Source organism: Ambystoma mexicanum, chromosome 6p, assembly GCF_040938575.1.
Source record: "Ambystoma mexicanum isolate Mex_15411 chromosome 6p, UKY_AmexF1_1, whole genome shotgun sequence".
Classification (NCBI taxonomy): Eukaryota; Metazoa; Chordata; class Amphibia; order Caudata; family Ambystomatidae; genus Ambystoma; species Ambystoma mexicanum.
Window position 1 is genome coordinate 84,575,798 of NC_090935.1, and position 243,793 is coordinate 84,819,590.

The following is a 243,793-nucleotide window of genomic DNA, read 5'->3' on the forward strand; positions in this document are numbered from 1 at the left end:
TAAAGATTCAAGCAGGTTGGAAATTGACTTCTCTCTTCCGTCTTATCATCATCGAACAGGAATGTACGTTATATGTAGACATTAATGCCCATTTGGAAGATCAAAATCAAACATGTTGTTACACCTTGAAGAAAGGGTGAAGGAAGGGCTGACACAGCTTTAGAGATTCTAATTCATAATCCGGTGAAGGCTAAAAAAGCCCTGGATAAAATGGATTGGATCTTTACAATTGACAATATGTGTTCCCTAACACCAGGAAATCTTTTTTGGAAAGTCGATAAAAAGCAGGGTTTTATCGCAACATACCTTGTAAAGTTCCTGGATTGGAGGATTAGGAAACACTTCCTCAGAAGACGATTGAGCATAGCTCATACTGGGGAGTTTCTGACCAAAAGGGGCCCAGAGGACTCTACTAACATCTTATGCAATATGTGTAAAAATTCAGATAACCAATCCCTCAAGCACCTGCTGGTGGAGTGTGAGGGGACATGGCCTGCCAGAATTTTGTTTGCCAGGTTTGAAGTTGGTGAAGATGGTTTTCTGCCTGATATGTTTTGGGATAGGCTAATCTCTGGGCAAAATAGTGCCCTGAGAACTGCAGTGGTACAGGTTTTGGAAAGAAATAACATTGTGTTTGGTTTTGAACACAACGTTGTGGACTGTTTCTTGGATGTCCCGGGAAGAGAATTCCATGCAAGTGGAGCAAGAAGAGAGAAAGAGCGGGAGTGAGAGGATGCACAAGGAAGGTGAGTTGCCACAAGGGTACCTGCTGTGACTGGAATATTCTCAATGCGTCTAGTCTCACAGTATACATGTGCATACCTGCTCACATCCACCAACGTGAATAATCTGTTGATTTCATCCTTTGTACAAAGGTGTATTGACATAAGTCTGCATCTGCCCTGCTTCACAGCGTCAAGAGCAAGTGGCAGTGTCAGCATCTGATAGTGGGGCTGCTTATTGCCACTTGACCTTACAGCAGCTGCAGTCTCATATAAATGTACCAGCAACCCTGATTGCCAGTGGCCTCAAAATTCTGTTTATTAGTACAAATACATTTCTACCTTAAATGTCTATGCTGAAACATAGGGGTTCCAAACCAACTTAAGGAATAGAAGAAACATGATTAAACTCAGAACCTGGGTGGGCACTGCTAAAATGGGAAGGGGTTGTGGGCACAGCTGGTGAGGCATGCAGGTGAAGTTGGGATTTTAGGATAGATTGTATTTTTCCAACAAATTGTGTGGAGGGCTGTAAGACAAGATACGGAGTGTTGTGCAAATGGTGATGTATGGTTGTAGGGCAGGTTATATAGTTGAGGTCTTGGGAAAGGGTGTGAATGTGGGGAGGAGTTGGAGGTAGGTCAGGGACGTGTCGGGTGCTTGGCATGGCCATAGTCGAGGTTATGCAGTTGGGGTCTTGGGAAAGGGTGTTGGTGTGGGAAGGGTTTGGGGGGCAGTTGGCTGAAGTGGGGGATGGGTTCAGCATGGCCATAGTGGAGGTTATGAAGTAGGGGTTTGGGGAAAGGTTATTGGGAGGGATTGGGCACTGATCGAGTGAGGTGTGGGGATCTTGGCATGGCCATAGTGGAAGGTTATGCAGTTGGGGTCTTGGAAAGGGTGTTGGTGTAGGAAGAGTTTGGGGGGCGGTTGCCTGAAGTGTGGGGGGTTCAGCATGGCCATAGTGGAGGTTATGCAGTTGGTGTCTTGGCAAAGGCTGCTGGCGGGTTTGGGGGCAAGTTGGTGAGGCATAGCCATTGTAGAGGTTATGCAGTTGGGGTCTTGGAGAAGGGTGTTAGGAAGGGTTGGGGAAGGTTGGGTGAAGTGTGGGGTGAGGCTAGGTCATATTGGAGGGTATTCAGTTGGGGTATTGGGATCGGGTGAGGATTGGAGAGGGGTTTGGGGCAGATTGGGTGAGGCGTGGGAGGTGAGGAATAGCCATAGTGGAAGTTATACAGTTGGGGTTTCGGGAAAGGGTCTGGGCTTGGGGAGTGGTTTGGGCAGGCTGTGTGAAGCATGGTGGGGTGATTCATGGCCATAGCAGAGGTCATGGAGTTACGGTCTTGGAAAAGGGGGCAAGGAGTGGTGGGGGCAGATTGGGTGAGGTGTGTGGATGGATGCTTAGCTGTGGTAGAGGTTATGCAGTTGGGGTCTTGGAAAAGTATATGAGTGTGGGAAGGGGTTGTGGCAGGTCGGGTAAAGCGTGGGAGGTTATGATATGATATGATATGTCATACATAACGCACCTGTGCACAAGTGTTTCTAGGCACAACAAGACAAGGGAGAAAGACAGAGGCAGGACAAGACAAATTATCTTAATAGGCCTTGTGTCACTCAGATAATGCAAGTGTGACAGCTCAAAAGTACAGGAGGTAGGGAGAGGGGGCAAGTGCCAGGGGGAGGGAAGGGGAAGTGCAATCATGGCAGCAATGCTCTGAGTGAGTGCAGCCAGGGCAGTGTGTCTCTGGGTAAGTGCAAGGAGGCAGGATGCTGTAGAGGTTACAATTACAGCCCCTAAGTGCACAGTTGGTTCGAGGCAGTGCAGGGGAGATTGATCATGGATGAGCCTGGTACCCATTGAGACTCTTGGGGTAGCCAAGCAACCAGTCGGTGGCAGGTAGGTTCACAGGGGGAGAGAGAGAGAGAGAGAGAGACAGAGAGAGAAAGTAGATGAGAAAAGGAAGGTCTTGAACAGCATTTGGAACTTCAGGTGCTCTGGCCTAAGTTTGAGACGGGCTGGGAGGTCTTCCCAGAAGGAGGCACCTGCAGAGGAGAGAGATCTACCCCCCACTCACTGCCTGTAGATGCATCTGACCCTCAGAGAGTAGGAGGTAGCTGATTGAAGGGCTCGAGAAGGAAGGTATTTGGGTAGAGAGAGTTCAATGTAGTGCAGGCCCCATCCTCAGAAAGTGATGTGGACGATGCTGAGAGTCTTGAACTTGATCCTTCCAGCCATTGGGAGCCAGTGGAGAGATTTCAGGTCTGGAAAGATACTGTCCCTGGGATTTAGGCCAAGGATAAGTCTCACAGTCCTGTTCTGGATTAGTTGCAGGGGGCAGAGAGTGGAGGAAGATATATTGAGAAAGGGTCTGTTGCAGTAGTCCATCCTAGAGAGAACCAGGACTCTGGAGACAGTAAGCTTCTGGGGGAAAGAAAGAAAAGGAAGAATATCTCTGAGGAGGTGCAGCTGGAAGTGGGCTTTCTTGGCAAGGTCAGTGATGTGAGAAGAGAAGGAGAGTGGAATTGAAGATGACACAAAGTTGTTTGGCTTCACTGGAAGGTGAAGGAAGAGGGCCCATGGAGGGCGGCAAGCGCGAGAGAGGGAAAGCGGGAGCAGGTTCCCAATGAGCAGGATCTCCGTCTTACTGGCATTAAAGCAGAGATCATTGGAGGCACACCAATCCTGAATTGGGGATAGACAGTCAGGAATGAGTGAGGGAGGGGAGGAGGTTGAGGTAAGTCTGAATGAGAACTGAGTGTAATTCTCACTGTAAAGTGAAAAGAAGAAGGTAGAGAGCAGGTGGGCCAAAGATTAGGAATAGCCACAGTGGACATTATACATTTGGGGTCTAGAGAAAAGCTTTGGGTGTGGGGAGGCAGTGGGGGCAAATTGAGTGATGTGTGGGATGTGAGGAATAGCCACAGTGGAGCTTATGTAGCTGGGATCAAAGGAACACGTGTGGGGATGGGGAGGATTTGGGGGCAGGGCAGGTGAGGTGTGGGAGGTATTTGACATGGGCACAGTGGAGGTTATGCAGTTGGGGTTTTGAAAAGGGTCTGAGTGTGGTTAGGGTTACGCTGGGTGAGGCATGACTAGTGGACGATATGCTGTTGAAGTCTAGGAACATGGTGTAGGTGTGGGGAGGTGTTGGGGCAGGTTGGGTAAGGCATTAAAGGTAAATTGTAGCCATAGTGTAAATATGCAGCTGGGGTTTTAGGAAATGTTACGGGTGTGGGCAGGGATTGAGGGCAAGTCAGGTGAGGCCTGGGAGGTGAAGAATAGCTGCAGTGGAGTTTATGCCTTTGGGATAGTCAGGCGAGTCATGGGTGTAATTTGAATGGTAGTAGTGGAGGTTATATAATTGGAGTTTTGGGAAATAGTGCAGGTGCGGGGAGGGTTTTTGATCAGGTTAGGCGAGGCGTGGGGTTGAGTCAAGGCTGTGTTGGAAGACATGCAGTTGGGGTTTTGGAAAGGGTCTGAGTGTGGGGAGGGTTAGGTTGGGTGAGGCGTGGGGGACTGAGTCATGAATCTAGTGGAAGATTTTGCTGTTGAGGTCTTGGGACAGGGTTTGGGAATGTGGTGTAGCCACATGGTGTAGACCAGGTGAAGGGGATTGATGTGGCCTGGACACAGGGTCTGAGGGGATTAATCCGAGTCAAATCAGCCACAGTCTGAGGGAGTTGGACTGGTAGTAGTGGGGCTGCAGGGGGCTGTTGGAGGTTCTAGTGGAGGGGTGGTTTAGTTTTGACTTTGTGCTTTGCCAAGAAGTGACATATGAAGGTTGGGAGAAGAGGTGGTGCTCGGGCTCCAAGTGTACATTTGCTGCTAGTGCTTACGTAAGCGTTATTGAATAATTTAGTCACTCCTTTCATCATTTACTTGTCGCTATTTGTGAATTTGCCAGCATTGTGGCTTGCAAGATATACGGAGATTGCTGCGGCAGCACATGCCATAACCCACTGAGCTGTCAATTATCATGGTAATGTGAAAACAAAGTCAACCAACAAAATTGTGGGAAATCTGGCGTCCATCTTGAAGGTATTGGCAAACTTTCATTGCTTGTGTACCTCAGTATTCACATGTTTTTTACAAACTCGCTCAAAAACAATTCCTTGTTAGTCTGAAGTTGTACTCCCCTCCTGCCATCCCCAAGATAAATATTGTAATTAATTAAATCTAGGGAAGGGACCTCTCTGCAGTTATTTCAATGCCTTAAGTCACTGGCTGCAATCAACGGTTGGATTCCTTGAGGTTTAAAAGCCACATTTTCTTTGTTTGAGACACACGGTTAATAATGATTTAAGAACAAAGTCATTCCAACCCTGATACTTCAACCTATGAACCTCCAGTCACAAATGTATGAAGCAAACTAAATAACTTACCAGTAAATGCATAGCAATAAATAATCATTTTAATAGCCATCTTTTGCTTACCAAATCTCTTAAGGTGGCAGGGCGTCAGAGTACCAACTTCGTTTGGGTGATATTGTCTGTAACTATGTTCTAAGTAAAGCACTTGGCAAAAGCTCCATTTAAAGAGCTTATTGCTACATGTATATAACATGCTTGGGTATGTTTCTGTACTAGGCTGATGCAACGGTGTTAAGTTGACCTCTGCTGTCCAAATGGCAACTTCAACAGCTAAATTCCAACAAACAGAATGAGCAGACATTCCACTATCGCAAACATTCGGAGGTTAACTTCTCTCCACCCCCACTTCTCTTCACATATGGCCGAGTGGTTCCAGTGTCCATGAACAGTGAATGAGCGGCTCAGCGGCTCAGTTTCTAAAGAGTGAAATGCTGTAGGACAAATGCCTCCTCACGAGCTAAAACTGAAAGTAGGTGCTGTTATGCTCCTACGCCATCTTATGCCATCACGGGCACTCAGCAATGGACCAAGATTGACAATTACACGTCTACAAAGACACATCATAGAGGCCCGTGTGATGGATGGTACTTGGTTACTGTTCTTATACAGTGCATACCTCTCATTCCATCTGATACGTTTAGCCTTTTCCGTGATCGTGGCACAGGGACCTATGCCCCCTTACTGGAAGCGATCAGTGGTAATTCCAATATATAAGAAGGTAGACAGAAGTGACCCTATGAATTACTGACCGATATTGGCCTTAAGATGTGCTTGAATCGCATATGTTAAGCCTGGAAGAACTGCTAGTTTATAATACATTAGGATTACAATGAGGTACAGATGTTGATGATTGGACCAATCTTCCTCCATAAAATGAAAACCCAAAGCTTGCGTTTGGAAGTTGGTTGACCTACACCAGTGCATTTTGTAAAGGATCACTCTCCACTATAGTATTTATTTATGATCACTTTCCACATTCTCCCTCTCCCCTGCACTTGCACGTTCTCAATGTCTCTGGGCCTAGTAAGATGGTTGTTTTGTTCTCCCTTGTTCCCCTCCTTTGCCTCGTCGTGCTCTGAAACACTTATGTACGAGCGCAATACAAATAAAATATCAATCGGTGTCACCAGGGAATATTCAAGAAACCGTTGCATGTACAGACTTTAGTGCAACGTTCATTTTAGGGTGTTGGTTCCCCTCTAGCTTTGCCTTCTCACTCTTCCATCATCCTCCTCATTCATCGGGTCCTCAGCCCCGCTACTGCTTCTAACCTCTTCTAGTCACACTTTGTATCGTTTTAGACAACCACCTTCGTCCTCAAAACCAAATCCTCACTCCTCCTCATTCCATACTTCGTTGTTCGCAGTCATCCTCCTTACTGTTTGCACGTGATTAGTATTCCTCCTACTCTGACCCTGCTAGCTGTTATTTTTTTACAAATTGGGACACTTGCTAAATTCCCAGGCCTCTTGCATAACTAATGTTAACAAACTGGTACTCCTTTCTGGGAACCAGAAATTGGCTGCCTTAAAGGTGTGGAAATGCAAACCTGTGGCCTGCAGCTGTCTCTGCGGCCTTTAACATCGGAATGTTACCTGCGTTTCACTGGTGAACACTGTTACAGCAATGGACTACCAGGTTTGTTTCGTACACCTGTTATGTGCTTCTGCAGATAGGTCACTGGCCTTGCTGCAACCTTCCTGTGACTACCAAAGCCAAGTCTTATCTTTTGTGAAAGGCCAGCCCTCGTCCCCCAGGAATCGAACACTGTTCCTACTGATGTTGTCTTTAACATTTAACATGACTTATGGATTTGCTGTTTGTCACAGCTCTTTGCGCCTGCTCCCCCAATGAGTGTGAAAGGTTGGTCTGCCTGGGCGGGGCGAGCGGATGCTTTATACATCACGTTGTCTACTGTTAATACAACATTTGGAGTGCACTCCTTCGCTGAGCAGGACGGGTAGAACTCATCCATTGATTGTTTCTCTGCCGTGAAGACTTAGATGAACACCATTGGCCTGGTAACAAGCTCAACAGTTCTGACCATCTCTACCCTTGCTTACAGAACCTTTAGTAGCTCTGGCTTGGCTTCCATTCATGCTGCACAGAACACTGCAATATAAGCGGTACTAATCTTTCATCATGGCTGTTGCTGTCTGGGTGAACTACCCAATGGTACCCACCCCCCAAACCGAAATTGGGTAGATGGTTGTAGCAGGGGCCCAAGAATTGCTCTGAACCACTAATTTAATTAGTAAGTTAATGTATCTCCGCCTTGTTCGGCATCAGGCTGGCACAGCAGCATGTCTGTGTTTGTTTGAAATAAGTGAGCCCCGGGATGAGGGAAAAATGCTGGAAATTGAATGGGGAAACAAATGAAGTCTTGGTAGTAGGCCCTTCTGATTCTTCTGCACTGTGTGTCGTGGATTTCTGGCCACCCTCCCTAGGTCCTCTCCCAGTCCCTGCGAAAGTGATAAAAACAAACTTGGCCTAAACATCACTAGTTTACGCTCCTCTGAGGCTCAAGTAAACTCAAATTGAAAAAGTTCAAGAAAGTTCAGCCATTTATTCCCACCAATGTCCATGCTCCAGTTATAGCTGCTTCAGTCCATGGTAGCGTAGGATACTGCAAAGAAACCTCATTAGCTCAACCTAACTACTTGATCAATCGATTGCAGGTATTACAACATTCAGCAGTTCACCTGGCCAAAGACATTCTCTTAAGCCCGTCGAGACCTTCATTGGCTGCCTGTGGCAGCGCTTATCGAATATAAAACTTGGCTTGATTCACTGAGCGTACTACAAAAAGGGGTGTCTATCCCTGAAGGAGAAATGTCTCCCTTGTCAGCTTAAGCGTCTTCTGGGGTCAGCTTCTTCTAGTCTGGTAGCAGTGCCGACCTATCGACTGGAACGCTGTGGTGCCTTTGCCTTCTCAGGAGCAGGATCCAAACTATAGAACTCCCTTCCTCTTAATGACTATGAGCGGTTTAAAGCTTCTTTCAAAACTCCCTTGTTTAACTCTTATTCCTTGGCTGCTCATTCCTTATGTTGGTGCCTTGATGCTTTGGTGTTAGTTGTGCAATACAAATGTAATGGTGCTGATCTCTAATTTTCAGGTTGCATGTTCCAATGTCAACAGAGCTGAGACTGCTTTTTGTTTTGAGGTTGATGGGTGCGTTTTGGCTCTTAGGTGATGCTGACGCACCACCACCAGGTCAAGCATGTTTCATTGGAGTACAGCCAGGAGAGTGATGACCGGTGAGGCGACAAACACTGCTTGTGCGTATTTTACCATGGGTAATGAATGGGTGGGTAAACAACTATTCTAATTCCTATGGCCATTCCCATAGACTACCTTCCCTTACAAAACGCATCCTCCTGGGATCCCTTTCTAGCTAGCCAGCTCTATCAAGCTGGAACATCAACATTTGATCTGACAGTGTTTATAATCAGTCTCTGAGAGTTAATTGTTTAATTAATTGCAGTTGTAAATGTGCTACTGGTGTAATACTAATGTTGCAGTGAAGATCAAGATTTCTGCATGAAATAAGTCTCAGGTTAAACCCACCATCCCTGAACAATCTGGTAATGGTGTAGCCACTCAAGGAAACCAGAGTTCATCAATAAATGAAGCCTGATGGACGCAGGGGCCAGTTGACCGAGTGAGTGAGGGGACTGACCCCCTCTAACCTCTATGACCTAAGCGGTGCCTCGCAAGCCCAGTGGGACATAGCGGAAGAACGGCACCTGTGGAGCCACGAATGAGTTCAGAGGCAGACTCTGGTGGACAGTCTAGCTACCTCGAAGACTGCCTGGGGGGTGGCAGCTGTACAATGAAGGCGGTAAGGGGAGCGAAATGCAAGAGAGCAGGGGATGAGGAAGCCCGACGCACCGGCCCTCAGACTGAAATATCACATGTCACAGGGGATAACTTGGTGCATTGGCGGCAGTGACCCAATGAAAGAGTGAGACTCCGGTGACGCCCTATGCGCGAGAGGCCCGTGAGGAGAGGAACTTGGTTGTTGAGGATCACGTCCTAGAGGCACACTGGAGACGCACATGCAAGGGACACCCCAGTTACAAGGTGGCAGGGGAATTGATCTGAGTCACGTGACCACAAATCGTGGTGGGGGGTATTGGGGTGGGGGTCATCAGAGGACAAAGAGGTGTAGTCAGTCCTGAGAGCGAGATAGTCTGCTGGTGAGGAGCGCCAATGCAGTCACAGGGGAAGCCATAAGGCCCTCATGAGTTTAACTAATTAGAAAAAAGCAAATCAGAGTCTATATGGCTCAAGTGCCTGTCTGAGGTAAACAAGACCAACTGGAAAACTTGGAAACAATGTATAAATTACATTTTTTTACATTTTTGATGGCAACAAGTTTTTTTTCTTCTTTTTTTTCTTTCAATAAACAGATTTCCCAAGCGATTAATAACTCGAAAAAAACTATTTAAGATTCTCAAATCCTTGGAAAAGCCTTCTTCTGATGTTTGTTAATCTGCTTAGAATCTGCTTGTGCATGAAATAGCTTGGAGTACATTGAACGGATTAGAGTGCTTGGAACAGATTCGAGTGCATGGAACGAACTCGAGTGCATGGAACAGACTTGAGTGCATGGAACAGATTGCTGTGCATGGAACGGATTGGAGTGCATGGAAAGAATTGGAGTGCATAGAATTGTGTGACTTACATGGAATGGTTTGGAGTGCCTGGAACGTTTGAAAGAGCATGGAAAGGAACAGTTTTGAGTGCTTTAAACGGTTGTAATGCATGGAACAGTCGGAGTACATGAAACGGATGAGTACACGGAACTATTGGAGTGGGCCCGATCTCAAACACCTAAGTTAAACCACAATATCACATCACCATGCTTACTCTCTTATTTACACCACCACTCAACTAGAACACAGCAATACTATGACACCATTCGGTATAGCTGTTCTCATACCATCATCTGCCTCATACTCCCCATCAATATAACTAAACACTGCTGGTTACACACCCTCCAGCCTAGGCGTTCTCCTCAGGCCTAACGCAGCCAGAACCTGTCTGGATAAAACCTGCCAGAACGAACAAATACTCTTGATCTCTGAACCACCACACCTACCGCTAAGAAGCAGCTATCACACGAATGCCACACCGGCTGCACACATATACAGTGCTCACACGCACCTTTGACTCTCTCTATTCTCTCTATTGACTTGAACTTTGGTTCCCAAGGGCGTTCAGCCTATTAGAGCCTTGAGACCATACCAATGGTACATAAGGTGCTATATAAATGCAAAGTAACATAACAAAGTAACATAACATATAGCATTTGTAGAATGTATAATCAAGTCATAAGGTCAGAAGAGTTTCATATTAGAACATAGCTTGAACACAGCTAGGAAAGGGTATTGGAAACATATGTTGGAAGATATTTATGGATACAACTGGAAGGTGGTGATGATGGTGAACAGCTCATTTTGGAGAATGGTTTCCAGTCAGGCAAGAAACCATGCCAGAGAGAGAAGAACAGTCCATATTGTAGACTGGTTTTCCAGACAAGCACCTGAAAGGGATCTTGTTGATGGAGCAACTTCAGACCGAGAGGGTCCCAGCTGATGCTCCAGAATGAGAAGCCACATTTAAAATGAAAGTAAGAAAACCCTAATATATCTTTAGATTGTGCCAGAGTGCTGTCCACGATACATTCTATTGTATGGTATGGTAATTTTTATTTGTAAAGCGCCTATTCACAGGCACGTTTTTCAAAGCGCTCAAGGAGGGTGGGGACAAAGGGAAACACAACAGTCATTCATAGCTCTTGAATTTATGAATGGTAAAAGTCTGCACAGGCAGAGTAAGTGCATATAATACAATTAACAGTGTAGATAACAGCAAATAGGTCTGACGACGATTCTGCAGTTTTTCCAAGTGCATTGATAAACCACCACGCAGAAGTGGAGACAGGGAAGATAGATAAACGATCTTCAAGGCATGATACGTTCAGATTGTGCAAGTACACAGACGGGGATGCAGTGGACAACTGCAGGGGGGGTCCAAGTGCACCCAGTCAGTCAGAAACTGGGGTAAATGCTGAGCGATGCCACTTTCATGGGTCATTGACCAAGTGCAGTAGTGACGAGGCAAGTGCAGGCCCAGAAGCAGTGTGTGAGGACTGCTGAGGTTGCCAAGGACCTGTGAAAGTCTGAGGTACACCTTGCAACCAATCAGAAAACTGTGTGAAAAAAGCAGGGAGAGAGGGATAGAGTGGAGAGAGAGGTTAGAAGGATAGAGGGAGGAGGAGGAGGAGAAGAGGAATGTCTTCAGGAGTTTCCAGAACTTAAGGAGATCAGGCTCAAGACGGAGGGCGGCAGGGAGGCTATGCCAGAGGGAGGTCCCTGAAGAGGATAAAGATCTCTCTCCAAATCTCTGCTTGGAGAGTCAGCTCACATACAGAAGGTTGGAGGTAGATGAGCAAAAGGCTCGGGAAGGACAGTATTTAGGTTGGCATTGTTGCATATAAGTAGGTCCTAGGTCCAGAAAGCCTTCTGGACAATGCACAGCAACCAGCTACTTTTAATGCATATAGGTGGTATGATGATATGATAGTTTATTTATAACGCGCTTAATACCCAGAGGTTTCTAAGCGCTGACCTGGGGATCGAACTTGGGTTGCACCATGTCCTCTTGCTTTCAATGCCTGCACGTTGCCCCTTAGCTAAAAACGTTTTTCACACAAGCAGGTACTTTCAATGCAGGAAAGGGGCACAGGCTAAAAACTATTTTCAAACAAACAGCTACTTTCAATGCAGAAAGGGGGCACACGCTCAAAACTATTTCCAGGCAAACAGACACAGTCTGTGCATGGGCATGGGAAGTGCAGCACAGCAATGCAGTAATTGGTATCAGTGTGAATGGAATACAGTGAGTGAAGGCAGAATGCAGAGTTGGAATCAGTTCAGTGGCACAGAGGCAGTCATTAGGTTGCTGTACTCACATGAGACAGAGTTATGGGAGACACGGTCAGGAGGGTCGATGAATGGAAATACACTGTCACGGGATATTTTACTGAGGATTCCGGTAAGTGGGCCAGAGCACGGCCAGGCACTGACAGGAATGGACAGGAGCATTTGGAAGGGGGCAGGCTTTGCCTACTGACACCCCTTGATTGGCCGTGATATCCTGGGCTTAGACTATCACAGGGCCCAGGCATTCAGTTCAGCAGAAGCACTCAGGTGCTAAATGTAGGTGGCCATCTTGCGGCCCGTAAATACAAGGTGCACAGTGCCCAAAAGGTGGATGCAGGCACTCACTAAGATGTGGGCCCAAAGTGGCAATCAGAAAATGCAGTAGTAGTGAGTTTGCACAGAAAATAATGATTCTTCAAAGCAATTCGAGACACAGGTCTGCCCAAGTAGGCTCACCTGCAGCTTCCCATGTTGCTGTCCAGGAGGTGGATATCTTGTGGTTTGGGGGCCGAGCACTCTGCGAGCTGCTTCTCCCGAAAGCAGCCTGTGATGGTTTGGGGTGGTTGTGGTCAGAGGGAGTGGAAGCTGCTTCTCCTGAAAGCAGCCTGTGATGGTATGGGGTGGTTGGGGTCAGAGGAAGTGGAATAGAGAGCTGTAATTAGAGAGCGTGGATCCTAGGGGGTGTATGAATAGAGAGCTGGGATCCTAGGGGATTTATGAATAGAGAGCTGGGATCCTAGGGGATGTATGTATTGATAGCTGGGACCCTAGGGGATGTATGAATAGAGAGTTGGGATCCTAGAGGATGTATGAATAGAGAGATGGGATCCTAGTGGATATATGAATCGATAGCTGGGATCCTAGGGGATGTATGAATAGAGAGCTGGGATCCTAGGGGATGTATGGATAGAGAACTGGGATCCCAGGGGATGTATTAATCGATAGCTGGGATCCTAGGGGATGTTTGAATAGAGAGTTGGGATCCTAGGGGATGTATGAATAGAGAGCTGGGATCCTAGGGGATGTATTAATCGATAGCTGGGATCTTAGTGGATGTATGAATAGAGAGCTGGGGTCCTAGTGGATATATGAATCGATAGCTGGGATCTTAGTGGATGTATGAATAGAGAGCTGAGGTCCTAGGGGATGTATTAATCGATAGCTGGGATCTTAGGGGATGTATGAATAGAGAGCTGGGATCCTAGGGGTGTATGAATCAATAGCTGGGATCCAAGGGGATGTATGAATAGAAACCTGGGATCCTAGTGGATGTATGCATAGAGAGCTGGGATCCTAGGGGATGTATGCATAGAGAACTGGGATCCTAGGGGATGTATTAATCGATAGCTGGGATCTTAGTGGATGTATGAATAGAGAGCTGAGGTCCTAGGGGATGTATTAATCGATAGCTGGGATCTTAGGGGATGTATGAATAGAGAGCTGGGATCCTAGGGGTGTATGAATCAATAGCTGGGATCCAAGGGGATGTATGAATAGAAACCTGGGATCCTAGTGGATGTATGCATAGAGAGCTGGGATCCTAGGGGATGTATGCATAGAGAACTGGGATCCTAGGGGATGTATTAATCGATAGCTGGGATCTTAGTGGATGTATGAATAGAGAGCTGGGATCCTAGGGGTGTATGAATCAATAGCTGGGATTCAAGGGGATGTATGAATAAAGACCTGGGATCCTAGTGGATGTATGAATAGAGAGCCGGGGACCTAGGGGATGTATTAATTGATAACTGGGATCCTTGGGGATATATAAATAGAGAGCTGGGATCCTAGGGGAAGCTAATTTACAGCGACCAAGTGCTTTGTATTGAGAAGCGTAGTTTAAAACTCACAGCATTTTATCCAAACTTAAATGCAGATAGTTTTTTCTAAAATTAAGCCTCATTTGATATAGACTATGTGGCTCATGCCATATAGAACCACGTAGACCACAATGTGTGTTTGTTTGTTTGTTTGTTTGTTTGTGTGTTTGCTTGTTTGTTTGTTTGTTTATTTGTAATGCACACCTAACCCGAAGGTAGCAGGGCACAGCCAAAGAGAAATTACAGACTTACATGGTTACAGAGATAGTACAATGCAGGAAATATAATTATAATAATTTGTCGTGGAGCATATACATGGGTGCGCACCATTGCACATATAATACAATTTGGCCTAAATAATACAAGAAATGACAGAGAAGTGAATGCACAAATATACAAGTGGAGCAATTGGTCAAGGTGAGGGGATAGGACACATAGAAGCCATAGGCAATAATCAGAGTCGGGAGTCCTAAATCAGTCTAGTAGATGTCATATTTAAAGGACGGGAGAGTTGAGGATATTAATGTACCTGCTTCTGAATAGTAGGTAAGGTTGGTCAGCTCTGAGCTGATGTGGCAGAGAGTTCCATAGGTCAGCAACTTTCACAGGGAAGCTATTGCCGCCCATCTTAGTGAGCCGGTATCTAGGAACAATAAGGCAGTAAGTATTGTTGGCTCTAGTGGGTCTGGTGGACATTTTTCTATGAATTTTGTCTGAAAGATAGCTCGGGGCTGCGTTCTTTAGTGCTTTCTGGGTGAGGGAGGCTACTTTTAGAAGAATTATGTTATAAGCAGAGAGCCAGTTGTGTTGGTGTCTAGTGGCAGAGATATGTTCTCCCTTGTTTAGACCCAGAGCGGTTCTTAACGCATTGTTTTGGAGTGTTTGTAGCCTCTGGATAATGGCCTTATTAGCGCCACTGTATAGAGCATTACAGTAATCTAGCCTGCAGGGTATTAATGCCCTAGCTAGGGTCATGCAACTGTCATTAGAGAGGAAGGGTCTGCCTGCTCTGATGAGCTTGCAGGTGTATGAGATGGTAGAGGCCAATGATTTGATGTCTACATGAAACATTATTAGTGGCATGAGTATAATTTAAAATTGCGGTTGAAGGGACTCAGAAGTTGATGTTTGCACAATTGAATATAGCGCAGAGAATCCATTCTATCCACAGATAATTGGGGGAATTGTAAAACCCATGCAATCCTTATGTTTTAGATATTTCTCCTTTGTGAATGTTAGTGAGCTAAAGACTCTGGGTAAGGCTCTCATAACCAGGACTAATGTCTGGCAGAGGGACTGCCATTGTTATTTGCCTAATTCCACACTGTTGCACCAATTTACACCAGATTTTGTATAGTCACCTGTTAGGATCCTTAGGATATTATCAGCTACATGACACTTGGACACGCCACACTTTTCCCTGGAGTTCAGCCTGGTCCCGCATGAGACAGTTGCCTGAAATCGGCAAAACATCAATGTTATCGTAGAAGGCCCAGACAAAGCTCATTTTAAGTATCTCAATGCAAGGAGAACACCTCCGGACCTTGAAAAACATGTTTCAAGGCCTTAGGACCCATAATTTCTGAGATATGTTCCCCGCAAAACACTGCACCATGCTAGTTTGAGGCTACAGGCGGAGAGATCGCACAGAAGTTCCCAGTATGCTGCAGAATGCCAACTATCGCCTAGCCTTCATGTCTGATCCGTGGTATGTCAGCCAGCCGCACACGCTCATTCTCAGTACAGCTTACTATAGAGTGCAATTTGGATGAACAACCTACAGTATAATTGATTTTCTTGAAATTCTTGACCCAAAACACCTAATAAACTCACATGGACCCAGAGCAAAGGGTACTTCTCATTGGCATACATAAACACAACATCTATCTTTCATTTTCCCTCTACACACAACAAACCAAATGCACCCACTCTCTTCAGATTCACCCGGGTGCCTGGCGACTATGCAACCGGCAGCAGTGCATGGCATAAATCCTAATAACAGGATATGACATAACACTATTATATAGAACCTGGTACCTTTGTATGGTTTGTTCCTTAGCAGTTTATACCAATATACAAATCGGATCAGTACCTAATTATGTGGCCATTTCCTTGCCATTACATAGAAATTTTTGACAATGGTGAGGGCCTGGCTATTTGATAGATATAACTTTAAAAGGAGTAAAATGGGAGATCACCTGTATATTTCACGCTATTCTGTCAAATGTGGTGAGTGACAGGACATTGAATGCTACTGAGATATGTAAGTAGGTATTTTGTAGCAGTAAATGACTATTTGGAATTTGGAATATGTACTTTCTGAGAATAGAATTTCATTGCAGACCCAAGGAACGATCTTAAACCCTGGCAATGATGTGTATACTTGGGTAATTCGTAGAAATATCTGACTTGATTTGAGTGCCTAGACATTTGATGAAAATAAGTGAAACATGAAAGGTGTGTCTATGTTTGACAACAATGCCGGGTAAATAATACTGTGACCTGGTATTTCATGGCAATACTTTGCATAGGATGTGGGTATGAATGCAACACTGTCTCCTGTTTGGAGGAGGTCAGATGAAGGATGAATTGTCCAGCTGGTTGAGACTTTCATTGCAAGCCGACTGAACGTATTCAATATAATATACTAGTGGTTCCTTGAGACTATTTACTGTCTAGATTTCCACACTTTCCTGGATCTGGGGCACCTTGCATTGGCTGACAATGACTAAAGAATTAAAATAATGGCCCTGTGCACAGTCCATCAGGCAAGGCGTCATCAAGAACTTCTCATTTTGAAGAATTGGTTAAAGCAGTGTATGCCATCCAAAAAGCTGGGATCTGCCTCCCAGGGCATAACTTTCATCCCAAAATCCAGAACAGTTAGAGGGTGGCAAAGAGCTTTCTCCAGACAGGTGGCAATAATTGGAAAGTTTCTAGGCCTTATAAAAAAATCTACAGATCATCTCTTGTGCAGCCTCAAAATAGTAACATCCCTGCTCCCTGGTCCCCACTATTTGGTTTCAGCTACTGCCATCTTTGTGGCATTTTAGACATATATGTTTTGCTCCTGGCCGAAACATACCCGTTCTGAATGGTGTGCTCTACAAATCCAAATACCACACCAACATGAGTTGTTGGTGTACGACTTAGAAAATTATTTGAGCACTGGAAATAAATGGCATATTATCATCTGTGTATCTGGCATTTGATGAAAATACATGGCATATGATCATCTGAGTAACTAAAATGTCATGGGAATCCATTGCATGTGATGCTGTGAGTGGACGATTGGTATATTATCATTTGAAGGCATATGAACATATCAGTGCCTAGAGTTTAATGTGAAGACATGGAATGTGATGGTCTGAGCACCCGGCATTTGAGTGGAATTCATGGCATGAGATCAACCGTGTGATTGCCATTTGGAGGGAATACATGCCATACAATTATCTGAGCACCTGGCATTAGATGTGACCATCGCAGTACTTAGTATGTGATGTGAATAAATAACATATGATGAATTTCAAAGCATTTCAGTGGAATACATGGCATAGCATCATCTGAGGGACCACCATTTGATATGAATACATGACATTTGGTGACCTGACTTCCTGCCATTGGATGAGCAATTTTGACATTCATAATTGAAAAGAGAGAAAGCAATGCTGCTATACAAAAACAAGAACTGTAGGGTTTACACATGCTAGCTATCAAAATGCATTCTCTCTATCTTGAGGAGACAGACAGCTATCAACCGCTTTGGCTGCTGAAATGTTATTGATATGAGACAAGAGGAATAGAGAAAGAATTTCCGTGTACATTCTTTACAAAATACATGAAAAGGACATGCACTCTGGTTTGTGTCTGATGGAGAAATGTGATTGCATTTATAGCTACTTCAATGACATGGGCCTCATTACGAGTCCGGCGGTAACCGAGCCGGAAAAACCGGCAGGTTACCGCCGGACTCGTATTACCATTCCGCCTCTGTTTTTCCCAGAACTACCGGGGCATTGCGACCCAGGTGAAACAGGAATTCCGGAGGACTCCATGGGGATGGGGACCATGGAAACACCGGTTACGTCTTTGGCAGAGCCGGTGTTTCCATGTCCGCCTGCAGGCGGGTGGTGTTAAACCCACCAGGTCAGACTTGGCAGGAGCGACACCTCCCGCCTACAGGTCTCTTAATCAGCCTGTTTTACCACCACTGTTCTTTCCGGACCGGCAGGGTGGTAATGAGGCCCAATGTGTCCATGTCGTGTTCTGCAAACTTAGATGTTGTGTTTCCTTTTTGCCATGAGTCAGGTTTGCTGAAACTCTGAGTATCATTTTATAATTGTCAATCTGCAGAGGACGGTTGTTCTATTTTTATGTGTCCACAGATCTCAGGCCCTCGTTTCTTTAACTATTTCCTCTTTCCAGCAGATCAGTTATGGGGCGCTAGATCCTCACCTTACTGAGAACAATGAGTTTCCAACCTTTTACCGGACAGTCCCCAATGAGCGCTCACATTACGCTGGAATCGGCCAGGTGTTAGAACATTTTGGCTGGACCTGGTTTGGGATCCTGGCCTCTGATGATGACAGCGGGGAGAGAGCAGTGCAAGAACTGAGGAAGGTGATAACCCAGACTGGAGGCTGTGTTGAGTTTACCTATAGATTGGACACTGAGATTAATGTTGCTGGTACGGTAAGAATGGAAATCCTTATCAATGCCATTCGGAAGGCCACAGCGCAGGTGATCATTTTGTCTGGCACAGGGACATCAATGATGCAGTATTTCCTACATCGTCATTGGGAGTATGTGCCTCACAAAACCTGGATTGCATCAGTGACTGTGTCGTCATTTAAAGAGTATTATTTTGAAAAATACCTGCAACTATTTAATGGTAGCTTGTCGTTTTCAATCAATAATGGAAAAATAATTGGATTTAAGGAGTTTCTCCACGATATTAAACTATCAATGTTTCGAGACTATGATGTCTTCGACGATCTATGGCGGGATGCTTTCAAGTGTAAATTGATGGATAGAGAAAACCTGAACCGTATCTATGCTGAACATCTAACACACCTTCCCAATTGCTCTGGAAATGAGACCTTACAAAGTCTTGACTCGTCCATCTTTGATGTCTTCAACTTTCGATTCACACACAGGGTTTACATGGCTGTATATGCAATGGCACACGCCTTACATGACATGTATCTTTCTGACCCTAGACCTGGAGCTGTGAGTGCTGCTGAGAGACCAAGTCAGGAACACAGGCCATGGAAGGTAAATGGTGTTCAGCACAGGAGCAGCTGCAGAGCAAAGATGTGCTTCCTGCCAATGAATACATGCCCAAGTCTAGGCTGCTGCACTAACCCAGACACTATGTGATCATTGGTAAAGTGGCCCAAACTCTGTGTGGTGTGTTTAGAAGAAGTATGCACATGAGGCTGCAGAGTAGGAAGTGCGATTTATTGTGATATGAAAAATAATGGCGAGGTTTCCTGCAGAACAGGAGAGAGGGTATGTGATCCCCATAGAGGTATTAGAGGTAGTGGAGGGAGAGGAGGGACTGAGGTTGAAAGCTGATGATAATGATTCCTGTGCTTGATAATAAAAAGGCACATTATGATGATCTGCTTCGTCCAGGGTAGTCAGAATCTGGCATTTTAGCAAGATGGTGTGAGCGTCATGGAGGTAGTGGAGGGAGCGTGGGCACCGTGATCTAAAGCTTATGAGAATGAGTCCTGTGATCGATCATAATAAGGCACAGTGTGATGGCGTGTTTAGTCCAGGGGATTCAGAATCTGGCATGTGAGCGAGTGGAGGTCAGAGATTATGAGGTCAAGTCTTTGCCTTTGGTGTGAATGAGGGCAGTGATATGGGAGTCCTGGTGAGCTGGGAGGACTTTTCATGGATTTGGAAAAGTGTTGTTCAGGAATGTTCAAGCTTCCAAGGGGGATATTGTTCACATTGATATAATTGTGGAGGAAAAATATTTAGCAAAAATGTAGACATAACATATTTGTCAAAGCTTGGTTGTTCTGCAGATTAAATTGAAAATGATTCAATGGATGGAGTCTGTTCACAGTTAAACACAAACTGATTCACACGTTTGCTGTGCCTCTTAGTTGATGATTTGTACACCAAATGCCACAAGGAGATGTCTGCAGGTCATCATTTTAAAGACAATTTCCAGATTTTATATAGATATCTCTGGCAAAACATCACACAGCCTTTGTAGAGTATATGGTACTTTAAATGGCAGTATGCTGTAAAATGTAAAGGTGCATAATAGACAAGTCAAAAACACAGTTGAAAATGACCACCAACCCATCTTGGACATATTGAGTCTGCAATGAAATGTTGCCAAAAAAATGACAAACATTCCATTAAAGGAGATAGGGTCTCCCAGTTCTGGTAGTCTTAGGGACTGTTACGTCTCCCATAAAAAGGAAGCACAAGCAAGGTAAGTAAGGCTGTTGGCTGTACTTACCTCCAAAAAGTCATGTAAGGATGCAGACCATAGCAAAAAGAAAGGCTGCCACACTGGAGTCTGTGGGAGGAAAGCAGCAAAAAGAAAATCTTTCCTATCAGACCTAATTATCAGTTGCCACAGCCAGGAACAGCACGTTAGAAATTCAGGAACCCGCATATGTTTTTGCACGTGACAAAAGTACATGCAGCCAGGAAAGCCGCACGTGTTTTTACACGCGACAAAAGTACACGCAGCCAGGACAGCCGCACGTTCGGAGTTCAGGAACCCGTGTGTGTTTTTACACGTGACAAAAGTATTCAATGACGTGAGTAATGCAAACGTTGTTTTCCAGGCAAGATATCAAACAACCTCCATTTAGAATAGAAAGACTTAGCAGTTCTATGGACATAACCAGTTCAGTCTGAAGACAGTGTTCCAGGTCCTGAGGTAAGTTGCCTGCCATGCATGACAGTGCCACCCCCCAAAGGGGCCACCACACCCCTCTTTAAGTGAAATGTATGTAATAAAGTGGGTGCATGGATAATGGAAAGAGGTTCCCAGGATCTATCTTCAGGACCATACCGCTTCTAGTCCACCATATAATATGGTTGACCAGAACGAAGTTGCATATCCAGTATCCACTGTATCTCAAATTCATCTGAACCTTTCACTGAAACAGCAACAGGCCGTATAGGCAATCTAGTAGTATCAGAGCATGGTTTGATGAGTGAAACGTGAAATATATTAAAACGTAATTTTCCAGGCAAGATATCAAAAACCTCCATTTAGAATAGAAAGAGTTAGCAGTTCTATGGGCATAACCAGTTCTGTGTGAAGCCAGTGTTCCAGGTCCCGAGGTAAGTTGCCTGCCATGCATGACAAATAGCAACCACATGCGTAGCTTGTCATTAAAGACACTGAGACATCTGTCAAGGATTCAGCAACCATTCATATGATAAAATCTAAGCAGCCCCCCAAGCCTTGCCTATGCCTACATGCCTTGACCATTTGCCATTTTTAGCGAAAATAAACGTAGGTATCAATATGCTGCAACTACCTCAATCTTTTCTCTCTTAAGTGTCCAAGAGTATTGATTTCTACCTTTCCCAAATACCAGTACCTTGGTATTCACCCTGTTTATCATTAGGCCATGAGCTGTGAAATATTCCTCATCATACGAGAGACCACCTTGTATTGTATCATTCCAAGATGGCCATTCTTTCCTAATGATTGATCCCAAGCTCTTCTGTCCTTTAAAGGGAGCCTGGTCATCAGTACCAATCTTCTAGATTCTGCAAATTGTATAGTACACTAGCAAAAATATCTGTTTTCCAAATGGGTTCTGTAGACAGACATGATAACACTAATTAATTGTTGACAATCGTTGATCTTGTAGGTTGCTGTTCCGATTTACTTATCATAGGAAACTTGAGTTTTTTTCCTCGTGTCGGGACCTGTCCTTCTACGACCACATTGATGTTTCCCCGATTTCAGGCAACCGTCTCATGTGTGAAGGTGCTGAAATACAGGGAAAAAGGTGGCCAGTCCAAATGTTATCTGGCCAGTTATGTTCAGAGGGTAAGTTTCGTGCAGATTGGTAAAACAATTTGGTATTGTATAAACAACAACGCTTTGCCACAAAACCACGCACGCACACATTTTCACTTTTTTAAATATATAGCTGTTTCCTCCGGCTTCGCGCGTGTGGGTTTTGGAATTTAGTACAATTGTTTTCAAAAGACAGATGAGATTTTTGTTCAAACTGTATGAAATATAATTTATAGGTTGATGTCTTAACGTAATAAGCAATGTTCATTGCAGACGTTAGTCAGTGCATATTTGCTACCAAACAAATATACTTGTTCCATTGATGTGCGTCCAGAAATGTTTTCATATTCTAATTAGAAACAGACAATGAGACAGACAACAAATGACTTATTTGGCCTCTACAACCTAAAAAAATACATTTCAGTACTTCTTTGTAAACTACATTAGTGATTCTCCTTTTAGGTGCTAGAATTACCAGAGCGTTTGCTGAGATCACTCTGAAACAGGCCACAAAAAGCTGCCCATCCGAGAAGCAGTCATCCCTTAGGTGAATCCTGCTTCCTTTAAAGTCCGCCCCTGAGATTTATTGATGGTCATGGTGGAACAAACCATTAAGGGGAACTGAAGTCTTTTGAATTCAAGCAGATATTCTGAAGGTATATGAGGTATTCATGGTATGACCACAGACTGCCCCTGGCCAGAACCGGTTAGCACTGTAGCCTCAATAACATGTCCGTGGAGAACTTTCACTCGCAATCTGGTGCCATTACAGAGCTTAGGTGGGTTGAGGTTCTGCAATATTATAACAGGAGAAGAAGTCTGTGTTCGGGAAGACCAGGAGTATTTAAAGTGTTCAAGAACGTAACAGGGTTGTGGACTGTGTCATTACTTTGAACCACTGAGTTTACAGATTTCTTCTCCATTTGGACTTCTCCAAAATAATTAATAACTATCTTATTGATTACAGCAGCTATGCTGTTCTCTTATGTTAAAATGGCATGCTCACATAACCATTCTGTAGATTTCTCCATTCGATTTTTTATGTCAGGGTACATTTTAGATGCGATATGATGTGATATGATATTTTATTTATATTGCGCTCATATACAAGTGTTTCAGAGCACGACAAGGCAAGGGAGGGGAACAGGGGATAAACAAAAACAATGATCTTACTAGGCCCAGTGACAATGAGAACAGGCAAGTGCATAGGAAAGGATACAAGTGGAAAAGTGAATGGCTGGGGGAGAGGTGGAAAGTGCAGAGGAGAGAACAGATAAATAATTATAAATAAATACATAAAGGCAATACACAATGGTAGTGCAGCCACAAGTGGCAAGTGCTGGGTTTAGCAGACAGGGTATGTCTGATGAGTGCAAAAGGAAAAGGGAGCGGGGACTGTATGGGTACAGATAGAGGCCCCAGTGCAAAGGGTGGCACGAAGGCAGTGCAGGAGGGTGGAAAGGTGAGCAGGTACCTGGGCCCAGAGGACAGAGGGTGGTCAGGTGCACAGTGCCGAGAGAGAACCAGATCAGCAGGGGAGCTGTGGGGTCAGAGGCAGAACCAAAGAGGAATGTCTTGAGTTGCTTCCAGAACCAGAGGTGGTTCTCCTCGAATTTCAGAGTGGCAGGGAGGCTGTTCCAAAGGGATGCCCCAGCCAAAGACAAAGATCTACCCCGAGCTTGTTTCTTTAAAAAACAACTGACCCTGAGGGAGTTAGAGGTAGAGGAGCAAAGAGCTTGAGAGGGGAGGTATTTACAAAGGGAAAGTTGAAGGTATTTTGGAACCAGGCCCCAGAAAGCCTTGTGGACAGTATGGGGTCTGCTAGGGAACTGATGACTGTGCCTAGGTCGGAAGGGATGACAATTTTGCTCTTAAATACGGAATACTCTCTGTAACACATTTTAAGAAGCAGTTTGAAAACATTCTTCATAATGAAGATTTAAAATGTGAATTTTTACTTTTCAAACATGTTTGATTTGTGAGATATGGGTATCCTTCCAAAAAGAGTCAACCCTCTTTTCAACCGCCCTTAACTGGATTTTGTGAAAATGGTAAAACACGTGTTTCTCTATTTTTTAAGAAGAATCTAAATACCAATTTTCACATCTGTATCATCTTTGGTTTTGGAGATGTACATACTCTCATAAAAAAATTCTCCCCCCTTTTCTCCCTCATAGGTACAGAATTTCCTTCCTTAGTGGCTACCTATGTCATGAAAACAATGTACCTTCCAAATGTCACGTTCCTATGTTAAACGGTTGGAGCTCAGCGTTGATGAGTCAGTCAAAAACTCAACCCCCTTTACACGCCCTTACCAAGAGAATTTCCCAAAATCCTTCCTTATTGGGTGGCTATGTCATGAAATAATGTACCTTCCAAATTTCACGTTCCTAGGTTAAACAGTTTCAGCTGTTCATTGATGAGTCAGTCAGACAGTCAGATAGATAGATAGATAGATAGATAGATATAGTGAGATAGATAGATAGATAGATAGATAGATAGATAGATAGATAGATAGATAGATAGATAGATAGATAGATATAGTGAGATAGATAGATAGATAGATAGATAGATAGATAGATAGATAGATAGATAGATAGATAGATAGATAGATAGATAGATAGATAGATAGATAGATAGATAGATAGATAGATAGATATTTACCACCATGTGCCGTATTGCTCACTTTTTGTATACTCAGCTCCTGGTCGTTCCTTACTGCTCTCTGTTTTGCAATGTTTTTCAGGTGGGACAGAGAGGAATGCTGATTGGCATCTGTGTTAAATATTCCTCAATTGACCAACAATTTACAGCTCTCCCTGTGCCAAGCGTATTTATTAGACACAGAGGACCCCAACATTTCCCCATTGCCTTCTTCAAAGTGGGATTTTCCGAGTAGCCAACGGATACTTGTAGAAAGTAACAAACATAGCTAAGTTTCACCTGGGCTACTATACTAGAAATACTGAGTTCTAAAAAGGGAGCTCTATTAGGGGTACTTTGGGGGACGCCTGCTCATTTTTTTCAAATTCTATTTTGAGTCACCTCAAAGGCAGAACAGTTGGAGTAGACCCAGATCTCACTCCAATATGGCAACCACATGAGTAGCTTGTCATTAAAGACGCTGAGACATCTGTCAAGGATCCACCGACCATTCACCTGATGAAATCTAAGCAGCCCCCCCCCAAGCCTTGCCTATGCCTTCATGGCAGATGCCTTTATATGCCTTGACTATTTGCATTTTTCGAGAAAATAAACCTAGGTAGCAATATGCCACAACTACCTCAATCTTTTCTCTCTTAAGTGTCCAAGAGAATCAATGTCTACCTTTCCCAAATTCCAGTACCTTGGTATTCAACCTGTTAATCTTTAGGCCATGAGCTGTGAATAAGAGAGATCACATTGTATTGTATCATTCCAAGATGGCCTCCCTTTCCTAATGACTAAGACCCTTTGAATGTCTGCAATCTGCCTACAACGTGTTCTGCTGACTTCTCACCTTAAGCCATTCACATGCAACGGTAGGCAGAAGCCGGCCCATCCACCAAAGGACCTCAGTTAAGGACCTGTCTGTGCCTTTCCAGGCTTGGCTGGGCTTTGTGGGCCCCCCTAGCATAGAACAGCAAAGAATGTGCCATGGTGCTGGGTAGTTCATCCACATGCTCTTGGACTATGGCATCCTCCCTTCTGCTATTACATAAGTTTTGACTGTTTTCTCTGTTTGCCTGTTTTATCTCGTCCTGGCTCTGTGACTGTGCCACTACTGCCATTCTAATTAATCTGTCTCAGCTGGCACTTCTCCCCTGTTTCATGGTCAACAACTCTTACATTGTCTTCCCTTCCTGAGCCATCACTTCCACTGCTCCCACTACTGTACTGCTGTGCTGCAATACAATGGGCCTCATTACGACCCTGGCGGAAATCGAAAAACGATGGCGGAAATGCAATACCGCCATCGAATAGCGCTCGGTGCGATCATGACCCGTCACCGCAAAGTACGATGCCATTACCGACACCGTAGTGAACGCCAACGCTAACTGCACCAAGCACGCACGCGCGCGCCATGCCAAACCGTAATTACCACCATGGCGCAACGGTACGCGAATTCCGACCCTAGCGGACATGCACCTAACGCCATCAAGCACGGCGGAAAGTACCATTCCGCCATGGTGAGAAGTACAGCATCGCGAATCAACCGTAAACGGCCCTACTGAGTGCTTGTACACCGCTCCCTGGCCACATTGTACAACCCCCGTAGGTGCAATGAAGTCACACAATGCAACCAGTGAAATGTACAAGTCATCCATGCCTGCCAACGAACAAATGAATCTCAAGAGTGCCCAATGGGAGCTGCAGGGCACAGATGGCACGAATACAGAAGCTATACAAATGGACATGACCTCAGTCTCCCACCAAGAAACGCACGCAAACACAGGCACCTGTGACCAGCAATATTCCGATAATCACATCATTCCACCAATCCAACTGGCTGACCGGCATCTGTTACACAAAAGCTAATCCCCCGCCCCTGAGCATGACATCATCAAAACAGTCATAATGGCAGCCCTTATCCCTGACCTCACTGGGCTCCGTAGGCAAACGCGCCCAGCACAGTACCACGCAACTATACTCCGAAGCTGGAACCCAATGCAGATCTCCTCACAATACATCGCTCCCCAAATAGGAATATGCCACATCACTCGCAAAGAAGAACGCTACACGGTTCATATCAGAATAGAAATTTAATGCACAACAAATTCACCAAACCCATACAGCCATTAGGCCATGAACTCCAAAATATATTTCATTATCGTGGGCTGCATCCGCAATAAATGACCAGCTACTTCTTGTGTGACGCCCTGTTCCTTCATGGTACACAGGGGCTACATTCCCGTACGAAAAGGCAACATGGAAGCACCTAGAACCGCAGGGCCGTCCCAATAGGGAGGCACTAGTCCAGCTGAAAGGCCGAAATGTTGCTCCTAGCCACTAGTACTGCCTAAGGGCATGTGGCCCATTGGCGATCGTCCCATAAGATCGTAATGCTGCTCCACTGATTAACACGAAGCAGCAGGTGTCGGGAGTAAAATCCATCTGCAGGAGTGGCATACAGATGGCAGTGGCAAAAGGGGAGGAGATACCTGTCAACCAAATGAAATGAAAAAGAATAGTATGGCCATCAGAACTACATTTGAATTACTCACTTCAATGATCACACCAAATCCACAGCCATATGCATGCTAGCCCACTCCAAAGGATCATCACCACCCAAAAACCACTTGCGAATCATAACTATCTATATCGAGGTGAAAACACCATCACAAACGAGTGTACCTGTGCATGCTTCTGTTAAAACAGAATCCATCAGATGGGATTGGTAACGTGCATAGACACAAGTGTCTGAAGGCGCGTCGAGACAGGGAGGGCTCAACAAGGCCAGATAGACGATGGCCCCACTATGGCAGCCCTGCATCACATATCGCAGGGGAGGCGGATAGATTCCAAGAAGCCCTGTACATGGCAAACTCTGTATCAAATCATCTGTCCATGCATCCATACATCATTCCCTCATCCCGTAATGAAAACGCCTGTTTCCATACTCACATAACATGTGAAATTTCCATTGAGTCTGTGCGTTATGCAGCCTGCAAAATCCACCGTGCCCCAGCCCGTTATTCCAGTGTTGTGAAGTAACATGTATTTGGGAACGTCCGGCCTCATCGCCCACGTCGCTATTGCGCATCCCATACTATTCATATCAATCATTGCATCCTCGCCATGGCCCCTGTCCCAAGGAGATTGAACAATAGAACGTTATATTTGCAGTCAGACCTGTGGGCATCTCCTCGCCGCTAGCTGAAAACCGAAAGCGCCGCCTTTCGAATTCCTCATTTGCAACATCACGTCGAAAAGGCATCTGTGGCCGCTTGAAACCACAAATTAATCCATCTAGTGCGGCTGTGTGTGAAAATGGCAACTGCCTTCACTCACAAATGGAACGCCCCGCCCGTCGGTGAAGCTTGGTACAGTGTTGCATGAGGGTCCACTGTTACTCGAGTACTACGTTCCACTGACCCTTCACAAGTCTGTTCGCGACTGCAAAGATTGTATGTGAAACAATGGGACCATAGCCGAATGAACATATCAACCAATGTTACACTGCCATCGGGTACAAATACATGATTGCAATAGCAAGATGCCATTCGTCGAATTGCAGCGTTGTGTGCGGGACGTGCTCGCCCAAAGGGGAGTGCAGCTTGCACAGGTGGAATGAATCACCACAGGTGGAGGCCATACAGCCTGAAAACACATAAATTGCACACCCAGTCTCCTCCCACAACCACACCCACTCCGAAATGCTACCGGCAGGACTAGCCATGTTGGCCCTGGGGGACCTGATAGCACTGCAAGTACTCCAACTTCAAGAAGAAGACGAACACCAACTACTACCGGCCGCACGGCGGAGACGCAGGAGGAGGAGGAGGGCAAGGCAGGGCCAGCAAGGGCCGCCAGCACAGCCACTACCACCACGCAGGCAGCCCGCAATCCCACGCCTCCGAGCACATCCGTTCAACCTCACTGATGAGCAGATCCACACCCTCTACCGTTTGGACCGGGACACCATAACCGCCATTGTGGACTTGACACAGGCTGACCTTGTCAGCATGATAGATAGCCCAACCGCCGTCCCACCCCTACTGAAGGTGGTGTCTGTACTACACTTCCTGGCCACAGGCACCTACTAGCACACAGTCGGACAGTTGCATGGCATATCACAGCCACTGTTCTCACGGACACTATTGCAAGTGCTCGATGCCCTCCTGAAGCACGCAGACGACTACATCTCTCTACCACGCTCGGAGCAGGAAATTACCAACACAAAAGTGGGATTCCATGCACTTGCCGGCATACCGGGTTGCATTGGTGCCATCGACTGCACCCATGTGGAATTGGTCGTCCCACATGCCATGGAGGCCCAGTACCGCAACCGAAAACAATTTCATTCCCTGAATGTACAAATGGTGTGTGACTCCAACAGGATCATTACACATTGTTGTGCCAGATTCCCTGGATCAACCCATGATTCTATGGTCTTGAGGAACTCTACTATACCACGCTACATGGAGCGACACGCAGGGAACAGATCCTGGCTACTCGGTGAGTCTCATTTCATGCATGATGATGTGGGGTATGTGATGCGGCAATGACCTGGCAGGAAGGGGGGGGTGCGTACGTAGCAATGGCATTCCTCAATATTCCTTTCCTGTCCACATACAGGTGATGCCGGGTATCCACTGAAGAGATGGCTCCTCACACCAGTCCGGAACCCACGGGACCAGCATGAGGAGGACTACAACCATGCCCACTCACGTACCCGTGTAGTCATAGAACAGGCATTCGGCCTACGGAAGACTCGTTTCCGCTGCCTCAGCAGGTCTGGCGGGGCACTCCTGTACCGCCATGTGAAGGTTGCAAAGATGGTCATGGCATGTGTCATGCTCCACAACATGTGCGTACGTAGAAATGTGCCCATGCCCCCTGACGCAGAACTGCAAGCACCTGATGATGGTCATGATGAGGGTGGGGATGTGGCAGCACCTCAAGGAGTCTGCGAGGCACAGGAGGGCCGTGACATTCGTCAGCATCTCATAGATGCATGCTTCTAGCACTCACGCCTGGTGGCTGATACATGGACACGGGACTCGTGGCACTGTGTGTGTCTGGGACATGCACAATATGGACTGTACGCCTATAATGGCCTCGAACACAAAGATCAATGTCCACACATCTCATTGCATGATCGTGCATTGTTTATGGCATATGTGATATCATGTTAAACACCCTATCGACCCGCCACCCAAGTGAGCCCAACACACCCCCTCCACCCTCCTACCTCCCCCCCGAACACCAGTGTCCAAAGATGCTCATTGTCAGTGGGCTGTCGCTATTGCAAGCCCCCTCTGCGGGTATCAGGGGCATCCCTGCCTGTGGAGCGCAGGTTCCTCCCAGATCTACGTTGGGGGCTGCCCTGGACGGAACTTGCAACAGATGATGTCTCTGCCTGCTCACGTCCATGCATGTCCCTAAGGGTTTGTGAGAGCTCAGTGAGCACACGGCGCACTGCGGCAAGTTCGGCACATACGTCTTTGGACGTCGCATGCAGTTCCCCCCTCAGGCTCTCGGTGCTTCTCTCCATTTGTACTCTCAGGCTCTCGGTGCTACTCTCCATTTGTACTCTCAGGCTCTCGGTGCTACTCTCCATTTGTGCCCTTAGTGTCTCTGTACTTCTCTCCATTTCTGCCCTCAGTGTCTCAGTTGATGTTTCTATGTCTGCCTTAGTGCCCCCACATTCATCGGCATGGTCCTTGAGGAGCGTGGCCAGTTGCTGCTGTTGCACGATTAACTGGTCGAGGGACTGTTGCCTCTGCTGGGCCATGGCCATTTGCGGTGGTGTCACAGAGGGGCTGATCACCTCATGTTGCCTTGCCACAGGGCTTGTGGGGGATGGCCAGTCGTCGTCTTGTGGGTGCCCCTGCGTGGTATCCTCATGGTGTACGGGATGGAACAGACAGGGGGATTGAGACAGGTCATGGATGGATCTAACTTCGACATCCCCGTTTTCTGTGTCGGAGCATGCTGCCATTAATGCAGTATCACCTATGGTGCTGCTGCCACCAGAAGCAGTGCCTACTGTGGCATCCATTGGGGGGACCTGTGGTGGTGGTGTTGTGGGCATGCTGGCTGCTGGGGTGCCTGTTGGAGTTCCCTCCTGTGTGCTGTCACTTGATTTGTGCTGCTGCCGTGTCTTGATCCGTGCAGCTGAGGTGGAGGGTCTTTGGCCGTTGGTCTTGGCCCTCTTTGCAGGTGTGCTGGTAGGGGTGTCCTGGAGCTCGTCGTTTGGATCGGACCCTGTGGTGGAGTAAAGGAGGGCGAGCGTTATTAATGGGTCTGTGGGAATTGGAATGGCAATGTATCACATGCATTGGGGTGGTACCTGAGGGTGATTTGGGTCGGGGCCTTGGAGGTGGTTTCATTTGTGTGTGGAGTGAGGGTGCAGTTGTTTGGCAGCCTGCAGTTAGGGTGTGCCTGCTGCACGTGTAGAGGGTGTTTTTAGGATTTTTAATTATTTATGTATTTGATGTGAGTTTTAAAGTGTGCTATCAGGCCTATCTATGTGGACGTTCTCCTGGACATGTGTTCCTGTTGCACTATGTGGGCACGTGGTACTTCACATGATTGGACATTGTGGTTTTGGCATTGTTTTATTTGGGACACCTACCTGAATCTTCGGATGTCTGCACTCCTTTCTCCATCCCTCCGACTCCCTCTATGCTCTCCATTCCAATGGTGGAGGCACAGATTTCTTCCCAGGGGGTCAACTTGATGGGTGATTCTGATCCTCCCCCGGTAGCTGTGGCAATGTTGCGGTTGGCAGACAGTATGCTACGGACGCGTATCCGCAGGTCGTCCCATCGCTTTCTGCATTGCTGTGGGTTGTGGGGTGCGGTCCCCACCGCACTTACACGCTGTGCCACCAGGGCCCATATGGCCTTCTTGTTCGCAAGTGCCGTCCTGGTCATTTGCGTGGAGAAGACGACGGCAGCATTCTCCTGGAGGGTCTCGGTGAGCACCGTGAGTTCCTCACGGGAGAAGTGGACCTGCCGCTTGCGGTCGCACGCTTTCTTCGCTACTTTTCCCATTTTTCTTGGTTTCACTAGGGTGGATGACGGGTTGGGATGTGTCTCAGGGTAGTGTTTTTTATGGTTGTGTGGATTTTGTGGTTTTATAGGTGTACGGCGTGATGTTTCCCGTTCCGGGACCATGCTTTTACTTCCGTTTCCGTATATTTACGGTCACCGTACTTTCCGGTTGGCGCTCACTGCGGTGTCCGCTAAGATGGGTGGCGGTATTGCACCTAGGGCGCCGTACGGCGGCGGTGTGGGCCATTTTGGGGTCATTTCCGCCAACACGGACTTTGCACTTCCGCCATGGCGTGGTGCTCGTGCCCGATGGGTCGGAATGACCCGCACTTTGCTCCATCGTGCAATGGCGGAAACGCTATTTACGCTATGGCGGTCCGGTCGGTTGATTTCCGCAAGGGTCGTAATGAGGGCCAATGTATAAATAACCAATTTTTGATGTGCTCACATTCTGCATGGTTTTGTGCCCGTTTGTTTAAACATCTATGTTCAGTGTGCTCATCCTGCATTGTTTTGTGCCTGTCTGTTTAAAAATCTAATTTAGGTGTGCCCACATCCTGCATTGTTTTGCAAGTCTAGTTTTGATGTACTCACATCCTGCATTGTTTTGTGCCTGTTTGTTTAAAAATCAAATGTATGTGTGCCCACATCCTGCATTGTTTGTGGCTGTTTGTTTAAAAATCTAATTTAGGTGTGCCCACGTCCTGCATTGTTTTGTGACTGTTACTCTTAACATCCACTTGGCTGCATTTGAGTTAAAGTCAGAACTGTGCAATGCAGCATCCCCCTCCCTCTTTATCTCTCTGCCTCTCACTTCCTTTTTGCTCTGAGATGGCACTCTCATCTCTCCAATCTACTCGAACTGCTACACTATCACCTATCCACCCTCTCTCCCCTGGACTCATAATTGCAGACACCTATGTCAGTGCATCCTAAAGAGAAATGTTCACTGACATCCTTTTCTCTGTCCCATCTCCAGACCTAAGGACTTCTCATATATCTCTACTCTCTCCCTTTACTCTTCCACTACCATTAATGGTGGCACCAGGTGGGAAGTCCTCTTGGTGGGCTTCTTCTCATCTCACTGCTTAATTAATGTCTACTTCACAGGCACAATCCTGGTTCAAGGCCCTCAGGCTAACCGTCTTCTCTTTGACCGGACCCTGGCATCTCTCATCAACTTCCTTCCTTCTCATGCCTTTCCTCCTGCTTCCCCCTCTGCTCTGACACCTCTGACTGAAGTGAGAACGGGGGCCCTGTCCTGAAGAAACCACTGTAAAGGAGAGATGATATTTATTAAACATGCATGCACACTGAGGAACATGCAAAGGGAATTTATAAATCTGTATGTAGTGAGCTTTTATTAACTCTATAAGCTCTGTAGTCAGCAGTCTGAGCTGTGAATTTCAGGTGACATGGGAAATCTAGCTAATTTTCAGGTGTCAAACAGGATGCACTGTTTATGGCTTTAGTTCTGCAGGAGGTAGACAGTTCAGCTTGTTCTGGTGTTAAAGGTTCTGTATATCGCACATGTGCAGTTCGGCTGCCCTATTCAATCAGAGAGGCCAGTGGAGAGCCCAAACCAATGATGTAGTCCAGCTTAGAGATTAAGGTTTTCACCACCCTCTTTCACCAAAAAAGTGCCCCATTCAATCAAAAAACATTCTCTTGTCGTTTACCATTCCCGACAACTTCTCATATGTGAATATGCCCCACAGTTTAATGAGCAGATCCTTCTTAGCTGGCGCGGTTTTGTCTTTCCACTTCTGGGCTAGCGCTACCCTTACAGCTCTCAGCATGGATTCAACAATTTTTGGGCACCTGGAGGATTCAGAATCAGCGGCCGGGACCCCTAGTAAAACCTGGAGGGGGCACAAGGCGGGGTCATGCCAACAAAGTCTTTGATCCAACTTAGCACTATGGTGCAATATACCTGCACAGCTGGACACTCCCACATGTGGAACCACGTTCCCCCGCTGTCCACATTCCCTTGGGCAGAATGAGGACCATTCCACAAACATTTTGGACAATCTCACATGTGGTAGGTGCCAAGAGTTAAGGATTCAAAAATTGTGTTCCATGGCTGACATGTACAGGCTGCCAGCAAACATTAACTTATACATTTTCTCCCAGGTATCATCTGTTATCTCCTCCCCTGCCCTTGCCTCCCAGTCTTGCCTGAAGTTCTGCCTCCCTTCCAGGTCATTCGTGACCAGTACCTTATACATTCTAAAGAGTGCTCCTATCCTTGTTGTGGAGTCACACAGGATTTTTTCAAGGGGTGTGAGAGCTCAGGAGGTGCTAACATACCACTTTGGGTCAGTAAGGATACTCTTCAGAATCAGGTATTCAAGAACATTCATATTATCTGTTCCCAGGGTCTCAGATAGGGACTCATAATCGATGAAGGAGTACCCCCTGAACAATTGGAATACCCTCTCCAACTGCCTGTCCGCACTCTGCTGCCTGTTTTGGAAGCCCTTGTTTCCCAGGACCAGCGTGGGACCCACCTCCCCCACAGCTAACTCAGGGGTGAAGGCCAGGAAGAGAGGTGTAAGTTTGCTTTGTTGTGTGTCCAGATCCCCTGCACTTGTGCAATCTGATTGACACTTGGCCTAGTAGGATCGCTGTCTCTTTCTTCCCTCGGTTCCCCCTCCCTTGCTGCGTTGCGCCTTGAAACACTTGTGTGTAGGCAGGTTATAAATGCCATATCATATCATAGTACTGATAGTGTAGGCTGAGTTCTGATGTGAGGTGGTATCTCATTAGCACAGGTCCACAAAAAGTCCATGGCCCTCATTACAACCCAATGGTGATGGTTAACGCCGGTAACTTACCGATTCCGCCATGGTGAAATGGGGAATTACCACCCCATTCCAAGGTTGGCGGGGAGGTAATTCCCCATTTACCATTGGCCCTTCCCCATTCCCATTTTTGCCCCATAGGGCTCACTGGGAAACGGGAAGGCGGTAATTACGGTACCGCAAATTGCGGTACCGTAATTACCTTCAAGGTCCCTTTGCGGGTCCCAACCTTAACGGCTGGTCCAGACCTGCCGTTAAGGTCAGGAGCCGCAAAGTGACCGCAAAGTGACCTCGTAGTAAGGCGTTAAGGGGTTAACGGCGCGGCAACCTTTTATTAACCCCTTAACGCCAGGGCGTAATGACCCCCCATAACTTTTTTTGGATGGGTGTGAATGTCCTTGATATAAGTTCATTAGGTGCCCATATCATCCTGCAAGTGCTCCAACATGACTCAGAGATGTGCTGCTTTATAATATAGTCTGAAGACAGGGAGGCCGAAGGCCACAAAATCTCTGAGGACAGTCAATTTGGCGTGTTTGATTCTAGGGCTCTTGCCTTTGCATATAAACTGGCTCACCAAGGTTTTAAGTTTCATAAAAAAGGTCTCTAGGACGGACGAGGGAAGGGACGTAAATAAGTAAAGGAGTCGAGGAAGAATATTTATTTCACTGATACCATTCGCCCGAACCAAGAGAGGGTGAGTGGGGCCCAGCGCAGGAGATCTAATCTTATAGCCTCTAGAATGGGAGTACAGTTAACCTCTACCAGTCTTGTCAGGTCTCTAGGGAGGTAAATGCCCAGGCACTGGGCGATTGAGTCCTCAACTCTCCTCCCACATACTGTCTTTCTGCGGAGTCGTCTGCCCCTATTGGCATCACGTTTGATTTGGGGAGGTTCATATTAAGGCCTGAGAACCTGCCAAAGCACTGTATCTTACCTAAGAGTTTGGAAGGGAAACTGATAGGTTTGTCAGGTAACAGAGGATATTGTTGGCAACCAGGGAGAGCTTAAAATCCACCTCAACAAATTAAATTCCTGTAATCCCCTGGTTTTCCCTAATGGCAATTGCCAGAGGCTCCATGGCCAGGGCGTACAGCAGGGGCAGATGCGGCAGCCCTGCCTTGTCCCTCTAGATAGATGCAGGGGGGAGAGGAGACAGTGCTGTTGACAGCCACTTTTGCAGTGGGGCCATTGTACAGCACTGATATCCACCACCTGAAGTTAGTACCAAACCCCATCTTCTGTAAGACTTTACCCATGTAGTGCCTCTCGACACCGTCAAAGACCTTCTCTGAGTCAATTGATATCAGGTGTGCTCCTAGCTCCTTATGTTTTACCTCATGCATTAGGTTTATGGACTTTCTTATATTATCTGCTCCTTGGCGACCCGGGATGGATCTCACCTGGTCTCTGTGAACCAGCAAAGTCATCTGTTGCCCGAGTCTGTTAGCCAGCAGCTTTGCCATTATTTTAACATCAGTGTTCATCAGGGAAATGGGTCTATAGGATTGGCACTGGGCAGGGTATTACTACTATAAGCACCGCCAGCATAGACTGCGCGAGGGAGCCTGTCTCCAATGCGTTGTTGAACAGTTTGGCCATTGATGGAGCCAGGGTGGAGTGATATCTTTTGTAGAAGGACACCGTAAAGCCATCCTCTCCAAGGGTGGTACCCCACCTTCATACCACTAATCGTATCTATCACTTCCTGGATGGTAATGGGGGCCTCCAAGGGCCCCATTCCTATCAATACTCCCTACTTGCGGCCTTAAATGCTTCCCACACTCCTGCGGTCCCGACTTCCCCGTTATCATTCATTTCAAAGTGCTAGGGCTAGTTCTTTGTCCTGACCACCTAGACTTAAGTTGCTCCGGGGGGGGGGCATCCCCATCCAAACCCTCACCAAATTGTGATGAGACCATGGGATTACCTCTACGGCTACGTCACTCACACGTTTTAGCAGGGGGGTTCTACAAGGATATAATCTATCCTTAAGAAAGTGTCATGTACATTTGAGAAGTATGTAAATAGAGCGTCTCGGTCCTAACACTTCATGTGGGTGTCTGTCACTCCCAACTCCTTATTAGGCTTCCAGAAGCAGGCAGAGGTCCTCCATAAGGACCTACCTTATTACTGTCACTTTCAGGATTCAAGGACCATGTTGAAATCACCTCCTATCATTAGTGAGGCCTCAGCAAACGTTTGAATTTTGGTTCTAACCGACTCCCAGTACTGGTCCTGGGCTTTGTTTGGGCAGTAAATGGAAACCACTCTGATCATATAGCCTTTGATCTCCCCCTTTGCCAGTGGGTCTCATGCAGGAACATAAAGTCCAGTATTAACCGGTTAAATTCCTGAACCGACCTCTTGTGTGGGGAGTTTAAACCTCAGGCATTTTCATGAGCCCATCACCAGTGTATGTGTTGTGTCAGCCATTGGGGGGCACAGTTTTCTCTTAGATGTAATCTCTTGGGTTGCAGCGGGGCCCAGCCATTTGTTTTGATCAGCTTTAAAATATGGGGTGAAGTGGCTAGCTATCGAGGCCAAAGTAATCGATTACCAGGGGGTTCAATTGTATTTTTAGATGTGCTGTGCGGGTCGAAAATGTAGTCATTTAGATTCAAATGTTTCAATGAAGCCAGTAAGCCGGAGTGGATGAGATAGCTTTCGCCAGTTCAAAGAGAACCTGTTTACTCAGCTTTTCCTCATATTGTTAAAGTATTCATGCGGACCATGTGCAATTATATTTAGTGTTAACGGGATAAAGGGCTCAGGCCAGTCGTTACTAGTAATGAATTATGTTTGTATACAAATGTTTAACTGTTGATGTCATGCCTTACCACGGACGAATCCCATGAAGGCTTGTGTTATGAATACGTTCTGAAGATGGTAGTTAAGACAAGTGGCCAATGAGAATAGAAAAATTGGAGAAAGATATTTCTTTGTAGAGGTTTTGTCCAATCACAGGTGGGTGGTGGATTGTAATACAATATTATGTGAGTGTTTTAACTGCAAAAATGTATATAATTTGTCAACTTATAGGGTTCAATGAGACTTGGGTTAGTTTGGCTTGTTAGAGTGAACTAGCTGCTCCCCGGATGATTGCATAATCAACCTACTTCATGGATAATACTTGCACTTGCTTCTTAGGCGGTAGGCCCGCTTTGGGTTAAGGTGATTAGTTGCCTGTCCTTAAATTTGGCGACCACAAAGGGACCTCGGGCTTTTCCGAGACTTTGGGGATCTCATGCCCACACAACTCAGCTACCGCGCTGCTCTGCGGGGAGCAGTCTTCCGTGCACAGTGAAAAAGAGAGGTTTGCAGGTGGCCTTTTGGTTCAAGGCCTGTCTGTTTCCTGGAGGCGTGGTGCCATGGCCTAGCTGTGTAGGATGCTTCAGGTTCACCTGGGTGCACTTTTGGGGGATAAAGAAGAAGGGAAATAGGATTAAAAGAGTGTTGTTTCTGTGATTTATGGGGTTTGATTAGGGTACACTTGGATAGCGTAGGGGAAGTTAGTTGAGGTTAAAGAGGTTAAAAGGGTGAATTTTTTGTAGAATTGAGTAAATCCTTTGTAAATATTTTTACCTAGTTTGTTATTTTAGAGGTGTGAGGTGGTATCCCACTCAGCACGCCCATTGTGAGGTTTGGCCTGATACCCTTCAGTTTGCTTGTCTGGTTGGCTGGAGCCCTCACCTAGACATGGGGTGGCATCTTATGGTTAGTCCAACTGTAGACACCTTCCTTTTTATTTTTATTTGTTTATTTATAAAGTTTTGCACATAGATTATCAATCAAACAATTAGAACAATTAATACTCAGCAAAAATATACAGATTAACAGAATATTATATATACAGTAAATAATGAAAAAGTCATCCCACACCTTTCCGTACAAATTCAATTTCCCTTGCCTCTTGAACACCATCCTTTCCATGGATGCAAGGGCAGACATCCCCTCAACCCAATCATCAAGAGTAGGCGCATTCCGTGACTTCCAGCCCCTCAGTACCAACTTTTTGCCCAGACAAGCTCCACGGAGTAAAAACTTTTTCCGTGACACAGAGAGATCCTCCAGCAATTCTCCACCTCCCAAAATCATTGTCACAAAATTCAAATCCACCTCCAAATTCAAAACACGCAGGCAGGCACCACAAACATCATGCCAAAAACCCCGTACACGCACACATTCCCACAGCAGATGTTCCAGACTTCCCAGTCCATTCCCACAACACCAGCAATCATCTGAATCCAACAACCCCCTCTTAAACATACGTTCCGGGTTCCAAAACACTCTATTGAGGATCTTTATCTGCCTAGACCATTCCCCAGATCAATTGCACAAAGTTTAATGTTCGCACACATATCCAACCACATCTCGGGTGAAATCTCACACCCCAATCTCCTCCCCCATTCATCTCTCAAATCAGAATTCTCCTTATAATCAGACACAATACAATTGTATATCCTGCTAGCAATCGAGCCACCACCTGGCTCCCTTTCTCTAAGAAAGAGATTAACCATTGAGCTTCCTTGGTCCACCACATCACCTATGCATCTTTTTAATTTCCTGAAGTCTTCAGATCTGAAATTATCAATGTGAAACTTTGCTCGCAACTCACGCTCACCAATCCACTCACCATCCACCAACACATCATCAATCCAATGGACTCCACCCAGAAACCAATCAGATCAAAGATTTACCTCCAACAGAAATCTGCAGGTTTAGCCAAATTGAAGCATGAATAGTCTTAGATGCGTCCGATCCCAATAATTCATGAACCTGTTTCCACGTATCTCTCAGAAAGACTGTCAGAGATGATCTCTTACATAAAATGTTTGTTGCCGTAAGAATCGCCCTTGGGGGAAGTGGGCCCAACAAACTTGCCTCTGCAATTACCCAACTATCAGGCTGTTCCATCAGAAAGGGCACAATGAAATGAATTGAAAAAGCTAGATGATAAGCCCTGAAATTCGGCACCCCCACACCTCCCTTTCCCACTGGCAGCTGAAGTTTCCATAACTTTAAACACAGTTGCTTGTCATCCCATAAAAACGACTGCAACAAACCATCATGTTTGCATTACCTTGGAGCTTCGTTTTGCAGTTTGAACTGTACACTGCTATTCACAGCATTGCGAGCTGCAGATAGCTCTTGCTGTGGCCCCTTCTGCTTCCTGGAGGAGGCGTAGCCACGCTGCATCACGTGACGGATCACGTGACTTATCCGGACCTTTTATTCAGCCGTGAGTCAGCTGAGCGGTGTGTTTGCATTACCTTGGAGCTTTGTTTTGCAGTTTGAACTCTACCCTGCTATTCACAGCATTGCGAGCTGCAGATAGCTCTTGCTGTGGCCCCTTCTGCTTCCTGGAGCAGGCGGAGCCATGCTGCATCACGTGACGGATCACGTGACTTATCCAGACCTTTTATTCAGCCGTGAGTCACCCTTGCGGCATTAAGCCCGGCGGGGAAAAGCCCATCAGCTGTTGTGCGGCTGTTAGGTGCTGGTGGTGCCAGATTCACTCGGGAAGTGCGCCTATGTGCAGACTGTGGCAGGGAGACAAGAAGGCAGCAAGGTAACTGCAAGATCTATTTATTCTGAAAAGATCTGTATATCAACCTGGTACTTCTGAAATCTTAGTAATTCGGCCTGGTCTTACTGACTAACTGTTCACAATGGCGGACTCACCGGTCTCAAAGCTCTCGCCATATAGGACAGGGGTGGGCTGCTACCCCGAGGTAGCCATTACATGCAGCACTGCCTCATTCGAAAATATTTTACAAACAAATGTGGAAACGGCTGAGGAGGTGGTGAACGGATCAAGTATAGGAGAAGGGGAAGGCTCCCACACACAGCTTCACCTACAGCCCCAACAGTCTTCCAAGACCCCGGATACATCAGTGCCCCCCATAGAAATTGAAAATCGGGGACTTTTTAATAGCACGGTGGTCATTGACGATAGGGGCCAGAACGCGAAACCACAAATAGGACTGTCCCCCAAGGCCACAGTGTGGGAGGTTTCGCCCAATTCGATTCCCTTAAATTCTACTCTCTCCTCCCCAAAGGACTTGGGCGCAACTCATGATGATGAGACGGGTTCTCTAAGGCCAACCGCACCTCCTGTTGTGAACCCCTTTGTCTTCGGTTCCTTAAATGGGAACAAAAGAGATCAGCCTCCAGCAAAAAAATCGGACAACGGTTGGAAACCCTTTGGGATTTCCTTACTGAACACCGATTTCCACACAAACTATTCAAGTACGAACCAGCAAAACAGGGTGACTATTCGAGAGTGTCTTCTGGACCCCCCTACGCCAAGGTCTAGATCCCAACAAATGACCACCCCAGGGTCGTACACATTTATCCCTGAGCGTAAGGGGTCATCACCAAATAAATGGGGGGGTCTCTTGCCTCAGTCAACAAAACTTTACCTCAGGGACCCCCACAAAGATTCCATAAAGGAGTATTCCCCCAGCAAGCGCCGTTTCAAAGTAAACGGCAAAGAAGACAACCCTCTCCCACAGACAAGGATCTCTTGTCCGTCTTGGAATCAACTCAAGGAGATGCTCCTTCTAATAAGGATCCCCAAATCGATCCTGGAATGATCACAGCTTTTGCTCTTGTAATGGCCCCCTTTATGAAACTTATTGAGTCGCAAAATGATCAGCTTCGGGACCATACAACAACAATCGCAATGATGTTTTCTAAAATGATCTTTATAGAAGGCTTTGTTTCGGCAATTCAGTCGAAACTCGAAAAAAATGACGAACATACGACAAACATTTTGAAAAGTATCATCGAGCCAATCATAAAAGAAAAAGAAATAAGAAGATCGGAAAGGACAAGTCTCAGGTTAGGGAGTGCAGGTGGCCCGGAGAGTGGTCCGACTTCCATGGAACAGACTCATAACCAGCAGATGGTTCTGTCTACAAAGAGTACTTTTGAGGAACTTTCCACTATTAAATACAAGGACAGTCTACCAACACGGACCCTGCTGTGCGGGCAATTAGCCCAGTAATGAAGGAGGGTAGGCTAGCACCGAAGGAAGGATGTTCAGGATCTTCCATTGCAACTAATACTCTGCCCCTGGTTACACGGGATCAGCTCGAGGCTCCAGTGCCAACTAGCAACATCAAATTATTTGACTTATTTAAGAAACCAAAATCAGGTTTATCCCCAATGAAGGAAGGTCTACTTAAAGTAAACAAGAAAGGCGACAAAAACTATGGGAAAATAGTCATACCAACGGACAAACCTATAGGACAGAGACCTTTGCCTACAAGAAAACCCACATTGAGATCTAAAATTGCAACTGGTCTATCCCTTCCAAGGAACTTGGCACTTCCTGCAAACTGCCAACTCATAGAGACCAGTAATAAAAAAAACAGAAATTGATCCTGCTGCCCGCCTAAAAGTAACTCCTGATGAGTCCCCTCGCCCACTGGACATCACGTCGACAAATGACAACATGGACATCTCTCTCATGGACTTATCTGTTTATTCAGACATAAACACCACATGGGAGGGGGAGTTAGGATCGAATACCTCCGGAACAGAAAGTGGTATCGAGGAAGAAGATCCAGAAATATACAGCAAGATAAAAGAAGTCGACCTTAATGGGGAGACGAAGGCTCAGACGATTAAAGACAGGGAGGTGCGGCTAGTGTCCTTCAAAAAGCCCTCAACGCCCACGTTATCGATTCCGAACTCGGTCTTCGATAAAAAACTCAAGTGGAAAACTAGAGTGCACTCCGGTAGAGAAATATCGGCCAGCCCCACAGAAAAAGAGAAGGCAGACATACATCCAACTAACGCCTTGGTTTACACAACACTGGAAGACAGACGGAACTTTCTTTTCCAGAAATCCATGGAAACTACCAGTAATAAAGGAGTCAGCCCTGACGCGTCAAAGGAAACAAAAAGAACAGTGTCATGGGCAGAAACGAATGAGAGAAAGCCGACATGTGGGCCCAACAATCACAATGCCCACAATGGACCGGGGGCAAAAAATGCCAAGGAACACTACAGAATACTATTGGAAAGAACTCTAGGCTACGAAGACAACTTAATTATGAATCGGGCTAACGTTATGAGGCTCTTACAATGCCTGGATCTTCTGGAGAAATTAAAATCGAGGGATTTAGACTGGATCGAATTTCATAATGAACAGCGACACGACAGTGTGATTCTTCACACAAGTGATCAAAACACTAAAAATTTACTCTTAGAGTTGGGCCCAAAACTTAACTTATGTGGATTCGTGCTTAGAATGGAGGAGGAAAACAGATCCGACCGTGTAGCTACTCGGAAACATCTACTACACAACCACCGAAGTACCACTACCAAACCCTATAAGGATCATCCGATGAAAGCAGGAAATAGTGGTAGAGGGACCCGAGAGGTTGATAGTGGAGGAGACCAAGTGCATATTCAATCAGAAAAAGCAGGACTAAACTTGGTGAATAGTGAAGATGACTGGAGTTGGCTGGCTGGGGTCCTATCTGCTAAATCATAACGCCAACACCCATCTACGAGTGCCCACTCCAACTCCAAACCAAAAGGGATAAAGATCATGAGTTGGAACAAAAGGGGTTATGTGCATTTGCTTGGCAATTCAGCAACACACCTGTCCTCTTACGACCTATTTTGCTTGCAAGAAACCTGGTTGTGTGATCTACCTCTTCTGGACAGGTTTGAGCTATATCTAAACCCCGCAACAAAGGGCTCAAAAGGCAGACCGAGCTCGGGTTTACTGTTGGGGGTAAAGCGCACCAGTGGCATAAAAGTGCTCTCTTCTCTAAACAGAAACCCTTGGATCCAACTTACTAGGATTTCATCCACATCAGAACCAGCTTCACTTACTTCAGACTGGCAGTTGCTTATATGCAACGTATACTGGGGCCCGACAGCCCGAGATGAGGACAAACTTATGGAAGTCCTACTGGAAGCCATAGACGACGCCAGGATTGAATGCCCACTACTTGAAATTCTGCTATGTGGTGACTTGAACATGGAATGTTACGACAAGAAGCAGAGGAAAATAGAGTTCCTGCCTTTGAACGCCTCAAAAAAAATAACGAGAGGCGTGGTCATGGAGAAGGAACTACTAGCCAGAAATATATACTTGGTAAACGGTAACTTGGCGGGCGACAAACCAGCCGCCCGCACATGGAAACGGGGTGCCCAAACAAGTACACTGGACTATATGTTTGCATCAGAAAATCTCTTTGGCAAATTAATATCGTTGGAAGTGATCCCCACAATCCAGAGTGATCACAACATCCTGGAACGCAAATCTGAGGCCTGGAACAAGCTCTCGTCTGTACCAGGCAAACATCTACCAAACCACTTTCTTGAGTCAACTCCTGGTGGCAATAGACTACGCATGGGAAGAAAAGAGATGGCCCTGGTGCTGGATTCCTTAATCAAGGACCAAGGTCCAAACCTGATAGAATATGCTGAAACACTGAAGATCTTTCGCCCAAAAGTAGTCGCTAAGGAAATTCACCAATGCAAGCGGCACCACTATGATCACCAAGTAGTGACAAAAAAAAAACTGGTTAAAAAAGCCAGGAGATTATATGTTAAAACTAGAGCACCAGCTGACTTAGTCCTGTATACTAAAGCTAGAAACACCTACAGGAACTGGCTTAAGCAACACAAACATCAAATAATGCAACAAGACAGTGAGAAGATGCTTCACCTACTATCTACTAAAAACATCACTGGTATTTGGAAGTTGATCAATGAAATAAACATCCCTTCCGACTCAAAAATGGTAAATCCAATAGCCTCAGAAGTTTGGGAAACTCACTTTCGGAACCTTTACTCTACGGGGAAAATCTGTGGTCGTGCCCCATTCTTACCATCGAATGAGCCCTGGGACTTTAAATTTGGAAAACAAGATATTCTAGACCTTATTAAACAGTCCAATTCTTCAAGGGCTGCAGGACCTGATGGTCTCACCAACGACATCCTCAAAAGGGACCCGGAAAAATGGGCTTTGTTCATGCTGGATTTGTATAACAACATAACAAGACTAAAAAAGTTACCTAAATCTTGGACGACGTCCATAATTGTGCCGATCTTTAAGAAGGGAGATAGGTCCGTGTCCACTAACTACAGACCGATTGCCCTTTTGGATGTCGTCGGCAAAATATTTGCAGCACTAATCTTGAAACATCTAAATGATTAGAGTCGGCTGGCAGACCATCTGGACCGTTGGCAATCAGGCTTTCGAAAGGGCATTGGAACATCCTTAAATGTGCTACTCATCAACATAATCAAATGCATGGTTAAGGCCAAGAAATATAAGAACATCTATATCGCGTCAATAGACTTGGAACAGGCATTCGATTCTGTTGATCGCGGAATGCTATGGCACAAATTAAGGAAATGGGGATGTCCGACCAACCTGAGAGAACCTCTGGAAGCACTACACACGGGGACAACCCTCAGAGTAAGGTTGGACAGACAGGGAAACCTCTCAAACAATGTGGTGGCCATGCACGGTCTGAAACAGGGCTGTCGGTTGGCTCCCGCTGTTTTTTGCCTTTTTATATCTGACATGCAGGAAGCTTTCAAAGCAGTGAGGTGTTTCCCCCCAAAAATCGCGGAGACCGTCGTGGGAAGGCTGTTATTTGCGGACGATCTTCTGTTGCTAGACCAAACGGCCATTGGACTTCAGCGGCAACTAAAGGCACTCGAGTCATACACACAAGGAAACGGCCTCCGTATAAATCCAAAATAATCAAAGATCTTGAGGGTAGGACCTATCATCGGCATGAAAAATCTAAGGTGGTACCTTTCCGGGGAAGAAGTACCAGTGGTTTCGTCCATGATATACCTTGGAGTAACTTTAAACAACAGCATCCAAGATGGTCCAGGTATCTGCAGGCTTAGAAGTAAAGTTACGACTTAGCTTCGCAAGCCTTGTTAATCAAGCGACAATACTGTTCTTTTTCCCTTCGTCCTCTGATAGATTTCTACAAACTGAAAGTTGTGCCAATTCTCACTTACGCAGCAGAGGCAAATTTCTTCATCAATTCAGATGTTTGGAAACTGTTGGAGGGCCTATTCCGGAAAAGAGTATTGGCTTACCAACATCAACTCCAATGGAAAGTGTGCGTAAGGAACTAGGCCTATCGTCCCTTTACATATCTACGGTCTGGAAATCCCTGACACTCCTCTGCAAATGTCTGCACCCCCAGGAAAGAAGTGGATTTGTGGCAATTAACGAAGCAATCAAAAGACAATTGATTCCTGTCCTAACCAAGTGGCAATTAATTTGTTTAGAAATCCTAAATACCATAGCACTAAAACCAAACAATCTCATGTTAAATCCGCTCATGGTAAAGAGAAAACTCTTGGACTGGGACTGGATAGCCACCCTGGACAGGCTCAGTGCTTTGCCATCAACCACCCAAGGCATGGACGAGCACTATTGCAGAGGCACCGTCCACCCTTACTTGGATAAATTTCCCTCAAATACGGAAAGACAGCGGTTCTTAAAATTCAGACTAAACCTCTTCCACACAAGAGAAGTCTTAGGGAGAAGAACCAAAAAAGAGGAAAAACCCAGTCTGCTGTGTCGAGGCTGTGGGCAAGAGGCTGAAACCTTACAGCATCTAGTGATGAATTGTGTTACCTTAACTAAGTTCAGAGAGAAATGGTTGGGGACGCACCTTTCAAATTTAAGCACTTTAACCTTGCAGGACAGGTGGCTAATTCTGAGAAGGGGGGAAAAAGTATCTACGACCCTGGCTCTGTTGAACTTTATGAGAGAAACCTTTACAATTTTGGACATTTAGTTTTTTTTCTCCAGTTATAATGTTTCCCCCCTATATATATATATAATTGATGTAACTGTTTTTTTTTTTTTCTTCTTCTTCCTTTTCTTCCTTTTTTTCAATTCTTTTCTTTTCTTTTTATCTCCACAATGCATTTAAAGTTTCCTTTGGTAACTAATTGATGCAATAAAAAAAAAAAAAAAAACCCATCAATTTTCTTCCAAAAATGATTGCCAATTTTCATTGGAAGCATACCTAGTACATGTTTAATTTTCGGGGCTGCATTCATTTTTATAGCATTCACATTGCCCCATAGGGACAAGAGAAGTAATGACCACCTCAAAATACTAATTTTCAATTCTCTACAAGTCTCAGTCATATTCACCACAACCATCTCATCCACCAGTAGGGTCAGCCATATACCCAGATATTTTAATTTCTGTCACACCACCGAAATCCAAAACCAGAAACCAAATTCCTATCACAACATCCAGAAAACAGGTAAAACCTCAGACTTAGCCCAGTTGACTTTAAATCCAGCCACCGCACAAAATTTGTCCAGCACATCCAACAAGGCCGGAAGGGACACCGTTAAATCCCGCAACAACAATAACAGATCATCCGCAGCTTCTGATTGGCCCCATGAAAACTCAGGCCCCATATCCCTACATCACACCTCAATGCAATCGCCAGTGGTTCCATGGCCAAAACAAATATCAGGGGGGATAAAGGGCATCCCTGCCTTGTACCCCTCTGCAGTACAAAAGAGTCTGATAACTGCCCATTAGTTCTGACCGCAGCAGTCGGACAAGCATAAAGCAAAGCAATCCATGAAACAAACTCCTCACCTAAATTCATAGCACGCAATACTGAAAAAAGATAGTTCCAATCAACGCGATCAAACGCTTTCTCCGCATCTAAGGAAAGCACTGCAACATCATCTTCCATATCCTGTGCATGCCTCATCAATAACAATAGGTTCCTAATATTGCTAGATGTTCTTCGTCCATGAACAAAACCTGACTGATCGGTGTGCACTAACTTCACAAGAAGATTCTGCAAACAAATGGCCAATAATTTCGCAAGAATCTTATTATCAGTATTAATCAAACTGATCGGACGGTAGTTTGAAGTCAAGCAGCCATCCTTATCCTTTTTTAGAAATACCGATATAATGGCGTGACTATTAGAAGCGGGGAGCAAACCTCTCACCCTGGATTCCATGAACATATCCTGCATCAGTTCCAAAACCGAATCTGGTAGGATTTTATAAAATTCAGCAGGCAGCCCATCCGGACCCGGAGACTTGCCCGAGTTCAACTTCCCAATCACAGTCTTCATTTCCTCCACAGCCAAAGCCTCACCCAACATAGCTTTCTCCAAATCATTCACTCTAGGTATCTCTAGTCCATTAAAAAAAGAATCATCCAATCCATTGACACCTAACTCCCTTTGATAGAGCTTCTTATAATATTCCTTAAAAGTTTCATTAATCAGTTTTGGATCACAAGTCACCTGACCATTCTCATTTTTGATAGAAGTGATGGATCTTTCAGATTTTTGTTGTCTCAATCTATAGGCAAGCCAACGGTCGCATTTTTCACCATATTCAAAATACCAACATTTCAATTTGAACAAATCCTTCTCAGACCTTATTTTCAAAGTTTCATTCAATTCTCTCTGTAGCTCCCTCAATCTTCTCATTTTCTCCATGTTCCCAGAGTCATTAATCAACGCTTGTGAAAGTTGCTTAATACTTTGTTCCAAATCTATACTTTTGTCCACCATACATTTCTTCCTGCTGCTGGACAAACCCAGAATTAAGCCCTGCATTGTACATTTAAATGCCTCCCATACTGTCCCAACAGCAATACCATCTGTACTGTTTTCCACAACAAAATGATCAGCCTCAGATCTGATTTTTTCCACAATCTTTTCATCTCGAAGAATTGAGGTATTCATTCTCCAACAAAACGATCTAAGAGTACTAAACTGTAAATCTACGTTCATAAACACAGGTGCATGGTCAGTGACAGCAATACAACCAATCTCACAGCTTTTCAAATTCAGGGTTGCTGAACCAGCAGTGAAAAACATATCTATTCGAGAATGTGAGCCATGAGAACTAGAATAAAATGTATATTCTCTCAAATCATCATGAAGCAATCTCCAACAGTCTTCTAATGCAAATTCAGAAATAGGTGAGTTAAAGGAACAAAAAGTCGGGTCTCTCCTGAAAGCAATATGAGGCCCACTGCGATCCTTGACATTATCAATAACCAAATTAAAGTCGCATCCCATAATAACATTCTGACAAGTCAAATCCTGTAACATTTGAGCAACTGTTCCCAAAAATGTGCCGTCATCCACTGAAGGGGCATAAACATTGCAAAAAATATACTGAACTCCCTGAACTTCCACCAAGAGCGCGATGACCCTACCCTCTTTATCAGTGCGAGATTTCAAGACCTTAATCGGGGAGTTCTTCCGAATCAAAATAGCAACCCCCCTACTGGATGAATAGCACGAGACCAAAAATTCCCCAATCCAACCTTTGCGCAGCAAACTTGCATCCTCTAACAGTAAATGGGTCTCTTGGAGGAAATGTACATCACTGTGCATATCTTTCCAACAATTAAAAATCGTTTACCTTTTGAGCGGATTATTTAGACCATTCATATTCCACGAGGAAACAGATAACTGATCATTGCTCTCAGACGGCATTGCAAGGAAAAAGAGAAGACAAAAAACCAAACAAAAAAAACTGTACTTATAAAAATCAAAAACCCACCCCCACCCCCGCTCGCAGAAATATGAATCCAACATCAACAAGAGCTAACAAACCCCAAGCCACCCCCGATACCCCTCCCAATCACATGGAGATATCCCAACCAGAAAACACCAAAGTCAAAAAGAGCCCATACAGGCTATAAGCAACCTATAACATAACCTGAATCACTTCAACAGCATCCCAATCATTGAGGCAACAGGTGAAAAGGATGCAACAACAAATATATCTAAAACTAAATAAATATACCCATCGGACCACCTATCAAAACATCACCGACCCGTGAGTCAAGAGATGGAGATGCCTATCCCCTCTAAATAAAAAGAAATAAGGAAGAGAGAAGAAAAAACAACATAGTAAGATAGCAAAGCAAATAACAATGCAGCAACATGTATCAGGCAATCATGATGCAAATCCCCATTTCTGTCCAAGTCCAGCTGTAAAATCACACGCAGATTTTAATAATAACCTGTTAAACTGCCATCCTGTCGCTTTAGCGTAGTGTGACTACGATATGGGGGCTGCGCCTCAGAATCAAAAAACTAGTATGAAATCATGAGGAGTTACATCCCAACAATTTAAAGTCAAGATGCCACCGCATTGCCCCATTTCTGCAGTTATATCATACAGTTATTAAAAAAAAAAAAATGATGATGAAGACAACTGGGAAAATGAAAAAATGGGCTCCTCATGCCTTCTTTCTTCTCCTGACCAGTAACCAATGACATACGTTTCTCAGCAGGCACAAAATGGCGGAGACAGCCATGTGGAATCTCACTTCAAACATGCTTTTAAAATTGAACCAACACTGCTGTTCACTTCCGCCTTGCTTCCACACACTGGTCTCCCTCAAAAATAAAAATATTCTGAAAATAAAATGCTGTATGTTTTGTCAAGTAGCTTGCCATATAACATGCATTTGTCATTTGGATCCAGAAACAGATACCGGAGCAGTGAAGATGACCACTCCACAACTCCAGGAAAGCAGTGTCACAAGGAGCCAGTGTAAAGCATGAAACAGGACCCTAGCAGCTGCCTGCCCATCCCGACTCCACCACATGCCAGTGCCTGAACTATTCATAATCCAAACATAGACGATTTGTAGAAATGTAGCACATGAAAAAGTCATCTTGCCACTCCAGCTTGTATTGTGCACCATCAGTCACAGATCTTGAATAATGTCACAAACGCAGCAAGTCAGACTGTAAAAATGAATCTACACCCTTTGACCGCCCTGGACTGACCAATGTCAGTATCAGTAGATAGCACTACAGGGCAGCATGTCACATGGCCACACAAATATGATGGCAAAAAATCATCCACCAATAGCCCATTCACCAACCACCGCATTCATCCAGACGGGGCAGCCAGTAGAAGGAATCATTTAGCAAGGGCCACCACACAAGTGCTACAAAAATAAAACATGCATAAAATGGGAAACCATGCCAATTGTGTTGTCATCTGTTCCACAGTAGTATTATGAGAGCCGCCAGGTCAGGGTCAGGGGGGCACATGGGCGCAGGGTAGAATGATGGTTACTGGACCACTTGATGTATCCAATAGAATACGTGTGACTGTGGGTTGGAAAATACCACAGTGATAGTACAAGCAGATCATTTTATTTCATGTAGTAAACCAGGGTATGTTATAGACGTATTCAACACCAGCACAGGTCATTCCAGATAGATTGGAAGAGGGTATGGGGCACTGGGTCGCACCTTGTGTGTCCAGAGAGTGTCATAAGCCAGTGCTCCGCATGGACCAGAAGGAGTGGGGGCACAACTGCTGCAGCCCTGTGCACCGTGTTGCACATACCCCCGTTAATATCCTCCCTCAGACCAAAACAGTACGGGCAGCTGAAATCCACTCGCAGTTCGTGAAGTTTAGGCCCCGCAGCAAGATCGCTGCCTCCTACATACCTCAAACCTTCCAGTAATCCAATCCCCGGTCTCCATTCCCAGCGTTCGAGCCACAATATATCCATTTGCACGAGGAGGGAGAGCTGCAACCTTGAACGCATATAATCATCCATATGCTGTGCCATCCCATACCAGCCTTAATATCGACACACCACATAATGCCACGTAACGCGCAGAGAAGTGCAACGCCACGCATTATGCATCACGTGTCATCACATCGGATAACAAGGTCCTTTACTCTCTCCCATCAGAGCGTCGCTGCTAAAGAATCCACAAGCTGTATTACAGCATCGAATGTAGGTGAATTTCAATCTATAACTGTAACCACCATCCGGCGCCATTTTACCACATTAAATGTATTAAAAAAAAAATAAAAAAAAACAAAACACACGAGAAAAAGATTCTAAAATACCATCGGGAATGGCTGAAGGAAACTAAGGGTTAAATGCTCAATTGTTGGCCTATAGAGGGAACCTATGGTAAGGGGAAATTGGAGAACCTGCATACTTTTTTAACTTCAAGGTACAAAGGTTCAAAATTAGAGGAGTGGTTGAACATCTCAGAGCTCTAGAGGGTGTATGAAAAAGGTAGGAAGGCCCATAGTGTTAAAGACACAGATGAGGGGCCAGAAAGAAGGGTGCAGGGATTTCTTCCACACCGCCCCCATATCGGTGCTATCCTTTATAGCCTGAAGAAAGGTATAAAGACCCTGAGTTTGAACCTCCATTTTCCCCAGCACCCACTCTAGTGGTTGCGAGACAGACACAGGTAACGCATCCATCAGCTATGATTTCTAAAAAATGAGACAGCAAGGAAAGGGGAAGGGTAACACCTTTGATGGTTAGGGCTACAGACATGCTTCAAACGGAGAGTGCAAAGGGAATAACTTCCCTGACCGCTAGATGAGCAGAGAGATTAAGGGTGGGAGAATGAAAGCAAGTGAAACCGGCAGCTAGAAGAACCGATGAAGAATTAAGAATGAGGGAGAAGGATGAGTGTGGCCTTTTACTGCTAGGCCACACTCCTCCTTCTCCCAAGAGGTAGGCTGTGAAAGGAGGTAGAGACACAGGAGTGGAAAACAATGAAAGACGTGCAGAGGAAGAGGTAATGCTGTTACAGCAGCAAAGAAATGAAGAGCTGGAAGAAGTGAAGAGGCAGGCAAACGATGTAGAGGAAGGAAGGTTGAGGCATTGGCATGTTCTGGTTAGGTTGGATAAATCGGTAATCAAGGCGGTCAATGTGGACATGGAGAACAGAAATATTGCCATGGGTTCAGAATTTGAGTAAGGAAGATGGGAGCAACGTCATATGGTAGTGCTGAGCATGCTTTCGTGCCTGTAGAAGTGTCAGGGGATGGAATAACAGAAGTAGGAGACAAAGGGGAACGGAATAGATGAGCGAAGCGACAGTGAAAGTGGGTGTAACTTTGTTTTCGTTACTCCAGAAGGGTCTGGGAAAGGTGTAGTGTGTCCCGTGGTCACACATTGACCATAATAACTTGATAAAGACATTCCCTTTGCTCACTGTAGGTACAGGGAAGTGGATTTATGCATTAGGGAAACACACTGCTGGTGTCATCTCGGCCATAGGTGACATAAAGAGCCTATTCACGGCCCTAATGGGGGAGATGTCAGACAAGCTTTGGAGGAGATCAGTTGGATACAAATGCCCACGATGGAGCAGCTTTTACTAATTGCGGGGCGCAGGTATGGGGGACTTGTGGATTATGTATCCCCATACCCCTGATATAAAGGCAAAACGATGAAATTGGATTATGATTATGATCCTGCCCATGGACGTCATTTAGGGGTCACCAGATGTCGCTGTTGCAACCTCTAGTAGCTTGCTTGCAACCCATGGCTTTGCGACCCCTAAATTGAGAAAAAAAATGAATGAAAACAGAAGCTTCTGTTTTTGTGTCTGTTTCTTTATAAATATAGGGGCTTCCTGCTGCCAGGTCTGCGGTGCTGCAACAGGCGCCAGTGCGTCTGATTTCAAGAGGTATGTAACTTTCTGTGGTTGCATAGCAATCACGAAAAGTTACATAAATCTTGAAAGCATGTGGGGGAAGGGGAGCAGCAGCTCAGAGCATGGCCACCTGCCTTGGACTCACTCACTCCAGTCATTTAGATTCAAATGTTTCAATGGAGCCAGTTAGCCGGGGCGGATGAGATAACTATCGACAGTTCAAAGAGAACCTGTTTACTCAGCTTTTCCTCATGTTGTTAAAGTATCCATGTGCAATTATTTTTAAGGTTAAAGGGCTCATGTCAGTTGTTACTAGTAATGAATTATGTTTGCACACACGTTTAACTGTTTGGTAATGTCATGACCTACCACGACCTACCACGAATTAAGAAGGGGTGTGTTATGAATACTATCTGAAGATGGTAATCAAGATAACATGTGGCCAATGAGAATGGATGAATTGGAGAAAGATGGGATTTCTTTGTAGAGGTTTTGCCAAACACATGTTGGTGGTGGATTTCAATACAGTATATGGGAGGGTTTTAACGGTTGCAAAAATGTATATAATGTGTCACTTTATGTGGTTCGATGAGACTTGGGTTAGTTTGGCTCAATAGAGTCATCTAGCTGGTCTGCAGACGATTGTACAATAAATGTGATTTACGTACAAAACATGGGCTTGTTTCTTAGTTAGTGGGCCGCTTTGGGTTAAAGGTGATTAGGGTGCGCCCTAACAAATTATATTCATGAGCAGGGCATTGGAACCCAGACCTACTGATGAGCATACAGACTCAGTATTTAGAATGTAGTCTGTAAGATGTGTAATAACAGCAGAATGCATGATACCATTGCATGCCTACATGTCCAGTCTGTTCAAATACACTGGCCCTCATTAGAAGTTTGGTGGTATCCTGCCAGTAAATTCGGCAGGACACCACCAAACTGTATTACCATTTTCTCAGTTTGATATCCTAGAATTTCTTGGATAGTATAGGTGGCAGGAATAACAGTACATCCCCATTCCATGAAGTCCCATATATATAGGGGGATTTTCGGTATTACGGAACAGATAGCAATCCACTAAGCAATGGTCAATGATTACGGATGACCATCCTCTTGTGAATGTGTGTCTCGGTGGTCTGACACTGGGGCATCTACCGTTAACCTCTATTAAAGCTTGAGTCCTTGGGAGGCAGTAAAGCACCCGCATTCAATTTGCAATTTAAGTGGGCCGCCTCTCGGGTATCCTGCATGATTCTTCCACGAGTCTGCTTTCATCACCTGTTTCAGGAGTCACACTCAATTTGGTATTGAGTTAACCCATTGTTCTCCTTAACATCCGCCATTACTAAGTGTTCAAACAATTCACCAGGTCTCTGTTAATGACAGAGCTACTTTTTGGAGACAGGTAGACATTAGCTATTCTAAGGCTCTCATCACTGCCAAGGTCCTCCAACCATATTACAACTGTATTGACCCCACCCTAATTATATTGAATGATAGGGATGCACGAACCCAAGCCACCACTTGGGTGACCTTTTTTACTTATTTTTAAAGCCCAGATGGATAATCCGTTGTAACTAGCCAGAGTGAGTTCTTCAAAGTTCCATGTTTCATGAAGCCAGATAATATCAAATTGTCTGACTAACTCAGCCACTTGCCATCTAGCAATTTGTCTCTCGCTGCCCGAAGTTCCATGATACCAAATTCGGAACAGTGTAGTTAGGGAATGCCCTGATAGAGGCTACTACTGGGAAGGGGTAATGTCACTTATACATCTAAAAATAGGGTCACGGGCTTGGATAGGGGTATAGGCTAGTACAGGGGAGGGAGCTTGATGGGGCAAGTGCAGGTTTGGGGGAGGTGTCAGGGGAGAACAAAGTGCTTGAGTAAACATAGACAACAGCCACTCCTGCCATGCACATCTGGCCAGAGAATACCAATCTGAGATATATCTGTTCACCCTTATCCTAGCAGAGGTGTTGTTATATATTGCCATTACCATTCCTGCCTTCCCCATCAGCTCAAGTGGATGCTATCAAAGGCTTTCTCTTTATGCAGGGAAACCATTGGGATCTTACATTTATGCGTTATATCAATTAGATTAACTCCCTTCCTTACATTACTCATGGCGTGACTTTCCAGAATAAAGTCTGAGTGGTCTTTCTCTATTAGCAATGGCAATAAGATAGGAGGTTGTTTGGCAGCATATAATTTAGCATTGTCATTAAGTAGTGAAAGAAAGGCATGGTATCAACAGTTAGACAAACACAAGTGACCCAGTTCAAGGGTGTTTATTGAACTTCAAAAAGGGTATGATAAACTGCTACCTAATCCTAAATCTACGGATGAGAGCAAGCTGTGATATGATATAGCATTTATAACGCACCTATACACAAGTGTTTTAAGGCGCTGCGAGGCAAGGGAGGGGAAACAGAGGGAAGACAGAGACAGCGATCCTACTAGGCAGATGTCATTGACATCACGCAAGTGCAGGGAAGGGGAGAAGGGAAAAGTGCGGGGGGAAGAGCGGGGGCAGTGCAGTGCATGGGATAACAGTAAAATAAATAAGACAATAAATAATAAATAAATAAGCTACGTCCATTAAGTAATAATAACGCAGTTCTAGTGGTGTCTTGTCAAAATAAAAGGGCCTATACTAAAATAAATCTATTGCCAGTGCTTACCTAGTGTAGGGAATACAGTTATGAAAAGAAAGAAGTGTTCAAAATGATTTGTCAGGATGTTCAGGCCGTTGGCCTCCCTTCACCATGTTGTCAGCATGGGACAAGGCAGTTCACTCTTTGGCTTCTTCGGCACAAGGACACAGTACAATTACCAACATCAGGGCCTTCTGTGCCCAAATCTCTTTACTTATCAAAGTATCTTGCTTCTGAATGCCTGATGTACAAAACAAAGAAAAGTTATTTTCCCCTCAAAGTACTCAATTTGGATGATTCCCTCGTCACCCTGCATTCCCCTCAGCCGTGCTCAGATCCTTTTTATATAATGATCATTACTTTGTATCCCTCTCTTCCGGGCTCAGATCCCCCTTTTCAATGTTCATAGAATATTCTTTCTCGGGTGACTCACGGTACACCCTGGAACGCCCTCAGCTGGTCTCAGATCCTTCCTCTTACACAATTATTCTTCCTCAATCAGGCTCGGACCAATTTCAGTTCTTATTAACTATCGAAGACTTTTGAATGTGCACAGGGTTTAGCTTGACCCATTGCAGGACCACTTTGATCTAACAAATACTTTTTCACATTTGCCAACCAATTGGATACCTAATAGAGACCTTTGAATGAGCAGCAAGTGGCACTGGACAAATCTGTTTATGGTATCTTTCTTGGCTTCAACTGTTCAGCCACGCCTCTATTATTCTATTATATTTGCGTCACTCGTCACATACGATTCACGCACTGTTCTCTTTAGATTTCTCCTTACAATGTTGCTACTTGCAACCTTGGTTCTAACACAGACTGGTCTAGTATCAGTCTCCCCTGACTCAACGGGTGTGCTGACTTTACTGGTGCTGCTTTGTTTTAGGAGCCAAGGACAGTACCACAGCGGCAACACTGATAGGCAGGCAATGAAATTCAAAACAAATCTCAATTTGGGTGTCTCCATATGTACTAGAGCCTCAATGCCTCCTTAGAGAAGGTGATTTGACCCGTTTTAGCACTACCCTCAGCGACTCATCTGTAAAGCTATAGGTCCTCATATCGAGTTTGGGGGTAAGTGGCAAAAGTGATGGTAAATCCATTACAGGCAGAAATAACCCTAACAGTATTACCACAAGGGATTCATTGCAAAAACCAATGGAATTAGCCTTGATGGAAAATCTGCCAGCGGAATTATTGTCATAAACAAATCTGGAAATGCTGCTGCATTACTAGAGGAAATAACACTACAAATTGACATAAATTCGATCAAAAACACAGTGCAGTTACCACCACCTAAAAGATGAAAGTAAAAGCATCCAGGTGATGGAAATGAATACTTAGGTGCCGATAATTGCCACCAAAGGTGTATTTAAGGCGTACATCTTCCACAAATACACTTAAAAGTAACATGCAAGCTGCTTAGATGGATGCCATTGTATTAATTGTATTAAATCTCATTATGGGACTTGTGGGCTGGGCAGATATATCAGGGACTCCCTGTTCCTGAATTTAGTGCTGCTAGACGTTTGGAAGGTAAGCAGGTATACTTACCTGCTCAAGGAATTTTACCCATTTACCACTGTTGATGCTTGTCACTTTTCTGGCCATACTGGATGGATACAGAGTTCTGGGCATAGCTCTGGTTTGGCTTGTTGGCTGCTGAGTGTCCATGCCAACATGTTCTCATCCTGCTACTGGTCCTGCCATCTACTGGGACCAGGCCTTCCATCCTGATGGCATTTTCTAGTCCATATTACCACATTTGACTGCTTTAACTTGTCAGAGTGTACCACCTTCCTTTTGGAATCTGCTGACACCAGAAAAGCCAAAACAACAGTCAATATTCTTACCTGGGTGGTCTCTGTTCGCCACCACTAATGTTCTCATGGGTCTGCGTGTGCAGGTTCCTCTGTCCCCGGGGAGCTATCTCCTTTTCCAAATTCACTTCTGGGTGGCGGGTCCCTTCCCTGTGAAGATCTATATTTATTCTTTTAGACCATTGTGGTCATTTTTGGCTCGGTGTACCAATACTTAGGTGTCCGGATACTTCATTTTGCCCTTTCATTCAAGCTGTTACTTCTATTTTTTTTTTTATTTCTGGGGACTAACTGTCTGGAAGCAAACATGGCAAGAACTTACCACTGGGCCGCGGGTTGATCCGCTATTGCTGATACTCATTGCAGGGATCCCTGTGGTCCGTGGTCATGAGGCTCTGCAGGCCCCATTCTGTAGCATCTCCTGATTGCTAAGATTGATGGCTAAGTCCTGCTCTGCTTCTCTGCTCCTGGGGTTGCTGTGTCTTTACCCTTCACTGGATCTAATCTTCTGGGTCTACAGTGGCGCCCCCTGGAGTGGATAGCAATCTTCTGTGTATGTGTGGCAATACACAGCTTTACCTGACTTTCCCTTTTCTTTCTTATGGGGCGTTTCTCTCAGCTCTGGAACTCCTACATGTGACACTTCAAGGCGCTTACCTGGTCTGTGGTATATTTATAGGGTGCCTGGAGATCTCCACCAATCACTGGATCTTTAAGGACTTCTCCTGATTTATTAGGGATGTTTACATCTTTATATTACACTCCTGCCTAGGACATGCATTGCATCATCCTTGCCTGCTGATTCTCCTTCACCTCTCAGCAGCATTTCACACAGTAGAACACCAGACACTCACTGACAATCTACATCGCTGCATGGGGATCAGCGAGATTGTCCTCAGCTGCTTCAAATTGTACCTTGGTAATCACCACCAGTTTGTACACATTGATTCATCCAGATCACTCACTCTGCATATCTCTTTGGAGTCCTGCAAGGATCCATCCTCTCCACCATGATTTTCAATCTTTAAATGGAACCGACTTGTAACCCTCCTTGTACCACCCAACATCCACATCCACCAATACAAAGATGACACACAGCTCTATCTACAGATATCCTCTATTATCAAAGACATCACATGTTCAAAGCCTGCCTCTTACTGATTCAGTCGTGGATGTCCAGTTCTTACCTGAAGCTCATCCCCTCCAAGAGTGAACCCCTACTGCTGACCAACAACACCGAACACTTGAACATAGAGACCTGGTTCCCTGCTATGCACCTCAAGAGTTTCACAACCCAGCTGGCCATCTGCACCAAGTCACTTGGGTTCGACAGTGACAGACACATCTCCTTCAAACAACACATAACAAGGAAGATGCAAACACATTTGTGTCAACTTTCTCTCCTGTGTAACATCAAGTCCTTCATCCCAGAAAAAAAGTTTACATCTGCTGTCCAAGCCTTTGTCCTCTCCCACCTGGATGGTGGCAATGCCCATGTGGACGCCTTCCAGAGGCTCCCCTAGCTCCCCTGAGATGTGTCCTGCAAACTGCAGCATGACCCATCGCATGACTCTGCAAATTCGACCACATGACCTCGACCCTTATCAAACTTCACTGGATCCCACTGCAAGCCTGTGTCATCGTCAAATCATTTTGCATCAACTGCAAATCAGCATCTCCAGAGGCCTATGATCCACCAGAAGTAAGGACATGTGCAGATTTGAAATCTTCCGGTGCAGGAAGGAAAAAACAGAAGACAGGCCTTCTCTGTCTACGCCCCATGACTTTGGAACCTCCGCCCCTCAATATCTGATCCCTTGTTTCTATAATTTAGGAAGGAGCTCAAGACCCTCCTCTTAAAGAATGGCTACTCCCCAAAACAAAGGTCCATAAACCGTCCACTCCGCACCATATCCAACACTGGGTGGTGTGATCTCAACTGTTTCCTGTTTCCTTGTAGATCCAGTGGTGACAATTATCCTCTTTCCACTATTGCTAGATCCCCACTAGCTTGTTTCTTTGCTCCACAAACGTGTTCTTCCCCCAGAGATTGCCCTCCCCCTACAACCTTCCCAGGTTCAACTGGGCCCTTTTCTCTCCTCCACCTCACTCTCTGCCTGCCTGCATCCCTCAGGGCTCTATCCTCTCGTGGCTCAGCATGTGCCTTGCCCCTCTGGCCCACTTGATCTCCATCTTCCCTCCTCACTTCTAGTGTTCTACAGCCCACACACAGCTCTCCTTCCAGCTTCCCTCCACTTCCTCCTCTTCCTCCTATGTCATTCCTGACTGCTAGTTAGGTATGGTGCGCTGCTAACGATCTAGTAAGACTGAGACCCTTCTCATTGGGACCCCTGCTCCCTCCTTTTCTCCTCCTCACTGGCCACCCGCCATGGGTCCCTCCTCCTCACCCTATTGTGAGGCTAAAAACCTTGGTGTTATCTTTGACTCCTCTCTCGCATTCTCTCATCACAACGCGGACCTTGTCAAGAAGGCCCACTTCCAGCTGCACCTCAGAGGCATTCTCCCTTTCCTCACCTTCCCGTAGAAACTCGATGTCTCCAGAGCTCTGATCCTCTCTAGGATGGACCACTGCAACAGCCTCTCCCTCAATCTGCCTTTAACCTACCTTCGCCCCATCAACTAATCCAGAATAGGACTGCAAGTCTTATCCTTGTCCTCATGCCCAGGGACCACATCTTCCATCCCTAATATCTCTGCACTGGCTCTCAGTCTCTAGGAGAATGAAGTTCAAGACCCCTGCATCATCTACAAGGCTTTCTGGGGCCTGGGGCACTGCTATATCCAACTCTCTCTCCCTAAATACCTCCCTGCTAGAGCCATTCTGTCCTCCACATCTAATTCTCTGCAGATCAGACACTTTTCTAAGCAGAGAATGGGGCTAGAGCTTTCTCCTTCACAGGAGCCTCCTTTTGGAATGCCCTCCCTGGCCCTATCAGGCTTGAACCTGATTTCCTGAAGATCTGGAAGCTACTGAAGACCCTCCTCTTCTCTTCTTCCTTCCCTCTCCCCCTCCCCTGCTAATGCCCCCCTCTGCCGTTTGACAGGCTGCTGTTATGACTGCTTGTCAGTTATAAAAACATAAAAAAGATACTGTGGCAGCCACACTTCATAGATGCTTTATTCAGTTCTTCAGTTACAAATCAGGTCTCATCAAGTCCTTAAGGAGATAGAAGGAAATCATGGAGAAAAGCCACTGGCTCCCACCACCCAGGCTATCATAGCTCAACTGCCTGAGTTATAAGTCATTCATACACATCACTTCAAGCATAGCTCATACATTCCACAGATGACATCACCACATACATGCAACAGCCAGAGGGTGAATGCAGAGGAAGGAAGGCTAATCCCAACACCTCCTTCCCTTACTGTCACAAGCACACCATGACCTACAACCAGTATCACAACTCACCATAACAAGGACCTCAGCCACCTCAACACCTCCTTCCCTACTGTCACAAACTCACCCGATGACATACACACTATACAGATGGATCAGACATCCAACAAACCTAGCACAAATCCACTGCCAAGTCACTCTAAATAGCCAAGAAGGTAAACAGCTGAGCAAACAGGCATAACTAACAATCCGGTAACGGACACCACCAACAAACAACAAACTTCTACCCTCCAAAATAATCACTCATCACCTTCCTCCCATCGCCGCCATCAACGGGCCACCGGCCTGCCACGCTGGAGCAAAGACCTGCCCCTCTAGGCTACTAATCAACACACCAATACACCTCTTGTCCATCACTGCCACTGCCATACCTCAGGGTTGCCAAACCTGAGCACAAACGGCCACCTATATGGGCTGGCACGAAAGGAACAAGTCTAACCTACTATCCCAGACCATACCATCAAAGCAACTTCTGAATCAGGTGCAGACAAACAAAACCTCTAACACACACACTCACCTGACACATTCCCAACACTAATTCCGAACACTCACACTAAAGGCACCAACTGACACACCGGTCAACCAAACCACCAAAACACAGCCTCGATATGTTGGCCAGACACCCGAGCCCTCAGAACCATGCAAAAACCAACCAGGTGGACACAGCCACAAAGATGGTAAATTGCCATGCTCCAAGAACCATCCGAGAATATAATTCAGGATGATCCCAGAAGCAATTCAAAAGTTAAGAAACAACAACAAATACCAGGTGGAGTACTGGCAAAAACAAACACATCCCAACATTCACACAAACATATACATCCTGATATCCGCACAGACCCCACACAAACACCACCTCTGAGAAGGCCTGCATCCAAAACAACCAGATCCAAGCCATTCTCGACCAGCCCACTGCTGATCACTATCCACCACAAACTCCTGTGGATGCATACTAACAAACTCTAGAGCAGAGTCCCTAGTCCAGCCTCAGCTGGACCCACAACCAAACTACGTGGACACACCACGATGCACCACACACTATATACCAGAGTCAGCTGACCAGCCACAACAGGTCACTACCCAAACCTGAAAACACATGGCTTCAACGACACCATGCACTACACACTCTGCACCAGAGTCACCTGACCAGCCTTAACTGGTCACTACACAAAACTCGAAACATATGGCATCACACACACCATGCACCAGAGGGGTGCAAAAATTGCCCTAACAGGCCATCTTTCAAGACCCGTCTGACTTTAGTTCCCTGCACTGTCTTAAGCTTTGGATCTTTCCAATAATGTATCTTGTACTAAATGCCCATCCCGCCATTTATGATTTGTACATCTCCTTTGTCCATCGCATTCCTGTTAAGAAAGCAGAAAAAGGCACTTTTGTCTTCCGTAGTTGCATAGATATAGCCATTCAAAAAATAGTTAGTTCATGCATTTTATTCTTGATTAAACAAATTCTGTCTTTCCCATCCATCCATGAACGTATAATCCTACAGTTTGCCAGGTACTTTATCAGCATTTCTCACCAGTAGATCAACTGATGTACATTACATTCCCGACTTTATACCCTCTGAGTTGTTCTGCTTCTTCTGGGATTAAGTACATTACCTGAAGTAGAGCAAAATTTCAATAAGGCTTTAATGCCTGAATTGAATACCTTTAGCTGCCATAATACAAACTCATAAAACATTACAAAAGCAGTGAACAATATACAAAAAGTATCAATTTGAAAAAAAGATCAACACTCAATGGAAACAGAATCAAACCTATTGTATTTTATTTCATGTATTTTATTTATATATTTATAACGCGCCGCAGCTCGCAAGCATCAGGGCGCGATAAAAACACAAAGTAGAAGAGATCACGGGACTGCATAAAACAGAGAAGAAAAGGATTCAGTATGAGTCCAGAGATGAATATGTAACAACTACCGAAAAAGTAAAGTTTTCAGCTGCTTTCTAAACGAGAAGTAGTTATCTTCCAATCTAAGGTGGCCTGGAAGCTCATTCCAGAGAGCAATTGCCTTGGTGGGAAAAGCCCTCCTGAGTGCAGTGGCTTTTACTCTGGTATGGGCAGTTTTGAGTAGCCCTTGTTTAGCTGATCTTAGACATCGGCTTGGTTCGTACCAATTGAATTCCTTTTTGAGATGTGATGGGGCCGTGCCGTATAGGCAGCGGTGAACCAGCGTCAAGGATTTGAATTTGATGCGCTCCTCTATGGCGAGCCAATGAAGGCCGATTCTGTCTTGGGTGATATGGTCGAGCTTGGGTTTCCCAGTGATGGACCTAACAGTGTTATTTTGAATTATTTGGCATTGTTTGATGCAGTTGTTACTAGACCCAAGCATCAATGCATTCCCATAATCGAGTCGGGACAGGATAGTGGCTCTAGCGATGGTGGCGCTATTTTTGGCGTTAAGGTAGGGCCTGATGCAGCATAATAATTTCTGGTAATATTGGCAATTTCTTTTGAGATATGAGACTTGTGCCTCAGCTCCTAATGAGGATTCCAGGTATATGCCGAGTGTCTTGACTTTGTTTGTGACTGTGATGTTGGAGTCTTTAATGTTGAATGTAGAATAAGCTGGGCCTAGATTGGATAGGGCTTTTTTGGATCCAAATGTCATAAGTTCTGTTTTCAAACCATTCAAGCACATCCAGTGAGCCTTCATCCAACTCTCTATGGTATTGTAGATGGCTGACAGTCTATTATTATCTGTGACATGATCTCCACAGAGTTCTATGATCAACTTGTGTCGTCTGCAAAGTTAGTGAAATAAATCCCTAACTGTGAGAGGAGGGCGCAGAGGCAGCGAATGTATAGATTGAAGAGGAGAGGGGAGAAGCTGGCTCCCTGTGGGACGCCTCAGTCCACAGGGGTCGAACTAGTGGAATGTCCGCCCCAAGTGATTTTAGAATTTCTATCCTCCAAAAAGGAGGATATCTATTCAATGGCATCATCAGCGCAGTTACCTGCTTTTCCCAGGGCCTCTCGGAGCTTCCCATGATCTAATAAATTGAATGCTGCCGAGAGGTCCAATAGAATGAGCAGGCCGGCTTTTCCTTTATCCAGAATTTGCAGCATTTTGGATTGAAGATCGAGTCGTGCTGATTCTGTACTATGTGCACTTCTAAATCCAGATTGCTGGGAGTGTAGTAGATCGTGCTTGTCTACGTACCCTTGGAGTTGGTGAGTGGCTATTTTGTCTAGGATCTTCAACAAAGAATTGCAATTTGTGATGGATCGAAGATTGGCCGGATTTTGCTGGTCCAGACCAGGCTTTTTCACCAATGGTGTGACTGTTACTGTTTTTATACCGGTGGGAACGTACCGGTCTCTAAATGACGAGTTTGCCATGAGACATAGAAAAGGTGAGAAAATTCCTGCGCTGTCTAGTATGAATTTAGGAGGTAGTATGTTTTCGGGGGAATGAGGTGCAGTTCATATTGGAGAGGGTATTTAACATGGTTTCTGATGTAATTGGTGTAAACTGAAATTTGGGTACTTTAATTTCGGGGTCAGTCTTGTTGTGAGTAATAGGAGTATCTATAACTTTACAGTTTAAAATGGTGTCTCTAGCTTTTAGGATTTTTTGTGAGAAAGCAGTTTGAACTTTTTCACAATCCATCATGGTTGGCTGAAAGGGTGGGATGAGGGTGGGTGGCTTTTCGAAAGTGTTTAGGATTTGGAACAGTTTTCCCGTGGAGTTGGATGCACTGGTAATTTGTTTGTTGTAGTAGTTTTTCTTTGTTTCAATTGTTTTAGCTCTGTAGAGAATGTCAGATTTCTTCCATTTATCTTTATTGAGTTCTGTAGGGGTTTTAAGCCACTGTCTTTCAAGTTTCCTTTTGGCTGTCATAAGGGTGCCTAGTTCCGTACCAACTTTGGTTGTTAGAGTTGGGGCGAGCTTGATTATTTTTGAGAGGGGCCTTCTTATCTAGAATCTCTTGAAAGTGGTTATTGTAAATAGTAATAATAAGATCACAGGGATCATCATCTGTGGTATTGTCCATGATGTATGTGATCCCCTGCGAAAGAATATCTGGCGTGATTTTCTTAAAGTTTCTGCTCTGGATTATTTTGGGTAGGTTGTCCAAGTAGGTTTTTTTAAATGTCAAAGAGAGTGTGGCTTCGATTTTATAGTGGTCACTCCAAATACAAGGCTGTGTATTTGTTACTGTGAGGTTTACATTATTAGTAACAATCCAAACAATTTGGTTGTTTGTTTTGATGGTAGGACCATTGTTAGCGATCGAGTAGCTGATGTTGGAAAGATTTTTTACTAGGCTAATAGCCTCTTTGTCGGCTGGGTTGCCCCGCCATCTGTTTAAATTTCCCAGGAGTACTGTGCCTGAGTTCTGTCCTTTGAGATTGTTTAGGATATGGCAGAGGTTGTCATTAAAGTCAGAGGTAAGTGATGGAGGTATGTAGATTACAACGAAATTGATACAATTGTTTTGAGAAGGAGTGAGTTTGAGATAGAGGACTTCGCATCCCGGGCATTGGATGGGTGAGGTGAAGAGTTGTATGCCTTGTCTAGCTGATATGGCTACACCACCTCCCTTTCCTGTAACTCTGGAGAAAGATGGGATTTCTTTGTAGAGGTTTTGCCAAACACATGTTGGTGGTGGATTTCAATACAGTATATGGGAGAGTTTTAACGGTTGCAAAAATGTATATAATGTGTCACTTCATGTGGTTCGATGAGACTTGGGTTAGTTTGGCTCAATAGAGTCATCTAGCTGGTCTGCAGACGATTGTACAATAAATGTGATTTACGTACAAAACATGGGCTTGTTTCTTAGTTAGTGGGCCGCTTTGGGTTAAAGGTGATTAGGGTGCGCCCTAACAAATTATATTCATGAGCAGGGCATTGGAAGCCAGAACTACTGATGAGCATACAGACTCAATATTTAGAATGTAGTCTGTAAGATGTGTAATAACAGCAGAATGCATGATACCATTGAATGCCTACATGTCCAGTCTGTTCAAATACACTGGCCCTCATTAGAAGTTTGGTGGTATCCTGCCAGTAAATTCGGCGGGACACCACCAAACTGTATTACCATTTTCTCAGTTTGATATCCTAGAATTTCTTGGATAGTATAGGTGGCAGGAATAACAGTACATCCCCATTCCATGAAGTCCCATATATATAGGGGGATTTTCGGTATTACGGAACAGATAGCAATCCACTAAGCAATGGTCAATGATTACGGATGACCATCCTCTTGTGAATGTGTGTCTCGGTGGTCTGACACTGGGGCATCTACTGTTAACCTCTATTAAAGCTTGAGTCCTTGGGAGGCAGTAAAGCACCCGCATCCAATTTGCAATTTAAGTGGGCCGCCTCTCGGGTATCCTGCATGATTCTTCCACGAGTCTGCTTTCATCACCTGTTTCAGGAGTCACACTCAATTTGGTATTGAGGTAACCCATTGTTCTCCTTAACATCCGCCATTACTAAGTGTTCAAACAATTCACCAGGTCTCTGTTAATGACAGAGCTACTTTTTGGAGACAGGTAGACATTAGCTATTCTAAGGCTCTCATCACTGCCAAGGTCCTCCAACCATATTACAACTGTTTGGTCTGAATTGACCCCACCCTAATTATATTGAATGATAGGGATGCACGAACCCAAGCCACCACTTGGGTGACCTTTTTTACTTATTTTTAAAGCCCAGATGGATAATCGGTTGTAACGAGCCAGAGTGAGTTCTTCAAAGTTCCATGTTTCATGAAGCCAGATAATATCAAATTGTCTGACTAACTCAGCCACTTGCCATCTAGCAATTTGTCTCACGCTGCCCGAAGTTCCATGATACCAAATTCGGAACAGTGTAGTTAGGGAATGCCCTGATAGAGGCTACTACTGGGAAGGGGTAATGTCACTTATACATCTAAAAATAGGGTCACGGGCTTGGATAGGGGTATAGGCTAGTACAGGGGAGGGAGCTTGATGGGGCAAGTGCAGGTTTGGGGGAGGGGTCAGGGGAGAACAAAGTGCTTGAGTAAACATAGACAACAGACATTCCTGCCATGCACATCTGGCCAGAGAATACCTATCTGAGATATATCTGTTCACCCTTATCCTAGCAGAGGTGTTGTTATATATTGCCATTACCATTCCTGCCTTCCCCATCAGCTCAAGTGGATGCTATCAAAGGCTTTCTCTTTATGCAGGGAAACCATTGGGATCTTACATTTATGCGTTATATCAATTAGATTAACTTCCTTCCTTTCATTACTCATGGCGTGACTTTCCAGAATAAAGTCTGAGTGGTCTTTCTCTATTAGCAATGGCAATAAGATAGGAGGTTGTTTGGCAGCATATAATTTAGCATTGTCATTAAGTAGTGAAAGAAAGGCATGGTATCAACAGTTAGACAAACACAAGTGACCCAGTTCAAGGGTGTTTATTGAACTTCAAAAAGGGTATGATAAACTGCTACCTAATCCTAAATCTACGGATGAGAGCAAGCTGTGATATGATATAGCATTTATAACGCACCTATACACAAGTGTTTTAAGGCGCTGCGAGGCAAGGGAGGGGAAACAGAGGGAAGACAGAGACAGCGATCCTACTAGGCAGATGTCATTGAGATCACGCAAGTGCAGGGAAGGGGAGAAGGGGAAAAGTGCGGGGGGAAGAGCGGGGGCAGTGCAGTGCATGGGATAACAGTAAAATAAATAAGACAATAAATAATAAATAAATAAGCTACGACCATCAAGTAATAATAACGCAGTTCTAGTGGTGTCTTGTCAAAATAAAAGGGCCTATACTAAAATAAATCTATTGCCAGTGCTTACCTAGTGTAGGGAATACAGTTATGAAAAGAAAGAAGTGTTCAAAATGATTTGTCAGGATGTTCAGGCCGTTGGCCTCCCTTCACCATGTTGTCAGCATGGGACAAGGCAGTTCACTCTTTGGCTTCTTCGGCACAAGGACAAAGTACAATTACCAACATCAGGGCCTTCTGTGCCCAAATCTCTTTACTTATCAAAGTATCTTGCTTCTGAATGCCTGATGTACAAAACAAAGAAAAGTTATTTTCCCCTCAAAGTACTCAATTTGGATGATTCCCTCGTCACCCTGCATTCCCCTCAGCCGTGCTCAGATCCTTTTTATATAATGATCATTACTTTGTATCCCTCTCTTCCGGGCTCAGATCCCCCTTTTCAATGTTCATAGAATATTCTTTCTCGGGTGACTCACGGTACACCCTGGAACGCCCTCAGCTGGTCTCAGATCCTTCCTCTTACACAATTATTCTTCCTCAATCAGGCTCGGACCAATTTCAGTTCTTATTAACTATCGAAGACTTTTGAATGTGCACAGGGTTTAGCTTGACCCATTGCAGGACCACTTTGATCTAACAAATCCTTTTTCACATTTGCCAATCAATTGGATACCTAATAGAGACCTTTGAATGAGCGTCAAGTGGCACTGGACAAATCTGTTTATGGTATCTTTCTTGGCTTCAAATGTTCAGCCACGCCTCTATTATTCTATTATATTTGCGTCACTCGTCACATACGATTCACGCACTGTTCTCTTTAGATTTCTCCTTACAATGTTGCTACTTGCAACCTTGGTTCTAACACAGACTGGTCTGGTATCAGTCTCCCCTGACTCAAAGGGTGTGCTGACTTTACTGGTGCTGCTTTGTTTTAGGAGCCAAGGACAGTACCACAACGGCAACAATGATAGGCAGGCAATGAAATTCAAAACAAATCTCAATTTGGGTGTCTCCATATGTACTAGAGCCTCAATGCCTCCTTAGAGAAGGTGATTTGACCAGTTTTAGCACTACCCTCAGCGACTCATCTGTAAAGCTATAGGTCGAGTTTGGGGGTAAGTGGCAAAAGTGATGGTAAATCCATTACAGGCAGAAATAACCCTAACAGTATTACCACAAGTGGAATTCATGCCAAAAACCAATGGAATTAGCCTTGATGGAAAATCTGCCAGCGGAATTATTGTCATAAACAAATATGGAAATGCTGCTGCATTACTAGAGGAAATAACACTACAAATTGACATAAATTCGATCAAAAACACAGTGCAGTTACCACCACCTAAAAGATGGAAGTAAAAGCATCCAGGTGATGGAAATGAATACTTAGGTGCCGATAATTGCCACCAAAGGTGTATTTAAGGCGTACACCTTCCACAAATACACTTAAAAGTAACATGCAAGCTGCTTAGATGGATGCCATTGTATTAATTGTATTAAATCTCATTATGGGACTTGTGGGCTGGGCAGATATATCAGGGAATCCCTGTTCCTGAATTTAGTGCTGCTAGACGTTTGGAAGGTAAGCAGGTATACTTACCTGCTCAAGGAATTTTACCCATTTACCACTGTTGATGCTCGTCACTTTTCTGGCCATACTGGATGGATACAGAGTTCTGGGCATATCTCTGGTTTGGCTTGTTGGCTGCTGAGTGTCCCTGCCAGCATGTTCTCATCCTGCTACTGGTCCTGCTCATCTACTGGGTCCAGGCCTTCCATCCTGATGGCATTTTCTAGTCCCTATTACCACATTTGACTGCTGTAACTTGTCAGAGTGTACCACCTTCCTTTTGGAATCTGCTGACACCAGAAAAGCCAAAACAACAGTCAATATTCTTACCTGGGTGGTCTCTGTTCGCCACCACTAATGTTCTCATGGGTCTGCGTGTGCAGGTTCCTCTGTCCCCGGGGAGCTATCTCCTTTTCCAAATTCACTTCTGGGTGGCGGGTCCCTTCCCTGTGAAGATCTATATTTATTCTTTTAGACCATTGTGGTCATTTTTGGCTCGGTGTACCAATACTTAGGTGTCTGGATACTTCATTTTGCACTTTCATTCAAGCTGTTACTTCTATTTTTTTTTATTTCTGGGGAATAACTGTCTGGAAGCAAACATGGCAAGAATTTACCACTGGGCCGTGGGTTGATCCCCTATTGCTGATACTCATTCACAGGGATCCCTGTGGTCCATGGTCATGAGGCTCTGCAGGCCCCATTCTGTAGCATCTCCTGATTGCTAAGATTGATGGCCAAATCCTGATCTGCTTCTCTGCTCCTGGGGTTGCTGTGTCTTTACCCTTCACTAGATCTAATGTTCTGGGTCTACAGTGGTGTCCCCTAGAGTGGATACCAATCTTCTATGTATGTGTGGCAATACACAGGTTTACCTGACTTTCCCTTTTCTTTCTTATGGGGAGTTTCTCTCAGCTCTGGAACTCCTACATGTGACACTTCAAGGCGCTTACCTGGTCTGTAGTATATTTATAGGGTGCCTGGAGATCTCCACCAATCACTGGATCTTTAAGGACTTCTCCTGATTTATTAGGGATGTTTACATCTTTATATTACACTCCTGCCTAGGATATGCATTGCATCATCCTTGCCTGCTGATTCTCCTTCACCTCTCAGCAGCATTTCACACAGTAGAACACCAGACACTCACTGACAATCTACATCGCTGCATGGGGATCAGCGAGATTGTCCTCAGCTGCTTCAAATTGTACCTTGGTAATCACCACCAGTTTGTACACATTGATTCATCCAGATCACTCACTCTGCATATCTCTTTGGAGTCCTGCAAGGATCCATCCTCTCCACCATGATTTTCAATCTTTAAATGGAACCGACTTGTAACCCTCCTTGTACCACCCAACATCCACATCCACCAATACAAAGATGACACACAGCTCTATCTACAGATATCCTCTATTATCAAAGACATCCACATGTTCAAAGCCTGCCTCTTACTGATTCAGTGGTGGATGTCCAATTCTTACCTGAAGCTCATCCCCTCCAAGAGTGAACCCCTACTGCTGACCAACAACACCGAACACTTGAACATAGAGACCTGGTTCCCTGCTATGCACCTCAAGAGTTTCACAACCCAGCTGGCCATCTGCACCAAGTCACTTGGGTTCGACAGTGACAGACACATCTCCTTCAAACAACACATAACAAGGAAGATGCAAACACATTTGTGTCAACTTTCTCTCCTGTGTAACATCAAGTCCTTCATCCCAGAAAAAAAGTTTACATCTGCTGTCCAAGCCTTTGTCCTCTCCCACCTGGATGGTGGCAATGCCCATGTGGACGCCTTCCAGAGGCTCCCCTAGCTCCCCTGAGATGTGTCCTGCAAACTGCAGCATGACCCATCGCATGACTCTGCAAATTCGACCACATGACCTCGACCCTTATCAAACTTCACTGGATCCCACTGCAAGCCTGTGTCATCGTCAAATCATTTTGCATCAACTGCAAATCAGCATCTCCAGAGGCCTATGATCCACCAGAAGTAAGGACATGTGCAGATTTGAAATCTTCCGGTGCAGGAAGGAAAAAACAGAAGACAGGCCTTCTCTGTCTACGCCCCATGACTTTGGAACCTCCGCCCCTCAATATCTGATCCCTTGTTTCTATAATTTAGGAAGGAGCTCAAGACCCTCCTCTTAAAGAATGGCTACTCCCCAAAACAAAGGTCCATAAACCGTCCACTCCGCACCATATCCAACACTGGGTGGTGTGATCTCAACTGTTTCCTGTTTCCTTGTAGATCCAGTGGTGACAATTATCCTCTTTCCACTATTGCTAGATCCCCACTAGCTTGTTTCTTTGCTCCACAAACGTGTTCTTCCCCCAGAGATTGCCCTCCCCCTACAACCTTCCCAGGTTCAACTGGGCCCTTTTCTCTCCTCCACCTCACTCTCTGCCTGCCTGCATCCCTCAGGGCTCTATCCTCTCGTGGCTCAGCATGTGCCTTGCCCCTCTGGCCCACTTGATCTCCATCTTCCCTCCTCACTTCTAGTGTTCTACAGCCCACACACAGCTCTCCTTCCAGCTTCCCTCCACTTCCTCCTCTTCCTCCTATGTCATTCCTGACTGCTAGTTAGGTATGGTGCGCTGCTAACGATCTAGTAAGACTGAGACCCTTCTCATTGGGACCCCTGCTCCCTCCTTTTCTCCTCCTCACTGGCCACCCGCCATGGGTCCCTCCTCCTCACCCTATTGTGAGGCTAAAAACCTTGGTGTTATCTTTGACTCCTCTCTCGCATTCTCTCATCACAACGCGGACCTTGTCAAGAAGGCCCACTTCCAGCTGCACCTCAGAGGCATTCTCCCTTTCCTCACCTTCCCGTAGAAACTCGATGTCTCCAGAGCTCTGATCCTCTCTAGGATGGACCACTGCAACAGCCTCTCCCTCAATCTGCCTTTAACCTACCTTCGCCCCATCAACTAATCCAGAATAGGACTGCAAGTCTTATCCTTGTCCTCATGCCCAGGGACCACATCTTCCATCCCTAATATCTCTGCACTGGCTCTCAGTCTCTAGGAGAATGAAGTTCAAGACCCCTGCATCATCTACAAGGCTTTCTGGGGCCTGGGGCACTGCTATATCCAACTCTCTCTCCCTAAATACCTCCCTGCTAGAGCCATTCTGTCCTCCACATCTAATTCTCTGCAGATCAGACACTTTTCTAAGCAGAGAATGGGGCTAGAGCATTCTCCTTCACAGGAGCCTCCTTTTGGAATGCCCTCCCTGGCCCTATCAGGCTTGAACCTGATTTCCTGAAGATCTGGAAGCTACTGAAGACCCTCCTCTTCTCTTCTTCCTTCCCTCTCCCCCTCCCCTGCTAATGCCCCCCTCTGCCGTTTGACAGGCTGCTGTTATGACTGCTTGTCAGTTATAAAAACATAAAAAAGATACTGTGGCAGCCACACTTCATAGATGCTTTATTCAGTTCTTCAGTTACAAATCAGGTCTCATCAAGTCCTTAAGGAGATAGAAGGAAATCATGGAGAAAAGCCACTGGCTCCCACCACCCAGGCTATCATAGCTCAACTGCCTGAGTTATAAGTCATTCATACACATCACTTCAAGCATAGCTCATACATTCCACAGATGACATCACCACATACATGCAACAGCCAGAGGGTGAATGCAGAGGAAGGAAGGCTAATCCCAACACCTCCTTCCCTTACTGTCACAAGCACACCATGACCTACAACCAGTATCACAACTCACCATAACAAGGACCTCAGCCACCTCAACACCTCCTTCCCTACTGTCACAAACTCACCCGATGACATACACACTATACAGATGGATCAGACATCCAACAAACCTAGCACAAATCCACTGCCAAGTCACTCTAAATAGCCAAGAAGGTAAACAGCTGAGCAAACAGGCATAACTAACAATCCGGTAACGGACACCACCAACAAACAACAAACTTCTACCCTCCAAAATAATCACTCATCACCTTCCTCCCATCGCCGCCATCAACGGGCCACCGGCCTGCCACGCTGGAGCAAAGACCTGCCCCTCTAGGCTACTAATCAACACACCAATACACCTCTTGTCCATCACTGCCACTGCCATACCTCAGGGTTGCCAAACCTGAGCACAAACGGCCACCTATATGGGCTGGCACGAAAGGAACAAGTCTAACCTACTATCCCAGACCATACCATCAAAGCAACTTCTGAATCAGGTGCAGACAAACAAAACCTCTAACACACACACTCACCTGACACATTCCCAACACTAATTCCGAACACTCACACTAAAGGCACCAACTGACACACCGGTCAACCAAACCACCAAAACACAGCCTCGATATGTTGGCCAGACACCCGAGCCCTCAGAACCATGCAAAAACCAACCAGGTGGACACAGCCACAAAGATGGTAAATTGCCATGCTCCAAGAACCATCCGAGAATATAATTCAGGATGATCCCAGAAGCAATTCAAAAGTTAAGAAACAACAACAAATACCAGGTGGAGTACTGGCAAAAACAAACACATCCCAACATTCACACAAACATATACATCCTGATATCCGCACAGACCCCACACAAACACCACCTCTGAGAAGGCCTGCATCCAAAACAACCAGATCCAAGCCATTCTCGACCAGCCCACTGCTGATCACTATCCACCACAAACTCCTGTGGATGCATACTAACAAACTCTAGAGCAGAGTCCCTAGTCCAGCCTCAGCTGGACCCACAACCAAACTACGTGGACACACCACGATGCACCACACACTATATACCAGAGTCAGCTGACCAGCCACAACAGGTCACTACCCAAACCTGAAAACACATGGCTTCAACGACACCATGCACTACACACTCTGCACCAGAGTCACCTGACCAGCCTTAACTGGTCACTACACAAAACTCGAAACATATGGCATCACACACACCATCACCAGAGGGGTGCAAAAATTGCCCTAACAGGCCATCTTTCAAGACCCGTCTGACTTTAGTTCCCTGCACTGTCTTAAGCTTTGGATCTTTCCAATAATGTATCTTGTACTAAATGCCCATCCCGCCATTTATGATTTGTACATCTCCTTTGTCCATCGCATTCCTGTTAAGAAAGCAGAAAAAGGCACTTTTGTCTTCCGTAGTTGCATAGATATAGCCATTCAAAAAATAGTTAGTTCATGCATTTTATTCTTGATTAAACAAATTCTGTCTTTCCCATCCATCCATGAACGTATAATCCTACAGTTTGCCAGGTACTTTATCAGCATTTCTCACCAGTAGATCAACTGATGTACATTACATTCCCGACTTTATACCCTCTGAGTTGTTCTGCTTCTTCTGGGATTAAGTACATTACCTGAAGTAGAGCAAAATTTCAATAAGGCTTTAATGCCTGAATTGAATACCTTTAGCTGCCATAATACAAACTCATAAAACATTACAAAAGCAGTGAACAATATACAAAAAGTATCAATTTGAAAAAAAGATCAACACTCAATGGAAACAGAATCAAACCTATTGTATTTTATTTCATGTATTTTATTTATATATTTATAACGCGCCGCAGCTCGCAAGCATCAGGGCGCGATAAAAACACAAAGTAGAAGAGATCACGGGACTGCATAAAACAGAGAAGAAAAGGATTCAGTATGAGTCCAGAGATGAATATGTAACAACTACCGAAAAAGTAAAGTTTTCAGCTGCTTTCTAAACGAGAAGTAGTTATCTTCCAATCTAAGGTGGCCTGGAAGCTCATTCCAGAGAGCAATTGCCTTGGTGGGAAAAGCCCTCCTGAGTGCAGTGGCTTTTACTCTGGTATGGGCAGTTTTGAGTAGCCCTTGTTTAGCTGATCTTAGACATCGGCTTGGTTCGTACCAATTGAATTCCTTTTTGAGATGTGATGGGGCCGTGCCGTATAGGCAGCGGTGAACCAGCGTCAAGGATTTGAATTTGATGCGCTCCTCTATGGCGAGCCAATGAAGGCCGATTCTGTCTTGGGTGATATGGTCGAGCTTGGGTTTCCCAGTGATGGACCTAACAGTGTTATTTTGAATTATTTGGCATTGTTTGATGCAGTTGTTACTAGACCCAAGCATCAATGCATTCCCATAATCGAGTCGGGACAGGATAGTGGCTCTAGCGATGGTGGCGCTATTTTTGGCGTTAAGGTAGGGCCTGATGCAGCATAATAATTTCTGGTAATATTGGCAATTTCTTTTGAGATATGAGACTTGTGCCTCAGCTCCTAATGAGGATTCCAGGTATATGCCGAGTGTCTTGACTTTGTTTGTGACTGTGATGTTGGAGTCTTTAATGTTGAATGTAGAATAAGCTGGGCCTAGATTGGATAGGGCTTTTTTGGATCCAAATGTCATAAGTTCTGTTTTCAAACCATTCAAGCACATCCAGTGAGCCTTCATCCAACTCTCTATGGTATTGTAGATGGCTGACAGTCTATTATTATCTGTGACATGATCTCCACAGAGTTCTATGATCAACTTGTGTCGTCTGCAAAGTTAGTGAAATAAATCCCTAACTGTGAGAGGAGGGCGCAGAGGCAGCGAATGTATAGATTGAAGAGGAGAGGGGAGAAGCTGGCTCCCTGTGGGACGCCGCAGTCCACAGGGGTCGAACTAGTGGAATGTCCGCCCCAAGTGATTTTAGAATTTCTATCCTCCAAAAAGGAGGATATCTATTCAATGGCATCATCAGCGCAGTTACCTGCTTTTCCCAGGGCCTCTCGGAGCTTCCCATGATCTAATAAATTGAATGCTGCCGAGAGGTCCAATAGAATGAGCAGGCCGGCTTTTCCTTTATCCAGAATTTGCAGCATTTTGGATTGAAGATCGAGTCGTGCTGATTCTGTACTATGTGCACTTCTAAATCCAGATTGCTGGGAGTGTAGTAGATCGTGCTTGTCTACGTACCCTTGGAGTTGGTGAGTGGCTATTTTGTCTAGGATCTTCAACAAAGAATTGCAATTTGTGATGGATCGAAGATTGGCCGGATTTTGCTGGTCCAGACCAGGCTTTTTCACCAATGGTGTGACTGTTACTGTTTTTATACCGGTGGGAACGTACCGGTCTCTAAATGACGAGTTTGCCATGAGACATAGAAAAGGTGAGAAAATTCCTGCGCTGTCTAGTATGAATTTAGGAGGTAGTATGTTTTCGGGGGAATGAGGTGCAGTTCATATTGGAGAGGGTATTTAACATGGTTTCTGATGTAATTGGTGTAAACTGAAATTTGGGTACTTTAATTTCGGGGTCAGTCTTGTTGTGAGTAATAGGAGTATCTATAACTTTACAGTTTAAAATGGTGTCTCTAGCTTTTAGGATTTTTTGTGAGAAAGCAGTTTGAACTTTTTCACAATCCATCATGGTTGGCTGAAAGGGTGGGATGAGGGTGGGTGGCTTTTCGAAAGTGTTTAGGATTTGGAACAGTTTTCCCGTGGAGTTGGATGCACTGGTAATTTGTTTGTTGTAGTAGTTTTTCTTTGTTTCAATTGTTTTAGCTCTGTAGAGAATGTCAGATTTCTTCCATTTATCTTTATTGAGTTCTGTAGGGGTTTTAAGCCACTGTCTTTCAAGTTTCCTTTTGGCTGTCATAAGGGTGCCTAGTTCCGTACCAACTTTGGTTGTTAGAGTTGGGGCGAGCTTGATTATTTTTGAGAGGGGCCTTCTTATCTAGAATCTCTTGAAAGTGGTTATTGTAAATAGTAATAATAAGATCACAGGGATCATCATCTGTGGTATTGTCCATGATGTATGTGATCCCCTGCGAAAGAATATCTGGCGTGATTTTCTTAAAGTTTCTGCTCTGGATTATTTTGGGTAGGTTGTCCAAGTAGGTTTTTTTAAATGTCAAAGAGAGTGTGGCTTCGATTTTATAGTGGTCACTCCAAATACAAGGCTGTGTATTTGTTACTGTGAGGTTTACATTATTAGTAACAATCCAAACAATTTGGTTGTTTGTTTTGATGGTAGGACCATTGTTAGCGATCGAGTAGCTGATGTTGGAAAGATTTTTTACTAGGCTAATAGCCTCTTTGTCGGCTGGGTTGCCCCGCCATCTGTTTAAATTTCCCAGGAGTACTGTGCCTGAGTTCTGTCCTTTGAGATTGTTTAGGATATGGCAGAGGTTGTCATTAAAGTCAGAGGTAAGTGATGGAGGTATGTAGATTACAACGAAATTGATACAATTGTTTTGAGAAGGAGTGAGTTTGAGATAGAGGACTTCGCATCCCGGGCATTGGATGGGTGAGGTGAAGAGTTGTATGCCTTGTCTAGCTGATATGGCTACACCACCTCCCTTTCCTGTAACTCTGGAGAAAGATGGGATTTCTTTGTAGAGGTTTTGCCAAACACATGTTGGTGGTGGATTTCAATACAGTATATGGGAGAGTTTTAACGGTTGCAAAAATGTATATAATGTGTCACTTCATGTGGTTCGATGAGACTTGGGTTAGTTTGGCTCAATAGAGTCATCTAGCTGGTCTGCAGACGATTGTACAATAAATGTGATTTACGTACAAAACATGGGCTTGTTTCTTAGTTAGTGGGCCGCTTTGGGTTAAAGGTGATTAGGGTGCGCCCTAACAAATTATATTCATGAGCAGGGCATTGGAAGCCAGAACTACTGATGAGCATACAGACTCAATATTTAGAATGTAGTCTGTAAGATGTGTAATAACAGCAGAATGCATGATACCATTGAATGCCTACATGTCCAGTCTGTTCAAATACACTGGCCCTCATTAGAAGTTTGGTGGTATCCTGCCAGTAAATTCGGCGGGACACCACCAAACTGTATTACCATTTTCTCAGTTTGATATCCTAGAATTTCTTGGATAGTATAGGTGGCAGGAATAACAGTACATCCCCATTCCATGAAGTCCCATATATATAGGGGGATTTTCGGTATTACGGAACAGATAGCAATCCACTAAGCAATGGTCAATGATTACGGATGACCATCCTCTTGTGAATGTGTGTCTCGGTGGTCTGACACTGGGGCATCTACTGTTAACCTCTATTAAAGCTTGAGTCCTTGGGAGGCAGTAAAGCACCCGCATCCAATTTGCAATTTAAGTGGGCCGCCTCTCGGGTATCCTGCATGATTCTTCCACGAGTCTGCTTTCATCACCTGTTTCAGGAGTCACACTCAATTTGGTATTGAGGTAACCCATTGTTCTCCTTAACATCCGCCATTACTAAGTGTTCAAACAATTCACCAGGTCTCTGTTAATGACAGAGCTACTTTTTGGAGACAGGTAGACATTAGCTATTCTAAGGCTCTCATCACTGCCAAGGTCCTCCAACCATATTACAACTGTTTGGTCTGAATTGACCCCACCCTAATTATATTGAATGATAGGGATGCACGAACCCAAGCCACCACTTGGGTGACCTTTTTTACTTATTTTTAAAGCCCAGATGGATAATCGGTTGTAACGAGCCAGAGTGAGTTCTTCAAAGTTCCATGTTTCATGAAGCCAGATAATATCAAATTGTCTGACTAACTCAGCCACTTGCCATCTAGCAATTTGTCTCACGCTGCCCGAAGTTCCATGATACCAAATTCGGAACAGTGTAGTTAGGGAATGCCCTGATAGAGGCTACTACTGGGAAGGGGTAATGTCACTTATACATCTAAAAATAGGGTCACGGGCTTGGATAGGGGTATAGGCTAGTACAGGGGAGGGAGCTTGATGGGGCAAGTGCAGGTTTGGGGGAGGGGTCAGGGGAGAACAAAGTGCTTGAGTAAACATAGACAACAGACATTCCTGCCATGCACATCTGGCCAGAGAATACCTATCTGAGATATATCTGTTCACCCTTATCCTAGCAGAGGTGTTGTTACATATTGCCATTACCATTCCTGCCTTCCCCATCAGCTCAAGTGGATGCTATCAAAGGCTTTCTCTTTATGCAGGGAAACCATTGGGATCTTACATTTATGCGTTATATCAATTAGATTAACTTCCTTCCTTTCATTACTCATGGCGTGACTTTCCAGAATAAAGTCTGAGTGGTCTTTCTCTATTAGCAATGGCAATAAGATAGGAGGTTGTTTGGCAGCATATAATTTAGCATTGTCATTAAGTAGTGAAAGAAAGGCATGGTATCAACAGTTAGACAAACACAAGTGACCCAGTTCAAGGGTGTTTATTGAACTTCAAAAAGGGTATGATAAACTGCTACCTAATCCTAAATCTACGGATGAGAGCAAGCTGTGATATGATATAGCATTTATAACGCACCTATACACAAGTGTTTTAAGGCGCTGCGAGGCAAGGGAGGGGAAACAGAGGGAAGACAGAGACAGCGATCCTACTAGGCAGATGTCATTGAGATCACGCAAGTGCAGGGAAGGGGAGAAGGGGAAAAGTGCGGGGGGAAGAGCGGGGGCAGTGCAGTGCATGGGATAACAGTAAAATAAATAAGACAATAAATAATAAATAAATAAGCTACGACCATCAAGTAATAATAACGCAGTTCTAGTGGTGTCTTGTCAAAATAAAAGGGCCTATACTAAAATAAATCTATTGCCAGTGCTTACCTAGTGTAGGGAATACAGTTATGAAAAGAAAGAAGTGTTCAAAATGATTTGTCAGGATGTTCAGGCCGTTGGCCTCCCTTCACCATGTTGTCAGCATGGGACAAGGCAGTTCACTCTTTGGCTTCTTCGGCACAAGGACAAAGTACAATTACCAACATCAGGGCCTTCTGTGCCCAAATCTCTTTACTTATCAAAGTATCTTGCTTCTGAATGCCTGATGTACAAAACAAAGAAAAGTTATTTTCCCCTCAAAGTACTCAATTTGGATGATTCCCTCGTCACCCTGCATTCCCCTCAGCCGTGCTCAGATCCTTTTTATATAATGATCATTACTTTGTATCCCTCTCTTCCGGGCTCAGATCCCCCTTTTCAATGTTCATAGAATATTCTTTCTCGGGTGACTCACGGTACACCCTGGAACGCCCTCAGCTGGTCTCAGATCCTTCCTCTTACACAATTATTCTTCCTCAATCAGGCTCGGACCAATTTCAGTTCTTATTAACTATCGAAGACTTTTGAATGTGCACAGGGTTTAGCTTGACCCATTGCAGGACCACTTTGATCTAACAAATCCTTTTTCACATTTGCCAATCAATTGGATACCTAATAGAGACCTTTGAATGAGCGTCAAGTGGCACTGGACAAATCTGTTTATGGTATCTTTCTTGGCTTCAAATGTTCAGCCACGCCTCTATTATTCTATTATATTTGCGTCACTCGTCACATACGATTCACGCACTGTTCTCTTTAGATTTCTCCTTACAATGTTGCTACTTGCAACCTTGGTTCTAACACAGACTGGTCTGGTATCAGTCTCCCCTGACTCAAAGGGTGTGCTGACTTTACTGGTGCTGCTTTGTTTTAGGAGCCAAGGACAGTACCACAACGGCAACAATGATAGGCAGGCAATGAAATTCAAAACAAATCTCAATTTGGGTGTCTCCATATGTACTAGAGCCTCAATGCCTCCTTAGAGAAGGTGATTTGACCAGTTTTAGCACTACCCTCAGCGACTCATCTATAAAGCTATAGGTCGAGTTTGGGGGTAAGTGGCAAAAGTGATGGTAAATCCATTACAGGCAGAAATAACCCTAACAGTATTACCACAAGTGGAATTCATGCCAAAAACCAATGGAATTAGCCTTGATGGAAAATCTGCCAGCGGAATTATTGTCATAAACAAATATGGAAATGCTGCTGCATTACTAGAGGAAATAACACTACAAATTGACATAAATTCGATCAAAAACACAATGCAGTTACCACCACCTAAAAGATGGAAGTAAAAGCATCCAGGTGATGGAAATGAATACTTAGGTGCCGATAATTGCCACCAAAGGTGTATTTAAGGCGTACACCTTCCACAAATACACTTAAAAGTAACATGCAAGCTGCTTAGATGGATGCCATTGTATTAATTGTATTAAATCTCATTATGGGACTTGTGGGCTGGGCAGATATATCAGGGAATCCCTGTTCCTGAATTTAGTGCTGCTAGACGTTTGGAAGGTAAGCAGGTATACTTACCTGCTCAAGGAATTTTACCCATTTACCACTGTTGATGCTCGTCACTTTTCTGGCCATACTGGATGGATACAGAGTTCTGGGCATATCTCTGGTTTGGCTTGTTGGCTGCTGAGTGTCCCTGCCAGCATGTTCTCATCCTGCTACTGGTCCTGCTCATCTACTGGGTCCAGGCCTTCCATCCTGATGGCATTTTCTAGTCCCTATTACCACATTTGACTGCTGTAACTTGTCAGAGTGTACCACCTTCCTTTTGGAATCTGCTGACACCAGAAAAGCCAAAACAACAGTCAATATTCTTACCTGGGTGGTCTCTGTTCACCACCACTAATGTTCTCATGGGTCTGCGTGTGCAGGTTCCTCTGTCCCCGGGGAGCTATCTCCTTTTCCAAATTCACTTCTGGGTGGCGGGTCCCTTCCCTGTGAAGATCTATATTTATTCTTTTAGACCATTGTGGTCATTTTTGGCTCGGTGTACCAATACTTAGGTGTCTGGATACTTCATTTTGCACTTTCATTCAAGCTGTTACTTCTATTTTTTTTTATTTCTGGGGAATAACTGTCTGGAAGCAAACATGGCAAGAATTTACCACTGGGCCGTGGGTTGATCCCCTATTGCTGATACTCATTCACAGGGATCCCTGTGGTCCATGGTCATGAGGCTCTGCAGGCCCCATTCTGTAGCATCTCCTGATTGCTAAGATTGATGGCCAAATCCTGCTCTGCTTCTCTGCTCCTGGGGTTGCTGTGTCTTTACCCTTCACTAGATCTAATGTTCTGGGTCTACAGTGGTGTCCCCTAGAGTGGATACCAATCTTCTATGTATGTGTGGCAATACACAGGTTTACCTGACTTTCCCTTTTCTTTCTTATGGGGAGTTTCTCTCAGCTCTGGAACTCCTACATGTGACACTTCAAGGCGCTTACCTGGTCTGTGGTATATTTATAGAGTGACTGGAGATCTCCACCAATCACTGGATCTTTAAGGACTTCTCCTGATTTATTAGGGATGTTTACATCTTTATATTACACTCCTGCCTAGGATATGCATTGCATCATCCTTGCCTGCTGATTCTCCTTCACCTCTCAGCAGCATTTCACACAGTAGAACACCAGACACTCACTGACAATCTACATCGCTGCATGGGGATCAGCGAGATTGTCCTGAGCTGCTTCAAATTGTACCTTGGTAATCACCACCAGTTTGTACACATTGATTCATCCAGATCACTCACTCTGCATATCTCTTTAGAGTCCTGCAAGTATCCATCCTCTCCACCATGATTTTCAATCTTTAAATGGAACCGACTTGTAACCCTCCTTGTACCACCCAACATCCACATCCACCAATACAAAGATGACACACAGCTCTATCTACAGATATCCTTTATTATCAAAGACATCACATGTTCAAAGCCTGCCTCTTACTGATTCAGTCGTGGATGTCCAGTTCTTACCTGAAGCTCATCCCCTCCAAGAGTGAACCCCTACTGCTGACCAACAACACCGAACACTTGAACATAGAGACCTGGTTCCCTGCTATGCACCTCAAGAGTTTCACAACCCAGCTGGCCATCTGCACCAAGTCACTTGGGTTCGACAGTGACAGACACATCTCCTTCAAACAACACATAACAAGGAAGATGCAAACACATTTGTGTCAACTTTCTCTCCTGTGTAACATCAAGTCCTTCATCCCAGAAAAAAAGTTTACATCTGCTGTCCAAGCCTTTGTCCTCTCCCACCTGGATGGTGGCAATGCCCATGTGGACGCCTTCCAGAGGCTCCCCTAGCTCCCCTGAGATGTGTCCTGCAAACTGCAGCATGACCCATCGCATGACTCTGCAAATTCGACCACATGACCTCGACCCTTATCAAACTTCACTGGATCCCACTGCAAGCCTGTGTCATCGTCAAATCATTTTGCATCAACTGCAAATCAGCATCTCCAGAGGCCTATGATCCACCAGAAGTAAGGACATGTGCAGATTTGAAATCTTCCGGTGCAGGAAGGAAAAAACAGAAGACAGGCCTTCTCTGTCTACGCCCCATGACTTTGGAACCTCCGCCCCTCAATATCTGATCCCTTGTTTCTATAATTTAGGAAGGAGCTCAAGACCCTCCTCTTAAAGAATGGCTACTCCCCAAAACAAAGGTCCATAAACCGTCCACTCCGCACCATATCCAACACTGGGTGGTGTGATCTCAACTGTTTCCTGTTTCCTTGTAGATCCAGTGGTGACAATTATCCTCTTTCCACTATTGCTAGATCCCCACTAGCTTGTTTCTTTGCTCCACAAACGTGTTCTTCCCCCAGAGATTGCCCTCCCCCTACAACCTTCCCAGGTTCAACTGGGCCCTTTTCTCTCCTCCACCTCACTCTCTGCCTGCCTGCATCCCTCAGGGCTCTATCCTCTCGTGGCTCAGCATGTGCCTTGCCCCTCTGGCCCACTTGATCTCCATCTTCCCTCCTCACTTCTAGTGTTCTACAGCCCACACACAGCTCTCCTTCCAGCTTCCCTCCACTTCCTCCTCTTCCTCCTATGTCATTCCTGACTGCTAGTTAGGTATGGTGCGCTGCTAACGATCTAGTAAGACTGAGACCCTTCTCATTGGGACCCCTGCTCCCTCCTTTTCTCCTCCTCACTGGCCACCCGCCATGGGTCCCTCCTCCTCACCCTATTGTGAGGCTAAAAACCTTGGTGTTATCTTTGACTCCTCTCTCGCATTCTCTCATCACAACGCGGACCTTGTCAAGAAGGCCCACTTCCAGCTGCACCTCAGAGGCATTCTCCCTTTCCTCACCTTCCCGTAGAAACTCGATGTCTCCAGAGCTCTGATCCTCTCTAGGATGGACCACTGCAACAGCCTCTCCCTCAATCTGCCTTTAACCTACCTTCGCCCCATCAACTAATCCAGAATAGGACTGCAAGTCTTATCCTTGTCCTCATGCCCAGGGACCACATCTTCCATCCCTAATATCTCTGCACTGGCTCTCAGTCTCTAGGAGAATGAAGTTCAAGACCCCTGCATCATCTACAAGGCTTTCTGGGGCCTGGGGCACTGCTATATCCAACTCTCTCTCCCTAAATACCTCCCTGCTAGAGCCATTCTGTCCTCCACATCTAATTCTCTGCAGATCAGACACTTTTCTAAGCAGAGAATGGGGCTAGAGCTTTCTCCTTCACAGGAGCCTCCTTTTGGAATGCCCTCCCTGGCCCTATCAGGCTTGAACCTGTTTTCCTGAAGATCTGGAAGCTACTGAAGACCCTCCTCTTCTCTTCTTCCTTCCCTCTCCCCCTCCCCTGCTAATGCCCCCCTCTGCCGTTTGACAGGCTGCTGTTATGACTGCTTGTCAGTTATAAAAACATAAAAAAGATACTGTGGCAGCCACACTTCATAGATGCTTTATTCAGTTCTTCAGTTACAAATCAGGTCTCATCAAGTCGTTAAGGAGATAGAAGGAAATCATGGAGAAAAGCCACTGGCTCCCACCACCCAGGCTATCATAGCTCAACTGCCTGAGTTATAAGTCATTCATACACATCACTTCAAGCATAGCTCATACATTCCACAGATGACATCACCACATACATGCAACAGCCAGAGGGTGAATGCAGAGGAAGGAAGGCTAATCCCAACACCTCCTTCCCTTACTGTCACAAGCACACCATGACCTACAACCAGTATCACAACTCACCATAACAAGGACCTCAGCCACCTCAACACCTCCTTCCCTACTGTCACAAACTCACCCGATGACATACACACTATACAGATGGATCAGACATCCAACAAACCTATCACAAATCCACTGCCAAGTCACTCTAAATAGCCAAGAAGGTAAACAGCTGAGCAAACAGGCATAACTAACAATCCGGTAACGGACACCACCAACAAACAACAAACTTCTACCCTCCAAAATAATCACTCATCACCTTCCTCCCATCGCCGCCATCAACGGGCCACCGGCCTGCCACGCTGGAGCAAAGACCTGCCCCTCTAGGCTACTAATCAACACACCAATACACCTCTTGTCCATCACTGCCACTGCCATACCTCAGGGTTGCCAAACCTGAGCACAAACGGCCACCTATATGGGCTGGCACGAAAGGAACAAGTCTAACCTACTATCCCAGACCATACCATCAAAGCAACTTCTGAATCAGGTGCAGACAAACAAAACCTCTAACACACACACTCACCTGACACATTCCCAACACTAATTCCGAACACTCACACTAAAGGCACCAACTGACACACCGGTCAACCAAACCACCAAAACACAGCCTCGATATGTTGGCCAGACACCCGAGCCCTCAGAACCATGCAAAAACCAACCAGGTGGACACAGCCACAAAGATGGTAAATTGCCATGCTCCAAGAACCATCGAGAATATAATTCAGGATGATCCCAGAAGCAATTCAAAAGTTAAGAAACAACAACAAATACCAGGTGGAGTACTGGCAAAAACAAACACATCCCAACATTCACACAAACATATACATCCTGATATCCGCACAGACCCCACACAAACACCACCTCTGAGAAGGCCTGCATCCAAAACAACCAGATCCAAGCCATTCTCGACCAGCCCACTGCTGATCACTATCCACCACAAACTCCTGTGGATGCATACTAACAAACTCTAGAGCAGAGTCCCTAGTCCAGCCTCAGCTGGACCCACAACCAAACTACGTGGACACACCACGATGCACCACACACTATATACCAGAGTCAGCTGACCAGCCACAACAGGTCACTACCCAAACCTGAAAACACATGGCTTCAACGACACCATGCACTACACACTCTGCACCAGAGTCACCTGACCAGCCTTAACTGGTCACTACACAAAACTCGAAACATATGGCATCACACACACCATGCACCAGAGGGGTGCAAAAATTGCCCTAACAGGCCATCTTTCAAGACCCGTCTGACTTTAGTTCCCTGCACTGTCTTAAGCTTTGGATCTTTCCAATAATGTATCTTGTACTAAATGCCCATCCCGCCATTTATGATTTGTACATCTCCTTTGTCCATCGCATTCCTGTTAAGAAAGCAGAAAAAGGCACTTTTGTCTTCCGTAGTTGCATAGATATAGCCATTCAAAAAATAGTTAGTTCATGCATTTTATTCTTGATTAAACAAATTCTGTCTTTCCCATCCATCCATGAACGTATAATCCTACAGTTTGCCAGGTACTTTATCAGCATTTCTCACCAGTAGATCAACTGATGTACATTACATTCCCGACTTTATACCCTCTGAGTTGTTCTGCTTCTTCTGGGATTAAGTACATTACCTGAAGTAGAGCAAAATTTCAATAAGGCTTTAATGCCTGAATTGAATACCTTTAGCTGCCATAATACAAACTCATAAAACATTACAAAAGCAGTGAACAATATACAAAAAGTATCAATTTGAAAAAAAGATCAACACTCAATGGAAACAGAATCAAACCTATTGTATTTTATTTCATGTATTTTATTTATATATTTATAACGCGCCGCAGCTCGCAAGCATCAGGGCGCGATAAAAACACAAAGTAGAAGAGATCACGGGACTGCATAAAACAGAGAAGAAAAGGATTCAGTATGAGTCCAGAGATGAATATGTAACAACTACCGAAAAAGTAAAGTTTTCAGCTGCTTTCTAAACGAGAAGTAGTTATTTTCCAATCTAAGGTGGCCTGGAAGCTCATTCCAGAGAGCAATTGCCTTGGTGGGAAAAGCCCTCCTGAGTGCAGTGGCTTTTACTCTGGTATGGGCAGTTTTGAGTAGCCCTTGTTTAGCTGATCTTAGACATCGGCTTGGTTCGTACCAATTGAATTCCTTTTTGAGATGTGATGGGGCCGTGCCGTATAGGCAGCGGTGAACCAGCGTCAAGGATTTGAATTTGATGCGCTCCTCTATGGCGAGCCAATGAAGGCCGATTCTGTCTTGGGTGATATGGTCGAGCTTGGGTTTCCCAGTGATGGACCTAACAGTGTTATTTTGAATTATTTGGCATTGTTTGATGCAGTTGTTACTAGACCCAAGCATCAATGCATTCCCATAATCGAGTCGGGACAGGATAGTGGCTCTAGCGATGGTGGCGCTATTTTTGGCGTTAAGGTAGGGCCTGATGCAGCATAATAATTTCTGGTAATATTGGCAATTTCTTTTGAGATATGAGACTTGTGCCTCAGCTCCTAATGAGGATTCCAGGTATATGCCGAGTGTCTTGACTTTGTTTGTGACTGTGATGTTGGAGTCTTTAATGTTGAATGTAGAATAAGCTGGGCCTAGATTGGATAGGGCTTTTTTGGATCCAAATGTCATAAGTTCTGTTTTCAAATCATTCAAGCACATCCAGTGAGCCTTCATCCAACTCTCTATGGTATTGTAGATGGCTGACAGTCTATTATTATCTGTGACATGATCTCCACAGAGTTCTATGATCAACTTGTGTCGTCTGCAAAGTTAGTGAAATAAATCCCTAACTGTGAGAGGAGGGCGCAGAGGCAGCGAATGTATAGATTGAAGAGGAGAGGGGAGAAGCTGGCTCCCTGTGGGACGCCGCAGTCCACAGGGGTCGAACTAGTGGAATGTCCGCCCCAAGTGATTTTAGAATTTCTATCCTCCAAAAAGGAGGATATCTATTCAATGGCATCATCAGCGCAGTTACCTGCTTTTCCCAGGGCCTCTCGGAGCTTCCCATGATCTAATAAATTGAATGCTGCCGAGAGGTCCAATAGAATGAGCAGGCCGGCTTTTCCTTTATCCAGAATTTGCAGCATTTTGGATTGAAGATCGAGTCGTGCTGATTCTGTACTATGTGCACTTCTAAATCCAGATTGCTGGGAGTGTAGTAGATCGTGCTTGTCTACGTACCCTTGGAGTTGGTGAGTGGCTATTTTGTCTAGGATCTTCAACAAAGAATTGCAATTTGTGATGGATCGAAGATTGGCCGGATTTTGCTGGTCCAGACCAGGCTTTTTCACCAATGGTGTGACTGTTACTGTTTTTATACCGGTGGGAACGTACCGGTCTCTAAATGACGAGTTTGCCATGAGACATAGAAAAGGTGAGAAAATTCCTGCGCTGTCTAGTATGAATTTAGGAGGTAGTATGTTTTCGGGGGAATGAGGTGCAGTTCATATTGGAGAGGGTATTTAACATGGTTTCTGATGTAATTGGTGTAAACTGAAATTTGGGTACTTTAATTTCGGGGTCAGTCTTGTTGTGAGTAATAGGAGTATCTATAACTTTACAGTTTAAAATGGTGTCTCTAGCTTTTAGGATTTTTTGTGAGAAAGCAGTTTGAACTTTTTCACAATCCATCATGGTTGGCTGAAAGGGTGGGATGAGGGTGGGTGGCTTTTCGAAAGTGTTTAGGATTTGGAACAGTTTTCCCGTGGAGTTGGATGCACTGGTAATTTGTTTGTTGTAGTAGTTTTTCTTTGTTTCAATTGTTTTAGCTCTGTAGAGAATGTCAGATTTCTTCCATTTATCTTTATTGAGTTCTGTAGGGGTTTTAAGCCACTGTCTTTCAAGTTTCCTTTTGGCTGTCATAAGGGTGCCTAGTTCCGTACCAACTTTGGTTGTTAGAGTTGGGGCGAGCTTGATTATTTTTGAGAGGGGCCTTCTTATCTAGAATCTCTTGAAAGTGGTTATTGTAAATAGTAATAATAAGATCACAGGGATCATCATCTGTGGTATTGTCCATGATGTATGTGATCCCCTGCGAAAGAATATCTGGCGTGATTTTCTTAAAGTTTCTGCTCTGGATTATTTTGGGTAGGTTGTCCAAGTAGGTTTTTTTAAATGTCAAAGAGAGTGTGGCTTCGATTTTATAGTGGTCACTCCAAATACAAGGCTGTGTATTTGTTACTGTGAGGTTTACATTATTAGTAACAATCCAATCAATTTGGTTGTTTGTTTTGATGGTAGGACCATTGTTAGCGATCGAGTAGCTGATGTTGGAAAGATTTTTTACTAGGCTAATAGCCTCTTTGTCGGCTGGGTTGCCCCGCCATCTGTTTAAATTTCCCAGGAGTACTGTGCCTGAATTCTGTCCTTTGAGATTGTTTAGGATATGGCAGAGGTTGTCATTAAAGTCAGAGGTAAGTGATGGAGGTATGTAGATTACAACGAAATTGATACAATTGTTTTGAGAAGGAGTGAGTTTGAGATAGAGGACTTCGCATCCCGGGCATTGGATGGGTGAGGTGAAGAGTTGTATGCCTTGTCTAGCTGATATGGCTACACCACCTCCCTTTCCTGTAACTCTGGAGAAAGATGGGATTTCTTTGTAGAGGTTTTGCCAAACACATGTTGGTGGTGGATTTCAATACAGTATATGGGAGAGTTTTAACGGTTGCAAAAATGTATATAATGTGTCACTTCATGTGGTTCGATGAGCCTTGGGTTAGTTTGGCTCAATAGAGTCATCTAGCTGGTCTGCAGACGATTGTACAATAAATGTGATTTACGTACAAAACATGGGCTTGTTTCTTAGTTAGTGGGCCGCTTTGGGTTAAAGGTGATTAGGGTGCGCCCTAACAAATTATATTCATGAGCAGGGCATTGGAAGCCAGAACTACTGATGAGCATACAGACTCAGTATTTAGAATGTAGTCTGTAAGATGTGTAATAACAGCAGAATGCATGATACCATTGAATGCCTACATGTCCAGTCTGTTCAAATACACTGGCCCTCATTAGAAGTTTGGTGGTATCCTGCCAGTAAATTCGGCGGGACACCACCAAACTGTATTACCATTTTCTCAGTTTGATATCCTAGAATTTCTTGGATAGTATAGGTGGCAGGAATAACAGTACATCCCCATTCCATGAAGTCCCATATATATAGGGGGATTTTCGGTATTACGGAACAGATAGCAATCCACTAAGCAATGGTCAATGATTACGGATGACCATCCTCTTGTGAATGTGTGTCTCGGTGGTCTGACACTGGGGCATCTACTGTTAACCTCTATTAAAGCTTGAGTCCTTGGGAGGCAGTAAAGCACCCGCATCCAATTTGCAATTTAAGTGGGCCGCCTCTCGGGTATCCTGCATGATTCTTCCACGAGTCTGCTTTCATCACCTGTTTCAGGAGTCACACTCAATTTGGTATTGAGGTAACCCATTGTTCTCCTTAACATCCGCCATTACTAAGTGTTCAAACAATTCACCAGGTCTCTGTTAATGACAGAGCTACTTTTTGGAGACAGGTAGACATTAGCTATTCTAAGGCTCTCATCACTGCCAAGGTCCTCCAACCATATTACAACTGTTTGGTCTGAATTGACCCCACCCTAATTATATTGAATGATAGGGATGCACGAACCCAAGCCACCACTTGGGTGACCTTTTTTACTTATTTTTAAAGCCCAGATGGATAATCGGTTGTAACTAGCCAGAGTGAGTTCTTCAAAGTTCCATGTTTCATGAAGCCAGATAATATCAAATTGTCTGACTAACTCAGCCACTTGCCATCTAGCAATTTGTCTCACGCTGCCCGAAGTTCCATGATACCAAATTCGGAACAGTGTAGTTAGGGAATGCCCTGATAGAGGCTACTACTGGGAAGGGGTAATGTCACTTATACATCTAAAAATAGGGTCACGGGCTTGGATAGGGGTATAGGCTAGTACAGGGGAGGGAGCTTGATGGGGCAAGTGCAGGTTTGGGGGAGGGGTCAGGGGAGAACAAAGTGCTTGAGTAAACATAGACAACAGACATTCCTGCCATGCACATCTGGCCAGAGAATACCTATCTGAGATATATCTGTTCACCCTTATCCTAGCAGAGGTGTTGTTATATATTGCCATTACCATTCCTGCCTTCCCCATCAGCTCAAGTGGATGCTATCAAAGGCTTTCTCTTTATGCAGGGAAACCATTGGGATCTTACATTTATGCGTTATATCAATTAGATTAACTTCCTTCCTTTCATTACTCATGGCGTGACTTTCCAGAATAAAGTCTGAGTGGTCTTTCTCTATTAGCAATGGCAATAAGATAGGAGGTTGTTTGGCAGCATATAATTTAGCATTGTCATTAAGTAGTGAAAGAAAGGCATGGTATCAACAGTTAGACAAACACAAGTGACCCAGCTCAAGGGTGTTTATTGAACTTCAAAAAGGGTATGATAAACTGCTACCTAATCCTAAATCTACGGATGAGAGCAAGCTGTGATATGATATAGCATTTATAACGCACCTATACACAAGTGTTTTAAGGCGCTGCGAGGCAAGGGAGGGGAAACAGAGGGAAGACAGAGACAGCGATCCTACTAGGCAGATGTCATTGAGATCACGCAAGTGCAGGGAAGGGGAGAAGGGGAAAAGTGCGGGGGGAAGAGCGGGGGCAGTGCAGTGCATGGGATAACAGTAAAATAAATAAGACAATAAATAATAAATAAATAAGCTACGACCATCAAGTAATAATAACGCAGTTCTAGTGGTGTCTTGTCAAAATAAAAGGGCCTATACTAAAATAAATCTATTGCCAGTGCTTACCTAGTGTAGGGAATACAGTTATGAAAAGAAAGAAGTGTTCAAAATGATTTGTCAGGATGTTCAGGCCGTTGGCCTCCCTTCACCATGTTGTCAGCATGGGACAAGGCAGTTCACTCTTTGGCTTCTTCGGCACAAGGACAAAGTACAATTACCAACATCAGGGCCTTCTGTGCCCAAATCTCTTTACTTATCAAAGTATCTTGCTTCTGAATGCCTGATGTACAAAACAAAGAAAAGTTATTTTCCCCTCAAAGTACTCAATTTGGATGATTCCCTCGTCACCCTGCATTCCCCTCAGCCGTGCTCAGATCCTTTTTATATAATGATCATTACTTTGTATCCCTCTCTTCCGGGCTCAGATCCCCCTTTTCAATGTTCATAGAATATTCTTTCTCGGGTGACTCACGGTACACCCTGGAACGCCCTCAGCTGGTCTCAGATCCTTCCTCTTACACAATTATTCTTCCTCAATCAGGCTCGGACCAATTTCAGTTCTTATTAACTATCGAAGACTTTTGAATGTGCACAGGGTTTAGCTTGACCCATTGCAGGACCACTTTGATCTAACAAATCCTTTTTCACATTTGCCAATCAATTGGATACCTAATAGAGACCTTTGAATGAGCGTCAAGTGGCACTGGACAAATCTGTTTATGGTATCTTTCTTGGCTTCAAATGTTCAGCCACGCCTCTATTATTCTATTATATTTGCGTCACTCGTCACATACGATTCACGCACTGTTCTCTTTAGATTTCTCCTTACAATGTTGCTACTTGCAACCTTGGTTCTAACACAGACTGGTCTGGTATCAGTCTCCCCTGACTCAAAGGGTGTGCTGACTTTACTGGTGCTGCTTTGTTTTAGGAGCCAAGGACAGTACCACAACGGCAACAATGATAGGCAGGCAATGAAATTCAAAACAAATCTCAATTTGGGTGTCTCCATATGTACTAGAGCCTCAATGCCTCCTTAGAGAAGGTGATTTGACCAGTTTTAGCACTACCCTCAGCGACTCATCTGTAAAGCTATAGGTCGAGTTTGGGGGTAAGTGGCAAAAGTGATGGTAAATCCATTACAGGCAGAAATAACCCTAACAGTATTACCACAAGTGGAATTCATGCCAAAAACCAATGGAATTAGCCTTGATGGAAAATCTGCCAGCGGAATTATTGTCATAAACAAATATGGAAATGCTGCTGCATTACTAGAGGAAATAACACTACAAATTGACATAAATTCGATCAAAAACACAGTGCAGTTACCACCACCTAAAAGATGGAAGTAAAAGCATCCAGGTGATGGAAATGAATACTTAGGTGCCGATAATTGCCACCAAAGGTGTATTTAAGGCGTACACCTTCCACAAATACACTTAAAAGTAACATGCAAGCTGCTTAGCTGGATGCCATTGTATTAATTGTATTAAATCTCATTATGGGACTTGTGGGCTGGGCAGATATATCAGGGAATCCCTGTTCCTGAATTTAGTTCTGCTAGACGTTTGGAAGGTAAGCAGGTATACTTACCTGCTCAAGGAATTTTACCCATTTACCACTGTTGATGCTCGTCACTTTTCTGGCCATACTGGATGGATACAGAGTTCTGGGCATATCTCTGGTTTGGCTTGTTGGCTGCTGAGTGTCCCTGCCAGCATGTTCTCATCCTGCTACTGGTCCTGCTCATCTACTGGGTCCAGGCCTTCCATCCTGATGGCATTTTCTAGTCCCTATTACCACATTTGACTGCTGTAACTTGTCAGAGTGTACCACCTTCCTTTTGGAATCTGCTGACACCAGAAAAGCCAAAACAACAGTCAATATTCTTACCTGGGTGGTCTCTGTTCGCCACCACTAATGTTCTCATGGGTCTGCGTGTGCAGGTTCCTCTGTCCCCGGGGAGCTATCTCCTTTTCCAAATTCACTTCTGGGTGGCGGGTCCCTTCCCTGTGCAGATCTATATTTATTCTTTTAGAGCATTGAGGTCGTCATTTTTGGCTCGGTGTACCAATACTTGGGTGTCTGGATATTTCATTTTGCCCTTTCATTCAAGCTGTTACTTCTATTTTTTTTTATTTCTGGGGACTAACTGTCTGGAAGCAAACATGGCAAGAACTTACCACTGGGCCGCGGGTTGATCCCCTATTGCTGATACTCATTGCAGGGATCCCTGTGGTCCATGGTCATGAGGCTCTGCAGGCCCCATTCTGTAGCATCTCCTGATTGCTAAGATTGATGGCCAAATCCTGCTCTGCTTCTCTGCTCCTGGGGTTGCTGTGTCTTTACCCTTCACTAGATCTAATGTTCTGGGTCTACAGTGGTGTCCCCTAGAGTGGATACCAATCTTCTATGTATGTGTGGCAATACACAGGTTTACCTGACTTTCCCTTTTCTTTCTTATGGGGAGTTTCTCTCAGCTCTGGAACTCCTACATGTGACACTTCAAGGCGCTTACCTGGTCTGTAGTATATTTATAGGGTGCCTGGAGATCTCCACCAATCACTGGATCTTTAAGGACTTCTCCTGATTTATTAGGGATGTTTACATCTTTATATTACACTCCTGCCTAGGATATGCATTGCATCATCCTTGCCTGCTGATTCTCCTTCACCTCTCAGCAGCATTTCACACAGTAGAACACCAGACACTCACTGACAATCTACATCGCTGCATGGGGATCAGCGAGATTGTCCTCAGCTGCTTCAAATTGTACCTTGGTAATCACCACCAGTTTGTACACATTGATTCATCCAGATCACTCACTCTGCATATCTCTTTGGAGTCCTGCAAGGATCCATCCTCTCCACCATGATTTTCAATCTTTAAATGGAACCGACTTGTAACCCTCCTTGTACCACCCAACATCCACATCCACCAATACAAAGATGACACACAGCTCTATCTACAGATATCCTCTATTATCAAAGACATCACATGTTCAAAGCCTGCCTCTTACTGATTCAGTCGTGGATGTCCAGTTCTTACCTGAAGCTCATCCCCTCCAAGAGTGAACCCCTACTGCTGACCAACAACACCGAACACTTGAACATAGAGACCTGGTTCCCTGCTATGTACCTCAAGAGTTTCACAACCCAGCTGGCCACCTGCACAAAGTCACTTGGGTTCGACAGTGACAGACACATCTCCTTCAAACAACACATAACAAGGAAGATGCAAACACATTTGTGTCAACTTTCTCTCCTGTGTATCATCAAGTCCTTCATCCCAGAAAAAAAGTTTACATCTGCTGTCCAAGCCTTTGTCCTCTCCCACCTGGATGGTGGCAATGCCCATGTGGACGCCTTCCAGAGGCTCCCCTAGCTCCCCTGAGATGTGTCCTGCAAACTGCAGCATGACCCATCGCATGACTCTGCAAATTCGACCACATGACCTCGACCCTTATCAAACTTCACTGGATCCCACTGCAAGCCTGTGTCATCGTCAAATCCTTTTGCATCAACTGCAAATCAGCATCTCCAGAGGCCTATGATCCACCAGAAGTAAGGACATGTGCAGATTTGAAATCTTCCGGTGCAGGAAGGAAAAAACAGAAGACAGGCCTTCTCTGTCTACGCCCCATGACTTTGGAACCTCCGCCCCTCAATATCTGATCCCTTGTTTCTATAATTTAGGAAGGAGCTCAAGACCCTCCTCTTAAAGAATGGCTACTCCCCAAAACAAAGGTCCATAAACCGTCCACTCCGCACCATATCCAACACTGGGTGGTGTGATCTCAACTGTTTCCTGTTTCCTTGTAGATCCAGTGGTGACAATTATCCTCTTTCCACTATTGCTAGATCCCCACTAGCTTGTTTCTTTGCTCCACAAACTTGTTCTTCCCCCTGAGATTGCCCTCCCCCTACGACCTTCCCAGGTTCAACTGGGCCCTTTTCTCTCCTCCACCTCACTCTCTGCCTGCCTGCATCCCTGAGGGCTCTATCCTCTCATGGCTCAGCATGTGCCTTGCCCCTCTGGCCCACTTGATCTCCATCTTCTCTCCTCACTTCTACTGTTCTGCAGCCCACAAACAGCTCTCCTTCCAGCTTCCCTCCACTTCCTCCTATGTCATTCCTGACTGCTAGTTAGGTATGGTGCGCTGCTAACGATCTAGTAAGACTGAGACCCTTCTCATTGGGATCCCTGCTCCCTCCTTTTCTCCTCCTCACTGGCCACCCGCCATGGGTCCCTTCTCCTCACCCTATTGTGAGGCTAAAAACCTTGGTGTTATCTTTGACTCCTCTCTCGCATTCTCTCATCACAACGCAGACCTTGTCAAGAAGGCCCACTTCCAGCTGCACCTCAGAGGCATTCTCCCTTTCCTCACCTTCCCGTAGAAACTCGATGTCTCCAGAGCTCTGATCCTCTCTAGGATGGACCACTGCAACAGCCTCTCACTCAATCTGCCTTTAACCTACCTTCGCCCCATCAACTAATCCAGAATAGGACTGCAAGACCTATCCTTGTCCTCATGCCCAGGGACCACATCTTCCATCCCTAATATCTCTGCACTGGCTCTCAGTCTCTAGGAGAATGAAGTTCAAGACCCCTGCATCATCTACAAGGCTTTCTGGGGCCTGGGGCACTGCTATATCCAACACTCTCTCCCTAAATACCTCCCTGCTAGAGCCATTCTGTCCTCCACATCTAATTCTCTGCAGATCAGACACTTTTCTAAGCAGAGAATGGGGCTAGAGCTTTCTCCTTCACAGGAGCCTCCTTTTGGAATGCCCTCCCTGGCCCTATCAGGCCTGAACCTGATTTCCTGAAGATCTGGAAGCTACTGAAGACCCTCCTCTTCTCTTCTTCCTTCCCTCTCCCCCTCCCCTGCTAATGCCCCCCTCTGCCGTTTGACAGGCTGCTGTTATGACTGCTTGTCAGTTGTAAAAACATAAAAAAGATACTGTGGCAGCCACACTTCATAGATGCTTTATTCAGTTCTTCAGTTACAAATCAGGTCTCATCAAGTCCTTAAGGAGATAGAAGGAAATCATGGAGAAAAGCCACTGGCTCCCACCACCCAGGCTATCATAGCTCAACTGCCTGAGTTATAAGTCATTCATACACATCACTTCAAGCATAGCTCATACATTCCACAAATGACATCACCACATACATGCAACAGCCAGAGGGTGAATGCAGAGGAAGGAAGGCTAATCCCAACACCTCCTTCCCTTACTGTCACAAACACACCATGACCTACAACCAGTATCACAACTCACCATAACAAGGACCTCAGCCACCTCAACACCTCCTTCCCTACTGTCACAAACTCACCCGATGACATACACACTATACAGATGGATCAGACATCCAACAAACCTAGCACAAATCCACTGCCAAGTCACTCTAAATAGCCAAAAAGGTAAACAGCTGAGCAAACAGGCGTAACTAACAATCCGGTAACGGACACCACCAACAAACAACAAACTTCTACCCTCCAAAATAATCACTCATCACCTTCCTCCCATCGCTGCCACCAACGGGCCACCAGCCTGCCACGCTGGAGCACAGACCTGCCCCTCTAGGCTACTAATCAACACACCAATACACCTCTTGTCCATCACTGCCACTGCCATACCTCAGGGTTGCCAAACCTGAGCACAAACGGCCACCTATATGGGCTGGCACGAAAGGAACAAGTCTAACCTACTATCCCAGACCATACCATCAAAGCAACTTCTGAATCAGGTGCAGACAAACAAAACCTCTAATACACACTCTCACCTGACACATTCCCAACACTAATTCCGAACACTCACACTAAAGGCACCAACTGACACACCGGTCAACCAAACCACCAAAACACAGCCTCGAGATGTTGGCCAGACACCCGAGCCCTCAGAACCATGCAAAAACCAACCAGGTGGACACAGCCACAAAGATCGTAAATTGCCATGCTCCAAGAACCATCCGAGAATATAATTCAGGATGATCCCAGAAGCAATTCAAAAGTTAAGAAACAACAACAAATACCAGGTGGAGTACTGGCAAAAACAAACACATCCCAACATTCACACAAACATATACATCCTGATATCCGCACAGACCCCACACAAACACCACCTCTGAGAAGGCCTGCATCCAAAACAACCAGATCCAAGCCATTCTCGACCAGCCCACTGCTGATCACTATCCACCACAAACTCCTGTGGATGCATACTAACAAACTCTAGAGCAGAGTCCCTAGTCCAGCCTCAGCTGGACCCACAACCAAACTACGTGGACACACCACGATGCACCACACACTATATACCAGAGTCAGCTGACCAGCCACAACAGGTCACTACCCAAACCTGAAAACACATGGCTTCAACGACACCATGCACTACACACTCTGCACCAGAGTCACCTGACCAGCCTTAACTGGTCACTACACAAAACTCGAAACATATGGCATCACACACACCATGCACCAGAGGGGTGCAAAAATTGCCCTAACAGGCCATCTTTCAAGACCCGTCTGACTTTAGTTCCCTGCACTGTCTTGAGCTTTGGATCTTTCCAATAATGTATCTTGTACTAAATGCCCATCCTGCCATTTATGATTTGTACATCTCCTTTGTCCATCGCATTCCTGTTAAGAAAGCAGAAAAAGGCACTTTTGTCTTCCGTAGTTGCATAGATATAGCCATTGAAAAAATAGTTAGTTCATGCATTTTATTCTTGATTAAACAAATTCTGTCTTTCCCATCCATCCATGAACGTATAATCCTACAGTTTGACAGGTACTTTATCAGCATTTCTCACCAGTAGATCAACTGATGTACATTACATTCCCGACTTTATACCCTCTGAGTTGTTCTGCTTCTTCTGCGATTAAGTGCATTTCCTGAAGTGTAGCAAAATCTCAATAAGGCTGTTATACCTGAATTGAATACCTTTAACTGCCATAATACGAACTCATAAAACATTACAAAAGCAGTGAACAATATAAAAAAGTATCAATTTGAAAAAAAAGATCAACACTCAATGGAAACAGAATCAAACCTATTGTATTTTATTTATTTTATTTATATATTCATAACGCTCCGCAGCTCACAAGCATCAGGGCGCGATAAAAACACAAAGTAGAAGAGATCACGGGACTGCATAAAACAGAGAAGAAAAGGATTCAGTATGAGTCCAGAGCTGCATATGTAACAACTACCGAAAAAGTAAAGTTTTCAGCTGCTTTCTAAACGAGAAGTAGTTATTTTCCAATCTAAGGTGGCCTGGAAGCTCGTTCCAGAGAGCAATTGCCTTGGTGGGAAAAGCCCTCCTGAGTCCAGTGGCTTTTACTCTGGTATGGGCAGTTTTGAGTAGCCCTTGTTTAGCTGATCTTAGACATCGGCTTGGTTTGTACCAATTGAATTCCTTTTTGAGATGTGATGGGGCCGTGCCGTATAGGCAGCGGTGAACCAGCGTCAAGGATTTGAATTTGATGCGCTCCTCTATGGCGAGCCAATGAAGGCCGATTCTGTCTTGGGTGATATGGTCGAGCTTGGGTTTCCCAGTGATGGACCTAACAGTGTTATTTTGAATGATTTGGCATTGTTTGATGCAGTTGTTATTAGACCCAAGCATCAATGCATTCCCATAATCGAGTCGGGACAGGATAGTGGCTCTAGCGATGGTGGCGCTATTTTTAGCGTTAAGGTAGGGCCTGATGCGGCATAATAATCTCTGGTAATATTGGCAATTTCTTTTGAGATATGAGACTTGTGCCTCAGCTCCTAATGAGGATTCCAGGTATATGCCGAGTGTCTTGACTTTGTTTGTGACTGTGATGTTGGAGTCTTTAATGTTGAATGTAGAATAAGCTGGGCCTAGATTGGATAGGGCTTTTTTGGATCCAAATGTCATAAGTTCTGTTTTCAAACCGTTCAAGCACATCCAGTGAGCCTTCATCCAACTCTCTATGGTATTGTAGATGGCTTACAGTCTATTATTATCTGTGACATGATCTCCACAGAGTTCTATGATCAACTTGTGTCGTCTGCAAAGTTAGTGAAATAAATCCCTAACTGTGAGAGGAGGGCGCAGAGGCAGCGAATGTATAGATTGAAGAGGAGAGGGGAGAAGCTGTCTCCCTGTGGGACGCCGCAGTCCACAGGGGTCGAACTAGTGGAATGTCCGCCCCAAGTGATTTTAGAATTTCTGTCCTCCAAAAAGGAGGATATCTACTCAATGGCATCATCAGCGCAGTTACCTGCTTTTCCCAGGGCCTCTCGGAGCTTCCCATGATCTAATAAATCGAATGTTGCCGAGAGGTCCAATAGAATGAGCAGGCCGGCTTTTCCTTTATCCAGAATTTTCAGCATTTTGGATTTAAGATCGAGTTGTGCTGATTCTGTACTATGTGCACTTCTAAATCCAGATTGCTGGGAGTGTAGTAGATCGTGCTTGTCTACGTACCCTTGGAGTTGGTGAGTGGCTATTTTGTCTAGGATCTTCAACAAAAAATTGCAATTTGTGATGGGTAGAAGATTGGCCAGATTTTGCTGGTCCAGACCATGCTTTTTCACCAATGGTGTGACTGTTACTGTTTTTATACCGGTGGGAACGTACCGGTCTCTAAATGACGAGTTTGCCATGAGACATAGAAAAGGTGAGAAAATTCCTGCGCTGTCTAGTATGAATTTAGGAGGTAGTATGTTTTCGGGGGAATGAGGTGCAGTTCATATTGGAGAGGGTATTTAACATGGTTTCTGATGTAATTGGCGTAAACTGAAATTTGGTACTTTGATTTCGGGGTCAGTCTTGTTGTGAGTAATAGGAGTATCTATAACTTTACAGTTTAAGATGGTGTCTCTAGCTTTTAGGATTTTTTGTGAGAAAGCAGTTTGAACTTTTTCACAATCCATCATGGTTGGCTGAAAGGGTGGGATGAGGGTGGGTGGCTTTTCGAAAGTGTTTAGGATTTGGAACAGTTTTCCAGTGGAGTTGGATGCACCGTTAATTTGTTTGTTGTAGTAGTTTTTCTTCGTTTCAATTGTTTTAGCTCGGTAGAGAATGTCAGATTTCTTCCATTTATCTTTATTGAGTTCTGTAGGGGTTTTAAGCCACTGTCTTTCAAGTTTCCTTTTGGCTGTCATAAGGGTGCCTAGTTCCGTGGTGTACCAACTTTGGTGGTTAGAGTTGGGGCGAGCTTGATTATTTTTGAGAGGGGCCTTCTTATCTAGAATCTCTTGAAAGTGGTTATTGTAAGTAGTAATAATAAGATCACAGGGATCATCATGTGTGGTATTGTCCATGATATATGTGATCCCCTGCGAAAGAATATCTGGCGTGATTTTCTTAAAGTTTCTGCTCTGGATTATTTTGGGTAGGTTGTTCAAGTAGGTTTTTTTAAATGTCAAAGAGAGTGTGGCTTCAATTTTATAGTGGTCACTCCAAATACAAGGCTGTGTATTTGTTACTGTGAGGTTTACATTATTAGTAACAATCCAATCAATTTGGTTGTTTGTTTTGATGGTAGGACCATTGTTAGCGATCGAGTAGCTGATGTTGGAAAGATTTTTTTCTAGGCTAATAGCCTCTTTGTCGGCTGGGTTGCCCCGCCATCTGTTTAAATTTCCCAGGAGTACTGTGCCTGAGTTCTGTCCTTTGAGATTGTTTAGGATATGGCAGAGGTTGTCATTAAAGTCAGAGGTAAGTGATGGAGGTCTATAGATTACAACGAAATTGATACAATTGTTTTGAGAAGGAGTGAGTTTGAGATAGAGGACTTCGCATCCCGGGCATTGGATGGGTGAGGTGAAGAGTTGTATGCCTTGTCTAGCTGTTATGGCTACACCACCTCCCTTTCCTGTAACTCAGTTCTCAAAATGGATGCTCATCTGCGCAGCGTCTCGGAGCCGGGGAAGGGGCAGTGCATGCGTGGTTGATCCGGTGGGCTCTCGCAGCGAGGACACAGTGCGGCTTGTGGTGAGAGAGTACACTGCTGTGCACGAGTTCCCCCTCCACCCAATTGGAGCAATGATCACAGTGAAAGGAAATCGAAATGTTCCGACGTCCAAGAGGCAATCCATGCCTCATACGAGGCTCAGATCAAAAAAGATGTTGGAGGAATGTATAACTGCATCTATTACCAACAGCAATAGTACAAGGAAGGATAATAATCCCGGCGCGTCTGGGGATACAAGCTACTCCCCTCTTAAAGGGCCAGCAGCTGATATTGCTGTGTATGACATGAAGGAGAAGCCCAAATATCAGTAGTGCTCGAAACACACTTTGAGATGAACCCAGAAGAAAGTAGCTGTGCACAAATCAATCAAAATGTCACCACTCACAGTACCTCACAATCCCAGATTGATATAACAGCTTTTACTGACAATATTGATTCTGAGGAAAACATCACTCTGCATGTATCCTTGAGTGAGGCACAAGCTATTAAGATTGAACATGTACAATTTATCGTTCCGGAGACATGTGCAGTAGCATATACAAGTTATATTTCAACTCACTTAGCCCAGGGAATCACTCCCAGAGCCCCTACTATGACTCCTCTCTCTCAAAAGGAGAGAGCCATGAAGGTCAAAGCGCTATGGAAACAGCACTATCAAAGAGTGACAAAATCAGAACTCCACGTAGAGGCAGCTGCGCCAATTAGCCATAAACGCTTAGAACGCCTCTCATTAGATCTGACTGCAATTTATGCTCTAATGTTACTCCAACTAATGAACAGGAAAAACAAACTACTGACCAATTCATTTGGTACCAACATGGAGACAAGAGCCACAACGGATGTTACTACCCTGTGTTTTACAACCACGAGAGATGATACAACAAACAAAACCCAAACGATGAATACATATCAGTATAGGAAGAAAAAAAACAAATAACATGGAAATTTACACCTGCTCCTGTCCCACAAAGACAATAGATCAACATGAGTCAATAGCCACCTCGATGGTTGATCTCCAAAACATGCTGATGGCTGTGACCACACAAACAATGATCCTGAAACTGCCAAAGAACATGCTGTGCTACTGGGCGCTATACTTGCCAAACAAAACAGCCTCGAACAGCTCATATCTAAGATCCAAGAACGCCTTAGCATAGAAGCAGAAAACAGCTATATTTGGCAGCAACGATTAGACGACATTGCAAGGCAAGATCGAATGGACAAAGCTTTGCTAACTGAAGCCCTCATTACCATCACAAAGACATTGATATTGAGTAATCAACCTCGAGACAAATCTCAAAAAGCGACATATGCCCTCAGGATGAAAAAACTTGTCAATCAATAAACCAACGAGCAAAAAACCCTCAGAGCATAAATGACAAGCTGCAAATCGACGGCCTGAACCCTGACACTGATGTACCGTTGATCTACTTGACACCTGACACTTTGCAGAACAATGTGAGCAAAATAAAAGCCGATCCTGATTTCAGATCAGACTGAAAAATACTGATCCCAAAGAGAAACCTCACAAAGGGAGTGAGAATTACAGCATCTTCGACACACAACAGAACCTATCTCATAAAGCAAAAATGGAAGTTTCAAAAAAACAAACTAAAAAACAACAGAGAAGCTCAGAAATGTGCCACTCAGTACCAATGGAGATAAAACAACAAAGCATCTCGAACTGAAGGCACAAAGCACAGCAAAATTGAAACCAAATGATTCTGTTGACAGATCTGGTCAAAATGAAGAACATGCGCTAAGTCGAGAGAAGACCCGACCCAACTCAACAGCCCAATCTATGGGCGCAGCAGCTTGTGATCAAGGAAACATCGATTCATTGATGAATTTATCTACATATTCAATACATGATTCAGTCAATGACGAGAATGAAAGCATCTCGAGAGCAGAGCTACCAAAATAACAAACAAACTCGTCCTCAATGATCATACTTGACTGTTATGAGGAAACACTCACAGGATCATACATATCCATTGAATTAACGTGTGAAGAGATTTCTGATGACAAACTCAGCTCAAGAAACATCTCCCTGACTTCAACGATAGTAGATCCACCAGAACAAGAACAACCATAGGATGTTGACTATGACTATACAGATCTAAGCGAGAACCTAGCATCCACTATAGAAAGTTCGACTCTTGAGCACCCTTCATTTGTTGATCCATATCAAAGGGAGAAATTAATTTGATTGAAATTAGAAGGAAGAACTAATAAAGACACAGCAATCATTATGAACAGAACTAACACTCTGCAACTTCTGAAGGCGATACCAAAACTAAGAACCCTGAACACCAAAGATCTAAAACTAATCGAGTTCATTGATGACAAAAGACTTGATAAAATATAGATACATTGATATTCTCTGGGAATGCTGAGACTAATTGAATCTTGTGCTAAAGAGATTAAGTTACTCGGCTTCGAAATGACCCCCGATGATTGCAATGATAAAAGGTATGATGACACTTCGACCATCGCCCACGGAGGTACTAGTGGAATGTATTCAGATATTAGCAGCTGCTCAAGCCTCACAATTAAAGAAAATACAAAAGAATACACAAACAGTGAAGGAATAATGACTATCAAAAGCAAATTAACCAGTGACATTAGTTATATAAACGACTACCTGGATGGAATTCTGAAGAATCCCATTTCTGGCGTGACATTAGTCCAGAGATAGAACGATACGAATCGCAAAAAAATAAAACGTCTCTGTAACAACAAACTGGAAGTACTAAACAACCAGTTACACTTTGTTCTTGGAACACTCAAGGGCATCTGCATTTGTTCCACATTGACCAGTCGGATTTGAATAAAGCAAACATCATATATCTATAAGAGACATGGTTGACTGAACCACCAGTCTGTGAAGGATATCCTACTTAAATCCGGCAACTGTAAAAACGACAGGTAGACCATTGGCTGGACTACTTACGTTCATTAAACAGGATTTTGCATTTGGAGTCATTGACTACAAAAACACTGACTGCTGGGCCCAAAATACTACACTTAAAAATCGAACATCAATCACTCAACAAAACTAACAATCGGCACCATGTTCCTGGGAGCAGTACCTCAATATTCCAAACATTTATTGGAACCCAAGAAAATCAGATGAAGAGACAGTGATGGATTCTATATTGACTGTAATTGATAACACCTTCCTGAAGTACCAACATGTAGAATTCATCATATGTGGCGACTTCAACTTTCAACTGTTCGATGAAGATGGCAAAATAATAGAAGAACATTTCCTTGAGCAGCACGCTCGTAGATGATCAATAGAGGCACGTAACAGGAACATTGATCGTTGGGATGCGCTAAGTATAAGAGACATGTCCACTCCCACCTGGTCACGCGGAAATAGTGAGTCAATAATAGACTATGGGCCTCATTATGAGTGCAGCGGGACGGGGTTAAAGTCACCGGTAAGGATGCCGGTGCCGTTAACCCCTTACCACCGCATTCCGAGGTCCCTTAGCGGGTCCCACTAAGGCCGTCTCGTTTTACCAGCTGCCCTTAGCCGGAGCCGCTAAGGGACCAGGGAGCTAATAATGGGCCCGCTATTTCTGCTTAGCGAGGCACAGCTTCACCTCACTGATGAGGCCCAACAAGTCTGAAACACATGTATGGGGTTGCTGGTGTACTCTTGTTCAGAGAGGAATTGCCATAGCATTTTGGTGCTGGACTGCCCATGTGGGCGGGACAAAGACTGATATGCAAATGGTTATTTCCCATCTGTGAAAGGTACAGTGAGCAAAAAGCGTGTGCTGCAAACTCTCATCTCAGAACAGGTTCAGGTTATCATGCCATGTTCTTTCTGGAGAGGAGCGCCTGCTACCTTTTTTGACATATTTGCAAGGAACTTGGGGTTGGTCACTCTAAGTTACCTGGGGGCAACCAGACGTGGACTCCCTGCTCACTGTGCTTAGAGAGGCACAGCTTCACAGGATGTCCTCTTGCTGCAGCACTTAAACACAAGAATATATGGATCAAAAGGAATTGGCTATAAACATCAAAAAGACAAAAATCATGACGCTGACACGTAAATCGCAAAAGAAACAGAAACATTTCTCATTTTACCTACAAAAGACACTCACGCGAAGGCCGCAGAATGCCAATAAAATGCTTATAAGGTTTGATTGGATCGAGACCCAAGAAGAGAAAGATCAATATTAACTTACCTTAAAGTGTGAGGGTGAATCACGAGCGCTCAACCAATTACCATTCTATCTCAATCTCCACCCTGATCGCTGTATCCGCAACATGTTTTTGAGATTTAGGTTGAACATTCGCCTCACCCATGAAATTATGGGAAATCGGACCCAAAACAAAGCTGCTAACAAAGACTGTACATTTTGCAAAACGTTGGGGAAAACAGAAACTAAAGACCATGCAATAATCCAATGCGAGGCCCTCAAAAAGAAACGTCTAATGGAAAATACCTAAGCGCCTCCCATGAATTAGAAACCAAGGAAAGATGCAGTCAAATCTTCATGGTCAATAATAGAAAAATGGTTGCCACAATTGTTCACTTTTGGGAAGACATTATTCCTGACACAGATGTTTACAACTTATAACTATAAGTGGAAAAGGCTTGATATCATTGGAAATGTTGCTGAACCACAAATGTAAGGTTTAAGATCCAAACCAAATGCATTTTGATTCATAAAATAAACTTCAACTATCCCTCCGTAAATACCTCCCCTCTCAAGCCCTTCGCTCCTCTACCTCTAACTCACTCAGGGTCAGTCGTTTTTCAAAGAAACTAGCTGGGGGCATATCTCGGGCCTCCCTTTGGAACAGCCTACCAGCCACAATGAAATATGAGGATGACCATCTCCGTTTCCGGAAGCACCTCAGACCTTCCTCTTCGCTTCCACCTTTGCCCTTCTTCTTCCCTGCTGACCTATTTTCTCTCTTGGCACTCTGCACCTGGACACCCTCTGTCCTTCAGGCCCAGGTACCTGCTTACCCTGCCTCTCTCCTGCACTGCCTCCGGGCCTCCCATTGCACTGGGTTCTGTATCTGTACCCATACAGTCCCTAACTCTTTTTCTGCACTTTTCAGATATACCCTATCTGACTAATCTTTCACTTGCCACTTGCTGGCTGCACTACCACCTTTTCATTGCCTGTATTTATTTATGTATTCAACTTATTCTTTATTCTTTTCTCTCCTCTGTTCTGCACTTTTACCCTTTTCCCTTCTCCATGCACTTGCGCATTCTTAATGTCACTGGGCCTAGTAAGATTGTTTTTTTGATTTTTTGATTGTTTTTTTAATTTTTTGTTGTTCCCTTGTTCTCCTCCCTTTGCTTGGTCGCGCTCTGAAACACTTGTGTACGAGCGCGATATAAATAAAATATCATATCATATCATAGCTCTTTTTATAGCATATCACATGACCACAGTAGTCAATGACCTGGTAGTGAGACTCTCAGATTTGCAGGCCCTCTCTCTACCTTACGATTCAACTCTAACCCCCAATATACAGACAAGGTGGCATGATCACTGGCCATTTGTGGAGATGCTAACATTCTTTGGACTCGACCATGGAGAGGCTACAAGCAATGTAATCCAGGGTGGTACCACTGCTCCCCTTTTGCCACGTTTGCTGCCCCAGGCATATCTCCACTAACTCTACCATTTAGGACCACCAGATCCCAATCATTCAGAAACTTAAGCCAGTTTTTCCCTTTGGGATTTACTGTTTTGAGCACCATAGAGTTAACATTTGAACCACTCACATCAATAAGGTGTTCACCAAGTTTGGCATTTAAATCCCCTCACTCAAATATGCTTTCATTCTCAATACAAGCTATCCATGCAGTCAACACCTCATCAATATATGCAAATATAGTCTCAGCATACTGTTCACCTGTCACCTGTTCACCTGTCATATACATTAGCCAAAAGCCTCAGACTCTTCCTTCCAGGAAACCTCAACAATGAGCACCTTGCCCTCTTTTTCCGCTGGGGAAATTTGCCTGGATACCAGTGCATTATTAACCCCAATCATCAAGCCACCATAGATGCGCCCCATCACACCCTTCCCAGCCTTCATCAGATACATCTGTAACCCATCAAGTAAAAATTGATCAACTAGCCAAGTTTCTTGGAGCATAAACACATCATGATCCTCCTAAACTTTCAGGGAGGCACTATGTTTAAAAAAGTGGGAACAGCCCCTGGTATTCCACATCATCATGGCTAAGGATCATTGGGCCTCATTACAAATGTTGCGGAAAGGCAACAACGGCGTCAGTAGTGCTACCGGCACCTGTGTTACCTCTCTGCATCATTACGAGAGTGCTCGCTGTTGCCGCTTCGGAATGCCTATTCAGACGTGCAGAGCAGCATCCGCGAGCAGTACCGGATGGCAGCAATGGCCCCTTAATCAAAGGGGCCATTGTTACCATCCTCCCCATTCCCATTGAGCCCCATGGGGGCTCAAACAGGATTTACCAGGCCCTCCAAGGTCGGAATAGCCTGGTAAGTCCCCTTTTGCGCGACCCAGACCCGGGTTTTGGGGCAGCCATGCCTTTATTAAGCCTCCAAACTAGCAATGAGGCCCATTGTGCTTGATTTTCACTCCCCACAAACATGGCTTTCAGCCATCACCACCCCTCTACATTGTTGAATTTTGCCCCTCAGGTTCTTTTGCATTTATGCACGATACCCAGGAGATGTATTCTGTGTATAGGTCTGGGTACGATAGGAGCAATAATGGCCCATCAGGCCTGCAGTTCACAGCCGCATTCCTGTTATGTCCATTGTACGCTTACACTCTGTATTCCTGTGCACGATCTCTGTTCCATTGTTTATGAAACATTATGAGGGGTGACTAAGCCTCTGTATGTGAAAGTGTTCTTTCCTCAGATCGACCCAGGTAAGTAATTATACGTGTTCTCTCCAATCAGCAAGGCAAATGACATTAAGGTGTGCAACTGTTTCTTTTTCCAGTCCTAGCATTGCCTCTGATCTCCATCCCATTAACACATTTTCCCATTTCCTTCAGTGAAAAACCTCCCTTATGATGTTTAGTTGTGGTCTCATCCAATAAGGAGGCAGCATTTTTGCTTCTGAATCTGTACTCTTGCTCACGCTCTGTGTCCAGAAAGTCACTGCTTGATAAAATCATTGACATAAACAAAATCTTCCTTTTCTATTCATTGTGTGTGCCCTGATGCCCCAGAAATAATCTGTTTTACATAATGTGACTGGATCCAGACAGTATACCACAGATACTGGCACCTCTTGCGGTATGAACATCCTTTTTTTGTCCCAAAGGTATGGACCCAGGCAGAGATAATCCCAGTACCAAAAAGGGTTACAGAGAGTAGCTAGTAATTATAGTCCTATATCTCTACTAGATTATGTGGGAAAAATATATGCCAAAGTACCCTTGGGTCATCTTACTAGTTGGATTGCAGGCAATGCAGAAACCATCATTTGCAAGAGGGTTTCCAAGATAGGACTATAAAGCAAATATGATTCCAACACGCAGCAACTTTCCACAGGTTACATCTGGTAAGGTACGGTTCACTATATTAAATATATCCTGAAAAATGCCATGAAGGCTCGTTGAATAAGGTAACACATGGTTGCATTTACAGCTATGCATGATCATCAGTAAGCAGTCTTGACATCAGAAAAAGGCAATATAAAGTAAAGATAAACAAGCAAAAACAGTTCCTATTGATCACCGTGACACGTAAGATGAAACGGTAGGGAACGGTGAAGTAAAATTACATTTTACAAACTCTTCAAATCTTTTTGACCACTATATGAATAAAACCCAGAATGGATGTTAAATTACTTTCCATTCATCATTTAGCAGTTTAGATTAAATATGAATAGGTTATACATTCATTTGATATGCAGGATGTCTCAGTGAAGATATTAATAACTTAATGAATGCAGACTGGGGATTAGTGAACTTTTTTATTTCAAATAATTTGTCAATCCTAAAAAGACTAATTAGGTATGGTCTTGATTAGAGTAAGGGTTATATTTTTATTACTTCACTTACTTTCGTACCTCTCTAAAATCTTATCTCTTCCATTCACCTCCTTAAAACCCTTTACTTCCTCTCTTACTTCTAATAGTACTCCCACCCATACCTCCTACTCCTTTTCCTACTTCCATTCCACCTCCCGCTCTCCTTTCGCTCTACTCCCTCTTACCCCATGTCCTGTACTTTTCTAAACCTCATCTCTTCCTTCCTTCTCCCTTACTCCCTCTGCCTCCTCTCTTACTTCTGCTCTCACCTTTGCTCATACATCCTACCTCTTCTCACATCTTGGCCCCTCCCTACTCTTCTTCCCGTTCCATAATGTAAATTGTTTTTGTATGGTTTTCTGGTTTCATTCAATTGTTATGTAATGCTTGCTGTATCTTGTTTTTTCCTCTTGTAAAGCATTTTGGATTAAAATGCTATATAAATTCAATAAAATACAAATACAAATTACACACACATCATCCTTATTGAATTGGCAGTGGGTCCTAGGGAAGGCAATAGACTGTTGTTATGCCGAAACATCAACAGCACATCGCCCCTGCCCAGATTCTTTTTTAAACATAATTTTGCTTAATTGTTGAATAAGATAAAATCATTTGAATGTATATTCACAGTATGCAAGGTATTTATTGAGCACTATATATATATAGTGAGGGGCAATGGAATAATGGAGTGTCTAGAATGTAAACAAGATCATGTGACCAAGCTACAAGGCGTAGCGAAACGCGTCATCTGTGGAGCGCCTTTGTCAGGCGGGGCGTGGGATGGAGGTTTTTTGAAAGAAATTGTTTTTAAAATTAATTTTTGATAAATAAAGCTCAACATTTTTTCTCCATTTGGATCCTGGTGCTGTCTGTGGTTTTGAGCTGGGAGCCTGCATTCGGAATCCCACTCTGTGAGTGCGGCTCAATATCACTCCGTGAGTCGGAGTGAAAGTATGGGAAATATATGTATATATATATTCAGTGAAAAAACTTTGTTAAAGGGACGTTATGGTTAAGTTGCGCTGCTAAAAACCTTTCAAATTCAGTGAATTAACTTTGTTAAAGGAACGTTATGGTTCCAAATAAAACCGAAAAACCCTTGAAATTCGCCAGTTATGGTGAGCTAAGCAACCATAACTCGCGCCACCACCGTGCACTGCTAAGCCTAACACCCAGGACATCAAAGATGACATCACAAATGTCATTAATGACATCACTGATGACATCACATGTCTGACTCCCCCTTTTTTCCATTCCTGACATATCTAGGCCACATGATTTTCTTCAGTAACAGTCAGGAACTAAAAATTGTCAATGTACTATATTCGTAGACTTATCCTTCAAGTATGTTCTTACAATAATTCCCTTATGGTCCTGTCATATCATATGAAACACATACATAGGGGAAGACACAACCTTGAAAGACAGCAATCCTTTTTGTGCATTACAATTATTAGTAGATTTATCAGCACTTTCTGTTAGTTTTGATGTTTTTTTATTACTGTACTTTCCCTGTATATACTCATATTTTTATATGTTGTACTCACACTATTTTCCTTAGGGTCCAGACACATCATGTGATATATATATATAGATAGGGTAAGTAACAGCTTTGAAGCAGAGCAATCATTTATCTGCATAAAGGTAATCAGTTAGGTTATGAACACTTTCTGCTACTATTGCTGTTTCTTTTTCCTACTTCAATTCCCTTGTATATATTCATATTTGTATGTCGTGTTGTCTCTTTGTGATTTGTCTATAATAATGCAATTATGTAGTAAGTGGGCTTTATTACCTACTTATCACAAGTTTCACTGTACGCAAAACTGTACTATGAAAACAGTTATCATTTCACTATTCAACATGGCAAGCTTATGAATATTGTACCTCCATCTTGTATGCTGCACACAATGCCTATGTTTCTACAGGAGTACCTTAGTATACTGGATGGAACGTCATAATAGAATGCTATTTATATCAATGCATTGCTTAATACACTGATTAGCACTTGATATTTATTCCAATAATCTTTGACACTTTTTTTTATTAAAGGAGAGTTCCGGGACTTTTTTTTTATTGTCCCTACGGGTCGGCCATGTGTTTGTAAGCATAAATCGGTAGATCGTAGGAAACTTTCCTATGGACCTTACCCGACTTTTCGCCCCTTATCGCACTCGAAATCAGCCTCCATTTTGTGATAATCCTATCATTCCGCCGCATCGACCTGGCTCACCTGCCTTTGCGGCACTAAATCAAATCCCCCGCCCCTGAGCCTGACATCAGCAGACGCGTACTGCCCATTTCAAGCACGTCTCGTGTCAACAATCGCTGCGCCTCAGCTATTGACGTGTTGCCATGGAAATGGCAGGACGCCTCTTTCCCCAATAAGTATAAACAGACCGTTTCACAACATACAGCAGCAGATTTTCGATTCCATTCCTCTCTCTGTGTTACTTTGAGTATTCTGTGACTCGTTTCAGTGCTCTGGTCAGCTACCTTCGCCGCTTGTAGCCCGTGTGAACAGATACCAGTACCACCGCTATAAATTATTTTACTATCTTTACCGCACAATGGCCACAATAATGCCGTATATGTACGAGCCCGAGTACACCGAGGAAGAACTACTGGAAAGGCAAGCACGCGAAAACGATGGGGATTCGGACGGCAGTTGGGAGGACCAGTCAACGGATGAAGAGCCTGGACCATGTCGCATGGACGGCGTCTCCACCTGGTGCACGTGCAATCGGTGCGAGCTAATGCCAACTGAGGAGGAGAACTGCTGCTGCCGTGAAAATTCCGGGTGCTTGGCCTACATTTCGGAAAGCGAGCAAAGTCAGCAGGAAGGCGAGCAAAGTCCGCAATGCATCACCGAGCTGCCAGAGTTCAGGGAAGCCTGCCTCTCACGGACAGTGTTGAGGATGATGATGGTGCTTATGCACGAACTTCGTGGCACTGTTCGTCCGCGTAATCCGAGTAACGAGTAAGTATACTCTGTTTGTGATGTCAGTGATGCCACCACTATTTCATGGTCGTCTCCCACATATAAAATTACATTTACATATCATTGGAACGCATGTAAATTGGTTCCATATAGTGCATTTTCTAGATATAATTTTTTTCTAAGAAAAATGACATGTGTTACCTGAATCGACATTGATAAGAAAGTTTGGTCAGTTTAATACAGTTTGCATCTTTTTTTTTCACAGGTGGTACAGGCTGGTGGCCTATCGTTGCTTCACTTGGTGGCTTCACGGGAGGCTCGGACACCGCGTTCGGAGAGTAATACCTGCCTGTGCGGTACTTGCCATTAGACAACATTTCCCCAGTGACAGTGGACAATACCGCGGATTTTCCCTCGATGTGCTGCAACCTCAACTTTACAATGTGTAATGTTTATTATTTATGTTTAATTAAAATCTAAAATAAAGCCCAACATATATTTTAACAATGGTTGTTTTGATTTTTTAAATGAATCTAGTGTATATTCTCCTGGGAGGGTGAGGTATTTATAAACTCACCCCCCTGCCTTCCATGTAGTAGATCCTGCAGCCATCCTCTTACATTCAGTTAGATGGCCTCTCCTTGGTGAGGCCCTGCGGCAAACGGGTCTTGTCTGCACGACCACCGCCCCGATCCACCCCCCGCCCTATCAAAGGCAGTTCGCACCGGGGTACTTGAGCTGCTGGCAAGTGGAGCTGTCAGGGAGCGATAAAGGCCAAGAGGTGCCAAAGACCATGTACACTTCAAAGTGGTCTATAGAGCATGGGTTTGTTGTTCCCATGTCTACCTCCAGACCCCGTGTCTCCTGCCAAGCATCCCCCTCACGCTGGACGGCCCCCTGCAATCCACATAAGTGTGTCTCCATTCACGAGTCTTCCTGTGTCTTGTCTGCACGACCACCGCCCCGATCCACCCCCCGCCCTATCAAAGGCAGTTCGCACCGGGGTACTTGAGCTGCTGGCAAGTGGAGCTGTCAGGGAGCGATAAAGGCCAAGAGGTGCCAAAGACCATGTACACTTCAAAGTGGTCTATAGAGCATGGGTTTGTTGTTCCCATGTCTACCTCCAGACCCCGTGTCTCCTGCCAAGCATCCCCCTCACGCTGGACGGCCCCCTGCAATCCACATAAGTGTGTCTCCATTCACGAGTCTTCCTGTGTCTTGTCTGCACGACCACCGCCCCGATCCACCCCCCGCCCTATCAAAGGCAGTTCGCACCGGGGTACTTGAGCTGCTGGCAAGTGGAGCTGTCAGGGAGCGATAAAGGCCAAGAGGTGCCAAAGACCATGTACACTTCAAAGTGGTCTATAGAGCATGGGTTTGTTGTTCCCATGTCTACCTCCAGACCCCGTGTCTCCTGCCAAGCATCCCCCTCACGCTGGACGGCCCCCTGCAATCCACATAATGCCACGACATATACACGTCATTCATTCACAAACACACCCCTGGTTCGAATTCTTTATAACCCACCTCATATTTCTAATGAGAACTTCTTTGCGCTTTGCTAGTCAACCCGTGAAGGTGCTGGTTATCTGCTCTTCGTCTCTGTGAACTTCCGTGACCACTTTGAGCAAACTCGTCAGTTTGCAACCTGTGAACTGCTCCCTGTTCTACGACAAGAAACTACTCTGATCCCTGCATCTAACTGTTTGTTCGTCAAGGTAAGTCCATGTACCATAATCATTTTGCGTCCAATTTTTTAATTTATATCTATTTGCTAGTAGTCATCAAATTGCATCCATGTTTTCTTTTCGTTCACGACAGTACATGCAAGGAACTAGTCACATGTTCTGAGTTTAGTCAAATTACTTTTTCTATTTTTTGAAAGTTATTGAAATACTTATCCGCATGTGAATAACGTGTATAGTTCCAAGAACCAAAACGGACCTTGCATTGAACCTTTTATGTGTCATTTACTGTTTTAACACATTGGTATTCATAGAGAATTGTTGATCTTTACTTTTCAGAACTTTCCATAATGCCTGCCTGTTCCATTGGCGGTTGCCCTTCGAAGACCCATAACAAATCTGAAGGTACTATAATGCATGTTTTCCCTAAGACAATAGATCAGATAAGAGGATGGGTCCGATATTGCGGATATCCAGCCTCTGAGCTAGAAAGTAGAGTCCTAGAAGTCTTTGCGGACAAGAGGGGTGATCGATACCGCATCTGCAGCAGGCACTTTAGCCCAGACATGTACTCCACATCATTGCTAATAAAGAAGAAAACACCGCGAGCGAGGCGAAAATTGCTCTCAACCGCTATTCCCACTCTATTCGTCCACATGCCTCCACTGGTGAGTCAAGTTTACGGATCTAGTTCTCGGCCTTGCGGTAGTGTGTAGCAGTAGCTAACAATAATTTCCCCATTTATGTATCCACTCAATATGAAGGCGGAAGATTCTCCATCCGTGTCGTTATTGCAGTCATCAGCCACTTCAAGCGCCTATCGGGTAATCTTACTTAGCTATTCTGACACTGACTTGTTTTAGGCATGTAAATCAATAGTTTTAATTGATCGTGTAATTATTTTACCTAATGGTACACCCTTGTACTCGTCCTCTAGTCTTTGTTTTCAGTTATAATTATTGTTATCCAAAATAATGCAAGTACTGTCTTTCAGGGAGATGCTGAGGAGTCCAACGCATTGACGACAACCGTAGATGTCACTCAGATGCTCGAGGTACGTTTCTTTCGTTTTTAGCCATTGATATGTCCTTCTGTCGTCGCCCTCCTATTTGTCTTCTTTTTTCAATATTGTGTTCATTACTAATGAAAGTCCTATGTTTCAGGGAGTCGATGGAGCATTAGTCCAAGTAGAAGGGGGAGCATGCAGTTACGGGTCGGCGCAACAGCTTGCAGAAGTGTGCACCGCAGTTACATCGTCCCTTGATGTTCTTATGCATTTCGAGGTATGGATACTGACAGTTCGATCAAGCGAAATCATATGACGTGATTACATCCGCTATACTTCCTTCTTTATTAACGCAAGTACTATGTTTCAGGGAGATGACGGAGCTTCTTCTACAAGAACATCACCCCTAGTAGTTGATGCAGATCTCTGGGTGGTGACACTTCCAACGATCGAGCAAATCGAATCATATTTACATATCCATTATTTATTTTAGACAACTGATCATTTGTGCAGGTCTATTTAGATGAGCCGTTGACGCCTGCTCAAAGTTTATGTTCTTTTTAACAAAATAGAAAAGCATACTAATGCAATTACTGTGTTTCAGGGAGTTGCTGAAGCGTCATCTTCAATAATATCATCAATGGAAGTCTATGCGGAGCCCGAGGTATGGATCTTGACAGTTCAATCTAACTAGATCAACAATGCGTGAACTATTGTCGTTTGAATGTTCTACACAATGCGTTCATTCGTGTTTTGCTATTGAGATGTACGTATGGGTATTGGTCCCCAAGTACATTTTGTGTTTTCAATATTATTATACATACTAATGAAAGTTCTATGTTTCAGGGAGTCGATGGAGCCTCAGTGAGTGATGGATGTGCTTATCATGAAAATATAGTCGTTGCAGCGCGAGAGGAAGTGGAGACATGCACACACGAGTCGGAGCAACAGCGTCCAGATGTTGAAGTTCGAGGCAAGAAAGTTTCAAAGAAAAGAAAGCAAAAGAAGGTTAGTGTCCTGTTCACTATATTATGTTGTCTTTCACTGTCAATAGTTCAATACTGTAAGTTGTGTTTAAACTGAACATCCCTTTTCTAATCTGTCCTCTAGTTGCGAGTGGGTGTAAGAACTAAATCTACACAGACAGTGAAGCGAACGAGAGATGTTGCTTGTCAAACCTTTTGGCAGGGACTTGAGACTGGAGATGCATCGTGCCAATGGGAAGAATATGAAGTGATTGACAACGGAGCTATACCACCACCAGCCATTGATAGTGAATGTCCTCCTGGTAGTTTGGATGCAGTCGGAGATCAATTCACAGAATCCACACCCGCAAAAAATAAGAGCGCGCGAAAGTTGAAGACATTGTTTTTTTCTCCCATCTCCGGACAAGGAACAGATGTTGCAATGGAAGAGAATGACGTGGACGACAATGAAACACCATCAATATCACTCAGCATAGCGGAAGACGATATCAGAGATTGTACCTTTCATGCGAGTGACATGTCCTCAACGTTACAGGCCGAACCAGCTGGGATGCAGAGTGAAAGTATAAGGAAAGAGGCCAAATTCATTGTATTCGATAGCTGTTTGATGGATATTATTATGATGATGAAATGTGGGCATTCGGTTGGTGGGGAAGTATGTGGGGAGCCATTGATTAATGTGACTCGTGCAATTCGAGGCACTAACCTTAAAATACATGCCACCTGTACACAATATCATCCGTTCGCATGGTCTGCACAACCCATGCTGGGGCAACTGCCAGCAGGCAATCTACTTTGTGCAGCGGCCGCACTTTTTAGTGGTTCAAGTTTTAAAAAGTTACAGTATTTCTTTCAGTTTGTGGGAATCCATTTCATTGCGAAAAGTCAGTTCTACAAATACCAAACCGATTATCTATTTCCAGCCATCAGCGAAGCTTGGAGAATGGAAAAAATGTCAATGGAAAGTACATTCGCGGGCAAACGCTTCAGGCTAGCCGGTGATGGACAGTGCGACAGCCCAGGATTTTCAGCCAAGTACTGCACCTACCACTTTCAGGACATGGAAAGTAAGAAAATTGTGAGTTCGGTGGTCGTGCAGGTGTCACAAAGTACATCCTCAGTGGCCATGGAGAAAGTTGGCTTTGTAGCATCATTGCAAGAACTACAATCGCGGGGAATGGTGATCGACCTGATAGCCACGGACAGACACGTTTCAATTGCCAAGACAATGAGAGAACAGTACAAAAATATAAATCACCAATTTGACGTTTGGCATCTTGCAAAATCAATCAATAAAAAATTGTCTGCTGCAGGTAAAAAAAAAGAATTGCAAGGTATTTCACAGTGGTCCAAGTCAATCAGCAACCATCTTTGGTGGAGCTCAAAAACATGTGAAGGGTCGTTGGAAATTCTACTGGAAAAATGGCGGTCAGTAATGTTGCACTGTAGCAACGTACATCGATGGTCGACAAATGAGCATTTCCACAAATGTGAACATGGCCATTTGTCCACAGAGGAGGCACGGAAGAAGAAGTGGTTGATTCCTTCATCACCCACTCACAAAGCCATTGAAAAGATTGTATTTGATAAAACTATAACAAAAGCTTTGAGGGGACTCACGGAATTCTGCCACACAGGAGATTTGGAGGTGTTCCACAATATGTGCCTCAAGTACAGGCCCAAAAGATTGCATTTTGGCATGGAAGGCATGATAAATCGGACTCTTTTAGCGGTCTTGGCACATAACCATAATGTTGGCCGTCAACAAAGTAGGACGACCGGAACTTTAGGGACGCTTCGCTACAATAAGGCCTTCACTAAAAGAAGTAAACAATGGGTGATCAAACCAGTGTTTGAGGATATGCAATATGAGTTTATTGAGAGACTTATCGTAGATGTCCTCGATAGGCACATACATGGAGTGGTGAACGAACCTATGCAGGGGACAACTGCATTGCCACCCAACATTGCCTCTGTTCCATGTCCACCTAAAGCAGAGCTCATTGAGAAATACACATCACGGTTTAAATGATTGTAATTTGATTGTCTGTTCTCTCGAGTCTCCTCATGTTGCAGGCCCATTGCAATTAAACCAAACAGTAATATAAATCATTTTTACAAAAATTATAGAATGTTTCCGTATTGCAAAAACATGGCCGACCCATAGGGACAATAAAAAAAAAGGCACGCAGACAAGATGTCCCTAAAACTAACTGCAGCTAACTAGAAATGTGTGCTCGCTCAAAGTGAAGGTCAGCTGCTTTGATGTTTTGCTCGGGTGGCGGAACGGCCCACGACCCAATATAAGGTTCTATTGTGATTTGACCTTGACAGGCCGGGACCATCCTGAAAGACTAAGAAAAGATAATGAATAAAATTTCAGAAACGAAACGATGAGCCACGTTCATTAGAAGAAGTAACGTCGGCAAAGAAGGAGTGGTGTTTCGGGTCTGCCCTACACAGAGACACAATGGAAAATGCAAATATAATGTAAGTAACTTTTGATGAGTTTATACCGCAATTTCATTACTATACAGTGGCTTTAAAGACGGGTTCAGTTGTACTTGTTCGTTCTATGTGGCATATTGTTTTCTACCGCGCACTATCTTGAGGAGAAACATCTGCTTTTACTGAAGCACCTCAAAACCTTCCTCTTTGCTTCTGCTTTCTCTCTCCCTCTCCCCTGCTACAACTGGTCCACTGTCTGCGACCTCAGTCCTGGGCCCTTCCACTCTCCACCTGCACTCCCCCCCCCCTCCATGCCTCGCCACGCCTTTAAACACTTGTGTACACCCAGTAGCGCTGTCCTCGCTATGAAATGAATAATTTTAATAAGGATCTGATGGTGAGACTAATTTCATTTTTTATGTTTTTAGGTACATCATTCACTACTGTCTGTGTCACGAGTACCAGACACCGGCGGACGGCTTCTACAGCCGCCAGTTGCTTCTCCGCGTGAACAACGTTACCACCCTGACCATTTTATGGGACGATCGCCAAGTACAAGTATGCCCTTACGCGGTACTAACGGTTAGATGCAACATACCTACCATTGTGGTGGCCTAGCGCCTCGTTGTTGGAACAGCCATGCGATTATCAGTGCGACAGAAGAGCTTATTTTTATCGTAAACCAACACCCTGTGTACTGCACACGAACATCGCTTCCCTCAAGACGAACTAATTTGGATCGAGAGCAAAGAAAAATGCAAATCGCTGAATATTCTCTAAACATTTGATGTCCAATAAACGTACTTTGCCAAATGTACAATCTTGCCGTTTGCTTTTAAACCACGGTTTCACATTCCGAATTGTGGTGCTGTATTGTGAGATGCTCTAAGACCCTGTGTACAGCAAAGGACCATCGCGTTCCTCAATACGAACTTTTTGGAACATGAGCAAATAAAAATGCAAATCGCTGAATATTCTCTAAACATTTGATGTCAAATAAATGTACTTTACCACATTTACAATCTTGCGGTTTGATTTCAAAGTACAGTTTCATATTCCGAATTGTGGTGCGCTGTATTGTGAGCTGATCTGTGTTGATTTCCGGGGTCTGTGTGGAGTCGCGTAGAAGACGCCTGGGCGCGTTTGCCTACGCAGCACAGTCACGTCACGGATAGAGGCGGGGAATATGAATGTTTTGATAAAGTCTGTTTCAGGGGCGGGGGATTTGATTTAGTGCCGCAAAGGCAGGTGAGCCAGGTCGATGCGGCGGAATGATAGGATTATCACAAAATGGAGGCTGATTTCGAGTGCGATAAGGGGCGAAAAGTCGGGTAAGGTCCATAGGAAAGTTTCCTACGATCTACCGATTTATGCTTACAAACACATGGCCGACCCGTAGGGACAATAAAAAAAAAGTCCCGGAACTCTCCTTTAACATTACACTAAGAATCCCTTGTACAGACTTTTCATGAAAGGTAAATGCACATGTGATGTCATCAGTGATGTCATCAATGGCATTTGTGATGTCATCTTTGATGTTCTGGGTGTTAGGTTTAGCAGTGCACGGTGGTGGTGCGAGTTATGGTTGCTTAGCTTACCATAACTGGCGTATTTCAAGGGTTTTTCAGTTTTACTTGGAACCATAATGTCCCTTTAACAACGTTTTTTCACTGAATTTGAAAGGTTTTTAGCAGTGCAACTTAACCATAACGTCCCTTTAACAAAGTTTTTTCACTGAATTTCATTGGTTTTTAGCATTTTAGCAGCACAACTTAACCATAACGCCCCTTTAACAAAGTTGTTTCACTGAATTGCTTAGGTTTTTAGTAGTGCAACTTAACCATAATGTCCATTTAACAAAGTTTTTTGACTGAATTTCATAGGTTTTTAGTAGTGCAACTTAACAATAATGACTTTGACTTGAAATACATGTCAAATGGAACTGACTGAATCTCTTCTACTGTACTTGATGTCCGTGAACTCATTTAATGTTCGCGGACATGTTCGAAGAACAGTACCACTACCTAAAAACTCTGGGGGGGTATGTTTGATTGTTATATCATAACATAGGAACATTTAACAAATTCAAAAAGGAGCACAGAAACACCTTATATGTACTAATACATAAGAAATGTAACCCATATATGCAACACACTAACCATTCATTTAAATGCACTATGTTCTAAAATTGTCATGATCTCTGCTTCGAAAAGGTCAGGGTTTTCCCAACTCCCTTGGAAGCAGATCCATAACCCAGGTTCCGAGTGCCAACCAGTCCAAATTGGGACCTTTTGGACCCAGTCCTGGCGCCAGTGGCACCAGGCTCATAAATATGCCCAGTCCCAGCGCTGGAAGCGCCGGGCTCATAATGCTTGGGTGGACTTACCTGCAGCAGACCATGCTGTTTACTTGCCTGCCAGTTGAGTCTCTGATCCTCTTCTGTTTGGAACTACTTTTCCTGTTGGGTGGGGCAGGAGCCACTCCCTAGATTCAGAACACTGGAACTCTTCTGGAAAGCAGGAACTCTTTTCTTACCTAGGCGTGGCTGTGGAAGGAGACACCTAAGCACTAAAGGAGGCTATTTAAACCACACCCGATGGATGAATCTTGCTTTGCGTTATTCTGCATCCTCAGCAGCAGAACGCTCATCGTGTCTTCTGCATCTGATCCTGGGCCTAAGGAAAAAGGCTTACCATCCTGAATCCAGTCTTCAGCAACACCTATAAAGACAAGAAAGAACAGGTTAGCATTACGGTCTTCAGTGACAGCTCTTCACTTACCTGGTCCATCGGCTGTCACCAACGCCTCGCGCTGCATTCCGGCATCTGAAAGACAAAGGCTTACCTACTCTTCGTGCGCTCCGGAGGTCTTCACACTGCATTCCGGCATCTGAAAGACAAAAGCTTACCAACTCTTCGCACGCTCCGGAGGCCTTCGGCGCTGCATCCCACATCTGAAAGACAAAACAAGGTGCGTTTAAAGACATTGGGGAACTTTAATACTCACGGGCCATTACTCCTGTCCACATCTAACCCAGTGGGTATTCCGGCACCCTGCAGCCGCCCCGAACTTGTACCTGCAAAATAAAAAGACAGTTAGAGCGCATCGTGAAGCAGGCAACAAGCGCTTACTTACGTGCTTCCAGGCGCTTCTATTCATCACACGGGCTCCATCTTCAACTCACTTCAGCCCGCCATCCGCCATCGCCGGAACCCTGCAAAACAAGAGACATCATTACTAAAGACTTTAAAGACATTAGAATTACTCAAAACTTACCGTTCGTGCAGTAAACGACGGACAGCAGTCCTCTGAAGTCAAGAGGCCTGCTCCCCTTATCCAGTGAAGAAACTGGTTACAGCACCCTGCCTCGAGGCAGATGGAGAGCACGGCGTTCACTTACCTAAGGTGAGAGCGTTAACCTTTGGGGTTCTACAGGAGAAGAGTAAGGGAAGAAGAGAGAGACATTCAATAACCCAGTTCATTAATCCCACATTTTCTATCTGCAGACATCTTACCCTTCGAGCCAGACATACAGTGCACAGAGGTCCAGCCCAAAGAGCCAGCCGTGTGTTACACATCACCTTTGAAGATACGGTATACGCCCAGTCAAGACCGGCGCCTCTACGGGAATCAGGTGAGCGTTACAGAACGCAAAGCCTACCACAAAACTCCCGTCCGGGCGCTATGGAAACCTCGGATACCGACCAGCTAGCCCAGTTACTTGGGGAACTAAGGGCAGAAGTGCATGCAGCCCGTCAGGAAACGAACGCTCTAAGAAGGGAACTGATTATTTCCAAGGAGCGAACAGATGATCTCGCTAGACAATTGCTACAGTCACAAGCCGGACAGACCCTGTTACCCGCATCTGGGGGAAATCTTCCTTCTACATCCTCTATGAATCCAGTGCAGATCAACCTACCTGGGAATGTACCTCTGGCTCCGCCCGAACGATTTTCTGGTGACCCAAAGAGGTTTGCATTATTTATCAATCAGTGCCGGTTGCATTTCTTATGCCGGCCAGCAGCCTTTCCAACTGATCAAGCTAAAGTAGCTTTCGTGCTTTCGTACCTTAGTGACAATGCGGCAGACTGGTCGATCCCTCTAGTAAATCAAGATGATCCGGTCCTCCATGATTTTCAAGCTTTTCAGCTCAGTATGGAAAAACTGTTCGCAAGACATTCACAGGGGCAGGCCTTGGACAATGAGCTTCTTTCGTTGCGACAAGGTAATCAAGACCTTTTGGCTTATATTGCGTCTTTCAACAGACTGATAGTGGAAACTCACTGGCCTGAGGACAAAAGGATTACGCTGTTTTATAGAGGTCTACGCGGAGAGCTCAAAGATGTGTTAGCCCAAGTAGTGAATCCCCCACAAGATTGTTCGGACTATATAGACTTAGTCGTTCAAATAGATCACAGACTGCAGAACAGGAAGGCCGATCGTTCCAAGTTTGATGCTCGAGTATTTTCCAAACCGCCAACTCCTTCCAAAGGAGTAGACTCCGGGGAACCCATGCAAATAGGGGGTCTGAAAGGTCCTCTAACACAAAAGGAGCGGGAAAGGAGAAAACAGTTGCAATTATGCCTCCATTGCGGAAACTCAGGGCACTTTCTTCGAGACTGTCCAGTGAAACCTGCCAAGAAGGCAGTAGGAGCTGCAGTTACCAAAGTTACAAACTCTGAGCAGGGAAACGACCTCGCCCGACAAGAATAGAGGTCCTCTTGCCGAGCGTGAAAACCAGTTCCGTGACCTCGCATTTCGTGATACCTATGGTCCTCATTAGCCCTGATAATCCGGATCGATTACATGTAATTGAAGCTTACGTCGACAGCGGTGCCATCGGCAATTATGTGGATCGTGAAATGGTTTTGAGGATGAATCTAACTCTTTGTCCCAAGGCTGTAAAGGACGTCATTACTACGGTGGATGGTACGGAGATAGCCTCCGGGCCAGTAACGCATACCACTCAAGAGGTGACGCTAGTAAGTCAAGATGGACACCATGAGAAGATCGTGTTCGATGTGATCAAGGCCCCTCAGTTTCAGATTATTCTAGGAATGCCTTGGTTAGAGAAACACAATCCTCTGATCGATTGGCGAGCAAGAACGGTCCAGTTTCCAGAATGTGTCTCTACTTGTCACCCTCCACCTGGTGTTGCACTGGCAGCAATTTCTTCAGAGACTCCCCAGTTACCTCCCGAATACCTAGAATACCAAGATGTTTTCCGGAAGGATCAGGCTAACTCTCTACCTCCTCATAGGTCTTATGACTGCCAGATCGACCTGATACCTGGATCTACTCCTCCTTGTAGTAGAATTTATGCCCTCACCGAGCCTGAGAACCTTCACCTTCGACAATACCTGGATCAATACCTGGCAAATGGGTTTATTCATCCTTCCAAGTCCCCTGCTTCTTCAGCTTTGTTCTTCGTTCCAAAAAAGGAAGGAGACCTTAGAACTTGTATAGATTATCGCTCCCTGAACCAGATCACCGTTAAGAATAGATATCCGTTACCTTTGATCCCTGAACTCCTGGACCAAGTCAGAAAAGCATGCATATATACAAAGCTGGATCTTAGAGGAGCTTACCACTTGGTACGAGTAAAAGAGGGCGATGAATGGAAGACGGCCTTCCGCACCAAGTATGGGCTATTTGAATATCAGGTCATGCCCTTCGGACTTTGTAATGCCCCGGCCGCCTTTCAATATTTTATGAACGATGTCCTCAGAGAGCTCATAGATGTGTGTGTTGTTGTTTACATTGACGACATCCTCGTTTATTCTTCATCGGAATCTGAACATCGGAAACACGTGAAAATGGTCCTCGAAAGATTGCGTCAACACAAACTTTTCGCTAAGTTGGAAAAATGTGTTTTCAACGTGACTGAAGTTGAATTCTTGGGATTCATATTATCACCTGGCGGAGTGCGTATGGATTCAAAGAAGGTCGATGCAGTTCTCAAATGGCCATCACCATCCTCCGTAAAAGGTGTGCAAAGCATGTTAGGCTTCGCTAACTTTTACCGCAGGTTTATCCCCGAATTCTCTCGAATAGTCCAGCCCATCACTGCCTTGTTAAAGAAAAACAAACGTTTTGAATGGTCTACCGAGGCGGAACAAGCTTTCCAGGATTTGAAGACTAAATTTATCTCTGCACCAATCTTAAAACACCCTCGCCCCGAACTCCCCTACATCGTGGAAACTGATGCTTCAAGCCTTGCCATGGGGGCAGTTCTATCACAAAAGGACCCGGTAACCAATCAGTTGCATCCCGTGGCATTTTGGTCCCGCAAATTCTCGCCTCCTGAAATCAATTACACGATTACTGACAAGGAACTTCTGGCAATCAAGTCTGCCTTTAAGGCTTGGCGGCATTATCTGCTGGGGGCCCGACACACCGTTACTGTGATTACGGATCACCGAAACCTGCAATATTTGAAAACCGCAAAAGCCCAATCCTCTAGACAACTCTGTTGGGCATTATTCTTTGCCGAGTTTGACTTCATAATTACCTATCGACCTGGTACAAAAAACGGTAAATCTGATGCCCTTTCTCGGATGGGAGTGGAAGAACACTTGATCAACCCTAAACCTGTACCAATCATTCCCGAACAAAGAATTCTGGGTGTAATCGCCACAGAATCCATAGAGGAAGTTAAGGATAAAGCCAGGCAACTTGTAACTCCAGCAGACATACAGAAGTGGCATCTGCAGGGAAAGGACTTTGCAGTAATGGACAACTTATTGTATTTCCAAGAACGATTATACCTACCCAGCACAGATTTACAGAAAAAAGTAATCTCTTGTTATCACGATTCTTTAATGGAAGGACATCCCGGTATGGCCAAGACCTCAGAAAAGATCAAGCGCTACTTCTGGTGGCCGTCTTGGAAAAAAGATATCAGAGACTTTATAATGTCCTGTGGAGTATGCGCCCAAAACACGAGTCAAAAGGAAAGACCAGCAGGCCTCTTACGCCCTATTGACATCCCACCTCGCCCTTGGCATACGCTTTCTATGGACTTCATCACCGATCTACCTCCATGCTCCGGATACAATACGATTCTAGTAATCGTGGACTTATTCTCCAAGATGGCGCATTTCATTCCGCTCAAAGGCTTGCCAACAGCAGCAACTCTGGCCCGAGAATTTCTCAAAAACATCGTCCGACTGCACGGTTTTCCTTCGGTTCTAATTTCGGATCGAGGTAGTCAATTTATTTCTCATTTTTGGCGAAGTTGCTGTCGGTCGGCTCAAATTGATGTGAGACTATCGACCAGTCACCACCCTCAGACCGACGGACAAACCGAGAGGACCAATCAAACTCTGGAACAGTATTTACTCTGCATGCTGCAACAAACTGAAAAAACTTGGAAAGACATCCTTTGGATAGCCGAATATGCCTACAATAACTCTGTCCATTCGGGAACTGGGAAAACCCCGTTTTTTCTTTTGTACGGCAGTCACCCTCGAACCTCGGAGTTGGATCCCCTCCAAGATCTTGAAACACCAGCAGTAGACTACCTGCATTCTACAATCACCCAAGCCTTTAAGGAAGCTGTTTCTCACTTTCAAAGGGCTAAAGAACAATACAAGAAAGGAGCAGATCAACATCGGAAGGAAGCCCCTCAATATCAAGTAGGGGATCAAGTCTGGTTATCCACCAAATATCTACCTCTAAAAGGGCCACGCACATTCAACCCAAGATACCTTGGTCCCTATTCCATCACTACCATAGTAAACCCAGTAGCGGTCAAGTTGGACTTGCCCCCGCACATGAAGATACATCCGGTCTTCCACGTCTCTCTATTAAAACCTGTGCAACCTCAAACCCGACTAACCAAATCTCCAAAACCTATCCTAGTTGATGGAGAACTCGAGTTTGAAGTCAAAAGCATTCTGGACTCCAAGATCTCCAAATCTAAACTATTCTACTTAATTGACTGGAAAGGCTACGGCCCACAAGAGAGATCCTGGGAACCTGCTGAATATGTCCACGCTCCTCGCCTAATCAAAAGATTTCACCGAACATTTCCTGACAAGCCAAAACCCCCGGAGAAGCCCGGTTTGGGAGGGGCCTTGAGGGGGGGTACTGTCATGATCTCTGCTTCGAAAAGGTCAGGGTTTTCCCAACTCCCTTGGAAGCAGATCCATAACCCAGGTTCCGAGTGCCAACCAGTCCCAATTGGGACCTTTTGGACCCAGTCCTGGCGCCAGTGGCACCAGGCTCATAAATATGCCCAGTCCCAGCGCTGGAAGCGCCGGGCTCATAATGCTTGGGTGGACTTACCTGCAGCAGACCATGCTGTTTACTTGCCTGCCAGTTGAGTCTCTGATCCTCTTCTGTTTGGAACTACTTTTCCTGTTGGGTGGGGCAGGAACCACTCCCTAGATTCAGAACACTGGAACTCTTCTGGAAAGCAGGAACTCTTTTCTTACCTAGGCGTGGCTGTGGAAGGAGACACCTAAGCACTACAGGAGGCTATTTAAACCACACCCGATGGATGAATCTTGCTTTGCGTTATTCTGCATCCTCAGCAGCAGAACGCTCATCGTGTCTTCTGCATCTGATCCTGGGCCTAAGGAAAAAGGCTTACCATCCTGAATCCAGTCTTCAGCAACACCTATAAAGACAAGAAAGAACAGGTTAGCATTACGGTCTTCAGTGACAGCTCTTCACTTACCTGGTCCATCGGCTGTCACCAACGCCTCGCGCTGCATTCCGGCATCTGAAAGACAAAGGCTTACCTACTCTTCGTGCGCTCCGGAGGTCTTCACACTGCATTCCGGCATCTGAAAGACAAAAGTTTACCAACTCTTCGCACGCTCCGGAGGCCTTCGGCGCTGCATCCCGCATCTGAAAGACAAAACAAGGTGCGTTTAAAGACATTGGGGAACTTTAATACTCACGGGCCATTACTCCTGTCCACATCTAACCCAGTGGGTATTCCGGCACCCTGCAGCCGCCCCGAACTTGTACCTGCAAAATAAAAAGACAGTTAGAGCGCATCGTGAAGCAGGCTTACTTACTTGCTTCCAGGCGCTTCTATTCATCACACGGGCTCCATCTTCAACTCACTTCAGCCCGCCATCCGCCATCGCCGGAACCCTGCAAAACAAGAGACATCATTACTAAAGACTTTAAAGACATTAGAATTACTCGAAACTTACCGTTCGTGCAGTAAACGACGGACAGCAGTCCTCTGAAGTCAAGAGGCCTGCTCCCCTTATCCAGTGAAGAAACTGGTTACATCACCTTGCCTCGAGGCAGATGGAGAGCACGGCGTTCACTTACCTAAGGTGAGAGCGTTAACCTTTGGGGTTCTACAGGAGAAGAGAAAGGGAAGAAGAGAGAGACATTCAATAACCCAGTTCATTAATCCCACATTTTCTATCTGCAGACATCTTACCCTTCGAGCCAGACATACAGTGCACAGAGGTCCAGCCCAAAGAGCCAGCCGTGTGTTACACATCACCTTTGAAGATACGGTATACGCCCAGTCAAGACCGGCGCCTCTACGGGAATCAGGTGAGCGTTACAAAAATGGAATATACCACAAGAAGATAAATTGGCTTCCAACATAATTACCTCACAGACACAACAGAACTGAGAACAAGAGCAGACCCACTGAGTACATAGGACCTATCTTACCTGAAATAGTAAGTGTACTTAATTGTATTCATATATTTATAAACTTTCTGTATTAGATCAAAAAAAAATTATTATTTTTTTTTTTTCTCACAGAAATGTCTAGTACTCTGGAATGGCTAGAGGAGCATTTCCCACATGAAGAAATGTCACAAGATAGTGAAACTAATGGTAAACACTTTATAATATAAACCATTTAATTATTATTATTTTGTATACATTCAACATATATATATATATATATATATATTTTTTTTTTTATACAGATCATACCAAAATAGAAAATACTTCAGAAAAACCTGTTATGGATAACACTTTTCACAGTATGGAAGAAAAAATGAATTTATTGTTGACTAATTTTAATAAATTGAAAACTTTTGTGGAAGATCATTTTAAACCAAAAACCTTGTACCATTGCCCCACATGTACTTGTCCCTCCTCACCATATCCCAGTCAATTATCCCCAAACCCTCTCCATAACCCAAAACGTTTTGATGAGACTTCCATCCCTTCTTCACCTAATAACAATCATGTTGAAACCCCTAATTCTCCTGTTTTTGTTTCTGTTTCTGCCTCACCTTCTCTGTCATGAATTATTAATATATGTTAAATAAAGTTGGATTTTTATATTGTGTTGTAAATAGTTTTTTTTTTTTTTTAAAACAATGTAGGTGTTTGCAGAAAGTGCAGGTGTTCTGAAATGTTCGTAAATAAACGAAAATGGAGGTGTCCTGAAGAACACTATACCTGTTCGTACTGTTCACTAGCAAGTTGAAACTGTTCTAAGAACACACATGGTGTCCTGAAATGTTCGTAAAGAAAGTAAAATTAAAGTGTTCTAGAGTACACTATATCTGTCCGTAATGTTCGCTATCAACTTGAAACTGTTCTAAGAACACAATTGGTGTCCTCAAATGTTCGTAAATAAACAAAAATGGAGGTGTCCTGAAGAACACTACACCTGTTCGTAGTGTTCGCTAGCAAGATGAAACTATTCTAAGAACACATGCGGTGTCCTGAAATGTTCGTAAAAAAAAAAATGAAACTGTCCTAAAAAACACTATATCTGTCCGTCGTGTTCGCTATCAAGTTTAAACTGTTCTAAGAACACAATTGGTGTCCTGAAATGTTCGTACATAAACGAAAATAAAGGTGTCCCGATGAACACTATACCTGTTCGTAGTGTTCGCTAGCAAGTTCAAACTGTTCTAAGAACACATGCGGTGTCCTGAATTGTTCGTAATTAAACGAAAATGGATGTGTCTTAAAGAACACTATACCTGTCCGTACTGTTCGCTAGCAAGTTGAAACTGTTCTAAGAACACAATTGGTTTCCTGAAATGTTCGTACATAAAAGAAATTGGAGGTGTCCTGAAGAACTCTATATCTGTCCTTACTGTTCGCTAGCAAGTTTAAACTGTTCTAAGAAAACACGCAGTGTCCTGAAATGTTCGTTTCACGTGTGACGCATTTTTAATTACTTCAGGACCCGAACAGTGTCCATAGAACATCAACGCACATGCGCTAACCAATCTCCGTGCATTTGGTGATATGCGGACATGCGCTTCCTTGGCGGACATGTTCGCGAACGGATCATATGACCGCACCCACGCTGATCGCGTGTTCTGAATGCGGACACTGTTTGTATCCCCGAACAATTTAAAAGTACATTTTCAATTAATCCATAATATTTTTCAATAAAATCTCACCATGGCACAAGTCCCACATAGTAATCCTGAGTTTCTACATACCTTTTGAAACTTTTTGTACTTTTTTTTGTGTTTGATCTGTCCGCGGACAGCGTGCATGTCTGCGGACCGTGCACAAGCACCCCTATAAAAGACCACGCCCTAGAGCTTATTTTCATTGTGTTTCTGGCTATTCTTCAGAACAGAGCGATTTTTGCTGCCACCTGCAGATTAGACCATCATCGAGATCTTCCTTCACGAGCCCTTCGCTCATCCGTCTCCAACTCCCTCATGGTCAGCCGCTTCTCGAAGCAACGAGCTGGGGGTAGATCTCTCTCCGCAGCAGGGGCCTCCCTCTGGAACAGCCTTCCTGCCTCCCTGAAACTTGAGGAGAACCATCTCCGGTTCCGGAAGCACCTCAAAACCTTCCTCTTCGCTTCTGCCTTCTCTCTCCCTCTCCCCTGCTAAACCTGCTTAACTCCCCACTGAAATTCTGCACTAATCCTGCATCTTGGCCACTCTCAGCGACCTCGGTCCAGGGCCCAGCCACTCTCCACTTGCACTGCCTCCCTGGCTCCCCCGGCACTGTGGGACTGTCACTGTATCCCTACAGCCCCCTTCCTAGCACTTGCTCTGCACTTACCTCGCACTTGCCACCAGCTGGCCCTTTTATTTATTATTTATTATTTTATTACGCTACTTACCGTGTACTGCACTTTCCCCCCCTCCTCCTCCCCCTGCACTTTCTCCTTTTCCCCTTACCTCTGCACTTGCCCGATCTGAATGACACCTGGCCTAGTAGGATCGTTTGTCTGTCTTCCCCTTGTTTCCCTCCCTCCCTGCCTCGTCGCGCCTTGAAACACTTGTGTATAGGCGCGTTACAAATACCATATCATATCATATCATATCCATGGCTGAACTACTGCCAACTGGTGCTGCACCTGCTTCAGCACCACCCCCACCCCCTCCACCACCACCTCCTCCCCAAGGGCCTGAAGAGGGAAACAGGAGTGAGGATGCAGAGGAGGAAGAAGAGGATAATGAGAATGAGGTAGAGGAAATCCCTACTACCCGCACTAGGCTTGAGTCTTGGGTGTGGCGGTTATTTACCATTCATGGGAATGGTCCTAAGGCTCGTGCAAACCGTGTTACCTGCAATGAGTGAAAAATGATACTTAGTTGCGGGAAGCACGGTAAGTACAGCTCTGGGACCACTACTATGAAGCGACACCTGAGGTCATTTCACTCTGGGGCTATTCGCAGGGTTGTACCTTGCAAAGAATGTAGCAGGTTGATTTCCTCTACTTCATCCTCTGTTTCTGATCCTGTCACCACAAGGACCACCTCTGTAGGACAGCGTCTTCCTCAAGCTGCCTCACAGGCCATACAGTATGCTGATGACCCTTACCTTTCGAGGGTCACAGTTGTATGTATGTACTGTGACACAGTACTCTGCAGGGGGGAGCGACTTCGTAGTGCTTTTGAGACTATCGTCTCAGAGCACGAGAAGATCTGCTCACTACCTGAATAAAACCCACTCTACATCTTCCTCTCTCAGCTCACCCTTTCTAATCCCTGTGGTTGGTGTCCCCCCCTTTATCTTCCTTTCCCCTCCTCTCCTAGTGTGTCGTGTATAAAAAAAACAAAAAAAATACAAAATAACAAAAATCAAACAAAAAATAAGGCTCTTTTCAGAGCCGCCTTTCACAGTTAAAAAATAGAAGTGAAAATAAATGAAGCAGGTCCCTTTGTATTTTTTAGAAGTCCACGGACAGTTCGCGAACATTTAAAAAATTGGGTTGCTACCCTATCACAAACATTGCGATTTTCTCTGGGAGGAAGTGGTGGCTCTGAAAAGAGCCTTTGGGAGGTGTTTGTAAGTCAAAAATTATAAATGCTTAACACCTGCTCCAAAATGGATGTTGTTATTCCAAAAAAGGTCACAATGCATTTTGTACATTTCTCAGAAAAATCTGATTGCCACCATAAGTAAGATGGACTTCATCTCTGCGAAAACATTTTGTACTACGAAACAGAATATTTTCATTGTGAAAAGAAGACATGCCAAAATCTTTTAGAAAGGCACAAACAGCTTTATTAACATTGCACCTTGCTTTTTCCATTTGTGGACCAAATGAAGAAGAACAAAGCCACATTTCTCTCTGTGCAATCTGTGAAAATATCACTTGAGAATTAGGAAACATGTCCATAACCTTCCCAAGTCCTTCTTTCATAGCAAATTGTAAAAAAAATTCCAGTCACTTGTCCTAAACTGTTCCCTCCACAATGAATTACAATTATGTCTGGATGTTGCTCTGTCTCCAAAGCAGCACAGAGACGTAGCAAGTCCAACCACTTAATTCCACGTACTCCATGCCAGTGTACTTCCACATGTGGGAAACCAAGATCTACAGCTACTCCACAGCTTTCTGCATGCACCTTCAACCAATATATCCACAAATCTCCCAAAATCCATACAATCTTTTTCGTAAAACACACAGACATAGCTATCTGTTGTTCTCTCAGCAAAAACAGTATATGAGAAACTCTCTTCTGGCACAAACAGACGTTTAGCTTGTGTAATCTGTAAAATGAATTTACTGTATTTTTTTCAATTTCCTAAAATCAACTATCACTTATAAACCTTTATACTATTTACTTTCTTTAAACACACACACTCAAATCATGTTAAACTAACATTTTTTAAATGAAATATATAGACTACATATATTCAAACAAAATTGCATGCAAGCTCAACCTATGTTTAAATCTTTTTAAAAAAATACGTATACAATTTCATATTTTTTTGTTTTTATTTATTTATTTACTTTATTACTTTAATTTAGACATGACATTGAGGCGCTATTACCTAGAACAGCTTAGTTACAGAAATAGTGGTATTCACTGGAATATTATAAATTTCGCAAGACATAATAAAGATATTTTTGCTACAGTTAGTCATTCAATACAATTTGTTCATGAAGAACATAACATATGTACTGAACTGATGCAATGTATCTTATGTAAATAAATTATTTTAATGGTTTTGAAGAGGGCGCTGAGGATTTCAATTAAAAAAATCAATATCTAAATTAAAAACAGTGCTATATACAAACAAAATTACTAATTTGAATCTTTTACAATTGCAGTGAAGACCAGTCTCCTGAAAAGAAGCAGCCGAATTTGAAGAACAAAGAAGAACTAAGAATTTACCTGTTAATTTAAGAAAAAAAGTAAGTAGAATATCACCATAATATTTGTATTATTACTCAAACATACTGTAAAGTTAATGTAAGCTATTTCTGTGCCTAAAAATAGAGATTGTGTACCATTTTGTCCAAAAATCTCCTTGTCTTAAACAGTGATTTACAGCCAGAATGGCCCACACATTCCTATTTTTGGACACACAAATTACCCAACTGAACCGCTACAATTTTCATATTATAGAACAAACAACTGTTTTAATTATATACATTAGATTTACTATTTGTACTTTTCCACACCACTAGCTTACTTTTTTTTTGTCATCTGAACCCCAGTTTAGTAACATAAATTCAAGAATACCTATCACTACTAGTTGTAGTTTCCAATGCACAATCACACACCTTTACATACATCTTTATCATCTCACTCAAACACACAGCACACATACATTGTAGTACACCCCAACCGATACCATCTTTATTTTTTTTTCAACAGACTACAAAGAATGTCCATAGAAAGCAACGCGGAAGTAGAGCAAATGAAAATAAAGGTGTCCAACATAAGCATCCATCTGTAGCAGAATTTGTAAAAAAAAGTTGAAACAAAACAGCTAATAGAGTCATTTAGTGAAACACAAGAAGTTTCAAGTACAAAAACTTTGCCTCCTCTATCAAAATGTAAAACAAACCAAAAAACAATTAAAAGAAAATCAGCTATCACTACAGATGAAACTGCTTCTTTAAATTTTTATACAATGCAAAGTAAGCATACCAAGAAAAGTATATTAGCCAAAATGTACCGTCACAAAGTCCTTCAAAATCTTATAAAAACAGGAGAGAAATCAGGTTCAATGCTTAAAACCTATCGTAGGAAATTAATCTTGGAAGCGTTGATGGACAGTGCAATTCTTCTCAAAAGAAAGTTATTTATTTTAGTGTTAAACAAAATGAAACCACTAACAAAACTAATAACTAAATTACAAAAAAGACTTCTCAATGAGCGAAATGTCAACAGAAAGAACTTCTTAAGTATCTGCGGAGGTGAATGGAATCACACTACGAGCACAGAACCATATTTTAATGAAGAAGCGTACAAACAAAAGCAAACAAATACAATGGCCATACTTAGCAGTGGTCGAGGTTATGAAAAAGTGAATAATACCATAATGGAACAAGAAGAACTCCTTACAAAAATATGCCCTGAAAACGTAGAATCACCCCTCCATTCAACTGAATCAGATTGTCTAGTGTACAAATGGCCATGCACGTCAATGTGTAACATTCCCAAACAATGTTTCAAATCTTTACACCAATTCCTCAATAAATATGTAAAAAGCAAAGACAAAATCAAAATTAAATTACTGCAAAATATGGATACCTGTCCAGTGCGCAAGTACACAGGACTACAAGGACATTCATTGGCCTGCATTACAGGACCTACTTGTAAAACCACTTTCCATGATATCAAAAGGATATCAACACATCATTCAACTATAAGAAATCTAGTCTATAAACAGTACTATGCTAAAAGTCCTGCTTTAGCACTAGCAAATTTAAATAACATCCTTCTACATGGTACAGCAAAAAACCTACTTGAAGAAATTGACTATATCCAGAAAAAATATTTTGGAAGTGAAAGCCATTTACAGAATGAAATACCTTTAAACCAATTAAGCAACAATTCTACACATGGCAACCTTTTGCTAAACACATACAAAAAAGAAATACTAAAATTTTGAAGTACATCAGCTGAAGTACCAAACCATGTATGTGTATGTTGCCGCAGAACTTTTTATAAAAGTAACACAAAAACTGTAGACCTATCATACAAAATAGAAGACAATGAAGATTCTAAATGGTTTGAATTAGCTCTCTACCTTGTAGCAGAAAACAAATACGAAATAACTGACCCCTTAATACTTTGCAGTTACTGCACTACAAAACTTGACAACAACCAAACTCCTTCACGTGCTATCACAAATAATTTGGAATTATACCCAGTACCAAAACCCCTACAACAACTTAATTTATATGAGAGCATCATAATTCAAACAGTACACCCATTTCAAGCAATAATACGCCTTCAACCAAAAACAGCAAAATTACCTCCCTCTGAATTTGTAAAAGGCATTCGTGGAAAAGTAGTTTATTTACCATTAGATGTAAAAGAAAATGTGCATACTCTAGGAGTGCAACGTCCAATGCAGCAATCTTTAATTATCTTAGTAAATGGAGTACCTACAAAAGACAAAAAAATGGCAACAGCTGGTAGATTTACATAAAGTTAGACAAGCCTTCCAATATCTTAAAGAGAATAATGAATATTACAAAGAAATTAATATTGAAGAAAACTTGAAAGATACAACTGAAATAATTCAAGAAACACAAGAAGCTGGTCAATTTGAGCTACTAGATCCTGCTACAATATCAAATACTTTAGACCATTATACAATTCATCCTTTGCACTCTAATGACACCATAGAAGCTGTACTGGAAACGTACCAAATGCGTCAAACAAAAGGATCACCAATCAGCATATGGGAAAAAAGTAGAGAAGCACGTGCTTTTCCAATACTCTTTCCTACTGGCAAAGGAGGAAGGTCTGATTATAGACCTATTCAAATATCAGCTTCAGAATGCCGCTCATTACGGATGTATTCTAAAGATCCCAGATTTAGACAAAATGTGGAATACATATTCCACCTACTCTTTGAAAGTGAACTAGCAACTTTGTGTTACGGAGTTGCACACATGTTAAAATCAGGATCACACTTTCAAAATATGACAGCTACACAATTATTAGAAAAAGTGCAACAAAAGGATGAGGTTTTACAATCAAATATTACAAATCTATTAGCAAATATGCGTGGTACTAAAGAGTACTGGTTTCGACGTCATGGAGATGTACGTTGTATGATCAGAAACCTTGGCCCACCCACTTGGTTTGTTAGATTAAGTTGTGCAGAATATGCATGGGAAGATTTACATGATTTCCTACGCATATCAAATAAAAACAAAACAAACATAGATATACTAACACCTGGAGAACTTTGTTCTTTGGATCCTGTTAAGGTTTCAAGATATTTTCACCATCGCTTCATTGTTATGCTACATTTTATTTGTAATAAAACTGTTCCTCCCCTTGGAGAAGTGCAACACTTCTTTTGGAGAAAAGAATACCAAGCCAGACGAGCACCACATATCCACATGCTTTTATGGATTAAAGATGCTCCTAAATTTGGTCAAGACAGTGATGCCACTGTTTTACAGTTTATTGAAAAATATGTCACTTGTGAAATTCCATCAGAATCCACAAATAGTGATCTTCATGCACACATTTTACAATTTCAAAGACACAAATGTGGAAAATATTGTCGTCGCAAATACAAAAACAAAGGGAAATACTACACCAAATGCCCATTTGGTTTCCGTAGACCAGTTAAATACAAATACAGGTCAAGTGAACAACCTCATGTCTTCAGTTAGACATAGTGTTAAAGGTAAGTCACCTAAAAATACATATTACATAAAAATAAAAGAAGAAGAAAAATATATCAATGATTATAATGCAATCATTGCCCACTTATGGAATGCAAACATAGATGTGCAGTACATTGCAGAACATTCTACTGCAGTTGCACAATATGTCACAGCATACATAACTAAAGCAGAAAAGACAGAGCCCCAAGACCTCTGGAATAACCTGTCATCAGATAAAACAGTGTCTCAGAAATTATACAGCTTGGGCATAAAAATGCTCACCCATAGAGAATGTGGATCATATGAAGCAGCTGATCGTTTAACTGGTACTGCATTGTATGGTAAATCTGAAAATAATAGTAGGGCTAAGTCTTGGTCTAGCTAAATCTAGAAAAAGAGTTCTAAAATCATATGAAGATATAGAAACAATAGCCAAACGTGATCCCAACAGCCAAGACATTTTAAAAAACAATTTATTGGACACATACTACCCAAACAGAAGTAATACTTTGGAAAATATGTGGCTATACCGCATAGCCCAAAACTACACATACAAAAATAATATGAAACCTGATGAAAAAAAGGTAAATTTAATTGATCATATCAAATTGTCATTAAAGACTCCTCTACATAAAGAAGTATACTACATGTCCCAGCTACAACTCTTCAAAACATGGAGAAAAGAAGAACAAATACTAGATAACTATGACTCATATGAGGATGCTTTCAAAGCAAATGAAAGCACTATAACTGATGTAAACTTTACACAATACAAAACAATGATGCACAATGAACAGCAATACGAAGAAGAACTCCAAGCCCAACTAGATAAGGACACTCCTGACAGTAGTCAACCTTCTGTAACAGGAAGCCAAGAACCACTGGGAGAACCACTAATAATAAATGAGGCAGAATTAGCTATGATAGAAGTAGAAAACACCATGTGTCAGTATGAAGAAAAAGAAGACTTAACTATACTACAATCAAAACTAAACAATGAGCAACATAGCATTTTTCAAGAAGTAACAAAACAAATTGCACATGGTGTAAAACATGAAAATAAAGAATGTTCCTGCCATAATTATAAACCTATACTACTGTACGCCAGTGGTGAAGCTGGTTCTGGCAAAACATTCCTAATCAAAATCATTAGTAAGTTCCTTCAACAATTGACAAACAACAAACTGTCAGCTGTTGTCACTGCCCCCACAGGTTTAGCTGCCTACAACATAGGTGGTGTTATATTACACCAATTACTACTATTACCAGTAGAACACCAGAACAAATTAGAATCTTTCTGCAGAAGCTGCAATGGAACTACGCAGAGTATTGAAACAAATGAAAATGCTACTAATAGATGAAGTGAGCATGGTCTCCAACCTGATGTTAGCTTAGATTCACCTCAGATTACAAGAAGTACTCAAAACAGACTATGAAAAGCTCTTTGCAGGAAAACACATTATTGTTTTTGGAGATCTGCTTCAATTAACACCAGTAAAAGGTGAGCCTATTTTTAAAACATTAGGACACAAACTCTGCCGTAAAACTGTTGGCAGCATTGGAAATGTCAACCTTTGGCAACATTTCCAATACAGAGAATTAACAGAAAACATGCAGCAATCTGCAGATCTCACTTATGCCAACATTTTAAAAAGTATCAGAGTTGGTATACTTTCTAAAGAAGCAGAAGCAATATTGAAAACCCGGCACATTAATGCACTTTATGGTGATAATGCATGTGCTACAGATGTTATGGAACAATTAGCCCCCAAAAATGTCAATTGTATGGCCTTAATGCCAACTCTTGCAAGCTGTTTCAAATTCAATGAAATCATGCTAAGTAAAGAAATGCAACCAATCATGGAAATTAGCGCCACAGACAAACTAGATGTACATGGTATGACACCACCCATATGTGACCAACAAGACTAAATAGTTTAGAAAAATCAATCTCAAACACAGCAGGCTTAGAAACGATATTAAAATTATCCTTAAATTGCAGAGTAATGCTTAAACGTAACCTTGACGTGGACCAAGGACTAGTTAATGGAGCACTGGGTTTAGTTGTTGGCTTTCAAACATACCCACGCAACAACAAAGTTAAGTTTGTCAATATACTCTTTGACAAACTTTCAGAAGTAAAAAGGATAGGACGCTCAACAGCTAGATTCCTTCTCTTCAAAGAAATGTATGTATGCAGAGAACAATTTTCTCTAACTCTTGCATACGCAGTCACGATTCATAAATCACAAGGTCTTACCCTAGACAAAGCAATGATAGATATTGGTAACACAGTCTTTAAAGAAGGCATGAGATACGTAGCACTATCACGCTTACGTACACTTGACGATCTATTTCTAATCAACTTTAATGCAAGTAAAATAAACGCTGATATTCCTTGCATTTTAGAATACAATAGACTTTGCTCACTATACACCCCCCTCCTAAACACATATTCTGTTCCACAAAAAGTAAAACGTTATAAAAGAAAGATAAATCAAACAGAAATGCAAAAGGATGTCACTGCAAATCCTCCAAAGAGAGTAAAAGAAACTAATACTTCAAGTGCCACAAGCAAAAAAGAATCAATTAGTGAAAGTAAGCCAGGTACTTCTTTAAACTCCAAAAAAAGCAGTTAGATACAGAACTACCTAAACCATTTAAATTCTCAAATATAGTTGGTGCAAGTTGCTACGTAAATGTAGCAATGAATATTCTATTTCAATTACCACTAATTGTTGACAACATTTACTTACACAGTACAGACCCATTGTGTATGCAAATGTTAGTACTTCACAGCAACAAACAATCCTGATAACACATATAGGGGGTAATTCATAGAATTTAGCGCACAAGTGGCGCACACGGCTGGCGCACAGTGTGCGCCTGCGAATCCCTGCACCAGCCGCGTGCGCTAAAATCCATTTCCGCGCACAGCGTATTCATGGATTTCAGCTACCAAAACCAGCCGTGGCGCACAGTGGCGCAGCGACCCTGCAGCAGCGCCAGTTACGCCCCCAAGAACGCCTCTCGCGCAGGGAAAAGCCATCAAAATCCCCAATCCAGCGCAAAGGGCTGTGCTAACCCTGTACCAGCATGGCAAGCGGGCTACGTGTATCACTGGGGTGTGCGGGAAGTGCCTCACATCATTTCAGCTGGGTACGTGTATTTCAGGGGTGCGCTGGAAGTTCCACACACGAATGTCCTGGCTATGTGTATTTTGGGGTGCGCGGGAAGTTTCACACGCAATATCAGCAGGGTACGTGTATTCCAGGGGTGTGCTGGAAGTCCCACATACGAATGTCCTGGCTATGTGTATCTTGGGGTGCGCGGGAAGTTTCACACGCGATATCAGCAGGGTATGTGTATTCCAGGGGTGCGCAGGAAGTTCCACACGCAAATGTCCTGGGTACGTGTATTTCGGGGTGCGCGGGAAGGTTCACACGCGACATCAGCAGGGTACGTTTATATCAGGGGTGCACGGGAAGTTCCACACACGAATGTCCTGGGTGCATGTATTTTGGGGTGCGCGGGAAGGTTCACACGCGACATCAGCAGGGTACGTGTATATCAGGGATGCGCGGGAAGTTCCACACGAGAATGTCCTGGGTACGTGTATCTTGGGGTGCGCGGGAAGTTTCACATGCAACATCAGCAGGGTACGTGTATTTCAGGGGTTCCGTGGAGTACTACACGTGAATTGGCCGTGTGGGTCCTCCCAGGTGTTCGCTCCACAACCTCCATGGCCCCTGCAGGCAGCCCACACCACAGGGGACTAGCCTGCCCCCCCACTCGTCCCCCTGCACCCCCACCCCCAGCACTGTGGGGCACCCTCCACCAGGCCCCAACTCATGTTCCCCTGCAACCCCACCCCCCAGCACTGTGGGGCACCCTCCACCAGGCCCCAACTCATGTTCCCCAGCCAACATGTCATCACAATCCAGATCCCTGGTCCCTATGGGCAGCCTCCAAATGCAAAACACCCACCCGAGTATTGCATCCACCCACTCAGAAATGGCAATAACATGATATAACAGCAATTGCAAGTTTGGAAACGAACACATGTCCCTCACATACACCCAATGGGTTTCAGTGAATCTCTAAACCCATATCATGATATGCATTAAACCAATGAGATGATACTACACATTGGAGTTTGATCAAAAAATATGTATTAAAGGAAACATGAATAGAATCAAAAATAAAGAAACAGAAATGGGAATGCATGTCCGTGAAAAAATGCAAAACCGAAAATCATAATCCAAAGGAATGGTGTCCACAGTCCACAAAAGAAAATCCAATGGGAAATTATAAGTGAAAGCCATTGCTCCATGGGTAAATTGTAAAATTAAAAGAAAATCCAACAGTGAACTATGTACAGATGAACAAGCCAGGGTCCATGATCCCAACAAAAGAAATGAAACCTATCTAACAACACTACCTAATAAAAAAAAAACGATATACAAAAATGTGGCCCATTGTCCAAAAGGTCCAAAAAAAATGCAAAAACAAAGGAAACCTAACACTAACTACATAACTATTTACAAGGGCAGCAGGCTAGTTCAACGGCCCACTGGATGTTGTCATGGGCCAGGGCATCATCAAACTCCTGTTCAATGGCTTGGAGGCGGGCATGTTCCCTGGCCCCAAGGTCTTGCAGGGATAAAGCAGTGTCCAGCTCCAACTCCCTGCGAAGACCCTCGAGGCACTCAGCCCGCCTCAGCGCCCTCCGCATGGAGTTCTCCGCCCTGACCATTGTGAGCCGTTCCCCCTCTGCCCGCTGCTGCTCCGCACCTATCTGCTGGCCCAACCGCTCCCACACAGAAGCCACTCCCATTCCAGGGTTCTCCTGCCCTCCGGCCGATGCCTTCACCCCAGATGTTGATGGCCCCAAGCCATGATGCCTCCCACGTCGAGCCTGCCGCTGCCTCCGACGCAACTGCCTGTGCCAGCACGACGGCATCCAGGCTGATGGAATCCATCAACGCCGTCATGCACGTGCCCTGCCCGATGATGCCGTCACATCCTCCATCTGCTGGGGTCTGTAACGCTCACCTGATTCTCGCAGAGGCGCCGGTCTTGACTGGGCGACTACTGTATCTTCAAAGGTGATGTGTAGCACCCGGTTGGCTCTTTGGGCTGGACCTCTGTGCACTGTATGCCTGACGTGTAGAGTAAGATGTCTGCAGATAGAAAATATGGGGTTAATAAACTGGGGTTATTGGGGTGTCCCTATCTCTTTCCTCTTCTCCTCTCCTGTAGACCCCCAAAGGTTAACGCTCTCACCTTAGGTAAGTGAATGCCGAGCTCTCCATCTGCCTCGAGGCAGGGTGCTGTAACCAGTTTCTTCACTGGATAGGTAGCGCAAGCCTCTTGACTTCAGAGGACTGCTGTCCGTCGTTTACTGCACGAACGGTAAGTTTTGAGTCATTCTAATGTCTTTAAAGTCTTTAGTAATGATGTCTCTTGTTTTGCAGGGTTCCGGCGATGGCGGATGACGGGCTGAAGTGAGTTGAAGATGGAGCCCGTGTGATGAATAGAAGCGCCTGGAAGCACGTAAGTAAGCGCTTGTTGCCTGCTTCACTATGCGCTCTAACTGTCTTTTTATTTTGCAGGTACGAGTTCGGAGCGGCTGCAGGGTGCCGGAATACCCACTGGATTAGATGTGGAAAGGAGTAATGGCACGTGAGTATTAAAGTTCCCCAATGTCTTTAAACGCACCTTGTTTTGTCTTTCAGATGCGGGATGCAGCGCCGAAGGCCTCCGGAGCGTGGGAAGAGTTGGTAAACTTTTGTCTTTCAGATGCCGGAATGCTAACCTGTTCTTTCTTGTCTTTATAGGTGTTGCTGAAGACTGGATTCAGGATGGTAAGCCTTTGCCTTTCAGATGCCGGAATGCTAACCTGTTCTTTCTTGTCTTTATAGGTGTTGCTGAAGACTGGATTCAGGATGGTAAGCCTTTTTCCTTAGGCCCAGGACCGGATGCAGAAGACACGATGAGCGTTCTGCTGCAGAGGTTGCAGAATAACGCAAAGCAAGATTCATCCACCGGGTGTGGTTTAAATAGCCTCCTGTAGTGCTTAGGTGTCTCCTTCCACAGCCACGCCTAAGTAAGAAAAGAGTTCCTGGTAAGAAAAGAGTTCCTGCCTTCCAGAAGAGTTCCAGTGTTCTGAATCTAGGGAGTGGCTCCAGCCCCACCCAACAGGAAAAGTAGTTCCAAACAGAAGAGGATCAGAGGCTCAACTGGCAGGCAAGTAAGCAGCATGGTCTGCTGAAGGTAAGTCCACCCAAGCATCATGAGCCCGGCGCTTCCAGCGCTGGGACTGGGCATATTTATGAGCCTGGTGCCACTGGCGGGTCCAAAAGGTCCCAATTGGGACTGGTTGGCACTCGGAACCTGGGTTATGGATCTGCTTCCAAGGGAGTTGGGAAAACCCTGACCTTTTGGAAGCAGAGATCATGACAGTACCCCCCCTCTGGCCCCTCCCAAACCGGGCTTCTCCGGGGGTTTTGGCTTGTCAGGAAATGTTCGGTGAAATCTTTTGATTAGGCGAGGAGCGTGGACATATTCAGCAGGTTCCCAGGATCTCTCTTGGGGGCCGTAGCCTTTCCAGTCAATTAGGTAGAATAGTTTAGATTTAGAGATCTTGGAGTCCAGAATGCTTTTGACTTCAAACTCGAGTTCTCCATCGACTAGGATAGGTTTTAGAGATTTGGTTAGTCGGGATTGAGGTTGCACGGGTTTTAATAGAGAGACGTGGAAGACCGGATGTATCTTCATGTGCGGGGGCAAGTCCAACTTGACCGCTACTGGGTTTATTATGGTAGTGATGGAATAGGGACCAAGGTATCTTGGGTTGAATGTGCGTGGCCCTTTTAGAGATAGATATTTGGTGGATAACCAGACTTGATCCCCTACTTGATAGTGAGGGGCTTCCTTCCGATGTTGATCTGCTCCTTTCTTGTATTGTTCTTTAGCCCTTTGAAGGTGAGAAACAGCTTCCTTAAAGGCTTGGGTGATTGTAGAATGCAGGTAGTCTACTGCTGGTGTTTCAAGATCTTGGAGGGGATCCAACTCCGAGGTTCGAGGGTGACTGCCGTACAAAAGAAAAAACGGGGTTTTCCCAGTTCCCGAATGGACAGAGTTATTGTAGGCATACTCGGCTATCCAAAGGATGTCTTTCCAAGTTTTTTCAGTTTGTTGCAGCATGCAGCGTAAATACTGTTCCAGAGTTTGATTGGTCCTCTCGGTTTGTCCGTCGGTCTGAGGGTGGTGACTGGTCGATAGTCTCACATCAATTTGAGCCGACCGACAGCAACTTCGCCACAAATGAGAAATAAATTGACTACCTCGATCCGAAATTAGAACCGAAGGAAAACCGTGCAGTCGGATGATGTTTTCGAGAAATTCTCGGGCCAGAGTTGCTGCTGTTGGCAAGCCTTTGAGCGGAATGAAATGCGCCATCTTGGAGAATAAGTCCACGATTACTAGAATCGTATATTATCCGGAGCATGGAGGTAGATCGGTGATGAAGTCCATAGAAAGCGTATGCCAAGGGCGAGGTGGGATGTCAATAGGGCGTAAGAGGCCTGCTGGTCTTTCCTTTTGACTCTTGTTTTGGGCGCATACTCCACAGGACATTATAAAGTCTCTGATATCTTTTTTCCAAGACGGCCACCAGAAGTAGCGCTTGATCTTTTCTGAGGTCTTGGCTATACCGGGATGACCTTCCATTAAAGAGTCGTGATAACAAGAGATTACTTTTTTTCTGTAAATCTGTGCTGGGTAGGTATAATCATTCTTGGAAATACAATAAATTGTCCTTTACTGCAAAGTCCTTTCCCTGCAGATGCCAATTCTGTATGTCTGCTGGAGTTACAAGTTGCCTGGCTTTATCCTTAACTTCCTCTATGGATTCTGTGGCGATTACACCCAGAATTCTTTGTTCGGGAATGATTGGTACAGGTTTAGGGTTGACCAAGTGTTCTTCCACTCCCATCCGAGAAAGGGCATCGGCTTTACCGTTCTTTGTACCAGGTCGATAGGTAATTATGAAGTCAAACTCGGCAAAGAATAATGCCCAACAGAGTTGTCTAGAGGATTGGGCTTTTGCGGTCTTCAAATATTGCAGGTTTCGGTGATCCGTAATCACAGTAACGGTGTGTCGGGCCCCCAGCAGATAATGCCGCCAAGCCTTAAAGGCAGACTTGATAGCCAGAAGTTCCTTGTCAGTAATCGTGTAATTGATTTCAGGAGGTGAGAATTTGCGGGACCAAAATGCCACGGGATGCAACTGATTGGTTACCGGGTCCTTTTGTGATAGAACTGCCCCCATGGCAAGGCTTGAAGCATCAGTTTCCACGATGTAGGGGAGTTCGGGGCGAGGGTGTTTTAAGATTGGTGCAGAGATAAATTTAGTCTTCAAATCCTGGAAAGCTTGTTCCGCCTCGGTAGACCATTCAAAACGTTTGTTTTTCTTTAACAAGGCAGTGATGGGCTGGACTATTCGAGAGAATTCGGGGATAAACCTGCGGTAAAAGTTAGCGAAGCCTAACATGCTTTGCACACCTTTTACGGAGGATGGTGATGGCCATTTGAGAACTGCATCGACCTTCTTTGAATCCATACGCACTCCGCCAGGTGATAATATGAATCCCAAGAATTCAACTTCAGTCACGTTGAAAACACATTTTTCCAATTTAGCGAAAAGTTTGTGTTGACGCAATCTTTCGAGGACCATTTTCACGTGTTTCCGATGTTCAGATTCCGATGAAGAATAAACGAGGATGTCGTCAATGTAAACAACAACACATACATCGATGAGCTCTCTGAGGACATCGTTCATAAAATATTGAAAGGCGGCCGGGGCATTGCAAAGTCCGAAGGGCATGACCTGATATTCAAATAGCCCATACTTGGTGCGGAAAGCCGTCTTCCATTCATCGCCCTCTTTTACTCGTACCAAGTGGTAAGCTCCTCTAAGATCCAGCTTTGTATATATGCATGCTTTTCTGACTTGGTCCAGGAGTTCAGGGATCAAAGGTAACGGATATCTATTCTTAACAGTGATCTGGTTCAGGGAGCGATAATCGATACAAGTTCTAAGGTCTCCTTCCTTTTTTGGAACGAAGAACAAAGCTGAAGAAGCAGGGGACTTGGAAGGACGAATAAACCCATTTGCCAGGTATTGATCCAGGTATTGTCGAAGGTGAAGGTTCTCAGGCTCGGTGAGGGCATAAATTCTACTACAAGGAGGAGTAGATCCAGGTATCAGGTCTATCTGGCAGTCATAAGACCTATGAGGAGGTAGAGAGTTAGCCTGATCCTTCCGGAAAACATCTTGGTATTCTAGGTATTCGGGAAGTAACTGGGGAGTCTCTGAAGAAATTGCGGCCAGTGCAACACCAGGTGGAGGGTGACAAGTAGAGACACATTCTGGAAACTGGACCGTTCTTGCTCGCCAATTGATCAGAGGATTGTGTTTCTCTAACCAAGGTATTCCTAGAATAATCTGAAACTGAGGGGCCTTGATCACATCGAACACGATCTTCTCATGGTGTCCATCTTGACTTACTAGCGTCACCTCTTGAGTGGTATGCGTTACTGGCCCGGAGGCTATCTCCGTACCATCCACCGTAGTAATGACGTCCTTTACAGCCTTGGGACAAAGAGTTAGATTCATCCTCAAAACCATTTCATGATCCACATAATTGCTGATGGCACCGCTGTCGACGTAAGCTTCAATTGCATGTAATCGATCCGGATTATCAGGGCTAATGAGGACCATAGGTATCACGAAATGCGAGGTCACGGAACTGGTTTTCACGCTCGGCAAGAGGACCTCTATTCTTGTCGGGCGAGGTCGTTTCCCTGCTCAGAGTTTGTAACTTTGGTAACTGCAGCTCCTACTGCCTTCTTGTTAGGTTTCACCGGACAGTCTCGAAGAAAGTGCCCTGAGTTTCCGCAATATAGGCATAATTGCAACTGTTTCCTCCTTTCCCGCTCCCTTTGTGTTAGAGGACCTTTCAGACCCCCTATTTGCATGGGTTCCCCGGAGTCTACTCCTTTGGAAGGAGTTGGCAGTTTGGAAAATACTCGAGCATCAAACTTGGAACGATCGGCCTTCCTGTTCTGCAGCCTGTGATCTATTTGAACGACCAAGTCTATATAATCCGAACAGTCTTGTGGGGGATTCACTACTTGGGCTAAAACGTCTTTGAGCTCTCCACGTAGACCTCTATAAAACAGCGTAATCCTTTTGTCTTCAGGCCATTGAGTTTCCACTATTAGTCTATTGAAAGATGCAATATAAGCCAAAAGGTCTTGATTACCCTGTCGCAACGAAAGAAGCTCATTGTCCAAGGCCTGCCCCTGTGAATGTCTTGCGAACAGTTTTTCCATACTAAGCTGAAAGGCTTGAAAATCACGGAGAACCGGATCATCTTGATTAACTAGAGGGATCGACCAGTCTGCCGCATTGCCACTAAGGTACAAAAGTACAAAAGCTACTTTTGCTTGATCAGTTGGAAAGGCTGCTGGCCGGCATAAGAAGTGCAACCGGCACTGATTGATAAATACTGCAAACCTCTTTGGGTCACCAGAAAATCGTTCGGGCGGAGCCAGAGGTACATTCCCAGGTAGGTTGATCTGCACTGGATTCATAGAGGATGTTGAAGGAAGATTTGCCCCTGATGCGGGTAACGGGGTCTGTCCGGCTTGTGACTGTAGCACTTGTCTAGCAAGATTGTCTGTTCTCTCCTTGGAAATAATTAGTTCCCTTCTTAGAGCATTCGTTTCCTGACGAGCTGCATGCACTTCTGCCCTTAGTTCCCCAAGTAACCGGGCTAGGGGGTCAGTATCCGAGGTTTCCATAGCGCCTGGGCGAGAGTTTTGCGGTAGGCTTTGCGTTCTGTAACGCTCACCTGATTCTCGCAGAGGCGCCGGTCTTGACTGGGCGACTACTGTATCTTCAAAGGTGATGTGTAGCACACGGTTGGCTCTTTGGGCTGGACCTCTGTGCACTGTATGCCTGACGTGTAGAGTAAGATGTCTGCAGATAGAAAATATGGGGTTAATAAACTGGGGTTATTGGGGTGTCCCTATCTCTTTCCTCTTCTCCTCTCCTGTAGACCCCCAAAGGTTAACGCTCTCACCTTAGGTAAGTGAATGCCGAGCTCTCCATCTGCCTCGAGGCAGGGTGCTGTAACCAGTTTCTTCACTGGATAGGTAGCGCAGGCCTCTTGACTTCAGAGGACTGCTGTCCGTCGTTTACTGCACGAACAGTAAGTTTCGAGTCATTCAAATGTCTTTAAAGTCTTTAGTAATGATGTCTCTTGTTTTGCAGGGTTCCGGCGATGGCGGATGACGGGCTGAAGTGAGTTGAAGATGGAGCCCGTGTGATGAATAGAAGCGCCTGGAAGCACGTAAGTAAGCGCTTGTTGCCTGCTTCACTATGCGCTCTAACTGTCTTTTTATTTTGCAGGTACGAGTTCGGAGCGGCTGCAGGGTGCCGGAATACCCACTGGATTAGATGTGGAAAGGAGTAATGGCACGTGAGTATTAAAGTTCCCCAATGTCTTTAAACGCACCCTGTTTTGTCTTTCAGATGCGGGATGCAGCGCCGAAGGCCTCCGGAGCGTGGGAAGAGTTGGTAAACTTTTGTCTTTCAGATGCCGGAATGCTAACCTGTTCTTTCTTGTCTTTATAGGTGTTGCTGAAGACTGGATTCAGGATGGTAAGCCTTTGCCTTTCAGATGCCGGAATGCTAACCTGTTCTTTCTTGTCTTTATAGGTGTTGCTGAAGACTGGATTCAGGATGGTAAGCCTTTTTCCTTAGGCCCAGGACCGGATGCAGAAGACACGATGAGCGTTCTGCTGCAGAGGTTGCAGAATAACGCAAAGCAAGATTCATCCACCGGGTGTGGTTTAAATAGCCTCCTGTAGTGCTTAGGTGTCTCCTTCCACAGCCACGCCTAAGTAAGAAAAGAGTTCCTGGTAAGAAAAGAGTTCCTGCCTTCCAGAAGAGTTCCAGTGTTCTGAATCTAGGGAGTGGCTCCAGCCCCACCCAACAGGAAAAGTAGTTCCAAACAGAAGAGGATCAGAGGCTCAACTGGCAGGCAAGTAAGCAGCATGGTCTGCTGAAGGTAAGTCCACCCAAGCATCATGAGCCCGGCGCTTCCAGCGCTGGGACTGGGCATATTTATGAGCCTGGTGCCACTGGCGCCAGGACTGGGTCCAAAAGGTCCCAATTGGGACTGGTTGGCACTCGGAACCTGGGTTATGGATCTGCTTCCAAGGGAGTTGGTAAAACCCTGACCTTTTGGAAGCAGAGATCATGACAGGGTCCAGTTGCTGGTGTGTCCACCCCTGCTGGACCTCCGACTCCCGACTGTGGCAGGGATGGGATCCCCACCAAGCTGGCTGCATTGGTCGGGGCAGGTCCACAGGGGGCCCTGGTGGCATCTGGGCCGGAAGACGGCATGGAGAACGACTGGACTGGTGCATAGTCTCCACAGAGGAGGAGCGGGTCGCCAGATTGGCCGACACATGTAGGAAACCCCCGACCATGGCCGATCCCAACTGGGCCACGTCGGCACGGTGCTCTCCGTGATGACGTGCATGCTCCTCCCGGGAAGCACGCACCTCATCACGAATTGCACCTGTGCGCAACGCAACACCAATCAGGACCTTCTCCATACGGCCAGGTGTCCCCTCGTCCGCAGGTGGAGGGGAGTCAGATGACATGGACATCCCCCCTACCTGCAGACGGGCCTGGGATGGGGCATCCCTGCTGGTGCATGGTGGTGCAGTCACAGTGTCAGGGACAGTGACATGCAAAGGCCCCTCCACGCCGACCTGTGCTGCCTCCTGCCCCTGCCCCTGGACTGCAACACTTGCACCAGCAGGGATGCCCCCACCTGGCCCCATGTGCGCCTCAGTAGCGGCCTCCTCCTCCTCTGTGGAAACCACCAACCTGGATGGCTCCACCCCATCTTCCGCTGTTGCAAGCCCCTGTGGGGGCTCACCCACCCCTTCCGCTGCAGCTGTGGGGGCATCCCCGCCGCTTTGCTCCACAGCGCCGTCTCCGCCCTCTTCTTCACGTGGCGCTGTGTAGAGGGAGACATAGAACACAAGCATCAGTGTACTGTACAATGGTCCCCTAGACAGGAAGAAATAGCAGATGAGTGGCACTGTCAAAGATCACTTCCATCATGTCCCTCCACAACACATGGGTCAGTGCAGGTAAAACACATGCGGTAACAGGCATGGCGCATGCTATGGACATTAGCATACATGTCCAAGGGATTCTTGAAACATACAATGTTGTTTTGGAACTCACATGCATCATGGGCCATGCCTATCACATGCACACACTTCACCCTAGTTTCATACATCTGGCCTCGTACACCACAGACACAGTGGATACAAGGATGACTAGGCTGCATCAGTGAAACTGAACATTGCGACAGACATGTGTCATGCATCCCTGGCATTCACAAGTCACAGACACGCAGGTCAGACACACATACATGGGCAGCATACATGTACATGGCATCAGCACCCATCCCTCAGCCCCACCCATGTCCAGGAACAGAGACTGGCATGCTTTCATGTGGCCATTCCGCATAGGGTAACCCATGTTGCATTTGAACACATGCACCAACCGTGTGGTTCACACATTACTGGTCTCACATGCATGACGTCCCTGCACACACACATGCATACATGGCCTATGTCACACATACAGGAAAGTATCAGACAACCAGCACACTGCGACATGCCCTGTTTCACACAGCAATGCTTGGCCACTTACCGCTCAACTCCAGGCGGATCTGCCTCTCAAGGATCTGGGCATGGAGCGCTGGGCCTACACGTTCCAGGACCCTCATCTGGATGGTACTCATGCGGCCCTGGCCCCGCTCCACGAGGCGCCGGGCCTTCAAGAGGGTCCTGGACCTGCAGTCATCCCAGCGCTTCTTGACATGTTGGTAGTCGCAAACTGCCACCCCCTCCGCATTGATGGCAGTCACGATGTCCGTCCAGATCCGAGTCCGTCCTTCCTTGTTGGCGCACTTACTTCCGAAGAGGGCATCATACTGCCCCAGGACTTGCTCCACCAGGACACCAACTTCGGTGGCAGTGAAGCTGGTGCCCCTCAGCCTCTCTGGCCGGGGGTTGCCAGTGGTGCCAGATGTTGCAGTGGCCGACATGGCAACCCCAGAGGCAGGAGTGGGTGGGCAACTGGGTCCTGGGGCTGGGCTGTGGAGCGATGGTATCCCAGTCGGGAGTCTTCTGTTCCAGCAGGGGTGGACACAGCAAATGGACCCCTGCAGATGGCTGATGTGCAGGCACCAAATGGCAGGGCGCGGTGGCAGCAGGCAGGCAGGCAGCAGCAGATGGCTTGTGGGAGGCTGCTCGGGGCTCTGGAGGGCAGTAATTCGGCCTTTTGGGCAGGAGCGTGGTCTTCCGTGTGCTTACGCGTGGCCAGCTTGATACGGAGTGATTTGGCACGTGAAAATCTTGCACGTCTTATTGTAAATCGAGGAAAGGCCCTTAGCGCGTCAGCACGCATACGCAATTTCATTGGACCAAAGGCCCTTAGTGCGTAAGCGTGTCTGTGACGTTTCGCGCACGGGCATTTCCCTGGCAGGGCTTGTAGATCCCACGTGCCTTTACATTGCTCTGTACATGCTTTTCGTGGGGTGTGGTGCATGGTTTTCCAGCCGTTGTGGTTCACACTATATTACTTCACAGCGGGTGTTGGCTACGCATTCTTCTACACGCAAGGCAGACGGTGAGTGGTAGCCCGCTCCCCTGAAAAACTTCACATCGTGAACGCATCGTGAAGCAGGCTTACTTACTTGCTTCCAGGCGCTTCTATTCATCACACGGGCTCCATCTTCAACTCACTTCAGCCCGCCATCCGCCATCGCCGGAACCCTGCAAAACAAGAGACATCATTACTAAAGACTTTAAAGACATTAGAATTACTCGAAACTTACCGTTCGTGCAGTAAACGACGGACAGCAGTCCTCTGAAGTCAAGAGGCCTGCTCCCCTTATCCAGTAAAGAAACTGGTTACATCACCTTGCCTCGAGGCAGATGGAGAGCACGGCGTTCACTTACCTAAGGTGAGAGCGTTAACCTTTGGGGTTCTACAGGAGAAGAGAAAGGGAAGAAGAGAGAGACATTCAATAACCCAGTTCATTAATCCCACATTTTCTATCTGCAGACATCTTAGCCTTCGAGCCAGACATACAGTGCACAGAGGTCCAGCCCAAAGAGCCAGCCGTGTGTTACACATCACCTTTGAAGATACGGTATACGCCCAGTCAAGACCGGCGCCTCTACGGGAATCAGGTGAGCGTTACAAAAATGGAATATACCACAAGAAGATAAATTGGCTTCCAACATAATTACCTCACAGACACAACAGAACTGAGAACAAGAGCAGACCCACTGAGTACATAGGACCTATCTTACCTGAAATAGTAAGTGTACTTAATTGTATTCATATATTTATAAACTTTCTGTATTAGATCAAAAAAAAATTATTATTTTTTTTTTTCTCACAGAAATGTCTAGTACTCTGGAATGGCTAGAGGAGCCTTTCCCACATGAAGAAATGTCACAAGATAGTGAAACTAATGGTAAACACTTTATAATATAAACCATTTAATTATTATTATTTTGTATACATTCAACATATATATATATATATATATATATATATATATATTTTTTTTTATACAGATCATACCAAAATAGAAAATACTTCAGAAAAACCTGGTATGGATAACACTTTTCACAGTATGGAAGAAAAAATGAATTTATTGTTGACTAATTTTAATAAATTGAAAACTTTTGTGGGAGATCATTTTAAACCAAAAACCTTGTACCATTGCCCCACATGTACTTGTCCCTCCTCACCATATCCCAGTCAATTATCCCCAAACCCTCTCCATAACCCAAAACGTTTTGATGAGACTTCCATCCCTTCTTCACCTAATAACAATCATGTTGAAACCCCTAATTCTCCTGTTTTTGTTTCTGTTTCTGCCTCACCTTCTCTGTCATGAATTATTAATATATGTTAAATAAAGTTGGATTTTTATATTGTGTTGTAAATAGTTTTTTTTTTTTTAAAACAATGTAGGTGTTTGCAGAAAGTGCAGGTGTTCTGAAATGTTCGTAAATAAACGAAAATGGAGGTGTCCTGAAGAACACTATACCTGTTTGTACTGTTCACTAGCAAGTTGAAACTGTTCTAAGAACACACATGGTGTCCTGAAATGTTCGTAAAGAAAGTAAAATTAAAGTGTTCTAGAGTACACTATATCTGTCCGTAATGTTCGCTATCAACTTGAAACTGTTCTAAGAACACAATTGGTGTCCTCAAATGTTCGTAAATAAACAAAAATGGAGGTGTCCTGAAGAACACTACACCTGTTCGTAGTGTTCGCTAGCAAGATGAAACTATTCTAAGAACACATGCGGTGTCCTGAAATGTTCGTAAAAAAAAAAATGAAACTGTCCTAAAAAACACTATATCTGTCCGTCGTGTTCGCTATCAAGTTTAAACTGTTCTAAGAACACAATTGGTGTCCTGAAATGTTCGTACATAAACGAAAATAAAGGTGTCCCGATGAACACTATACCTGTTCGTAGTGTTCGCTAGCAAGTTCAAACTGTTCTAAGAACACATGCGGTGTCCTGAATTGTTCGTAATTAAACGAAAATGGATGTGTCTTAAAGAACACTATACCTGTCCGTACTGTTCGCTAGCAAGTTGAAACTGTTCTAAGAACACAATTGGTTTCCTGAAATGTTCGTACATAAAAGAAATTGGAGGTGTCCTGAAGAACTCTATATCTGTCCTTACTGTTCGCTAGCAAGTTTAAACTGTTCTAAGAAAACACGCAGTGTCCTGAAATGTTCGTTTCACGTGTGACGCATTTTTAATTACTTCAGGACCCGAACAGTGTCCATAGAACATCAACGCACATGCGCTAACCAATCTCCGTGCATTTGGTGATATGCGGACATGCGCTTCCTTGGCGGACATGTTCGCGAACGGATCATATGACCGCACCCACGCTGATCGCGTGTTCTGAATGCGGACACTGTTTGTGTCCCCGAACAATTTAAAAGTACATTTTCAATTAATCCATAATATTTTTCAATAAAATCTCACCATGGCACAAGTCCCACATAGTAATCCTGAGTTTCTACATACCTTTTGAAACTTTTTGTACTTTTTTTTGTGTTCGATCTGTCCGCGGACAGCGTGCATGTCTGCGGACCGTGCACAAGCACCCCTATAAAAGACCACGCCCTAGAGCTTATTTTCATTGTGTTTCTGGCTATTCTTCAGAACAGAGCGATTTTTGCTGCCACCTGCAGATTAGACCATCATCGAGATCTTCCTTCACGAGCCCTTCGCTCATCCGTCTCCAACTCCCTCATGGTCAGCCGCTTCTCGAAGCAACGAGCTGGGGGTAGATCTCTCTCCGCAGCAGGGGCCTCCCTCTGGAACAGCCTTCCTGCCTCCCTGAAACTTGAGGAGAACCATCTCCGGTTCCGGAAGCACCTCAAAACCTTCCTCTTCGCTTCTGCCTTCTCTCTCCCTCTCCCCTGCTAAACCTGCTTAACTCCCCACTGAAATTCTGCACTAAACCTGCATCTTGGCCACTCTCAGCAACCTCGGTCCAGGGCCCAGCCACTCTCCACTTGCACTGCCTCCCTGGCTCCCCCGGCACTGTGGGACTGTCACTGTATCCCTACAGCCCCCTTCCTAGCACTTGCTCTGCACTTACCTCGCACTTGCCACCAGCTGGCCCTTTTATTTATTATTTATTATTTTATTACGCTACTTACCGTGTACTGCACTTTCCCCCCCTCCTCCTCCCCCTGCACTTTCTCCTTTTCCCCTTACCTCTGCACTTGCCCGATCTGAATGACACCTGGCCTAGTAGGATCGTTTGTCTGTCTTCCCCTTGTTTCCCTCCCTCCCTGCCTCGTCGCGCCTTGAAACACTTGTGTATAGGCGCGTTACAAATACCATATCATATCATATCATATCCATGGCTGAACTACTGCCAACTGGTGCTGCACCGCACCACCCCCACCCCCTCCACCACCACCTCCTCCCCAAGGGCCTGAAGAGGGAAACAGGAGTGAGGATGCAGAGGAGGAAGAAGAGGATAATGAGAATGAGGTAGAGGAAATCCCTACTACCCGCACTAGGCATGAGTCTTGGGTGTGGCGGTTATTTACCATTCATGGGAATGGTCCTAAGGCTCGTGCAAACCGTGTTACCTGCAATGAGTGAAAAATGATACTTAGTTGCGGGAAGCACGGTAAGTACAGCTCTGGGACCACTACTATGAAGCGACACCTGAGGTCATTTCACTCTGGGGCTATTCGCAGGGTTGTACCTTGCAAAGAATGTAGCAGGTTGATTTCCTCTACTTCATCCTCTGTTTCTGATCCTGTCACCACAAGGACCACCTCTGTAGGACAGCGTCTTCCTCAAGCTGCCTCACAGGCCATACAGTATGCTGATGACCCTTACCTTTCGAGGGTCACAGTTGTATGTATGTACTGTGACACAGTACTCTGCAGGGGGGAGCGACTTCGTAGTGCTTTTGAGACTATCGTCTCAGAGCACGAGAAGATCTGCTCACTACCTGAATAAAACCCACTCTACATCTTCCTCTCTCAGCTCACCCTTTCTAATCCCTGTGGTTGGTGTCCCCCCCTTTATCTTCCTTTCCCCTCCTCTCCTAGTGTGTCGTGTATAAAAAAAACAAAAAAAATACAAAATAACAAAAATCAAACAAAAAATAAGGCTCTTTTCAGAGCCGCCTTTCACAGTTAAAAAATAGAAGTGAAAATAAATGAAGCAGGTCCCTTTGTATTTTTTAGAAGTCCGCGGACAGTTCGCGAACATTTAAAAAATTGGGTTGCTACCCTATCACAAACATTGCGATTTTCTCTGGGAGGAAGTGGTGGCTCTGAAAAGAGCCTTTGGGAGGTGTTTGTAAGTCAAAAATTATAAATGCTTAACACCTGCTCCAAAATGGATGTTGTTATTCCAAAAAAGGTCACAATGCATTTTGTACATTTCTCAGAAAAATCTGATTGCCACCATAAGTAAGATGGACTTCATCTCTGCGAAAACATTTTGTACTACGAAACAGAATATTTTCATTGTGAAAAGAAGACATGCCAAAATCTTTTAGAAAGGCACAAACAGCTTTATTAACATTGCACCTTGCTTTTTCCATTTGTGGACCAAATGAAGAAGAACAAAGCCACATTTCTCTCTGTGCAATCTGTGAAAATATCACTTGAGAATTAGGAAACATGTCCATAACCTTCCCAAGTCCTTCTTTCATAGCAAATTGTAAAAAAAATTCCAGTCACTTGTCCTAAACTGTTCCCTCCACAATGAATTACAATTATGTCTGGATGTTGCTCTGTCTCCAAAGCAGCACAGAGACGTAGCAAGTCCAACCACTTAATTCCACGTACTCCATGCCAGTGTACTTCCACATGTGGGAATCCAAGATCTACAGCTACTCCACAGCTTTCTGCATGCACCTTCAACCAATATATCCACAAATCTCCCAAAATCCATACAATCTTTTTCGTAAAACACACAGACATAGCTATCTGTTGTTCTCTCAGCAAAAACAGTATATGAGAAACTCTCTTCTGGCACAAACAGACGTTTAGCTTGTGTAATCTGTAAAATGAATTTACTGTATTTTTTTCAATTTCCTAAAATCAACTATCACTTATAAACCTTTATACTATTTACTTTCTTTAAACACACACACTCAAATCATGTTAAACTAACATTTTTTAAATGAAATATATAGACTACATATATTCAAACAAAATTGCATGCAAGCTCAACCTATGTTTAAATCTTTTTAAAAAAATACGTATACAATTTCATATTTTTTTGTTTTTATTTATTTATTTACTTTATTACTTTAATTTAGACATGACATTGAGGCGCTATTACCTAGAACAGCTTAGTTACAGAAATAGTGGTATTCACTGGAATATTATAAATTTCGCATGACATAATAAAGATATTTTTGCTACAGTTAGTCATTCAATACAATTTGTTCATGAAGAACATAACATATGTACTGAACTGATGCAATGTATCTTATGTAAATAAATTATTTTAATGGTTTTGAAGAGGGCGCTGAGGATTTCAATTAAAAAAATCAATATCTAAATTAAAAACAGTGCTATATACAAACAAAATTACTAATTTGAATCTTTTACAATTGCAGTGAAGACCAGTCTCCTGAAAAGAAGCAGCCGAATTTGAAGAACAAAGAAGAACTAAGAATTTACCTGTTAATTTAAGAAAAAAAGTAAGTAGAATATCACCATAATATTTGTATTATTACTCAAACATACTGTAAAGTTAATGTAAGCTATTTCTGTGCCTAAAAATAGAGATTGTGTACCATTTTGTCCAAAAATCTCCTTGTCTTAAACAGTGATTTACAGCCAGAATGGCCCACACATTCCTATTTTTGGACACACAAATTACCCAACTGAACCGCTACAATTTTCATATTATAGAACAAACAACTGTTTTAATTATATACATTAGATTTACTATTTGTACTTTTCCACACCACTAGCTTACTTTTTTTTTGTCATCTGAACCCCAGTTTAGTAACATAAATTCAAGAATACCTATCACTACTAGTTGTAGTTTCCAATGCACAATCACACACCTTTACATACATCTTTATCATCTCACTCAAACACACAGCACACATACATTGTAGTACACCCCAACCGATACCATCTTTATTTTTTTTTCAACAGACTACAAAGAATGTCCATAGAAAGCAACGCGGAAGTAGAGCAAATGAAAATAAAGGTGTCCAACATAAGCATCCATCTGTAGCAGAATTTGTAAAAAAAAGTTGAAACAAAACAGCTAATAGAGTCATTTAGTGAAACACAAGAAGTTTCAAGTACAAAAACTTTGCCTCCTCTATCAAAATGTAAAACAAACCAAAAAACAATTAAAAGAAAATCAGCTATCACTACAGATGAAACTGCTTCTTTAAATTTTGATACAATGCAAAGTAAGCATACCAAGAAAAGTATATTAGCCAAAATGTACCGTCACAAAGTCCTTCAAAATCTTATAAAAACAGGAGAGAAATCAGGTTCAATGCTTAAAACCTATCGTAGGAAATTAATCTTGGAAGCGTTGATGGACAGTGCAATTCTTCTCAAAAGAAAGTTATTTATTTTAGTGTTAAACAAAATGAAACCACTAACAAAACTAATAACTAAATTACAAAAAAGACTTCTCAATGAGCGAAATGTCAACAGAAAGAACTTCTTAAGTATCTGCGGAGGTGAATGGAATCACACTACGAGCACAGAACCATATTTTAATGAAGAAGCGTACAAACAAAAGCAAACAAATACAATGGCCATACTTAGCAGTGGTCGAGGTTATGAAAAAGTGAATAATACCATAATGGAACAAGAAGAACTCCTTACAAAAATATGCCCTGAAAACGTAGAATCACCCCTCCATTCAACTGAATCAGATTGTCTAGTGTACAAATGGCCATGCACGTCAATGTGTAACATTCCCAAACAATGTTTCAAATCTTTACACCAATTCCTCAATAAATATGTAAAAAGCAAAGACAAAATCAAAATTAAATTACTGCAAAATATGGATACCTGTCCAGTGCGCAAGTACACAGGACTACAAGGACATTCATTGGCCTGCATTACAGGACCTACTTGTAAAACCACTTTCCATGATATCAAAAGGATATCAACACATCATTCAACTATAAGAAATCTAGTCTATAAACAGTACTATGCTAAAAGTCCTGCTTTAGCACTAGCAAATTTAAATAACATCCTTCTACATGGTACAGCAAAAAACCTACTTGAAGAAATTGACTATATCCAGAAAAAATATTTTGGAAGTGAAAGCCATTTACAGAATGAAATACCTTTAAACCAATTAAGCAACAATTCTACACATGGCAACCTTTTGCTAAACACATACAAAAAAGAAATACTAACATTTTGAAGTACATCAGCTGAAGTACCAAACCATGTATGTGTATGTTGCCGCAGAACTTTTTATAAAAGTAACACAAAAACTGTAGACCTATCATACAAAATAGAAGACAATGAAGATTCTAAATGGTTTGAATTAGCTCTCTACCTTGTAGCAGAAAACAAATACGAAATAACTGACCCCTTAATACTTTGCAGTTACTGCACTACAAAACTTGACAACAACCAAACTCCTTCACGTGCTATCACAAATAATTTGGAATTATACCCAGTACCAAAACCCCTACAACAACTTAATTTATATGAGAGCATCATAATTCAAACAGTACACCCATTTCAAGCAATAATACGCCTTCAACCAAAAACAGCAAAATTACCTCCCTCTGAATTTGTAAAAGGCATTCGTGGAAAAGTAGTTTATTTACCATTAGATGTAAAAGAAAATGTGCATACTCTAGGAGTGCAACGTCCAATGCAGCAATCTTTAATTATCTTAGTAAATGGAGTACCTACAAAAGACAAAAAAATGGCAACAGCTGGTAGATTTACATAAAGTTAGACAAGCCTTCCAATATCTTAAAGAGAATAATGAATATTACAAAGAAATTAATATTGAAGAAAACTTGAAAGATACAACTGAAATAATTCAAGAAACACAAGAAGCTGGTCAATTTGAGCTACTAGATCCTGCTACAATATCAAATACTTTAGACCATTATACAATTCATCCTTTGCACTCTAATGACACCATAGAAGCTGTACTGGAAACGTACCAAATGCGTCAAACAAAAGGATCACCAATCAGCATATGGGAAAAAAGTAGAGAAGCACGTGCTTTTCCAATACTCTTTCCTACTGGCAAAGGAGGAAGGTCTGATTATAGACCTATTCAAATATCAGCTTCAGAATGCCGCTCATTACGGATGTATTCTAAAGATCCCAGATTTAGACAAAATGTGGAATACATATTCCACCTACTCTTTGAAAGTGAACTAGCAACTTTGTGTTACGGAGTTGCACACATGTTAAAATCAGGATCACACTTTCAAAATATGACAGCTACACAATTATTAGAAAAAGTGCAACAAAAGGATGAGGTTTTACAATCAAATATTACAAATCTATTAGCAAATATGCGTGGTACTAAAGAGTACTGGTTTCGACGTCATGGAGATGTACGTTGTATGATCAGAAACCTTGGCCCACCCACTTGGTTTGTTAGATTAAGTTGTGCAGAATATGCATGGGAAGATTTACATGATTTCCTACGCATATCAAATAAAAACAAAACAAACATAGATATACTAACACCTGGAGAACTTTGTTCTTTGTATCCTGTTAAGGTTTCAAGATATTTTCACCATCGCTTCATTGTTATGCTACATTTTATTTGTAATAAAACTGTTCCTCCCCTTGGAGAAGTGCAACACTTCTTTTGGAGAAAAGAATACCAAGCCAGACGAGCACCACATATCCACATGCTTTTATGGATTAAAGATGCTCCTAAATTTGGTCAAGACAGTGATGCCACTGTTTTACAGTTTATTGAAAAATATGTCACTTGTGAAATTCCATCAGAATCCACAAATAGTGATCTTCATGCACACATTTTACAATTTCAAAGACACAAATGTGGAAAATATTGTCGTCGCAAATACAAAAACAAAGGGAAATACTACACCAAATGCCCATTTGGTTTCCGTAGACCAGTTAAATACAAATACAGGTCAAGTGAACAACCTCATGTCTTCAGTTAGACATAGTGTTAAAGGTAAGTCACCTAAAAATACATATTACATAAAAATAAAAGAAGAAGAAAAATATATCAATGATTATAATGCAATCATTGCCCACTTATGGAATGCAAACATAGATGTGCAGTACATTGCAGAACATTCTACTGCAGTTGCACAATATGTCACAGCATACATAACTAAAGCAGAAAAGACAGAGCCCCAAGACCTCTGGAATAACCTGTCATCAGATAAAACAGTGTCTCAGAAATTATACAGCTTGGGCATAAAAATGCTCACCCATAGAGAATGTGGATCATATGAAGCAGCTGATCGTTTAACTGGTACTGCATTGTATGGTAAATCTGAAAATAATAGTAGGGCTAAGTCTTGGTCTAGCTAAATCTAGAAAAAGAGTTCTAAAATCATATGAAGATATAGAAACAATAGCCAAACGTGATCCCAACAGCCAAGACATTTTAAAAAACAATTTATTGGACACATACTACCCAAACAGAAGTAATACTTTGGAAAATATGTGGCTATACCGCATAGCCCAAAACTACACATACAAAAATAATATGAAACCTGATGAAAAAAAGGTAAATTTAATTGATCATATCAAATTGTCATTAAAGACTCCTCTACATAAAGAAGTATACTACATGTCCCAGCTACAACTCTTCAAAACATGGAGAAAAGAAGAACAAATACTAGATAACTATGACTCATATGAGGATGCTTTCAAAGCAAATGAAAGCACTATAACTGATGTAAACTTTACACAATACAAAACAATGATGCACAATGAACAGCAATACGAAGAAGAACTCCAAGCCCAACTAGATAAGGACACTCCTGACAGTAGTCAACCTTCTGTAACAGGAAGCCAAGAACCACTGGGAGAACCACTAATAATAAATGAGGCAGAATTAGCTATGATAGAAGTAGAAAACACCATGTGTCAGTATGAAGAAAAAGAAAACTTAACTATACTACAATCAAAACTAAACAATGAGCAACATAGCATTTTTCAAGAAGTAACAAAACAAATTGCACATGGTGTAAAACATGAAAATAAAGAATGTTCCTGCCATAATTATAAACCTATACTACTGTACGCCAGTGGTGAAGCTGGTTCTGGCAAAACATTCCTAATCAAAATCATTAGTAAGTTCCTTCAACAATTGACAAACAACAAACTGTCAGCTGTTGTCACTGCCCCCACAGGTTTAGCTGCCTACAACATAGGTGGTGTTATATTACACCAATTACTACTATTACCAGTAGAACACCAGAACAAATTAGAATCTTTCTGCAGAAGCTGCAATGGAACTACGCAGAGTATTGAAACAAATGAAAATGCTACTAATAGATGAAGTGAGCATGGTCTCCAACCTGATGTTAGCTTAGATTCACCTCAGATTACAAGAAGTACTCAAAACAGACTATGAAAAGCTCTTTGCAGGAAAACACATTATTGTTTTTGGAGATCTGCTTCAATTAACACCAGTAAAAGGTGAGCCTATTTTTAAAACATTAGGACACAAACTCTGCCGTAAAACTGTTGGCAGCATTGGAAATGTCAACCTTTGGCAACATTTCCAATACAGAGAATTAACAGAAAACATGCAGCAATCTGCAGATCTCACTTATGCCAACATTTTAAAAAGTATCAGAGTTGGTATACTTTCTAAAGAAGCAGAAGCAATATTGAAAACCCGGCACATTAATGCACTTTATGGTGATACTGCATGTGCTACAGATGTTATGGAACAATTAGCCCCCAAAAATGTCAATTGTATGGCCTTAATGCCAACTCTTGCAAGCTGTTTCAAATTCAATGAAATCATGCTAAGTAAAGAAATGCAACCAATCATGGAAATTAGCGCCACAGACAAACTAGATGTACATGGTATGACACCACCCATATGTGACCAACAAGACTAAATAGTTTAGAAAAATCAATCTCAAACACAGCAGGCTTAGAAACGATATTAAAATTATCCTTAAATTGCAGAGTAATGCTTAAACGTAACCTTGACGTGGACCAAGGACTAGTTAATGGAGCACTGGGTTTAGTTGTTGGCTTTCAAACATACCCACGCAACAACAAAGTTAAGTTTGTCAATATACTCTTTGACAAACTTTCAGAAGTAAAAAGGATAGGACCATCAACAGCTAGATTCCTTCTCTTCAAAGAAATGTATGTATGCAGAGAACAATTTTCTCTAACTCTTGCATACGCAGTCACGATTCATAAATCACAAGGTCTTACCCTAGACAAAGCAATGATAGATATTGGTAACACAGTCTTTAAAGAAGGCATGAGATACGTAGCACTATCACGCTTACGTACACTTGACGATCTATTTCTAATCAACTTTAATGCAAGTAAAATAAACGCTGATATTCCTTGCATTTTAGAATACAATAGACTTTGCTCACTATACACCCCCCTCCTAAACACATATTCTGTTCCACAAAAAGTAAAACGTTATAAAAGAAAGATAAATCAAACAGAAATGCAAAAGGATGTCACTGCAAATCCTCCAAAGAGAGTAAAAGAAACTAATACTTCAAGTGCCACAAGCAAAAAAGAATCAATTAGTGAAAGTAAGCCAGGTACTTCTTTAAACTCCAAAAAAAGCAGTTAGATACAGAACTACCTAAACCATTTAAATTCTCAAATATAGTTGGTGCAAGTTGCTACGTAAATGTAGCAATGAATATTCTATTTCAATTACCACTAATTGTTGACAACATTTACTTACACAGTACAGACCCATTGTGTATGCAAATGTTAGTACTTCACAGCAACAAACAATCCTGATAACACATATAGGGGGTAATTCATAGAATTTAGCGCACAAGTGGCGCACACGGCTGGCGCACAGTGTGCGCCTGCGAATCCCTGCACCAGCCGCGTGCGCTAAAATCCATTTCCGCGCACAGCGTATTCATGGATTTCAGCTACCAAAACCAGCCGTGGCGCACAGTGGCGCAGCGACCCTGCAGCAGCGCCAGTTACGCCCCCAAGAACGCCTCTCGCGCAGGGAAAAGCCATCAAAATCCCCAATCCAGCGCAAAGGGCTGTGCTAACCCTGTACCAGCATGGCAAGCGGGCTACGTGTATCACTGGGGTGTGCGGGAAGTGCCTCACATCATTTCAGCTGGGTACGTGTATTTCAGGGGTGCGCTGGAAGTTCCACACACGAATGTCCTGGCTATGTGTATTTTGGGGTGCGCGGGAAGTTTCACACGCAATATCAGCAGGGTACGTGTATTCCAGGGGTGTGCTGGAAGTCCCACATGCGAATGTCCTGGCTATGTGTATCTTGGGGTGCGCGGGAAGTTTCACACGCGATATCAGCAGGGTATGTGTATTCCAGGGGTGCGCAGGAAGTTCCACACGCAAATGTCCTGGGTACGTGTATTTCGGGGTGTGCGGGAAGGTTCACACGCGACATCAGCAGGGTACGTTTATATCAGGGGTGCACGGGAAGTTCCACACACGAATGTCCTGGGTGCATGTATTTTGGGGTGCGCGGGAAGGTTCACACGCGACATCAGCAGGGTACGTGTATATCAGGGATGCGCGGGAAGTTCCACACGAGAATGTCCTGGGTACGTGTATCTTGGGGTGCGCGGGAAGTTTCACATGCAACATCAGCAGGGTACGTGTATTTCAGGGGTTCCGTGGAGTACTACACGTGAATTGGCCGTGTGGGTCCTCCCAGGTGTTCGCTCCACAACCTCCATGGCCCCTGCAGGCAGCCCACACCACAGGGGACTAGCCTGCCCCCCCACTCGTCCCCCTGCACCCCCACCCCCAGCACTGTGGGGCACCCTCCACCAGGCCCCAACTCATGTTCCCCAGCCAACATGTCATCACAATCCAGATCCCTGGTCCCTATGGGCAGCCTCCAAATGCAAAACACCCACCCGAGTATTGCATCCACCCACTCAGAAATGGCAATAACATGATATAACAGCAATTGCAAGTTTGGAAACGAACACATGTCCCTCACATACACCCAATGGGTTTCAGTGAATCTCTAAACCCATATCATGATATGCATGAAACCAATGAGATGATACTACACATTGGAGTTTGATCAAAAAATATGTATTAAAGGAAACATGAATAGAATCAAAAATAAAGAAACAGAAATGGGAATGCATGTCCGTGAAAAAATGCAAAACCGAAAATCATAATCCAAAGGAATGGTGTCCACAGTCCACAAAAGAAAATCCAATGGGAAATTATAAGTGAAAGCCATTGCTCCATGGGTAAATTGTAAAATTAAAAGAAAATCCAACAGTGAACTATGTACAGATGAACAAGCCAGGGTCCATGATCCCAACAAAAGAAATGAAACCTATCTAACAACACTACCTAATAAAAAAAAAACGATATACAAAAATGTGGCCCATTGTCCAAAAGGTCCAAAAAAAATGCAAAAACAAAGGAAACCTAACACTAACTACATAACTATTTACAAGGGCAGCAGGCTAGTTCAACGGCCCACTGGATGTTGTCATGGGCCAGGGCATCATCAAACTCCTGTTCAATGGCTTGGAGGCGGGCATGTTCCCTGGCCCCAAGGTCTTGCAGGGATAAAGCAGTGTCCAGCTCCAACTCCCTGCGAAGACCCTCGAGGCACTCAGCCCGCCTCAGCGCCCTCCGCATGGAGTTCTCCGCCCTGACCATTGTGAGCCGTTCCCCCTCTGCCCGCTGCTGCTCCGCACCTATCTGCTGGCCCAACCGCTCCCACACAGAAGCCACTCCCATTCCAGGGTTCTCCTGCCCTCCGGCCGATGCCTTCACCCCAGATGTTGATGGCCCCAAGCCATGATGCCTCCCACGTCGAGCCTGCCGCTGCCTCCGACGCAACTGCCTGTGCCAGCACGACGGCATCCAGGCTGATGGAATCCATCAACGCCGTCATGCACGTGCCCTGCCCGATGATGCCGTCACATCCTCCATCTGCTGGGGTCTGTAACGCTCACCTGATTCTCGCAGAGGCGCCGGTCTTGACTGGGCGACTACTGTATCTTCAAAGGTGATGTGTAGCACCCGGTTGGCTCTTTGGGCTGGACCTCTGTGCACTGTATGCCTGACGTGTAGAGTAAGATGTCTGCAGATAGAAAATATGGGGTTAATAAACTGGGGTTATTGGGGTGTCCCTATCTCTTTCCTCTTCTCCTCTCCTGTAGACCCCCAAAGGTTAACGCTCTCACCTTAGGTAAGTGAATGCCGAGCTCTCCATCTGCCTCGAGGCAGGGTGCTGTAACCAGTTTCTTCACTGGATAGGTAGCGCAGGCCTCTTGACTTCAGAGGACTGCTGTCCGTCGTTTACTGCACGAACGGTAAGTTTCGAGTCATTCAAATGTCTTTAAAGTCTTTAGTAATGATGTCTCTTGTTTTGCAGGGTTCCGGCGATGGCGGATGACGGGCTGAAGTGAGTTGAAGATGGAGCCCGTGTGATGAATAGAAGCGCCTGGAAGCACGTAAGTAAGCGCTTGTTGCCTGCTTCACTATGCGCTCTAACTGTCTTTTTATTTTGCAGGTACGAGTTCGGAGCGGCTGCAGGGTGCCGGAATACCCACTGGATTAGATGTGGAAAGGAGTAATGGCACGTGAGTATTAAAGTTCCCCAATGTCTTTAAACGCACCCTGTTTTGTCTTTCAGATGCGGGATGCAGCGCCGAAGGCCTCCGGAGCGTGGGAAGAGTTGGTAAACTTTTGTCTTTCAGATGCCGGAATGCTAACCTGTTCTTTCTTGTCTTTATAGGTGTTGCTGAAGACTGGATTCAGGATGGTAAGCCTTTGCCTTTCAGATGCCGGAATGCTGACCTGTTCTTTCTTGTCTTTATAGGTGTTGCTGAAGACTGGATTCAGGATGGTAAGCCTTTTTCCTTAGGCCCAGGACCGGATGCAGAAGACACGATGAGCGTTCTGCTGCAGAGGTTGCAGAATAACGCAAAGCAAGATTCATCCACCGGGTGTGGTTTAAATAGCCTCCTGTAGTGCTTAGGTGTCTCCTTCCACAGCCACGCCTAAGTAAGAAAAGAGTTCCTGGTAAGAAAAGAGTTCCTGCCTTCCAGAAGAGTTCCAGTGTTCTGAATCTAGGGAGTGGCTCCAGCCCCACCCAACAGGAAAAGTAGTTCCAAACAGAAGAGGATCAGAGGCTCAACTGGCAGGCAAGTAAGCAGCATGGTCTGCTGAAGGTAAGTCCACCCAAGCATCATGAGCCCGGCGCTTCCAGCGCTGGGACTGGGCATATTTATGAGCCTGGTGCCACTGGCGCCAGGACTGGGTCCAAAAGGTCCCAATTGGGACTGGTTGGCACTCGGAACCTGGGTTAGGGATCTGCTTCCAAGGGAGTTGGGAAAACCCTGACCTTTTGGAAGCAGAGATCATGACAGTACCCCCCCTCAAGGCCCCTCCCAAACCGGGCTTCTCCGGGGGTTTTGGCTTGTCAGGAAATGTTCGGTGAAATCTTTTGATTAGGCGAGGAGCGTGGACATATTCAGCAGGTTCCCAGGATCTCTCTTGGGGGCCGTAGCCTTTCCAGTCAATTAGGTAGAATAGTTTAGATTTAGAGATCTTGGAGTCCAGAATGCTTTTGACTTCAAACTCGAGTTCTCCATCGACTAGGATAGGTTTTGGAGATTTGGTTAGTCGGGTTTGAGATTGCACGGGTTTTAATAGAGAGACGTGGAAGACCGGATGTATCTTCATGTGCGGGGGCAAGTCCAACTTGACCGCTACTGGGTTTATTATGGTAGTGATGGAATAGGGACCAAGGTATCTTGGGTTGAATGTGCGTGGCCCTTTTAGAGATAGATATTTGGTGGATAACCAGACTTGATCCCCTACTTGATAGTGAGGGGCTTCCTTCCGATGTTGATCTGCTCCTTTCTTGTATTGTTCTTTAGCCCTTTGAAGGTGAGAAACAGCTTCCTTAAAGGCTTGGGTGATTGTAGAATGCAGGTAGTCTACTGCTGGTGTTTCAAGATCTTGGAGGGGATCCAACTCCGAGGTTCGAGGGTGACTGCCGTACAAAAGAAAAAACGGGGTTTTCCCAGTTCCCGAATGGACAGAGTTATTGTAGGCATACTCGGCTATCCAAAGGATATCTTTCCAAGTTTTTTCAGTTTGTTGCAGCATGCAGCGTAAATACTGTTCCAGAGTTTGATTGGTCCTCTCGGTTTGTCCGTCGGTCTGAGGGTGGTGACTGGTCGATAGTCTCACATCAATTTGAGCCGACCGACAGCAACTTCGCCACAAATGAGAAATAAATTGACTACCTCGATCCGAAATTAGAACCGAAGGAAAACCGTGCAGTCGGATGATGTTTTCGAGAAATTCTCGGGCCAGAGTTGCTGCTGTTGGCAAGCCTTTGAGCGGAATGAAATGCGCCATCTTGGAGAATAAGTCCACGATTACTAGAATCGTATATTATCCGGAGCATGGAGGTAGATCGGTGATGAAGTCCATAGAAAGCGTATGCCAAGGGCGAGGTGGGATGTCAATAGGGCGTAAGAGGCCTGCTGGTCTTTCCTTTTGACTCTTGTTTTGGGCGCATACTCCACAGGACATTATAAAGTCTCTGATATCTTTTTTCCAAGACGGCCACCAGAAGTAGCGCTTGATCTTTTCTGAGGTCTTGGCTATACCGGGATGACCTTCCATTAAAGAGTCGTGATAACAAGAGATTACTTTTTTTCTGTAAATCTGTGCTGGGTAGGTATAATCGTTCTTGGAAATACAATAAGTTGTCCTTTACTGCAAAGTCCTTTCCCTGCAGATGCCAATTCTGTATGTCTGCTGGAGTTACAAGTTGCCTGGCTTTATCCTTAACTTCCTCTATGGATTCTGTGGCGATTACACCCAGAATTCTTTGTTCGGGAATGATTGGTACAGGTTTAGGGTTGACCAAGTGTTCTTCCACTCCCATCCGAGAAAGGGCATCGGCTTTACCGTTCTTTGTACCAGGTCGATAGGTAATTATGAAGTCAAACTCGGCAAAGAATAATGCCCAACGGAGTTGTCTAGAGGATTGGGCTTTTGCGGTCTTCAAATATTGCAGGTTTCGGTGATCCGTAATCACAGTAACGGTGTGTCGGGCCCCCAGCAGATAATGCCGCCAAGCCTTAAAGGCAGACTTGATAGCCAGAAGTTCCTTGTCAGTAATCGTGTAATTGATTTCAGGAGGCGAGAATTTGCGGGACCAAAATGCCACGGGATGCAACTGATTGGTTACCGGGTCCTTTTGTGATAGAACTGCCCCCATGGCAAGGCTTGAAGCATCAGTTTCCACGATGTAGGGGAGTTCGGGGCGAGGGTGTTTTAAGATTGGTGCAGAGATAAATTTAGTCTTCAAATCCTGGAAAGCTTGTTCCGCCTCGGTAGACCATTCAAAACGTTTGTTTTTCTTTAACAAGGCAGTGATGGGCTGGACTATTCGAGAGAATTCGGGGATAAACCTGCGGTAAAAGTTAGCGAAGCCTAACATGCTTTGCACACCTTTTACGGAGGATGGTGATGGCCATTTGAGAACTGCATCGACCTTCTTTGAATCCATACGCACTCCGCCAGGTGATAATATGAATCCCAAGAATTCAACTTCAGTCACGTTGAAAACACATTTTTCCAATTTAGCGAAAAGTTTGTGTTGACGCAATCTTTCGAGGACCATTTTCACGTGTTTCCGATGTTCAGATTCCGATGAAGAATAAACGAGGATGTCGTCAATGTAAACAACAACACATACATCGATGAGCTCTCTGAGGACATCGTTCATAAAATATTGAAAGGCGGCCGGGGCATTGCAAAGTCCGAAGGGCATGACCTGATATTCAAATAGCCCATACTTGGTGCGGAAAGCCGTCTTCCATTCATCGCCCTCTTTTACTCGTACCAAGTGGTAAGCTCCTCTAAGATCCAGCTTTGTATATATGCATGCTTTTCTGACTTGGTCCAGGAGTTCAGGGATCAAAGGTAACGGATATCTATTCTTAACGGTGATCTGGTTCAGGGAGCAATAATCGATACAAGTTCTAAGGTCTCCTTCCTTTTTTGGAACGAAGAACAAAGCTGAAGAAGCAGGGAACTTGGAAGGACGAATAAACCCATTTGCCAGGTATTGATCCAGGTATTGTCGAAGGTGAAGGTTCTCAGGCTCGGTGAGGGCATAAATTCTACTACAAGGAGGAGTAGATCCAGGTATCAGGTCTATCTGGCAGTCATAAGACCTATGAGGAGGTAGAGAGTTAGCCTGATCCTTCCGGAAAACATCTTGGTATTCTAGGTATTCGGGAAGTAACTGGGGAGTCTCTGAAGAAATTGCGGCCAGTGCAACACCAGGTGGAGGGTGACAAGTAGAGACACATTCTGGAAACTGGACCGTTCTTGCTCGCCAATTGATCAGAGGATTGTGTTTCTCTAACCAAGGTATTCCTAGAATAATCTGAAACTGAGGGGCCTTGATCACATCGAACACGATCTTCTCATGGTGTCCATCTTGACTTACTAGCGTCACCTCTTGAGTGGTATGCGTTACTGGCCCGGAGGCTATCTCCGTACCATCCACCGTAGTAATGACGTCCTTTACAGCCTTGGGACAAAGAGTTAGATTCATCCTCAAAACCATTTCATGATCCACATAATTGCTGATGGCACCGCTGTCGACGTAAGCTTCAATTGCATGTAATCGATCCGGATTATCAGGGCTAATGAGGACCATAGGTATCACGAAATGCGAGGTCACGGAACTGGTTTTCACGCTCGGCAAGAGGACCTCTATTCTTGTCGGGCGAGGTCGTTTCCCTGCTCAGAGTTTGTAACTTTGGTAACTGCAGCTCCTACTGCCTTCTTGGCAGGTTTCACCGGACAGTCTCGAAGAAAGTGCCCTGAGTTTCCGCAATATAGGCATAATTGCAACTGTTTCCTCCTTTCCCGCTCCCTTTGTGTTAGAGGACCTTTCAGACCCCCTATTTGCATGGGTTCCCCGGAGTCTACTCCTTTGGAAGGAGTTGGCAGTTTGGAAAATACTCGAGCATCAAACTTGGAACGATCGGCCTTCCTGTTCTGCAGCCTGTGATCTATTTGAACGACCAAGTCTATATAATCCGAACAGTCTTGTGGGGGATTCACTACTTGGGCTAAAACGTCTTTGAGCTCTCCACGTAGACCTCTATAAAACAGCGTAATCCTTTTGTCTTCAGGCCATTGAGTTTCCACTATTAGTCTATTGAAAGATGCAATATAAGCCAAAAGGTCTTGATTACCCTGTCGCAACGAAAGAAGCTCATTGTCCAAGGCCTGCCCCTGTGAATGTCTTGCGAACAGTTTTTCCATACTAAGCTGAAAGGCTTGAAAATCACGGAGAACCGGATCATCTTGATTAACTAGAGGGATCGACCAGTCTGCCGCATTGCCACTAAGGTACGAAAGTACAAAAGCTACTTTTGCTTGATCAGTTGGAAAGGCTGCTGGCCGGCATAAGAAGTGCAACCGGCACTGATTGATAAATACTGCAAACCTCTTTGGGTCACCAGAAAATCGTTCGGGCGGAGCCAGAGGTACATTCCCAGGTAGGTTGATCTGCACTGGATTCATAGAGGATGTTGAAGGAAGATTTGCCCCTGATGCGGGTAACGGGGTCTGTCCGGCTTGTGACTGTAGCACTTGTCTAGCAAGATTGTCTGTTCTCTCCTTGGAAATAATTAGTTCCCTTCTTAGAGCATTCGTTTCCTGACGAGCTGCATGCACCTCTGCCCTTAGTTCCCCAAGTAACCGGGCTAGGGGGTCAGTATCCGAGGTTTCCATAGCGCCTGGGCGAGAGTTTTGCGGTAGGCTTTGCGTTCTGCAACGCTCACCTGATTCTCGCAGAGGCGCCGGTCTTGACTGGGCGACTACTGTATCTTCAAAGGTGATGTGTAGCACACGGTTGGCTCTTTGGGCTGGACCTCTGTGCACTGTATGCCTGACGTGTAGAGTAAGATGTCTGCAGATAGAAAATATGGGGTTAATAAACTGGGGTTATTGGGGTGTCCCTATCTCTTTCCTCTTCTCCTCTCCTGTAGACCCCCAAAGGTTAACGCTCTCACCTTAGGTAAGTGAATGCCGAGCTCTCCATCTGCCTCGAGGCAGGGTGCTGTAACCAGTTTCTTCACTGGATAGGTAGCGCAGGCCTCTTGACTTCAGAGGACTGCTGTCCGTCGTTTACTGCACGAACGGTAAGTTTCGAGTCATTCAAATGTCTTTAAAGTCTTTAGTAATGATGTCTCTTGTTTTGCAGGGTTCCGGCGATGGCGGATGACGGGCTGAAGTGAGTTGAAGATGGAGCCCGTGTGATGAATAGGAGCGCCTGGAAGCACGTAAGTAAGCGCTTGTTGCCTGCTTCACTATGCGCTCTAACTGTCTTTTTATTTTGCAGGTACGAGTTCGGAGCGGCTGCAGGGTGCCGGAATACCCACTGGATTAGATGTGGAAAGGAGTAATGGCACGTGAGTATTAAAGTTCCCCAATGTCTTTAAACGCACCCTGTTTTGTCTTTCAGATGCGGGATGCAGCGCCGAAGGCCTCCGGAGCGTGGGAAGAGTTGGTAAACTTTTGTCTTTCAGATGCCGGAATGCTAACCTGTTCTTTCTTGTCTTTATAGGTGTTGCTGAAGACTGGATTCAGGATGGTAAGCCTTTGCCTTTCAGATGCCGGAATGCTAACCTGTTCTTTCTTGTCTTTATAGGTGTTGCTGAAGACTGGATTCAGGATGGTAAGCCTTTTTCCTTAGGCCCAGGACCGGATGCAGAAGACACGATGAGCGTTCTGCTGCAGAGGTTGCAGAATAACGCAAAGCAAGATTCATCCACCGGGTGTGGTTTAAATAGCCTCCTGTAGTGCTTAGGTGTCTCCTTCCACAGCCACGCCTAAGTAAGAAAAGAGTTCCTGGTAAGAAAAGAGTTCCTGCCTTCCAGAAGAGTTCCAGTGTTCTGAATCTAGGGAGTGGCTCCAGCCCCACCCAACAGGAAAAGTAGTTCCAAACAGAAGAGGATCAGAGGCTCAACTGGCAGGCAAGTAAGCAGCATGGTCTGCTGAAGGTAAGTCCACCCAAGCATCATGAGCCCGGCGCTTCCAGCGCTGGGACTGGGCATATTTATGAGCCTGGTGCCACTGGCACCAGGACTGGGTCCAAAAGGTCCCAATTGGGACTGGTTGGCACTCGGAACCTGGGTTATGGATCTGCTTCCAAGGGAGTTGGTAAAACCCTGACCTTTTGGAAGCAGAGATCATGACAGGGTCCAGTTGCTGGTGTGTCCACCCCTGCTGGACCTCCGACTCCCGACTGTGGCAGGGATGGGATCCCCACCAAGCTGGCTGCATTGGTCGGGGCAGGTCCACAGGGGGCCCTGGTGGCATCTGGGCCGGAAGACGGCATGGAGAACGACTGGACTGGTGCATAGTCTCCACAGAGGAGGAGCGGGTCGCCAGATTGGCCGACACATGTAGGAAACCCCCGACCATGGCCGATCCCAACTGGGCCACGTCGGCACGGTGCTCTCCGTGATGACGTGCATGCTCCTCCCGGGAAGCACGCACCTCATCACGAATTGCACCTGTGCGCAACGCAACACCAATCAGGACCTTCTCCATACGGCCAGGTGTCCCCTCGTCCGCAGGTGGAGGGGAGTCAGATGACATGGACATCCCCCCTACCTGCAGACGGGCCTGGGATGGGGCATCCCTGCTGGTGCATGGTGGTGCAGTCACAGTGTCAGGGACAGTGACATGCAAAGGCCCCTCCACGCCGACCTGTGCTGCCTCCTGCCCCTGCCCCTGGACTGCAACACTTGCACCAGCAGGGATGCCCCCACCTGGCCCCATGTGCGCCTCAGTAGCGGCCTCCTCCTCCTCTGTGGAAACCACCAACCTGGATGGCTCCACCCCATCTTCCGCTGTTGCAAGCCCCTGTGGGGGCTCACCCACCCCTTCCGCTGCAGCTGTGGGGGCATCCCCGCCGCTTTGCTCCACAGCGCTGTCTCCGCCCTCTTCTTCACGTGGCGCTGTGTAGAGGGAGACATAGAACACAAGCATCAGTGTACTGTACAATGGTCCCCTAGACAGGAAGAAATAGCAGATGAGTGGCACTGTCAAAGATCACTTCCATCATGTCCCTCCACAACACATGGGTCAGTGCAGGTAAAACACATGCGGTAACAGGCATGGCGCATGCTATGGACATTAGCATACATGTCCAAGGGATTCTTGAAACATACAATGTTGTTTTGGAACTCACATGCATCATGGGCCATGCCTATCACATGCACACACTTCACCCTAGTTTCATACATCTGGCCTCGTACACCACAGACACAGTGGATACAAGGATGACTAGGCTGCATCAGTGAACCTGAACATTGCGACAGACATGTGTCATGCATCCCTGGCATTCACAAGTCACAGACACGCAGGTCAGACACACATACATGGGCAGCATACATGTACATGGCATCAGCACCCATCCCTCAGCCCCACCCATGTCCAGGAACAGAGACTGGCATGCTTTCATGTGGCCATTCCGCATAGGGTAACCCATGTTGCATTTGAACACATGCACCAACCGTGTGGTTCACACATTACTGGTCTCACATGCATGACGTCCCTGCACACACACATGCATACATGGCCTATGTCACACATACAGGAAAGTATCAGACAACCAGCACACTGCGACATGCCCTGTCTCACACAGCAATGCTTGGCCACTTACCGCTCAACTCCAGGCGGATCTGCCTCTCAAGGATCTGGGCATGGAGCGCTGGGCCTACACGTTCCAGGACCCTCATCTGGATGGTACTCATGCGGCCCTGGCCCCGCTCCATGAGGCGCCGGGCCTTCAAGAGGGTCCTGGACCTGCAGTCATCCCAGCGCTTCTTGACATGTTGGTAGTCGCAAACTGCCACCCCCTCCGCATTGATGGCAGTCACGATGTCCGTCCAGATCCGAGTCCGTCCTTCCTTGTTGGCGCACTTACTTCCGAAGAGGGCATCATACTGCCCCAGGACTTGCTCCACCAGGACACCAACTTCGGTGGCAGTGAAGCTGGTGCCCCTCAGCCTCTCTGGCCGGGGGTTGCCAGTGGTGCCAGATGTTGCAGTGGCCGACATGGCAACCCCAGAGGCAGGAGTGGGTGGGCAACTGGGTCCTGGGGCTGGGCTGTGGAGCGATGGTATCCCAGTCGGGAGTCTTCTGTTCCAGCAGGGGTGGACACAGCAAATGGACCCCTGCAGATGGCTGATGTGCAGGCACCAAATGGCAGGGCGCGGTGGCAGCAGGCAGGCAGGCAGCAGCAGATGGCTTGTGGGAGGCTGCTCGGGGCTCTGGAGGGCAGTAATTCGGCCTTTTGGGCAGGAGCGTGGTCTTCCGTGTGCTTACGCGTGGCCAGCTTGATACGGAGTGATTTGGCACGTGAAAATCTTGCACGTCTTATTGTAAATCGAGGAAAGGCCCTTAGCGCGTCAGCACGCATACGCAATTTCATTGGACCAAAGGCCCTTAGTGCGTAAGCGTGTCTGTGACGTTTCGCGCACGGGCATTTCCCTGGCAGGGCTTGTAGATCCCACGTGCCTTTACATTGCTCTGTACATGCTTTTCGTGGGGTGTGGTGCATGGTTTTCCAGCCGTTGTGGTTCACACTATATTACTTCACAGCGGGTGTTGGCTACGCATTCTTCTACACGCAAGGCAGACGGTGAGTGGTAGCCCGCTCCCCTGAAAAACTTCACGTGAACCCCCAAAATACACGTAGCCCGCTCCCCCAGGCCTGATCGCGTGAAAAACTTCACGCGAAACCCCGTAATACACGTAGCCCGCTCCCCCAGGCCCGATCACGTGAAAAACTTCACGCGAACCCTCGAAATACACGTAGCCCGCTTCCCCAGGCCCGATCGTGTGAAAAACTTCACGCAAACCCCTGTAATCCCGTAATACACGTAGCCTGCTCCCCCAGGCCCGATCGCGCGTGACCCCAGGCACAATAGCAGTATGGGACATTCATCATTGCTGTATATTGGCGCTTTTGTGTTGTGCAGGGACGCTACCGCCTGCCTTCGTGTGGCGGACGTGTTTAGGCCTGTGCGTGTCTTTGGCCGTGCGCGGCTTTGCCCTATTCGATTCCATGAATATGTGTGGTTCGCGTGCGTGTGGGCGTTCCGTCTGCTTCCCAGCAGTACATCCCAGTTACGCCCCGTTGTTCCCCATTCCGCGCGTTACGCCCCGTGTTCCGCCCCCTTTCTGGTGTGTGCGCCGAGGTTGTGCGCTTTCACTGTGCGTGTCGTGCACACCGTTCGGGATGTTTCAGTGACGTGTGCGCCACGCACGGGTTTGGCGCACATCCTGAGGAAAACACGCACAGGGACTTCCATGATTCGCACGTGTGCGCGTGCGCCTGTTTTTTCGCGCTTGCGCCTGCTTGCGCCTGCTTGCGCATAGATTTTCGGCGCACGTTTGTTCCATGAATCGGCCCCATAGTGTTTATGGAATAAGACAAAAAATGGACTACTGTGCTGGAATGGTGAAATTCACTATAAACTCACAAGAATTTCTAATGTACTTACTACAAGTACTGGAAAACAAAAACATACCTATAAATGAAATCTTCTAGATTTCATACATGTGGAAACATACATGCACTCTCTGCAACAATGTGACACACGAAGAAATCCCCAATGAACGCTTCATATATATATCAATACCAAATTGTGAATCCATTCCATTTCAGCGACTTGTACAAAATGCAAACCATGGTAGATTATGTTCTACCTGCAATTCAAATAATCGCTCCACGTTAGTAATACAAACACATAGTAAATAGATAATACTAATGCTTCTACTTTACAATGCAGATGGTACCAAAAACAACTGCAAGCTGACTGGATTCACACATGGTCAAATATCACTTGGTAAGAAAACCTTCACAACAATAGGTACAATCTACCACACAGGAACAACAACCAATTCAGGGCACTACACTGCATATATAAAAAAGAAATGTGGATGGTTGGAATGTAATGATAGTACCATTACTCTAAAGCAGAGATTACCAGCAAATCTTACAAACGCTTATTTGATGTTCTTAAAACCAAAATTTGATAACTAAACTGTATTTAAACCCTAAGTAAACTTGTGTTAAAAAATATAAACTGTTAGAATACTCCAAAAGCTATCTAACTGCTCAAAGATTCTACAACAACTAATCAGGTAAATGAATACCACTAAATTAGACCAAAAAATACACAGTTAGAATACGCCAATTGGTATCTAACTGCTCCAAAATTTTATAATATCCAAACAAATAAATAATATGTTACTGCTCCAAAAAAATGCAACAAGCCAAAGTATAAAGCATTAGCCAGAAACAACAAGTGAACACTGAAAACAAACAAAGAAATAAACTGTAGCATAACAGAAAAAGGTTTTTTTTTAATCCAACATGGATTTGTTTTTCTCCAACAGACCCAATGATTTTAGCAACAAACACAGAAACTGAGCAAATTGCACAGTACTCTGATTTGCAATCTACTACATTACAAAATACTAATACTAACATGCTATTTTCTTTTATTACAGAAATTAACAAGAAATACATGTACTCCAGTTACTAGACAAAACAGTAAGTATACAATAATAAGGAGAACCATCGCAGAATATCACATCCATAGTATCTAATACCTTTGTTCCTTATACATTTGTTTTTCACCCAAAGTTATAAGCAAATATGAATGTGATATGCTGCGGTGGTTGTGGCCAGGGCATAGAGTCTTGGGTGCATGGCCAAGTGGCCATGCACCCAAGACTCTATGCCCTGGCCACAACCACCGCAGCATATTACATCCATAGAGTCAAACTATGGTCTATGGAACTTTTTAATGTCCGCGGACATTATGAGTGTTCTTAGAACACTTTCAACTTGCCAGCAAACAATACGGACAGCGTTTTCAGGACACCCCTAAGAACATTTCAGAACAACGCGATAATTCTTAGAACACTTTCAACTTGACAACGAACAATATGGACAGTGTCCTCAGAACACCCCCATTTCGTTTATTTGCGAACATTTCAGGACACAGCGAGTGTTCTAAGAACACATTCAATTTGCCATCGTACAATACGAACAGCATCTTCAGGACACCCCCTACAAACATTTCAGAACAAGGCGAGAGTTTTTAGAACACATTCATCTTGACAGAGAACAATACGGACAGCGACCTCAGGACACCCCCTACGAACATTCCCCAGACACGGCGAGTGTTCTTAGAAACGTCTTCAGAACACCTCCATTTTGTTTATTTGCGAACATTTCAGGACACCACGAGTGTTCCTAGAACACATTCAACGTGACAGAGAACAATACGGACAGTGTCCTCAGGACACCCCCATTTTGTTTATTTGCGAACATTTCAGGACATCACAAGTGTTCTTAGAAGCGTCTTCAGAACACCACCATCTTGTTTATTTGCGAACATTTCAGGACACCGCGAGTGTTCTTAGAACACATTCAACTTGACAGAGAACAATACGGACAGTGTCCTCAGGACACCCACATTTTGTTTATTTGCAAACATTTCAGGACACCGCAAGTGTTCTTAGAAGCGTCTTCAGAACACCACCATCTTGTTTATTTGCAAACATTTCAGGACACCGCGAGTGTTCTTAGAACACATTCAACTTGACAGAGAACAATACGGACAGCGTCCTCAGGACACCCCCATTTTGTTTATATGCGAACATTTCAGGACACCGCGAGTGTTCTTAGAACACATTCAACTTGTCAGCCACAATCCCCCATTCATATTTGCGAACATTTCAGGACACAGCGAGTGTTCGACAACGTCTTCAGAACACCACCATTTTGTATATTTGCGAACATTTCCAGACACTGCGCGTGTTCTTAGAACACATTCAACTTGACAGAGAACAATACGGACAGCGTCCTCAGGACACCCCCTACGAACATTCCCCGGACACCGCAAGTGTTCTTAGAAACGTCTTCAGAACACCACCATCTTGTTTATTTGCGAACATTTCAGGACACCGCGAGTGTTCTTAGAACACATTCAATGTGACAGAGAACAATACGGGCAGCGTCCTCAGAACACCCCCATTTTGTTTATTTGCAAACATTTCAGGACACCGCAAGTGTTCTTAGAAGCGTCTTCAGAACACCACCATCTTGTGTATTTGCGAACATTTCAGGACACTGCGAGTGTTCTTAGAACACATTCAACTTGACAGAGAACAATACGGACAGCGTCCTCAGGACACCCCTATTTTGTTTATTTGCGAACATTTCAGGACACCACAAGTGTTCTTAGAAGCGTCTTCAGAACACCACCTTCTTGTTTATTTGTGAACATTTCAGGACAGTGCGAGTGTTTTTAGAACACATTCAACTTGACAGAGAACAATACGGACAGCATCCTCAGGACACCCTAATTTTTTTTATTTGCGAACATTTCAGGACACCGCAAGTGTACTTAGAACACATTCAACTTGCCAGCCACAACCCCCCATTCATATTTGCGAACATTTCAGGACACTGCGAGTGTTCGACAACGTCTTCAGAACACCCCCATTTTGTTTATTTGCAAACATTTCAGGACACCGCAAGTGTTCTTAGAACAGTTTCAGCTTGCTTGCGAACAACACGGACACATATTGAGTTCTCAGAACACCCCCCATTCAGTTTATTTAGAACATTTCAGAACACCCATGATGTCCGCAGACAAATCGAACACAAAAAGAATGTCTAACACATAAAAAAACACAACTTTCATCCTATCTCATACACTCCCACCCTCCCCAAACACTCCTACACACCAACACACTGTACTAAATACAAATTTTGAACAAAGTTTCACTGCGCTGGCCGCGGACATCCGTGAATCCAAGATGGCAGGCGCTACCGAAAAGCTGACGCGCTTCACGCTCCACACCGTCCAATCAGCAAACACATCGCATGTCCGCAGACATCACGCAAGTCAATGGACCAATCAGGACACTGTCCACGGACCAAACAGGGAAGTGTGTCCGCGAAGCGGACACAGATATCACTAATTTGTTTTTACCTACTTTTTGGTCATTTTTTAAAAAACTACTGGACGGATTTTCACCAAATTTGCAAAATCACACTTTCGGGACCAAGCCGCTGCTCCTGGTCCAAATTTGGTGAAAATCTGTCCAGCGGTTTGGGCTGTAGACACGAGCAAAACATTTTTCCCATTCAGTCTATGGGGAAAAAAAAGTTTTGGGACCCCCCCTATAACTTTGCCCCCCCTGGACGAATCCTCACCAAACTTTGCATAAAAGTCACCCAGATACGTTTTTTGCAAAGTTTGGTGAGGATTCGTCCAGGGAGAGCGAAGTTATAAGCCGCCTAAAAAGTGCTCTTCCTAAGGAAACACCAACTTAACCATAACTACATGGCCACTACCGTGGCCATGTAATATATATATATATATATATGTATATATATATATATATATATATATATATATATATATATATATATATATATATATATATATATATATATATATATTTATCTTTTTATGTATGCCTTTTGTAATGTATTCCATTATGTACAACTATTGTTCTCTGATTATAATGATCTATTTTTGTATGTGTTAGCTAAATGAATTCAAATAGAGACAATAGAAAATATATTTGCATTCAGATTGCCAATAAGCTGCTCAATGATTTGCTTGTTGTTATAATTGTATACATTATATAGTTATTTCTTAACAATAGGAAAAGGTCTTTGTATATCGTTTGATTGACCCCAGTCCCTTTTAATACTAGGGGGTCCCTTTTTTCTGTATAGAGCCATTTTCAGTGGAATCATTTATTATTGATCAGAGTTGTTTGGCAACAGAATTATGATTAGGAAAACCTTAAAACGATTTAGTCGTCAGCAATCTCTTTTGGGGAGCCAGATTGCTTGCTGTTGTTTACCACAGCATTACACTTAGTGGGATCAAGCATTTTAAAGTAATGTAGTATTGTAGATGCCTGTGTTTCTTTAGTGGTCAGAAGAAGGACCATCAACTTTAGGAAGTGCTTGACTTTATTTGTGCTGTTTGTAAGACACTAATTGAGCCCATTTAGGGCTCTGACATCTACAATGATTATTGTGTGTAAGAGGGGTAAAACAGGGCATCGGTTTGCGTTGGACGCAGCCCCATCAGCAATATAGGTCCCCGCTGTTGAGGGCACTGCATGTCTCTTAAATGTCAGATTCTTTGTGATTAACTTACATAGAATTAAATCCTCCCAACTAGTTAATATGTAACCCCACCTGCTTGTAAATAACCTTTCATTACAATACCTGTAATCTGCACTCATTATGCAGTGAAGAGCGGTTTTGATTCTTTGACATGTTTACATCAATTGGCAGTCCCTTCTCCAGCTGTGATCCAAATGTTATGCAAAACATTCTGAAATGTGTTTCTGAGACTTAGAATCACAACAAGGTTTGTCTAGTTGGGAGGTTTCCTGAATCTATAAATCTTGTATATCTATATATATATCTTTGTATATATCTATGTAATGTGGTATAATACATTCTGTAAACACCACATGTCTTTTGGACCAAACTGGAATCCTCCAAAATCTGAAAGATCACTCTTGCTTTACTGATCTGTTCTATAGTAGAAGATTGACACCTTCTTGGTCCTGTAGCTTGAGATCTGCCAGTCAATTAATAAAGGGGAAGATTGTCAATAATATGCTGGCTTTCAGGGCTAAGGGAGACATCATTGTCAAAGGTAGCAGAAAATTGAATGTGTAATGGAATATGTTACCAGATAAACACTTACGCTAAATTAAGTTAGAATTAATTACATATTTCACCCAAATGACCTAGTGGATGGTGGATCATTAGCTTGAATTCACTTTTTGCTTTTTATCAGCTGAACAGGTACCTCCGGAATCTACACTCCAAGACACCTGCTGGAGATGAGTTATCTTTTGATGACAAAGGGGATGTGCCGGCTCAGTATGAAATTATGAACTCGGTTTACTTTCCTAATGGATCCATAACAAACATTAAAGTTGGACGTTATGACTCTGGGGCTCCACCAGGCCATCAACTCTACATCAAAGACAGCTCCATCATATGGCACTCTAATGAGGGCATCATGAACAAGGTGAGAATGAACTGTTGCTTCTTGTGTACCAGCATGTTATCTCCTATATGCTTTTTTTATGTATTGCATATAATACAGGCCCTTACCTTATGTAACATTGATTATCACAACGTTGAGGACAATGTTCTATTGTTCAGCCTATCAGTTTATGGCATGGCAGTCCAACCTGGCACACACACCTTCCTATACAGCTGGATGCAGATTGTGTCATGTCAAATGCATATGTAAAACATTTCAACACTGATCCACCGTAAAGGAAAATGTAAATATTCCATATGATTGCCTTTTCTGTTGCAGTGATTGTATGCAGAGGATGATAAAGGCACACAAATGGTGAACGTCTGATATTTCCACTGTGACAACTTTATTAACACTCATTTTGATGTGTTGCTGACTTGTGTATTAGTTCAAAACATGTTTTTAAGCAATAGGAATACAGAATTTGGTAATAGCATTATTGACTGTGTTTGTCGTCTAAGTCCCTTTGTTCTATACATAAGGAAATGCATGCACAAGGAAATACATCTTGCTCCAACAGTTTTCAAACATATAGACCTACTGCACCCGTCTGGTAACTCCACCATAGAAGAAGTCCTGCAGTGGATGTAGATTAGTATCAATACAGTAACTCAGAGAGTGAATGTCTTGGGACTGCCTGTGCCCAGTGGGTTTAGATTCATGCTGCATGTTTGCTGCTAGGACGGGCACATTTTGTTCTGATTAGTTAATCATTTAGAGGGTAAAATCCTATACCAATTTCTAATACCTTCTCTGCTCTGGATAAATGTGCATAAAGTGAAATGTGTTTTATAGGATGATTGCCAACAGCAGTGCCCTCCCCTGCATTTGTCTTCCCCTTAGGCAGTAGGTTGTGCTGCCACAATCAGGAGAAACAGTCTGTAGAGATGTGTAGGGCAGGATCCTGTGTTATGTCCCAGCCATTGGCAAATGTTTACTAGAAGGGAGCCAGCAATAACAACATGGTTAGCCTACTCCTCGTCCAATGGGTGCCACCCCTCTTCCACCTCCTATCCCTCTTCCTCACACCCCATATGTATGTTCCTATTCACCTCCACCTGCCCTGCATCTGTCCCTTTCTATATCAGCTGCTGCTGCACCTCTACCTCCTGCCACTAATCCACGTTCTTTTATTAGAAGGTTGCAGTCCTTGTCGGCATGGTAGTAGTTATTACCAGGATCTGCACACTAGATGCTTATATTGTGACTGCTACAATATTTAATTCAATATTTGTATTAAAGAAAGCACTTGTATTGGTTGCGCTTCTGGTATAAACAGGTTAATCACACATTTGTTGTTTTTCAAAGTGTTTATTGGTTCGTATGTGTCCTCAAGCTCATACTTGCATTAGTTTTCATGCAATTTTCGTATCATAATGGGCAACTTTCTCTCACTTGCATTCATTGTCATCAGTTCTCATTCTATATTTCATTCTATATATTTGGATTTTTCTCTCAATTTAATTGCATTCATATTCATGCATTAGTCATTACTTGTGTTTAGATTCTCTCTCAACACATGTTTCCCCACAGTATAAAACCGTGGTTCTTCAGGAGAGATACTATTTGTAGGAAAAAGAAAAAAGAAGAAAGTGCAGATAATGAATAGAAAGAAATAGGAAGAGGATTTAAATAAATTCAATCTTAACCATAATCAATGCTCTTTGTTAACAGAAAGCAGTAAAAATAGTCATTTGTGAACATGTCAGGTTCACTCACCCTTTTTCTTTTTTTGGCTCTGTAGTATTGTCTTCCTAATTTCGCATGAAAGTGCTTGTCTCACTTTTTGACTTATATATTGGCTCCATAGAGTATCTTAATTGAAGTATTTCTTGATTTTTAGGATTAGTCTGTAATATAAAGGACCAAAACATAGCCAATGGACATTTATTTAATAGGGAATAGTTTGCCCTCTTGGTAGCTTTTTGTATAAGGCAACATCTATCCGAAAAGGTATGTGTGCCTTCCTTTTAATAAACGGAAAAGCAATTCTACTTTTTATCATAGCCAGAGGCCATTTGTTTAGGGGAGAATAGTTCACCCTCTTAGTAGCTTTACAAGGCAACTTCTATCCAAAAAAGTGTATGCCTTCCTTTTAGCAAACAGAAAAGCATGTATACTTTTTAAAGGGATATTTAAGCTATTTAAGTAAAATACTTGCATTTAAGTTAGTTTCTAAATGGATTTTACCTTCAAACTTATTCTGCTCCTCGGTACGATTGCCATGAGTCGTGGCGCCAGGATTTGCGCTGTCTACTATCCTTACTGTCACTGTTTTAATACTCTGCGATCTTTAGTCATCACGCATTAGTGCGTGATGACGTATTACGGTCAACGGAGTGTCTGGTGGCCATTTTGGAAACAAATATTGGGACGCTAGTCATTCCTTCGAGATATTTTGTTCGGTGGCCATTTTTGTATGTTTATATATAATTTCAAACGGAGGCCATTTTGCAAGTACCCTTATTTTTGGACTCAATGGTGTTTTGCTTTGAAGATGAATACAACGACCTTTTGAGTTGGGTAAATGATCATAACTTGTCTCTACATGTCATTTTCAAGAAAAATGTATTAAAAGAAGAATTATAGAAGAATTATAGAAGAATAAATATGACACATAGATATAAGAGAAAATAAATAAAACATAATAAATAATGAAGAAAGGAAAAAAGGTTTCTCTGTGGAAAAAAATTATTATAACCAGTTTAGAGAATATGTATGCAGAGAAATCCATAAGCAGAATATTGCAGTACATGAGTGAAGCAACCAAAAATGAAGATACATGTAAAAATAATCATAATAACAATAACAAAAACATAAGTACAGTATGTTATAGCCAGTATGCCATCCTATGCTCTGTGCTGAGACCAAAGTGGCATGTGTTCAATGTACAAGTCCAGTTTGTCTCTCTTCTTTGTAGCAGTAGTTCTCTATTTTCTCCCCTTTCAGGTAAATCCACTTTTTCTAGGCCGACACACTTTATGCTTTTGATGTCTAACAGTTGGTGTTCTTAACTATAGTGTATTGCCATAGGGTATCAAGTGTCTCCATTTTTTATGGCTCTCAAATGTTCCAGTAGGTGCATTTTTAATGGGCGGATGGTGCTTCCAACATATTTCTTGCCACAAATACATATTATGGCATAAATTGCATATTTTGTGTTGCAATTAATGTATTGTTTTATGTTTTCTTTTCTTCCATTCGGTAGACATTTCTTTTGTCCCATTTTCTATTTGTGTGCAGATTGTGCAATTTCCATATTTATATGTTCCCGTTGGTGCCGGCACTTTTATAAATTGACTTAAGCTATCAGTTTTTGCTTCTTTAAGGTGACTTGGACTTATCTTTTGTTTTAAAGTCAGTGCTTCGATAAATTATCTTCGTTTTTTCCTCAATAGTTTGCTTGATTATATCAACTGTTTGTAAGATATTCCAATGTTTTTTCAGAAGTTTATTCACAACAAATGCTTCACTATTGTAGGTAATATGAATTTATAATATGTTTAGCATGGTTGCTTTCTGCATGTAGCACATTGTTGACTGCAGTTGATTTGTTAAAAAGGTCCGTAAATATATTTTTCTCCATCTGTGTCAAGTTTTAAATCCAAAAATGATATTGCTACTTGTCTCATTTGTTCCTGTGAATTTGATATTTTAATTGTTGGTGTTCAGATGTCTTATATAGTCTTGTAGTTTAATTGTGTCTCCATTCCATATCATCAGAACGTCGTCAATGTGGCAACCCCACAACACAATTCATATTTTATTAAATGCCGGATGTTGCCACGCATGTTTGATCTCAAAGTGTCCCATGAACAGGTTTGCATATTAGGGCGCAAATTTGGCCCCCATCACCGTACCCTGCTCCTGTTTGCAAATGATTTTGTTAAACATAAAAACATTGTTGGTTAATGCAAAATGTAACATTTCCAAAATCATTTTATTTTGTTGTAGAAGTGAGATTGACCTTGTTTTCAGAAAACATTCTGTTGTTTGCATCCCTTCTAGATGCTGTATACTAGTATAAAGTGAAACCACATCTAGAGTGGCAAAAAGAACATTCTTTTCCCAGGGTATTGGTTCCATCTGTTGTATGACATGTTTACTATCTGCCAGGTATGATGCAAGAGATAATTAATAGACATTATATGGTATGTGTTGTCTAGATAAATTGATTCTTCTTCTAAGAGTAGACCAATTTCTTCCCAATTCTTGATCATAATGTGCCATTGTGACTGGTGTTCTTTAAGGGGATTCTTCTGGAGGATTGTGTAACATTTTGTGTCACCCAATTGTCTGTTTGCTTATGTTATATAGTCTATTCTTTGCATGAGTACAATATTTCCTTCCTTATCTGCAGATATAGTTACTGGTTGTTGTACCACCTTCTGCTTCCCTACATCTTCCACTTCTTGTTGCACCTCTTGCTGGTCTTCATACACACCCATCTCCTCCTTCCCTGTTTCTCCCTCCTGATATTCCAACTCCTGCTGTCCTTCATCCTCTTGCCTCCCATCTCCATCTTTATTGTCTATCTCTCGCTTTCTCAACACATCCACATCCTCATGCACCTCTTCCTGTTTCCCTTCATCCTGCACCTCTTGTTGCACTTCTTGCTGCTCTTAATACCCATCCATCTCCTCCTACTGCCCTGCCTCTTCATGGTCCACCTCCTGCTGACACTCCTGCTTCTGCCCCTTGATCTACTTCTTCCCTTCTTCCACATCTAGCTCTTTGTTTTTCTTCGCCAATCACCCATCCCCCCTAAATCTTTACCAGAACTGCTCCAATCTTGCTGCAGCCACTATCTCCTGCTGCAAAGCCATCATTCCCCTCTTCAGTGACCTACCGACGCCTCGTCCTACCACATAAGTTGAGTGACTGGCCCCAATAACTAAATATTACCATGTGGCTCCTTCCATTCCACCTCCTCTTCCTATCTGTTGCTTTTCAGCTCTCTACCATATGACAAACCAATGCCACCACTCATTGCAGAACTGTCCAGAGCACCTTTATCATCTCTCAAATGTTATCACATATTCATTTAATTTTCATTTTATACTATTTTATTGGAGTGACTTGTACTTTTAAAACAAACGTTCTGCTATTGGGAATCTGGCACTGCGAGCTGCTTGGGGGCTCTTGTCAGCAGCAGCACGCTTCCTGCAGGAGGCGCAGCTGCTTTGGACACGTGCCCAATCACGTGGCATTTTTGTGCCTTCAAAACACTGAGGCGACCGCCCGAGCGGCGATTACTATTTCATTAGGGTGACCTGTACTTTTAAAACGAATGTTCTGCTTTTGGGAATCCGGCACTGCAAGCTGCTTGGGGGCTCTTGTCGGCGGCAGCATGCTTCCTGGAGGAGGCGGAGCTGCTTTGGACACGTGCCCAATAACGGGACTTTTTTGTGCCTTCAAAACACTGAGGCTACCACCCTTGCGGCGCCAAGCAAGACAGGAGCAAAGGGCACCAACTGTTGTGTGCTGGTGGCGCATCAATGATCGTGTTGCAGCGGAGTCTGGCTTTCGCTTCGAGTGGCCTTTTGGATTATAGAGTGCATTTGAGCAGTTCACGTGGAGTCCTCTTTTACTGCTGCGCCACGCTGTTGTGCGGCGTGGCTTACGGTTCTAGCTCCCCCTGCTTGTTACTGCCTCTTAATCTTTCTTTTTCAATTGGAGCGAGAAGCAGTGTGTGAGCCAAGTGACTGTCCCCGCCTCTTGGGTCAACATTGAAGCGTCTTTCGCTGAGTGATTTATATTGGTTAAAAGCGCATACTTGCTTGTTGACGCTTCTTGATTATTTTTGAGATAAGAACGTTGTGTGAGTTGTTGTTTTTCTTTTTATTCCTGGAAACGCTGTTTTTAGTGTATTACCCTTCTTGTTGTTAGACATGAAACCTCCCGACTACATATTACGGTCAGACATGCCTGTGCAATCTTCTAGTTCTATTGTGAATGTGAAGGGTGAAAAGAAGCGTTCAACTTCGCACAAAAGTTTTTTCCCTGTTAAAAACTGTTCCACCCCAAAAAGCTTAGCCGTGATACACAATCCTGATGGTCCAGAAGCCCTAAAGGCTCTGGGTGTCACTGAAACACGTGCTTTTTTTCCTCCACCTGTGGATAGAGTGGCAGACACTCCCCCTCCTACTGCCTGTTCTGCAAAACAGGCCCTGACTGTTAGTGTGGGCACTGGCATGGAGGGTGTAGATGATGTACACACAATGCTCAAATCCATTTGTAATTGCTCTCTTTCTAATAATATGGTGGGTCGAGGGACCTCAGGTACCTCGGTTGGTACCTCAATTGGTAGGAGCTTTGTGATTTCTTCTGCTGACGCAGTGGTGATAGATCTTGATTCCATGCACACTGATTACTCTGCACAAACCATCTCTGAGAAGTTATCATTCTCACCAAATATGTGTCCTGTCATTAGCCCTGCAAAGTCTAACATTTCTTCCTCTTTTTTGTTACCCACACCAAGGCAAGTGAGACAGGGAGAGCATAGGTCGCCTTCTCCTAGAGAAAACAGAGTGGTGAATCTGGCCTTTGAAGTCATGAACACCACTCTGAGTACTTTAGTGAAACTGTTTGATTCACTGAATGACAAAATCTCGGCCCAAAGTGCGCAGCTCTCTTCTATCATTGCATGGCAAGATTTGCACAGGGGCTTGGGGGAAATCGAACGTGGTACCCAAGAGTCCAGAGTGCCTTTTCCAATAAGAGTCATTCATACTGACAAAGCCACCTCACCTATAACTAACTCTCCTCCCATACAATTATATGATTCTTGCCCTGAGTTAAAAGAGGCGTCTGCTGCGCCTCTTTTTTCTGAAGTATCACTAACCCCTTTGTGTTTGGCAATGAGGGGGCTGATAGCGCCCCGCAATTGCCTAATCATGAGGAAAGGCAAATATATAATATATTTGCCAAACTTCCTAAATGGTTGATTGGTTGCTCTAAGAAAAAGATGGTTTCGGCCAACCCTGAAAGTTTCACAGCCGATTCGTTGAAGCCAAAATCTAAGAACATTAAAACCAAGAAAATTTAGCAACTGGCTCTACAAAACAGTTTATTAGAGCCTTGAACACTCCATCTAAAAGTGCCGCTACAGCATCAGCGGTAAATGTGAAAAAAAAACATGTGGGACTGAACACTCTAAAAAAAAAATCAAGATGGGGCTGTTAAAAGCTTTACCCCACCCAGAGCCATATGCCCCTTTGCACAATCTGGTGGATGCTATTCAGCCTCACTCTAACATCAGCCCAGATTCTCCTATGCAGGAAGGGATAGCAGACTTCTCTTCGGCGCCTAAGCCTAACTTGCCTTTCGGCAGGAGTGGGTGTTAGGCGAGAAGAAATTAGAAGGCAAGTTGATGCCTACATGGCCAAATGTGTCCAGTTGCCTTTAATAGGTGCCCCTAACCCTATGTCCAAAGTTGTGACCTTTTGTAATAAGGGGCTGTTGTCTGTTACTTCAAAACTGAATATGAAGCCCCCAAAGGACTGTGGGGAACAGGCAACGACGGCGCAAAGACTAAATCTTCCTTCGGGTGCACCATTTAAGGAATGTCACAACCATTTTCAGGCTGTGGTCGCAGACTCAAATATTGTGGGGCATCCCCAATATGACCCTCCTGAAGGCAGGGGGGATGAGATTGTTCAGTTATTACAATCTTTGCTTCCCAAACAACAAACAAAAACTCAAATGCATGAAGTGATTAAACAGCAAACAAAAACTAAAATGTCGGAAGTGAGTCAAGTTCGTAAGCAAATTCTGAAAGCTTCAGTGCCAATCTCTAATCAAGACACCAATGTAAACACGTTAATACTTGGGTGCCGTCCTGCACCGTATCCCCAATACGTTCTTAACAGACAAAGTGTGTTGGAAATTTTTTTTGATGTTAAAGAACTTGAGGATATAGGAACAGCTGATATTGCTCAAATTGAATTTATGAGTGAAACTATCCTATCCACTATTTGTCTGAAGTTACACTTTCGGGTTGGTGCGTAACATCATTTGGGCTGCTAAGAATCAATTGTTTGAACTGGGCTTTGTTTTGCTGTTGAGTCCTGCCCTCTGTACTAAGGTTGACAAATGTATGCCGTTTAAGTCAACCCAATCTTATGGTGTGGCATGTGATCAAACTTTGCAATCTAAATGTGTCTGCAACTTTGAGACACAAAGTTAACTAACGTGGCAGTGTGAGTCCGATTTGGTAAAGTTTGCCTCGTGGAATACACGTGGGCATTCTCATTTGTTTAATAACCCCAATTCTAAATTAAATAATTATGATATTATTTTTTTGCAAGAAACTTGGCTGACCTGGACTCCAGTTTGGCACGATCATATTATGCATTTTACTCCAGCCTTGCAGGGGGCTAGTGGTCGACCTATAGCGGGTTTGATTACTTGCATTAAAATTGGTTCTGGTCTTAAAATGATTGCAACTCTATCACCAAATCCCTATATGCAACTGACTTTAATATCAGTTGGCCTTGCCCTGTACTCGTTGGTTAACATTTATTGGAATTGTCAGGGAATGGATGCATTTTTTCATGATCTGGTGGGTTTGTAGATTATGTCATCATGTTACCTGATAATGCTTATTTGGTGTTGGCTGGTGATCTTAATTTGCATTTATTTATTCCGGGTAAAGTTGGCAAATCCATCAGGCAGGCACAGTGGAAACATTAATGACAGCCCGTGGTTTAATCATGCTTAATGGATTTCATGTGGGTGGCAGCGTGGCCAGGTTGGAGTTATCGTTGATTATCTGTATGTTGACTCGAAACTAATGTCTTGGGTCAATGATTTTCATATAGTTCCTACTGTTGCTAGTGATCATAATTTACTAGCTAGCTCTTGGTATTCTAGGCATAGAGAGCAGTCAAATTCTTCGATGAAATACTCTGGAACTGTGAGAGCAAATCCTCAAGTAAATCGGATCAAATGGTCTGAAGAAAATCTTATCCAATTTGCGAACTCCCTAACTTCGGTCTTTGCCCACTCATGACTAATCGGGGAGGGTACTAATGCATGTTACTTCGATCTCATGCAGAGACATGTAGTTAATAAGAAGACCTCCAACAGACCTTTAGTCCTGAGAAGGCATACATTTGACATCTTGGTTAAAAATAAAAAAAACTGAATATCGAGCACTAAGGCGTAGAGCTTCTTTACTTCCTGTAGATCTTAGGATTGCTGCTCTGGCTAAAGTAAAGACTAATTACAGAAATTGGGTGTGGTCACATCGCACCACACTTTGGCAACAGGATGGAGAGTATATGTTGAAATTGTTGTGTAATCAAAACACAGCGCAAATCTGGACGTCTCTAAATGGGGCCATTAATACACCCCAAACACTAGTTCAGAGTCATAATGTATCTGAAGCTGCCTGGATTGAGCATTTTTTTAAACTGTATGCATGTCCGGTTTCAGCCTCCCTGATTCAGGAGGAGACTTCCATTGCACCATTTTACCTCCAGATATTGAGAGCAGACATTCGCTACCACATTTCATCTCTGAGTAAATCTAGAGCCCCAGGTCCTGATGGGCTTCCAAATCAGACGTTTAAGTCTAATATGGAGTTGTGGACTGAGATATTGTTTCAGATTTACCAACACATCAATTTCACTCAAACTCTTCCCAAAACATGGACACATTCGAAAATCATTCCTTTGTTCAATAAAGGCGATTGTAGTAAGCCCCAAAGTTACCGTCCAATCGCAATGCTAGATACCCCGGGCAAATTATACAGTGGCATTATACTGCAATACCTGAATGATTGGATTAAGAATGCAGGGAAGAGAGATCCCTTCCAGGCAGGCTTTCTTTCGGGGCTGGGGACCGCCCCCAACATGCTCCTTCTCAATTTGATTAAGTCTAAGTATGCCAACCTTAAACAAAATGAATATATTGCTTTTTTTGATTTTAGCAACGCATTCGACTCTGTCGACCGTCAGTTGCTTTTTAAGAAACTGGAACTTTACGGCTGCCCGTTGTTTACACTTACATTGATCAAACTGTTGCACAAGAATACATCCTTGCAAGTTAGGCTCTCTCTGGATGGTACTTTGTCTGCCTCGATTCCAACATACTGAGGACTTAAGCAGGGGTGCATTTTGGCCTCAATGATTTTTAATCTTTTTTTTACTGGATATAGGCCTGAAATTAGAAGATACTATTGCTGATGCACCTAAATTAGGATCACAGAAAATCATTTGGCTTTTATACGTCGATGATCTTGTCTTATTATCCTGCTCTCCGCGTGGGCTGCAAAACCTATTGGGCAAACTTCAAGATTATGTGTCTGAGAACCATCTTACCATCAATTTAGCTAAAACTCGAATAGTTGAGTGTGTTCCTGTTGCTAAGAAGAAGACAGTTGGCGTTAAATGGTTTCTGCAAAAGCAGGAGGTATTGAGAGTGTCCCAATACAAATATCTTGGCCTTCCTTATACAGAGTGGCAAAATGAGCGCATTTATAACGCTCTTTTGGATGCCAAAATGCACTCATTAACGTTGCAAGCCAAACATTTGTTGTACAGATATGGGAAATTTACTTTAACCCATATAGTAAACTTTTATCAATTAAAAGTGGTTCCTATTACCATCTACGGAGCCAAAGCAAGAGCTCCAAATGCAAGACACTTTTGGGACCACCTTGAATCAGTGTTTTGGAAAACAGTTCTCAAACTACCCAAAAGTACTCCATTACCTTTACTTTGGCATTAATTAGGCTCTTTATCTTTATATGCCCAGGTGGTGTGGAAATTCTGTACCTTGTATAGAAAATGTATTATTAGTGCCAATGTTCCAAATGTGTTGGGAATGCTTGCAAAACAACTATTGACACCTGATCTTAATGTTGCTAAACAATGGAATGAGTATGTAGTGGCAGCTTTAATCACTGCTGATATCTCTCTTGAACTTCTACTATTGAACCCTACCAAAGCCAAGCATAAACTATACTGGGCGGACAGGTCACATACCCATAATCAGTGTCTAGCGTATGTGGATGGTGAAATCTTGATGCAATCTCATAAAAGATTACGCACCATGGAACCCTATTTGGTGAAAAGTCCCTCCCAGTTTGTTAGATCCCAAATGCTGCGCATTTGGTTGAATCTATGGGTTACAGGGCAGATCCTGGGGAGGAGACATCTTGTACTCAAGGATGAAATATTTTGTCGGCATTGTAAGGATCCCTCACAACTGGAAACATTGTGCCATTTGGTTGTTGAGTGTCCTGCCCTCAGTACAATTCAGAACCAACTGTTCAATAAATGCTGTTATTTTTTTACATCTCGAACCTGTGAGGAAATTTGGGCTTACATCATATCTAATGCGAGAGCGTCCTCACAAATCGCACTGGTTCAATTTGTCAATACTGTATTATTGTAATTTTTATTGACCTAATTGTAATATTGTAATTCCAGCCGAACTACATTTTTGGCGCTAAATGTTTAATACTCATATTGTTTTGAGGTTCAGCATGATGGGGGCGCTTTGAAGTGGTCCATTTTTCGTACTTTGGAGGGAAAGTCGAATGTTGAAATTTTGTGTTGGTTAAGTTTCTCTTATTCTTTTTTAAAAAAAAGAGATTGTGAATGAATTGATGAATTTTTTTTATTGTTTATTCTTGCTGTCAATTTTACATTTTTGAAAGCTTGTATATACAGCCAACCAAAAAAATAAATAAATAAAATACAAATAAATAAATAACTAAATACATTTAATTCTCAGTCAAGGTTCCAGCCTCAATCTCAATAGGCTGTACATACTCTGCAAACATATTTTTGCCAAAATGCACTTGATCTTCCAAGAAATCTAGTATCCCTTTTTGTCTATCCTCTCTTAAAATGCTCTCAAAATAAATGCAGCTGGAAAGAAGTGCAGAGAAGCAAATAAAGACTAGCCTGTAAGTGTATAGGGGAAAAGTGTCACAAAGGAGCTCACAAGTGGTTTGTTTTATTGTTGGTGTGTTGAATCCTGGAAATGAAAGGGAAATGGTTCCCAAAAGGTTTTACAAGTAATGCCATAAAGGTTGTCACCAAGTGCTTTACAAGTCCTTTCTTTTTGGGGTTTATGGATGTAGTGGGGAGGGTAAGGAAATGATTAAGCATGATCAGAAATGCTTTCAGAAAGACTCTCAAAGATTACACAAACTGGGAGTAAAAAGAACCTGCAGAAACCTGGTACACTGATAAATAAAATACCACAAATGAGACAGATATAGCACAACATTGTTCAAATTGCTAAATCATAAGCTCTCCTGCTCTCTTCTAGTGAGGGTCTACCCTGTTCCTCACTCTAATAGCCAAACACCACCCACTGAGTAATAGCAAGTGAACTCGATCTTATGATCGACAATCGAATTATCCTATGAATGCAAGGCATTGATAGGTCTACCAAACCCTCAATAGAGGTTTGGTGGATCTGATTGGGAGTTTGATGAGGTAGCTGTTCATCGAGTGTTAGTGGTGGCAGTAGCTGGAAACAGTAAATGTTGGCAGCACAAACACAGATCTTAAATACATCTTCACTTATTACAATATGTACATATCTATGCAGACTTGCAGTCCTGGAGTCCATTGGTGATGGTGGCTGTGGATAATTGTGGGGTGTGGTAACAATCTAAGCCAATGCCCCGAGGAGACAAAAGGTAGTTTGTGAAGATATTCACTGTTGCAATGTCCTTAATTTTGGGTGGTAGCAAGAGCCAAGAGGGTGAATGACTGGAAAAGTGATGAAGCACAGTTTAGACAACAGAATTTAATTTGAGGAGAGCTTTGGGTGCTAGAGTGAAAGGGAGTGACCAGCAATAGCATAGTTGAACAAAACATTTCTATTTATGCTTTGAAAATATAAATGTAGGCACATTTTAATAACAGTAACTCTGCGCAGTTTGCCCTCCAAACGCATGCTGCTGTAGCTCCCTGAGTCCATAGAAGAGCACAGCTCTGTGCCTGTGCGTCTTCTTCAGTGGCATGCCAGGAAACATAGTGTATGATCTGCAGATAGGGCAAGGCCTTTTATCCCACAGGAGTGGTAATGTGGACATTGAAGAAGCTGGTATGGCCTGAAGAAACATGCAGCATCAAGACCACCCCCATGTGTGAAATGGCATGTGGCACATGGAATAGCCTCAAAGCTCTGATCCTCAACGCTCTTCAACCTGATGTATTTAAGGACTTCTACTTCCCATGACACTTCACTTACTGTACATAGGACATTCAGTAAGGATCTACATGACCATGATACTGAAATCATGTAAGACACCAATGCCTGTCGCATGCCAGGCTGATGCGTGCTTGATACATTTCCACGCATATACTGTAGCTCATCTGCTAGCTTGCCACATTGTGAATATGTGACAGTTATTGCTGTTCAGGTGCTGTTCTCTCACCCAACATGATTCCATAACATGACATAACATCACATATACTCATCTCCTGTTTTAACTTCAAAGCACACAGTCTTTGCTTGCTATGCAAAATATCTAAAAATATATTAAAACAGCATATGCCATTGGTATGGTACTCTATCTTCCTGGCTGCCAGCCCAATACATTGGCAAACTAAAGACTGGTTTGCATTGACTTTCTGCTTGTAGTGGGTTAATGATACTCCCATTAATGCCCTCCCGTATTAACCACCCTTTATGCCTGGGTACTTGCTGAATGGGGCACAGTTATTTTTCTGTAATGCATCTAGTAACACTAATCACACTTGTAGAATCTGCCTGTTTCATGGTGCCTCACTGAAGGTTCTCAAAGGCCACTACTACTCTGACACACTGATCCAAACTGACTGGGGTATTGATGGAGCACCTTTATCATCCCTCAATCCTATCACACATTCATTGCATACTCAGACAAATTGTCAGCCTCAACCCTAATCTCAATCTCAATGGGCATTTGTGCATTTGATAACCATTTTAAGTTCCAAATAATATGAGAGCCTTTATTTTCTGTAGGCTGCCACCCTCAATTTACCCGTTTCCCCAGCATGCCTGGTACCCACTACACAGGGATACCATTTCTTTATATAAAATGTACATAGATCTATTTGATATACCTACAGAATATATTTTCTCTTTGATCTCCCGAATGTACTCTGGAGACGGCTGTGTGTGGCTGAAATCCAGGCTATCCTACTGAACTGACCCGATATACATTTGTTCACAGTGGACCTATTCACAGTGCCAAGTAAACATTACTTGCTAAATGCTACCCTATGAAACTGACCCAGTATACATTGGTTCAAGGTGGACCTATTCACAGTGTCATGTAAACGTTACTTGATAAATTCTACACTACACTATGAAACTGACCCAGTATACATGGGTTCACAGTGGACCTATTCACAGTGCCATGTAAACGTTACTTGATAAATGCTACACTATGAAACTGACCCAGTATACATGGGTTCACAGTTGACCTATTCACAGTGCCTGGTAAACATTAGTTGATAAATGCTATCCTACTGAACTGACCCAGTATACATTGGTTCACAGTGGACCTATTCACAGTTCCAGGTAAATATTACTTGCTGAATACTATCCTATGAAACTGACCCAGTATACATTGATTCACAGTCGACCTATTAACAGTGCCTGGTAAACATGACTTGCTAAATGCTAAATTACTGAATTGTCCCAGTATACATGGGTTCACAGTGGACCTATTCACAGTGCCAGGTAAACATTTCTTGCTAAATGCTATCCTCTGAACTGATCATGTATACATTGGTTCACAGTGGATTTATGCACAGTGCCAGGTGCACATTGCTTGCTGAAAACTATCTTACCAAACTGACCCAGTAGACATGGTTTCACAGTTGACCTATTCACAGTGCCTGGTAAACATTAGTTGATAAATGTTATCCTACTGAACTGACCCAGTATACATTGGTTCACAGTGGAACTATTCACAGTGCCTGGTAAACATGACTTGCTAAATGCTAAATTACTGAATTGTCTCAGTATACATGGGTTCACAGTGGACCTATTCACAGTGCCAGGTAAACATTTCTTGCTAAATGCTACCCTATGAAACTGACCCAGTATACATTTGTTCACAGTGGACCTATTCACAGTGCCATGTAAACGTTAATTGATAAATGCTACACTATGAAACTGACCCAGTATACATGGGTTCACAGTGGACCTATTCACAGTGCCATGTAAACGTTAATTGATAAATGCTACACTATGAAACTGACCCAGTATACAGTGATTCACAGTGGACCTATTCACAGTGCCTGGTAAACATGACTTGCTAAATGCTAAATTACTGAATTGTCCCAGTATACATTGGTCCACGGTGGAGCTGTTCACAGTGCCAGGTGAACGTGACTTGCCCATTACTATCCCACCCCCCAGAAACTATCATATCCACTGGTAACTTCATTGCATAGATGGCTTAACAAGTGTCGGTAGTGGTACACCAAAGAGGTTCCTCCAGTGAAGTTCAGGCGCCCAGACATACTGGGTTGTAAAACGGCCCTAAATCAGCAATTTCTCAGCAGGCTCTAGGAAGCTTCCAAAGAGGCGCAAAGACAGTGTTTTATTTTTTAGATATAAATGTTTTGGGTCGCTTTTTATAAAAAAGAAAATTTCTCTTTAGACAGGGCTTTAACTAATAATTCATCAATTAATTAATCATTTTGCATTTTATATAGTGCTACGAACCCTCGGGTATCTGAGCGCTGCTTATTATTACCCACAGTGTGTGGTGCTCATTTATCGACCTCCGAAGGATGAAGGGCTGAGTTTGGCCCTACCGGGATTCGAACTTGCGTCAGCAGGCCCTGCACGGATGTGAAAGCAAGCGCTCTACTCCTGTGCCACTTGACTGAAAAACTGAGCTGGATAATAGGTGTTTTTATACCAGCCTACTTCTGGATTTTCAGCTGGGTTCTTATTCAAAAAGCAAACTCACTGTCTGGTGCGAGGCAACACACCCTCCATGATCTGTGTGCAGAGTAATATTGATATATCCATGAATAATCAGCAGATGTATTTTCTATTTCTTAATATCTTGGGGTGGTGGGCATGCCTTTCTTTGAATGCTTGGGTTTACAACTTTAATATTGTAATGCAAACATTGGGGTATGTGCTAAGGGGCATTTCACAAAGATACCTATGGAAATCTTCAGAAAGGTAAACTTAAAAGGGCCTGTGTATTGGTGACCTGCATACTTCGAAGGTGGATGCAAAGTTTCTTTACACAAAAAGTTCTATTTTATTTCTTTCTGTGGTGATGTTGATGTGAACTGATGTCTCTAATTGTGTATCTTCCTGCGCTGGTAAGGCTCAGTTGGGAGAGTCTTTACCTCGCAATGCCCTGAAATATGCACCTTATACCCATTAAACATAAGAATCATTTTGATCAAACTATCACAGAATTGCGGGAAACCTGCATTGTCAGTGATGTACAGACGCTAAAACAATGTGGCACTATTTTGGAATCAGGTTGTTACTATGATTAGTTTTAGATGAAGCTACAAAACATACGAAGATGATGTGATCGCTAGCATGATTGAAAAATATTGCCTGATTATCAGCCATTCAGATAAGCAGTTACCATGAATGGGCAATACTTTATAGCATGGGTCTGAACTGTAGTGTTAGGATCCTTCAATCCTAACACTACATCCTTCATCCCTTGATTGTTATTGGCTCATTCATGGGTCGGTGGGTGGGGCTGTCTTCAAGCCTTCACATGCACCGAGCTATCTTTCAAGTAAATAAGAAACACTGGGTGTTTCCATGCCTAGTACAAGAGAATGTTCACACATTACCACAGGTGTATTCATTTGCCAGTGCCATACCTTTCCCGAACATCCAAATGGCTGGTGTTGGTCTCCAAAAGGCTATCCACCTTTTTTCAAATGTTTCCAATGTTCCCTTTTCAACGCAGGCTCCTCGCTCTGTATGCAGTGAGAGCTGCCTTCCAGGGTACAGACAAGCTCCTATAAAGCAGATGCCCACCTGCTGCTTTGACTGTGTGCTGTGTGCCGAAGGAGAGTTTTCAAACAGCACCGGTGAGTGAAGCCTTCACAGCAGTTATTCTATGTTTGAACTCATGTCAATAACTCATATGTTATACTCTGTGTACAGTTATATCAAAGGTTTCCATGATTGTGAAGGCCCTTTGAAGTGTCACCGACTCTCTGTATGAGATGGAATCGCTGACCACGTTGACTCAACTTTCACTTCTTGCTATCACAGAAACCTGGATCTCCTCTCATGGCTCTGCTATACTAGCATCGCTCCACACTGACTCTGCTGCCATCTCCCACTCTCCCAAACCTGTTGAGAAGTGCTGTGGTGTGGGGTTCTTTATCAATAAGTCCCTCAACACTACCCCTTTACCCCTCTATTACAGCAAGTGTTCCTCATTTGAATATGCCACAATTCAATTTCTCCCTCCCACTCCTCTCACTCTTCTGACTCTGAATGGCCCCAGATGCTACCAACTCTCCCTCCCCTGACCTGACCCTTCTACCAACATCACCATTGCCATGCAGGGGGGCCTTAACCTTCTTTAGTTCCCTACATTGAACTTAAATCCCTGTTACCTAGCTACTCCCTCCACCGCCAGCCCATCCACTCTCTTTGTCTTTAATTCTTTCTCCTCCTCCAAACTCTTCATTGACCCTCTCCCTCTGGTCGCACCATTGTTCACTTTAACTGCTCGGTCCCTCCACCTATTCTCCTGTTCATGTCACTTCCATTGACCCTGATTTTTCTGGTGTTTACTATGCACTTATGACTCCATTTGACCAAAACTATCCTTCACACACATTCACACCTTCCCATCCCTGTCCTCAGCCGTGGATCACCTCTGAAATTCAGACACTCAAAACAAACAGACACCTTCCCAACTCCTAAAATGTGCATCACTCTCACAACCCTCATCTCTCTCCCTCCCCTGTGAGAATGTGCAACAAATCTGCCTTTGGCCTACCCCTAGTGGGAGATCATGTATCAGTCTTAGACAATCTCCTAGGGGGGTGTGGATCACTATGCTCCCCCATGCTTTTGTATCTCAGGGCCTTTGTGCACTGTGTTACTACTAGATTATTCCTGTCTTACTCCAATGGACACATTAACATAAAACACAAAGAAAACACATGAATCAATTCAACAATAGAAACACTGTTATTCATACATAGCTCTACTCTCCTCTCCCGCTAACTCTGCAACCAGCCAGTCAGTCAGGGCTAGGCCTCTCTATGCCAGATTCCTGCCAGATCTCATCAGCTCAGCTCATAATTCTTCCCCAATGCTCCCTCGACCTCAGAGTCATCCAAACATCTCTCAATCTCTCAATCTCTCAGAGAGCAGCACCATCCAAAACTCCATCTACAACAACTAGCAACTCCCAAATCCTCACCTCTCGTTATACTGTTCAATGACATATACATATCCATGGTTACACTCGTTCTCTCTAAGCTAAAATGCTTCTCTTTATGTCTGTCAGCATTTCTAAATATGAGCAGTGGCTACATGTCTGTGATGCATGTACTGTACTTTTCAATCACTGCGTGTTCTGGTCAATGTGACATTGTCTACATATCTATACCATGGCCTTCTTCTGTCTGCCCACCATCCTACCATATCCTCATATTTCTCCATTCACTCGCTCTCTCCTTCTGCCTGTCTCTCCGTGCAAAGCTCCTCTCCCTCCATGGTGCTGCCTACCCCCACCTGCTCTCTGTCTGTGAAGCACCAGCTCAGGATGATAAAGCCTCCTTCTCTGTGTCTCTACTAAGGCAAAGGAGACCTCTTATCAACCAAACAGTTTATGCATTCCTTGTGCACTAACTCATAACAACTTCCCGCACTCCTCAGCATTTCTGTGTGTCTCATTCAGTGGAATGGCTTCATAATGCCAGCTACATCTCTGTTTAGCGTTTACACTCATCTCGCAAACCCAAGCGCTATCTATAATGCCTCAATGCATATTCCAAGTGTGCACTCAATGGGTGTCTGTCTACATGCATACATAATACATAACAACATATCTCTACATGTGTCTCTACAAATATAACACGTGTCTCTACTAATCAGTACTAATCAGAATGTATGATGGATAACTGGATCCCTAAATGGGTAATGATTCTCTAATAATGGGTAATGATTCCATAATAATGGGTAATGTTTCTGTAATGAAAACAAACCAGGCTTCTCCATACTATCAGATTTTATACCTCAACCCTCCTTCTGCCTACCACCTCCTGCTCCTAGCACCCATCTTTTGCAGTGCCAACCCATCTTACATTCCTTTCAGTCTTATTTCTCCCCAAATGGTCAAAGACTTAGGGCCTCATCACGAGTCTGGCGGTAACCCTTAAATGCGGCAGTAGCGTTATTACCACCGCATTTAAGGGTCCGCCAGATCATGGCCTTGGCGGATATCCCTCCAGCTTCGAGCTGGGGCAAAATCCGCTGCAAAATTGCCGATTTTCAGTGCTAATATGAGGAATTCCCGATTGGGCCCAATGGGGAATGGGCAATAACCCTTCCGCCAAACCTGTGATCCGACACTAATAGCACTGGTGGGTTTGGCGGTAGGGCTAGTAGTGCCGATGGTAATAGCACCGCCGTTACCACCAAACTTGTGATGAGGCCCTTAGTCTCAATCCCTTGCCCTTCTATCTCTTTAATCTCTCTCTCTCTCTCTGATTTAGTCTCAATCACTTGCCTGTATCTCTCTTTAATCTCTCTCTCCTGGACACTTCCCTTCCAGCTTCAAATATGCAACTGTCTTACCACTATTGAAGAAACCTTCTGCTGACCCAGACATCCCAACAAACTATAACCCAATTTCTATCCTTCCCCATTATTCAAAACCGTCTACAACCAGATCACTACCTACCTTGAGAACAATAGCCTTGGAGATCCACTTCAATATGGGTTCTGTGGTAAACACTCCACTGAGACAGTACGCATGCATGCCAAAATTCTCTCTAATGCTCACCACTCTAAACCCTGTTCTATACTCTTCCTTTCAGATCTTTCTGCCGCTTTTGACATTGTTGACAACTCCTCTCTCCCGCTCACTCTCAAGGACCTGGGATTTCACAAGTCTGCTCTTGCTTGGATCGCCTCCTATCTGGAGTGTCAATGCTTTAAAATCCTATGACCACCCCACCCCTTTCCCAGTCCTTGGAATGCTGCTCTTACCCTCTAGTTCTCCGTCCTAGGAAGGCTCATCACTTCCTTTGGATTTCAATGTGTCTTTTTTTGCTTATGACACTCGAATATTGTTCTCCTTTCACTCTCAATGCAATGTGTTACTGGATGGCTGCTGCGTCATGCTGAACTTTTCAAAAACTGAAGTCATCATGAGTCTAGCTTGCAATGCCATCCCTTCTCTCCCCTCTCCTATCTCCTTCCCTCCTGACCTTCTTTCTTTCTCACCCATACCACTTATCCTCCTCAAAATTCATAAAATGTGTCTTTCTATTGGTAACCACTCTACATAAACGCCTTGCCTTCTTCTCTACTCCTTCCTCCCTTTAGAGAAAGTCATCAACTTTGTTACCCACATTCACTACAACCCACCCAGATCCTCCCCTATTCTATGTACCAAACTACATGATAGTTGGCTCTCCATGCACAACCACTCTCTTTTCAAGTTCTTTCTACTAGTCTACAAAGCTATCAATGGTCTTGCTCCTCAGTAACAGTCTGTATCTCAGCCTACACACAATCTTGTTCCATCCAATCTGCTCTGCACGCATCCTCACCGCTGCATACTCTGCCTGTTAATCCTCTCGCTTTCGCTCTTTCTCGCTACTTGCCAAAACTTTGCTGGAAACCACTGCCCATAACAATCAAAGCCAGACCAACTGTGGATATCTTCATAGCTCAGCTTAAACTTAAACGTCACTTACTCGCTAAAGAGAGAGTTCCCCCTGCCCTCTCCTCCAGCCTCCCTACCTGACCACAGAATTGCCTCCAATGACGCTTAATGATGTAATTTTGTATATTTAATTAGAACTTCTCTTTAGTTGGAAACACTTGCCCCCTTAAGTGCTTAGATCCCCAATTCCATTGCTAGTCTGGTTCTGCTAGGTTTAGCTCCAGATACATAGGATTTTCTCCTCCCCATGCCCAGCTAGAGCAGGGTTGTGCAATCTTATGTGAGTGCACAATTCCTGTTCCTGTGCTCTCTGTGCAGCCAGCCCTCTCCACCCTGCTGGTGTTAGCACCCTGAGGTGGAACTCTTTTTGGAGCTCCCACTGTACCTGTGGCTGTTTTTTTCCTTTGATCTTCCTGTTTGAGACTAATGAAAGGTCTCAAACACCTTCAAACATATCAACAAATATACTTATATGAACTGAATTTTATACAGCTTCCTATACAGAAGAAAATGCATACATAAAAGACCCTACACATTTTTTGGCTATCGTAAACGATTTTGAACCGTAGCAGAATGACATCCTCTTAACAGTCCTTTGTCCAACATTTATAAATCTTGATTCAACTTGATTATAGCCAATAGTGGCTCATGTTCGAAGAGGAACACATTGGAGCATCAAAAGTATTCATAATGGCAGTACTTGATATTATAGCACAGAAACCATACTTATTACAAACAGGAATGGTAAGAGTGCTATTTGCAGATCTCAGGGACCTCTATGGGAGCAACAATGGCTCCACCATATGCAAACTCCTTCATTTAGGGAAACAGATGTGGCAAACATGTAATGCTGTTCCTGAGCTGGTATTTAGAAAGCTAGTGGTTGTGCTGTTGTACCGCTGTTGTACAGCACAACGCAGATGCGTAGGTCTGCTGAAGCAGATTAAGATGCAGCAAATATGTAACTGCCATCACAGAGAGTATGTGGCAGTTCTGTCGTTCCACAGGATGTGGCATTGAACTTGTGAGACCAATAGCTTATACCAACAGCGGGTATGCCACTAAGAGAAATAACTATGCATTTCTTTCCTTAACTACAGCCAAATAGCCAGGTTATAATGAGTATAAATTGCATTTTACAGTAGTTTAAAGACATACTTTGCCAAATCATCATCCTGTGTAAAAGAATAAGAACATTACCTTGAACATATTTAAAAGGATGAGATGACAGTTTGGCCTTATGTTGGAAATAGGTTAATATAAAGTTCAATTGTTTTTTTGATATATGAACCAGCAGTGAATTGGCTTCCTTAAATATTGGTCGCCCTGAAGAAGACATTGTGATAAACCACTACACATGTCTAAACCGGTCTGTAAAAGAATATATGAACCATCAAGGAATTGGCTTCCCTAAGTAGTGGTCACCCTGAAGAAGACGTGGTGTAAATCAACTAAACACATCTAAACTGGTCTGTAAAAGAATATATTAATCTTCAGTGAATTGGCTGTTTTAAATATTGGTCACCCTGAAGAAGACGTGGTGTAAATCAACTAAGCACATCTAAACTGGTCTGTAAAAGAATATATGAACCATCAGGGAATTGGCTTCCATAAATATTGGTCATCCTGAAGAAGACGTGCTGCAAATCAACTAAACACATCTAAACTGGTCTGTAAAAGAATATATGAAACATCAGGGAATTGGCTTCACTAAATATTGGTCACCCTCAAGAAGACGTGGTGTAAATCAAGTAAGCATGTCTAAACGGGTCTGTAAAAGAACATCTGAACCATCAGGGAATTGGCTTCACTAAATATTGGTCACTCACTATTGGTGTAAATCAACTAAACACTCGGTTGGTGTTTTTTATCCAGTATCATGATGACAAGAGGTCACATTAATCTCTGCCACTGTTAGACTAGAATAGGTACCCAAACTATTTGATAAATGATTACCTTTATTATAAGGTGGCTGGATTGCGGATGCACAAACTAATTATATAATTTGTGTAATTCTTTGCATAAATAATTTGTATTTTTTGTATAGATTTTCTCAAGATTGGTTGCAATGTTCTTGTGTAAAGTTCTATGAAATCAGCATTTTTTATATATATATCTATATATATATATATATATCTATATATATATATAGATATATATAGATATATATATAGATATATATATAAAATGGGAGTATAACTTTGGATATGTATGAAAAACTTTTTGAAATTTGGATTGTGTGTTTCTATATATATATAAGTGATGTACTGTTATACATTGTTTCCTACTAGTAAGAACTAATGGACTGTTAGTCACAAAATTGAGGGATTGATTTTCTAATACAATACATTAAATAATTAATGTTTTGATTTCTCCCATTGAACAGCATTCCATTCAGTTCATATATGTAAAGGGTCACCTACTGTTCTGAAATTGTTTTTGAGAAGGAACACATTTATAATCATCCTATTTGGCACATACCCATCATATACTAGGGGAGGCATATCTACAATATATTTGGTATATGAGAATGTAATTTGAAAGAACTTCATCTCCTCTCTACCGATAATAACCAAATAGATGAATACATACAATTTTCATTGGAGGTGGTTGTCCACAACAGAACTGTTGAGTACGTTTTCGAGATACCTCCCATAGTACCAGTGGAGATAGTAGTGAGGTAGAAGATGTAAATGAGGGTCTATCCATGACCAGAACTGACTCCTATAGAGGTAGAGGACAATACAATAGACAAAGCAGGAGAGGAAATTGGAGAACTAGGAACAGGACAACAGAGGAGAATGGGAACAAGAGGGAGAGTGACAAGGAGTAGGGGACACTCATAGTTAATATTGTGTTCACAAAGGAACATCACCCTTTTAGGTTTAGTGGTGAATTTATGAAGTTCTCAAGGAAAATACATCTTAAAGAGATTTTTGAAAAATAAATGATACCCACAGTTAACTAATGCAACAGGTTTAACAAATCCATCCTCCTTTGTGTCCACCCACCCACACACATACACACTCCTGAGTCCAGAGTGTTTTAAAAAAAATGGTATTAGCAGAAATAGAGAAGCTAGAGATACAGAAAAAGTCAGTGATTCACAATTTGAGTAAAAAACAACAAGCAGCAACCAAAACCCTGCCAGGCAATGCTTTAATTGTAATAGAAATAGCTGATGAGTGGGGAGGTATAGTGGTTCAGAATAAAGTAAAGCAACTCTCTAAAACTAAGTATTGTGAACTCCTCATAATCGATCCCAACTAGACACTTAAAAGGGACACAGATCTTAAAGTAACAGATGCGGAAGAAAGATGCTGGATAAATAGGCAAGAAGCAGCCTTTCTGTGCAAGGAAGACCCAGCTATTCCAACATTCTGCTGCCTCCATAATATATATAAAACACTTATAAATCCACCGGGGAGGTCCATTGTATCAGGGATTAATTCGGTACAGAGCCACTCTCACAATTTGTAGGTTATAATCTAAAAGGCTTTGTGGGTTCCATGAAATCCGATTTAAAGGACACAACCAGTGCTATTAGGTTTGAAAATCATGATTTTGATCCTTGAAAAACATCTTAATAGCAACGTATGTGGTGTCACTATACACCAATATCCTGCAACAAGCTATCCTTGAAGTTTTTGCGGAAGTCTTATGTAGAAGGCCCGATAAAGATCCCATACCAAACTCATTTTTAATGTGCTGTGTTGAATTAGCACTTAAACAAAATGACTTTGACTTTCTGGGAAAGATTTACCAGCAAATAGAAGGCACAGCGATGAGAGCCACTATGGATCACAGCCTTGCCAATCTCTATGTAGACTGTTTTGCACAAATGACTATATATGCTGACTCAAACCCATACAAAGAGAACCTCAAAGAGTGGACAAGATACATAGATGATATCCTAATGATACGGGAAGGGACAGAGGAAGTAGCCAATTCATTTTTGGAATGGCTAAAAACTAAAAGTCACCATCTGAAATGTATGATGACACAGAGCTCTAATGAGACAAACTTATTAGATATAACCATATACCTCGAGGAATGGCGATTATTAGTAAACCCATACCATAAACCAATGGATAAGAATCCCCTTCTGGATTATACGAATCACCACATTAAGTATCTTTGAGACAACCTATCTTTTGGACAGTTCCTACGCCTAAAACGGAATAGTAGCACAAAAGGAGCATATGAAAATGAACTCAGATCAAGAGGGTATCCGAAGAAAGTGGTGAGAAAGGTGGTCGAGCAAGCCTACAATAGCCATACAGAGCCTCTACTTGAAAAGAAAACACCAAAACACAGAATAAATTGGTATATATTTCTACTTTAATGAACTTAAGCTTGAAAAATCCAGAATATAATGCAAACATTGGCATATCATTGAAGAAAGTGACACACAAACGGAATGTCCAATGTTTGCCTATTGGAAAAGTGTGTCTATTGGCAATAGAGGGAGTAATAGTCAAATAAAAAATTAAAGAACTATAAAAGGATCACTCCAGAGCGCACAGGGATTAAGTCTCGAAGTAGGACATTACCCGTGTGGCGGCAGTGTGGTATGTAAGTTAACAACTACAACAGTTGAAATTGGCATGGCAAAAACTTGGCCCCAGAGAAATCAGACAAATTGTAACTCTGACTATGTCATTTCATGGTGACCTGCCCATGCGTGCTCAGGTAAATAGAAAAGACTAATAGAAATTCAAGACACGAATAATAGAACATCAAAGTTCCTTAAAAAATCAGATTGAGCAAGCACCCATGGTGAAATATTTTGTTGAAAAAAAAACATGGGACTGAAGAGTTCACACGGACGGTGCAACAAAAAAAGAGTGTAAGAACCAACAAGAGAAAGAAAAGAAATTGATAAGGAGGGGACAAGAACTGACATTCCGAACTAAAAGCCTCAATGAAGAGGTTGAATGTCATAAAATTAAATAAATAATCACATTCATTACAGCACTGTTCTGTCAACAGGAATAATTAAACAAAAGTATTCAGAATGGGATCTGGAAGTTGAATAGTATATGAAAAAAGAAGCAATCTGAGCTATTAACAGCATTTATCCAAAACATACCCTTAAAAACTATCCTTCTATGAATAGGAAACATAGATTACTAATGTGGATATTCCAAATGCAGGTTCAGAATATATATATGTACATTTTTTCTTTTTCCACTCTTTAGTCTACGATTGTTTCATGGAATGTGAAGAAAATAACTGACTAAGAAATATTAGACAGAAGCAATAACAGTCTGATTATAGAATTTGATTCTAACGTTTACATCAGAATTGTAAAATAACAGGCTAGAAAGGAAAAAGATGTTTATCTAAACCCGTGCCAAGAGGGCTGCAGGCATTTTAGGAAGGCAAAAAACCAAGGTTCTCTGAGCCCTCTTGGGTTGGCATTATTGGTTGATGCTCCCCCATCTGTGTCAGGGTATCCTCTTTCCAGGGTATTGATTAGATTGGGGTATTTTAGGGGGTAGTTCTTAGGGGTGATCTGTTTCCAGCATAGTCTTTGTTGCTCCTAGTAGTTCCCTTCGATTTTGTTGTGAAGAGCCACGTTTGAAGTAGTTTACTGAATTTTAGGTGATCCTCTGTATTGCATATGTTTTTGGGAGGCATTCTACGTTTTTGCTGCCAGGTGGGAGATTGACATCCCTCTAAATCTTCTCTTATTGTATGGTTTTGGGTTTAGGAGAATGTTGATGCTTGATCTGAGTGGTCTTGCCGGAAGGTAGATGCTTATTTTCTTTTGTAGGAATTCTGCTCCTTGGCCATAGACTGCTCTGTCTCTTATGTACATTGGTTTGAACATTATTTGTTGTTTGATAAGTAGCCAATGTAGCCTTCTTAGTGCTCGGGTGATGTGTGCCCTTTCTGGTGGTCTGAGCATCAGTATGTCGGCTGCACTTTGGATACATTGTAGTTTCATTAGTGGGCGTTTCGGCATTCCCATGTATAGGCTGTTTCCATATTTTATTCTGCATAGGATGAGGGAGATGAGGGTGAGTGTTTTATGGGTGAAGGAAACGAGCGGTGGGATCTTCTTTTCTGTGTGCCAAAGGAAAACACATTTCTTGATTAGTGCATTTACTTGTGGTTCTGGTGTTCATTCGTTGTCCATCAGGACTGTAAGATTTGTTACTGTTGTCAACAGCGTTGGTGCTGTTCCAAGTTCTGTCGGCCATAGGATGTAGTGGTTGTTTTTTTCCCTGTTTTGGGTATAATCATTATTTCTGTTTTTCCTAGGTTGAGTTTGAGGCTGTTTGTGTTCATCCAACCATAGACTTCTTGTAGGCAGTCTTCCAGTGTTGTGTTTTCTTCATGTGTCTTGTATTTTGCAGACAATTTGTGTGTCATCGGCATATTTGTAGCATGTGAAGCCATGACTTTTAATGAGCTTGATTAGTGAGGTTAGGTAGATGTTGAAGAGCAGTGGAGATAAGGACGATCCTTGTGGTACTCCACACGTGGTTTCCCTTGGAGTGGATTTAAAAGGTTTAGTCGAGACGGCTTCTATTCTGTCTGTTAGGAATGATTTGATTCAGAGTAGTGCTAGGTCAATGGTTGACTGTGTTGAATGCTATGGAGAGGTCCAGGAGGTTTGGAGCTGAGTTTGTTTCAGGGTCTGCTATTGTCTTTAGATCGTCCCAGATTGAAAGGAGTGCCGTTTCCATTTCTGTCATCGGTCTGAAGCCGAGTTGTGCATGCTCCAGCTGTTGGTGTTTTTCCTAGGTGTGCTTGTGTTATTCCATAGACGTAGCTTTTGAATAGTTTTGCTGGGTAGGGGATGTTTGAGATGGGTCTGTAGTTGGAGAGGTCATCCACGTTGCCTGGTGTGTGCTTGAGGAATGATTTGAAACATTACAGTAGTTTCCCTGTTGAGAGTGATACATTGCAAAGATTTCTGTAGTATTCTAGTGGTGTGTCTTGTGTGAAGATTGATTTGTATATGTCGGGATGGTAGGGGTTCTATAAGTGAGCCTGCTTTGTTGCTATTTCTTACCAGCTTGACGAATGTCTCCGCTGATATTTGGGGGAAGTTTAGGAATTTGTTATGACGAACCACGGTTGGGAGGGTGGGTTGTGTGTTTTGGTTGACCAGCTTGCATTGTATGATTTGGTAGATGGCATTGATTTTGTTTTTGAAGTGGTCTGCAAAGTTGTTGCATAGTTTCAGTGAGGGTACCGGTATGTTGTTGCAGCCAGGGGAGTTTTTCATTTTGTTTATGATATTGAATAGTTCTTTTTGGCTGTATGCGGCTTTGGTGATTCGGTTGTCGTAGTATTTCTTTTTGGCCTTATGGATTTGCTTTTTGTATGAACGGACTTTTCATTGAAATTGTGGGCTTTTTGCCTGATCATATTTTTTCCTCCATTCTAGTTGCAGCTTCTTGTTTTTACTTTTCATGGTGCTGTGGAGGGAAGTAAACCATTTTGCTGTTGCTCTCGTTTTTCCTTGGAAATAGTGTTGATTATTCCTGTTATCCATTTATGAAGTAGTTCTGTTTTTGTCTCAAGGTCAACTTCATTCAGGTTCATGGTTGGTGGTTTAGCAATTTTGAGTTGTTCGACTAGGTTGCTATCTTTGATAGTTGGCAGTTTGTTGGGTTGTTTGGCTGCTTTCATTAGTAGCATGATCACGAATGGAATGATGAGGTGATTGCTCCAAAGGATCTGTGTTGGTGTTTCCACGCTGATGAGGTTTTTGTTGGCGAAGATTGTGTGTATTGTGTTTTTCGTTGTGTGTTGCTCCTTTGGCCAACTGATGTAGATCCATTGTCTTCAGATGTTTGGGCAGTGCTTTTGTGATTTAGTGGTTTCTTCTTCAAACCAACTGTGGGAGTCCCGGAAGATTATCAGGTGTTCTTGCTCAATAGCTAGTTTGGTGATGGCTTCTGTGAGGGTGTCTATAAAAAGTTGCATCGTATGTCGGTAGTCTGTAAACCAAAAGGAATTTGAGGCTTGTTTTGGGGTTCACTGTTAGGTGGAGGATTGAGGACTCGCAGTTTTTGGTGTTTAGTTGTTCATTTATTTTTATTTTCAGATGATCTTGTATGCTATTGCAAGTCCTTCTCCTCATTTGTCTTTCCTATTTGCCTGTGAGCACTTCAAGTTGTCAGGGAGGCAGTTTTGTAGTGTGATTTTGTAGTTGTTTTCTAGTCATGTTTCTGTAATGAATAGGATGTTGATGCCTCCATCACATAGTATGGGGTAAATCTCTGTGGCATATTTGGACATTCATCTTGTGTTGATTAAGTTGCAGTGGATCCTTTCAGTGTGGTTTGGTTTATTTTTTTTATATTGGTTTTGCCTTTCAGTTTTTCTGTTGTTCTGTGTCCATGTCGCAGTCAAGATGTGATTGGTGCACCAGGGGGTTTGCCTCATCATTAAAGTGGTCTGTTAAGTTAATTATCGGGTTGCTGATTTCTTCCTCTTCTTTTTCCTCTTCTTTTTCTTCTTCTATGTTTTGTTGTGGTTGGTGGCGGTGTCTGTGTGTTTTTGTGATGTACGGGGTTTTCGTTCTTCTCTCTTCTTGGGGTTTCTCTTCTTTTTCTCTGCGGTTCCATTATGTGCTTGTCACGTCAAGTGATGTTGAGATGTGGTGGTGCGTGGTTGGTTGCGAGATACAGTGTTAGATATAGCGACTTTTCTCTTTTCATGGTGTTTGTTTTGTTGGCCGCAGTGTTTGTAGGGGTATGCCCTGTATGTGTGACTTATTCTACTGTGAGAGTGTTGTGGATCCCTTTGGTCTGTTCGTTGTTCTGTTTTTCTTTGGCATCATCCTGTTGTGTGTTGTGGCATGTTGTGGTAGCCCTCATGTAGGCCCATGTAGTGTTTGATTTATGGTGATTCGTTTCTTCTTGTATTGTAATTATAGGTTTAATGGTGTACTCTTGATGGCCTTCTGACTTTTGTACCTGGGTTATAATTCGGAGGTGGTGGTGATCCAGGACGCTGCTGTTGGGGGATTGACTAGGGTGTCCTTATTCTGTAATAGGAGTTAATTGGAGCTGTTAGAGGGGTCACTAGCTTGATATGATTCTAAGGGTGTGGGTAATTTGCTAGAGTTTCAGCGGGTTGGGCAAGTTCAGGGCCAGCGACATGGTCCTCTTTCCTCTGAACGGCAGGCTTAAACGGGGTGGTGTCAGATTCTAAGTTTTACAGGAGGAGCTATGCATTTAGTGATTGGTCAATTGTTTTCACTGGGTTACTGAAAGTTTCCTTGTTAGTTGGCGACAGATCACCATAGGTGACCAGGTGACAAAAGCATGTGTCATCCCTTTTGGTTTTTGGATTCACATTCTGTCTGGAACTTCACTGACAATGGCCATCTTGGATTGGTGACATCACTTCCTGTGGACATCTTGAATCAATGACATCATTACCGGTGGCCATATTGGATCAAACCCATCTCCATCTGAAGACTACAAGAGGATCCTCTGGGAACACCAATCAGGAAGAAATCGCCTCCTCCCAGCAACACCAGGGACAATATCAGAGAAACCAACCAGGGATGGACTAGGCGATCAGGTGACAATAGCGTGTCTCATCCCTTCTGTTGCTCTAGGCATGTCCAACCTAGGGTGTCCCAGTTAAGAGCAGCATAGTGAAGGGTGAATGCTAGCTGCTGACCATCTTCTTTGCCTCTTAGCCTATGAGCCTTTGCTTGTGCCTTTCTCCCTATTGCACCTGTGTGTACCCCAAGCATCCTAATTGCTGTACTGTCGCTCCACAAAATACTACTCACCTACAATGCATTCATTACTGCGACTCCTGCTGCTCCTCCTACTCACCTCTACCTACACTTTCTCCAATCACGCTATGTCCTGCTTTCCTATCCCTTTTATAAAACTCACAAATCTTACTTCTCTACCTCTCTTCCACCTCCTTCCAACAAACAAAGCCAATGAGCTAACCATACCTCCTCTAACTCTTATCCACCTCACCCTTCTTCCTCTGAGACTCCACTTCTCTACTCTTCCTTACTTCAGCAACTGAACATTGCACTCTGTAATGCTCAGTCTGTATGCAACAAAGAGTTATTATCTGTAGTATTCCAGTGGTGTGCCTTTTGTGAGTATTGATTTACATGCAACAAAACATTATTTATCACTCCAGCTTTCCCTCCCTAGACATTTTTGCTATCATTGAACCTGGATTCTCCATATGCCACTCCCACTCTGGCGGCCCTACACAACTCCAACCTAACCTTTATTCACTCTCCTCGACTGACTTGCAGAGGTGGAGGCATCAGACGCCAACTCTCTTCCCACCTCAATGCCTCACAAATCTCCAATGCTACATGCTCTCCTACCTCTTTTGAATTAAACATCTCTGCTATTGTTCTTCCTCATTCGGTTTATGTCATCTCCATCTATTCCCCTCCTGGTCCCACTGGACCATTCTTCGATGATCTTGGGCAAACTCCTTGATTCTCTTTCCACTAAACACCACGTCATTCGCTTCGGTGAATTTAACCTTCCCTCTCCAACCACTGTCATGACCGTTGCCCCTGGCCCTCACTGGCAAGTCAGCCTTCCAGTTAGGGCAAGGTCAAAGGCCTTAAAACCTCACCCAAGACTCTCTTGGAGTCAGTCCTGGCGCCTTAGGCGCAAGGCTCATAACCATCATGAAGACCAATATTAGAATGGGACTATTTAACTTTGGGGGGTTCAGCCAACATGGAGGCACACTCATTCCTCAGTTACAAGGAACTGAGCTATGCGGTTTAGTCTTTTGGGTGTGGCAGGCCTGGGACTACTTTAACTGGACTACTTTGAGTGTGGCAGGCCTGGGACTATTTTACCTGGACTTCTTTACCTAAGACTATTTAAACCACATCCAAATAGCAGAACATGCTTTGCGTTATTCAGCTGTGGGCAGCATAACGCTCACCGTGTCCAGTTCTTTGAGGCCAGCTTACCTGAAACCATGGACATGCGGATAGAGAAAGAATACTACTAAACTTATCTGGAACAGTATCCTGTCTTCAATCCATCGCTGACTTCAATTTCACTCACCTGAAGGTACGAACTACATCATCCGGCACCGCATGCATCCTGGAATACCATAACCAGGAAAGAGGAGAAAGAAAGACAGCATTAATAGGCGGTTACTCACGTTTCCTCCCGAATGAAGAAAGCCACGCAATTCTTACCATCTCCTGGTCAGTATCATTGCTGGAACATTACGGCGCTCGGCGAGGGACATCTCAACCTGCAAGGGGAGAAAAGACACAGGTTAGTAATATAAAAGGCGAAACAGCGCCGCGCATCGCGCATTACTCACCGGAAAGCATTGCGCACACTGCGCTTTCGCCAACCGGCCCATGCTAATTTTCAAACTGCATGACAACACCAAAATACCTTTCCATACCTAAAAGGAAAGAAGCAAGACATTATTATTCAAACTAACTGGAACATAAGAACTGCATATAAAGACTGTAAAGTAGCAAACCTACAGAGTCGCAGCAGGCCTGGATTCCCACAGGGGGGCTTTCACCATTGAAGTAACTTGGTCACTGCTCGCCCCCCACATCTACGCGCCCCTGCCATGAGGAGCAGGACGGAGAATCCACCTTTTACAATATTAAGGTGAGGAGAAGACCCAAGGGGGAGGAAGGAGTTGAAGCCAAGGGAGGTGGGAAAAATAAAGACAATCTGGTATTGAATCCAGCTCTCCTATATTGCAGACCCATATTTAACCAGAGGCCTTACCAAGGGACCGGGAGAGGGTTCGAGAGTGCAAATCATCCAACCAGGGCTGGGTGGCGTCCCCGTGGATACCTGGTGAGCGTAACAACATCTTCTAAAAAATCAGAACTTCAGTCTTTTCTTATTGACCACACTCTCCATTCTCTCCATAACCTACATACACCCACAGGGGGTAACTATTTGGGCATCCTATTCATCTCGACCTCCCGTTCAGCTGCTGAAACTACTGTCACACCCATACATATCTGATCACTCATTTGTTTCCAGCACTAACTCCTTTCCACCCTCTGACCTTTTCTCACCACTTCCATCACCTATTACTAAAAGGAAATGTAAACCTTCTGCCATTCCTCCCTTTCTCTCCAAACCACAGTTCTCACTCTCCTACATCTCGGCCGACGCCTCATCCACCAAAACTGTCTTCTCCAGCTTCCAATCCGTACTATATGTTTAATTCTCCTCTCGCTTACCATTGCTTAATTTCACACCTGATTCTTAGCATGCTCAACCATGGGTCACCCCATTCATATACTCTCTCTGCACAGACATGTGTCGGCTGCTGAGCCAATGGAGGCATACCCACGTGCTTCAGGACCTGCAACTCTACCTCTCTAATTTGAACTATCTGAAATCCACAATTGATAGAGTGAAACGAAAATTCTACCAAACGCTCATTTCTCTCAGTACAACTATCCTCACTGTCTACAGGGTACTCTAAACTCACTCCTCACCCCTCTTAAGTCTATGACTATCAACTCCAGTCTCACAGCTAATAACCTAGCTGAGTACTTTGTTACTAAAAATGTCAAAATTAGAGACTCTCTCCGGACCTTCCTCACACTGCCTCCTCCTATATTTTACACTCTGCCTACTCTACCATCCTCCTCTGCCTCTGTCTCCCACTTTAGTCACACTAATACTGATAATGTTCTATCTCTACTGATGAAGGCTAACGCCTCTTGTGCCCCATCAGAACCTCTTGCTCATTAGATAGTCAAGCCTATTGTTCCTTTAGTGTCCACCTTCATAGACTCTGCTAAGCACCCCAAACTATCCTCTATCCTAATTCTCCTTGACCTGTCTGCTGTCTTTGACACTGTCGATCACTTTGATCTCTTTGCTACTGTCTTTCTTCCTGAGATTCACATCAATCCCTTGCCTGGATATAATCCTACCTTCCACCTCACCAATTATCTGTCTTCTGGATCAACAACACCTCATAACTCACTCCTCTAGTTGGTGGTGTTCCACAAAGCTCTGCCTTAGGTCCGCTCCTCTTAATACCTCTGTTCTTGGGGCACTAATCTCATCATTTGGGGTCTCATACCAACTCTTCCTGGACAACTCACAAATCTTCTTTTCTTTTCCTGAATTCTGCACTCTGATCCCTCTATCGAAATTTCCAACTGTCTATGCCAATACATATTGAATGGCTTTGCACTCTGTGATGTTAAACTCTACGAAAACAAGGTACTCTAATTCCCTGCCAAAAACCCTCTCTCATCTCTTCCTCTGTCTATCCAGTTCCCAGCTGACACTCTGCCCTCCTCTTCTTCAGCTAGAAATGTCAGCATCATATGTGCCCCTTTTCATACCGTCTCTACTTTCAACAAAAACCTCCTAAATATTAGGTAAATCAGGCACCTCCTTCTTTCCAACACTGCCAGGCGTCTCTTAACCACTCTTGTCTTCTCTAAACTTGAATACTGTGCCAGCATTCTTTGGTCTCCCCAGCTAAGTGTTTTACCCTCCCCTCTGGCCGACTCCCTCTACAGGGCACACTCTGGATGCTCTGATCTCTACAGACTTTCCCCTTTCTATCCCTCTCACCACTCCTCTCTCCTGGAGTGATCACATTCACCTCTACTCCCAGCTCACTCTCTCCACCCCTCAGGCCAAGCCAACTCATGCACTGCCACCTTACTTCTTGGTTATCCGACCCATGAAGCGTGTGTCAGTTAAGGCTTTCACTGCCACTTTCTCACCACACCCTCCCCCTTTGGGTGACTCATAACCTGACACAGCCCTCTCCATGCTCCACTATTCTATCTCTGATAGTCTTGATGTTCTTGCCCCTGTCATAAGGATCTGCTTGAAGCCCAAAGCCAAGTGCAACTCCTGGTACTACTCAGACCTCGCCACCCATAAACGCAAGTGCAGGGCGGCTGAGAGGAAATAGCGTGCTTCTGATACATCTGCTGACAAACTGACCTTCCACCTGCTTCAAAGGCAATACCGGCTCTCTGTCCGCACCAAGTAGCGAGCCCACATCCAAGCCGATGTCTCTTCAGCATCTTACAACTCTGTTTCAGCACCACACACCGTGGGTAATAATAAGCAGCGCTCAGATACCTAAGGGTTCGTAGCGCTATATAAATGCCAAATTATTATTATTATTATTATTATTAAATCTGCAAGGAACTTGCCAATCCTACTGCAGTCTCTACCTCGCCTGTTCCCTCCAAGGCTCTCTGCATGGCCCTGGCTTCTCATTTCATCTCTAAAACTCAGAACATCTTGTCCTCTCTCTCATCCTCTTCCCCTGCCCCCTCTACTCCCCGCTGTTCCTCTACCCCTACTATGGTCACCTCTCCTCCTTCCTTCTCTGCCTTTCCTCTGTTCTCACCAGACAATGTTTCTAAACAAGTCTGATCTATGAAAGTCTCATCGAAACAGGTTCACACCTGCTCCTCCAAAACCATCAAGGACCACATTGACACCTTGGCCTTTGTTCGGGCTGACTTCTGCAACCACTCCTTCGCCACTGGGGTCTTCCCATCCCCCCTGAAGCACTTCCTTGTGCACCCCCTCCTTAAGAAACCCTATGCCAACCCATGCTGTCCGGCTGATTGTCGCCCAATCACTATCATGCCTTTCCTAAGCAAACTCCTGGAAAAGCTGGCCATCTCCCAGCTTAATCTTCACACTGAATCTGTTGGTTGTCTCCATGGCCATCAGTCTGGCTTCAGAGCTGCCAGAAGCACAGAAACTGCTCTCCTGAATATCCATGAAGACCTGCTCTCAAATCTCAATTCCAACATCCCTCTATCCTCATCTTACTTTTTCTCTCTTCTGCCTTTGATACAGTCATCCATGCCATCCTGCTCAACCGTCGCCGTGATAGCCTGGGTATCACTGATCAGGCCCTGGCTTGGTAGGTCTCTTTCCTCACCAGACGATCCTCCCAGGTAAAACTTGGGTCTTTCCTCTACTCTAGCTTATCTGTACCTGTGTTGTTCTCCAGGGGTCTAACCTCTCTCCCTGGCTGTTCAACCAATACCTGACACTACTTGCCCACCGCATTGCCACTCTTTGCCCAAACTTTCAGTGCTATGAGGATGACACTCAACTCATTTTCAGGCTCCTTTCCATCACTTCTTCTCCTTCTCTCATCTCTGACTGTCTGTCTGATATCCAGGAGTGGTGTTCTGCCGATGATCTCTACCTTAATGCCAGTAAGACTGAGATTCTACTCATCAGTACACCTGCTCCCTCCTTTCCTGTCACTCTCTGGCCGGCCTCTCTTGGCCCTCTCCCTGCTCCCACCTGTAAGGCTAAAAACCTCTGGGTAATCTACGACGCCACAATTTCCTTCTCTCCTCACATCTCTAAGAAGTTATACTACCAGCTGCAACTCCTCAGAGGTATTCTACCTCTCCTCTCCTTCCCCCAGAAGCTCACTGTCTCCAGAGCTCTGGTTCTCTCTAGGTTGGACTACTGCAACAGCCTCTTTCTAAATCTGCCTGCTTCTGCTCTCCACCCTCTGCAACTCATCCAGAACAGGACTGATCTCTGCACTGGCTCCCAGTTGCTTTGAGGATTAAGTTCAAAACCGTCTGTATTGTCCAAAAGGCCTTCTGGGGTCTGGGCCTCAATACCTTCAACACTCTCTTCCTAAATATCTTCCTTCTCAAGCTCTTCACTCTTCGCTCATCCGCCTCCATCTCCCTCAGGGTCAGTTGCATCTCCAAGCAGTGAGTTGGTGGTAGATCTCTTTCCTCCGCTGGGGCCTTCCTATGGAACAGCCTCCCTGCCTCCCGGAAACTTGGCGAGAACCATCTCCGGTTCCGGAAGCACCTCAAAACCTTCCTCTTTGCTTCTGCTTTCTCTCCTCCTCTCCCCTCCTAAACTCCTGGCTGAAACTGAAACAGCACTGGTCACCTGGCTATTCTCTGATTTGGGCCTAAGTCCCTTCCCCCACCGGTTGTACACCTTGACTGCCTCATGGCAACCCCCACACTTGGGAACTGTTTCCTGTTTCCCTATAGTCCCCTGCCATCACTTGACACCTGATGTCTGCACTTAGCCTTGCACTTGCCATCATCTGGCCACACGTATTTATTGCTTATTTATACTAATTATTTTTACTGTCGATCCAAAATGCTGCACCTCCCACCATACTTTTCCCCATCCCCTTTCCCCTTCACTTGCGCATTCTCATTGTCACCTGGCCTAGTTAGATGTTTGTTTCAGTCTCCGCTCTGTTCTCCCTCCCCTGCCTCATTGCTCTTTGAAGCACTTGTATAGGGGGATGTTATAAATGCCATATTACATCATATCATTAACTTTTCTACCAGGAATCTCTTTGATCTCCCTCTCTTCACACCTACTTCCTCGTACCTTCACCAGGCTGGATGGCTGATGATGCAAAACAGGGTCAGATTTAAATTTCTTCACCTGGTTCACACATCTTTCCACGGTAAGGCGCTACTGTATCAACCCTCCACTAGCCTTCTCGTAATCTCTGCTCTACCTCCTCGACTACCTCTTTGCACTCCTAGCCCTCCCTTTGACTTCTCTCACTTCAGCTCTTTCTCTCTTCTTGCTCCACTTGCATGGAATTCTTTTCCCCTGGACATTTGAACAGTCCACATAGATTTGTTCGAAAACCATACTGAAATCCTTCATCCTCCGAGTGACCCAATTAGATCACATTTTTCCCTGCCTCTGACCTACCACTGTCCCTCACTTGCTCTGCCTCCATATTGCCTACCTGCACTTAAAAAGGTCCAATGTTGGTTGTCTTTAAACAATGTATGTCCACTTATGTATTGTACCTGGTGACTGTTCAATTTCCTTCCCTCCAAAACCTGGTCAGAATGTCCCTCCAACTGACCCCATTGCAAGAAGCGCACTGCTTCCCATCAATTCTAATTTCTTATCTATTGTACATGCCTTTGTGATAAAAAAAGAACATTATTCATCCTATAAATAAATATTAAAATACAAAAATAAAATAAATCTACCAGTTTCACATGCGGTATATCACTTTGCATTATTAAAAGCACTACCTCTAGATCCTGAAATAGGAACATGCTCTTGACTATATGTGGAATCTGCTTCATAACATACTTACTTTGGTCATTTTCTTATTTTTGTTCTCACTATTTTCTATGAAGTTTATGTGAGAGATATTTCAACTTTTTGGTGTTCCTGCTATTGATCATATGGTATCAGGAATATGATTTAGCAGATGGATGCACTAGATGGGAAGTACGCCTGGCCTATTTCTCATCTTCTAGGTGCATTATTAATGTCTATCACAATGACACTATTGTGGCCCAAGGTTCTCAGTCTACCCTTCTCCGTCTCAACCGGTGCCTGCCCTCTCTCATTAATGTTCTCCCTTCTCCTAATTCCTCCTCTCCTCTTACCTCTCCACCAGCACTTACGGGAGTACCATGTCACTGTCCCCCTCCATGGCAAATTTTCAAAGGTGTCAATCAGCTTCACTTAGCTACTCTGAATGTTCATTCTGCCGTCAAACACTCCTCTGACATCAGTCTCCTTCTTGAAGACTTTGACCTTGACGCCCTCGCTCTTACCGAGACGTGGTTCAATGCCAGATCTGTCACTGCTCTTGACACTTTCCTTCATGAGGGCTACAAAATCCTCTCCAAACCCAGGCCCAGACCTGGCACGAAGGTGGGTCCCTGCCTCTATCATACCTACACAATCTTACCCCTCCTTTGAATGCCTCGTCTGCAGGCTCGGGGTCTTTCCTACTCCCTCACTCACCTTCACCACCATCTACAGGATTCCTGGCACTATCTCTTCCTTCTTGTCTGAATGGGTTGACCTCACCTCCTCCCGATTGGCTTTTTCCTCCAGAAACTCCTCTGAGAATTCAATATACACCTTGACTCCCCTATATCAACCACCTCACAGTTTCGTGACCTCTGTGACTCCCTTCCTCTCCCTATTCTTCCCTTCAGTCTGACCCACTCAGCCGGACAAACTCTGGATGCTTTCATCTCTGGAGACAGCCCTATCTCTAACTCGATCACGACCCTACTCTCCTGGTCGAACACACTCTTGTCTCTTCCCACTTGATACCCCTTGGCCTGCTGTCTGAGCCTCCCCCTGCACTGCCAGCCTCCTTTGCCGTCATTCGACTGATGAAGCGAGTGACTGCCGCCACCTTTGCTTTCACATTCATCCCCCTCCATTCCCTCCTTCTGACTCCCCCTCTGAGTCTGTCCTTGCTAACCTTCACCTCTCCATCACCAACACCCTTGACATCCTTGCCCCTGGCATGGGATTCTCCTGAAGCCTGCCGCCAAGTGCAACAGCTGGTATGACTCCCATCTAGCATCCCTGAAACACAAGTGCCGATTTGCTCAATGGAAGTGGCAGGCCTCAGGGTCATCCTCTGACAAACTGGCCTGTCGCCTGCTCCAATGGCAATATTGTTTCTCCATCTGCTCCAAGAAGAGGGCCCACATCCAAGTCTGAATCTCTGGAGCCACGAACAACACAGCAAAACTTTTCAAAATCTACAAGGAACTCGTCATTCCTTCTGCAGTCCACCTCTTTCCTTCCTTCCAAGGCTCTCTGCAACACACTGGCCCCCCATTTCTCATTAAAAAAAACTCAGGACATCCGGTCCTTTCTCTTCCTACCCCCACCTCCAATCCCGCTCCAGCTCACCAGCATCCCTTGGATCCCCTTCCTCCACCCCTTTACTTTCCTCCCTACCACTCATAACACCTGATGAGGTCTCCAAAGTTGTTTGTTTGATGAAGGTTTCATCCAAATAGGTACACCCTTCTCTTCTAGAACAATTAAGGACAAAATCTCCACGGCTCTTAATGACTTTTGTAACCACTCCTTCACCACTGGCTCTTTCCTTCTTTCCCTCAAGCATCCATTTTGCTCCCCCTCCTAAAAAAAAAGCCACCCCCTGACCCCTCCTGTCCGGCTAACTATTGCCCCATCTCCACTTCCAACTTCCTGGGTAAACTCTTAGAGAATTTGGCCCTCCCCCAATTGAACCTTCACATTGAACTCGTTGGTTGCCTCTATGGCGATCAATCTGGATTCCGGGCATCCAGAGGCACGAAAACTGCTTTCCTGAACATCTGTGAAGACATGCTTTCAAATCTTGACTCTAACTCTACTTTCTATCCTCATAAAATGTCTCTGCGATTCCCTCAGCATCACGGAGGGGCACTTGATTTGATGACCTCTTTTCTCACTAACTGCCCTTACCAGCTGCAACTGTGCCCTTTCTCCTCCACCACCTCACTCTCTATCTGTGGCATCCCCAGGGACTCAATCCTATCGCCATGGCTCTTTAGTATCTATCTGGCCCACCTTGCTCCCCCGACTGCCTCCTTCTCTCCCTATTTCCAATGTTATACCGATGACACTCAGCTTTCCTTCAGGCTTCCCTCTGCTACCTCCTCCTTTTCTCTTATCCTCCTCTCTTATCCCGGATTGTCTGACCGACATCCAGGCATGGTGTACAACTAACGATCTCTGTCTTCATGCCAGTAAAATGGAGATCCTTCTCATTGGGACACCTGCGCCCTGCTTCCCTCCTTCCCTCTGGCCACCCTCCTTGGGCCTCCTTCCCTCATCATCCTCTGAAGCCAAAAAACCTTCCGGTCAACTTTGACTCTGCTCTCTCCTTCGCCCATGACATCTTGGACCATGCCAAGAAGGCCCATTTCCACCTTTACACACTCAGAACCATTCTTCCTTTTTTCACCTTTCCCCAGAAGCTCAACGTCTCCAGAGCTCTGGTTCTCTCTAGGCTGGACTACTGCAACAGCCTCTTCCTCAATCTCCCCATTTCCTCTCTATGCCCCCTCCAGCTAATCAATCATTGGGCTGCAAGACTTATCATTGGTCTCAAGCCCAGGGACAGTATCTCTCCAGCCTTAACATCTCTTCACTAGCTCCCGGTGGCCACAAGGATAAAATTCAAGCCCCTCTGCATCGTCCACAAGGCCTTCTGGTATCAGGGACCAAACTATCTCCAACTTTCCCTCCCTAAATACTTCCCTGCTAAGCCGTCCACTCCTCTAACTCCAACTCTCTGTTTGTCAAATGCTTCTACAAGCAGAGATCGGGCGGCAGGTCTCTTTCTTCGGCTGGTGCCTCTTTTTGGAACAGTTGCCCTGTTCCTCTCAGACTTGAGCCGGACCTCGTTAAGATCTGGAAACTTCTCAAAACTCTCCTTTTCGCTGCCTCGTTCTCTCTCTCCCTTCCCTGCTAATCACCCCACAGCGGCTGAGACTGGCAGCCTGGTCGCTCAAGAATCTCACAGGTAGACAGGCACTCTGCCCAGTCTACACAAGCACCCCTGAGCCCCCTTGAGCACTACCTTTGTGGGGTCCCGGCCTGGCGGCTGTGCAACCCTCCCATGGGATTCCCCACCCTAGCACTTAGCCACTGGCTTCCCCCCTTGGCACTTCCCTCACGGGCCCCACCAGCACTCATCCTACCCGGTTCCCTTCTTCCCACCACCCCCACTCCTTACTTCCCCATCTCCTGCACTTCACTTCACTGCACTTCTACGTCCGAACGCAACAAGGCCTATTAGGGCCACAATCGTATGTTCACTGTTTTAACACTGTTTTTTACTCCCCTTCTTCTCTCCCCACTTTGTCTTGTGCCGCTTCTAAACACTTTTCTGTGGTATAGGCGCCTTACAAATGGTCGATACACAAATAAATGTTACATTTTAATTTCATGCTCAGAACAGTTTTCAACATCTTAATCAGGAATTCAACATGGAAGGAACATTTTGGAGGTATGCTGCCTTATAAACATTGGAACCGCTGGAGAGGCGGCGGGATGCTTTATCAGAGAACATGTCTTGACAAATGACAAGTTCCTCTGTTATAATAACTTATTGGATGTCAGTAGGTATAATATTCCCACTTTAAATAAGTAGGACCGTTGCAATTACTTATAATGCTGGGGGTACTGCCTGCTGATAGGGACTTTATTTCTTTGTTGTGTTTTCGTTGGTCACACAGTCTGTGCCGTATACAGCCGGTCCAGCTTTTTGTAACATAAGCAGCAATGTTGATCATGTGATCATGTGTGAGGTATGTGCCAATTCGACTCTTAAAACATTGTTTACATCAAGTCCTCGAGCATTGTTCATGTTGTTAATTCAATAGTTAGGAGTGTGATATGCACGTTTGGACCAAGTGTGGTATTAGTTAGTTTGTGGTTACATAAATTGCTCGCTGGGCCTCCTATCTCTGGGTTCACCTATCTACTCACACAGGTTTGCCAATTTGCTTCCAACTTGCCTGAGCCGAGACTTACTTCCTGTGTCCCCCATGGCGCCCTGAAGTGATTAGAACAGGAACAATCATGTAAGTTGATGGACCCACTGTTTTTTTAATAGAATTTATAGCATAATAAATCACTGGAGTTCATTGTGTATGGTAGGTAGTAAGCGATAGCAGTCACATTATTCTCCTAGTTTCTAAATTAAGTTGTATCCTACTCCGTGCAAGTACTGACCAGTCTACGCTCATTGTCTGCTTTCATTGGCTCATTCAGCCTCTTCCTATCATATTTGAATCCTTTCTTGTATCCTTTCTGGGACTTACATAGGCATAGTACTTACCTGCCAGGAAATACTTCTGTATTGTTAGACCTGGAGATAATTGGCAACATTGCTGTATGCCTTTAGCACCTTTTCTTGTATACTCACTTCTGTATTCCTGTTATTATATATGTTTTTCAAGTACACAGCGGTGTATTTAACCAAGGTATGATACTATGCAAGTGAATATCTATTTTATAGAATAGTATGCGTGGTGTATTATATTGTGTTTGTGTTTTGGTACCTTGTAGCCTTCTAAGAGTGATTGTGAACGTAGCCAATGAATCAGAGAAGGTTGGTTTATCTTGATGGACACCCTGTTCTTCCACTCAGGAGAGCTGTGCAAAGTGTTTTGATGAAGAGGCAATTACTGATTTGATTGATTTTGATTTTGGCCTTTCTAACGCGCACACCCCAAGGGGCCCAAGCAGAATCTGCATGTGAGCGCAGGTGAGAAGTAAACCACAGTGGTCATAGGCTGCACTAAAAATGGGATAGTCCCTCTAGAATAGATGATGATTACATGAAAAGGTGTGTTTTCAGTTTTTATTGAAATTAGACAAGAATCCTATCTATCATAAACCCACCGGAAGGGAACTCCAGGAGCGGAGTCCGAAGAAGGAAAAACGCCTGTGTCCCCATGTTGTGGCAATACATTTAAAAACCAGGCATAGGATTTTAAACAAGATCCTCTACTGCACTGGAAGCCAATGAAGGCCTTTTCAGTACTGCGAGACAGCTGATTTCCTAAGTAGTGCAAACATGTGTCTGACTGCAGAATTCTGAGCGACCTTAATCCCGGCAGTTGGAATTTTGGAATGTCCATTAGAACGGCATTGCAATTATCTAACTTTGAAGTTGTGAGTGTACCAACTACTGTTAGACGGTCTTTCTCTGAAATGAGAGGCAGTAAGGGCTTTAATAGTTTAAAATGGTGGTACACGGATTTAACCGTTTGATTGATGTGTAGGTTACTAACATATAATGTTGCCACACGGGCATTGTACTCTGCAAAGGGCAAGGCAAAGTTTAGGGAAACAATTTGCAATCTTATTTTGCAGACAATATATGAGTGCAAAGAATAAAATGCTAGTATTTTGGGGTCAAAGATAGAGATCTTTTAGGGAACAAAAAACTGCTGAATGTGCAATTAGTACTGGATAGAAACTGGATGGAAAACTGTAGTGATGAACCCAGACCTGAGCTCTGTGCTGAAGGTGACTATTGTCATGTGAAGTGTTATAAAGGGGCTACCAATGGCAAAAAGAGATTACTTCTGGTCTCCATAGTTCAGAGATAAAAAATAGTACTTTAGGCGTAGAGTGTGAAAGGGGCCCCTAGGGTTCCCTCGTGCTATGGAAACAAGGCAATGACCATACACGAAAAGATGCGCCAGACACAAGGTTTCAAATTCCCAATGCTAGGGTTTATTGCAAGCAAAAGATAGTATCAATTGGCCAATTCTGATCTCACGCCCCGTGACATGAGTTTCCTAGACCTCGAGGGACGTAAGAGAGCGAATTACGTACATCAGTTACATATATACAAAATGCATATCATACAATCAGCAAAGTCATGTTCAACACCCCTCTGTATTAAGTTCCTTTGAACTCGGGATGACGATGGACGTATCCGACGAGTATGACGATGCCTTTTCTATTAACAATGTGCAATTTAGAAAGTGCGGAGGCATCTTTTAGAACACAGTGGTTCTGTTCTTGGAAGCAATCTGTACACGGGGGAAGAGCCACATTCCAAGCTTTGCTATCTATGAGGTACTATTTGTGTCCTGGGAGCCGACACGTTCTAAAGGGTTTTGCGAAAGGGGGCCGTAAGAGAAGCATAATTCAAGCCTTTAACTGTATTATTCTAACATATTCTACCATCGTACGAGACTGGCTGGCAGCTGTGAAGTGATTAAATGCCCTCCAGCTTCCTCCCAAGGCTACAGAGAGGGAGCGTGGGCATTCCTCTCTGGGCTACTCATGAGGAGCTTCAGCAAACTCTTCAGTCCCGCGATCTTGTCCTTTCATATTCAGACAACAATGTTAACAGTTGAGCAGAGTAAGCAGAATCCGCAAGAATTACAAGCTGCAAAGCAGTTTTTAGACAGAAGGCAATGAGCAATGGTTAACAAGCAAAATGGCGATTCTTACTACATTTAAAATGGCCGCTCGTCGGTCAAGCATAGCAGTTTATATTTCTATAATTCGGTGCATAAGACGGTTGGCCCACGGCCATCAAGTTACGTCTATCATTCAAATGAAGGGTATTCATTTTTCCAGATTGACAAGTGCACATAAGCAAATCTCACACATGAGTTTAAGTGTAAGTGTGTTAATCTGCAGGCAGCCCACTCTGCGAGTCTATACAATGATCGCTGGCAGGAGCTGGAGCACTATCGATCCAATGCCAATGCCTAAATGTAAGTGTGATAATCTGCAGGCAGCCCTCACTGCGAGTCTATACAATGATCGCTGGCAGGAGCTGGCGCTCTATCGATCCAATGCCAATGCCTAAATGTAAGTGTGATAATCTGCAGGCAGCCCACTCTGCCAGTCTATACAATGATCGCTGGCAGGAGCTGGCGCACTATCGATCCAATGCCAATGCCTAAATGTAAGTGTGATAATCTGCAGGCAGCCCACTCTGCGAGTCTATACAATGATCGCTGGCAGGAGTTGGCGCACTATCGATCCAATGCCAATGCCTAAATGTAAGTGTGATAATCTGCAGGCACCACACTCTGAGAGTCTATACAAAGATTACTGGCAGTAGCTGGTGCACTATATATCCACTGCATATGACTAAGTGTAAATTTGATAATCTGCAGGCAGCCCACTCTGAGAGTCATACAAAATACAACAGCCAGACTCATCCAACCCGTTCAAAAACGTACATACATCACCCCAGCTCTCCCCTAGATTGACTCCCTGTAAAGCACTATGCATTGTTTTCAAAGTCATCCACCACCAAACACCATTTTACCCTCACAACAAACTCAAGCCCAGCACCCACACAGACACAGACAAGCATGCCAGCTTCTCCTACGCACTCTATTGCAAACTAACAAGCAGTTACACACTTGTGCACAAGAGCATGGAACACCGTACCGCTTCACAACCACACTGCACTCCACCACTTTCAGAAGAGTGTTCCAACATATTTATTTCCCACCACATGACCCTGTCCCCCTATCTGCCCTTCTACCACTTGTCGATTCTCATCTTTCTATCCTACCACTAAAACAACGTGTAACATCTGATTCAACTCCCATGTGTTTAACCTTTAAAGCTTATATGGTGTTCCGAGACCATCTGGGTAAGGCCCGTGCTGAACACAAATATGAATGAAGTAAAAAGCATTACACCCACCACACTCTTAATCTTCAAGTTACCCCATTAGTTATCCATTGTGTTTCCTCTGTTTTCCTCTGTCTTGTCCAGTATCCATTACCCCACCACACTCTTCCTCATCCAAATACCTCATCACCCCAGCTTAACTCTTCCTTGTCTCAGTACACTCCCACACATGCCTCCCTGTAAGCCATTAGAAATGTTGATTTACCCTCGCCTTATTCTTCCTCATCCATGTAACATGTATACCAGCCTTCCTCTTCCTAGCTCTTGTATCACATTAACCATGCATCACTATTCCTCATCCCATGACCAAATCAACTCCACAACATACATCCCCTTCCCAGTTTCTAATTATCCTGCCTCCTGCTTCCTTGTCCCAGCACCCCATTACCCTCTCCTCCTTTATTCCTTGGCTTGGTATGAAATGAACCCCTGGCTATCTTTTTCTTGTCGGGACCGCATTAGCCCTCTCTCTCTCTGTATCTATCCTGAACCCCATCACCTGCACCTCTGTCTTCCGCTTCACAGTAATCCATTAACCCTGCCTGACTTTTCCTTATCCCTATAGCCCATTACCCCCTCTGTTCTCCTCCCAGTTACCTTTTTGCCCATGCCACATGCTCTCCCTGGATACGGCTTTAGCAATCTATTGCAGTGGCCCCGCCTCCCTCGTCCTCGTGCTGCTACTTCATTACAGTGTCTCACTCTTCCTTCTCCCAGTACCACATCAGAATGCTTCCCTTGTCTTTGTCCACTTAACCCACAGTAATATGCCTCCATCTTCTTGGTTCAGGTACCGCATTAGTATTCCATTTACCACTGGCTCCCTCTTCTTCTTGCTGGACCACACCTCATTCTATCTCATCCCAATATCGAATTGCCCCCACCTCACTCATCCAAGTATACCATTACACCTGCTTAACTCTCCCTTGACCCGGTACTCCATTAACGCTACCTCCCTCTTCCTCATGCTGGTACCCTTTTTGCCACACCTCTCACTTTATTGTCCCCAGCCCGTTAGTATTCTGTTGCATTACTCCTGTCTTCCACAACCACATCCCAGAACCCCATTAGTACTTCCTCAACACCTAGACCATCACATCACCCTGCATACCACTTGACTCGCTAGATGCCACCCTCCCTGCCAAGCGGTACAGCTCTACCCCTCCTCTGTGCCCGTCTGTATCGTACCCCCGCTTTATATCTGTTGTTACGTCTGAAAAGCACTCTGTTATGCATCTATAACGTTAGTTACCTCTGTAAAGTGCTTCTTTATTTATCTGTATTGTATTCTACTGTAAAGCGCTCTGTTGCTTCTCAAAGCTAGGTCCACACTCAACAATAATAATAAGGATGATGAAGATGATAATAATAATAATAATAATAATAATAATAATAATAATAATAATAATAATAATAATAATAATAATAATAATAATAATAATAATAATAATAAATTAGTCACCCATAATGTTTCGCCATCTGCATCTTCTTCGTGTCCTGGTATACCTTTTCTAATTATCTACATTGCACCTTTCTCCCTCTTCCCCTTTCTGGTTCACTTCTAGTAGTCTTCTACATTGCCTCTACCCCCTCTACCTCGGTCTGGTACCACATTAGCTGTCGATCACTTTACTCCTGCCTCCATCCTCCACATCCTGGTATGCATTAGTAATCTATTGCACAAACATGGCCTCCCTCTTACTACTTACTGTGCTCCATTTCCCTTGCCTCACAATTCCTCGTCCTAGTACTCCATAACTTGTGAAGTGTTTTTCGACTTCTCAGCACCCCATTATCCTGCCTCGCTCTTCGTCATTCCAGTTGTCACGATCCACGTCCCTGACCCCCTCAGGGGTAACAGGCCCCTGGCAGCAAGGGGGCTACAGCCCTCAACAGTGGCCCCAAGGACCTTAAAATCCCATCATCAGCATACATGGAGTCAGTCCTGGCGCCTTTGGCCTTTTGCGCCAGGCTCATTATCAGGAATAAGGCAAGTACCCATTTGGAACTTAATCCAACATGGAGGTCTGTTACATAGTTCAGTTCCTAGAACCAAGCTGTGCAGACTAGTATTTTGGGTGTGGTCGGCTCTTCAGGTGTGGCTGGCTATATAAGCCACGCCCAAACTGGAATCCACGCTTCGCGTGATTCTGCACTCCTACAGCGTAACACTCACCGTGTCCAGCTCCAGCTCATCTGCTTGCCCCGGCAGCCCGATCCTGAAGCCATCGATCAAAATTCCACTGCCAGCCTGGAAGAACAAGAACAGCGTTAGCAAGCAAATACGCTTATCTGTGAGTAGCAGGTCCTGAATCCATCCGGTGCTTTATTGCCTTGCCCATCTCTGGAGTTCACTACAACCTGTAAAGGTAAAGACACAAGGACAGCATTAATAATCCTTACCTGGGCAATCAGTGGATTATGACATCGCTCTGCGCTACGTTTTGACTTGCCTCGCCTCCAGATTACACCGGAACCTGCAAAGGGCGAGGAAACAAGGACAGCATTAGTAAACACTTACCTGTGCAAGCATCGCATTGATCGATCACCACAGCGGAACATCACTGCAACCTGCATGAAGAAGAGAAGAGAACACAGGTTAGAAACTAACTCCACATAACAGTGCAGCGCTCCGCGCCTTAACAACTTACCATAGTCTTCTCCATCCGGCGCTGCAGCTCCGAAATCACAACCATCCGTGTGAAAACAAAAAGAGACATTATTACAAATAGTATAGCAGAGAAAAGTAACACCGAGAAGAAGTGAATGAAAGGAAAGGACAGAATAGAGACTGAAAGACTCACCTGAACACAACAAGCAGAGTCGAAGTCACAGCTGGTCTGGACCCGACACAAGGACACATGGAACAGTGAAGCAGCTAGGTCCTCGGTGCACCCGCATTTATCATGTGCCCCTGCACAGAGAAGCAGGAGGGAGAGCTCAATGCACAAAAAACTAAGCTAAGATATAGGGGATTTGGATCAGTGGGAGTCCACCCATCACGGGCCCAGCATTTTAACCCTCCATTCTCCTGTCATAGGCGCTACCCAATGGTTGGCACACAACCAAGCAGAGAGGGGTCCGGGATATCGCACAGCCTTCCATTCAGTACCATGTGGCACCCCCGTGGATACCAGGTGAGTGTAACACCAGTACCCCATTACTCATGCATCTCACTTTATAGTACCAGCACTCCATTAGTAATCTGTTGCATCACTCCACCTAGAACTTTCATGTCACAGTACCCCATCAGAAATCCACTGCATTACCCCCCAAGTGTATCCACGTCCTGGTACCTTATTACCCGCATAATTCTTTGTTGTCCAAGTACACCATTCTCCTTGCTTGCCTCTTCCTCGTCCCTCTCATCCATTTGTAATCCCGTGCATAATCCTGCTTCCTTCTCCTGTAAACTTTATCCCCACCCCATATTCTCATAATAGTAACCCATTAGTAATCAGATTAACCCTCCCTCCCCCATCTTCCTCCTGGTACTATATTAGTAGTTAGTTGCATTATCCTACCTCACTCTTCCTTGTTCCAGAATGCCATTAGTAATTTGATGCAGTAAACATGCCTTTCTCTTCGTCGTCCTGGTACCACTCACAACTGTTTCCCTCCAGGAAAAACTGGACGTTCCCTAATGGAAGATTAGACTAACCCAAGCTGGTGGTTGGGTGCCGCCTGTGTAAAAGTGAAAGAGGCAGTTCTTAACTAACCAATGACTGTTTTTTTTTCTCCACAGTATTCATTATTTGTTTTGGAACTTTACATCACCATCAGCAGTTCCTCATGGTAGCGTATTTCATATAAAGGAAGAAAGAATTGAATTCCTTATTTTTATTTTTTTTTATTTTTAATTGGTTGGTTGATAATCAACCTTTCAATTTAATATATAACATAATTGATCACAGGTTAAAACAAGATAGAATCAAGCTCAAAATCAGTATTCAGCAAAACCCTACAACCCCACTACTTCAACCTTCAGTTGTTTCTCATTAACAGCAAAAAAATAATAAAATCACAATTCATATATATACATCATCTGAGTTTTCATCTAAAATCAGTCCAAGTAGATTCAAATTCCACATCATTAGAACCACTAGTAATCCACCAACAAGGGGGTATTAGTTGCAAAACACATGTCATCTATTTAGGGGAAGATTAGGCTATACATTCAATTATCTCAAGATTTAGGGCTAGCAGAAATTGGACTGTGGCTATACGAACAGCTTGGAGAGGTGAGGAGAATATTCTAAACCAAAGTATATCTTTAGTTAAACAGTTATAGTTTTCGTACAGTTTTTTAAAATATTTACAACGTAAATCCTTTAGTGAGGGGCAACCTACTATCAAATGTTTTAAAGTTTCCTCGCACTCTGGTAATTGACAAAACCGACATTTATTTTCTTGTTTTGTTATTTGACCTCTTCGAGCTAAAATTTCTCTAGTGGGCCATAAATTAAATCTAAATCGAAGATAGTTGTTTCTAAAATGGTGCGAGGGAAATTTAAGTAAATAGGAGGCTGCAACTCTCATTCTTTTCGTACCAAAAGGCAGGCCGCAGTAATCTTTGTACTGCGAGCAAAGCTCTAAAGTGCAGATCCAGTCATGCTGATATAGTTTTCTCTGGGCACGATTGGGATTAGTTAAAAGCAGTTCAATGGTTATATCGGCCTCTACTAACAGATTGGTAACAACATTTCTCCACTTATTGGCAAAAAAATGTGTGGATTTCAACATATATGTGGCCAATATATAAGATAAATCTAAACAATTAGTGCACAGCAGAAATTTCCTCATTAGCGAACACAGTTTCCATGCATAAAATACAAACATTGAAAGAGCACCCAACTCATATCGTATCAAAGGCCCTGGAGTTGAATTCGGTAACTTAAGCACTGACCGCCAAAATTTTGCCTCCAATCGATCCCAAAACGCACGGTCTCTTGGTAATTTAGTTTCTGAGCCGTATGTTATTATTGGTAAAACTTTTTGCACATAATATAACAATGTCTGAGAACATGTAAATTTACCAAATTTTTGCAAAAGGACTTTAGCTTGACTTGTTAATGTTTGCAATTTTTGTTTTATATCCTGCACATAGGGGTATCACACTTCAGATTATTAATAATCACTCCTAAGTATTTGTATTGCGGGGTGATAGAGATAAGCTCTTCCTGAAAAGTCCAGACGGACGATTTTAGGGGACGACATTTTTTTTTATTATTATAACATTGCATGATCTGTGTTTTGCTTAAGTTAATAGCCATATGATTTCTTTGAACATACAATGAAAGCCCTTGTAGTAGCCGCTGTAAACCAGCCGGCGTTTTAGAGATTAAAATAAGATCATCCGCATATAATAGCCATGCAATTTGATGAGGCCCAAGTTTTGGGGCATCTGAGTTAATATCAATAAAATTCTTACCCATGTCCAGTATAAATAGGTTAAAAATAGTAGCTGCCAGAATACAGCCCTGTTTCAGACCTCTTGCTGTCGCAATTTTAGTAGTTAGATGCCCAGCTAAAGTGGTTCTTATCTGAATTGCGGTATTTGTATGAAGAAGCGCAATCAATTTAACCACTGAACCAGGGCAGCCCATTTTAATCAATTTGCTAATTAGCAGATGTCTATCAATTGAATCAAAAGCCTCTTTAAAATCTACGAAAGCTAGAAACAAGGGCTGGTTGAGATATTCACACTTAGCTTTAATCGCATTGATTGCTGTAATGTTTATTGCCGTGCCTTTTCCTGCAACAAATCCGGTTTGAAATACATCAGCTTTACCAGCAGTTTCAATCCATGCTCGCAAGTCTCTAAGAATCAACCGGGCAAAAATCTTGCCCGGTGTATCAAGAAGGGCAATCGGTCTATAATTTGATGGGTCTTGTCTATTACCCTTCTTGAACACCGGGACAATAATAGAGAGAGACCATGATTTAGGTAATTGTTGAGTGCGTATGATTGTAGTGTAAAGTTGATACAAAATCCTTGCCCATAGGTTCGGATCTTGTTTCATCATATAATTAGATATCCCGTCTGGACCAGGGGCACGCGAGCTACTAGATTTGGTAATGTAAAATAAGATGTCTGCTACTGAGAATTGCAAGGTAAAAGCTCCTGGATCACACTGACTAAGTAGTGAATTTGTAGTCTCAGGACAGGCGTACAAATTTGCATAATGTTCAACCCATTGGGCCTCTGCCACATCATTGATTTGTAGTGAAATCTGCGTATTAGGGTTGGTCTTATTAATTAGAGCCCATATTTGCGCAGAGTTTTTTTATCCCATCTTTTGGAGCATGTGTTCTCCATCAGTTTGGTAAAGAATAGCTCGATGGGCCTTCATCCAATTTTTATGTTTTGTTTTCAATGATTTAAGGGCTTGCCATTTAATTTGGGAGGGCAAAGATAAAACTACCCTTTTTTCTCTTCTAAACCAGGACTTTTGTTGCTGTACTTCCTTGTTAAAAGAATGCAAAGGGAAGTACTTTGTCTTCACCTTATTTGTTGTAGCAAATGTATGCAATAGGTCACTATACTCTAGTGACTTGTTGGATCCTAGTGTCTTTTCATACACAATTGTTTGTTCGAAGGCTCTGGCAAATTTTGTCAGATTGTGTTCAGTCCAGTGGAGTCTATTCATACCTTTATTCACTAGTAGAGGATGGTATGTATTATATATCTCCTCTTTTCCCTGTGGAGCCGTACAATGCCATTTCGCATTCAATATGTTGTGATCACTGTCCTCAGTAGAGATCACACAAAACAACTTAATATCAAAGAATAGTTCACGATTAACGTAAATATAGTCAATAATTGCACCGGAGTGACCTCTTTTCCACGTATACTGTGGTGGACTATCGGTCGGGCATGAACCATTTAACATAACCAAGTTTTTCGACTCAATAAAGGTGTTCCATAAGACCAGTCTGCTATCCTTGCGATTATGGGGAACATCCAGGCAGTGCAAATTTAAGTCGCCTGCCAGAATAATATGCGGGTATATAGGGAGTTTAATAATCTCTGACCATAACTCTTCCAGATCTTTAAAAAATGTTTTAGTGGATATTGCAACTGGATTCCAATATATATTTACAATCGCATATTTATGTTCTCTTATTGTAATGATTACCAGTTGAGTATATCGATTTGGCGCAGACTGGTGTTCTAGAACAACTTCAGAGGACTTATTTAGAGCCACAAGGAGACCAGACATGGGCCGACCTTTCATAGATCGTATTGCCGGATTAAAGACTATTTCGAAGTTATCCCACACTGGCCGCTCCGTAAGCCAGGTTTCTTGAAATAAGATAATATCATGCTGCGATAACTCATTAGACCTATTCCTCAGTAAATGCCCATGTCCTCGAGTATTCCAACTTATCATAGACAAAAGTGGTGGGAGATGTTGCAAGGTAAGTTATGACTGCTTTGATACAGATTGAAGCATTGTGTAATAATTTTGATTACTCGACTGAGCACATAAGCCCTGTCTCTGATTAGAAATATAAGTCTGCATTGCTAGATGTTGCACCGCAGGAATAGGAACTTGGTTTGACACATCGGTGAGAAGCTCAAAACCTAGTTCATATATTTCTTGTTTAGCAAGCCACAATGTGTTTAACACCACTCGTGAGAACACCCAAAACCGTGCAACAGAAAGATCATTATCGCAGATAAATTCCACCAAATCAATATCGGAGGATTGCAGATCATCTAACGCAGGGATTTCAGCTAGAATTGCAAGTATACTAGAGCGATTTAAGTCATACTTCGCATAAGGTAAATCTCTGCACCGAATGATCAATGGATATAGCGGTTGTTTGGATGATATTTTCAAATTTCTTGATGGTAAAGACGGAAACTGTACCCAATGAGTGGTTTTGTTGTTGAGGATGTATATCAACCTTTGCAACAGGGCCAGCTGGATAACGACTCAGATCTTTTGATTGTGGATGCATGGTATGCTGGGCAACCTCTGACTTCGTAAGTAATGTAGCATTTTTGTTTAAATTGGTCATGTATTCTTGCACTGCGGTTTTAATTACTTGTTGTATTGATATTTCAGATACATCAATTATGGGTTGTTTGAAAGAAGCTGTATCAGCCGAATTAGTAGTAATTTTGGGGGGAGCAGACATTTTTTTTAAAGAAGGGGACCCAGAGGTCAAGGGCATAATAAGTGGTTGTGCCACATGGTTCTTTTCTGTATGAACTGTTATATGGGATCTCTCTCGAATGTTAGGGTCTTTCAGTATCTCTACTTGGACATTCGAGGGTCGTTGTTTGGTCATATAGTGATCAATCTCCTTTCTAATTTCGTTCCGTCTGGCTTCAGCATTCTTATCTATGATCAGCTCAGGAGAACAAGATGATGGAGCTACAAAGATATCACACTCTTTTACTTGTACCACTGGACATAAGGGTACTAAGGGAAGTGAAGCTTGTGTGTTTGCCACCTTATCATGTTCAGCAGCCTCAACCAATGCGTCTAATGGGCCATAGGCTACTATCTGGGCCGGGCATGCCGTTGGCTGTGTACTATTTTTCTTACCATTAGCCAAGGTGTTATATTTTTTTTGTACTGCTTCCGCAGCCATGATGGTATGTTTCCTAGGCAAGGATAGGGCTTTAATAAAGGCTTTACTTGCTGAGGTTGTCGTTTTAGTTATATCTTTAACATTTTTTGTTTTTTTACTACTCGGGTTCTTTTTTGGTTTAGCTGTAATTTCGGGTGGCTTAGGTCCGTTAGATGTGAATATGTTAAACACTTGTTTGTCTCCGGGAACTATCAGGTCTGAGAGTGGTTTATCTTTTGGTGGTTCAATTCTTTGGAGCGATGAGAAATCGTCGTGAATTACATTGGAAAAGGCAGGTAAGGGCGTGAACTTCATAGGTAGTGTTTGTGTAATGGGCTCGGTAGGGGATTTATCAAGGATCAGTGATTTCTCAGAATTTAATTTTAGTTTTTTTCGGGTATTCATTTCGATACTGTGTTTAAGCGTTGCCTGCCAATGTAATAATTTCTCAATCTGTTTATCGTGTGTCTGCAGTTTTCGATCGAGTGTTTCAAACAGCTTAAAAAGAGAGGAAATGGCCAAATTCATGGCATGCAACGTGGTCTCAATCAAAATAGACGGGGAAATAGCTGGAGGCAAAATAGGGTCATCAGGTGGTAGGACCGGAACATCCGGAATACGTCTGGGAGTGGGAGCAGCAAATGAAGCGACTAAACTATGTGCTGAGTCTGAGTATATGAAAGAAACTTCAGGTAGCTCTAATGAATTCCGACAATCATCTCCTTCCAAAAAGGAAGAGTTTGAACTCAGTTCAATTACTGCAGGTTGAGAATCCGCTAAACCAGCACAGCTTTTAATCAGGTGGAGGGGCGGGGGAACATGACAATCGTGTGGTAATATACTCCCACCCCGGACCCCCCCGGTAGAACCTAAAGAGTTCAAACATGGTATTTGAGGCTCTTGGTTTCTATTGGAATTGATGTTAGACCCTGGGGATCCTGGTGCTTCACATATTATAGGCATTGAATGAGGCTCTTTTAAAAGGGGGATGACGCCTTCTTTAATAAGGGTGTTATCAGAAACTCCCAAGGAATTTTTTACATTAGAGCCTTGGGCGTTTGTAGTAAACTTAAAGCAAGAATCAATTGATTTCCCAGTGAAGTCACAGGATAGGGGATTTGTCTCAAAGAAGTAGCGTTTTATATCACCTGAAGATGTATGCCTATTAAGGTTAGAGGCACTAACAGGGTGATGCCTTCGGGGCGTACTACCCATTAATTGTTGTTTCTGGGTTTCTACATTTTCCTGGACCAATATTGGGCCATTCATCTTTGTACTTCTTAAGGTACGCATATCACCTTATACTAGTACAGTCACCAAATGAACTATACAGTTAGGTTTAAATTTAGAATAAACAAGTAGTTGTAAAAACAGGGTAAGTAGGTACTGCTAAAAGAGATGATCTGATAACAAGATAAAATCTTTAAAAATAGAGAGTTGAGCAGGAATCTTGAAAATAACTAGGAACGGTACCTAAATAGTTAGCTTGGTCAGTAGATACATATATAACTTCGCCGTCAAGGGAACGCCCGATGGCTTAAGGAGCAGCCTTAGTCCGTCTCTCCTCCCCAAAGACCGGCTTAATTAATAGTTAATTATGATTTTCTTACTCAGGGTTGGATAAGTCGTGAAGTCAATACTTCCAGCCAACCACGCCGAACAGCTAAACAGCACCAGCCCTTCTGCCACCAGGGCTTACGCCGCGAGGGTTGCTTCACGGCTGCTTTGTAGCTCTTCACTCTGTCTCGTGAGCCAGTCCTGTGATCCTCGGCGGCCCCACCTCCTTGAGGACAGCAAGAGCCCTGTGCTCGCAATGCTGTTCAGAGGGGGAGCGGCAGGCAATCCAAAGGCAATTAAAGAAGCGTAGACCAGCGTTCTTCGCCTCCAACAAACAGGCAATTAAATGCCTTCAGTCAACGCCGCTCGGGCGGCTTCACGGCTGCTTTGTAGCTCTTCACTCTGTCACGTGAGCCAGTCACGTGATCTTCGGCGGCCCCACCTCCTTGAGGACAGCAAGAGCCCTGTGCTCGCAATGCTGTTCAGAGGGGGAGCGGCAGGCAATCCAAAGGCAATTAAAGAAGCGTAGACCAGCGTTCTTCGCCTCCAACAAACAGGCAATTAAATGCCTTCAGTCAACGCCGCTCGGGCGGCTTCACGGCTGCTTTGTAGCTCTTCACTCTGTCACGTGAGCCAGTCACGTGATCCTCGGCGGCCCCACCTCCTTGAGGACAGCAAGAGCCCTGTGCTCGCAATGCTGTTCAGAGGGGGAGCGGCAGGCAATCCAAAGGCAATTAAAGAAGCGTAGACCAGCGTTCTTCGCCTCCAACAAACAGGCAATTAAATGCCTTCAGTCAACCTTATTTCTTTTCTCTGGGGTATCCAAAGAAAGGATATACCAGAGAGTTTGATTTTCCGGTTCCTGGAACAAATTGGACCATCACCATACATAAAATAATCTTCTACTAGATGTTTGATAACAGAAGCATACAGTAATTGTACTAATTGTCTGAGACTACCTTATTAGAGGATTATATAAACACTATACACACAATTTTAGCTCACAAAACAAACTTGATTGCATTCATTATGTGTGATCTGTTATTCAGTGAGAGCTTGTTGGGAACATATCATTAGCTCTCATAATGACCATGAATAAGTGGAGTATGTGCCATTGCATTTTATTGGTTACAGACTCTATTTAAAGTAGGTAAAGAATGTAAAAAGACTGAAGTCCTAGCTCATCTTTCAAGAGAAATTAACTTAACTAATGTAGTTCAATGTGATTGTCTAGTCTGGTAAAATAGATACACAATAATTGTCAATACCTACATAGTTGTAGCCACATCAGCCCAAAAATAAGTGTGTTCCTATGTCAGTCTGAAGAGCAGAGCAGAGTGGGCCTGAGTGGAACAGTCCCTGCAGTGTGCTGTGCATGTCAGTCTGTCTTTGCTGACCATTTCTTTTCGAGGAGGAGCTAAATCTCAAGAACCCCTGAGGTCCGCATAGCGGAGCGGAGTGCGGCTGAGTGGAGCAGTCCCTGCAGTCCGAGAAGGCAACTGGCGAAACAGCAAGGCAGTAAACCCTCCACAAAGCCTCTCAGCTTCAGAGAAATGCTCCACACCGTTGAGTCAACAGTCTAATTTTGTTTCCTGCAACAGCTGCGATCAACACACTACTGTTGACAATTTGCAGACATACTATTTGCCTTTTCTTGTGACTTTGCCAATAAGTGCATCAATCAACCAGTTATGGGTGAAGATTTTAAAGCCCGGGCAAATCAAACAAGACGTTAATCATGCAAGGAGACTGCAGGCCTGTCCCTTTGAACCTCGAGGTGATAGTCTAAACACACTCAGCCGTATAGACTGTGCCTTAAACACGTATAAGCAAAGACTTGCAAATAAAAGTATGTGGAGTCTGCAGGATTGATTCCCTCTGATCCTTTGCTCTTTCCTAGTACTAGAATATGAGAGGTAAGCCAAGTAATACAATTTGAGGAGTGACAGCACATTCTCTTTGCACAACCCATCTACGCGAATGTAAACAAGTCAGTCAGCCTTCCAGGCAACTACAGAATAAGAGAAAATGTCTATTTTCCCAAGCCGCCCCCAACGCTGTTTAGTCAGGTAATAAAAGATGGTTGCCTTATCTCGGATCATACTCTCATAACGATAAACGATTCAACAATGGTAAATGGAAATACAGAAAACTCAGAATCCGAAGTACTGGGACAAGTCTTAACACAGGTAGAACAACATGTGAATACTTCTATTTTTGATGACTGTGTAAGCCTGGAAAATGAAACACACGCAATAGAAAATCTACAAGACCGACTCAGCGCATCTCCAGGTTTATTTAGAGCCCAGGAGGAACTTATCAATGGGATACCAGGCAAATTACTTCCAGACCACGATGGAATGGATGAATCTGTCGCAACACGTGATGAAAGCTCTCTTCCCTTTCAAGGAAATGAGGCAAACTGCAATGATTCAATAGACGGAGCCTCAATGTGTCTGGCTGCCCAAAATCTGGTTCTGCAATCATTTATACGCGTGTATGATACCGTGGCCCACGAGGTAAGAATGGGCACTCAGTCTCTGAATGAGAAAAGGTTACTGCTGGTGTACAGGGCACCGCCGGTGGCATTGAAGAGCAGCGGGAGTTCCAAGATTTGGAGCACATCCGTACCGTCCCAGAAACAGACTGAACCAAAAGTGACAGTACCCACCAAATCAAGTCCATCTGAAAATCAGATGCCAGATGAAACATCAGTAAAACAGTGCCAAATTGAAATCTGCAGTATGGGAAAAAAAGAAAACATGAAAGGATGAGCAACAATCTCAAATAAAGGATCCTGTATCTGCGCAGTATTGCGTCAGTTGAAAAAAGGATAAACTGGAAGAATACTTTGCAGAAAATCATGTGCATATACGATGAGAGTCACAGAACCGCTGGAGTGGTGGAGGGTAGAAAAGGCAGCAAGGAACCGCCCAACAATAGTGTGAGCGAAAAAATACAGATAAAAGGCAAACTTTCCTCGATGAAGGATCCAACAGGAACAATGAACTCCTGCCCCAATTTCAAAAGTCCGGGAACACTAATAGAGGCCTTATCATGGAACTAAATTAGACGGAAAAACGAGATTGCAAGAACCACTAAACATACATTGAGTAGGAAGACAACCAGAAGCTATATACTTCAACAGCCTAAAATGAGAAGCAACAGCTCACAAGAAAGCATTTTTTACAATCACGGTGTTCAAGACGCCACGGACGGCCCAAACAATGTGCAGTATGCCCTAAGTAAAAAAAACAGGCCTCTAGTGGAAAACAACTAAGGTCTGTTTCAACAAGCAACTGAGTACTTCCTGATTTTTGAATCAATACGCAAAGTTGATCGCAACCTCCCTCTCAACAGAAGCAGACTGCTCACTGTGTTGACATCAATTTCTCAACTACAGACTATATCATCGGCAGACATCAAGTATGTCCACCTATTCGACAATGACAATTTGAGGAAATGTGCTGGTCATTTCCATTCACAAATGGTGGGTAAGCTTGTAATTGAGCCCAGCTCTGAGGCCCAGTAATGACATGGAGTTAATCTTGGGTGAGTAGGTTGCTCCTCCCTCTGTCAACCCACAATCACCTTCAGGAATTGGAAGCCAGTTTGTGATTAGGTGTGCCAGCATTCTTCCTCTCCCATTATCATGCTTATTTCTATTATTCTTCCTTCCATTTCTATGCTTCTCAAACCTGGCTAGCAGAAGCAACTGTTAGGATATGTGTGGTGCTCAATAATGCCAACAAGAAAATAAATGCTTACATATGCGTGGGAAATGGCAACTCTGTATCACTGAAGCATAAATACATGTTCTAAGGTCAACCTCTGTACACCTTAAATGCCCTGCTACATGTGCACACACACCCTTTGGCCAGACACAATTCCAGGAGTTTGTTAATGTGTTAATGTGTTGCCTTTTCTTTGTAGCAGCAAATAACAAAATCAGTGACATTCATTTAATACAGCACAGTAAAATAGAAACCTTGCTATTGTATCTGTAATCTTCAGCTTGCACAGAGATCCTTGCAGTGTAGGTGTCACTCAATGATATATCTTACCAGAACCCTTGTAAAACCAGCATTGTAAAGCAAAAATACCAAGTGATTTCAGATAAAATTAAACATTTAATCCTGTAAAAGAATCTTAATTTTGTTTTTGCAGACATGGCAAACTGCATGAAATGCCCTGAGGACCAGTCGTCCAACATCAGGAAGGACGGCTGCATTCAGAAGATCACTGTTTACCTCTCCTACTATGATAGCCTGGGCATGGGCTTGGCTTTAGTAGCTGTTGTCTTGTCAGTAATAACAGCTGGAGTGCTGGGAATATTTCTCCGATACCGGGACACGCCGATAGTGAAGGCTAATAACAGGGATCTCAGCTACACATTGCTCATCGCCCTGATGTTGACATTTCTCTGTTCCCTCTTATTCATTGGACGTCCTGCAAAATGTACCTGTCTGATCCAACAGACTGCATTTGGGATTATCTTCACTGTTGCTGTGTCTTGTGTATTAGCTAAGACTCTAACTGTTGTCATTGCCTTTAATGCCACCAGGCCTGGGAGCAGATTGAGCAGATGGCTGGGATCCAGAATATCTGCCTCTATGGTCCTCTTGTGCACTCTGGGGGAAGTACTCATTTGTCTCTGTTGGCTGTTGACCTCACCGCCTCACCCTCACACTGACATGCAGTCTGAACCTGGAAAGATGATCCTGCAGTGTGATGAGGGCTCTAGCACTGCCTTCTATGCTGTGATTGGCTACATGGGCCTGTTGGCCTTTGCCAGTTTCATGGTGGCTTTCCTCGCCAGGAACCTCCCTGACAGATTCAATGAGGCCAAGCTCATCACATTCAGCATGCTGGTGTTCTGCAGCGTCTGGGTATCTTTCATCCCAGCCTATATCAGCAGTAAGGGCATGTACATGGTGGCCGTGGAGATCTTTGCCATCTTGGCTTCCAGTGCGGGGCTGCTGGGCTGTATATTCATACCCAAATGTTACATCATTCTGTTCAGACCAGATATAAACACCAAAGAATATGGAAATTCGAAGAGTAACTGGTAGTGACCGAAAATTATATTGTGATTATATTTTTGTAGTGTCTAGAGGTAAAATGCATCTGTCTAAAAATTGAGAGGTTCTCTAGCGTCACTTAATTGGGGATTTGGACTTAGGGAAATTGATTAGATTGGACCTGTTTGAAAAGAGTGAATTCACCATGAAAGTGAGAGGAACATTGAGGTTCAGCAAATGTTTGCAAGGAAGAAGCACTTTCACCACTCCTGAGATTTATGCAATGCAAGCCTGCTCGACCACACTTTAATGAGAAGATTCTGCGGATTTCAAATGAGAACGTTGTTTTTGAAAGTTTTTGAAAGTGAACTTACAATACCAAATAGAACACCTGCTTTTTATTTATTTAAACGTGTATACAGTGACGGCCCTAACCAGAGCATCTTCTTTACAAACTTTGATGGATGGAGGAGAAAGGAAATTACACATTTTCATTGTAGGATAAGAAGATCAGGATAGACAAAACGATAGTGGTGGAGGCGATTTAGCTGGATTAAATGGGGGGAAGAGGTACGTTTCATTGTGTACAAGAGGAAGAGGTGGTGCAGATGTGGAGTGAGAGGGCATTCCCGTCTCTGGGTGCATGATGAGTGCAGACCTGTTTTTGTGTGCAAATCACCTTGCCGTGTGGTATATGCAGGGCACACATTTGTGCTAGCTTGACTAGTGTTAGTGTGGATGATGAACATGAATTTGTCGGAAAGGTTCTAAGGGATCTTGTAGCAGAAGTCTGCTTGATGTTATAGGGGCCTTTAAAGGCAATTAGTAACCGGCACGATAAGCCTGACGATAAGCCTGTGCAAGCTCTTGTGCGTCCCTCACGCTGGTGTTCGCTCGTTGTTTTTTTTTTATGGCCACCATGGAAAGTGTGAAGGGACTAAATGTAGTCCATTCTCCCCTTCCATGGTGGCCATTTTCTTTCTTTACTGTGGCCGCCACGGAAAGAGAAAACAGACTGTGTTCCATTCCGTGGCAGCCATTTTAAAAAAAAAAGTTTTCGGCTGTGAAACGCAACGCGTCTTGCAGCTGAAAAAAACACC

At 43.9% G+C, this 243,793-nt stretch overlaps 1 protein-coding gene across 1 annotated transcript; it reads left to right on the top strand.

The window, feature by feature from the left end:
• The first annotated feature begins 103,967 nt into the window (after positions 1-103,967).
• Positions 103,968-242,744, top strand: LOC138510688 (vomeronasal type-2 receptor 116-like). The gene is made up of 4 exons (XM_069626463.1): positions 103,968-104,201; positions 181,444-181,680; positions 198,623-198,746; positions 241,840-242,744. Exons 1-4 carry the CDS (start codon positions 103,968-103,970, stop codon positions 242,742-242,744), a joined length of 1,500 nt encoding a protein of 499 aa, XP_069482564.1.
• The last annotated feature ends 1,049 nt before the right edge of the window (positions 242,745-243,793 follow it).

Coding starts and splice junctions, on each gene's coding strand:
- LOC138510688 (XM_069626463.1), top strand. CDS start 103,968: ATGACCCCCGATGATTGCAATGATAAAAGGTATGATGACACTTCGACC. Junction 104,202..181,443: donor TGAAGAATCCCATTTCTGGC/GTGACATTAGTC, acceptor GCTTTTTATCAG/CTGAACAGGTACCTCCGGAA. Junction 181,681..198,622: donor ATGAGGGCATCATGAACAAG/GTGAGAATGAAC, acceptor TTTTCAACGCAG/GCTCCTCGCTCTGTATGCAG.